The sequence below is a fragment of the Erithacus rubecula genome (genome assembly GCF_903797595.1).
Source record: "Erithacus rubecula genome assembly, chromosome: 22".
NCBI classification, from domain to species: domain Eukaryota; kingdom Metazoa; phylum Chordata; class Aves; order Passeriformes; family Muscicapidae; genus Erithacus; species Erithacus rubecula.
The window spans coordinates 3,073,165-3,275,641 of record NC_136674.1 but is presented as its reverse complement, the minus strand read 5'-3'; the positions used below and the strand labels follow the sequence as shown (position 1 = coordinate 3,275,641).

The following is a 202,477-nucleotide window of genomic DNA, read 5'->3' as shown; positions in this document are numbered from 1 at the left end:
TACAACAATAATAATCTTGAAATTAGAAAGTTTTTGTTCTTGACTTTGACAGTAATGGGGAAAAAATCTGGTGCTGAAAATCCATCTGGCTGGATTTACAAAGAGAATCAGGAAAAATATCAGAGGGAAGATAGGCAGATGTTCTAAAAATACAGATGGAAGCTTTGGAAAGAGAGGAAAGAATAAGAAGAGCTTTGGCATCTTGAAAAGTGACTAGGCATAGAAGAACTAAGACAATAAAATTTGTTTTATTCATAGCTGGCCCCATATTTCAGTGCTGGGCCACAGTGCCACTGTGCTGGGCAGGAAAAGGTGAATGGTTTGACCTTCTTTCCTTCTATCCCTAAAGCTCTTGGAGTTAACAGCCTTTACCAGAGCCCTCCCTGAGTCAGCAAGGTGTGACCAGAGCTGTTCCTGAGCTTTCACCTCAAGTATGGATCATTTTCATCAATAACTCTGGTAATTTTGCTGCATTTGCTAAAATACTGGGACATCCACTGCTTTTAAAGAGAAGCAGTCAGTGTGTTTGCATACAGGCTGCCCTGTGAGATGAAATTTTGGGTTGTGTGACTCACTTCTTTTACTAGAGTCAGGATTTCTCACTGTGGTCCTTTCTCATGGGGCTCTACAGAATATATTTCAAGGAAATCTTCAAACTGCAGCTGCTTTATTTGAAATAGTAGCACCATCTAGAGGACTAAATTCTTGTTCCTTCGGTTAACATCACTCAGGACAAATGTAATTTCATTTTCACAGAGTTTGTAGGATACAACCAAAGAAAACTGACACAGGATTTGAAATAAGTGCTTGAAAAAAAGCCAGAATTTTAACTGGCAATAATTGGAATCTAATGCCTCTGGTGGACAAGGAAGCCACAGAAGGTGTTTACAGTAGGTGTGTTCAGTTTCATATCTCTAGATGCCACTCAAGGCTTCATTATGCTCCATTCTGAACATGGCAAAAGACAATCCACATGCAAAACAAGCACAGCTGAGTAGGCCAGACAAGCTGAGACAGTGAAATGATTTATTATTTAAACTACTAAGAATAAACATAGAAAGGAGCTGACCAGAAAAACACAGTTGTCTCCATGCTTTGTGTGCCATGGCAAATTTATGCTTGGAAGGACACCAGGATTATGATATAGCTGGAAAACATTCATGAGTTTTCTGTTTTCCCTGGGAGGAATCCATTTTTCATAATTACCAGCCTGGGTAGAGACCTAATCCATTGCTTAAAGTCCATCCTGATTTACATCAAGAGCCTGTCCAGAAGGGTTGATCACTGCCCTGGGTGACCTGAACACATCCTACACCTCTGCCTTCCTGCCCCTTCCTGCTCCAAAAAGATCACAAAGACTGCAAAGGACTTCTTAAAACCAGAAATGCTGAAAACATACATGAGAATGATGCTGTGGTTAAGGATATAAATGCCCTATATTTGTGGGATAGGGTGGTGCTGGTGAGGGTTTTGGCATTTCTAAAATCCCTTAATCTTCTCTGGGAAGCAAACAAAATTATCCCACTCTTTTACAGAGAGTTATTACCAAGCTCTCAGAATTTCCAGCTAAATCATCACTTCAGTTCCTGCAATGGGCACAGATTTATGAGGAGGTTCAGCTTGGCAGTGACTCCAACTCAGCAAGTGTTTATCCTTTAGGAGTAGCTCTGCCAGGACCAGCACCTTTCTGTCTGAGGAGGGGCATGGCCTTGCAATAAATTATCTTTATTTGGGTTGTTTTGTGGAGGTTCTGCTCACCTTGATACATTTCCCAGGTCTTGAAAAAGTCTTTTAGTTTGGAGTTTGTGTATTTATTTCACACAGAACAAGGTTAGAAGCAGCACATGGCTCCTGTGCTGTTCTTTGAGGCTTGTAAGTGGTAAAAATGTCTTCTCACAGTTATTAATTACATTAATTTGTGTCTACACTTAATAGGAGATGATCAGGTTGGACAACTGTATATAAATATATATATATATATATATAACCCCCAGCTCCCAATAACCACAGTAGAACTGGAGCAAGAGAAATGGAGGGTGTTGGTGTATTCACCTCCCATCAGAGGGTGACAGCTGTAATTAGCAATGAATGCAAAAGTGTGTGGGGTGGAGATAGCAGGAAGGGGTGAGCTGGGCTGAGCTCCCCAGGGAGGTGAAAAGGGATGCATGAACATGTGGAAAAACAAAAACACAATCTCAGTATTGACAGCATTTCCAAGCCTGAGATGCAAGTGGTCAAATCAGCCATGGAAACTGAGCTGCTGTGCCTTTCAAACTCCAGTAATTCCTGAGTTATTGAGAAAAACACAGGCCCTGCCTCAAAACCTTGGAGCCACACATCCTGTTGTTCATGTGCCCTCTGCCACAGCTGCACTGGACTCTGAGTAGCCCCTGTCCTAATGAAACACAAATGTTATCCCTTCTGAGGCAGGGCCCACAAGAAGACACGTGTAGGGCTGTCCCCTGGCCCCAGGACAGCCCCTGTCCCTCTGATGCCACTGTCCTGCTTTGCTGCCTCTGCTCAAATTAATGGCACACAAGCAGATTTATTTGCCAAACACCAGCTCATTCTGTCCCTCTTCTGTGGCCTGGATATCAGAGTCACTCAAAGATCTTTGCTGGAGACCTCAATACTCAGCTACTCAATACCCCAAACCCCACTAGGTGTGTGCTCAGCAGGTGCTGCTGTGCTACAAAACACAGGGGATCCTGCCAACCCTCCAGCTTCAAGGGACAAAGCCACTGCACTCAGCTTCTGAGGCTTGAAGTTTTCAGAATCCCATCAACAGGAATTTTACAGTGTTTTTGTTCAAAATGTTGTGGTAAATATTCCAAACTCAAAAAAAATTCCATTAAAAATCCCAGGCAAGCTGGGGATCAGGCAGTGTCTTGGGTATTTGAGAGCAGCTTGCAGGCCTTAGAAAGAACCCTCTAGCAGTGAAAGATGCTTCTTACAAGTCTCCATGTGTGCTCCATTGGGCACAGACATGGATTTACCAGGCCTGGGGAGGAAGAGGATTTAATTGATGCTGCCAGATGCAGCACAGACACCCTGGGTCTGCTTCATGTGGTTCTAGGGCTCTGGAGTGCTTCCCATCACCCACACCATGCAGGCTGGAATTCCTTTTCACTCTGGAGAAAATATGGACCAGTTTCTTCTACAGCAGATGTTCATCTTCAAATATATGGTGGGGAGCACTTATTTCTCTAGGAAGGAGGAGAAATCAACCAGCTGGACTTCTCCTCCTGCTGTTTGTGATGCTGTGGCTCCATCTCCATGAGGAGCATTCCCTGATTCTGTGAGCAGGGATGAGTGGGCATGAGGAGATGCCAACATTCACAGGATCATTGAGGTTTTTCAGGCTCCATCATCACCCAGAGCTGTGTTCCTCAGTCACTGCTATAATCAGCCTCTAAAATCAACATTTTAGTCACCTGGATGTTGGTATGAAAGGTGGAATTGCTGTGTCAGGCAGCAGGAGCAGCTCCCAATTACAGGAACTGGAGGAAATGTCCGACTCACTGGGCCAGAAAGAGCAGTTTCCAGCCATGTCACCACATCCAAGTCACTTCTTTCCAAGCTGACAGAGGAGGTTTAACCCAGGCAGTTCCTCTTTTTCCAGAGGAGAATGCAGATGATGAACCCCCCAGGGAAAAGGGAGCCTCAGTTCCTGTTAGTCAGAGGGGGAAGGCCTGGGGTGTTTCATGGGCAAAGAGGAACTCACAAGGAACACAACATTCCTCATCACCAGATACAGAAGTTTAGGGCTGGAAATAGGTGAAGTTTTCTCTAGAGGATGATTTGCAAGGACAGATAGAAACAGCTGTTTTTGAAATATGTGCTGAATAACTGAAAACTGAGAGAGGAGATGATTTGCATAATAAAAAGGATTTTAATTAGAATGATGGGTTGAAACTGAGGCAGGGAAAATATAACCTGAAAAGATGCTGGGGCACATATGATACACATCTGCCCAAAGAATTCCCTTTGGAATCACTGGAAGTTTCCAACACCAGCCCATGGATGCAGATTTATCCAGTGCTTTCCTGACTGCAGCAACGAGGCACCTGCAGGTTTTAGAGTTCTTGTTTCAGGGACCCAGAGCATCTGAGGGTTTATTTCAACTGGTAGATGTTCACCTTCAATTCTGCTTCATTTATTTGCTAGAAAGTACTTGACAAAAAGTGGAAAGTTTGTTATAACTCCTGAGCCTTTCATATGCTGCTGCTGCAGCTGATGCAAAGTTTAGCTCTCAGTTTAAGGCCTCATAGTGGGTGAATTTCTGTTCCCCTCATGTTTTTTACAGGTCTAAACAGGTCTTTGGAGAGGGAATGGAAATGAACCATTCTCTGGATTTAGATGGATGAGACAGATAAAAATATCTCCGTTCTAAAAAGGGAGGTTTGATATTTTTAAAAATCAAATGGCTGAACCATTAGTTCAACCTGAATTTCTTATAGCATGAAAGCATGAATTTCTTATAGCATTAATTTCTTATAGCATGAAAGCTCCTTCCAAGTTTTGGTGCTCAGCCTCCAAAAAACTACTTGAGTCAAGCAGTGGCAGCACAAACTTGAGCCAAAAAAAATGCAGCATTGAGGTGGGGCCACGCTTTCCTCATGTGTATTCCTTGAGGCATTTTCATGTTGCCTCATTCCCCAGCACTGCTCAGCATTAGCAGAAACTCTGCACCACAACTGAAGATTCCCAAACTCAGCCTGAAACAGCTGCAGAGCAGCCCTGACCTAGTTGGGAGTGTGAGCACAGCAGCCAAGAGAGGTCTGTGCTTTGGGAGACCTCTCTGAGCTGGGATGTGTCACACAGGAGATTTGGCTCCCTCAGCCAAGAGCCAATTTCAGGAAAAAGGGCTTCTCTCCTCTTAAAACTGGTTTTATTTTATCCTCCAAAGGTTTTATGGCTTTGTGAACCTCCCCCCTGGCTGTGCCCAGCCTGGGACCCACAGCACCAGCAGCAGGACATGCTCACAGGACAGGGACAGGAGCAGCCACCACCCTGCACATCTGCACCTGCACATCTGTGCAGTGAGGGTTGGTGAAAGACTCTGTAGGTTTGGGCTGCTAGTTTTTGCCTCAGGAGTGGTAGGAGACACTGAGAACAGCACAAATGCAGGAAAACACACTGGGGAAAAGTAACAAACCCATTCTTCCCATTGCTTATCATGCTTAGGGACTCCTGACACTTTGCCAAGAGAAGGGATAACTGTGTCCTGAAGTCTAACATGGATGCCACTTACATAAACTGGATTTTTACTGCTCTTATTTCAACTTAATCATGGCTGAGCCCACCCCTGCCTAGGGAATTGACAGATGTGGGAATTAGATGTAGGTGCAAGGGTGGGGAGAGAGTATAATAAGGGAGGAAGGGAGGCAACTTTGGGATTTTGGGTTGGGGAGAGTGGGTAGAAGCTGAGAGATAGGATCAGGCTTTACTCTGCTTTTCTGTTCTCTTAATGTGAGCCTTGGCCAGGATGCAGCAGGACACTTCTCAAGTGCAGAATAAAAATGCTTCTCTTCCCTTCTCTAGAAAGGAAAGCAACAGCAGAGCCAGACTGAGGAGCATCATGAGTGGAGCTGCTCTCTGTGCTGAGCAGGACTCTCAGGGCAGCAGCTGGAACTGAGTGCAGCAAGTGTAATATGGAGAATAGGAAATTATTAGGATCACAATTTTTTACCCAAGCAGAAGGAATAACCTGCACAGTGCCACAGTTGCAGGGAATATATTTGTGATGGATGCTCCAGCAAACCTTCTCCATCCCCTCGTGCATGGGACTGTTCTTTTCTGTCAGGGATCTTTGGGAATCAGATCTCCAGGCATGGGTTCTGTGCAGAAATAAATCACAGCATTGCTAAAGAGCTGTGACTTGTCCCTGCAGCCCAGACTGCACCAACTGGTAAGTGATATCCCAGTGTTTTCCTGGAATGATTTCCCACAAGGCTGTCTCCTGGTAGGTGACAGTCACACACTTGCAGGCTAATTCATTTTCCTCTTGCTCAGCTGCATAAAGCTGCCTCTTATCTTGCAATTCATGAGCATGATGTATAAATATTTGCAAGTGCTACTCAGCTGTCTGGAGAGGTGTGAAAAGCTCTCTGTGTATCAGCACACACAGGTGATCCCAGGACAAGTTTAACTCTGAGGGGAGGGGTGAGGAGAGCACAGTGAAAAATCATGGAAGACTCCTGTGAATCAATTAAACACTAAGCTCAGGGGAAATGGGCTGCTACTGGTATGCTCAGTGTTTTAATTCTCCTATTTGGGATTATTTTTAAGAAGCTTGGGGAATGGAATGATGACAAGAAGTAATTTGCAATTGTTCTTGATGTTACCCAAAGTCAAAAATGCATTTAGGTAGTGGCTTTTCCCCTTAATGACTCTGTTGGGGCACTGAAAATCATGGAATTAAATATGAAGTCTGAATAACTTCTAATGTGAGTTTGCCTGGGATGGTGTCCTGTATCAGCAGAGGAGCAAATGCAGCTCTGACTCGCTGATGTCAGATGGAAGATCTCCAAATGCTCATTCTCTCCCATCTGGGATTTCCTTCTTCTTGTTCATTTTGGTTTCTACTGAGTCTAACACTTGCTAGGAAAACAAAATAATGGCACAGAGGGCTTTGCTGCTTATTTGTGCTGCACAGAATGGCCAAAGCTGGATTTTTTTTGAGTAATTTTTAATAGGAGATGCATGTTATTAGTGTTCTTGATGATTATGGCATCTCTTCAGTAGCTGAAGCAGGTGGTGACTGCTGTAAAACTCTATAAAATGGTCATGATAGAGCCTCTTGCAAAACCCTCCATGGCTCCTGAAAAATGCTGCCTTGTCAGAAACATCAGGGTGGAGCAGGGAACAAAAAGGATGAGCAGGTTAATGATTAAAACTGAAAGAAAATATTTGCACAGATGTGACTGACTGTATCTCTGCCTCTCATTTCCTGGCTCTGAGTCTGTCTTCAGGCTCACAGCACCCCAAAATTCTGCTTTTGGCTCCCTAAATTTGAGAGCTGCAGAGGGAAGGGTTCAGGGCTCTGCCTGTTCTCAGAGCAGGAGGGAGGGAGTGGAGCTGCTGTGTGTGAGCTGCTCACAGCTCCTGCACCTTTCCTTGGGCAGGTGGGGAGCAGGGCTCTGCCTCTCTTGCAGCTTGTCCCAGTTTTCCCTCTCTGGAAAACTGCCACAAGAGTATAAATAGACCTTGCTGCTAGGTCCTGTGTTCTGCTAAATCACACAGATCTGGCTGCTTTCACATATAGTGGCTTTCTAAATTCAAAGTTCTGCTTGCTGCCAAATTCATTTTCTCTCCTCAGCAAAAGGATTTCTGTTACTGTGGTTGATCAGAGGTAAAGCAGGAATCCTCAAATGCACCTTCACCCAAATTTCCTCTGGCTTTGCCTACTTCCATCCTCAGAGTGATTTCAATTAAACAGTTTCTCACAGCTTGTGTTGAGAACCAAGCTGGTGCTGTCCCAGGCAGAGGGGATGGCAGGATCCAGTCCTAATTCCAGCTCCTTACACCAGCTAAAAGACCATCAAAGCAGCTCCTCTGGGCTGTCACAGTTTGGCTCAGGATGTGAACAACATTTCCTGGCACAGGGTTTGGAGCAGAGCAGGGATTTGTGTCAGGCAGAGCTGGATGTGTGCTCAGCACCTCCAACCAAAGGGATCCCCAGTGCCAAATCCAGCCAGCCTGGGCACAGCCCCTCTCCCCACGCAGCTCCTGGGGAGCTGATTCATTACCAGGAACTGTGCAGTGCTCCTGGCATTTCACACAAGGTCTGAGACAAATGGAACACCCAGCAGACCTGTTTGTAAAGGTGCTTTATGTACAGGAGGAGCTTACCTTAAGTTTGTAGATGTATTTTAATGCTATAATTTTTGGATTAAAATGTCTATGTTGTAGTATCCAAAGATATTTTGGTTTTACTTCCAAATTTTGATCTACCTCCTACCAAAAAAAACACAACCCAAACTTGACTTTTTTTTGCCCTTGTCTACAGCTGAAAAAAAGATTCCTGTTTTACTGCCTACATAGTTTCTCTTAAACTCCCATCTAATAATTAAGTCAAGATCAGCAGCTGTAAATACACCTTGCAGGTCTGACTGCAAAGACACAGGAGTTTTTCACATCCTATTTCTGGTGATAATGCAGAGATTCTATAAAAAGAGCAGAGGAACTTATGGTCACTCCCCTGATATGTCCCAGACCAGAATTCTGCATTCACCATTGCTCAACAGCTCCAAAGACAAAAAGCTGAAAAAAGTTATTACCTGTCACAGGGATGTGAAACCCAACTGTGTTCCCACAGCCCCTGTGGGGACATATTTACTAAAAACTTTTAGATAGGGAAAAATTTAAACACACTGGCCACCTTTTCCCTGACAGCACTGTGAAAGTATAAAATTTTCTAACATAGTTTGCACATTTTTGAAATAACAGCAAAAATTTTTGCTTGCTGGAGTACTTAGGATAATTTCCTTGTTTTTGCCTTCTACCTTCTGAGTAGGTCCATGCTTTATAATAAACTGAGCATGACATAAAGGTGTCATTTACAACCCAAATGCAGGTGCATAACCATTTTCCTTTGCAAGCAGCGTGTAAACTGCAGAGCAGCCATCATCTGAGATACTCCACTGCTGCCATGAAGTCACCTGTGAGCAACCCAGCTTTAGCAACACTGCAGTGTGTAATTACTGCCCGTGTGTCATCCCATTTTGGCAGCTCTCAAGTCAGGAGGTGTTGCCTGGCCAGTTTCTCCCTGCTCCCTAATTTCAGAGGGAGCAAACCCCGGTCGGCGCTTCCCCGGCTCTGCTTCCCAGCTGAGCACCCTGGATGCCTGCAGAAGGGGGGTTTGGTGTTTTTGGGCTGGTCTGGAGGCTGGATGTGGTTCTGCTCCTCTGGCAGATGAGTTTTGGGTGTTGGCAGTGGGACCCTGATTTGGTTTTGCCGCCCGGATCCGCCGACATGGATGTGCTGTGAGCAGGGTGAGTGCTCTGGGCTGGGACAGAGGGAAATCTCCAGGGATAAAGGTGGAACCCATCCTTCACACAGACAGTGTGTTTCTGCTCTGCTTGTCTCTGTTTTTTAGTCTGTAAATGGTTCTCCTGAGCGTGGGCCAAGAGTGGAGAAGGACAGGCCTGATTTAATTTGTGTTTGTCAGTCTGGAACACTGTTGCACTTCCTAATTCCCGTGCCAAGGGGATCCAAAATATAATATCATACAGGCAAAGCTTTAATACATTCATCATCTTCCACCAAAAGTTTCAGCTACTGTAGTGACCACTGAAACTCAAAAATAAGTTACAAAATAAGTTCTTTCAACTCAGAAAAACTCTTTTTATTTAATTCAGAAATAGGCAGGTAAATAATCTCAAATAATTTTTCCTCAGGGGAAACTGCTGTTTGTAGAGTTTTTTTTAATTTTTGTTCGGAGAAAACTTCATAGGAAAGTAAAAATTTCTCACCAACAAGAGCTTTTTTGGTAGCACCTGAAGTCTATGAATGCCCCTCAAAAGTTTAAAAATCTTACAGGGAGATTAAGCTTTTTCTACCAAGTGTAGCTTTCTGGTGATATGACTCATAAATAATGCAGAATAGTCAGAATGAAGTTTTATCAGCTTTCCCCTCGGGGAGGGGATTTATTTTTTATGGGCAGGTAAGAATGAGGTTGTAGGTGCTGGGAAGTGTCATGGTCTGTTCTGAGGAGTCTGTGAACGAAGCAGCTCTTGGAATTCACTTCTCCTCCTCTGCCCCCAGGGAAGGGGAGCCCTTTGTGCCACAACATCACAGCTGAGGGTTTCTTCTGATTTGTAGGATTCCTTCTTTAGCCACTTCATATAAACTGCTGCTCAGATATAGAGATATGTGTGATTTTTCTTGTTCTCAGATAAGCAGAAGGTGAGTATGTGATAATGTGTAGCAGTGGCAGAATCCCATTCACCATCACAGATAAATTCCATTTTCTTACCCCCAGCACACTGGAGGTCAGATACCAACTCCTCATATTGCTTTTAAAGTAATTCTTAATACTTTAAATCAATGCAGGGGTTTTGTCTTGCTGGCCACTTCAAATAAGCCACTTCTCTGGTGGCCTGTAAGTGACAATTAAGGAGATAATAGAAATAGTTACAACCAAAGACAACACTCTGTATCAGGTTACATAAACTACACTGCTTAGATCTGACACTTTTCAGGTTGCTGCACTATTTTTCTCTCTATGTCAGAGATTACAGAAAATGATAGTGCACTGGAAGCTGCTGATGAAAGCCCAGCTTAGTTTTGATCTCAGCACACAATTAATTGTGATTAGAAATGAAGCAGACGCTACCTCAGCACGGTAACAAGGTTCTCCTGCCGTGGTGCCTGCAGTTATTTACTTGGGCAGGCTGAGAGCTCATTTTAAATAGATTTTTTTTTTTTTTTTTTGGCTGGGATCACATCTCTGCTTTTGAAAGCTATTCCCTCTGTATTTAAGGAAATCTGTCCTCTTTTTTGTTCCCAAATTGCTTCCTTGCATCACTGATGGTTCAGCAGTCCTTCATCACCCAGTACAACTTCAGGGCTATTTTTGATTATTTCCCACCTCTCCTCAGAGGTGCAGCCTGCTCTCGAGTCACTGCTAAAATCTCTGTGTTAAAAACCGACTGCACATGGGGCTTGGAGCTGCTGCCCTTGCAGGAAGGTGTTGCCATCTCTGAGCAGCTCCAGCAGCACTCACAAACAAGAGGAATTTAGGAATTTAACCTTGGTATCCTCCAGCTCTTCATTCTACTCTCCCTCCCCTCTGACTCCACACCCCACCCAGCTGCGCCCTTCTCAACTTGGCAACTCCTTTTGTTGACTTTTGGACTTTTTAGTCTGTTCCCAACTATTATCTTCCTTTAAAGCCACTTATTTTGTGAAGCTCTTTAATGTCCATCACCATCCATTTATGCCAAGTATCCCATTTGCTTCTCCCTCAGGATGGGAGATGTCTTTGCCCACACACTGCTTTGTATTCTTTAAGTACTTGGGAAGAAGTAAATAGCAGAATTATTTATGAACTAAGCAAGACAACAGTCATTTGTTTTAGCTGTGTTTAGACTAGATGTTTATCAGTGTATTCACTGACACAACATCTGTCTGGGGACTGTGAGTGGCTTTTCCAGTGGCACAGGCAAAACCCCTGTTCCCACCTCCACTGTGTCATCTCCATATTCAGCTCTTCTCTGCATTTACTAAAAGCTGTGGTGTACTTTGTATGCAAGTAAAAATATTTTTCCCCTTATAAATTATTTCTATGAAAGCTGTGATATGAATTCGTAGGGAATTCATCCAAACTAGGAATGTTTCCTAGTGTGAACACACCTGTCAATGGTAGCAAACACAATAAAAATTGATCTTCATGCCTGTTTCTTCAGCCAGCTTTTGCAAGGTAAGGAGTCCTTTCCAATATTTCAAATTCCTATTCCATAGAGTGCCAAGAGATTGCAGCTGCACTTAGGAGTGTTTGGACCCTGTAAATTCTCAGTTCTCTGTACTTGGGATTGAAAATTGCCATAATTAAACATTTGTTGTTTATGCATTAATAGACTTTCACTCAAATACCAGGGTATTTGATATTCTTGGCTCCTCTCTCATACCAGGTGTCATGTCTTTTCAAACACTCTGAACAATCTGCTTTCTGTATCTTGATACTCCCATAATGAAGGAATCCTGGTGCTAAGGCACAGTGACAGCACTGTGACAGGAGCAGAAAGTTTGTGTGTGTACATTTGTCACATTAAGGAAAGTGGAGTAGGAGGGGGGAAAATGTGCAGTTGGTTTTGTTCAAACTTTGCAGGCAAATTATTTTTATCATTTGTCCTTGGGTATGGAGGCCACTCCCCTGATTTCCTTGGGAATGGATCCCTGACCTCATAAATCTCCCTGGGTGTACCTTCAGTGAATTTTAATGTATCCTGAATTCACCTTCTTGCTTTCAAATTATCCTGGGTCATTTAAAATGATGCCCTTGAGTATTAGATTGAGAAACATGGAGATGGTTATTCATTATTCCTTACAGAATTCACACTGTGGGTGTTCCCAGGCAGGTAACATGCATCAAGATCTTTTTGTGTCATGTGCTGGTGGCCATTTCCATCCAGCAGAACCATGGGGTTTTTTTCTTTTTCCTGAGGAAATGTTGGAAAATCACCAGGACACAAATCCTGGATGTTATCCATGTGATAATTTAGTCAAGCTCACCTTGGGCATCATTTTCAGTCTGCTGCTTCTACTGTTCCAATGAAAACTTGAATTTTTCTTTGTTCTTTTCACATCTGGAACCTTTATCCATTTTCTGTGGCACAGATCTTCCTGGAATTCGCTTTTCTGATGTTATCTTGGTCAAGAGCAGACTGCTCAGATTAACTGTAAAGATGCCCAACTTTAGGGCTACTTATAAAAGTCATCGTGCTCTTTCTGCTTCTCTAAATAACACACTGTCATTGTGACTGACAGGCTCCTTTCAGTTTAATTTAGGCACAGGCTTGAATTTATGGTTCTCCTGGTACCACTTTTGATGGCACTTTTCACAGAGTGAAATTTAATGACTCATGTGTGTAACCCCCCCAGATTTGACACATGAAATGGTGGGGGTGTGTGCTTAACAGCTGAAAAATGAGAAATGTTGGGGGGAAAAAAGAATCAATATTTGTGTGTTTACATGTGAAGAGACTGTAAACACACAATTGGGTAATTTGGTCACCACACTTCCTTCAAAGGAACAGGAGTCAAGTAACTGGTGTCTCTCTACTGCAGAAACATGATTAAAGACAACAACGAAATTGTTCCACTAATGGGCAAGAAAACAAACCCACCTGGAATTCCCCCTGCAAACCAGCAAGAGAAAAAGGTGACTGAAGGCACTCCCACCAAGAAAAGGTAGGATTCCAGCTCAGTGTAAACCACTAGAACTCCCTGCTTTATCTCCTCCTGGAGATCTTTGTACTAAAATACCACCAACATCTTTGTTCTTTGTAACCTCACAAGAATCTAATCTACCGATGGTTAATGTTTGATATAAAGTGATCTTTTTTGAAGAGATCACATGGAAGAACACGCCAGGTTTTATGTAAGAGATGCTGGCCTGAAAAAAGGGAGCATTTCAAGCTTAGCCTCACATGGAAAATGTGACAGATTATGGGGAGGCAGGAGGTTTGAAAAATCCCATCACAAACAGAAACCTAAATTCACTCTATTTTTCATTAGTCTGATTAATGACACTTTTCTGCTCTTTTATAAAATATTCACTTTCATTCATAATTGATATTAGCGAATTAATAAAGGGATAGAGGGTTTGTATTTAATATGAGTATGTATTTAATATAAACTGTAATTCCTGCCTGATACTATAAAGTCAACTAAGTTACTGTAGACTGAGGATGAATTTTCATTCATAAACTTTTTATTCTGGATAATTACTGGTTATGATGGCGATTTCTGAAACTCTGAAGGCCTGGCCAGTTGTGGCTGTTCTGACATTTATAATTCTCAATAATCAGAGGAATCACTTTACACAGGAATGGTGCCATTTGAGCTCCACTGCCTGGGTGGTCCAATTTGTCTTTTTGCCATTAAATTCAATAAGAGAAGCTCTTTGGTGGCATATGGGGGGAGACAAGGTGTCTGAACACCTCATGATACACCCAGCACTTCAAAAAGGGCCAATTCCATGGCAGATTGTGGAGTTATAGGAATATTGCCAAAGCCAAGCCCTCAATTACTTAACTCCCATCTCCCATTCATTGTGGCCTCAGGAACAGTAACCTTGGGGTTTTTCCCACCTCCCAACCCAGAGCTCAGGGGTGTGGCTGGCAGCATTCCTGCAACACACAGCACAGATCACGTGGATTTTTAAAATATTCCATTAATTATATGTTCCGATGCTGTTTCATCCTGTTCCTTCAAAACTCTCCCTCCACTGCCCCACCAGCTCTGCTCTCTCTCCCAGGGTGGCGTTTCTCACTCTTCAGCGTGAACTGGCAATATTCAATTTCTTCAAATTGTGCCATTCCCTGCTGGAAGCCCCGGGAATTTGGGTGGGCTAAGTGTGTAATTAAGCACAGGAAATCCGGGGGGCAGGCGGGGAAGGTGTGGGCAGAGATTTGGCCACGTCAGCACCGGGATATTCGATGGCACCTTGATTTGCACGGTGGCTTTTGGGGTGTTTTTACCCCCCAAACCAGGAGAGGTGAGGTCTGTCAGCCCTCAAACAGGGATCCCTTCCAGCTGCTGCACAGCTGTTGGATGCCAGAATTAACCCCTGGATCACCGAGCCATGAGAGGAGCTCAGTGCTGCTGTTTTTAGCAAATACCAGCAGGTTATTCACTCCTAATAATACACTGTGTTTTACCATCAATGCAAGTAATTCACTCCAACAAGTTTTTTTTTCTGGGGATGATGCAGTTAGAAAAAGAAATGCCCTATGGACAAACCCATAAATATTAGGTGAATTGGAAAGGTTTTCCAGGTGACTTCTGCAACATTTTAGAAATGTAATGTTTCTGAACAGCAGCCCCTGTGGGAGTTGCTGCATCCAACACTGAAACTCCTCTTGCTGTGGTGAGCTCTAGCAATGTTTTACTGCCATCCAAAACCAAGCCATTGATTTTTGCCTCTCAAGTCTGAGGCTTTTAAAAGGTGAAATCTTTCTTTACTTATCACTTTTCCTGTGTTATTCCACATTTTATTTCTTTTCACTATTCATCAATTTATATAATTATTTATAGGGAAAACTTAAATGTCATGCAAGCAAGAGGACACATTCAGCCCTGGCTGGTGGAAATGCCTGATGTCACTGAACTTGTGGCCTTTCAAACTTTCTGATTTAATCACTATCACTTCTAATGGATTTGAAATGATCCATCCTGATGGCTCCCGGCTGGAATAGCAGGAACTGGGATTTAAAAAATGGCATTTTTGTGTGTCTGGGCAGTGACAGGAGCTGGGTGCAAGGCAGGTTTAGAGATTGCTGCTCACACAGACAGGATCTGATGCCATGTGTTCTAAAAATACCTTGGGAATTTTGCCCATCTGCCAGCCTGGAAGAGCTGGGCACAGGCTGGATCCCCTCAGGGGAAAGCAGACGAGCCTCTGCTCCAGCTCAGGTTTAATGCCAGGAGAGATAAATTGTCAAGCTTGCCCTTGGTAGCTCTTTCCTTGGTTTATGGTTGGGCTTGGCATTTATCACTGATATTTTTTTAATGCACTGTCTCCAACAGTTCCCACTTTTTCCTGGAGATTGATGGTTTTGAGAGCAATGCCACTCCCAGCAACACTTCTCCCCCCGTGTTTTCCAAGCCGATGGATTCAAATATTCGCCCGTGGTAAGTCACAGATGCACAAGAAAAGGTCCTGCTGCAAACAGAGCTATTGTCATCCCAGCAGCTTCCCCTTCTTCTCCTTGGGCCCCAGTGTCAGGATTTCACTTCATTTTCATAGCTTTGGTCACTTCAAAGACAGAACTTCACTGCAGATTTATCTTTGCTTTTATCTGCTGCTGTCATTTCCATGGAATAAATCAAGCTTCAGATCTGAATAAATTTAAAATAAGTTGTTTTTTTTTAATCTTAGCCTCTTATTTATGATGCATTAGAACAAATTCCATGCTCTCATTTGGGTGTTTTCTGCTGTGTGAAGGCCACAGCCTAATTTAGAACCCTGTTCCCAGCTGGCTGCTGACGTCTTCCCTCTATTGCTCATTAACAATCAAACGTGGAAATGCTGAATCTGAAATATTTAAAGCAGCCATTTATGCTGAATGAATAGAGGAAAAAATATGACTGGGAAGAATACACTTAATTTTAAAAAAATATGTGGGGTGCTAACAGCCATTAATTATGAGTAAGGGAAATATGCCACAAATTTGACACAGGTCCAGAATGGCCAAAGGTTTTTGGGTCTGAGGTTGTCTGGTCAGCTTTTAGGAATTGGCTGACAGGCTGATTTTGGTTTCAGAGGAGAGGTGTCCAAATTTCTCCCTCTCATTCAGGAAGTGACCTGCACATGTCACCACATTACTCAGCTTTCTGCAGAGAAGAGAAGGGATAAGAATGGACTCAGAGCTCCCAGTTTTATTTCAAAGAGAAGGGAATACCTGCAGAGCAGTGCTGTCCATGCATCTGTTTTAACAATAATTAATAGCTCAGGTTCCCTAAATTATTAACCTGAGGTAGTCCATTCAATCTGAACCTCAGTGAAAACAAAAATACAAGAAAGAAACTAATTTATCCTAATTTTTCTAAATTAGATCATCTTCTAGGACTGTACAGCAATTACAAAATATCAATGCCATTGAAAATCTTTTAAATAGATCACCTGAATATTTATTTAGGGCCCAGTCCTCAATTTTTTTCATGCAAATCAGCCACTAAACACTCCTGAATTGCTTACAGTGTTCTGTGTAGTAAATTTTTAGGTAAATCTTTCACTGTGGGTTAGCTACTGCTACTGATTTAGCACTTGTTTTGTGCCAGATGACAAATTGAGCATGTGAAAAGGAAGAGTGTAAGCTTCAAGCATTCAGGGTGATGTATAAAAAGCAGTAGTCATTAAAAAAAAAAAAAAAAAGAAAAGTTCCCACGGTTTCAGGATCTATAGTGAAATAATATAATCAAACACAAAGCAGATTGCTTTCCTAATGTGATCTTTTAAAAATACAATAAATTCCTGAGTGAGTCTCTTCATTTTTATCACTTTAAAATCCTTGTGGGAGATAAAATGATAGAATTAAAAGGCCAGTGTCAAATTGGGCTAATTTAAGCTCTGGTGTACTCTGTCCCACCATGCAATTTGCCAAAATACCTGCTAATATCTCAGCACATTTGCTTCCCTTTCTTTGCAGTGCATCTGGAAATGGGGAGGACATGGATTCCCCACAGTCTCTTCAGGATGATGCCACTGAGTACAGCCCTAACGTGGACAGCTGTGGGTGAGTGGAGACACAAATATTTCTCAGAGTATTTTCAACTGATTAAATCTGTGGTAGGGTAGATATTACCTACTTTTCCTGCCATGTTTTAGGAAAAAAAAAAAAAAGGTCATGTGCATGCATGCCTTTCTGATCCTTCAATAATTTAATGTTGAAATAAACAACTCTAATCTCTCAATTTTCATGTTTAGTGGGAGGATTCTTTATATATAATGTTATATATAAGTTTTTTAAATGGCGGTGCAGGACCTACACACCACAATCAGGCATGCAGTATTTCTGCTTGGGGGGAAATATGAAATCATTCTTTTTGCAGCATAAAGGATGATCAGAAAGTGGTGGAAGGTGTGAGGTTAAGAATTCTCTTCTGCTGTGAGAGCAGCACCAGGTAACCTCAGCTCTGCAGTCAGTTGTGGCAGAGCAAAGAAATGTTTCTCAGCCTTTACTCTAGAAGAATGAATAAATTGATAAAGCCACAAAATACTTGAAAAATGTGCTGTTTTTAATCAAGCACCCTCTCAGCAGCCCAGTTACCTGCAGATAAGCAATGTGAGAAATGTGAGAAATGTTCTGAGCTGTCCATGGAAGCGGGGCCAGCTCGAGCAGTCTGGGGAGAGCAATTGCATTTGGTTTTACTCTTCTTAAAAAAAATTAAAATAAACCAGCAATTTCATGCTTGTTTCTCACAATTCAGTGCTAACACATCCCAAGGCCCTGAGCTGAGGGGTGCCAGGAAGAAGCTGAAGAGGAACCTGTTCAGGGCAGTGTCCGAGGGGAACGTGGAGGAGCTGCAGCTGCTGCTGGCAGAGCTGAAGGAGAGATCGAGCTCCTGCACCACCCTGCCCGTGCCAGGTGAGCTCTGCAGGCACCTGGGGCAGGGCTGCCTGCTCTTCTGGCAGCTCAGCTGCTGCCTAAACCTGGGGAATGTCTTTATTTCCCTGGGAATTTAGGAGTTACGGCACCGGGATGTGCAACAGGAAAACCAAGGTTGCCTTGGTGGCCAAGAACAAAGTAAGCAGGATGGAGTAATGGTTGGCAAATGGTTTGTGTTCATCTGTGTCCTTCAGGTTTCAACCCTAATGAGCAGAAGTTTAATAAATAACAGCGGTCTGATCTCAAAATTCACTCTTGCAGATTACCTGATGAAAAAGTTCACAGCTTCAGACACTGGCAAAACGTGCCTGATGAAAGCTCTGCTGAACATCAACGAGAACACAAACGAGATAGTGAATGTGCTCCTGTCCTTTGCAGAGGAAAATGGCATTTTGGAGAGATTTATCAATGCAGCTTACACAGAAGAGGCATATAAAGGTATTGCCATCTGATAGCAGTTTCAGGTGCATGGTTAAACATAACCTCCATACAATAATGATGGTTTTTAAATCCCTTGAACCAACTTTTATTCATTATCACTGGTGCCATCCTTTTGTGAAATATCATTAATGTTTCAGAGTGTGCTTGAGAGACTCAGCCCTAAATTCCTGTGTCTGCTTTTTCAGGTCAGACAGCTCTAAATATTGCCATTGAGAGGAGACAGTATGAAATCACCCAGAGCCTCATAGAAAAAGGAGCTGATGTCAATGCTCATGCCCAGGGTATTTTCTTTAATCCCAAACACAAGCATGAAGGCTTTTATTTTGGTAAGTGGAATTGAGATATTTCTGGAAAAGTTAAGGAATACCCAAAACTTCCATAAAACAAGAGCTTAGTCCGGTACAGTCTATATATAAATATGCTTTCATATATTAAGATGGTTAACACAAAATTTTCTGTTCTGGTTTGAAAGCTTGAAATAAAACATGACCACTTGTTGCATTTTTGTGATTCTGTAGGTGAGACTGCACTGGCTTTAGCAGCATGTACCAACCAGCCAGACATAATTGAGCTGTTAATGGCCAATGCCAGGACCAATATTTCCTCTCAGGATTCCAGAGGAAACAATATCCTCCATGCATTAGTTACAGTGGCAGAGGACTCCAAAACACAGAATGACTTTGTGATCAGAATGTACAACATGATTCTGCTGAAAAGTAAAGACAGAAATCTGGAAACAACCAAGAATAAGGAGGGTTTGACACCACTGCAATTATCTGCAAAAACTGGCAAATTAGAGGTGGGTGTGATTTCAGTAGCAACTAAGAGCATCTTGTGCTCTGACACATCTTTTTCCAGGCTGGTTATGCTGTTTTGTATCAGTATTTGGTGAGCTAATTTTGTTCAGAACACAAATTTCCATTGCATTGTTTTTATTCTTCAAGGTTTTTCTGTAACTCACTCCCTCTGCTTAGAATGAGCCTTCTGTTGTACAGAAATTCTGTATTTACCACTAAACAATTTCAGAAAACTCACTAGAACTGCTCTGTTGTACTGCTGTAGAATTTGGTTTGTATAAATCAACTGCAATGTCAAGAATTGACAATGGGATGATTTAGAAAGTAACTAAGTTAAAGAAAGGTGTAAATGAACACGTGGAAAATTGTGCTTTCATCCTTTAGAAAAATATCTCTGACAGAAAATCTGAGGGCATTAAAACCACAACTTATTTTTTAGAGGTTATTCACCCCAAGCACCCTTCACTGAATAACACAATTACAGGTACATTAAATTGCACAACTGCACAAAATGTTATAGGTGAAAGATGGGGGTTTGGGCAAGGATATTCATGTGCTTTCTCCTTTCCCATGAACAACACAGCTGCTGACAAATGATCTGTTCATGTTTTAGATTCTGAAATACATCCTGAGCAGAGAGATCAGAGAGAAGCCAAACAGGAGCCTGTCAAGAAAATTCACAGACTGGGCTTATGGTCCTGTTCAGTCTTCTCTGTATGATCTGACAGAGCTGGATACCACTGCTGACAACTCAGTGCTGGAAATCATTGTCTATAATACAAATATTGGTGTAAGTTGCCTATTTTTATATCAAATATATATATTTTTTTCATACCAGTACCCCCATTTTAGATGTGCCAGCTTTGCACACAGCTGAATTACTTGTGAACAGTAATTTTTGATTGTCAGTTCTTGTGTTTGAAGTAAAATAAATTTTATGCTGCTGCACAAGGCCAGCTGTAAGCAAATATGCATTTAGGGTTTTTTTTGGGAGTATCTTTTCCTGTATTGTGCATTAATTTGACTTAGGAATATAAATATAACCAAGCTGCTCAGACCAAATACACTTTACTTACCAGGTTTGCATTTTAGGTGTTTAAGAGTGTTTGATTTACAAAGCCAGGATTTTACATTTGCTTAATTCAAATCCTGCCACAAAACTTCCACAGGGAGCAGGACCAGGAGTTCACAGGAGAGTTTTAGCTCATAATTCACCAAGCAGGGAGTGGCAGCTCATCCCAGCAGGAGGAGGAATTGTCCCTTTGTCCCCTCAGGGTGGTCTGGCACATCCCTGAGCACAGAGGTGTTTCTAGAGCAGCAAGGATAACATGGAATGAAATACATGAAATTCACACCTAAAATTGATTTTTCTTACAGGCAGCAAATTAAAATATTTAATTTTAATTTAATTTTTTTTAATTTTTATTTTTTTCTCCTCAGAACCGTCATGAAATGCTGACTTTGGAGCCTCTTAACTCACTCCTGAGGATGAAATGGAAGAAGTTTGCACGGCACATGTTTTTCATGTCCTGCTGTTTTTATTTCCTGTACAATGTAACACTAACTTTGGTTTCCTACCACAGGCCTAATGAAAATGAAGTGAGTTCAGCAGCTGAATCTCAGCAAATTTTACTGACTTAGAAAGCAGTAGTATTTCCTGAATTGTATTGAAAATGCTAAAACAAGAGCAAATATTGGAATATCTGGATATAGAGAGAGTCCATGTTCTCCCACATCAGTGTGGGAACATCAGATTTTGTAGAAATTGCCTAAAATATAAATACATGCTACAAAGACTCTGAAATTTCTAAAGGTGGGAAGAGGATATTTTATTTTTCCTTTCAGAAAGAAGCTTCTGGTATTTCAAGCACCTCTGTCAGGGGGCTGATTGTGTAAACACATCAAGAAAATTCTCCCTGGGAGGGAAGAAATTGTGAACCCAGAGAGTTGCAGGTGTGAGAGTTTCTGTTGCTTTGCCTTTTACCCTGCAGGGGTGGAATTGAGATTTTCCTTCTGGATTTGTCTTGCAGGCTCCTCCTTATCCACTGGCTCTGACCCGAGGAGTGGGGTGGCTGCAGTTATCAGGACAGGTGATGGTTATGTTAGGAGCAATATTTTTAGCCATAAAAGAGGTAAGATTTTATTTTTTTTTTTCCAAAGTAACAAGTATACAGCTAATTTGTAAAGAATTTCTCTTTATGGATATGCTTCTCTTCTTGTAAAGAACTTCTCTAAATTTATGGACATGCTGCTGCTGATATTGGCAGATACATGGAGTATCTTTGATATGTGTAATTTTCAAATCTTGGGCTTATTCAGAATGACCCTGGTTATATATTGGAGTACAACTGTGAAACAAATATAAGGATATTTGCTTTTCAAATTGTCAATGAAGAGATCTGATATTTGTATAATATCAGTATTGACCAATTGTTGGCATTCAGGACAAAAGAATTGCAAGTTGTATTGGAAAATAAATTCCATTCTATAACTTTTCCATGTACTGTAAGTAATTAAAAACACTAACTTAAATTATTCCGGAGATGACAGAATTTTAAACTTTGAATTTACAACCCTATAAAAAATTAATTCAAGAAGCTGCCATGTCTTATCACTGGATGGATTAGTTGACAAAACCAGCTAAATTCTTTTGAAAAAACAGATTTTGAGGTCTGTTTTCTTTTCCACCATGCCTGCATTTTCTGTTTCTGCCTGCACAGAGTGTTGCCATCTTCCTGCTCAGGCCCTCAGACCTGCACTCCATCCTCTCTGATGCTTGGTTCCACTTTGCCTTGTAAGTTTGACCTGTATATATATAATTTTTTTCTACTAGATATAAAATTCTCTATCTCATGGTCACAGAAAATGTGCTCCTGTAATAGATATTCACTTTTTTTGCCCTCAAAATGATAATTTTTAGAGGGATGGATGTAAGTTTACCTTCAGCTTTTCTGTAACACAAACTATTGGTTGCACTGTCAGTAACAATGCCAGGGTTGATGTGCATGGAGTGGATTTTTCCCACCTGCCAGTGTCTTCCCTGTTTGTGGAAAATATGAAATGATTCTATGAATTCCTTAAGCTAAAGCTTTAATTAAATGTCTTCTAGGATATATAAGGATTCTTAATGTCTCTGTCAGCAAAATCTGTTTTGAGCAGCTGTTTTGGGGAGAAGAGTTTACAAAAATTAAGCTATAATAAATATAACCCTTATATGTTAATGTACTTATCACTTGCACTGACCTATTTTATCATTAAATTATAATCCAATTTCATGGGGAGAATAAAAAAGCAGCCTGAAATTACAAATTAAACCAAAAGAGCAAAGAAATCTTGTTTTCGTGTATTTCCATTCTGTTGTTGTTTTTTGTGCTAGTAATTTCTCTTTTACATATATGTTTGTTTTTTAACAGTTTTATACAAGCTTTGCTTGTGATCTTCTCTGTCTTTTTGTACTTGTTTTCCTACAAAGAACACCTGGTGTGTCTTGTTTTGGCAATGGCCCTTGGCTGGGCCAATATGCTCTATTTCACCAGAGGTTTCCAGTCCATGGGCATTTACAGTGTGATGATTCAAAAGGCAAGTTTTTCTTTTGTTTTACCTGCCTGATGATACCCCATTGTTCTACAATCCATACCAAGTATATTCAGCAATTATATGTATTTTGTAGTTCATTTTGAAATGTCTTATTTCCAGTTTTTATGCATTATTTCAGCAGAACGTGCTGTTTGTCCTTCTGCAACAGCAGGAACTAGTCTGTGTCTTAATACTGACATTTTTATTACATTAAATATGTGAGTAGCTTGTGTTTTTTCCAGCTAATTTAGTTCTGCAATTTAATTGTATCATAATCTGCAATGTCTGTACTGTGCAGAATTAGTCACTCTCAGAGAACACACCAGTCTTGAGATAAAAAAAAAAAATCAGACCTTTGGGTTTTTTTGCTCAAGGAAATCAGTGTGATGCTTTAGTGTGTGCCTCACCTGTATCCCTGCAGAATTCAAAAGCACAAAACCCGTTCTGAATTTTAATTTATCAACTGTTTCCTTCCATTTTCAGGTCATCCTGCAAGATGTGATCAAGTTTTTAGTTGTCTATATCGTGTTTTTGCTGGGATTTGGCGTAGGTAAATATTACTGGAGAAAAGCACTGATGCTCTGTGTGAGTAAAAATTTTAGCATTATTATGAGTAAGAGCCCTGTTTTCATGAGAGCTCATGCTGGGGTTTCTTCTGGATGTTAAGTTTAGATAAGAGCAGATAAGCAGATGAGCCATTTGCCTTGGTTTCAAATCTCTGGAATTTCCTTGGGATGGGGGCTCTTTCTGCTCCCTGGAGCTGTCACCTGCCTGCTCTGTGTGGCTCTGGCTCTCTCCAGCAGCTTGAATTCTTTGGGGTGAAATGCCCTGTGCTCCTAAATAATGATTGTGACTGGAATTTCCTTGTGCTTTCTTCTCAGCTCTGGCTGCCCTGATTGAGACGTGCCAGGAGGGTGGGGAGTGCCATTCCAACAGCAGCCTGGGACCTGTCCTGATGGATCTTTTCAAGCTCACCCTGGGGCTGGGTGACCTGGAGATCCAGCAGAATTCCAAGTACCCTGTCCTGTTCCTCCTGCTCCTCATAACTTTTGTTGTGCTGACTTTTGTTCTTCTCTTGAACATGCTGATTGCTTTAATGGGAGAAACCGTGGAGGATATTTCTAAGGAGAGTGAGCACATCTGGAAACTCCAGGTTTGTTTGGGAGGTGCTTGGGCTAAAACTCTCATAAAGATAATCCTCATCTGGTTTTGTGTGTGAATAATAGAAATAAATAATTCCAGTGTGAGAAAAATTGAAATAACTTTGGAATTAAAGTCCTAAAGATGATATCATGGCTTGGATTTCCAGCCCATGCACTGTCATGACTTTCATTCCCCTGGATAAGTCACAGGACACATATTTCACTGTTTTTCCAGCAATCTGAATCCCTATTTACACAAATTGTCAGTGATTTGCTGTTTTTGGTGTTGGCTGTGGGTGGAGGCTTGACCTGTTATGAACTGCAAACTGTGCGTGCTGTGAAATCAGACCATGGATAACCATTCTAATTTTATCCTTTACTGCTAATAGAGAGCCAGGACTATTTTGGAATTTGAAAAATTCTTGCCAAAATGCCTGAGGAAAAAATTCCAGCTGGGAGAACGGTGTAAAGTGGCTGAAAATGACACCAGGGTGTGTTTAAGGTAAAGCAAAGCTGGAATAATGTGCTATCAAATCTGCTCTCTTAATGCTGCTTCAAGGTTATTTCTCCTCAAAACCCTCTTTAAAATATTTCTATTATCACTAAAAATTGTGCTGGATGCATATTTGGTAAGAAAGCAGATTTTCATCTTCATATGTTTTTACTGTAGAAGCATCAAATCTGCTTGCAGTAAATGTCACTTTATCATAATCTCCTTTGAATGTCAACTTAAAAGCCATCACAGTAAAATTGATTGGTAATTGGTGATTACCATACGAAAGAACTGTGCTGTTTAATGAAAAATACTTAAATATTTCAAGACTGTACTAACAATGTGTGAAATTATGAAGTAGTCTTGGTATTATTTTCACTTTCATATAGTGCCTGAGAGTGCAAAAGACATTCAGGCTTTTAGTGCCAGCAAAGCAGGTGGAAAAGTGTGACAATGCCAGGAAGGAATAAAGGGGGAAGATCAGTGGCTGGGGGATAATGCATGGTGATAACACAATTTATGTGCAATGCAAACAGGATTAATGAAGTGAAATGGACCGAGTGGAAAACCCATGTTTCATTTATTAATGAAGATCCAGGACCAACAGGTACCGTGGAATTTTATGACACCCTATTTGCAGAATCTTTTCTCCTTAGAAATGCCTTTTGATACAGTTTTATCCCTTTAAAAATATCAACTCTTATATTAAACCACACATTATTGCTAGAGAAACTAATGGTTAATATGGCAATGGTGTAAAATTACTTTTAAAGACTTGGAGAGAGAGTTGGTGACAAACAAGTTTTGTAACATATGTATTGGATGACATCAGTGTTGGCCAGGAAATCCAAGACATCCATCTGCTGCCAGGGCAGGAGTGTCCTGCAGAAATGAGCTCCCTCTGGGGTGAAAAATTTCTGTGGAAGATATGGTAGCAAACTGAGAGCTTGCTGTTTAAATAAAATACATGTTTTTAACAACTAAAAACAAAGGTGCACAACTCTGATCTTACCTATACAGTTCCTACCATATCCTGTTTTGTTTACAATGCATTTTTTTGCAGATCCAAGCAAAATTCAAGATAATTCAAGAACTAATAGCAAAAACACCTTGAATACGTTTGAAGAAATGGATGATTTGCCTGAAACTTCTGTTTAGTTGTGCTGTGCTTGACCTGTGGCTCTTCTGAAGGTTAAAAAGCATCAGCAGTGGGTGCTGAAAGCTTTGTGGCTGTTTTGGACAGCTGTAGCCAGCTGGAACACACAAACTTTCAGTGACACAGTCTGATGGCTTGAACCCATTTATTCAGAGCAGCTGAGCTGAAATAAATGGGATTATTCCACTGGGTCAGTTCTGAGCCTCTCAAACTGTTGCTGTCCAAGTTTGCCTGATGCTCCTCAAACTTGGCTTGAGATGTTTAACTGGATAAAAAAGGTCAAATGTGAGATATTTCTTTCTTTTGTGGAAAATTAAGGTCATCTTGATCTGGCTTTTTGAATCTCTAACTCATGAGAAACTCAATTTGTACAGTGAAAAAAATAAGTTCTTGTTGTGGAGAAAAGCAAAGCATTTCAGTTCTGATGATGACTACATGAAGTATGTTATTTTGAAATAACAAAGTTCTGGGTACATTTGCAGCTTTTGCATTGACTGTCAGTGTTACTGGAGGCTTTGTCCCATAAATTGGAAAAAGCTTCCTCAGGTCCCAGTGGCTTTGCCTGATCTGTTTTACTCTGTGCAGTCCCCAGGGTGTAATTGGAGTTTATTGCTGTTTATTTATTGCTGTGTGTCTGTGTCTCCCCATGAAATAACAGGGCAGAAATATAATTCCTGGTGGAGGAGATTCATTCCAGTCACAACATTACTTCTCCTCCTTGGCTTTTCCATGTTGTTGCATCTTCCTACATAAAAAGTTATGACACTGGAAGTTCTTCTGAATTAATTTTTGCATTCAGCCCCTTCAGAAAAATCAGAAGTCAGTATTTCTTCCCAAGGTGAACAAAATCAGTTCAATGCAATGCAATTTTTTAAATTCAGACAACTCCATAATGCATTTCTGTAGCTCTTATTTCACTACTTGTGATGACCAAATACTATGAATTATATTTTTAGTTTTCTATTCTATGTGTGTGTATATAAGGAGAAACATTTGTTCTGGGTACTTTTAAATTTCAATGAACATGTGTCTCCAGTGTCATGGCTTTTCATCAGAATTATTCATGTGGTGCCTGTTTTAAAGGTGCTATTTTAGGTGAGACTCAGGAGAACTCAGTTCTGTGTTTGAATGATAATAAGAATTGCATTGGATTTTGCAGCTGTGGGCAAAATGATCCAAAAGACTTTCTTAAGACAGAAGAGAACGTGAGGGAGCCCTGCAGTGGGAAGGATAATGCAAAATATTTACAGGGATGGTGAGTGGGGCCCTGCAGCCCAGCCAGCCTCCAACAGATGCTGTGTCCTGAATTTCCAACCCTGGCTGGATGGATGGGATCCCCAGGAAAGCTCAGCTGTGTGCTGGCAGGGCTCAGGATTGGAGGGAAGGACATTTGTGTACCCACAGCCCTGGTCACACCCAGCACTGTTTGGCTTCCTCAGGAGATGTGAGAAGAAAAATTCCTGTGATCTCGCAATGTTTGATCTCTGCTGGTTCATTTTGCACCAAAGCTGCCAGAGAAGGACTTTGCTTCAGGTCTGCTTGGATCCTTTCAGTGCCAGTTTTTGTACAAAAAGGAAAAAAAAAAAAATACCTCTTCACACACACTCAGGAACAGGCTGGGCCGTGAGGCTGCGGCCACTGGAAACACAGAGAGCTCTGCACTGTGCTGAGCTGTGAAACAGGGAACAAAAACCCTACAAAAAAACCCTACAAAAAACCCTACCCAAAAACCTACTGCTGTGCCACAAAAACCATGTGGATGAACTCAGGACAGAGCTGGGGGTTGTTTCTGAAAGCCCTCACAGAGCTCAGCCACCTCAACCATGTGCTCTCTCCAGGTTTTTACCAAGGAAACTCTGAGTAATGACTAGAGCTTTTTATACCATGTTTATTTAAATTAAGGAAATAAAACTTGTCATTCAATCAACATTCTGCCCTGTGTTTTTCTTTTTTAAATTTTATTGCCATAGGAGTTACACAAAGGCAAGGAAAAAATACTTTAAATTTAGTAGGAAATGAGGGTGACATCACTTTTCAAAGGTAGAACGTGACAGTTATCTGGACAATTAATCTTTCAGTAAATAATTAATATATCCTTATGCAAAGTTCTTAATGTTTATCACCAACTTGTCAAATATGTAAAAAACAGCATTAGAAAATTATTTAAACCCCCATTTTTTTTTCTCTTTTTAAGAAGTTATGACAGGCTTTGTCTCTACAGATACAGAACAAGTCTCTCCATATGGAATTCTTCTTAATTTCCATTCTGGAGTATTCAGGTATGGTTTGTGCACTGCTCTTCATCATAACTGCCTAAATCTTGCCTTAAATCAGAAGCAGCTTGAATTAATAGTGAAATACATAAAATGAAATGTAAAGCTTTTTAGAGTATATTTCTCTGAAATCCTGTTTTCAGCTTGTTTTTAGGTTTGTAAGTATGGAAACAAAACAAACCCCAAGGCTTCCACTTCAGCACCGTGGGGGTCAGTCCCATGTGCAGATAAATATCATTTATTATACACACCCTCCCCCTGTTTCTCTCTGCCCAGCTTTTCCTTTGTCTCACATTTTTTGTGTTTACCTGAGGAATTAATTTCAAGGATCAGCCCATTGTAAAAAGTGTTGGCTGTTTAGGTTTGGGGTTAAGAAGTAGAAAAGCTGTAATTTTTGTTTATAATGTAGTACTGTGGATGAGCTTCTTCATAAAAAGTTCATAAAAATATTTATAAATTCTTTGCATTATAGGAGTCTATTAGAACAATAAACAGTCATAATCAGCATTATGACAATAGATCTCAAAGTGCTCAGCAAGGTTAATTAAATTACAATTTAAAATTAGGTTTATCCCACAAGTTACTACAGAATGACCCTGGGCTTCACAAAGAACCCACTTTTTATATGAAAAGTCTGTAACAAGCTCTTAAGGAGTGCTCTGCTCTGAGACTGGCAACCTGAGGTGTTTTGCAGTGAGTTTGATTTTCTCTGTTTTTACAAAAGCTTGTTTCTTTTCATAATATGCAGCTTCATTAATAAATGTTGGATAGACTGTACAGTTCCCTTGATATGGAATTACTTCTCCATCAAGAGTCAAAAATATAGGATCACCATTCTTCAGTGGCTGCCAGTCTTGATCCTTAGGGAAAGAAAAGAAATAGAATAAATTTACTTTCAGGTTTTTGTATATTTTATTCTTGAGTTAATGCTAATTATGCTAATTTCTACAGTTTTTGGCAAAAGCTTTTAAAATAATTCCATCTAATCCTAATTTTGTGTGTCTGGCCCTCATTTTCAGAATTCACTGGTAGAGTGAACTAGAAGGAAACTGCAGATGCTCACAATTGATTGAAAACAGACACTCATTTTAGAATTAAAAATGAGGTTTGTGTTCTAAACTATAAGCTATCCTATTGTCTTTTTCTTTGTAGTGATTTTAGAGTCAGTGATTCCCAAGACAGTTCCTGAAATAATGAATGTATGACCTTAGTGAGAGAAGTTAACCCCAGGGGAGGTCTAAAGTATTCAATAAAACCCATTGGCAATATTGGCATTTTAAATATTTATGACTAAAATATACAACAATGTAGCAGAAGCAACACAGGAATACCTAGAAAATGTCACAAAATGAAACTTTTCTAGAATTTACCTGGAGTTGAGGATGAATTATTGCAGTAATTTCACCATTCTTATTCCTGGGATAATCTACTTTCTCCATTATTTTAAAAACCTCAACTGTGCATGGTGGAAATTCCTTGCCTAGAAAGAATAAATGTAATTTAATATCAAGATGAAAAACTGCCTGTTAAAAAGAACATTGCATTATTTATTCTCTGTAGAATGACTCTAATCATCAGGTTGTCTCCTCAAAGCCAAGTTGTAGAAATATAGTCCAGTCATGTATTGGGGCATATGAAGTTCAAATCTAAATTTGCTCCTGAAATGTTACTTTTCACTTAAAAAGACCAATTTTGTAGATGAGGAAATCAATGAAAGGTCTGTTTGCTTGTGTTGCACAGCTCAGAGTGGTATCAGTGCTATTTAATCTTTACTATTCCAGCACAATAATGGAAATTCTGACATGCATAACTGCCATATTTTCTTTCTATTTCAAAAAACAACCAACCCACTGACAAAATGTACTCTGAAATAATTAAGAACACTTATTTTGCAAGAGTGTATTTTAGGTAGTGCACAGGTCTGACTTTATTTGTTTTAATTCTTTCCCTACCTTTTACCTGTCTAGCTATAAAATGTTATAGCACAACCCATCTTTTTAAAATATTCTCCTAAAACAGTCCACTGACACGACAGAGGATGCTGTAACCTCGTTACCTTCATTAAAAAGTTGCACAAAATCAAGGCCATGTTTGACAATCTTCCTCATTTTGTCCAAAACATCAGCTCTAGCAACACCTTGTGGCTGGGGCCCCACCTCAACACCTGTTTGGAGAGGAGGGAGAACATTAATGTCACTTCATGTCCCCATCACACTGCACAGCAAAAAGAAATGTCTGATGGGTCAGTTCTTAATGTCTCAGAGGGATTGTAAGGCACAGAATTATGTGGGTTTTTAAGGCAAGCAAGTCCTTGTCATATATTTTAAATATTTTTTGTGAAAGTACATTAATGGAGTTTAAGGATTTCTGTGCTTTGTAAGCCACAACTCTGATTGTGTAACTCAGAATTCTTCAGAAGAATGGATAATCACATACATTATTCTGGTAAATATATTGTCAAATAACAGCTCAGAGCACCCTGCACAAGGCAGTGAGCACATCTGAAAACAGTTCTATTTCAAAATCCTTTCTGGTGGGCTGAAAGATTTGATATTTACCAACAGGATGTTTTGCCACAGAGCGAGTTGTTGCATATTTCAGGCTGGGATGTTCAATCAGCAGAACAGGACAAGGTTCTGGAGCCAAAGCATTCTGTGGAGATGGTTTAAAAATGCCTTTGTCATGCAAAATAGTTAAAAATATTGTGCCACAAAAGATTACTGATGCAGAAGTGATTTACACAATGTCTTCAATATGTTGCCTTTATTGCAGGGCCCTCAAGGAAGTAGGACATCTTTAGAAAATGCACAAAGCTGTGTTTGTTGGTGTCTGTTCCATTAACTGATGCCAGGCAGCTCCAATGAACCAGAACTGAGCACAGTTCTAGTCTTGAACTGCCAGCAGAGGAAAAAAAAAAAAAAATCTCCTCAGCATGGTTCCAAAAGTGAGAACTGAAATACCATAAAGCAGATTTCGACTATTTTATTTGGGGTCAGGTTCCAATTCTCCTATGGGCACACAGATTGTGAATTAAGCCTCATTTTAATCTCCTTTATTGGCATTTTTGCTGCTTGAGGCTCCTTTCTTGATAACGTCCCACCATTACTCTTCATATAATTTTAGTCAAAAGCTTTTTAAATCTTCATATATTTTTATAAGCATGTGAAAAGAATACATGCAATAAGAGGGAAAAATGTTTGAAAATACTTTGTTTCTAAGGGGAAAAAAATAATTAAAATTCCATATCATTGGCCCAACCTGGATTTCATCAGTCACTGTCCAGGTCAAACCAGAATTTAAGCAAATTATGCTTAAAGCAGCACTTCTGCAAACCTCAATCTACCAAAACTCATCAGCTTCAGGAACAGCAGAATCAAACAGCTCCTACAGACACATCACTGATAAGGGAACATTGTCATTACCTACTTCCATTATTTGTTATATCTCTTTATTTAATGAAATTAATGTTTAACTATTCAGCATGTGTAACCCAAATTTATCCAAGTTTCTGACAGATCAGTGTGAAAGCAGATTAAACTGCATTAATTTTCATAGATGTTATTCTAAGTATTCCTCTTTGCCCATCGGTCTTATTAATGCTCATTTTAATACATGAAGATATGATGAGTTTAAATCTGAATTACCTGATATTATAATCAAATTAATAATTGCTTCTGATTTAAAAGATTAATCCTATGAGTAATGAAATATTTTAAACAGTTTTGCAAAACAAAAAAAATAGTATATTTAGAGAAACTACAAAATAATGCATAGTAATACAACATTACAACTAATAATCTATTTTAATAGTTCATTTAAATTAGTTTTACCTTGATATAATGAACCATTTGAATTGTAAAGTCATCCCTGGAGTTTTCAAGAATAATGGTACCACCCATGTTAGAAGTGGTGTTGTGAAGGTCAAAAATAAGGTCATAGGCATCATCACTACCTTTGGGACCAAATATATGATTGATTTCCTGAGCCCTCCTCACTTCATATGGAATATCTTCCACCACTGGCCTGCTGTTAACATCAGCACAAAGAAATTAGTAAGCTCATTCCACGGCTTTACAGTCAACAAAATATGTATTAGCCTTTTCTTTTTACTTTAAATCCAAAACTGACTGAAGTTGAAATCACCTGTTTAATTACCAAACTTCAAATTGACTGAATTTGTTGAGAAAAGCAAGTAGGATTATCTAGTAATTGTCTTATTATTCTGTGTCTTGTGCAGAAGGGTATTAGAATTATTTAATCAAAATTTTGCTGGAAATTATTTATTTCTCCTTACATACCAAAATTTCCCCCTATGCATAAAACTAACTAAAATTTTAGCAACACCATAGAGCACTTCCCAGACTGGACCCACCTCCTGCTGGAGACCATATTCAGACATCAATCTGGATTTTTGGACATCACCTTCAAGGGTTTTCTAACTTGTTTTATTTCCTGTCTTTTCATGATCTAACCAGACTTTTACAGTTTATCCCTTTAAGATTCTTAAAGCTCAGTGAAGGTTTTGCTACCTCAGAACTGTTCCTCCAAAGTTTTAATACTTCTAATTTCAGGAGGCTCTGTGTATCACATAATCCACCTTTCTATTCTTTAGCTCTGCCTTTGAAATTCAACATTTCTTCACATAAAGCTGTTAATTAATACTTTTTATTGAAGCCAATGTGTTTGACATCATTGCTTTCAGTAGCATCAAGAATTCACTCTCATTTTTTGTATTTTGTAAAATAATTTCTGATCTTGAAGGTTCTACACTTAAGGGAGCAGGGGAAGGTACTTCAAACACTCAGTAGTGCTGTCATAGGACCAGGCAACTTCATAGTATTTACTGAGAAATATTAATTAAAATATGAAGGAAACCTGCAGGTGTCTTAATCTGGTGTTTTTTCAAGTGTTCTGTGTTCAAAGCAGCTGAAACCAAAAAAACCTAACTTTTTTTTAGTATGTTTTTCCAAAGTAAACAATTAAAAGAATGGCCTCATAGCTTATGTGTTAACATCTGCTTATCTTAGAGGTAATAATCAACAACAAAATTCTAAGATGAAAAGACAGATGGGAAAATGTGCAGGATAAGAATAAGTGCCTGCAAAATATATATACAGTAAGTATTCCTTTCTGTGATATTCACCTGTGCCATTAAAACTTTCCTGAAACAGAACTACCTGGTTAGCAACTCTACCAAGAATGTTTATATAGTAAACTGCACCTCTGGAATAGATGTCTCAAAAGCACAGAAACATCAAATCCTATTAAAAATGTAAAATCAGTTACTATTTTGCATTAATTATAGACAGTATTTCCTTTAAAATAATGAGTCAGTTAAATTAGTGAGGTTTTTTTTTTGCTATGCCTTTGCCTATTTCTAGCTTCAAATTTTTCTAATTTCAAGTTTTCACCTTTTAATGTACATAACTGGAATTTAACAGACTTCTCTGATTTATGTGCCATTCTCTCAGATACTCAGATGTCTGTTTAATTGCTTTTATCTGCTATTTCTTGGAGGTGTAATTGTATTCAGAAGAGCTCCCAAACTGAATTGCACAAGACATGAGAAATAATGACTCTCTGACTCAGAACACTGGTGCTCCAATTCACACAAACGCAGCTCATCTAATACTCATTTAAAATCATGCTTGAGATAATGTGTTGCTTTGATTTTACCAGCAATAGAAGTGAGTCTGTTAACACATGCAATTTGTTCTTTTTTTTTTTTTTTGGGGGGGGGGGGGGGGTTAAAGGTCAGTAATTTCAGTTATGTGACAGCACTGTTAAAGTAGTAGAGGGAACTCGTGTTCAACAATTTAATCTGGAAAGAATTTTAAAACCCGGAAAAGTCGAACAGAAAACAAAACTGCCTCTTACCCAAGACTCTGGGGGTCAAAGACCCGGTTGAGATCACAGTCAATGTACCTGGTGCACCTCTCCACAGCTCGGGGGTTGGTGAGGAATGGCTTCACCTCCACTCCTGCCCTCTGGATCTCGGCTCCATCCTGTTGCCAGCGCCTGACCAGCAGCACCCCCGATAATTCATTGCCGTGGGTGCCCCCGAACAGCCCCACCCGTCTCACCCGGGAACACGGGCAGCTCATGCTCAAGGAAAGCTTTTCTGTCTGAGGAGGAAAAAAAAAAAAAAAAATAAATTGTTTCCAGTAGGAGAGTCTTTCTTCTGGTTAGGTCAGATGCAAAAGAAAGTGAATGGATTTCTCCCAACAGTTCTCAACTCGGTTTTGAGGCGGGATTTTCCAACCTCCCTCCCCAAGGAGCCTCCCCTTCGGTTTCCGTATTTAGTAACATCTCCGAGGCTGTTAATGGCACTGTTCCACAGTCCAAAAGTTAACTCTGGGCACTCTTTATAATACATGATCTATAGGGAATTCCTGTGCTAATGAACGGTGGAAAACTGTTTGTACATTTAACTACCAGGCATTTTTGCTCTGTAAACTAGATGTAACAGGTATTCTCGTGTATGTTTGAAGTTAAATAAGTATTGTGTTATGTTATATTATATAAGGGCAGAGTGATTTAAAGTGAGCAACATCAGCAAAATAAGAATTGTGTCTTGGCTCTAGTCCAGCACACAATGCTGAAACATCAAGTATTTTCATCTTTAAAAAGCCAAGAACAGCTAAGTTCCTCAAAGCACGCCCTGGCTTGTACGACCTTTTTTGTTTTAGAAATCCTAAGAGCAGTGATTAGAAGGAGCACAAGCTGAAATTACAGTGCAATTTATCCACTGACTTGCCCAGAGTTCTGGCTCAGGCTCTATCTCGGGATCTGCTAACACAGACCTCTTAACAAATTGAAACAATTTTGCCAGGGACAACCCTCTAACTTCTGCAGTCTCTTATTAAAAAGGAAACAGATCTAGACCACGATGGGACAATAGTTCTGTTTTCTCCCCCAAAAACTTTAGTCAGCAACTTTTCTTCCATTTCTGAAAGTGTTCAGAAAGGCTTCTGAAGCTTAAGCCAAAGAGCAGCTGTAACTTCCATCCTGAGAATCAAAATGTTTAGAATAAAAGGTCTTATTAACAGAAAAATAAGCTTTATTGCTGTAAACGACAGAAGTATTTGCAATTGGTATGTGACTCATGATGTAAACATAACAGATTGCAAGAGAATAAAGAATGTTTATTGAACAAATAATTTTTATTAAGATTATACTCCAGTGACTGAGAGAATATTTGGCCAGTTCCTGAAAGTCTTTATATCCCAAGCTGACAGACTGTCGGTCTAGGAAAAGCTAAGCACAGGATTTATCTGGAATAGTTCTGCCAGGAATATAATTTCAGAATTATACAAGTTGCTCTCTTTGTTTCAATTCATGCATTCAGATTTTGCTGAACCTTACAGCAAGTTAATACATAGAGACTGTTTACTTAAATACTCAACTGTATTACTCCGTACTTAGGAGCTGTCAGATATTTAATCAGAATAAGTAATTTATTAAACAAAGCAGTAAAGTTGCATTTGACAGCACTGGACAGTCTGTACTGTCCTTTGACCCTCATCTCTCTCCAGCAGTGCTGCCAGAAGGGTGAAAGAGACAACACCCAAAAACACAACTCACACTCTGAATCTGGGTTTGCTGAATTTAAACACAGCAGCAGTTCGAAGAGTTAACAGCAAAATGCAAAGATGCAGGGCTGGGACATATAGTTTATCTTTTATTGCTGCTGGCACTGTAATGGTTGTAATTCCTTCCAAAGAGCTGAATGAAACACAGAGGTGTCTGTGCGCTTACTTAACATGCAAGAAGTTTGTCTCCTAAGAAGAGTGTTTTTAGGACAGTGAATTTCCAAACACGAGTTTAGGAACTGAACCCATGGAAGCTTCTTTTATCCCCTTAGAGCAGTTCCCATCCAAACACTTTAACTGCTGGTGTCCCAGGACCTGGCAATTTGGGAATGAATGGGAATTCACATGGAAAGTTTTCAATTTTCAGGGTTAAGCACTGGGAACCATCCCTTATTCCTGTGCTTTGCCAATACTCACACTCTGAAAAAGGATGTGGGATATTTAGTTTAGTAAGAATCCAGATAGGTTTGATGTGATGCATACAGATATTTGGGAGCGCTTCTGAAGGAAGTTTTACTAAAACAGGAAAACATGCAATCGTGCCAAGCACTCAGATTTTAAACAGGAACCAGTCATGTGCAAAAGCCAGAACAGCTGAAGACACAAACAGGGTGAAGAACGCCCTTAGATTTATTTACAGCCGCATCCACACACTTCTGGAGATCAGGATACCACACCGCTTCCTTGGGGGCGGGGTTAATTAATGAAATCCCACTGAGGGGGTGGTTAAATGGTTCTTGTGTCTCCCAACCGTGCCAACCGGCACCTCACCGCCTGCCCGCCATTTTCGCACCGGCTGAGGCGCGAGCGCGGACCGGTGTCTGTTGTTTTTGGCGGGCTTTGCCTCAGGGCTGACCCCCAGCGCCATCCCTCAGGGCTGACCCTCAGCGCCATCCTTCAGGGCTGACCCTCAGCGCCATCCTTCAGCGCCATCCCTCAGGGCTTCGCCTCAGCCCAGTCCCTCATCCCTCAGGGCTGATTCTCAGCCCCATCCCTCAGGGCTGACCCTCAGCGCCATCCTTTAGCCTTATCCGTCAGGGCTTCACCTCAGAGTTGACCTTCAGCTCCATCCTTTAGCCTTATCCCTTAGCGCTTCACCTCAGGGCTGACCCTCAGCTCCATCCTTTAGCCTTATCCCTTAGGGTTTCACCTCTCAGGGCTGACCCCCAGCGCCATCCCTCAGCCCCATCCTTCAACCCTATTCCTCAGTGCTGACCCCCAGCCCTGACTCTCAGCCCCATCCTTTATCCTTATCCCTCAGGGCTTCACCTCAGGGCTGAACCTCAGCACCATCCTTTACCCTTATCCCTCAGGGCTTCACCTCAGGGCTGAACCTCAGCACCATCCTTTACCCTTATCCCTCAGGGCTCTCCCTCAGGGCTGACCCTCAGCACCATCCTTCAGCCTCATCTCTCAGGGCTGACCCTCAGCGCCATCCTTTACCCTTATCCCTCAGCCCCATCCCTCAGCCCCGACCCTCAGCCCCATCCTTTATCTTTATCCCTCAGGGCTCTCCCTCAGGGCTGACCCTCAGCACCATCCCTCAGCCTCATCTCTCAGGGCTGACCCTCAGCACCATCCTTTACCCTTATCCCTCAGCCCCATCCCTCAGGGCTGACCCTCAGCGCCATCCTTTACCCTTATCCCTCAGCCCCATCCCTCAGGGCTGACCCTCATCCCCATCCCTCAGCCAGGTAAGCGCTGCCCCTCAACATGGCCCTGACCCTCAGCCCGCTCCCTCAGGGCCTGGAATCTGCAAAGAGCAGTTCCATCTTAGGTGTGCACCTGGGGATCTTCTAAATTCAGTACAGCTGCTTCTGTGTATTAGGGCTCGTGTTTGAAATTATGCCTATCACTGAAGCTGCTGTGTTAAGTGAAGCTGCCATAAAAACACTTGAAATTCGGATGTGTTTGCAGCATTAATTAGTTTGCTTTGTTTATCGAACTTCCATACAGCAAATTTGGAGTAATCAATCCATTGCTGCCTGTTAAGATTCAGCAGAGAAATGAAAAGGAGTTTAGCTGACACCTCGGCTCGCAGCACAGCAGGTACCAGCTCTTCTTACTTGCCTTTCTGTTCACACCTCATTATGCTTTTATATACATGTAAAAAACATATAATGCATTTATATAGGTAGTGTTCATACAGAGTATTCAGTGTTTAGCCCTAAATCCCCATTTCCTGAGTGGATTTGCATGGGTTGCCTGTTTATTGCAGAGATTTTAGATGGATTCAGGGGTCTGGTCACTCAGGGAAAGTTTCATTTGTGGGATTATGTGCAAGACAGAAGCTGGGAATATAAAATTCTGTGGGGGAATGGCCTGTTATCTGTTTATGAAATGTAATTCCTATGTGTGTTGTAAAAAAATTAAGTAATTTCATTTACGTGTTTAAAGTGTTTGCTGTTAATATAAGATTACTTAAATTTTAATTTTAGGTTGCCTGCCTGTACCACTGTTCAATCAGAAAAAAAGAACTAGACAGCCCATCACTTCAAATCCACTTAAAAATGAACCAGATACTGGTTCTGGGACTTGTAGTTACGACTTTTCTCCCTCATCATTTGGTAAATAAAACATATTTTATTTTTTTGCTGCCTCTGAATCCAAATAATCTTAACTTCCTGGTTGTATTCTATGAAACCAGACATTGTCTTTATCAAGAACTATATGCATCCTTTATATCTATTTCTGAAAAGTTCATTATGTACAAATTGTCCTCCAGGAAATTTCTTTCTCTTCTGTACAATTGAGCTTTTTATATTTCTTGCCTAGAGGGAGTTTGACTCTTTGTGTGATGGAGAATGAAGTAGCACTGGCATTTAAATAGAGTCTCTTGAAACTGACCTTTTGTTTTCAGTTGATTTCAATCAACATTCAAGTCCTGTGTTACAAGAAGAAACATTTGTAGGATGTCTTTCTTGTAGTTCAGAAAGAAACTTCTGTTCTTCAAATTGGGCTGGGAAAGAACAGTGCAGAGTTCTGCTTTTAGTGCTTTCATTATGTTTTACTTGTAATAAAGTTTAAAAGTTTTCTTATAATAAAGTATCTCTTGCTAAGTCTAATGTTTGTAACTGAACCATTGTCTAGAGAAGCAACCTACTTGTTAGAAGTTGTCTTATAATTACAAATATCAAAGGATCACATTCCCCCTTTTTTTCTTTTTTCTTCCTCCTTCCTGTGTGAGCCTGTTTTGGGACATTAGGCAGAGTTAGAGGCCTACAAAGACTTATTACCTTTCAGTCTTTTCCATTTTTCTCCCATTTTTGTCCATATTCAATCCTTTGTCTTTTGAAAATCAGGCTGGGGAACTGCAAACTCAGAAGTGGATGAACTACAGACAGCAACAAACAGTGGGTATGTAAAAAGCAAGTTATTTGTTGTTCTTTTTATTTTTATTTTGGATGTTGTTTCATGAACAATCCATGTGTCCTGCAATAAAGCTGCTGCTGTGTCACTGATTCTATAAACTTGTCTTTGAAAGCCAAGCAGAACATCCGAAGGCCCCTTCCCTTATGAAACCACCAAATGCATCAAAGTTTAATTTAGCAAATGCTGGGAAAAACTTGTCTGCCTGCAGGTTAGTGAAGCCTTTAATGTCTATTATCCTTCCTTTTTGTTCTTATGTGAAAATGCACCTCACGTTTTCCCATATGCCTGTAGCATTCAAAGAAACCCTTTTAATACCACTCTCGGAGGAAACCATGTTTATTTTATTTTAGAGTTATGCAAATATATGAATTTTGGGTCAGGAAAGATCCCTTACACAGGGCAGGACAATAATTTGGCAGGGTTTTAAGGCCTTTTGAAGTCAGATGGATTTATGCACAGGTGTAATCACAGCCCTGCATATGGATAAATTTGGTGTAAACTCAAGCGATTTTAGAGGTATTTAAAGCTGAAACAACAACTTCAGGATTGCTTTCATATAGTTTAATCACATATCTGAGTATTCAGAACAGGTACTGTGATATTGAATTGCTGTATTGCAGGAACAGGAATGAATTTACTCCTTTAGGTAACACAGCAAATTCAAGATCTGATAATGGAACTTCTCGAAAGTTTGAGAACTTTTCAAGCAGTTTGAAAACTGTCCAGAAGCAAAAACACCCTGACAGTGGTAACCCATCCCAGCTCATCAAACCAGACACATCCAAAGGACAGTGGCCACTGAAACCCAACACTGTGGCAAAAAGTCTGCAGGATCAGAGTCCAGCATATAAATTTAACTACAATACTCAGCAAAATAAAATGAATGAAAACCAATTTGCTTGTGTCCCAGAAGATAAAAGTCAGGTAAAACTTATGGGCAGGGTTAATGGGAAAGGCACAATAGAGAAAGCAGTAAAGAAAGAAAACTGATGGCAGATGAGGTTTACATCAGCCCAAGCTGCCTTAGGAGAACCTGGAGTTTCTGGAAATTTAGTATTGAGATTTTCATACTGTAATAACCTAAAATCCTCAGTAAACTGGCAGGGAGCTGTTTGTATATTCTGAACAAATGCTCTAATTTAAATGTGATTATTTCCTATTTAACATAATAAATAAATGTCTCTGTGCCCTTTAAAATTGCAAGTGTATATCTCTAACTCAAGTTTTTGTCTTCATCTGAAAGGAAATTTCATCATCTCAAGTAAAAACGAAAATAAAAAAGAATTCTTTGCGAATCCTGTCTGCAGTCATTCAAAGTGTGAGGCACTGGAGCCAATATACCTATAAAACTCCACTGTTATTTGAAATTTTAGGTAAGCAGAGTAGTTTATAATAATATAATCTGATAATAGTGCTAGGGCAACAACAAGAGAGAATCTTTCAATAGCTGAAATACTTCAACCCACAAAATACTGGCATGAACACCATCTAATTTCCCTTCTGTTCAGCTATCAAAGGTGACTGAAACAGGTACAAAATTAATAATTCAGTCATCCTCCAACATCAGGTTTTTCCATCCTCTTTCTTTTCTTTGTTTTTGGAATGTGCTGGAAAAAAATTCCTGTTTCTAGGAATCTTCTGTAGAGTGATAGAGTTTTCTAATAATTTTTAATACAATGAATCTTGGAATGATTAATTTTTGCTTAATGGTACAGGCACACTGGATTCTGCAGTCACACCTGGAGCAAAAGGGGCAAAGAACTTTCTTCTGAGAGATGGAAAGGAGACCCTGCCTTGTGTGTTTTATGAAATTGTGAGTATTCTGTGTCCACACATAACACAGTCACCACAAGCTCCAATCCTTTACATGAATGCAGAAAGAAAACAGAAAATTTACTGTGCAAAAAGCAGGCTGAATGTTTTTACCATACTGTTCCCGACCTGTTTCAGAAAAACGGGACACTTTGAGTTTAGCTTTTAAGTGGTTGGTAACAGCAACAAAGCTGATGTAAAGGTCTTCTGTTTGATGCAGCCCTCAGAGAGCAGCCATGTGGGAAGCTTTTATGTGAGGTGATCTAATTGTTTTATGTGTTTATTGTGCTTTAATGAAGGACCGTGAGCTTCCACGACTCATTAGAGGTCGAGTGCACAGGTGCATGGGAACTTATGATGCAAAAAGGAACATTTTCAAGTGTGTCTCTGTAAGACCAGCAACTGCTCAAGAACAGAACACTTTCCAAGACTTTGTTAAAATTGCAGATGTTGAGATGACAGCATATGTAAAAACTATAAATGAAATGTAAAAGTCAAAATTGTTGTCCAAACCCCAGTTTTAGCTAATTGTTGCTCATAAAGATTGGACATGCTGCAACATTTACCAAAACTACCAGTGAAAATGGGGTTAAGTATTTGAAAGTATCACTGTGCTGTGTTGTCCAATAAATGCCGTGTGGTGTTTTTTGGGTTCTCATTTATGTGTTACCTCATTCATGTTTTTTTTTAAAAAAGTAAATAATCAATATAAAACCTGTATAAAATAACCACAGACCCTGAAGCTGTAGGAAGATTCCCAAGGACACAGAGGAAGTAGAAAAGAAAGAATTATTTGAACACAGAACTTCCTTGTCTTTGCCATAGAAACACCTTTCATGAGGGAAGGACCATGTACATGTTTATGTACCTTTGCCTTCAAACATTAACTTTCATAGATTATTCCTGCTGTTCCTATTTCCTTTTCCCTTACTTCAGAAGCTTTGGAGCGGATCTATTGGGAATTGCAAAACAAAAGAGCTGTCAAGAAAATAGCAAACAGTATGGGGATTTTTTTTTTATTCTTTTATTATACAGTGTTGGCAATTGGAAATTTCACATTTAAAATAATTGAAATATTGTATCCAACAAGTCAAATACAGAAAACAGTTAATATTCTAAAAAGGAGCCAGCTAGTCAACGCAGAAACACATTAATGGAAAATACAGCTTTTAGTTACACTTAAAAAATTATATATTTAGAATAAAACTTGAACCTGTCCAGCAAATTGTAACAGGAAAACGCTTGTACACAGTTTAACGCGCAGACAGTCTTTATTTAAAAAAGTGATCTGTCAGTGTGAGCACAGGCATTGCCAGCAACAGGTGAGATCTGAAGGGTGTGCTTTGCCAGCTACTGCAAACATCACTGGAGTTACCATCACACCTCCAGTGGGAAGCAGCCTCAGAGCATGGAAGCTTCAAGGAGAGTTTTGCCAATCCAGTTGTAGAGGTCATGTACACGTGTTTGATTCGTTTCAATATTATAAAAATATTATAAAATGTTAAAGGAAGCTCCAACAGGCAGCTTGACTCGTAAAAGGTGCAGAATATTGCAGGTTGCAGAGGTTGATGACTTGCACAACAGAAGTTGAGCTTTGAGAAGTAAAAGATTTGGTACAGCAGTGTTGTGAATTGTGAGATTCTGCTGTAATTTAAAACTGATTCCAGTTAACTGATTGATGCTTCCAGTTCTGCACATATGAAACTTATGTTAATAAGTAATGACAGGAATAGGTCCTTTGTCTACTAGGTGAGTTATGGCTGTTAATAAATATCTAAAATAATTTTACTTTTCAGGAAGTGTTTAGATCTTCGCAAAAGGAGTTTCTACTTGACACTAACAAATCACTTTTTCTAGTGAAACATTTAGTGAACAGTCGTAAACATTACACAAAACAGAAAAAACCCTACTCAATACAGTTTATACACACTACTCAACATTTTTCAGTTGTTGGGTGATTTTTTTTTTCTTGACCATATTGATCCTGTCTTGTATAATGGTTCTAGTGTAAAGGCACAGGTTGGTTAGGAAAGAAAAGCCTGCATCTCTGTCTCTCTACTTCGTGGTGATTATTTTCTTTTTGTATGCTGTTTGTTATTCCTCACTTTTCTGATTCTTACATGAAAATTATCAATCTCAGCCATTCATTACAAAATGTGTAAGACATCACTGAAAAGCACATTAATATATAGAAGTGACTGGAACTTATTCTTACTTTAGGATGTTCCTTCAACCTATTTGGTTAACTATTTGGGAAAATTTAATTTCTCAGTCTGCTCTGCAGAGCACTCATGCTCTCCTTCTCAGTGTACTCAATTCTGCATTGGAATCTGTGTTTTCAAAGAACTTGCTAAGTTTACATGCAGAATTTGCTTTTAGCAAATTTTTGCATGGAAATGTAACAACAGGACAATTATTTTGGAAAACAATGCAATGTTCCATTGAAGTTTAGAAGGGTGAGGAATGTAAACAAGACTGCAGAAGTCTCTGATGTATATTAAAATAACACAGTGATTGTTCTGTTTGCATTTTCTTATGCATCCTCAACATGTCTCTGTCTGTCCCTTCATGTACACCTTCCATTATAAAAAATAAAAATTCAGGAATCAGTTGGACTCAGCTAAGTGAAGAATAATAAATTTGATCACCTGGTTTGTGCCAAAATACAAAACTAAGAAGTACAGCTCTGAATTAAATATAATCTATGTGTTTTTTTCTTTTTAATAAATAATAGAAAATAAAAGATGCGAATAGAATTAGAATTAATTTTTTATTTTAAATGAATAAACACAACAGTGGTGTGAGATTAGAACCCAATGTTTCTTTTGCTTAAGGCAATCAAGTGCACTTATTTCAATGCTTGATAATAATGAATTCAGTGCTATTGTGTAAATCACACCTCACAAAATTTCCATACAGACTAATGAAATATGGCCATTTGTAATTCTGACACAGCATCAGATTTTTGCTAGTCATGTTCAATTGCATTTCACTTCACTTTTTGTTTTGAAATCTGGACTCTGAATTGCAATGGAAATATTGGAATTAGTTAATTCTGACTTGTATTATCATTACAGGTAAGGGCCATTGGGCACAGACATTTTTATAAACAGAGATTTTTTCTTTTCAGCCTTAAACAACAAAACCCCAAAATCTACAGCTGTCATAGTTCAAAACATTTTTTTAAAGTCCACCTAGAATTATAATTTAAGAAATACTGAAAACAAATTATTAAGATTTTTTTTCCTGTATTTAAAGTATTAAATCATCATAAAGCCTTTGGAAGTAGTTGGAACTGTTAGAAAAAAAGAAATTTCAATTTTACCCAAAACTTCATGAAGATGTTTCTAGATCTTGACAATTAGAGCAGAAGTAAAAACTGTGCCCAGAACTTACAATATGCAGGTGCTGCTAATATATATAGATTAAAAAGAAACTTTTTTCTTGTATACAATTCTTTTTAGCTATCAATCTTAATTTTAGGCTGTGGTTAGTAGGTGCTTTCTTCACTAATCAAAATAGTTGTAACAAAATATCATTATCGATTTTAAAGTTACTGGGTTCATAAAAGTTCTGCCATTTCACAATATATCAAAAGTGAATTGAAGTTTTAAGACTCTCAATTTTGAGACACAAAAGAAACTGGGAGGTAGACAGATGTTTTGAGGATAAACTGATTTTTTTTTTAATATTTTTTGTCTAAGGCATGATGCCATGATCTGTTTAGAGCAGTGTAAAAGCAGCTGATTGATCCTGTTTCCATTCCAGAGCGTTCACTGCTCGCGCTTACGGAAGACTTTCAATGCACTTTTGGTCTTTGTCAATCTGACCTTCTCTTCCCCATCTCCTCTCCTCTCTTTTGCCACACAGCCAACTGGAAGTGCTTTAACAATTTCTGCCCATTACCTGTAGACAGGAATGTTCTGTTCTTAAAGAGTAATAAAATACTATAAAATAGTAGGTATTGGAGTTGGAGATATGTGCTCTTTTGGTGCATATTTTGCAAAGAATGGTAAAAAGACAGACAACATGACCCCAACAATAGCCAGCATGTACCCCCATCCAATCTGGCAGTCTCCTGCATAGTAGATGTCTGAGTTCTCACAGAATCTCTTCACAGTAGCAGAGTTGAAACCAAAAGGGTAAACCAAAAGCCCAGAAGCCATTATGAACACTAGAGAGGAGAAAAAAAAAAAATCACACCAGTTATTATCAAACATTAATTCCTTTGGAAAAAAAATAATACTTACTTTAGAAAGGCAAATATATATATATATATATTATATTAAAATCAATGGGAAAAGTCATAGCTTATAAAACCCCCTTGTGATTGGCAGATTATCCTCCTTTTCATAATTACCTCTTGTGGATAGCAGTGGTGGGACAAGGCAGCAAGTTGGGATTTTTTTTCATGAGAACTCTTGCCATTAAATAACTTCAGAAACGCTGTGATCCAAATTATGTAGCCATGTAAAAAGTAAGATGGTTCAGATACAATGGAATCCAGAGGAGAAGAATTCCTAAGTTGGCAGATTCCAAACCAGCTTCACTTTCTTCTCAACAGCATTTTTGTGCTTGAGACAAACAGTTACTTTGTTCTGCCAAATAGAAACTTTCAATGTAAGTGTTCAAATATAGTTTTTCAGATTCTGCTGATAAGGTTCTGATAATATGAGACTCATTAGTACTGACTCAAATTGTTTTAAACATCCTGCATTTGAACAACTGATGAAAAATAACACAATTTATCTTCTTGTTATTTATTTTATGTCTCCTAACATTGGAAAGCCAGACTTGCCTCCTGCAATTACTCTGCATTATCCATTGGCTTTTAATAGGACTTCACAGATTTAGTCTTTAAGGAATCCATGTCATACTCAAATATTAATTCATGCAGGTAATTGAATCAACAGCAGAACTACTTTTCCAACTTTGAAAATAGGACTGCCCAAGGTATAACTCATGAGTAAAATAAAGATGCATTAAAATTCCCCAGGAACAACTCTTGGAACCTCATTCTGCCCACCTTGGAAGTGAACATGGGCTGAGCCAGGCTGGTATGAAGGGTTACACCACCTCTTGTTTGAGAGAGCACTGAGAAACCTTGTTTTCTTTTCTATCCCTTCTGCTAATCAATTACCACTGCATTTAAAATCTCTGTTTTGAAAGGCTTTATTTTATCTACTAAAAAGAGCAATCCCTTTTCCTCTCTTCCCCTTTTTCTAAGACAGTGTTTTGTTCACATTCAGAGTAGTGATTCAAGAAGCAACCAGTATGTTTGAGCTGATAGATAATTCATAACCAGCAAACATCTAATGAAATATTAGGAGTATAAAACAAACACTGTGTGCTATTCTCTGTGTTTGTGATTGCCTTTCAGGTAGGGCATGTGCATATTACTCCAATTATAATATTGGAGAGGCTTAATCTTAAAAGTATCCACTAAAAAAGGGCAATCACTCATTAATCTTTTTTAATTAAAAAACACTTTAATAAGCTTGAGGGCTAGATGAAGTCAAAAAGTTTAACACACAGTCTGTCGAGTCCCTGAATAATTTGAATTAAACCTTTCCTTCTAGTCCAAAAGGAACCACTGAGTTGATCCCTTGTAGAAAACAGTAAGATGAAGAAAATGGAAATTAAAAGGAGAGAAAGTGGAGCAGCAGCGAAGTCTGTTTCCCTCTGAGTATCTCACATGTGGGTACAAAGAGAAGCTGCCTGCCAAGAGGTGGAACTCTGAGAGCCAAGTGTTTCACCTGCTCCAGCAGCCACCCTCTTTCCTTTAAAACCCAGGAATCATTTTGCACTGGTTGCTGTGGCCTTTTCCTCTTTCCAAGCACAGGGTGGGTGAAAAGTGCTGCTACAAGAGCAGGTAAAATCCTTCCCAGCACAAGCCAGGCTCACAATTCCTGATCCTCCAGCAGCTGCCCCTGCTGGGGGTGCCCAGGGCAGGGGGAGCTGGAGGATCTGAGATTTCAGCAGCTCTGTCCCTGCATTTAGGGCCTGACAGTAACCAGACATGCTGAAGCTGAATACAAACAAGTAATGTCATGCAGATCTCCCTAATTGCACATGTGACACCCCTAAAACAATATAAAATGAAAATACAGTAAAAAATGAGTAAAAAAAAACACGAGAGAAGGACAAGGGGTGATTTAAATTAAAACAGGGTAAATTCAGAATAGATAGAAGGAAGAAATCTTTCATGCTGAGTGTGGTAAAACACCCAGGAAAATTCCAGAGCACCTCCTCTGGTGGCAGAAACATGGGAAATAATTTTAAAAAAGGGGAAATTTTCCTACTACTGTTGTACACAGCAGCAAGAGTGTTAAACCATGAACAAAACTCTGGTAATGCACAGAGCTGTCCAGTTGTAGGTTGACTGTGACACTGCACAGCTCAGCACAGCCCCACTGCACCAGGAATCTTGAAATAGCCCTGGGGTGCAAAACCTTCTGTGAAATGTTGGGAAAGTGAGCCAGTTTTACAAGAAACAGCCACTGCTCTAAGCAAGAAGCAGGTCTAAAATTAAAATTTCAGTTTGTTCATCTTTTCAAAGCCAAAATAGCATCTCATTCGACGAAAAAAAAAAAAAAAAAAATTAAAAAAAAAAAGAAGCAGAATTGGAAACAATCCTTTCAGTCATAAAATCCTTTCCTAACTGTTAAATTTCACTGTTTTTCTGACACTGTCTCAACCCCTTGCTCTGTTTCACATATCTGTTCCATATATGTTTTCCTTTTGATTGGGTTACACAGAATTGTTTTGAAGGCTGTGTTTTACAGTGTTTTGATTTGGTGTGATTTAATGGAAGCAGCTCCATTTTTTTTTTTTATTTTTTTTTTTCCCAAGGCTAGAAATAATCTGTCACAGCTGAACGTACGTGTTCACATATCAAACGGGCTAAAAAGTTACCCATGGTTTTATATCCTCAGGCATGTCATAGAATGACCTCATTATTCTCATTTAGGTGCCCTCTTTCTTCCAAAGGCTCCAAATACTGAATAGCCCCGTTATTACCCGCAGAATCGGGTGCTAATGACGCCTTAATGGTGCTGTCTGTCAGCAGCACAGCGAGACAAAGGATCAGTGGGGCTCCGTTTAGGAACACTCACGGCTTCCCAACAACAAACATCACTTTCAAAGGTGGCAGAACACGGCAGTCAGTGCATCTCACCGTTCTGCCTGGTGCCATCCTGCTGTCGCACAAGGTGATGGTGCCACACAACATATTTGGGTCTGCTCTGCAGCATGAAGCCCCTGGGGTGGGAGGGGTCTTGCTCTAGTTGAGTTCTTTTTGATAATTTGATTCATCTGCCATCAGCTATTAAATCTGGTTTAAAAGTGCTTTTTTTTTATTTTGTTTTGTTGTTTATGTGCCACACAGGTGTTTGTTATTGCTGGGCTCTCCCCACCTGAGCCCTCTGCAGTAACTCACAGCCACTGCTGATGGCAGCCCAGACACATTGTTCAACAGTAAATTATATTTTATTCCTACTTTCTAATCCCAAATAGTTGCAGTCTCACCCTCATCCTCTTTGTTTCCCTGGTGTCCTACAGCCAGATGGTAAATGGCAGTTACTCCTCTGAAGGGTTTGCTAGCCAAGGCCTGGTTTTATTTAAAAAAGTAGATTTCTGAATTGGTTGGTTTCTAAATAACATTAATAGGAATAAGGTATTACTTAAAAGGACACTTCTTTTTAGGGTAAACAGGACTTTTTGTGGGAAAAAATGTAAATTGTTGGTGAAAATACTGAATCAATGACACTTCTAGTTGGGAAAAATAGCATTTTCTGCTATTTTGAAATTAATAATATATAACTCATTGTCATTGCAATGGTTTATTCATTTCATTATGCTCCTGTACAACTGTTTAATTATTTAAATCTTTCACACCATTTTCAAGTTGATTTTAAAGCAAAGCAAAGCAATGCAGTTCTCTGGAGTGTGTGCAGAGGGCACCAATGTACAACACTCTCAGATACCATGACAAAAAAAAGGTTATTTCCATTCCACTTCTTTTGGCAAGACTGATGGAGCTTCCAACATCTGAAACACAATAATTACATAGTTTTCTGTATTGTGAAGCAGGAATGTTTAAACTGGGCTAAGCTTATATTTATCCTTCCATATTAATGTTGAAATGGATGGAAATCCAAAGGTGGCTCACAAACATAGAGAACAAAAAACCTGGTTTATTTAATTGTGTTTGTTTATATATTTAGATGATGTGTAGTAGTGAAATATGCTGTGTGCATGAATTCTTCTGGAATCACCTGCTGTAAGAAGATTAGTTTGTCTTAGAGATTTAATTTGCTTACTTTAGGAGGGTATTATATTCCTGATACTTGTGACAATGATGCATTAATTGCAAGCTTGTGGGACAAATCAGATAATCATTGGAATTAGGGCTGAATTATAGGCAAGCAAAGGTTTCCAACCCTATTACAGATTGTCACAGTCTTATGTCTTCTTGGAAGATTTTTATTGACAGAGCTTAATCTACCAAAGCAATTTTCACTCATCTCATCAAGAAGTTTCCTCTTACATATAATCCATTACCTCTCTTGTTAAATCTGGCAGTTCTTCATATGCACAATCACCTGACTTGGAATAACACATTTCCTCTCAGCTTCATACATTTTCTTCACCTAATAATTTTATTATCTGCTCTCCAGCTTTTCTTTATGTTAATGTGATTTTACTTATATGATCTTAAATAGGAAAGCAGGTGCTGATCCAAAGCCACAGACAGCTTAACCCCAAGCCAGAAATACAGAAAACCTGGCAGCCAGTAACACAATCTTCAAAAAATCACCTCTTGTCCTACTGCCCTGGCTGGCCTGCACTCAATCCTTCCCAGAACTCTTCCCAAGCAAATATTTTTGTAGCATGCCTGAAGGGTTTCTACATTTGGGGTATTTTGGATAAATTCCCTTGTACAAAAAGAAGGTACCTATATTTCTTTTCCACATCTATCCCTTGAAGATAGTGCTAAGATCCAAGGTTTTTGTCAGTAATATCTGCACATCAGTGTACAAATAGAAATAAGATGGAATTCTGGGCTTATCCAAAAATTAGTGATTTACTTTTGACTGCTTCAGGAAAGAAGGAATGACCCAGAGTAATTTAGGGAGAGCTGAAATACATATAAAATCAGCAGACATCCTTCTAAATACCTATTACACATAAATAAAACAAACAGGAAAATTACTGTGAAATCACCAGGAAAGTGACCTCTCAAAAATAAAAGAATCCAGACTAAAATCCTACTATTATAACAGCTGAACTTTGGAGGATGAGGCAAACAGGAACACTTAAATTCCATTCTGCTCTGCTGAACTCCTGGCAGGTGCATGTCAGGTACCTGGAGTTCAAACTCTTGGAAGCAGCCCTAGCAATTATTCCCTCCAAGGAAACCAAAGGGAAGAGCAGGAAAAAGGGATAATAATGCCCATATGCTTGGTATAAAGATGTAGCTGCCTTCCTTTGTAACTGAATAAAGAGCTGGAACTCCAAATAATGGCACAACCACTTCTAACATATCACACTTTAGCTCTTCTTTGTAAAGAATTATTCCACTGGTGTCATTTCAGTCGAACATGTTGTGATTTGAGGAGCTTCTATCAGTGCTGGCTTGATGCCAAAGGAGTCGATTATAGAAGTTCCTTTTCTGGATTTTCTAAATGGTGCAACTCACAAGAAGTTAGCAGCTGTAATATAAATGCAGTTATAATGAGAGTTGTGTAGCTTGTCAAACCCCTTTGTAGCTAACAAAGGGAATGAGTTGGTTTGTACAATGTCTCCAAACTCTGTGCTTAAAGAAATGCTGAGTCTTTGACTCCAGCTCACAAGCTAAGGAACTGCATCAGATATAGTAGGTTGTATTTTTATATATGTACATACATGCAAATTTATGGGGAAATGTGTATATCAAAAACTGGGCAATGTTTTCCATTTCAGTTTATTTGCATTTAGCTGAGGTAGAGTAGGAACATGTTATTTTAAATAAAGCTAGCACTGAAATAAGGGTGTCCACACACCTTTTTTACACAAATATTTTTAGTGCCATTGAATTACCCCACTCAGGTTCTGTTGGCACAACTCCCTCATTCTACAAATAGCCTGTTTCAGAAATGTCTAACAACTGTAGGAATAGCTGAATCTATCTTACTTATTATCTGAAGGGAGTGGAATCTGGCTATCCAGACTTTGGAAAAGAAATTCTCTGAAGCCATCACAGAGGTAATTGGGCTTGGTAATTACTGCATTAGCTGCAAGTTTATTAAGGGCCACAAAAGGAAATGCCATCCTGGTGACCTTTGAGGCTGCATTTCACAGCATGTTTTCTACATGAGAACAAATGATGAAACTTGACTATTTCTGCCAAGTGAGTGGTAGCTATGGTGAAGATTTATGGCTGTAATCTGGTAATCTATGGGCCTAATCATACAGTTATAGAGTTGCATGTCATTTACTCCAAAAGCCTGAAATGATCTAGCACTGTGTAGACTGTGGTGAATGAGTGCATTTTGTCATCTGCAAGGTTAGGAGAAATACAGCCTCTTTAGCAGACTGTAAAACAGAGACAAGAGCTAATGTTTCTCAAAATAGCAGAGTGTTACACGAAATTTTACAAGAGTCAGAGAGCTAAGAAATGGGGACTGTTTCTATTTGGAAACCATTATGGTTTTCCTCTTTTGTACTGCTTCAATAATTACATAGATTTTCTATTTATATTTTTTTGGGAAATTATTTAAGTCATGCTCACTTCATCTCTCTCAGAGCAGCAAACAGATGCAGACTAATAATGTAATATTGACATATTTAAGTGTTGGATTCTTTAGCTGAGAGCAGCATGTTCAGAATGCATCATGCCTGTAATATGCCTGTGTTCCCTTATCTTTGTGTCACATTTTATTCAACAGTTAAGAAGTGCTAATAAAAAGTGCATATTTCAGTTGTTCTATTTTAGGTAAACATAACATGGTACACATTTTCTTAGCAGTGCACATTGCTTAACTGTGCAACTCCATTTCTACAAATAGAAATCAGGGTGGCAAATGCTTTGCTTCTCTTCTTAATTAACCTATCCTTGCCAAAACTGCTATGTTCTTCAGTGAGAGCAGGGAATGAAACTGATGACTGAAAATTCAAATTAATGCTTTTTCTTGTGATCTTTTGGCTGAGAACAAGAGCAGCTTCCAGCTACCATCTGATCCATTCCCTAGAAAGAAATAGTGTCAGCCTGGATCCATGTGCAGCTGGAGGGAGGAGGGAACAGACACATCTATTTGTCTGTGCTTTGGAGCCAGCTCACCTGGGAAGGGGAGATGCTGCCCAGCCTGCAGCAGGTCTTGGCTCCTGCTCTGCCTGCCAAATCCAAGCTCTTAAACAGCTATTTAGTCAGGGGCTGAGGTCCAAAAGACAGGCAGTGAGGTGTAGATCACCTGAAATGTCACGATTCCACATGACACATTTGCTCCCTTCGCCTCCCCACCTGCTCAGCCCACAGATCTATTTTAAATCAATCTTTTCACCTCTCCCAAGACTCACAATTTAAGCAGAGCAGACACTGATGAAAACAGATTTATAATGAAGCTGGTGGTCATTAAATACCAACCTTCCACCAGAGGTGACCTTATTGTAAAGTGTTGTAAAGTGAATTTATTTTGACTTTGCCCATTCTCTACCTTGTCTTGCACACTGGCAGCTGAGGCAGTGGTGGTGGGAGGTCTGAGAATAATGCCCACGTCTCACTTCATTACAGCTGCACTTCACATCCCAGCAATCTCCAAGCCTCAGGGATATCACACTCATTACCTCTTTCAGAGACGTATTTTACATATATGGCTGAAAGGTGATTAGAATCCCTGACACAACAGTGTTTTATCTGGAATGCAACCATGAAAAATACATGCCGAAAACAAAAAAGACATCCCACATCCTTCTCCTAATTGATTAAAGCTACAAAGACCAGCTTCAGTTTTCCCAGGGCACCAGAACTACCAGGAAGACACAAATTGCATGTTTTCAAATCTCCACATAAAACCTGCTTGACAGGGGGTTGAAAGCAGAGTTTTCTGTTTCTCAGATGTCCTAGTCCTGTGAATGTCATCAGTCAGCAGAAGCTCATGTGCCACCACCTGATCATAAAGAACAGTTCTGTAACAACCCTCATTTCATGGTGCTGATTCCAGCCCACCATAAATCAGCCACACCACGAGTAATGTTGGGAATAATTGTCTGCTCCAGAGCTCCTCTCTCACTGCCCAGGTGCCACACAGCTGTAGCCACATGCAGCCCGTCCTGCTGAAGTGGGTTAGAGCAGCATTTCCAACAGTGATGCTCCCTGAGTGCTTGGGAGATGTTTAATTCTGCACACTGGAACAGTGCAGGTGTACCCATTCTGTGGTCTTAAAACCATTATAAATGGAGTCAGCAGTGGCTTGAACCAGATGCTCTCTGCAGATGGAAAATTGGGTAACAAATGCCTGGAAGTGCAGCAGGTGATCCCAGTGCTGATCCTCAGGTGGACTGTGATCCTTTCTCTCCCACCCTCTTTCTAACATCCAGCTCTATTTTTTCCCTGAGCAGGGCTTGCTGTCATTCTTTGTGCAGATGAATCAGCACAGCACATCTGATGTTTTGACTTCAGCCTTGTTTGACCCCTGCATTCTTTAGCCAAGTCTTACACAGCAACTTTGAGTAATATCCTTTTAAAACCTGTGATCAAAACTGGCCTGGGCTGGTTGTGCTGGTCCAGCCACCCTCAGTTAACAGCAGACAGATCAGCCTTAGAGAACCTCAGTCACATCTCACACAAGAACTTAATTTAGTCCAAAACTGCTAGAAGCAAGTAGTAAAACAAAGAAACAAAAATGTTGTGTTCTGATTCAGAGCTACCCAGATTAGAAAAATCGTGTTGAAATACAGAGCAGTAGTAGAAATGCCCCAAATTACCAGTTAAATGAAACTGTTTTGGGATATCTGATCCTTCTTATCAGGTTGGCCCAGCTGCACAATTTCCCATCTCCAATTATACCAAAAGGCCCACACTTCCTCCTTCATTAATGCATTTGAAGGATTTAATGAGTTACTTCATCAGGTTAATAAATCCCCTCAATAATTTTATTACACTTTGATACAGTTGTTCAAGAGGTGCAGCTAAAAAATGATCATCATTTATATTCCTTGACAGAATAACTTAGTTAATAAATTTGGCCCATGAAATCCAGAATTCATAAATAAACTATGGGGACAATTGAATGTCTGTGTGGAGGAGGGTTTTTTTTCCTACCTCTGGTTAAGGTTCTATTGGAAATCCTCTGTCTCTTGTGCAAGCAACTTGAGGCTAAGGAGAACTGCAGGAGGTTGGTGCCTTTTGGCAATGTCCTGCTTCCCACTGGGTGCTTAGGGGGAGTCCAGCTGCTGCAGCACCTGTGCCACTGGACATAACCCATTTTAATTTGCTCCAGCACTCCCTGAGGTTCAAAATCCAGCTTCATAAAGGCTGTTCCATTCCTTGAGGCTAAACTCTTTAGCTGATTTTGACCAGGTGCAGTGACACCATCAGAAATAAGCATTCTATTCTGGAAATTATTTTAAAACTGAATTGAATTGGTTGCCATGCCATTTTTTTTTTATTCCTGTGGCATTAATAAATGACATCATCAACAAAATAACCTTAGGGGCAAGGGTGTTTTCAGAATCTTAACCTCTGAATGGCCAGCAGTATTACAGCTTCCTATCACCAGATTAATAATATTTATGGTAGGCAGACTGCAAGAGTGGGATCATACTATTTATTTACTTACTGTTGAAAGCCACCTCTGGCAAGAACAAATTTCCCATTAATCACCACCTTATCTCTGTAAGAAAGAGTTTCTCTCAAGGACATGTGTATTATTCCCATTGTTTCATTAATACAAAAATAGCTTTGCCATGGATTTTTTACATAGGACTTTATTTATTTTCTCTATTTTCTTTTTTTTAAGGAGAGCTGAAATGCTTAAATAAACATTGAACTTTCTTAATAAATGAGCTACTCAAGGCACAACTGCAGTGATAAGATCCCAGTATTTCCCTGAATATATTTTTATGTAAAGAAACTGCAAATCAGTATCTATTTCTTCTCTTTTTTATCAGCTGAAACTCCAATTAAGAATTTTGAGTTTCTTTTGGGAGTGCAGATGACCTTGTTAAGTTGTGAGAGTACCAGAAAAGCAGTGCCCTCCAGTCCAGGGGGTCAGAAAAATGAACCTAATTTCTAAGCTTGGCTCTTGTAATCAAAAAATGCATATTTCTCTCTCCTTTCACATAGGCTTTACCCAGCATTTGAAACATTACCTATTTTATTAGGCTGCAGGATGATTTGTTTTTCTAATTTTCAAGAGCATTACATCATACATTTTCAATTTTACAAAAGAAATCAATGTAGACCTAGCAGAGGACAATATCTGAAAAATTCTCTTTCATGTGAGAAAAGCATTAAGGGAAACCTTCCATCACCCTTATGCAGTACCAGAATGAGGTGGTTGTGCCAGTAGAAGGGGTACCAATTAATGTTAATTTGCTGTTTAATTATGTGTTCAGTACAGAACAATGGTGAGACACTTGTGTCAAAGAAACCTCATCTTTCCATCTTCCTGCATTGAAATGTTTGAGTTAGTAACATTTATGGGACAGCATGGGAAAATGAACTTAAATACATCATTTGTCATCTTAGGATACTGAATTACACCATTACTGAAAGGGATACAGAGAAATGTGTCCAATAAACAGAGCACAGTTTGCACAATTTGCTTTGCATTTCCCACATCCTGCAACAAGAACAGGGTAGTCAGGCTCCTTAATGATGATAATATATGTACAGAAAGAGCAGTTCCCTGAGGGCTCCTGATTAATCAGGAAAATACTCATTTGTTCTGGCAGAAGTGATGTGCATCTAGGCAGGGCAAATGATGAACCCTAAGTGCACACATCAGCCATCAAGGGCCAAAAGTTTCCATTCATTTAACTCATTTTCCCTCTAAGAAATTAAACCCCACAGCACAGGACACTACAGCACTTGTTCTTGTCCCAGTTCCATTAGGGTTTTGTCTGACAAAGGCAGAAAGAGGCCCCACATCCATTTTAGAGACTCTAAATGCTTTGAGGCTCTCAAACTAAGACATTGCTGCTTGCTTAGATACCCATTCAGGGGAGGACACAAGGCCTCAGCTGCTGTATCTGATCACTGTGCAAGAGACTTGGGAACAACTTGGAAGATTTAAAGGATTTTTCAGCAGCTGATCTAAATCCCTGCCTGTTTTTTTGTACCCAAGAAGCTGCCTACTGATTGCAATCCTTCTTCCACTCCATCACAGCCATATTAATTCTGTGGTTAGGCACAGCTGTTGCCATCTAGAAGTTTGCAGTGTGGCATTTGAAATCTTTATTTCAGATTTTCTTTTCTATTCTGAGTTGGAAATTTGCTAGTAATGAGGTGAATCCTCTGTGCCTGACACGTATTTCCCTTGGTGTTCATTTTTAAATTAGCTACAGAAAGGACAAACCAAAAGCAGATGTGTCATATTTTTCCTTTGTGTGTTTGGAACCTCAGTCTTGGAAATATCTTCATCAGATAAATGAATTCCAGGTTACTGGGATAAACAGATGCAATAAAATACTCATGTGTAGAAGAAACCCTTACAAAAATGTGATCCAACAACTCTTCAAGGAAATTGCCATGTAAGAGATCCAGCTTTGAGGCTTACCTCAGGCTTTTGCCTAACTCTAAACTGGCAAAAATGTGATGGGATCTTTGGATATTTTTCCCCTTGCTTTTTCAATTTCATGGGATCAGCAGAAAGGGAAGGGAGCCAAAGCTGAATTAATGCTGTGCTTTTGCCTCCACCTCTGCCTGAGCACGTGGCAGGGATTGCTTGGTGGAGAGCTGAGTATCTGTTACCCCTCTTATGGGCATCTCCCAATTGCCAGAAAATGTGGGGTTTGGACTTGTTTTCAGCATAACATGAGAAAGAGGAAGACCAGAAATAAATGAGAAGGCTGAAATATAATCAAAAACCAGTAGTTATTTAGTTTGGCTACTGATTTATTAATGTATTACAGTTAAGCACTGAGGAATAAACCCTCACTTAAAAATGTTCCTCAGCTCTAGGCAGGATTATTTACAGGAAATAAAAACAGTTAAAGAATTAGAATGAAATCCTGCACATATTGAGTCAACAGAAATGTTGCCACCAACCTCATTAGGCCAGGTTTTACCCCAGATATCTACAAAGAACCACGATTCTCTTGCAGTGTGACTACCAGATTAATATCCGACAACACCAGTTTATCTTTCCCTACAGAATCCTTAATTTTTATGCAGCCAGCCTAAAAACTTTGCTCCACAAGTTTGTGTTTCAGTGCAAACCAGACAATGTTCCCTGCTCCTTTCAGGAGCATTCCCATTTGGTTTAAGCACCTCCTGAAATTATTATTTTGCCTCCATGTCTGTTATGAGAATATTTTTCCTCTGAGGTATCTGCTTTCTCAGCAGCAATTTTAAGGCATTTCAGGCTACAGAAGAAATATAAAATAAACCCTGTGCTCATATATATCATAAAGAACATGATCCTTTAACCCTGTCCTTGGAAAGCCCATAAGCATTTGCTGTAGTTCAGTGATTCTCCATATGCTTTTGCAAGGAACATTTTGCACCTGCCAGCACAACACAGGCCAAACAGCAGCGTTGCAGGAGGAAACCTTCACTAATTTACACAGAGCCTTAGGTGGTCTATTAGCCCTTCATAAAAACAGGAATGGGTAATTACTGCATCCACGGACAGAATTAATCCTGATGGACTACAAAGAAGCAATGAGTGAAACAATTAACAACAAAGCCCAAATAAACTGCTCTGATGGGAAGCCATGGCCTGGCTGAATGGTCTGACAGCTCAGGTTTAGCTCTGCTGCTCCCAGGGATGTGTCCACCCCAAACTTTTCACCCAGTGCAGACAGGTGAGCTCCTGCCAGAGTCCCTGCACCTGCTGATCCACTGCAGGTCGGGTAAGATACAACCAGCAGCCAAATTACCTGCTCAGCACAGGAGTACCCTTCTAGCATCATTAATTTTATCAATCCATTCTTTCTCCCGTGTCTCTGGACAAAGTGGTTGCCTCTCCCAGCCTGATGCCATTTGAGGAGGATGCAGCTCAGTGGAGCACCACTGCCAACGGGGCAATGCAGCAGATGCTGTCCCAAAAGCCTGATGGAATAGCTGCTCCACAGGCTTCAGTGCATTAAGGTAATTGCAACAGCTCTGTGTCACAGTGCACGGTTACATTTGGGATGGCAAAATCCATCCAAAAGAAAAGCATCTCCCCTCTGCAGCTCTCCAGCCAAGCAGGTTAATTGGGAGTACTTTGCAGTGCCTGTGGTAAGGCAGGAACCTGGGGGGCTCTGCCACAGCTTCCGTCCACAATTTGATTTAATGCCCTCCATGAACAATTGCATCTCAGTGCTTGTAATAAGGAAATATCATAAAGGTACCTGCTGCCTGGTCCAACATCTTTTGGCTTTGACAGCTCAAATTTACAGCTTTAATTCAGCAGCCTGGAAGCTTGATATTCTGTACACACACACTGAAAGGCTGAGGGAACAATATTTTATACAAGTTCACCTGTGTTCAGCGACTCATGGAGGATATAACCCCCTGGACCTTGTGAAATGACTTACAGACAAATTCACACTCCAAATTACTAAGTTCTAATCAAACCCCAATGTGCCTGGATGTATTCACTGGAATGTTTTGCTTCTGTAGCATAAAGAGTTGAACTTTCAGCAGCTTGAACAAGTGCTCAGCAGGGTTCTCTCAGTCATGAGCAGGAGAAGGAAAGGACCCTTCTATGGAAATCTGATCTCCCTGCTCTTGATACCCAGATGAGATAAATCCCCCAAAGCAGCACAGCTGAAACACAGAGCTAAATGTGCCCCTGTGAAAGGTGCTGCCACACCAGCCTGCTTGGGAGACCCTGGACAAAACAGCTGTGGGATTTCTGTGCTGTGCTCGTGGCTGCCATGCCCAGGACAATGCCCACCCTGCTGGGGACACAGGTGGACAGGAGCTGAGGAAGGGAGGAGACCCCCAGGCACTGCCCAGGCTGCTCCTTGACACTCTGCTCCTTTTGCAATCCAATTTACATCCCCCTGCTCTGTTCCCAGGGGTCGTGTTGGGGGCTGTCACAAACTGCAGGCACTGCAGACATCCCCAGTCTGGGCAGGAGATGCAGCTGTTTAATGAGCCCTGCTGTCATTACAGCAAAATGACTCAAGGACTTCCTTAAAAAAGCCTCTTATTTATAGTATCATAGATTACCTTAATGTCTTTTAACTGGGAGGTGCTTTGAAATACTGCAAAAACATACAAGATGGTCCTGAAATAATGGGAATTTAAACAGAATCTAACAAGGAAAACATAAATACTGGATGGAAAGAGAAAAATGCATTTGTTTAAATCTTTGGCAATGGAATATTCTTAAGAAAAGTCTGTACTTTTGAGCTGGAATTTTGCAGCACATCTTGCACATGGGAATCAGTGCAAGTGTGTACTCTGGCATAACTTTTGCATTATACCAGTTTTTATTTTATGGCATTAGTTTTAGTTTGTGCTTTAACCTGTAGTGGAAAGATGGAAAATTTGATTTGTTCCAACCTCTCCGTGTGTCAGTGCAGGCTTTCTTGTTCCAGATAAACACAGAAGAACTGCAGCTACACATCCCTGTTTGAACAAGAAAAATATTTGAAGTATCTACGTGGTGAATAAAGGAGATATCTGAGGCATGCTGATTTAAACCTGGCCAGGTCCTTGTGTTCCTACAGGGGATAATTATAGGTGAAATCTTCAACGGAACTTTATTAATCAGGGTAGGATCCTCTGCCAGTGCCCTTCCCGTCAAAACTCAAACAGCAGCAAGGAAATGAAGCAGTAATGACAGGGCTTCCATTTAGCCATTAAATCTCTTTTCTTAGGTATCCATATTTTAATGAGATTTACGTGCTTTTAAAAGGAGGAGACGTTTTGATGATCTTAGATACAGTCTCTAATTAAACATTCTGTAATTAACCTTGGTTTATCTATGTCAAATGCCAAGGAATTTGAGCAAGCCAGGTTAAGCCCTACTTTTAGACATTCAGGGAAGACAGAGTCTAACACCAGGCTTCCTAAAGCTGCCATGGGAGCAGAAGAATGGCCCTGCACCAGAGATCCCTGCTCTGTGGAGCAGAGCAAGGGAAGCCCAGGAGGGCTGGATGTGCTCCCAGCCCAGCAGCCCACGAGCCTCTTCCCCTGGTTTGGTTGGAAATCCTTGCCTCTCTTGACTAACTCAATTTTTTCCCCAACCTTTGATGAGATTCCCATATGGGATGTGGCATCTGTGAGCCACAGATTAATCTGAAAAGAATGGTTTGGAAAATATACAGACGACATAAATATACTGAGTTTTGAATGTCTTCATTCTCACATGCCAGTATATAACATTGTATCCAGAAAAATACATTTAAAATAATAATTGTAATGAATTTGTAGAGGGTCTGGCTCCTGTCTCACAGACAGATCTATTGCATACTCTCCTTCGCTTGCTGCATCTGTGAAACATCCATTATTTTTCCATGGTGTAAATGATCTCATTTCTGTTGCTTTCCCTGCAATACAATGCCACGTTCATTCCTCCTTCGAAAATTTCAGGAAGAGAAGCAATTTGTAAGAATGACAGGAAAATGGCTTCTCATCTGTGTACACCACAGCAATCTGACACACAGAAAGAGGCTCTGCTGAGATACACAAATCCTAATTCCCACTGAGTTTCAAGCAGTCCAGAAAAAAACTAAACAAAACAAAAAACCTCACATCAACCAATTTGATCATAGACATTCTAATTCAGCACAGGTTAATTGAGAAGTCAGATTTACTGCTATCACTTCTGGAGAGGAGGGAGATAAGCGAATACAATGACTCTTTATCAACAATATGGGGACTTCATTTAAAGAGAGAGCATTAGGTTACAGGCTGGAAGATTAGTAGCAATCAGCCTGCTCTCAGAAAAGAAAATGCACTGGGTGATAAAGATAGAAGGCAGGAAGCTGGGTGCATAGAAATGAGGTTTGATGCCAAATATTACTGGTCAAATCTGAGCTATCTGTCAAGTTGGCACTGATCATTGCTGATGCACAATTATTATTACTCACCTGTGATCAGGTCATTTACCACTACCAAGCCAATGGCTCCTCCCACCCATTTCATTTGTTAATGGCATCTTTTTGAGATGACTAACCATTGTGTAATAGTACATAATGGTATAGAAAATACATTTTCTTTTTCCCAATCGCCCATTAAAAGATATCAGCTGTTATTCTGTTCGTTAGCCACAACCTCATAAATCTGAGTGCAGTTCTGCCTTTAGAGGTGGCAGGCTTATTTTTCCTTTTTCTTTGTGTGCCATGTGTTTTCCATACCAAAAAGTGCCTGTTTTGTTGCAAGTGACAGAAGGAGAATTTAAAGGGATGCTGGAGGATCATAAAGACTCCCCTCTATCCAATCCCAAGCATGCATTCACCTTACTGTTCTGCTGACTAAAGAATTGGAAACTATTAATATTGTCTCTGCTGGCAGGTCAGAAAAATACTTATTCTGTAGTCAAGCAGATTAATCCAAAGGGGAAAATAACCCTGCAAAGCCCTGCAAAAGCTGCTGTCTAACCAATCCACTTTCCAAAGCCAGATGTTTCCAATCTGTTTAAGCGTTAATCTCACAATGTGTCTTTTTATGCCTACTGAAATGATTTCAGCATGTATGGAACTGTTAGAGAACTCAAATAATTAGGGCAGCTCTTATTTATGAAGGTGATTTTTGGATGGAGCCCTATCAGTGTGTTTGTCATTCATCTGCTCATGATGTTAATGTTAATTATTGAGGCATGGTGGGACCTCTCCCCATTAGGTTTTTTTGATGGGCTCTGGATACTGTCCAAATTTGGATACTCTTTTTAAAGACACTCAGTGAAATCAGAGGCAGGATAATAGTGGGTAAGTGGGCAAAGGCTGAGGTCAGAAGTACAGTTTTTTAGAGCCTGTGATGGGTATGGAAAGCAGAAATGCAAATGAAGGCACTGCAACCCAGTCTGAGATCTACTCCAGCAAAAACAGGGTAACCAAGAAAGGTGGTTTTTCCTGAAACTGGAGGGATTTTTTTCTCCTTACACACACCTCCTTAGATTTTTTCTTGGCATGACTTTGGCCTCCTCTGATAAAGAGCTGGTTTGAAATACAACAGCCAGACTGTGAGTTTTTATCTGAGACCCTTTCCATGACAGGTGCTGATGGGCTCTGCTGTCAGGACCCACTGTGTGGAGAATAATGGCTTGTGAGAGGGAGGTCACAAGAAGGGTCAGGAGTTGGCTCAGAAAGCCTTGCATTTCATGTCAAGGATCTTAAAAGGTCTAGAAGGGCTGCAAAAACTTTCCTCTGGGGCTGCTGACTGACAGATCAGTGTCATGATTATAAACTGATTTTGATAAATCATGTTGATCTATTGTTTTCATGTGGCTTTAAGAGAGCTGGTGGTGAGCCTTGAATTGCTGTGGCATCCTAGACCAAATCCATAGGGAAAAAAGTGGATTATGCTCTGTGGCACCCAGGACAAGGGAGCAGGATCATCTGGGAGCAGGACCTGCACACCAGGAGCTGTCCAGCCTTGAACTGCTGCTCTCTCTTCTTATTTTGTGAATCTCCACAGACATCCCAGCTCCCCAAGGGCTGTTTAACCCCTGAATCCTTCAGCAAAGCCCCTCTGCCTAACAAGCAGGCAGCAGGTTTTGTCTGTGGGAGCTGGCTGGCAGAGAATACGTGCAGCATTCTGCATCTGTGCTTACCCACACAGGGTGAGGAGTTTATCGTGGGGCTTAAGGATGATTCCTTTATAAGTGGGTATGAGATGAGGAAGAGGAATCAGTTTAAAATTAAAATGAGGATTTTTCAACTCGTCCTTAATATTTATAAGGCTCCTTTTGCCTTACAGACAAAATCCTCAAGGAGAAGATGGAAAGCTGTTCATCCTTATTTCTTGTGCCTTTAGTTCAGCTTCTCATTGTTTATATTATTCTAAGCAAAATAACTGTTCTGGAAATGCAGTCATTTGCAAAATCCAGTCTACTAAGCCTTAAACAGCAGAGACATGTCCTGCTATGCTTGTTCCTTTGTTGTTGCTATGGCATTACCACACATTTTTCCATGTAGGAAAGGAAATCCCGTGGAGACCAGATAATAAAGGTTTGAATTTCCAGGGCACAGTGTCCGTCTCGCCTCTTGACCTGTTTGAAACCCTCTTTCACCAAACCTGCATTCACTGAATCCAAATAAACAGCCAGCCATCAAAGGAAATACTTAAAAAGGATTGTTCATGGTTAGCCTTGATGAAATATACATTGGAAAACCTGCATTTTAATCACGCTTGGAGTTCTGCATTTCAAAAATGGTTTTGTTTAACTACATCAGACTTGTCATTCAGGGAAGTTTCCTTCCGTAGGATGCCTGCATTTAAAAGTCAAGTTAACCAGACCCAAACAAATTTCCCAGGAGGCTGCTACAAACCAGACAAGCGTCTCACACACTCAGCTCTGACCTCTGTGCTGTACCAGGTGTATCCCTGCTCTCTGCAAGATCCCAAGATGCTGCTTGTTCCTACAACATCACCACTTCTCAACAGGGTGTCGTGAGGATTCATCAAAATCACTGCACGTCACTTGTTGGAACAAGCTTTGGCTGAAACTCCCCACTTGGCCTGACATTAGTTTGCAAAGATTAATCCTGTGTCCCAGTCAGCCTGCCCTGCCTAAATCCCCTGATCATCCTGGGTTGCACAGAATTGTTGTGCCTTGTTTTATCTTAGAAATAACTATTTTATGGTGTTACTTGAAATTACGCTTTGCATGTAAGTTAGAATTGATGAATTAACACAAGTTTGTTAAATGCTCCAGGACATTTGTCCCACAGGAATTTTTTCAGTGCTATCATCATCAGCTTACTTTAATGAAGATCTAGCTATAATTAGAGCAATTGTCACCTGTTGATACAGTTATTAGGGAAGAATGTGCAGTTCAGAACTGACTAAAGAGCAAATATCTCAGAATTGTTTGATGCAAAATGATGTGGTTATTTTGGGCCAAACTTCTTGGGCTTCATTTTCTGTGTCTCCCACTGCTGTCATTTTTGTGTGGCACATTTCAAAGGCACAGGCAGATTGAAAGGGCCCTGTACCCTCTCATCTCTTGAAGCCACATTGCACACAGGATGTTGCAGCCAGCACAGGATAATGTGCCACAGGCAACATGCAGCCTGTGGCCTTCCAAATTCTTCAGACAGCACAGGAAAACAAACAGCAGCCTTACAGACTTAATGGACTTCTAATGCATTGGATGGATTCTGCATCAGCAGTTTCTAATGGAACATCTAAAGAGGGAAAATTCCCTTCCTGTGGAGATTCTGAGGAGAAAATGAACTGACAGTGCAAAGACTCCTCTCTGCAACTCTTGGATGTTGTGCAGGAGAACTCAGTGGCCAGACTCAGTCTTCATCTCTTCTGGAACATCACTGAGTCTTCCAGGGTCAGGAGCTGAGCTGTGTCTGAGCCACAGGCTGGTCACAGCAGTTAACAGAGGCAAAAGGCAGCAGAAAACTGGGACTTCCTTGGTCAGGATCATCTAACTCAACTCCCCAGAGCTGGTGAAGAGGAGGCACAGAAACTGGAGCTGGAAGTCTGCTCCCATGCCCAGAGGGAAGCTGTGGCTTTAGACAGAAAGTTGTTCTGCAGTTATCAGGAAGAAGACAAAGCCTTAAATTCCTTTGTTGAGTCCATATAGGCAGCAGTGTGACATATTCCTCCTAGTCACATATCCTTGACTTTGTTACTTTTGCATAATCTTTAAACTTCAGCTATTGATAAATAAATTGGTTTACAAAGCAGGGAGTAAATCACCATTCACTGCTGAGCTGCTATTGTGCCACTCATTTGTAAGGCAGCTTTCAAGCTTTTTTTAAAATCAGTTTGGCTTGACATTTTGTTTTCCTACTATTATTTATGAGCTCTATCTTATGAATGGATTATGTAAAATAGTTTAATTCCTGTTGTTGCAATTTCTCAGATGTCATCACACAAAAGCTTGCTTTGAGTAGAACACTCAGGTCCAGATTTTGTTCTCAGCTGTGCTGATAACAAATTAGACCATCATCCACAGGGATCAGAAGGGTTTTCCTCAGATTTACAACTGTTGTGAGCTTTTAGGAAAAAATATTTGAACAATGCTCTGCTCAGAGTAAGCAAAGGCACATTGCTGCCTTTCAGCATGTTCTGCAGACAGGACCAACCCTCTCAGCCACTGTCCTCAGCTCAGAAACTGAACCTGGTGATTCTTCCTGCAAGGAATTATGAGCTGCATTCAGCTGTGACTTGGCTGCTTTTGTTATAATGGCAGAAATGGGGATGATGGGTGGATTTTAGAACAGTTGCTTTCTAAGATTTTGGATGCACTCAGTCACTTCAAAGCAACTAAAACCTCAGTAGCTATTTAAAGCAAAGCACTTTAGTCCCCTTTTGATGGCAGGTGTTAGCTCTTCCCTGAGACAGCAGGCTACTGCTGTAGTGAACCAACAGCTCTTAAGCCTTTTCAGATGACAAAAATTGTGCCAATTATTACTCTCCATTTCACAGGTTTCTCTGATCTCTCAGCATCTGACTTTGCACCTGAGTGAGGAATAGAGCCCGTGTAAAACCAAGAGCTTTGTTGCTAAGGAGCATTTGGGATGTACTATTGCTATTTATTTCACTATATAAAATGCTGCTTCATTTCCTGAGATAAAATATGTGGTGTGGGTGCAACAGGTGCAGACAAGGGGCAGGATCATGCAAGGGAGAGAGAAAGAGTAACTACAAATTTCTGCTTTGTGTTGGCTTGCTCAGGTTGTTGCTCTGTGGTTCTCTGGACTCAGGGCACTCAGTCAAGGGCTCAGCTCCTGCACTCACCCAGCGTTTTATTGGAGCCCAGCCTGGCATCAGAGTAAGAGCTGGTCCCTGAAAAGCCTCAAGGAGCCAAACAGGTCACATTTGTCATCTCAGCACACAGAACTAGACATGGCTCATTTGTGTGACATCCTTGTGACAGCACAGAGCCACGAAGATGACAGATGTCACCCAAACCATTACAGGGCAGTTTTTCAATGGCTGCAAACACAGAGCAAGGCAAAAGACACCCAGTTCTTTGTGTGTAAATGAAGCAATTATAACCAGAGGCATGAGGACTGCACCTTTCAATCAGCTCCCTTGGCTGAGCTCCACAGGTGTGCCTGGCTTTGCATCCAGGCAAGGAGAGCAGGCAGGACCTGATGGCCCAGGCTGCTGCCTGAGGCTTCATCCTCATGGCCAACGAGTTTTGCTGGAGCTCTGCTGCTCCCAGCACAGCTCTTCCCTCTTTGAACTACAGAGGGACCAAAGACCAGCCTGATCTGGGAGCAGGGAGTAGTCCTGCACAAGGCCTTTAGAGTAATTTATCCTTATTTAGAAAGACATGTTATTCTAATGGCATCCCATGCCAAGCATGATACAGCTTAAATGTTCCTCACTGGTTACAAATGTGACCTTCATTAACTCGTCTTTGTGCACGGAGTTCTACAGGAACAGCTCATTGCATTTTCAATTTAATTTAATTTGAATGATAATTTAAAAGTTGTTTGATGCAAATGCGACCATCTGCATCCTCGCAGCTGACACAGTTTTTAAAGATGGGTTTGTCAGCAGGGGTGGGGGGAGCTTGATGGGGAAGAAGAGCCACGAACTCCCAGGAGCAAACTGGGAGTGCCTGTGGGGGGAAAGCAGAGGAGCTGAGCCAAGCAATTGCTGGTTATCAAAGCTGTACGTGACTATTAAAGTCTGGAGTGGTGATCACAAGTCATCAGACCATGCAGCTCATGGCACTTCTTGTCTGAGCCCAGAAACTGCCCAGGTGTGTGCTGAGCAGACCTGTTGTGACACAAACACAGGGAAATTCAGCTGCCAGGAGGGGCTGAGCCAGGTTCAGCCCTGCCCTGTGCCTCTTGTTATGGCTTAAATTACTGTCAGAGACAGCACTGTCCTCAAACTGAGAGCTGACAGTGCCTGTGGTGGAGGGGAGGGAGGTGTGATGCAGATAGAAGCTCTTGTTTTGCTGTGATTAAATCTAAGTTGCAGGTTTCTGAGGACAAGTGCCAGCCTATTCCTCCCCCCTGCAGTACTGGATGCTTGAGGACAGTAAATAATAATAATAACAACAGTGTTAATGGTTGTTTGTTCACACTTGCTACTTGGCTGCCAAACTTTGGATAACAGCATAAAAGTAAAACCCTGAAGTATTGCACTGACTTTTCTAGAACTTGATCTGGGCTGACTGCTGATTTCTTCCTAAAGTAATATGATAAGATGGGCTGTGTACATTCCAGGCTTTTGAAAATGAGCCAGAGGAAACATTTTGCCCCTGATGCTTCCCTGCTGGCAGGCTTGGCCAGGTTGGAAAGGAGCTCCTTGCTGAGTCCTCACTCTGCAGCAACAGTGCTCCTACCCCAGGGAGCCCTGCTGGCACACTGGGCATCCCAGGGGGCTCCAACAAACCCTCCCTGAGCTCTGCTGCAAAGGGAAGGGGGCTGCACCCTGGAAATCTTCTGTATTCCAAAGAATTCTTTCTTTGGCACCTGTGTGCAACAGGCTCTGCACTGGTGGTAGTGGAAATGTGGTTGAAATCTTCTAGCTAAATATGCAAGCATCAGCTTCCCTGCCAGTGTGAGTGTGAATGAGGGAAATGAGAAAAATGACTCTTTCTAATCAGGAGGGGGCATTGGGCTGGCACTGTCTGTGGCTTGGGTGACCTGGTTTCAATTCTTCTATGACCCTGTGTTCCTCAGAGCTGAATTCTCTCTTCTGGTTTCTAGTGAAACTCAAGCTGCTCCTGCAAAAGCAACCCATGCCATTCCCTGGCATTCCCAAGACAGATCCCTTATTAAGATGAGTGTGCAGAGTTTATTGTCTCACACCTAGGAACTGTGTAAAACACTGTCAGGAAAACAGCACTTTTTGTTGCAGACATGTAACTACTGGTACATTAATCTAACAGTTTTCTCACCCTTCATTTAAACCATGTTTTCTGCTATTTCTCTTCAGCTCCCTAAACTGGGACATGAGAGATCACAACAACTTTGACAGCAGTTGCCTAAAACTCCCCACAGGGCTCAGGTGTCTTATTTTGTGGTGTTTCAGGTGCCCCTGAGAGCTGTGTTAGCAGTCACTCAGGAATACCAAAGCCTGGGGATACCTGGGGATAGGGAGCAGAATGCACAAATTACTGTTAAAACTTGGTCCCATTTGAAGTTCACCTTACAAGCAGCATGGTTTTCAATCTGACAGTAGAAAACTAAATGCAGCAACCTGATTTTTAATGGATGGCTTTCTCTGCAAATATTTTAACTGTATTTATGAGCATTAAAATATTATTTAAGCCAGTTTTTGGGAACAAGCATGAGAGTTGCCTGGTTTTCTTATCTGAGATTAGACTGAGCAGATAAGGTGAACAGAGAAACTGAGAAGGTGGTTTGGAACAGAAGCTTTATATTGTCTCTGTAAAGCTGATTTCTTCTCCTGCTCTGTGTCAGTTCTGCTTCTCTCCAAGCCCATTAGAGAAACACTTAACAGAAAAAGGCAACCCCCTGGGAGAGCCTTCCACCTCCTGGAGAGATTTGGAGGAGAGCTTGCATCTCTACCCATTAGAGAAAAAGTACTTTTAGCTTTTAAGTTCAAATGATGGATCCAAACAACATATGCTAGGAGTGAACACAGTCTTGCTGGGAGAGGACTTGCCAAATTTAAGGCTGCTCTAGCAATAAATAATAATCCTAATTAGGCTCCTTCCCTCAGGAGCACCCAATTTTGTGATATTGATACAACATGGCATTGGAGCCTCTCATCTTAACAGCTATTCAGAACACCATTGAAGTGTTAAAAAAAAACCCCATTACACAGAGAAAAACACTTTTCTTGAAAACAGACACTTAGAGAAAGTCACATTACTTGTGACTGTATTTTCCTATCTCTGTGTATCAGCTACTTCTGAAAAATAAGGGAAAAAATGAAACAGCAGCTGGTCTCACTGCTGCATTGCTATGCAAGACAGGGAAAGCAGCTATTTTACATGAATACTGATTGCAGTGGGAGAAAACTATGGACACTTAAATTTTTCTCACAACACTCAGATTCCTGGTATCAAACATCTCTGCTAGAGAAACCTTATAGTTTGGCTTTCAAGAGGCAAAATCTCTTTAGCTGGTGTGTTAGAAGGACTGCAGATTTCATCTGTCACTGAAAATCCTTCAGTGCTTCCTCTACAAACATACAAACATCAAATGGTGGAGCTCTTCCAAGGCTGTCAGCTCAAATATCCTTCTCTGGCCTGGAAGATGCTTAGAAAGGGAAGTTTCAGAAACAGAGATGAGAAAACTCCAATCCCAAGTTCTCCATGCTTGTTACAGAAACTCCCACGACATGCATTGCCCCTTGCTGCTAGTTCAGCAGCAAGAATGGAAACTCATCTGTTTTTTCCCTCTGGATGTGTGAGCTTTGGCTCCCTGCTCCAGGTTCACCTTGAAAGGAGTGAGAGGAAATGAATGGTGCTTTTCCAGCAGCAGATCTGCCAAGCCCAGTCAGGAAACAGTGGCTGATGTGCCATGAGCAGCCACAGTGCTGCAGCAAGGGGGATGTTGGTGCCTTTGTTGTAGCAGAATTTCAGCTCTGCTGGGGTAGGAACCCCCCAACAGCTTGGTAACTGAGCCCTCAGCCCCTCATGTCCTCATAAATGAAACATAAAGCAGCTCCTGCTCCTGCAGACAGCCGTGCTCTAATAAATCATGTAAATAGTCTGGGAGATTCACTGCCCTTTATTTCACTTGAGTCCCGTAACTCAGCTGTTAATTGGATCTGGGATAAAAGCTGTTTTACTGCGTGTTCCCTAAGCAGGATTCTGTAAAGTTCTTTCTAGAATAACAGCCTAGAGCACTGCCTGCTTTGTTTTGCTCCTGTCCAGCACAAGGAGGAGAGCAGTAAAGCAGCACAGCCAAACTCCAGAGGATTTTCCTTGTGCCTCTCCCAGGCTGGTCCTGTTTGCCCTGGAGTGTCCCAGGGAAGGTTCATCCTGAGTTTTGCAATGGCAGCACAGTTGCTGACACTGTTTCTGCCTCCAGTCCCAAAGCAGTGGTTCCCAAAGGGCTTGGCAAAGTGAAACCCCTTTGGAGCAATTATCCAAGGCTGTTCTAACCAGCAAATATTTTGTCCTAATGCTTTTTCAGAAAGATCTTGGGAAATTCTGGTTTAATTGACATAATGTACCTTTTCAGCTGGGAGTTTCATCAATGAAACAGATGTGGGATATACAACAACAAAAAAAAGACATTTGGAGGGTTTTTTTTTTTTCCCTTGGGAGGGTGAACCCCAAATCTCTTTGCTCCTTGGATTCCAGTAATTGCATCACAGAAGAAATTTGAGTGGTTTTTAGGACAGCTGGCTAAAGAAATGAATAAAACCTGTACCTATGGAACTGAGGAAAGATCAGCTTTTTGCTTTAATTTTTTTTTTCCAATATTTTCTCTTCAAAGGCAAATCCTAAAAATTTTAGGAAGATTTGCTTGGAGGTCTCTTGTCTAGAAGTTGTCACCTCCCTGTCCTGTCCTTTGTGTGTGGCATCAGCTCAGGATGTGGCTCCTGTTCCCTGCCAAGCACAGAAAGCACCAAGGGCACTGACAACTGGGTTTATTGTTTACAGACCTAACCTGAACCAGTATCTAGGAGCAACAGCAACATAATTAGCTTTGGCAATTAACAGTGCTTAACTGAAGCTGCTGTAGGACCAAAGGCACTTTTTTAGTCTGCAGAAGCAGCAATTAGCATTTCATTAAGGTAACAAGCCTAGCTAAGACTCCTGAGCCTGCTGGGGTCTGCTGATCTAATTTTGGGATCCATCAATAAGCCCAAGGGACATTAAAGTGAGATGCATCAAGGCTTTCACCACCACCAGGTTGGAAAAGCTGCCTGGAAAGGGATGGGAAGGTTTTGTCTTTTCTGGGTTAGTTAACAGTGTAGGTGAGAGGTGTCACTGGACAGCAGCAGCTCTGCAAAGCTCACGGTGCAGTTGGGACTGTGCAGCCCCAGGATTGAAACTGGAACCTCATGGGAAGCACAGGTGGTGCAGGGAGGCTTTTCCATCTCCACCTTTCAGGTTTTGCCTCTAATTTTCTCTTATTTCTATCCCCAAGCAAACATAATTTCTGTTCGTTTTCTGAAGGAGGATCTAGTTCTGTGCCAATCTCACATTCATTTCTTGCTGGTTTGGTTTGAAACATTACACATGTGTTGGGAGAGAGACATCTTTGTTTTTGGTGGCTTGTGGGATTTTTTAAGTCTTGCCTGCAGCTGTGGCTTGGTGGTTTGTTCACCTTAAATCTGAGGTCAGGGAAAGGGGCTGGCTGCACACAGGGAGGTGTTCTGCTCTGGGTCAGAGTGACCAGGAACTGTCTCTGCTGTTCCTCCACTGGGGATTTGGGGTGCTGGGGATGCATCACATGCACACACAGCCTTACAGCTCCAGGGTTCAAAAGCCTGGAGCTGCAATGCAGTGCACATCCCTCCCTCCCATCATTCATGGATATTAAACTCCAGCAAACAGTGTTTAGTGGTTTTTCCAGGAAATACCACCATAGAATCAGCAGAAAATACTTTTTTTTTTAACTGTTTTTTGGCATAATATGGGACAAAACCTATCCTGCTATGATGCTTTCTGATGTTAAGGGTGATGCAGCTATTAATGGAGTGTCTATTCCTTACAACCTGTGCTTTATGTAATCAGTAAATTCCAATAATCTGGAAATTTGCTAAAAAAGTGGGCACAGACCTGTACTTCTGTGAAAGAGACTGGTATGATAAAGCCAGGAACTTTCTAAACTGCAATATTATTGGGAAATGTTTCTATTGCAACAAGAAGGGCTTATTTCTGCATATGCAAGAAAAGTAGTAATCCTTTCCTGTTTCCTAAAAACTTACTAAGGAGGACAAAGCATGCTCCTCCATTCAATCTTTCCTGTGATTACATGAAAAGTCTTATTTTATGTGTGGGTATATCAGGCTTGGGATTTTTGAGGAGGAAGAATAAGAGAAAAGGCTTTAATCTGGCTTCCAGGGGGTTCTGCCACCGAGCTGCATGGAGGGGAAGGAGCCTGGCAATGGGACACCCATTCACCAGCTGGGGACAGGCTCCTTTCTTGTGATGCTGGTGCTCAGTGCCCTCTAAAACTCTGTGACCCCAGCCTGGTCACCAGTGTTTGTCACAGCTCATTACACAGCAGGAATGTAGAAACCCAGTGACCTTTCCCAGAAGGATAGGCAGAAAAGCAGCAGCACAAAAGAGAGAAGAAAATGTTGTACACTTTAGCAGATAAATAACTGAATGTTATTGTGATAGAAAACACTGGGCTGACAATGGGTAGGGACAAAAATGTTCCTTTCAGGGTGTTGGTTCTGGGATTTGGATTTCTCTTTGTTCAGCTGGGTGCAGTTTCCCTTGCTGCCCTGCTTGGCTGTCAGGGAATTTCAGCAGGCTGGGGAATTACTCTCAGGTCCAAGTTAAAGTGGGATGAAGGAAATCTGAGCTCCTTGGTGATACACTGAGCAAGGATCAGAGGTGGGAAACTGGGGATGCCTTTCCTGGCCTCTTTCTGCCAGGAAGGAAGAGGCCTAAAGTGGCATTTTTAAAAAACCTATTAAAAAGTCAAGGCAAACTTTCAGCCTTTGTCCTCAAAGCTCTCCAGCTTCTCTAGTGGGGGACTGGAGCTCCTGGGACTGCTCCCAGCTATGACTCCAGAGTTTTCCTTCAAACAGGTCCAGGTTTCCAACCATCTTGTTCCCCCTTTCATTTTACTTCCAGTTTTTATTTAATCTGACTTCTCCAGTCTCCTGAGACAAACTGATTAATTCTTTTCCCCTTCGTAGTCCCCTGAGTCCCTTGTTCAATCTTTCCTGCCTCAGTGAGATCTTAATAAATGCTGCCTGTGGCTGGAAGTGGGATTGGGTCTTGGCACTGTAATTAATTCTTTACTTCCTCCATGGCTTCAATATGCTATTTACAGCTGTCAGCCCCTGCAGGAGCAGAGGTTTGCAGACTGCCTCCAACTTTTGTCTCTGATTAATGTGTTATATCTACCTTGCTTTCTCCTTGCTCTTCTGCATTTCTTGCTTTGCCCAGTATCCAGTTCAGTGTTGATACAGGAAAACCCTGATGGACTTCCAGGCAAAATGCAGTCTTGGAGACAGCAATTGCCAGGCTTTTCTCTTTGCTTGTGCTCTGTTATTTGAAAGCCTCTTAGTCCAGGCTGCCTGCTTGTGACAGGACATCCAGACCCTTGCAGCAGCATGACCATGCTCTGACTGTAATCTCCCTAATTGCTTTCTGTAGCCTCCAGTAGCAGCTTGGGGTATTGTAACTCCAGCACAGGGACTGTGCTGGAATTATACAGGCTGATACCACAAAATATAAATAGGAGTGGATGGAAATTCATCTGGGGATAATTGGGCAGAGTGGGGGAGCTGCTCCTTGCTGGCTCTGGGAGCCTCCTCCAGCAGGGAAAGGAGCCCCAGTGCTGACCCTGTTTCATCTTGAGGGAAGTGCCTCAGCCTGGGACCTGCCCTGGGTTTCAGCAGTGAACTGGAAAGCTGCATTCAATATGCCAGTGAGGAAGCAAATGCAAATTTCCTCCTTCTCTCTCTTTTGGGTGAGATTTATGCCACCTCCACATGCACAGCCTCCTGGCAGCAATAAATCACAGAGGGGGAGGGAATGCTGCAAGGAAACAGATACCCTGCAGTTTGTGTGTGCAGGGCAGGGAGAAGGGATGTGTGGGGATCAGCAGCTGCTTCCAGGCATCACAAACCTGCTGCAGAACACACTCCCACTCCTTCCCAGCACTACACTGGAGACCACCCACCAGAACCTGGGGATTTACTTGTTATTCATCCCCATTCCCTTGTTTCCCCAGTAGCCTCAGCCACCTCCTGGCCTTACCTTGCAGCCCCTGCTCCTGGGCTCTGGCTGGGCAGCTCTGGAGGCACAGGAGGTGCTGAATCCCCTTCATGCTGGCCATGAGCAGCAAGGACAGGAAGGCACAAGAGGAACAAATTCCCTCCAGTGCATGGTGCCTCAGCAGGGCTCAGCCAGGGGAAGCTCCAGGGAGCCTGGGTTTTACCTCTGGGAAAGGCATTTGGCTGCTGCCTGCAAGCACCTGACCATGCTTTAATCCCCTTCCAGAGCAGAGCTCTGACGAGCCCCCAGCAGAACTAGGACAGCTAAAAATACTCAAGAGCACAAGGGAAGTAGTAATTTGGGCAGGAGTGAACTGAACTGATTGATCTCAAATCAAAAGGTTCAAGAGGTGCAAAACGTGGTCTCATCAGGACAAGCATCAGAAAAGGAGCAGAGATGTGGCCCAGTGGCAGAGCTCAAGAAAAGCAGCAAAACCAAAAGATTTTGCTCAACTTCACAGCAGCAGCAGCAGCAGCAGCAGAGCCTGTACCAGCAGTGCAGGGAGGTGCCTGCTGATTCCCCACCATATGCTGACTTTACCTTTACTGTCAGTCTAAATTCTGCCAATTATTAAATTATCCAACTTGCAGCAGGAACGCAGCTAGATGTGATCCAAATGGTGTCACTACAATTATGGTAATTATCTGAAAACAAGCCAATTACTTCCCTCCTCCTCATGCCAGTTGGTACCAAGATAGCAGCTGTTCCAGGCAAATTTGTTATCACGTTACTGTACATTTGTTAAAGGTTGAGGTTATAGATTCTAGCCTTTTAAATATTAAAGATGCTATAAAGTCATGGAGTGTATAACATATTAGGATTTTTTTTAAATGTCGAGAAGAGAGAAATTTCTTTTATATGCCAAGAGAACCAGTGAGAAAGTGATTTACTCATAGTGGCTGACTGGAAATGTGTACTTTGCAATCAGCATACAACCAAGCTATAAATTAACCTGTGTCAGCTTGTTACCTCTACCCATGCAAAATGAACTAAATGCAGAAGTTTCCTGAGGATCTTTTACATTTTACATCTTTCTTCAGTATTGGCATTCAGGATGTTCCACACATCCAGAGGCATCTTGCAGACTCTACTGGATGCACTTCCAGCAGTTTGTTCAGTTTGTCAAGTGTTTTGGCTCATTTAATCATGTGAGAAGCAGCACCACTCCCTCGTGGAGAGCAAGGCAAAGGAGGGCCCAGCTTTGCCCCAGGCAGAGAGAGCTGGGCCAACACTGGGGAAACACTTCACTCCTGTGAAGAGCCTTCTGAAAACTCCTTTTATCAAGGCATCTTTTATGTTTGAACCTGTTCATGTTAAGGACAGCCTTGCTTGAATTGCTGAAGGTGTCAAACACACAAAGCCCACCACTTGCAGCTCTTGCCAGGGGTTCACGTGAAGCCCCCTCAGAGCACAGGCCAGTGTGACCTCTTGTTTGTCACAGACCTTCCTTGTGAAAACCAGAATCTTTCATCTCATGTCAGCACCATATCTTTGCTTGGACTGACCTTAAGTTCTTTTTTTTCCATGTGATGTTTTGAAATCTTTGCCTTTGATGTCGGTGAAATACTTCTTTCAATAAATGTCAAGAGCAGATTAAAGAAAATTAAATGGCAGAAAGAAGAGATTGTGCCTTTTGGCTGGAACAGCATTTTCATGACAACTGAATGAATTGACTATGAAAAATGTGAATTTCCCTCTCTGTGCTCAAGGTACATGCCAGTGGGATCTGTTTCTATCTCTGAGCTTTACACACATCCCTGTGCATCTGTAATTCCCTGCAGCTTGTGTGCAGCCACGAGCCAAGGCACAGGGCAGAGCTCAGTCCCTGGGAGCAGGTTAGTGCTGCTTTGCTTGAAATAATTAGCCATGCTCACAGATGACCTTCTCAGCAAGCCCTAAAGGCTGACAGATTTGGGTTATATTGGAGCAGTAGAGGGGAGCACGTTGCAGAGTGCTCCTCCTGCAGAAATCCTGCTGCTCGCCCCCCCAGCAGCCCCAGAACTGCAGCTGGGCACTGCAGCACCCACACACCTGCAGTGAGGGGTTTCTCCCTCCCACAGACAATGGGTGCAGCCACTGGGCTCCATCATTTCCCTGGACATCCCTGGTACTTTCCACTCTTCTGAACTGATGCTATCTGCTTTGCTTTTCCTTTCCCAGAAAGTTCCTGTGGCTGTCAGACCGATGTGCCTGGACTCTCCTTTCTGCATTCAGAGTTGTATCCAGTTCCTACCCCCTTGGCAGCACACCTCACACAGGACAGGGTAGGTTTTCTATTCCCTCCTGAGCACCACTTGATTCCTTCTTAGTGTCATTTAAGATTTACTTATTACCTTTATCCTTTTCTTCACATCATTTTCATGTTTGTTGCATGTTAAAACTGCCTAGTTCAGATTTCTCTCAGTTAAGCAGCAAAACATTCAGCCAACAAGGATTACATTTGATAGCGTTTTTTAAAAAGTAAATTTAAAAAATAATCTAGGCAGCTGCCTGCCCAGTTATAGTATTAGATGAGAGTGAGTGTGTAAACAGGTTTCTGCTTATCAGTCCTGCTGCTATCTGCTGCACACAAACTGCTCAGCCCCACAAAATCCAATTTCCAGAGGTTAGAGGAGGGAACTGTTTGCAGAAACACAGCAATGGAAATCTCCAAAGCCACAGCCCTCATTACACTGACACTGAAGAAACAAATGATGCTTGACGACTCCTGGCACCCAACGCCGACATTTACTTCTGTGGCTTGGATTGGAATCAGCCCAGCTTTGCCATGGGATTGCTTCCTCTTGTTTTTCCCTGCTTGTGTGGTGGGTGGCAGAAAGCAGCTGAGCAGGAACTGGGTTTGTGGGGTCTGCAGTGCTCCCTGGCCCTGCAGCACAGCCATCACCCTCTATTTCCCAAAAACCTTGGAAACTCCACTTGGGAACACACTGACAGGAGAGACAGAGACACAGCTGCTGCCTGTACCAGGAATGGAGGGAGAGAGCCAGGCTGTGTGTCCAAGGTACAATGTTTTCAGCCTTTCCCAAGACCTGTATGGGGACAGATGCTGCAGCTCAATCCTGGAGGAGCTGAGCCCTCCAGGTGGCCTCTGGCACTGGGCAGGAAGGAACACAGCACTGGGAATGCTGCACACTCCGGCCTGGCTGCTGTAGGTGAGAGCAGGAAGGATGCAACAGCATCCAGTGGCAGCAGGGATGAGAGATGTGGGAGGAAAACTTCCCTCAGCCCCTGTCACAGGCAGGAGCTCTTTGTTTATTCCCAGATTGAGTGATCAGGAGCAGCCCACCCACCTCCCCTCCCCACACCTCCTGCATAGGGCTGCTGCCCAGAAGTTCACTGCTCCAGTAAAACTGCAAACTGTGAGCTGATTAGATATTCATGGGTACTCTTTCTTGATTAGCTCACCATTAATATTTCAATGTCAGAACTGGATGCACAGTGCCTCCCTGCTCTCTTCCTTCCTGCTTAATTAATTTTGACCATCGCCAACAACAGCCTCCGACAGATAGCAGAAATTGAAGTGGGTTGTTCTGTGCCTTTGCTTGCTGTAAACAGCTATTTGCAATTCCTTTTCATACATCACCCACCCATGACAAAGAGATCACAGTAGCAGAAAATAAGTCTCCCTCATAAGGACTTCAGAGCTCTGAGAGAACATTTGCTTATTCAATAAAAATAATCAAATAGACAATGCAGTAAGCACAGCTTGGCAACAAGATTGGTGTCTCACCTAGTAATCAGCTGGCTGTTATGCCATTAAATAAAAAGAAAAGGAGAGAATTGTTAATTTATCTTTGAAAAGAAAGGGCCTTTGATGTAGGGTAGCTCATAAAAGCTGTGGTGTGGGCCAGCTGTGAGGAGATGTGATAATCACTGCAGCCCCAGCAGTGGTAGGAGCTGCATTTAATAAAATGCAGGTTGCATGGCTGCCTGATGCCCATCCATGGCTGATAACAGGATGTGCTGCTAATAGTGTGTTTGATTTTATTGATGTGCTCAAGATATATGGGGGCAAGAGGAGCAGTGAGGCAGAAATTATACAGCTGTGTTTGTTCCACCCCAGCCCAGGGGACTGTCAGCCTTGGTCCATCCATCCTCCTGGGCCTGGAAGGATGGGGAGCTTTGCTGTGTGACAGAAGGACAGTTGTCACCTCCCAGACCCACAGGCTCCTGACACAGTGCTCTGGGATTGCTGTCAAGATGTGCCTACCTGGGCCCAAGCAGCACTGGATTTACAGAAACAAAATTTTTGCATTTTTGTGCTGCCACCTGAGCTGCAAAACATGCTCCACATCTCCATCCTTGCTGCAAACCATCCTGTCCCAGCCTCCAGCCTCTCCTTTCCTGGGGAATACACCAGGATGGGGACAGCAGGAAGGCAGGAGCAGCAGGTTGGAGGCCAGCTCCATCCCCTCCATGCCATAACTCAGGCTGTTAAATGCCTGGCCAGAGCTTGCCATCTGCTTCCAGTCTTCTAGGAATAACCACTGAGTAATTCAATCAAAAAGGAGAAGATCTTTGTTTCACTGAATCGCAAGTCACTCCTCAAGTAATTATAATTTTATACCCCTATCAGGAGCAACAGGGGCTGTTCATTTTATGGGCTTTAGCAGCCAGAGCTGTGCTTCTGCCAAGGTTACGCCTGGGAGGAGAACCCAATTTCACATTTTCTCAGCCATCCAAGGCTTATCCATGTTTTTAGTTTTTTGGTTAGGCAAGTGAATAAAGCTCTGCAGGACCAAGCCTTTGTTCAGGAGTGTTGTTACTGTAGAACATAGAAAATATACTGGCTTGGAGCAGAAGAGCTGGCCCAAACCATCATGAAGTTGATTCCCACTGCTGTGGACATGCCAGGTCTGTCCTTCCAGGGTTTCTGCAGCACAGCATAGCTGCCTAACCAGGGAGGAAAACCCTGCTTATCACTCCCAGCAGCTGGAGGACTCTGGAGGCTGCATCCCTCACATGCTGCTTTAGAGAAGGCAGATGAGATCAGTCCAGGGGAAAAACCTTCCTGCTTACTCCCTCCAAAGTGCCTGGGATGCAATTCACAGGGCTCAAAAAACTTAAGAGTTAAAACAAATCCAACAAGGAGCCTCCTTTCTGTTATGCTCTTTGGGGTAATTTCTCCACTTAGACATTTCTCTGTTGTGCAGTTTGTGCCCTCTGCCTTAGTCCCACTGTCCTTCCTGGGCTTAATGCTCCACGTGCTCTTTCACTGCCCCAGATGTTCTGCCTTTTAAACAGATTTATTCCTTTGACTTTGAAAAGGGCTCCACCACATTTCCATCTGTGTTTACATTCAGTGCAGGGTAAATTTCTCCTGCAAGCAGATCTGTTCCTTCCCAGCAAAGGAATCCAGCTCAGCACAGGCTCAGACAGGAAAGCAGAGCAAAACATTTCCGAAGCAGAGCTGGCCTGGGAGCCGTGCTACGTGCCCACAGGAGGACAGAGACCTCTGCCAGACTCCCTGCATTGTCAGGCTGTGCTAAAAGGAAGTGGATCTGGCCCAGAGCCACTGCTCCTGTGGCTGTTCCCAGGGCTGGCTCCCCTGCTCAGCCAGCACCACCTCCCAGTTATCCAGGACACTGATATCACAGCAAGCAAAGCAGGACTGAAAGGCCCCATGTCCCACCAAAGGGTCTGTCTCACAGTCAGCCAGGACTGGAGGTGTTGGAAGGACCCATTTGTCAGATCTTCATTGCTGCATTCTCAGGGAAATCCTCTCTTTGCATCCCTGCTCCTAAAGCCAGGCTGGTGCACAGAGTTTTTAACTGCCTGGACAATCTGGGACACAAAAGACAGCGAGCAGCTGCCACCCAGATTTATCACTGACTTCACCAAGGCTGGGCCAACCATAACTTCCAAGGTGGATCTACAAAGAGCATGAGCTTCATCTAACCCCAGCAGAACAGGGTTTGATAATTTTCTTTTAATTTAATATCAACCTTTAGGTTTTGGGGCAGCATGTTGGTGTTGGCCAGTAATGGCTTCTCTACGCACAGCCCTGCTCTGTGTCCTGTCAGGTCCTTGTCTCCACTTCCAGATGCATTTTTAATTACAGCCAGCATCTAACCAGACCACCAAACATTTACATCTCTCCTCAAGGCCAGAAACTCTTTCCATGCTGCTAATATTGGTATTAGCATCAGGCCAAAAACTTCAGCATTGCCAGAGATGGGGCTGCCCAAAGCTCCCTGAAATGCATCCCTGAGCAGCCTGAACTGCAAACTGCTCCTGACAGTCCTGAGCTCCCTGCCAGCATCAGAGAGGACAGGGAAGCTTTTTCCCTCAGCATTACACCCTGCACTCAGTGCAGATGGATGAGTCAATAAAGATGATGTGGTGTCTACACAATTGCTTCAGGATGCATGAAATCCAGCCATGAGCTCCCTCCCCACAGCAAGGAAGGACATTCAGGTGGCTCTGGATGAAGGCTGCAGGGATCTGTCTCCATCTGCCCAGCAACAGCCAACAAACATGAGCAAAGCAAGGAGGGTGAAAGGGAGAAGCCAAACTGTTTGTGAAAAGAAACTTCATCTGAACACATAATGACACAGTGAGAAGAGGACGTGATCCTTCTCAGCACTGTGGGCATGCAACAAGCAGGCTGGGCAGCCACTAATGACAGCTGTTAAATGATAAATGCTCCCAAGCTTTGCAGAATCTGATTTATTATGCAACCTGAACTTGCAAGGGAAGGGAGACCCTCTCCTGCAGTGGTTCTCTGCTGCAACAACCAACAAGCTCAATTAAACTTCATGAAAAATTAGCCATTATCAAAGCCACCCCTCAGCAAAAATTCAAGGAGGACCCTGCTTGGAAAGATATGGCTTGAGGAGCCCTTCTTGTAACACCCATGAGTTCCACTCTAGTGCCTTGAAAATGTTATAATCCAGGTAAATTACCTGCTTTGTAGAAGGAACAACTGCCTGTAAACTGAAGGAGAAGTCACAGGCAGAGGGAATCAAATATGGATTTTCCCATCTGAAACACATGGCTCTGGCACAGTGTTGGGCTCCTTGGGGGTTGTATTTCCTCAGGGGTAACAGTGTTGGAGTCCCAGTGGCACTTGTTATTTGTAGTTGCCATTTATTACAAAGCACTGTTATTATTTACAGAATATACTTTTTTTATGGACTGTTACTGCATCCAAGTGCAATAACTGGTCTAAGCTCAAATCCCTGGGAGAACTGTTGAAAGAGAAGCAATTCAGACACATATTAGTATGACAAGGATTTCCCTAGGTTTAAGGGAATAAAAATATGTGTTGTACAAGTGAAATAGTTCTTTCTTGCAGTATAAAGCTGCTCTTTCCTGATGATAGCAATGAAAGAATATTGCTTCTGTCACTGATGCCACTGGAAATGTATTGCCCCTCTCCAAAAAGCCAATGAAAGGACATGGCTGGTTTATTCTCTAAATGAGGCTACTGAGAAATGCTCTGCTCCTGGCATTAGCCCAGGTTAATGCTGCTGCTGCTGCTGGGACCTGGCCTGAAGAGAGGGCAAAGGCACCAAGTCAGCAGCTTTGTGCCAAATGGCAAAACCCACCTGGAAAGAATCAAAGCACATTTTGAGAACTGAGCAGAGGAAAAGAAAACTGTCCAAATGTCAGATGGAAATGAATCTCAATCATCTGTCACTGGGGTGGAGCAGGGCTCAGCTGCTCTACAGCACAGCCAGGGTCTGGCCCCTTCTCCTGCAGCAGCTCTGCACCTTGTATGAAATGAGCTGGAGCCCTGGGGAGGCTGATCTGCACTTAACCTGTGGCAGGGAGCCTGGCTGTGAGGAGAGCTGCCAGCCCCTCTCCTTCCACTCTACCTTTAATGGCTGGGCTCTCCCATGAAGCTTTTAGGATTTGGAAGTAAAATAAAGAAATTGTTCTCAAACCAAGATGATCTGTCACTTGAATGTATGCACTGGAGTGAGCACAGAGAAATTACTGTTTCAGCAGAAGTAAGAATTTCCTGAAAGGCTGAAGCTGATGTTTGTGGTTCCACTTTCTTGCATGACAATCTGTGGATCTGACAAGTTCATTTTCCCCCCTGCAACATCCTCCCAGGCAGCACCTCCCAGATGGGAGGTAAATGGGGAAAAAAAAAGTCAATTGCTGCTTCTAACATAGGAGTTCATCAAATTCTTCAGCACACAGAGACTGGTGAAATAACACCTGGGCTTGGTGCTGGTGCCCAGCATCTCCACAGGGTTCAGAGCAATCCTTGCTCCAGGACAAACCAGCCCAAGGATAAGGATAGTTGTGGCTTTTACTGAGCTGAATTCTGGAGGAAATTAGCAAAAAATGTAACAGGAAAGGAGTTGTATCAGTACAAATGAGCAAAATGAGAGCACAGGTAAGTCAGGCATGAGCAATGCTGGCTCTGGAGCAAGCACTTCTCAGGCTGGGCTGTGACCCAGCCCCTCCCCAGCTCCCTGGCAGTGAGCTCCTACCCTCAGATATTTATTAGTTCTGTCAGGAATTAGTGAGAGTTCACTGACTGAATAATAACGTGCCAAAGGCAGTTTTTTGACTTTGCTAATGTAATTAAAGAAAGCAGGGGGGAAAAAGCCTTGCACCAGGGTTGGAATCAGAGCTTCCAGCAGTGTGAGTGCTGTCCCTGCTGCAAGGACAAGCTGTGAAAGGTGGAGGGGAGAGGGTGAGGATGGCAGTGAGGAGCTGAGCAGTGAGGAGGATCATGCCCTTGCTTCCAGCTGTGATGGAAGCATGGCTCTTGCCAGAGAAAGACAAATGAGCTGCCCTTGCAGTTCAGGAGCTGACACATCTCCAGGCTCAGTTTTATGCAGCTCTGTTTTACTTTCATGCCCAAGCACCTTGCAGGAAGACTGGACTTGGCTTGTTTTGGGAGCTTCTCTTGAAGTTTTGAGGAACCTTTCCTAAATGGGGAAACAGCTTTATGGCAACATTTTCTTCATGCTGCTCTGATGATTGAACACATCCAGCAATGTCACTGCATCAGGACTGAGCATGTTTGCCAAGGAGCTACTGCCACAAGAAGAGGGACAGCATGGGCTCTGTGATAAAAGCCAAGATGCTATTTTTAAACAGGGGTGGGGGAAGCTTTGGGTGTTTAAAATCAAATCAAGGCCTGGACAACAGGGCACTGCTTCCCCCCTGCCTCCACTGCCAACTTCCTCTTCTGAATCCCAAGGATGTCTTCTGACAAACAACCCTCAGGTCAACAGGATGGGGCTCCGGGCTGCAGCAGCCCATAAGGAACAAAAAACACCCATCAGGAACCAAAAAACACCCATCAGGAACGAAAAAACACCCATCAGGAACCAAAAAACACCCATCAGGAACCAAAACACCCATCAGGAAAGCAGCCATGGGTCTGCCCTTGCCCTGGGCTGTTGGAGAGGGGCTGGCAAGGGCTGGGAACAGCTGCCACCCTCCTCTCCTTGGCCATTCTTCAACATTGTTAGTGTTGTTTGAGAGCTGGGCTCCCAACCCCAAACTGTCCCCTGCCTTTGGGACAGTTCTGTCCCCTCCACTGAGCCCAGGAGCTGAGAATGTCCCCACTGTGCCCCTGCAACATCCTCAGAAGTGGCACTCCAGCATCCCCACCAGCTGCAGGTGCCACAAGTGCATTGGGAAGGGATGCTTGGCAGACCTTCCTCGTGCCATTATCCCAACCAGGATTTCTGGGCAGGATGGGAGGGGTCCAACACCTCTCAGGCAGCTGCAGGGGAGTGATGGCTGCAGGGAAGGGAAGTTTCTGTGACTTAATGGCAGGGCAGCAATTACCAGGCAGCCAGGACCCCTCTGCTGCTCCAGGGACACACTAACAAAGGTCTGAGCTGCCAGGCAGATCCCTCCTGGTGCTGTTTTTATCTAAGTTACTAATTACACATTACCTATATGTCAGCAGGCTGGTCGATAGGAGGCTGAGGGATCAATATGGATGCAGTGATGGTGCTGTTTGCCATTCAGAGCCTGCACAAGCTGGGACAAACAGGGCACCATCGATCCCAGAGGTGGGCTGGGATGCAGGCAGGGATGGGAGGTGCAGGGAGGGGGAAGGAGCACGTGCTGCCTTCCTAAATAGCATTGGGACATTGGGACAGCATCCTGGCCAGGGAGCTCCTGTGGCCCTGCTGCCCCAAACCTCCCACCCATCCTGCTGCTCTCCCTTGGGAATGCCATTTTAATCTATGTTGGTTTTCAGTCCTTGGGAAATGATACATTTAGAAGGTTCACACTGATTTGAAAACAAGCAATTCTCTCTCTCCCTGTGTTCTTACTGGATGATCAATGCCTGAAGAACAGACAAAAATCACAAGGTCTCCTGTATTTGGCTCTGTTGTTTAACTGACCAAAAGCTGGGACCATCTCTGTAAAACCATCCTGCTGCTGCCAGTAAGAGGGATCTTGGCTGCAGATTGCAATCAAATTTTCCAGGAAGAAGCTCTTGAGACTACCATGAAACCTGGGATTATAGTGTGGCTAAATGAGGGAATTGCATAACTGGGGATTTCTGCCTGTCTTGCTGGAGTCTTGTGACTGTTCTGATTCTGTCGTGGTGATGCTGGGAAATTGCTCTTTGAAACCAAAAAAACCTTAGAAAGGCACAGGCAGGTCAGGATCATTTACCCTCAGCACTGGGTTGTCTTGAGCAGTGAGTTGATGGGGGTAGAATTGGACAGAGAGCAGTGTGGGGTGAAAACAAAACATGCACAATCAGCCCTGGAGAACATTCCCTGTCCCTCCCTTTCAGCCCCATGCAGCAGCAGACATTTCTTCCTGGAATTAACTCCTGTTTTTAAAACCCCAGCAAAGAGGCTTTTGCTAAAGGACAACTGGCAGGATTTCAGCTGTGCCCCCATTTGCCCTCCCTGTCCCTGGGGTCAGCCCCGGGACTCCTCTCCAGCAACAGCAATGAATTACAGCTGAGGATGGGGCACCTCCCACATAAAAGGGCCAGCTTGGCTATCTCAGCCTCTTTGGGGGTGCTGCCATGCAGGTTTGGGAGGAAGGATCCCCCAGAAATTTTATTTTAGTGAGCTGACACCATGAACAGGGAGTGAGCCCCATCTCTAATCTCTCAGGGGCAGCTTTGACATTGTAGGGTGTGAGAGCTGAGCAAATGTTTCTTTATCCTTCCACCTCTCCCTGTTGCTTATTAACTCTTTCATTAGGGATCTTCCTTGTTATTTGTGTGGGTTTGTTGGTTTGTTTTCTTCTAAGGAGTGGATGCCAGGCATCAGGATTCATGTTTTCAAAGTGTGGTGGCAATTAGCCCAGCTCTGAACCCTGATGGCCTGTCTGCATCTCCAATTAGTGCTCTGCTCTGTCTGCATGAGGATCTTCCTCCCTTCTGGGGCTGCAAGAGGCCCAACCTGGATCTCCAAACATACAGCAGGAAAGTGTTAAAGCTGAGCTTGAGCCTGGCTGCTCTCAGGAATGGTTCCTGTTTGGTTCAGGGATCAATCCATGGCCTCTGCACCTGGATTTATGTGAGTGCAGCTCAGGGCATCTTCCTGAGGCAGTGCAGAGCCTGTGGGAGCTGATTCTGGCTCTGCTGGTGCCTCTGTTCCTGCCCTTCCTGGCATGTTTCCTGCTCCTGGCTGAATGCACCCGGCTCTTTATTAGGACATTGGATTCCTGATTCACTGTTTTATAGAATTCAATTTATTTACTCATACCTTTGGTGCTCTAAAAGAATATCTCCACTTGGCTATAGGAAATGAGAGCCAAATTTGGATTTCAGTGGGAAAATGGCTGGTCAGACAGAGGAAAGGTGACTGTGGGACCTGGAAACCTGGGATTTGGGAGAAACAAAATCCCACTGCTCTGCCAGCATCTCAAGGGATCCCTCTGGCAGGGCTGCTCCCCACCCCCATCACAAAGCTACTCTACCAAACCCCCTGGGCTTTCCTTCCCTCCCATATAACTTCATCTATCCTAAAATCCCTGGTTTTCTCTGAGAGAATGTGATTTTTGGGGAGGAGTTTCTCTCCCTGTCACCTCGCTGCAGCTGATTTCTATTGAAAAGCTTCTTCCTAGGGAGGGAGGGGGGAACAAGGAGAGAAATTATGGAGGGGCAGCATTTCTGAATCCAAATACATTAAACCATTTAATTCTGTTGACTCAGGGCTGCCTGGCTCTGAATGGGAATTAATCCACAGTGCACAAAATTAAAAAGCACAAGACAAAATGCTTAGCAGGCAATGCCAGGGTTTAAAGCAGCCCATTAGCTTGCTCAAACGTCCCCAGTAAATTTTCATTTGTCAATAACGCTTAGAGCCTACAGTTTATTTACAGCCTGTTCAATATTACCAGAACCCCTCCCAGCACCTCATTTGTATTTATCTGCCACAGCCAGTTTCCTTTCCAGGGACTCCTCCTAATCCTTTGCTTTGTATCTGCTCCAGACACAGGGATGTGCCACCCCCAGGCCAGGGTAATGTGGGGTTACCCTTTTCTAGCCCAATTATCCCCTGCAGGGGAGATCACCACCCCGAGTCACCTCCCTGGAGCTGAGAGCTGCTGCCATGGGGCTCCCCCAGCCTCTGTCCCACACCCAGGGACCCACTGGCCACCAGCCAGCAGAGATGGGAATCTCCAAGCTGGGGAAAGGGACAGACACCAGCAGCTGGAGCCACAGCCTGGCTGAGCTAGAGCAGCCGTGGCTAAATCTGTCCTTCTCCATCTGTCCCAAGTGGGATCCCACGGGATGAGCCCTGGAGAGGAGAGCATGTAACAGGATTTCCCCCCAAAGCAGCTTGAATGCTTCAGGCAGAGAACAAAGCCTGGCTGGCCCTGAGAATTTCTCCAAGGAAAGGAGTTTATTCTGGGGCACAGACATGAACAGGCATTAATCTCCTGTCCTGGCTCGTGTCCAGGTGGGGAGGTTTGGTCCAGCACTCAGGGACATGGCTCCCTGCAGGGGTGACAAATCTCCAGTGGGGTGAGTTCCTCCCCAGCCTCCTGCCCTCTCCCTCTGCACTCCCCTAGGCAGAAGCACAGGCAATTGCAAAGGAATTTTAAATGGATGCAGCATGACAAGGGATGTCTGGGGCAAATACAGGACAGGCTGGGCACCCTCCTGCCCCAGGCATAAAGCTCAGAGAGGGAAATCCCTCCAGGGACTTAACCAGCAACATGGAACTGGACACTTCACAGGGAGCATCTACTGGACCCCAGGACGAGCAGCAGCACCCTGCCAGCAGAAAGCCACAGCCCCCTGTCCTGCACAACCTCCTGAGCTGGGGACAGTGAGTGGCACGTGTGAATCTGGTTGGAGGTGATGTTCAATAGCTTTTATGATGAATGCAGGAGGCAATCTCTGAACTGAAGGACCACTTGCTTTTCTCCCACCCTCGGTTAAGGTTTGCAAGCTCCTCATGCTGCTGAGGAGATTGCCACCAAAGGAGAGCCCATTTTGCACCCCAAGAGCAGAGCCCCGTCACTTGCCTGCTGCTGTCTGCATGTAGCCAGCCAGGGTGCAGAGTCGGCGCTCGCAGGCTCCGCCGGGCAGCAGCACAGCCACGATGGCCAGCAGGGAGCTGAGGGCCAGCAGGGCACAGCCGCCCGCACACAGCACGGCGCTCGTCTGAAAGGACACGGGGGCTGTCAGTGTCACCGCCACACCCCAGAAACCCCCCTCGGGCAGTGGGAGTGGAGCCCTGGCACGGGCGGCTTCTCCCACCTTTTCCCTTCCACCTTTTGTTGCTTCAATTCACGGTTAAGGGTTGAGCCCCAGGCTCAGCCATCCGCTGCTCGCAGGGGTCACTGGCCCTGGGGCTGCAGCGACAATTGCAAGTGCATGACATGCATGAAGAGCCACGTGCTGGCACAAGTGCCAGGAGATGTCTGTGGTGTGTCAGTGCCTCTGCTGGGCGCTGAGATGGATCTCACGGCAGCCCCTGCCTCAGCAGCGAGCAGTGTTCTGGGGATGCCACTGCCAGCTCTGCTGGCACGGCAGCTGCTCCCACCCCAGCAGCCTGAAAAACTGGGAAAAGCGCGAATTCATGGCAAAGCAGCTCGCCCTTGGGTACAGGCGTTCAGGCACGGCACTGTTGCTGTCTCTGTTTCTGTCCCCAGTGCAGGTGACCGCTTCTGCCCGTGGGATGGCACTGACACCCGTGCCAGCCCAGCCAGGGGCACAGCATGGCCGGGGGCAGCCAGGGGACCTTCCTGCAGCACCCAGCTCTTGACAGCGCTCAAACAGCGTGAGGACACCCCAGTCCCAGCACTGCGGCAGCCAAATCAACTCGTGTCACTTCCCAGCAAATTCCAGGGAGCGCTGGAACTCTGGTGAGTCACCCTGCAGTCACACCCGCCTCAGCCCCCCCAGCAGCACAGCCCCCAGGCAGCTCTCACTCCCATCCTCCTGAAGAACCCCGCTGTTATAACCTGTGCAGGAGGAGGTCAGGTCCCACTGCCACCCTTGTCCAGCCCTCTTGTCCTGGTGAGGCATTCTGGTTAGCAATGCACAGTTTTCCTTTTTTATTTCCCACCCCCATCTGAGCTTTTGGGCAGCCGTGGTTATTACAGAAACAACCCCCAACACAGGTTTCCATTTACCTCCCCTCCCCAAAGAGGTTACAAATAATCTGCTACATGTAAATTATTCTGCGGGAGCCACAGGCAGGCTGAGCAGGGGAAGAAGAATTGGATTTATCCTGTGATGCCAATGGGGAGTCCAAACAGCTCAAAACCCCTTCCCATTAGTGGTGCTGTGCCACAGGTCTGGCACTGCACTACATCCACCTCTGTTACTGACTGCTGGACTGGCTGGTGACAGCTGGGTGACACAGCCACTGCCCAGCAGCTGCCACTGCTCCAAGAAAGGACACACTGGTGCTGGAGGGGGCACCAGGGCAGCGTGGGCACCATCTGACACCCTGGTGTGAGTGCTTCTCCTGGGGCTGTGTGATTGGAAATCAGCATCTTATTTATATCCTGTTTATGCATTGAGCAATGCAAATGCTGTCCCAGCAATAAATGAATTCCTGACATGCAATGCAAAAGGAGCAGCAGTGCAAACAGCAACCCAGAGAAATGGAGAGGCTGCTGCAGCTGGGATATCTGCTCCTCTCCAGAGCCTTCCAAGGCACTGGGACCCAAACAGACAAGTGCAGCTTCAGGGCTTAAAATACAAGGGACTCCCCCAGCAGGGACCCCTGCCCTGTCCCTACACCAGGAGGGACCCATGGGGTTTGGGATGGGATGGGATGGGATGGGATGGGATGGGATGGGATGGGATGGGATGGGATGGGATGGGATGGGATGGGATGGGATGGGATGGGATGGGATGGGATGGGATGGGATGGGATGGGATGGGATGGGAAGGGTGGATTGCACAGACACTCTCCCAGCCTGGGGTCCCATGGGGAAAGCAGCCACAGCCCTGCTCCCAGGGCAGCAGCATGGCCAGGAAATCTGGATTCAGAACAAAAAAAAAGGATTATTCTGCCTGGCGTCTGCATTTCACCTTCTACCCAGCAAAACCATCCTCCTTTGCAAGGACCATTAATTATTTAGAGCAATGAATTTTTCAGCAGAAAGGGGTCTTGTGAAGCAGGCTGGTTCCTCTCTTGTGTGAAGCATATTATTTTTAATGATCTTGGTTCTCCTTAATTGTGGTAGCTCAAATCCCCTAAAAACTTGCAGTTCCTGCTGGAAACAACTGATGAGCTGTTCAGAGTGTTAATCCCTATGGAGAAGTGTGAAGGTCTTTTTCAGGACAAAGTGACAGGAAAAAGGCACAAACAGGATGGGTGCAGGTGAGTGTTAAACTGGCAGAAAAACTGTTCTGGTTTGGGAGCTGCCATCAGGGTTTGGCAACAAGACTGAGGGGTCTCAGGGCTGGCAGCATCCTGATGTGCATGGGGTAGCCAAAACCCCACCAAATCCAGCCAGGCCTTGGGGAAGGGAACAAATGTGAGAAAATTCCTGTGGGCAATAGGTGAAGGTAAATGGTGAGGTTTGAGTTCTGCCATGTGAACCAGGATTGCTGAGCCACTGAACAGCTGCCAGGTAGCTTTTGGGGACAGAAAGGGTGACAGGGGCACAGCTGCCCCAAAAATAGGTGACAGCAGCAAAGGACACACCACTGCTCTCTGCCTGGCTCCCACATTCTGCTGGGTGTGTGCTGACATTACCTGCCAAAACACTGCATGTGCTCTTGGAAACCAAAAATTTTGCTTTTGTCATAAACTTTCCAGGGCCTCAGCTGGGAATTATCCCAAGTGCTCCTGCCCTGTACTGGAGTTACTCCTGCAAAGATTAAAAAGCTGATTCCAAAGAGAAATAAAAAGGCTTAAGTTTGAAGAAGTCCATGGAGCAAAGGTACTAAAGAATAGCAGCTGAAATTTTTTCTTCCCACTGTGCAGTACCTCCCTCTCTCCTCCCTGTTCGTGCCTGTTGCATCTTGAGCAGAAAGGAGAGGATGCAGGAAACAGATGCAAAGGCTGAAACCCAAAAATAGACAGGGTGGGGAGGAATAACAGGGATGGAAGAGGCTGCCTGTGAGAGCCCAGCTCAGGCAAGGCAGGAAAAAAACCCTTTATCCCAGTGCAGAGCCCAGCTCCCAATGCGAACCCAGCCCAGCCTGGGCACTGCTGACCCCTGGCAGTGCCAGGGATATGCCCCAGGGAGGCTGGGAGCAATCCTGCCCCTGACATGCTGGGAAAAGACATCAAACCATGTCAGATTTTCTGCTCCCACTCCCAGGGAGATTAATTGTTTATCCCCAAACAAATTAATCGTCCCCTGGTGGGGCTGTAAATATCCCTTTATGTAGCCTAATAAATTCTGATTAACAACAATCCCCTGCCCGTTATTTTAGTGTTTTACAGGTCTGACACATGCCATGGCTGGGCCTTTCACTTAGCAATAAATCTGCTGAAGATGTTGTTTCATTCACCAGAAAAATCCAAATTAAAATGTCACATAATGGCCGCCCTGGGAAGAATTCTTTAATATCCCTAATGAAAACTTTTTAAACTCATCTTTGAAAGCCAGCATTAAAGCAGGAAAGAGGGAGGGAAAATAAACTCTCCAGTCCAGTTTCTAGTGATGAGAAACAGTATCTGGTGCTTGTTTCAGCAGAGATAAGCCAACATGGCAAAGCTCCTGCCATCACTGTGAACTGGGTCATGATGCACATTAGTTTATTAATGCAATTTATTAATTGGCACAACCATCCTGGATGGGGCCTGTGGTACCCAGAGCAGCAGAGGGCAAGGTTACAGACTGCTGGGATGTTCCAGCCCTGCTCAGATGCTTCAGCATCTTTGGAAATGGGGACAGAAAATAAATGCCCTAAATAACTGGGAAATAAAGCCCAGGCTCAGAGAGAAAAAGAAAGTGAAGTTTGCAGTGTGTCTGGGTTTTGGGGGGTATTTGTTGAGAGAAAATATCTGAGAAACCCCAAATGATCTGGACAAAAACTGTAAAGTCAACTGTAAGAGAAAAAGTGGCAAAATTAATCCAACCATTTCCATTTTTAAATGCAACTCTTCCCTATCAGAGCTCTGTGTGATCAAACATCCCGCATGGGAAGATGTTTTTGGGGTTAAACTGAGCAATGTAGCAACCAAATGGTCACGGAGATTTTCACGCTGTTAAAAAAGCAGATGGGTGCTGGGTGGGAGCTGAGCTTTGGGATGTGCAGGAGGGTTGGCAGGAACCTTCTCCTCCTTCTCCTCGGGCCCCGGCGCCGGGGATGTCCCAAACGCCGGGAATCTCCACCTGGGAGGCGCCGAGTGCGGGGTGGGCGGATGGAGCCTCGCAGCTCCTTCGTATTTCCCCCACACCAGGCACAGAAACAAACATTCGCCATCTGGGCGGCATTAAAGCGGCGGCCAGGAGGAGGATCCCACTCATCCTCGGCTTCTCCTCGCCGGCAGTTCCCTTCCTTGGGCGCCATCTGAGACATTTCCTGCCCTTCCATGTTCCCTCCGCATCCTGCTCCCAGCAAATGCCACCCGAGTGCCGCTGTCACCCAAAGCAGGCAGAGCTCAGGGAGGTGCCTGTTGTCCCCATCCTCTGGTTTGAGCAGAGCCACAGGGATGCAGAAGAGGCTCCAGCCTTCATTTCTTTCCCTTCAAATGCAGGATTTGGTGGATGGGGATCTGCCCACACCACAAAATGTACACGGAGTATCTCTCCCCAGCCCAGATTTAGGTGATTTTGCACAAAATTCAGCAGCACCTCCACTAAAACAAAGCTCAGCCAGTCCTGGCCTTGCAGGCAACTTTTCCAATTCCCAGCTCACCAGCATATTCAATACCAGAGGGGTTAATGCCCAAACTGATTCAAGTGGGGGGAGGAAGGCATTTTTTTAATTAGAGAGAAAATAACGGACAGATAATATGTCTGATGAATTATGGCTGTCTCTCTTTCGGTGCCATTGCATCTGGGGATGCTGGAAAGCAGTTCCTAATGGCACTGCTTTATCTAAGAGGATGATGGATAGTGGTGAAAGACAGAAAAAAGGGGGAAAGTAAGACATTAGCACATCAATGGTGCGCCTGTGACCTCCATCAAGGGATTCGAACCAACTTAATGAAATTTTAATTAGGCAGCAAGCAGTGCGCTGTGCTGGGTACCCGATCAGCCCTTCTTCCCTCGCTCTGTCATTATCCTGCCCGGGATGAGCCCTTTCCTGGCGCTGGCAGCCGGGCCGGGCTCATGGCCGTGCCCAGGGAATGCCCGCGGGTCCCACACTCGCCCATCTGGCTTTTCCTCACAGAGCCGGAGGAGGAGCCCGGGCAGAGGGGGAATTGCAGCCTCGGGGGGATGGAGGGATGTCCCGCTGTCAGAATGTCCCTGCCAGCCCGTGCCGCGCTCTGCCCTGGGCCCTGCGAAGGGGAAAGGCAGCGCTCACCCCAGAACCTCCCATGTGCCCTGAGGATGCTCTTCCCGAGGAGCAGGGATCGGGATTTGCTCTTGGACAAACGTGGGACGGTGACCCTCTGTGACCCGACTGAGCATCGCTCGGCTGAGCCCTGCCCGCGCCCGGCGCTGACACCGCCTTTGTTCAAGCAAAGCAGCTCCCCTGACCCTCTGAGAGCAGCGAACTAATCCTGGGAGCAGCCTGGCTGCATTTTCAGTCAACTTGACCTCCCACAGCCCAGCCTTGAGCCGGTCCTGTCTCAGCACCCCTTTCAGCCCAGCTTAGCTGAGAGCAGGTCAGTGGGTCCCGGTGGGGCTTTGTGACTTGGGCACTGAAATGTGGGGCCACAGCCCAGTAATTACAGGTTTCCCCAACACCAGGTATTTTCAGCTGTAAATGTAGGTCAGAAAACTCTGGGTGGCTGATGAAAGCAGATAAAGTCTGCTCTGGGGTAATGTGCACCAAGGTGGTGATGTCAAGAATTCCTTACACTCAGAGCTTACAACTCTCGCCAAGGTTGTGTAAGTGCAATTAAAAATCAAACGGACTGGCAGACAGAGTCTGGTCTCTTGGGAAGTTCTTAGGATGAGGAGCTAAAAGTTGATTTCCTGATAATCCCAAGTTAATGTGCTGGCCTGATACACGATTCTGGAGGCAGAGCAGACTCTCTGCCTGAGAGCCAGCACACCCACGAGTCCCTGCCCGGGCCACACTGCATCTCTGCCTAATTCCAGAGCCTCTGCTAGAAGAGGAGTGACAGATTCTCCACAGAGTGACAGATTTCTTCCCATCTCCATGAGTACCCCATGTGCTTTTTCACAGGCATGGAGACTGCTGTGTAACTGCTCTGCCCCAATGGGCAAACCCCAGATGACCTCAGGGAGCCAGGGCTGGACTGATGCAATGAGAAACCAGCAATGGAGATTTAATAGAAGGGTAGGCAGGTTTATTGTACATTTCCACTAAGCTTTGCTGAATCTTTTCAAGTCCTGCTTTAAAATCCAGGAAAGACCCACTCAAGGCACTGCTGGGGTTGGCCAAAGCCTCCCCCCTGTTTTGAGCAGGTTATTTTGGGTTCTGCTCTAGCATGGCATCACTGGCTCCATAGGCTTTAACCTGAATATCATGGGCTGATCAGCTTCTTTGTTATTTTAGATTACATGCTTGGCAAAGCCTGAAAATAATTGGAGACTATCTGGAAAAATAAAAATAGAAATTTGAAATGTGGCAGCAGTAGCTTCTGAAGTGCAGCACTGAGACAGGAACCCATGAGCCAAATGCTCCCACTGAAAGAGAAAATAAATTAGCTGAGGATGAAGCACTAGTTTGCACGTACACAGTGATCTGGCACCAGGAAAAAGAAAAGTTGTAAGATGCAATGAAACCACTCAGAACTCAAAAGTTCACCTGTTTTTTCCATTTGGCTGCCAAAAGCAGTCCCCTCTCCCCAGGATACCTGCACACCTTGGGAAATTCCTCTGCAGCCCTCACAGCTCCGAGTCATCCCACAACAGATCCTGAGAGCCTCACTCACAAATTGGCTGGGCAATATCCCCATCACCATCCCTTCTCCTCTCTGGCTCCAGCCAAATCTCTCCAGTTTCCATCAGCTCCTGCAAGGTCTCAGCCTGTCCACAACATCTGCAGCCATCAGGGATATTTTATTATAATCCACCTCATCAAATAACCACCGTGGTGCTGAGCTCAGTGCAAAGCCCCAGCAGCACCGACAGGGTTAAATTAAAGGTACCCATGATATTAGAGAGCTGCAAAGTAATTATGAAAGGAAGCAGAAATAAGCCAGCAACTCTAAGCAGACATGAAGGCCCTCTTAAGAGAAGAAAGGCATGTTAATTAACCTCCAGACATGATTCAAAGCATCATTTGTAGCATGATTAACATAATCCCCCAAGTGCACACACAACTGGCATTAACGATCATTTGCAGGACTGAACGTTCCCCCACCCCTTCCACAAATCGGCACATTGGAGCAGGGAAACACTGGAACAGCAGCGAGCCTGCACGAAAGAACAATGATCCCCGGGGATGGACATCCCGGCTGAGGGTGGGCATCCTCCCAGGTGTGCTCAGCATCCTCCCAGGTGTGCTCAGCATCTCCAGATGTGCTCAGCATCCCCAGATGTGCTCAGCATCCCCAGTTGTGCTCAGCAGCCTCCCAGGTGTGCTCAGCATCTTCCCCAAATGTGCTCAGCATCCCCAGATGTGCTCAGCATCCTCCCAGGTGTGCTCAGCATCCCCAGATGTGCTCAGCATCCTCCCAGGTGTGCTCAGCATCCTCCCAGGTGTGCTCAGCATCTCCAGATGTGCTCAGCATCCCCAGATGTGCTCAGCATCCCCAGTTGTGCTCAGCAGCCTCCCAGGTGTGCTCAGCATCTTCCCCAAATGTGTTCAGCATCCCCAGATGTGCTCAGCATCTCCAGATGTGCTCAGCATCCTCCCAGGTGTGCTCAGCATCCCCAGATGTGCTCAGCATCCTCCCAGGTGTGCTCAGCATCCTCCCAGGTGTGCTCAGCATCCCCAGATGTGCTCAGCATCCCCAGGTGTGCTCAGCATCCCCAGATGTGCTCAGCATCCTCCCAGGTGTGCTCAGCATCCCCAGATGTGCTCAGCATCCCCAGGTGTGCTCAGCATCCCCAGGTGTGCCACCAGCTCCACTCTAGAAACGCTTCTGAGCCCCACATCAGCTTTATGTCCCTTTGCCCCCGGCAGCCCCAGCTCCCACCCTCCTGCCAGCAAACTCCACTTCAGCAAACGCTGCAGGCTCTTTTCAGGAGCTCCCAGATTCCTGTCCACGTTCGGCTTTCATTTTTAGAGAGAGCTGCCCATCAGATAGCCGGAAAGATTGGAAATGAATGTCACGGCTCTGAAAGCAGAGAAAAAAAGAGCCACGATTTCCCCATCTCTCCAAAACGGAGAGAAATCTCCTGCTTGAAGTCGTGGACAGAGTTCCCAGCACTCGGCTCCCCCCGTGCTGAGCACCGAGGCGTGCGGGCTCCGAGGCTGCTCATGCAAGAAAGCCAAAGCTGTCGCCTGCCTCAGCAAAGCTGTCAGGATATATTTTATTATATTCCAGCCCATCAAATAACCATCACAACAGGTATTCTTCCCCTCATCGTGGCAGAAAGCCGGTAAGGGAGCACTCCCCTCTGAAAGTCTGCGCTGGTTGTTGATCGTTAATTATTCGGGTGTTATTAATAAAGGTGATACGGACATGTCGCCAAAATGCCCTGCGAACTCAGTGCTGCTCCCCTCATCTCTTCCTCTGCCCAAGCTCTGGAACTCAGAGACTTTGTGCTACATTATATTCTGGATCTCAGTGTTTTCAGAGGCTGAAGCTTGTTCAAATGAGTCACTGCTGAGCTTCGCTCTTATCTTTAAAGTTTGTTATTACTTGGAAGTGTTTATCTGCATCACATTTGCAAAAACATCTGAACAAAGGCCAGCCCATGGAAACAAGAGCATTTTTGCACCTTTTTATATAAATAGGAAGGAGTTTATACAGCTGGTTCTTTTCTTTGCAATTCACAATATTTGTCTCTAATGCCAATTTTAAGGACCGTGATGGGATTTAAGCAATCACACGCAGAGCCGGTGTCCTGGGAGAGATAACAGCGCAGCTCCATGGCAGGCTGAGAAATCCGGCTGCTGACACCCTTTGTGCCCGGCACAGCCACGACCTGCGGGGATCCTGGTGTGGGGATCCTGCCGCTCTGTGACCTGGAGCGAGTCCAAGCTCGTGTGTTCCGAGCAGAGACAGGGATTTCACACTCACAGCCTCGGGGTAAGAAGCTGAGAACGAAGGGAGAGGAGGGAGAAAGGGCAGGGGCGAGCGGGATGGCGGGGCCGGGCTTTGTGCGGTCCCTACACACACCCAGTGTGACGGGGGGCTCTTTGTCACCCCGGGACACCACGGCAACCCCGGGCCCATGGGGCGAGCCGGGAGGTCTGGGCCTCCTTCCTTCCCAAAACCTGGCAAGGGCATCACCCCGGGTGGCCGGACAGGGGGACAGCCACCGTCCCCCACATCCAAGCTCGGTTTCTGGATCCACGTGTCCCAGGAGCAGCAGCTTCAGCCACCTCCCTGCTCCCTCCTGCGGATCAAACTCACCCGAGTGATGCTCAGCACAGAAACCTCCCCAGCTGCCCCCTGAGCCCTCCCGCACACCCCGCAGGGCGAGGAGGTTTGGGGTCCCGGCAGGGCAGCGTGGCCGGGTCAGCCCCGCGGCACTGCCGGGGCCATTGCCGGGGCTGCACTGACCACACTGGCACGGGGGCTCCGTGCAGCACCCCGAGAACACCCAAGCATCCCAAAGAGGGATGTGACTCCACGGGGACCGCGAGATACCCAAGGGGTGCTGAGGAGATGCTCAGAGACAGGACGGGTGGGATGCAGAGGATGAAAGGGATGCTGGAGAGAGCACGGGGAGATGCAGAGGATGCTCGAGGGCAGCAAGGGGATACTCTGGGCAGGATAAGGATGCTAGAGCAGGTCTAGAAGACAGGACAAGGAACGCTGGGGTGATGACAGGAGGACCTTAGGGTCGCGAGAGGGACAGAGAGATACTGGAGCAGGTCTGGGGGGAAGCCAGGAGGTGATGGGCTGACTCCGGGAAGCCCAAAGCAGGCAAGGAGGGGATGCAGGACGAATGATGGGGATGCCGGGGAGCCCAAAGCAGGCGGGGGGAGGATGCCGGGGAGGTGATGAGGGATGCCGGAGAGCCAGAGGCAGACACGGGTGATGTCGGGGAGGTGACGGGAGATGCCGGGGAGTCCAGGGAAGGGCAGGCGGGATGTCGGGGAGCTGACAGGGGATACCCGGCAGCCCGGGGGTGCCGCGGCGGGGAGGCGCTCACCTGCCACGAACCGGAGGGGATGTCTCCGAAGCCGCCGGGGCCGGCGGAGCCGTGGCAGCCGCGGGGCGGCCCGGAGCAGCGCCAGAGCAAGCCGAAGCCGGCGGCGGCGCGGCCGGGCGGCAGCAGCCAGGCCGGCGAGAGGAAGGCGGCGGCGCAGGCGGCCAGGAGGCCGGCGGAGAGCAGCGCCCAGAAGCAGCCGACACCGCTGCACATGGTGCGCCGGCGGGGCAGGGAGCCCGCGCCCCGCGCCGCCCCCGCGCCCGCCACCGGCACCGGCACCGACAGCATCGGCGGCGCGGGGCGGCCGGCGGGGCCGGGCGCGGGGCCGGCAGCGCTGCCCGCGCCCCTGCGCGCTCCCTGCGCCTTCCCTGCGCGCTCCCTGCGCGCTCCCCGCGCCGCCCCCCCGCGGGGCGCGGCTGAGCACGGGCGCGGTTGCGACACCCGCGGCGGGCGGGGGGATCCGGGGCGGGAGCAGCGGGGTCACCTGCGCGCACGGGATGTGGGGGGTTCACGCCGCGTCTCTGCCCGCGGCAGGCGGGTTATCCCTGCGGTTAATTAATTACGGGCGGTATTTTTAACCCTCCCTCCGATGATGCTGCGGCTCCGCTCCCGCAGCGCTCCCGGACGGGGACTCGCGTGCGGGGAATTCTCAGCGCGGGGGATTTAAACCCGCCTGCCGGGAGGTCTCGCACTGGGGCAGGGTTATTCTCTGACCCCGCAGGTTTCTCCAAGGTGCTGCAGGCAGAGCGGCTGCCCGGGAGTCTGCGCTTACTTGAGGTGTAAAAGCTGCGCCTCCCAGTGCAAATGGATTTTTATAACAATCATTCTAAAAACTTCATGGATCAGGTTTTATTCCTGCTAAACCTCGCGGTGCCTCTGCAGTCTTATGTTTGTGCCTCGCCGATTTTACAGATTTTCTCCATCTCTAGGTACCCAGCTCTTCCCCCGAGCGGTCCCACTGTCCATCAGCCGCATAAAGAATCAGATCCTTTTTTAAATCTAGCAAAAATTATCTTTATCCTGCGCTAATGTCCTCAGGCGGGTTTCAGGCACTTACTGCCGATAGCGCTGAAACAGTTAAAGACCTTTGGGCAGCTTTTGCAAAAAAAAAAAAAAAAAAAAAAAAAAAAAAAAAAAAAAAAAAAAAGGTTTTGCTTTAGATCCAGGGTGCATTGGTTGGTGTTTTAAGCGCAGCGCTCGGAGAGGGCTCCAGTCCTGGGAAGCCCGTGCGGATCCCGGCAGCAGAAGCCGAGGGCTTGGCACCCTCTCCTGGTGTGCTGAGCAGCGATGGGAAATGAGCCGCTCCTGCAGCCCCCGGCTACGCGCCTCCGTCCTGTCTGATGCAGCCTTTTGGCTTCGTGCGGATGTGTCCGAGTCCCGCTTTTAGAAATGTCACCGATGCTGCTCGTCCTGTGACATCGGGAAAGTTCTGAAGGGACAAAATCACACCCAGCCGTGGTTTTTCCCCCATATCTCTGGTTTGAAGAATCGCCCGATTGCTGTCATGTGCTGCGTCGCTTCTTGTACTCCTTGAGGCATTTAGGAAAGCAAAAGGCGGGGAAAAAAGTAAGAACGAAGAAACAGATGATGTTGAACTAGATTATTATTTTTCAAGTATTTATGGCGCTGTAGAATAGCCAAGAAATTGGGGAGAACACTGTGGATTGAAGAAAGGTCATCTGAGGTGAGTGCCGCACGGCGCTGGCGATGCCATCCGGGCAGAGTGGAGCTGCCAGCGAGCCCGTTCGCTGCCACTAATTCAGAACCATTCCGGAGTGGCTCCGAAGCCCTGCAGAAAAGGCTCCGCTCCCGCAGGAGCAGCCAGGGACAGCGCTGGGAAAAGCTCAGGACGTGGAGTGGGGGATTTTCTGCTTTCTCCTGCTCAGTTCTGCTGCCCAGAGCTCTGCTGTCCAGCACAGGTCACCAACACAGCTCTTCCAGCTGGGAGTGAACCTTTTTTTAAAAATTATTTATTTATTTAACTCCAAATTTACACTTCAAACCTCGACTTTTAACTCACCCTCTGAGTCAGGCAGAGACTCTTCACCCCTTGTTTGTGCCCAGGAGGAACAAACCTCCCTCCCTGGGAATGTGCTCAGTGGAAGGAGACAGGGAGGGATTGCAATGTTTCAATAAAAACAGATAATTTTTGCCAGGCTGGGACGTGGGAGAATTCCCTTCTTTGAAATGCTCAGCACAGGTACCAACCCTCCCGTTCCCATGAGGGCTCATGGGCTGAGGTCAGCCACAGCCGAATTTGCCAGGAGTTTTGTGTGTGCATGCAGACACTTGTTTTCCCATTAAAAAAAAAAAAAAAAAAAAAAAGTCTTTTGTTTGCCCCAAAAAAAAAAAAAAGTCTCTGAAGTCACTGTGCAAAGACATCTTTGGCTCCTGATGTGTTTAGGACATTATTCTTTATTCCAGAGTAAGATCTCAGAAAGATCTCGATCTCTTACTCATATAATTTTTGGTATTTGTATACTCAAAGCAGTGAGAATTCTACATATGAGAGATAATCCCAACATCATGGGAATAAATGGACTGTCCCAGGGATGGGAGAGATGGGAATGGCCTCTAACATTCTTTAATTTGTGCTTTTGTGCTATAACTGAGCAGAGCAGTGTCCTGTGATTAATTATCAAAGGGAACAAAAAAATTCTGCTTTATTATATCTGTCCAAACAAGAGCATTCCATCCAGATATTTTCAAATATTAAAGTTTAGTTATTTTTCAAGTTGTGGAGAGGAAAAAATTCAAGCAGTGAGACATCTTTATTTTTTATTAATTGAATATCTTCATTTAGGGAGGAGTTCCCTCAGCTTCTCTGGCTTTGGCCAACCCATGTCCTGAGGTCATATTTAACTGATTGCTCAGATAATTAAACTGTCATGTTGTGTTAAAGACTCCAACACCTGCTGTCACTCACACTTCCAGTTCAGATCCAGATCCAAGGCTGAATGAGCAACTCTGGATTGGAACTTCAGCCCTCCTGAATTCCCAAAAATGAGGGGAAATTTCAGTCCAGGAAGGTAATTAATATCAAACTCTTATGTAAATCATTGCATTCTTGTTCAACCCCCACGTACACCCTGAAACCCGAGAGGACTGGGTGCAAAATTTTTGGCAGAAGAATTTAATTTAGTGTTCCCTGAGTCATCCCAATCTTTCCAATTTGCTCATCTTCAGAATGTTTTAGTCTATTAGCAATCTCTGAGGTTATGTGCCAATTAAATAATTCCATTTATTATGCAGAAACCATATAGAATAGTTCATTATGCTCCAGCCAGCCTCTGGGCATGTGTACAAAACTGTATCAAAGAGCACCAGTTAACAAAAATAATATCAAAAGAGAAAATGCAGTTGCTGGAGGGTGTTGATCAGCGGCACCATCCCGCCCAGGAGACGCCTCCATCCCTGGAAGATCCCCGTGTACCTTTTATGTTATTTACAATTTATGAGTCTTAATTACGGAGTGTTTGTAAAGACCTTTGGAATGCTCGGATGAAAGACAATTCCCGCAATGATTATTAATGGCACGGTTTGGGCACAGCAGTTACACACGGGGGTGGCACCGGCGTCTGTGCCTCAGCTCCCCACACACAAATCAGCATTCGTCACCGTGCTGGAAAAGCTTTTAGAGATCTCGGGAATCGGTGTCACGGTGACAAACGCCCTTGGCAGGTGAAGGGAGAGCAGGTTTGCCTCGGGAGGATGATTCAGAGGATTTTTGCGGCAGCATTCGGGACGCAGACGGAACTGACTTATCGGCCATGGATGCCCAGGGCCCGAGCAGGGATTTCTGGCTGTGCTGGCACGGGGGAGCCGCGCAATGGAGGAGCTGGGAGGCACAGACAGGGCCCTGCGGGGAGCCGGCACCGCAGAGCCCTCACAGCCCGGCTCGGTGTCCGTGTCTGTCTGTCCGTCCCTCTGCTGCGGCCCCATTTTGGGACGCGCCCCTGAGGTCTCCCAGCAGGGCGCCTCGGCTCTCCCGGCGCTGCCACCCGCCCGCCCGCTGTCCCCCGTTTTCAGGGCTCTGCCCGCTGCCCTCAGGGCTCCGTGTCCCCGCCGCCCTCGGGACGCGCCCAAACTGCCGCAGCGTCCCCGGGTCACCCGTGCCCTCAGCCAAGATGGCGGCCAGCGCCTCACGCCGCCCGGCGCCCCCCGCCCTGATCAAAGATGGCCGCCTCGCCCCCCGCAGCCTCGCGCGCTCCTTGCCCTCAGTCAAGATGGCGGCCCCGCCCGCCCCCATTGGCCGGGGGGCGTGACGCCGGGGCGGCCATGTTGAGTGCGGCCGCATCCCGCCGTGCCGCGCGCGCGGCGCTGCCGGAAGCGGGCTCGGGGCCGGTGTTGACAACATGGCGGCCGCGGGCGCCGCCGCGGGAGGAAGAGGCGGAGGGAGCGGCGGCGGCGGGCGGGCGCAGCAGCCTCATTCATAGAACCCGGCGCGCTGTCCTCCCTCCCGCCTTCCCCCGCCCCGGCGGCCGCCTCGCCCCCTCCCCGGCGCTATGTCCTTCTTCAGGCGGAAAGGTAGGGGGGCGGCGGGCGGGCGGCCGCCGGGCTCGTCCCCCGCGCGGCTGCCGGGCCCCGGCCCTGCCCCTCCGGGCATCGCCGCCGCGCCCCGCCAGGACCCGCGGGCCCTGAGGAGCGGCCTCCCCGCCAATGACGGTGAGTGCCGGCGCCGCGGGGCTGGGAGGGCTCGGGGCCGGGGCCGGGCGGTTCGGGGGCTCGGGGCCGGGAGGGGCCGCAGCTCCTCGCACGCTTCCTGCGGGGTTTGAGCCTCTGAGCCCTTCACCGGTGATTTTTTAACAGCGCTGACATACCGGCTTTGTAAAAAATAGAATGGGCTGAGAATGTACAGCGGCAGCTGAAAATGTCAGTGGAAAAGGGACCTCATCGCACTGAGCTCTCCGTGAAAGCCGCAGGAGTCCTTGGCAGTTTGTTCTGTAATAGATCTGTTAGGGAGCACGAGCTGGGAGATTCAGGGCTCCTGAAATATTTATAATACTCCAGCAGCACAAATGGGCGCAGTGTAAGTGTTCTTGAGAGTGCAGCGTTTCGAAAGCACTTTGTGCTCGTGCCGCAGGCAGGGCCCTGCACTCTCAGCCCACCCAGATGTGGTTTGGGTGGTTTTTGTTGAAAGTGACACCTTTTGGGAAGGGCCCCTTGGGAAAGTTCTGTTTCCTCGTGGTGCATTAGCCCGAGCAGTGCAAGCACTGATTGATGCAGTGATGTCCTAAAGCCTTTCTGTGATACTGAACACAAAGTGCATGTCCTGAGAGGCAAGAAGGTGGTACCTGGGGTGATGTTGATGCTCTTGGCTCACACACCCTCTGGATCTTGCTCAGCCAAAGCAGCAGCACTGAAAATGTCACTCTTTGGGGAGGTTAGTGCAGTAGCTGTGGGAGAAGTGAGTCTAAACTTCTGTTCTTATTAGCAGATCTGAAGACTCTGGAAGCCACTGAGGGCTTTGCAAGTGCCATAATCCTTTTTGGGGTGTTTACATACAAGTGTTGGGCCGCAGAATTAAACTTTGATAGTGATTATAAACTCTTCAAAAAGAGCTCCTGCTGCTTCATTGAGAACTGTGGAGCTGAGGTTCCATCCTGACGTGGGATCACAGGGACAAGGTCAGCTTGGGTGGAAACTTTCTCAGGGAGAAAGCCATGAAAGGTCTGATTATCTGAGAAGTGTAATTGAGGATCTGTGTTCCTTTGATTAAAGGATCTTTGCTCAGAAAGGCAAATCAGCACTAAATGCCCGAGAGAGACGCTGTGAAGGAGAGGAGAAAAGCAACCTTTCATCTGGGCCCTGCACAGAACAAACACTGCTTGGTGTGGTCTCTGGTTTTAGATTTGGCTTTTAGAGAAGGTTTGAACTGAAGCTGTGAGGAAAGCAGCACATTAAGGCTTAGGATAAAACTCTGGCCACGTGCAGTTCAAAATCCTACAAACAGCAGTGTTCCTGGGGTGAGCTGTCATTGTTTAAGAGAATACTGCAGTGGGAAGAAATTAAAACTAACTTAAAATTAAACCATAGCAATGATCATAAGGCAATTGACCTGTAGAGAAATCAAAACTGAAGGTAAAATATTTTTATAGCTTGGGCCTTAAAATAAAGGTCTGGCAGACTGAGGGTTATGGGTTGGGAAATCAGAGGATAACAGGTGAGCTGGGTGCTTGAGGGCAGGTTATGAAACTGCTGCCAGTGGAACAGCTCATCCCTGGGGATATCTTGGGAATAACGTGCAGTCCCTGGCTGGCCTCAGCAGTTTCTCTTTGTCTATTGTGTGCTGTTGACACACTGTGAATGCTTTTTTGAGTTTGTTCAGAGCATTTCAAGATGTGAATTAAAACTCTGGAACGTCACGTGCTGGTTTGGCAACCTTTGGAATGGGATTGGCCACTGGAAATCTCACCCTCAGTCCTGTGGTTCCTCCTGGTTTCACACAGGCACCACACAGCATCCTCTTCTTGGGGGAAGTGAAAGTGAATTCATGTACTGAAACTTCACTCTCTAAAATTTGGGCTTGTCCTGGATTTTTGTCTCCTGTTGTTACTGATGTCACTTGGTTGTGCTCAGAGCTGCTGGGGACAGAAGCAGCCTGTGTGGGGAGGGTTGGGACACCACCCTGGAGTTCATATTTGCAGTAGTAAGTAGGTATTTATGGAGCAACTGAGTAGCTTGGAAAGAAGGAAGAGAGGTATTTAAACTGAAAATAGGCTTATGGAGGGCTCTTGTGTGAAACCCAGGAATTCCTGCTGATGGCTGGGAGCTGGTTTGATGGAATATTGGAGTGATTTTGGTTCCCTCTGTGCCTCGGTGCTTTGTCTCCTGTCCGTCAGCCCCAGTTATGTAAAGGCTGGTTTCCCTTCCTGCTGCATCGGGCTGCAGGGGGTCAGTGTGGGGAGAATCCGCCTCTTTTAATGGCCATTTCACCCCCGTGTCACACAGCGTGCTCCCTGGCCGCTGATATTTTCCACCCTGAGCTGCCGATTTGCAGCCCTGCAGCGCTTGTGCTGCAGCCACCGGGCCAGGGCAATTATGTAACCGGAGACCGGAGTTCCCCTTGAAAATATTTAACGTCCTTAGGTCGGAATAAACGCTTTGGGTGGGTTTTTTGATGTGTTTTGTGATGGAAATGTGGGATTGTGCTGGGCTGTGCCTTGTGGTTACCTTGTCTGTTCAGGGATGACCTATTTGTAGTAATAATCCTTGCCTGGAGCAGCCTCCCTGGTAGATCACATTCTCCAATATCACCTCTGCATTTGTTTCTCTGCCTTCCTGTTTATGTGCTGCTTATTCTTTATTTTTGTTTTGAACAGATCTCCTCCTTCACTTCCTTTAGGAATTTCCTTTAAAAATAGTAATATTAAAAAAAAATTTAAAAAAAATCCTCAAAGCACTTTTCCATCACAACTTTTTACACTGTTATCTCCCCATCAGTTGCTCACCCGGGGTTTGATGATGATTAAGCAAGATGATTTGGGAGAGAATTAACTGTTTGCAGGCAGTTTCCAGAGCATTTCTGTGGTATCCATCATGTGCATGGGAGCAGCTCCATGGAGCCACAGCCAGCCCACATCTCCTCAGTGCTGGGTGTTATGCTGCTCTTCCTGTAAAATGAGTGAAATGTTGTTTTTAGGTGATTTTTGGTTCACAGAGAGCACACCTGCCAGTGCTCTGTACTTAAAACACACCTTCCCCACTCTTCCCAGTTCATGCTGTTTATTAAAGTCACCCTGAATGTAGCTTTAATCTGTAGACAGCAAACATTTTCTTCATGGAAATTTAACAGACTGTATTTCATTAAACTTAATTAATGGATGATAAGGTTTTGCTTTTGAAACTAAGTCAGCAGAAAAGCTTTGAAAGCCTCTGTCAGTTACTGGATGTACAATTTAAATGAGAAATCAGTTTTAACAAAATTGTAGTTTCCATCTGTCTCAGATACTTGCTGATGATGGGAATTTTGTGTCCATTCTCAGGTAAATGCCATCAGTGACCCAAAATAGCATTAACATTTTCCCTTGTATTTTACAGTGAAAGGCAAAGAACAAGAAAAGACCACAGATGTGAAAGCAATTAAAAGTAAGATCAAACTTTTGTGTGTAAATTCAGATCTCTGCCATCATCCACCATTTTTATCTTACCTAACAGGATCATTTTCTTACTCCTGAGCACAGATAAAACCTGTGCATCAAACCCAGAACTTAATTCTGTTTCTGGGTATTTATAGTAACTAATCTTTCCTCCTCATCTTGCTGAATCTGTAGGTGCAGAAGGTTATTAAGTTATGTCAGGCATGAGCTTTAATTCAAAGTGATCAGTCAGTCTGGTCACCTTGTAGTGCTTGTTCCTCATCCACAACAAATTGCTCCTGAAGTTTCTTGCTCAGGTGCAGTGTCCTTTGGAGTTTGCAAAGTGCAGCTTCACTGTGTCTGATTTGCAGAAGAAGCTGCAGATTTAACTTTGATGGGGCTTGTGAGGTTGAAGATCCAAATCCTGAATGAGCCATTCTGCTGCTGCTCTGTGTGGTACAGAGGTCTTGCTGCTAAATCTCTTAGGAAAGAAGAAAAGAGATTCATAAATTGTAGAAAACAAGTTTGCTTGTCCTGTCAGATTTTTTTGCAGTACTGAAAGGAGATGAGGTAAATGCCAGAATCTGATCTGTTGCTTTTATATCCTCAGACAAAATCCTGTTCCTGTACTTGGTAATGTGTTATCTGCACATCAAGAGAAAATTACAGGCTTTTTTCACCTTGGTGGTCTGTCTTTCAAATCAAGTGCAGGAAACAGTGAGTTGCATCCATTTCATAGCCACACCTCACCTTTCAGTGCAACTACCAGTGTGGTGACCCTGAAAATAAAAATAAACTTGAAAATTTATAGTATGGCAGGTTGTGAGCTGCTGCAGCAGAGAGCACTTTTGTTTGACCCTTAGAGAGAGTAGAACACTTTTTTTTCTCTAATGTTCATAATATAAAATTAAATTTAAATCTAATTGACAAAAGCCCGTGGGATTATGAGGAGTGTGGCACTACAGAAGTAACCTCCACCAAATTTTCACTGCTGCCATCCCTTAGCCTTGGAAAAATGGTATTTCTTAAAAAGGTATTTATTGTTGCTGGTATGAAATACCCAGAGGCTTTGTAAGAAGCAGCAAGTGGTGTCTTGGTGTCCAATCCTGCAACTGCACAAACAGTTGCCAATAATTTAAATGTTTCCATTGCTCCTGAGGTATCTGTGCTGTGACATGGAAGTGTGAAATTGTCAACTGCTGTCATAAAATTGGCAGTACAAATAAAGTGATGCAGCATGGAAGTCATGAAGCCCAAGCTGCCTGACACCTTGATGGAACACATCCCTGGGAGGTGCTGAGATAATCAGCTCATCTGATGCTTATTTTTGAGTCAGAGGTGTCCCTGCATGACATCCTCATCTGACACAGCTTCCTGAGAGCGTTGGAATCTGCTGTGAGCACGTTTGGGTTTTTTTCAGCTTTGTCATCAATTAACAATTAGCAGAGTTTTGTGTGAGGAAGTTATTTGTTCATTTTGAGCTCCAGCCACTCGTGTCCTAAAACAGCCAGAGGGGGTTGAATTTATAACCTGAGTTTCATCAGAGGTATTTCCTTGTTGCCTTTTTTTTTTTTTTTTTTTCCCTCTTGGAACCAAGCAGAAGCAGCACAAATATTTTTTAAGAAATAACTCTTATTAAACCTCATAGATAGCTTTGCAGTTCAGGATTTTAAAACACATTTTAACTTTCAGAAAGGCATGGAAATGGATTGGCAGGAGTATTGGAACTAAACTAAATTGCTGACAGAGTATAAAGTTGTTACAGTTATCAAGGAAGCAGGAAGGCTCAGGAATATTTCACATGTAAACTTGGACGTGGCATCTCTTGATTTGCTGCTGAATAAGGAAAGAGAGGTGGGTGGGAGTGAGCTTATTCTTGCAAGAATAAAACTTGTGGTCTTTATTCAGACCCTTGATGACACACAGTGGTACAGTGAGGTTTCAGTCAGACTGACTCTTGTAAACTCCCTGGTATATTTTGGGGTGCTTAGCATGGGGCATTGTTTAGAAGAGCTCTTGGGGTCCTTGTGCTTTAACAATTGCTGCTTTGATTGCAGCTCCAATGCCAGTACATTCCCCTCAGAGAAGCACTAGGAATCATGCCTTGCTGGAGGCTGCAGGACCAAGCCATGTGGCCATCAATGCCATCTCTGCCAACATGGACTCCTTCTCCAGCAGCCGCACAGCTGCCCTCAAGAAGCAGCCGAGTCACATGGAAGCTGCTCACTTTGGAGACTTAGGTAAGGCTGTAATAATGGCAACTTTTCTTTTTATTCTCTGTATTCCTGGTGCATTCACCATCCCTTGGTTTTCAGATAAGCAAATAGGTTATAAAGGCGTGGCTGCTGTTATGGTGGCACCTGTGTTACCCCCGGAGGGTTTTGAAGGGAACAGACTATCCTTGACTTTGTCATTATGTTGGAATTGTCTCTTTACAGTTGCACTACAGGACACGTTTGTATCCAATCCCCATATCTGTGCTACAATATGGACTCACTCCCTTTCACCTTTTCCTTTAGGCAGATCGTGTCTGAACTACCAGGCTCAAGAGACCAAATCAAGCCTTTCCAAGACCCTTGAACAAGTCCTGCAGGACAGTGTAGCCCTCCCTTACTTCATCCAGTTCATGGAGCTGCGCAGGATGGAGCACTTGGTGAAGTTCTGGCTGGAGGCCGAGAGCTTCCACTCCACCACCTGGTCGCGCATCCGCGCGCACAGCCTGAACACGGTGAAGCAGAGCTCCCTGGCAGAGCCGGTGTCCCCCTCCAAACAGCAGGAACTGGCCTCCTCTCCTCCTGCTGCCTGGCTGGAGGAGAGGCTGGAGGGCTCTGGCACAGCCCAGCTGCTGCAGCCTGAGCCTGACAGAACTGCCAGCAGCAGCCAGAACCACGCGGGGCGGGAGAGCCGCAGCAGCGCAGCTCTGCCCCTGGGGAAACCAGAGACTGGGACTCACTCTCTTCCAGCTGATCAGCAAGAATCTTCCAGGCTTTCAGTATCAAATAGAAACAGCCCCTCCTCTGCACTAAAGGACTTGTCAGGAAAACTCATGAAAAGTAAGTGCTGTGTGTTCCCTTTGGTTGAAGAGGTGGGAAATGGAGAATGGTTTTGTGCCGGGAGCTGCCTCAGTTCTTGGGTTCTTAGCAGTGTGATGTTGTAAGGAAGAAAGTTTTTTGTATCACTGATGTGAATTTGCTGCTGGACAGTTTGAGATTTGTAATTTTTGACTTGTTTAAAAATAAAAAAGCTGCTGAAGAGATTTTAAAATCATTGTGTACTCAATGAGCTTAGGTTGCTTCCATTCTTTCATGTGTATTCATAAGAAATTAAGTGAACATTGTTATGTCCAGTTCTTCCCTCACCTATCCCAACCCACCTTAAAAGAATTGCAGAAAGTTTGGATGGTGGGCCTGAGAAATGATAATTAACTTGCCATGGAAGGTAAATATCCTGTATTACATAAAATTATATAAACAGTGGTTGCAAGAGACTTGTGGAGATGTATGTGTGGAATGTACTGGTTTTGTTCTTGGATTTATTTGATAGAGTTCCTCCCCTTGTAACTGATTTGTTGTCATTTGGATTCCACCTCTTCAGAGGCTGCTGGAAGTAAGGATGAAATTAAAATATTTCCCTTTTTTAGTGAGCTACATGCACAGTAACATGCTTCTCTACTCTGCATCTACTCAGTCCTCCCTCATTTCTGCAAGTCTGCAGGCAAAAAGGAAATATTTCTTTCTTCACATTGGTTCCTTTTGTTTGCCCAACTGTTTCCTCATGTTGCATCCCTTTCTCTTGCTGTTTGTCTTTCTCATATAGTTATTTATCATGTGCCTCCACAATACATAACCTCAGCCCCAAAGTCACTTAAACAAAGAAAATTATGTTTTAGTCATCAAAGCACCTCTGCTTTCTGATGTCTAAAAATAATTTGAAAACACAGGGTCCTGATTGAGAAATCTGAGAAGAATTTGAGTGTAATTTTTCTCTTTTCTTCCAGAGCACAGTCCCAAGCCTCAAAAGATGATGTGTGAAGAACACAATTTGAGGCATATCATTTTTAAGTTTTTTTTCTTCCCTAGTAATTCCTATATAATGCAAGTGATTTCTTTGTGATGAGAGCTAAAAACTGGGAATTTCACTTGCCTGGAAGGTGTTGCTTCTGGGACTATGGTGTGCAGCTGAGGAAGTGGGTTCTGCCTTGTGTGTGGTAGGGAAAATTTGGAGTTTTGTTGTTTTATTCCATCTTAGTCCATGCTGGGTTTGTTGTGTTCTGGTTGGAGATCACACAGTCCCTGCAGCTGGTCAGGAGCAGAATTTGAATATCCTGCAGTGGAAACATCACTGAGAATTAGACACCTGCTTTTCTGAAGAGCAGACATTTGTTACTCACTTATACCAAGGAATTCCAAGTTTGATTCTGTGTTTCTTCCTTGCAGGTATAGAACGGGATGCAGTTAAGACTTTTACCAAATATATTTCTCCAGATGCTGCTAAACCAATCCCTATTACAGAAGCAATGAGAAATGACATAGTTGGTAAGAATTAATAGCTGCTTCCTCATTTCAGAGCTGCTCTGTCCCCATAAAAATATCCCTAATACGTCACTAGTATTTAATTTATCTTTATTTGTATTTATCTTTATTTTTATGAATTTTAAAGGCAGCTGTAAAAAGATGGGAGATTACAAGTATCAGTGGACCTAGCCTTCAGCAGTGCTGTGAATATCCTCATAAAAACTTTCAGAGATTTTGTTTAATTTAAGCAGAGAATTCTTGGTGCTTATGGAGGGGATCCAGATATGAGTCTCAATCAAATACTTTAGCCATGTTATTATTATTTGGTCAGCTTTGAAAGCTGGCTGTGTTAATACCAGCTGATTCTGGTGGGTTTGAACTGCAATTTTTCATTAACTAGTCCTTGCTCGTGCCTTTCAGCTCCATCAGCCAAATCCATGTTAAAATTAACCTGCTCTTCCTTTGCAGCAAAGATCTGTGGGGAGGATGGCCAAGTGGATCCCAACTGCTTTGTTACAGCACAGTCCATAGTGTTCAATGCAATGGAACAAGAGTGAGTTGATGCAATGGTTTGGATTCTTGTGCCTCTCATCCTAAAGGCTCTGTTAAAAATGTTTGTGAAGACATAACCATATCAGCACTTTGCTGTGCTGTCTTCTCTATTTGAAACTGCTCAGATCCCCTCCTCCAAACCCATTCCTGCTGAACTTGGCTGTTCACACTGTTGTGTTCTTTATCTCTTTCTGGTGCCATTTACAAACCTGCCCTGTTTCTTGCTTGTTCTGCTTTAATCCAACCCAAAGTCTCAGAGTTCTGGGCAGGAGCTAGCTGGTTCTGAGGGTGCCTTGGGTGCTGCTGACCCTGGTAACTGGTTGTCCTGTCTCTGTGCAGGCACTTTAGTGAGTTTCTGCGGAGTCAGCATTTCTGTAAATACCAGATTGAGGTGCTGACCAGTGGGACTGTGTATCTGGCTGACATCCTGTTCTGTGAGTCAGCCCTGTTCTACTTCTCTGAGGTGAGTGTCAACGTTTGGGTTTGCTTTTAGATCCCTTTCTAGCAGATGAAAAAAATCTTGTTTGTTCCTTGATGGCTTTAGGTTGGATCTTGGGAAGGGATTGTGAGGGTGGTGAGGCCCTGGCACAGGGTGCCCAGAGTAGCTGTGGCTGCCCCATCCCTGAAAATGTCCAAGGCCAGGTTGGATGAGGCTTGGGGCAATCTGGGATAGTGGAAGGTGTCCCTGTCCATGGCAGGGGGTTGGAACTGGGTCATTTTAAACTTCCCATTCCACCCAAACAATTCTGTAATTCTCTGATTCAAAAGATAATAAAAACCCCAAGGTGTATTTTTTTTTTTTTGAGAGAAAATGCATTTAACTTTTTTGTGCCCCCACATAGAACTAATTTAAATGTTCAGACCTGTCCATTGTGTTGTGGAATGAGTATTTGTGATTTCCTCTCTAGTTAGTGAGTCTCTTTGCTTTGTAGAAGCTTTGACATTGTCACCTTAATCTTCACCTTGTAGGACTGTAAGAGCCTGAAGTGTTATTGCAGATAACAAATCATAACCAGTGCTATGTGGAGAGGGCACCTTTAGTGGTGTGATAGGTTAATTAAAAGATTTCAGAGTTTCAGGCTCCTGCACCTTTAAGGAATCAGCTCTTGGCACACTTGTCCTGACAGTCAGACAAGCTGATGTGGATTGAAACTGCAGCTTGGGAAGCTGAAACAATGTGCTGAGCTCAGTGTAAGCTAAATGTAGCATGAAAATGGTGTTTCCTGTCCTAGGATGAGACAAATAGTATTTTGGAAACTAAGTGAAAATAAGTACAGAAAAGAAATGTCAGAAGTTCTCTTTTTTTTTTCTTCCTTTTTTTTGTTTTTTTTTCCTCTAAGCAAGCTAAATCTGTCTGAAACAAATTCAAAAAATTATGTCTTGGTGAAAATTTTGCATCACTAATATATGGCTTATGTTTCTTGTTCTAAATGGGAAAAAGGAAGTTTAAAAATTATTCAAAGTTTCTTGCTAAAAGTTCTTTAATCTCCTCTTTTTCTGATTTCCCTTCCAGTACATGGAGAAGGAAGATGCAGTTAATGTATTGCAGTTCTGGTTGGCAGCAGATAACTTCCAGTCTCAGCTTGCTGCCAAAAAAGGCCAGTATGATGGGCAAGAAGCACAGAATGATGCCATGATTTTGTATGACAAGTGAGGGACTTCAACAATCCTTTATTTCTGTACTTGTGGTTTTGTGTTGTGCTGTGCAAAAGGAATTTCTCTGCACTCTTGTGCTGTTCTGCTGAGGTGCATTTTATCAAGGTGGCTTTTGATGTGTTTGTACACATGAACTTTTCACATTTTTTGATATACATGAGGAGAAATCCTTACAAGGATTCCATTCTTAAACATAACTTAGGATTTTCAGGACTTGAGTGCTTGAGTTTGGTTGGGAAATACCAAAGCTGATTGTTTGTTTTGAAAATGGAAGGGGTTTAAGCCTAACAGCATATCCAGCTCTGCAGAAAAACCTTGATGTTCACATACTGTTATCCATATAAAGTAGGCTGTAGAAACTGTTCTCACACATAATAAAAGCCAGCTAGTGCTTGTTTTTAATATTGTGAAATATTTCCTTTTTTTAAGGAAGCAATCAGATCCTTTTTAATATCAGATTTTCAGGAGAGGAACTTTCTTCCTGTACTTTGTGCTTCACCTTAGCTGTAAGACAGCTGGGAGACAGCACAACTCCTTCCAGGAAATGTTTGTTCTTAATCTTAAGTGTGAGGCTGTACCACAACTTGAGTTATTACCCAAGGAGGAAATAATAATTGGAGAGGAAGCAAATGCTTCACTCAGAGTTTCATCAATCATTCCCCCATCCTTAAACTCCTTTTGCAAGGATGTGAGCAGTGGAGCCAATGCTGCTTTGGGGTTCTGGGTGTTTCCTGCTCCATTCCTGTTTCCCATTCTCTGGTTTTCATCTGTGTTTCAGGGCAGGGCTCTCAGAACTGTTTCTGGGAGGGGGTGTCTCACCTGTAGTCAGTCAGGACCAGGTGTGTGCAGATTTTTTTGCAGTGGCTGGGGGACAGGTGGGCACTGAGCACTTGCAGAGGTTTGCAAATCCTCTTTGTGTTGTTTCCTTGCCCTGCCCCAGGTACTTCTCCCTGCAGGCCACACATCCTCTGGGGTTTGATGACTCTGTGAGGCTGGAGATTGAATCCAACATCTGCAGGGAGGGGGGGCCTCTCCCCAACTGCTTCACCACTCCCCTAAGGCAGGCCTGGACAACCATGGAGACGGTGAGATCCTTCTTCAGAGTGGGGTTCACACTTAGTGAAGGTGATATGGGGGTTCCATTGTGTGCCCCTGATTTTTTCCTGTTACTTGGATAATAGAACAGCTTCAGGAGAATCTGCCAGACTCTCTTCCCCAGCCTGATTTGAAGATACCACCCACTGGCTGCTGTTAATGCTCTGTGAAATGTTTGTCTTGGGTGATTATTGCAGTTTAATGGAAGTAACAGAATTTCCTCCCATGTGAATTGCTATCAACAGCTTATTTTATATCTTTAGAAAATTTTCCTTCCTCTTAGTAGGAGTTGTTTGTAAGTCTGATGCAAGTGCTGTGGTTAATAATGTAACTCTGGGATACCCAGATACCAGAAATAAATGATTTGATTCTGGAGCTGCAGATAATTGTGAACAGTGGAACAGAATAACTGTAAAGCCTGTTGGGCTGTCAAGCTTAAGATTCTAGAGGGGGGGAAAACCTCCCTGAACTTCAGTTCCAGTTACTGGATTTAATTAATAGGCAGTTGGGTTTGTTCATTTTGCAGTAGGATTAAAACTTTAAGCACTGCAGTTGCTAATCCACAATAATTCCATGCTTGGGTGCTTTTACTTGTGTTCCATCTACACAAGGACTGAGATGTTTGTGCTCTTCTCTAACTATGCAGACCAGCCTTGATTAAAGAGGACTTTTCCTATCTCTCAGGTTTTCCTACCTGGTTTCTTGTCCAGCAACCTTTACTACAAATACTTGAATGACCTCATCCATTCAGTACGAGGAGATGAATTCCCAGGAGGGAACATTGCACTGAGTATTCATGGCCCTGGTAGCTCTCCTGACACTGATTTCATTGGGAGCACAGATGGCTCTTCCTCCCAGGTACCAATTTGGGTTTTCTGTTTCAATATCTAAATTTTTACCCTGTAAGGAAACACCATTCCACTTTCATTTAAAACCTGTTTTGTGTTAGGATGTGTTTAATCTACCTGCAGCTCAGTTCTGTCACAAGTGTCTCTGCTGTTTGTTGTAACCAAAGCCTTGTGCTGCTGCTATTTCTTTACATCAGTGATGTCTTTATTAAGCTGTTACTATTACTGAAGACTTTTTCATGATGCCACAATATCTAAGAATGCTTGTTATTAGAAATAACATTATTTTGTCAATACCATAATTACAACTTTAGATGAAAATTGACACTTGTGAATATTCTATCAAATTAAAATATAAATATGTGAGCTTTGTGTGCTCAATTCTTTTTAAATGCCAGATCTTCTGTTCTGAAGAGTAAACTCATTTCCAGGGCTGATGGCATCAATCTGCTCAAACACAGAGCAGATTTTGGCTAGCCTGTAACCAGGGCAGCTTGGAAACTGCAAGCCCAGCTGAGAGCAGAAGAGCCAAGCAAGTGCTGCTTTTATTGAACTCTGCAGGGCTACCCTGAGCTTCAAATCCAGTATCCACACCAATGTTAGTCATGTCCTGGCTTTCCAGCCACTTGGAAGCTGTACTACCTGCTTGTACTATTTTTAAACCTCCTAATTTGCAAGGAGGGAATATTCCTCCCCTGGCTGTGAAGTGGGGAATAAAATCTGTGTTCTTGAAGCCTCCTGCTGCTTGATCCTCTGAGCAGGAGGAACTGCTGGTAATTGGCTGGGCAATTTAGGAAATGAGGTGCTGCTTTCTGTGGTGTGCATTCCTGCTTGTCTGAATAGGAGAATCTCTGGGTCTCTGCATATTTTTGCATAAAGAGCAGCAGGAAAGGAGCTGCCATTGGTGTTCCTGTTCCATGCTGAGGTGATAATGGATCACTGTGTGTTGTGCCCTCCCTGCTGTTGCTCTGATGTTTCCTTGGTGCTTTTTTTTTCCCATAATCTTATATAAATACTCCAGGCCAGAAGATAAATGTTTGTTCTGTGTGCATGGGGGAGGCATCTGTGTTTGGGAATTGCTTACCAAGAGCAGGAGAGAGATGTTGCAGACTCACAACAAATGATTTGTGAGCACACACGGATCTGTTGAGCTGACCTGGCCTTTGTGTCTTTGGCTCTGCCCAAAGAACTTTATCATCCCTCTGCTGAAAACAGTGTCCTGTGAGTTGGGAATTCAAGGCTGTGTAGACACACTAATTCTTTTATATTCTTGCTTAGAGACTTGATGGAGATTTATCTGTGTTAAGAGCACTAAAATTGCAGTTTTATTAAGAAGCTCGTAGTTGTCTGCATTGGGCACTAATACTTAGAATTTTTATTTGTAGTCCAATGTCAAAAAGGCTAATGTTAAAATCCTGAAAAATTTTGATGAAGCAATAATTGTAGATGCTGCAAGTCTGGATCCAGAATCTTTGTATCAACGAACATATGCAGGGTAAGGTTCATTTCAGTGTATTGTTTCCTTTCTGGTTACATGTTTCACCTTTGTTTCATTTTTGCTGTGTCCTCCTGCATGGAGAATAGTCCTAAATGCAAGATCTTAGTCCATGTCTTAATATTCAACACTAAATTTATTTCAATAGTGTGATTTAACACCCAGTGAATGTTTCTTTGATCAAAATGGCAGCCAGGAAAATATTTCTAATTGGTTTTTCTCTTCCTCTTAGTTATTGTTCCTCTTTGATTCCAAAATATAGCCAAGTATGTAGCCAAATACAGCTTTCCATAATGCCAAAGTCCTTTTGATCACCCACATGGTTCTTCACTCCTCTCCTCAGGAAGATGACATTTGGAAGAGTCAGTGACCTGGGGCAGTTCATCAGAGAATCTGAACCAGAGCCTGATGTCAAAAAATCAAAAGGTTTGCTTTGCTCTTTCTCTCCATTTCTGTAACCCTCTGCAGAGCTGCTCTCTTCCCTGCTGGAGTTGATAGGCAAAGTGTTTGACTCTTTCCAGATCTGTTTTAAGCCAAATAGAGATACTGTGGGGGGTTGAAGGCAAAACCCATCTCTGGCCCAGTTTCCTATCCAAATTCTGCTTTTCTGGTCCAGCTGGACTCTGGGGAGCATGAGCAGCCTGTGGGAGTTGGAGCTGTTGATGGAACCTGGCAGGGATGGAAGTGTCAGCAGCTGAGCTGGTGATCAAACCTGCAAAGCTTTGGTCTGGAGATGAAAAAGAACTGCAGCTCTCCACATGCTTCCCACCCAGGCTGGGACCTGCTGCTGGTGCTGCTTTTCAGCCCTGGGAAAGGCTCAGTGTCCAAATGGCTCCAGGCAGTCCCTTATCTCCTGCCTCTCCTCCATGTCCTGAAGCCAGCAGAGCAAACCCCTCCAAAGGGTGACAGGAATCAGTTTTGTACCTCACTCTGCTGACATAACTGGCTGTTTTTATCTCAAACAGGGTCCATGTTTTCACAAGCAATGAAGAAATGGGTTCAAGGAAATACAGATGAGGTGTGTCCCCTTTCATGTTCTTCTTATGACTTTAGAGAAATAAAATACTGATGTTTTTAATCCTGGCTGTTATCTCTGAGTATCTTTTTGCTGCACCAAGAACAGGGAGACTCTGTGTGCTAAATATAATTTGATTGCATGTATGTGTGAAACTAGTTTTCTCTTTGCCAATGCTTGCTTGTTGAACTAATTAAATGTGTTTTTGCAGCCAAGGTTTTTCTTATTGTGGTTTTATATATCTCTAAGTAGGGGTGGAAGTGCTGTTTGATATTTATGGTGAAGTGACCACTGCTCATGGATTCCAGGCTGCATTTTTCTCCCTCTGAGGGCCTCTTGGGAAAATCCTCAAGAGATAAATCTAAAATCTTCACTAACTCTCTTGGAAATTGCATCAAGCCTTGAGTACAATCCTTGAAGTTAACACTTCTTGGAAGCCAAGTGCATTTCCATCAAGGGAGAATATGTTTATACAGGTTATGGAGTTGTGAAGGTTACCCTGACTCTAAGGCTGTGCTGAGAGCACTGTGTTTTTCTTTTAAGAACCTGAAGCTATCTGTGTTTTGGGCTGTGTTTTTCAGGCTCAAGAAGAGATGGCTTGGAGGATAGCAAAGATGATTGTCAACGATGTCATGCAGCAGGCGCAGTGTGAGCAGCCTTTGGAGAAGGTCACCAAGGTAGGGGGTGGCAAGGCTGCTGTCTTCAGCTGGCTCCAGCCAGGCTGTGGGAGGAGCAGAGCTCTCACTTGCCTTCCTCCTGTGGCTGAAACCCACGCTGGTAAATGTTCAAACCAGCAGAGCATAAGAGGAAGAAACAAAGGTTGGAAGTGTTTCGGCCCACGTGTGATGTAGGAATTTCTCAACAGATGCCTGTGGTGGTTCTCCTGTGTGGCATTAAACTTGTCTTAGTTTGAGTCTGCAAACTGCCTAATTAGTTGAAAGGGTGATCTGTGCTGTAGGATGATAATTCCTTGCTTGAGCTCACACTTGCTATATCCTCTTAATCAGTAGTGGTATTTCTGCTTGAAGTGTCAGTGAAACTCAGCAGCTGTGAATTTCTCATTGGGTGCACTCATTTACACAATTCTGCCCCTAGACTTTAAAAAGGCACAGTAACCCTGTCCATAAGTTTGTGTATTGTTGCTTACTGGCTGTGTTGTTGTACAGCCCATGTGTTCTCTGTCTAAAAAAACACAGTTCTGGGGTAGCAGTTGGATTTTGTGAAATACTGGTGACAGCAGGTTACCAAGTTAGTGCCTGGTACTTCTGACTTTCAGGCACGTGAGTTTGTAAAAATTAACTTGCACTATGTTCAGTTACTGAAGGTAAACATGTGCCAATGCCCAGTTATTAGATTCAAATGGGTGGATCCATAGTTTCACTGTGTGAGTGTTTTCTTTCTAATAGAGCAGTAACATTTAAGTGACTTGTATAATGATTTCAGTTAATAGCTTGGCTGCAAATGATACAATTCCAGTCTGCCTGGATAAAAAGGTCACTCAGCAGAGTATTTAGAAATCTCAAATGGCTGCAGATGCTCTGGATTCAATTAGGCAAGTAATCAAAAGGTTGAGTGTGTTTGGATTAGGTTTGGGGCTTTTTTCTTCCCCAAACTCAAACAAACCTGGCTTCAACATTTTTAAACACAAAATGTCTTACTATTTGACAATTACCTTGCATATTGTAGGGTAAAATGAACTGTTTTTCCCTTTTCCAGCTATGATTTTAGAAACTCCAGGACAGGAAATCTGGTTTTCCACTTTGAGAACGAGTGAACTTTCCCCATTTGTGGATTCTTTAACACAGCCAATAAAAACAAAGCACTGTTACTCCAACTGCTGGAATCTCCCTCATTTCTAAGGAAGAATGAAAAAGAAGCAATCCTGGACCTCCACTGTAGAGAGTGAAGAAACACTTTTCCCTGGTGTATGTGGCATTCACAGTAATGATGGTTCTGAGATGAAGATGCAGTTTACAAATGTGTCACTGAGAAACTGTGATTGACTTCACAAATACTTGACCCTGTCTCAAAAAAGACTTTTAAGCAAAATATCTGGAATGGGACACAGAGGCCACAACAGAGGGGAAGGTTTTGCTGTAGTTTCTAGTTCTACTGCTTGTATTTTTTAAACACAGAATTGGAAGAGCTGTGGGGTGAATCCATTGGCAGTGAATGAGCTGGAAAGTTCTAAGTTTAATTTTCCGTTACTTGAAATAGATGAGTATTCAACTGTAAGATAAATGTATTTTACTTCATAACTGCATTAACTTTGAAGGCAGTGTAGAAGGGTCAGGAACTCCTCCACCTGCACATAGACACACACCTCCCCTGCTCCCACCTTCTGAGCAGGTTGGACCCTCAGGCTGCTCCACTTCTGTCCTCACCATCCCACGAGCAAGGAAAAAAGGAATTGCTGCCCTTTTCCATCACTTCTTGTCCTCCACCCAACATAGTATCTAATTCCAGATGTTTGGTTTACAAAGAAAAACAGTTTTTAATGACCTCTGGCCTTCTTCCTGACACTGTCAACACTTAACCATGTTACACAGCACCTGGTTTTCTTTCTCCAGCAAATCGATTTTGCAGGGTAGCAGAAGTACTCAGTGTCTCACCATTATGTTACTGCTGCATTTTTAGTATATGACACTTTTATTTTGGGTCTTTTTTTTTTTTTTTTTTAAACTCTAATAATTGCTTTTTTTCCTCAAACTTGTGCAAAGAAATCACTATGCGAAGAACTCAAATCATTTCCAATGTTCAGAATATCTTGATTGACTAAAAAGTGTTATTCTGTTGCAATATTTGATTGTATAGAGACACACTGTATTGTTATGAAAAAGCAAAAAAGGCTGTGTATAGGTTTTTGGTACTATGTACCACCTCTTATTTCTCTCATACCCAAGCATTCATGTACTTAAAACATACTATATTTAATTGTGTTTTGATTTAAAATATATAAATATTAAAATTTGTGTCAATTTTCTGGTTTCATGGGGTTGGAAGTTACATGGGATGGGATTTTTTGTGTGTGAGTTTTAGGGGTAATTTTGCCCATGTTTCTTAATGGATTATGTTAATAAGATTAATTATTATATTTAAATAGTAAATAAGGTGTTCAAGCATAGGATATGGCAGAAGTTGGGCTGGAATTGATTCTGAAATATAGAACCACGATAAACTCTGGCCTGCTTTAGTGCACCCCTGCCTCAGTTTCCCCTTGGGCATGATTCTGACTAATCCTGGGTGTGCTCATGGATTACAGGTCCCAGATTTGGGTATGGATATTGCTCAGGGCTGCGTTTCCTTAAACTCTGGGCCGGATGGAGTGTGAGAGTATTTTTGGCATCAAACTCCTGTCTGAGGATTTAGAGCCGCGGTGCTCTCCCCGCGCGTGGGCTCCGTGGGAGTTGTCCCTGGGCGGTCTCGAACCCGCGGCCCCGCGGAGCGCGGCGCTCACCGCCGGCCGCCAGGGGGCAGCAGCGCCGCGCCCGGGCGCTCCCGCCGCTTCCGGCGCACGTGGGGCGCGCGCGCACATGGCGGCGGTGAGCGGGGCCGGGGCCGGGATGGGCATGGACGGGAGCTGCAGGGTGGGAATGCTGCGGCGCTCTGGGGTTTTCTCGCCCTCCCCTGGGGTTCCCCCGCGCGGCTCCTGCTCGGTGCGCGGGGTTTGTCCCTCCCACGGGCGCTACGCGGGGTCTCCCCGTGGAGGTCCCCTCTCCCCGGTGGGATTCCCGGCGCTGAGCCCGCTGTCCCGCAGGACATGTCGCCTGACGAGGAGGATGTGCAGCGGCTCCTGATCCAGTTCCGCGATGAGGCAGGGGAGTGCCTGGGCTCCCCCTTCGATGTCCCGGTCACCATCACTCCCGACAAGCTGCAGCTCGTCTGCAACGCCCTCCTAGAGAAGGTGAGACCCCTCCCGAGCTCCCCGGCACCCCCAGCCCGACCCTCGCCCCTCGCTACCTCACCTGCCCTTTCTCCCGCAGGATGAGCCGGTGCCTCTGGCCTTCTTCGTCCACGATGCCGAGATCGTGGCGTCGCTGGAGAAGACCCTGGCAGGGCAGAGCGTGGAGACAGAGAAGGTGCTGGACATCATCTACCAGCCGCAGGCGGTGTTCAGGGTGCGGGCGGTGACGCGCTGCACCAGCTCCCTGGAGGGACACACCGAGGCCGTCATCTCCGTGGCTTTCAGCCCCACGGGAAAGTACGAGGGTCTGGCTGCGGGGTGGGATCAGGGCGAGGCAGCAGCTGCCATTATCCTGTCCTGGGGACACTGCTGAGCCTTTCCTCCTCTCCCAGGTACCTGGCGAGTGGCTCTGGGGACACCACTGTCCGATTCTGGGACCTCAGCACGGAAACGCCACAGTTCACAGCCAAAGGTGGGTGCTGGGTGTGCCAGGAGGGCAGCGTGTGCCTGCCTGGGGGGACAAGCAGAGCAGAGCCTGGTGCTGTTCCAGCTGTCCAGGCTGGGGCTATAGCCAGGAGAGGGAGTAGCTCTCTTTGGCAAAGTGGGAAAAGAGGGGCTGGCCAGGAGGAACACAGAGTGGCTTCCTGCTGGGAAACCAGTGCCAGCTCTCCTCTCACACCCACCGTGCTCTCTCTGCCAGGTCACCGGCACTGGGTGCTCAGCATTGCTTGGTCACCTGATGGCAAGAAACTGGCCTCGGGCTGCAAGAACAGCCAGGTACATGTGGGCTGCCTCAGCATGGGGCTGGGGGCTGGGGGGGATTTGGGGTGAAGCCGTGTTTCTTTAGGAGTGTATCCCATTGTTTTGAGCAGGATTCCCATTCGCCAGAGCAGCTTTGTGTGTGGGTGTGTCACAGTATTGAGAGAAGCATCTCTGTGCCAGGCAGTGCTCTGGCATTGTCACCTTGGGGAGCTCTTGCTGCTGAGTCCTGCTGTCTTGTGGCAGATGCTTTTCCCTCTGTACAGGAAGGAGTCCAGGCTTTGGATGTGGTTGTTGGCAGGCGGCTCCATCACGAGGGAGGTGTCTGGAGTGAGGAGGGTCAGGGCTGCTGTTAGTGTGACCCAGGCGTGCACAGCAGCCTGGTCACCGTGTTCCCACACAGACAAGGCCAAATTCCCTCTGGCAGGAACAGGAAAGGAGTTCAGCCTCTGCTGTGGGGCAAAATTCATGTGCTTGAAGTGCAGAAATGCCTGGGCAAGCAGGAGTGTGTGGTGAAATGGGAGCTGAGCTGCTGAGGGGCAGTTGCCATCTCTGACCTTTGAATGGTCTGGGAGCAATGACAGCACTCACAGAGCTGCCAAAGTTCTGATGCCAATCCCAAGGAAATATCCTGGGCCAGGATGGTTCAGCCATGGTTCGGTGCTGGTTTCCCTTTAATTGAACCCAGAGAGCTGCTTGTCCTCCTTTTCCCTATTTCTCCCAAGTTCTTAAGTAGGAGATGACTAATGCCTTGGCTCTTAAGATGAACATTTATGTAGAGAGAGAATCAACAAGAGAAAACCAGCATGTGTCCCACCCACAGCATCCGATAATCAGCAGCATTTAGCACGCTGTGCCTTTCACTGTGCTCTGCAAACACTCACTGAGTCTCTGGCACAGGGTGGCTTTTTGGGACCTGTATCCTTTTTGAGTTGAGTCAGATAATTTTGTAGCTGCAGCGTTTTAGGCAGACAGGAGGGCAATCAGGTCTCATTCTTTTGGATGTCAGCTGATTGCTGCAGGGATTTGGAAAGGCATCCAGCCCCCTTCCCCTGCTGCTGCCTGCAAGTTCAAACATGATCCCAAGGACACCTCTGCTTTCTAAATGGAGCTCCAGTATCTCTGGGATTCACATGATGTCTGTGGCCTGACGCAACCCTTGTGGTTCCTGTCTTGGACAGATCTTTCTCTGGGACCCAGCCACTGGCAGCCAGATCGGCCGGGTGCTCTCTGGCCACTCCAAATGGATCACATGGCTGTGCTGGGAACCACTCCACATGTAAGTGAAGGGGCCAGCTCAGCCCTTCCCTTTGCTCCTATGGAAAAGAGCAGCCTGACCTGAAGGGCATTGCTCCTGTTTGCCTTTCTCCTGTTACAGGAAAGAGCCCGTGTACAACAGCTCTCAAGGTGAGCTGGGAAAAATGTGTGCAGCTGGGAACCAGGAGTCCCAGCTGCTGCTCACAGTCCCTGTGAGTTGCTGGGGAATCACTGCCAGGCTGTGTCTGTTTTCCCCTGGGAAAAAGACACACCTGCCTGTGGAAAACACTGCTTTTGTGGTGCTGGACAAACACTGATGTGCTGCTCCAGCAATGCTGAGGTGGGAGCAGGGAAGCCTGGTGGTGTCCAAGGGCAGAGCACTTCTTTCTGCTCTCCTAAACCTGCTGGCCTCTGTCATCCCATTTGTTTTTTATGAGGGATGATTAGCTGTACAATCCCCTTATCCTTTCGATCTGCTAAAGCTCCCTCTGGGAGAGGTGGGTGGAGTGGGACAGTTGTAGGCATTAATCCAAGATGTTACAGAAATAAATAAAAAAGAAAGAGAAAGGGCCCCTTCAGAGCAGATCCCTGCAAATTGAATTTGCCAGTAGGAAGCTCCAGCTATTTGTAGACAATTAACTGGATTAGCAAAAAAATTATTGTAAGGAAGATGAGGAAATGGAGAGGAGAGACATGACCCTGCCAGAGCTGCAGTTCTTTCTTCAGCCAGTTCCAGTGCAATGGGAGGGGCTGGGCTCTTCCCCACTGCTGGTACAGCCATGCAGAGTGATAAAGATGTGTAAAGGACAGAGGGTTGGGGCTGCCCTGGCCTTGCTGGGTTGTGGCCAGCTGCTTCCAGATGTGTTCAATTTGCCCCCTGAGCCACAATGGATGTGGATGGACATTGCTCCTTGCAGTCCTGTCAGCACAACAGCACTCTGTCCACAGGGTGCAAATGAAGCATGGCAGAGGCAGGGGAACATCCAACACATTCCTAGTGCCATGGAGCTGTGCCCCCTGTGTGAGGCTGATCCCCTGCTCAGGGCTCTCTCCAGCTTGTGCCCAGGAAAGGTGCCAGTTCATGGTGACCTCGTGGGTTAAAGTTGTGCAAACAAGGTCATTGCCAAGGCCTCAGCTGCCAGGTTTACCCTGGATTGATTTCTCCAATTGCAGCCCAGGAGTTGGTTTGGAGGAAGCATTTGTCTGCCTCTCCCTGCCTTGTGAGACCTTGTTCTCTGTAGGTCAGTGCTCTGCCCCTGTTTGGCCTCTCTGATCTTAAGCCAAAAGAAAGTTGCATTTTATTGCCTGCTTGAATCCTCTGGGGCTGGTGGGGAAGGAGCTCAGGGGAGCTGCACAAATGGTTTGATCTCTTTGCCCAGAAACCCAGAGTGCCGTTACCTGGCCAGTGCCTCCAAGGACGGCAGCATCCGCATCTGGGACACGCTGATGGGCAGGTGTGACAAAATCCTCACAAGCCACACGCAGTCGGTGACCTGTGTGAAGTGGGGGGGTGATGGCTTGCTCTACTCCTCCTCCCAGGACAGGACCATCAAAGTCTGGAGGAGCCAGGATGTAAGTAAGGGACTGCCCTTGGGCTGCTGGCAAAGGCTGGGCACACTGTGGGGTAGCTTTGTCTGCTCTTCCTGGCACAGCTTGTGCCCTGAAAAACAGAGCTGCTGTGTCTTCTTGACTTGTCAGACCTGTTGCTTGGCACCATTTGCAAGGGGTAGCTGTTGTGTGATGTTTTCATCCTTAAGAGCATTAAAAGGGGCTAAAAGCTGGAAACATCCCTGGAGCAACTTGAGCTGCTGGGTGTTGTGCAAGACAAACCGATTCCTGAAGCTCAGCCACGTTGTGTCCTCCCTGCTTAGCCTGCCTGCAGCCGGGGCAAGCAGGTTTGCAAAGTTTGGGGCTGGTCCCTGCAGTCTGGGGCGAGTGTGGTGGGTGCTGTCCCTGTCTGAGGGAGGCTTTGTCCCCAGGGGGTGCTGTGCCGCACGCTGCAGGGCCACGCGCACTGGGTCAACACCATGGCCCTGAGCACCGACTACGTTCTCCGCACCGGCGCCTTCGAGCCGGCTGAGGCCACCATCAACCCCCAGGATGTCAGAGGCTCCTGTGAGTGCAGCACCCACCTTGGAGGCTGGGGGAGGGCTGGTCATGCTGGAAGTCAAGGTTTTTCTTGCCCATGCCAGGGTGGAGCAGTTTGGGGGATGGGGTGGTCCTGTTTTCTGAGGCTTTTGCTCCCCGGTTGCCTTTGGCACATTGAGCAGTCACAAATGCTCCTGCTAAACCTGCAGAGCCAGGATTGGAATTGGCATGACAAGTTTTTTTTTATCTAAAGGATTTCTTCTTTCTTTTGTACCCTCCTTTTTCCTTTTTCAGTGTCAGAACTGAAAGACAGGGCATTGCAGAGGTACAACCAAGTCCGGGTAAGTCCCTTTTGTCCCTGCTGTCACTTCTAACACTGTCACTGGTGAAAGCAGTGGACACTCCTAATGCTAATGTGCTTCCAAGCTCTTCACACCTGGCTTGTACAAAACTCAGAGTCTTTCATCCTTTTTCAGGGCCAGGAACCAGAAAGGCTCGTCTCTGGGTCAGATGATTTCACCCTGTTTCTTTGGAGACCAGCAGAAGACAAGAAGCCACTGGAGAGAATGACAGGCCACCAGGCATTGATTAACCAAGTCCTGTTCTCCCCAGACACCCGGATAATAGCTAGTGCTTCCTTTGACAAGTCCATAAAGCTCTGGGATGGTAGGACAGGAAAGTGAGTTGGTTTGTTCTGTTGGAGTTGGTGCAGGTGTGGAGTCTGTGTGTAATGCTTAGGGCACACAGGGCTGGGCCTCAGTTCATTGCCAGCAGCTCCCTGGTGTGTTCAGCATCTCTGTAGCCTCAACTCATACAAAGCCACTCTGCTGCCTCTGCCTTTTTCTGCCCTCAGGAAGTCTCTTGTCTGGCTTTTCTTGTGTCAGGGTGTCTGTGCTTGGCTCTGTGTGTGCTGCCCCACTGTGACACAGCCACAGCACTGCCTGGCACCTGTGTGCACACCCTGTTGCTGCAGGGTCGGTTCTCTGGGGCAGGCGCAGCTGTGGTGGGATAGGATGTTCCACTCCACTGATCTTCTGAAGATGTGTGTGTTGGGAACTGGAGACTGACCCAGTTTAAACAGTTCTTGTGCCAGAGAACAGCTTGTTCTGGATGATGCAAATTCTTGTAGTTACAAGTAGTGCTGTTGGTATTTGGATGCTCCTGTAATCCAGCTTTTAACTTTCAGCTGCAGTAGTGGTGAGCTCTTGGAGGCAGCAGTCCTTCCTTGCAAACCAACCTTAGTGCTCATGAGCTTGGCATGTCAGCAATTCTAATGGTCCTTCTAAATCTGGGCTGCTCAGCCAGAGAGGGAAGGACACACCTGTGCAGTGAGGCTGAAGTGTTGCCTGCTGGATAAGGGTTCCTTGGCAGAGGGGCTGAGATGAAGAGGCATCTTTTAGAAGGTTCTGATCCCACTTGGGAGGGTTTTTGGATGGACTCTGTCTAACAATTGACTGCCTGGGGTGTGCTGGGCATCCTGTGACTGTGCCGGTAGAGAAGAAACATGAAGGTAAGGGCAAGTTTGAGCAAAGCCTGGTGCTCTAGCAGCCTGTCCTTGTCCCCAGGTACCTGACATCGCTGAGGGGCCACGTGTCGGCCGTGTACCAGATCGCCTGGTCAGCCGACAGCCGCTTGCTGGTGAGCGGCAGCAGCGACAGCACCCTCAAGGTCTGGGATGCCAAGACAAAGAAACTGGCCATTGACCTGCCTGGCCATGCAGATGAGGTGAGCTCCCTGCTGGAGCTGAGGTGTTTGGGAGGCAGGAGTGACCCCTCCTCCCAGCAGAGGTGACTGATTTCCATCACACCAGGTGTACGCAGCGGATTGGAGCCCGGACGGACAGAGGGTGGCGAGCGGAGGGAAGGACAAGTGTTTGAGGATGTGAGTAACCTGTCTGTCCACAAGGATGCTGCAGCTACTCCATGTGTCCCTCAGGCCACAGTGCCCTTGCACAGACCTGTGTGGTTAGGGCATGGTCTTGCAGAGAGCACAGCACTGGGTCAAATTTCAGTTGGAGACCTGACCTCTGTCGGGGCAGGGACTCTTGCTGGGAGATAACTAGAAAGCAGAGCCCCTCCAGCCCAGCAGTCAGGATGAAATTTGACTCAGATATTTTGACTCCTGGAGAAGGGAAGGAACAGTTGCACCAGCTGGTCAGGTCTTACTTTCTGACCTTCTTCCCTCTCCCAGTTATGCAGACAAATTCCTGGGAGCTGGTTGCCATTTGACTGTGGCTGGTGACCCCAGGTCTCTGCAGTGCTGCTCTTGCTGGTGCCTGCTGGGCTCTGTGCAGAGCTGGTGTCCCACCACAGGGACACAGCAGCTCTTTCCTTTCCAGATGGCGGCGATAGGAGCAGTGACATGGAGCTGCTGGTCCTGCCCTCAGCACAGTCCTGGGACATCTCCAAGGTGATGGATGAAGAGATTGACCCAAACGTGGCTCCGTGTTCCGTTGGCAACTCTCCCTCGTGGACACTTTCCTTATATTTATTTAAGGAAATTTTAATTCTGGTTCTTATTAAGAGCTGTGCATTGCAGGATGATTTCCTCTGAACATCACAGGAGGGATATCTTATCTGCCTCCATCTCAACTGGCTTTTTATTGGAATTTCTGCCTCACAGTAGCCACTGTCCTGAAAGGAGCAAGCAAAGGGCAGAGACTGCTCGTGAATCCTGTGCAGAAGAGGGTTTTAGTGGGAGCAGAGAGGGTTGTTCTTTGTGTGGCCTTCAGAGAGAGAAAAATGGGAAATTTCAGTACATCATTACAGTGCAGAATTGTGCTTGGCTGCATGTCTGGGACAAAGATCTGCTAAGAATGAGTCCTTGGGGCTTCTCGTTATTCCAGTAAGGTTTTGCCTTTGCACACAGCCCCATTTCCCTGTGGGCTGTGCTGAGCATTATCTGCCAGTCACCCTCTGCATCCACAGCAGATAACTCCTTTGCTAATCTGTTCAGGGTGCAACAGGCACAGACTTCAAATGACTGCTGGAGCTGTGCTGAGTTTTCAGGTTTCAGCAGCTCTTGGGAATGAGGAAATGAGACTGAACAGGGGAGAGAGTGTCCTTTTCCCATCCACCACTAGCTTGGGGGGAAGGAAGGATAGGGTGGGGAAAGGGAAGAATAGAGCAGGAATTCTGTGTGGCACTTGTCCCTTGCCCTGGATACATGCTGACAGCAGGGCTGGGAGTGACACAGAAGATGGCAATGCTTCCATTGCACAGAGCTGGCTCCTGGAATTTCTCAAGTGCATTTACTTGCCCAGTGGGTGAGAGGGATTCACACTGTCAGCTGGGTATTTGTAAGTTTGCTTATGAGCCTTTTTATCAGTCAATTCATGCCTCCAGCCATCATGACATGAGTAGATCTGGACTGTGTTTATTTCCAGGATGCTTATGAAACAGAAAATCAAGATGTGATTAATAAGGAGCATTACACTGTCAGATTTAGTTGCAGCAGGTTAGCATGAAGGTCAAAACATTCTCCATAGCCCTCATACACACTGATTACTACAACTCAGAACAGGAGTTTGGGTCTAAGAAGTTCCCCAGCTGCAGAAGATGCATTTTAGGACTTTATCCCTCGTTTGGAGAATTAAGATTGTGCAGTGATGCCTTTTGCTTGTCTGCAAGTGCTCAGGTGAGCCAAGGGCTGGAACAAAGGGTTAAATCTTTAATATGACTGAGGAGACAATTTCTATTTCCTGTTGCCATTACTATCTCCTTCTGCCAGCCAAGTCAGGAGGGATCTATCTCTGTGGGATCTTTTGGGAAGAGCTCAGTATTCCATACCTGCTTTTTCATTAGGGTGCTTCCTCCAGCTGCTTCTTGCTGACAGTGAAGACCACATTGCCTGCATAAACAAAACCTTTTGTAATTCACTGAGGTAAATGTGGGACAGGGGGCTTTAAAACCAGCTGCTAGGTCTGGCCTTGGAAGGAAGAGGAACAGGTCACTGGTAAGAGCCAAGAAGCCTCCCTGGTTTCCAAGTTTTTTAGGGTGCTTGTGCTAAAGGAAATGACCCACCCTTGGGAGTTCAGCTCTCTGTCCCCAAGTCTGACTTGCTGCAAGCAGCAGCTCCAGATTGCAAGTGGCTCTTCCTGAGTGAAAAATCATTCTCTGCTTCCTACTGTGGAGTGCTGCTCAGGGTTGCTGTGCCCTGTCAATCCATGGTGGGTTTTGTGTTGGAGGCAGGGATGTATCAGAGCTCAGGGGAGCAATCCTGCCTGTGGGAATTTGGCTTGGCTGTGCATGTAGGTAGTGTTGCTGTGTGTAGGTGTACCTAAAATATCAGTGTACCTTGCCCACTGATTTCCAAACCAAAGCAATCACTGTGCCCTCTGACCGTGCTCCTGCCATCCCTTCAGACTTGGCTTCTGGGACAGAAGCCTGATTAAAACCCACCTTTCTAATGCTGCAGCAGAAGGGTTTTCCAAAGGGAAGTGAGAAGAGAGCCTTGCAACTGAGTTAACATCAAATTAAGCTCTTGGCCTTAATCTTCCTCTGATCTGATAGCGGGTAGATTTTTGAACCACGCTCTGTGATGGTTTTGCATGTAAACCAAATTGTATTTCCTTATCTAAGCATCTGCTGCTATTTTTACCATTCATACAGCACCAGCCTGCATGCATACTAAGTGCTGGCCCTGCTCCAGCTGTATTCCTGAGCAATTCCCTAACACTCCTCCCTCCCAGTTTTATTTGAATGCGGCATTTCCCGGGCTTGGCTGCAGTCTCCTGCCTGCTCAGGCTCTGGGGAAGGAAGAACTCCCTTCCCCTTCCCCTTCCCCTTCCCCTTCCCCTTCCCCTTCCCCTTCCCCTTCCCCTCCCCTCCCCTTCCCTTCCCTTCCCTTCTTGGCAGGAGCTGTGGTGAGCGTGACCTCCCTCACTCTGCCGTGCTGGGGATGGGAGCTTTAATTAGCTAATTTGGGCAATTGCAGATGCAAATTTGGGTTGATGGTGTTATTAATGGGGAAGATGTTACTTTGTGTTAAGGCACAAATCTAGGAGGTAGGCTTCTTGCTCTTTTGGGATCAGCAGCACCAGCCTTACAGAATACCTCCTGAAATGCCTGAGCTTTTCCAGTGCTGTTTGATAGGAATCCTGGGATCTGCTTCTATGTTTCAGTCCAGTTCCTCCTGAGTTACTCATTAAGCATTTTACACAGGTTTTACCACAAGAATGTAATTTTTCATTGGTAATACAAGAATAATTTTAAGCATAGCCAGAAATTGTCCTGCAGAGCCCTCTGACTTTCTCCTTTAAAAGCTCAGCTGATGCCACCATTAATTTTGTTATAAATCCCAATGGCAGGACAGTGGTGATAAGGACTGGGAAGTTTGCCAGTCCTCTGAGGAAGGTTTACCTGTCTAATGAAATCCTGAGTGTGTTGGAGGGAGGGAGGGAAGGAATGCTATGGTAAGAACACCTGGAGTGAAGTCAATAGCTCTGAGATGAGCAGGATGCTGTCAGACTCCTACCTTTGGGAGCTGATTTAGATAAGTGAGGCCTTAAAACTCTTCTTGGGGCTGTGTCCTGCTTCTCCATGCAAGTGGAGTGTGTGTTGTGTTCCCTGGGTCCTTGAAGCCACATGTTCCTGTCCTGTTCGACTCAGATGATCTCTTGAATATTTTCCCAGATCTGTAATTTAATTTCCATGTGCAAGTTTATAGCCTGGGGAGAGAGAGAGAAGAAAAATCCTTCAATGAATAGCAAGAAAATGAACTTCATTCATTGTTCTACATGAAAAGTAGAGAAGCAGCCTTGCTCTGCCTTTTTTTTTGAGTCAGCCCAGGTGCTGTTCAGGTGATGTTTCTACCTCAGGGCTGCATTTTGCTGGTATGGTGTGGCAGAGAAGGGCTTGCTGTGAATTCCATTAGTGCTTTTGGGGATGAAAGGTATTAAGAAAACTCAGAGCACTGATGTCTGTGTTCTGTGGAGCTGCTACCAGATGAAAGCATCCTTCTCTGCACTCAGACCAGAATCTGCAAGTTGCTAATTCCTTCCTAAATGTGTTGCTCTTGTGATCAGAAGCCCTGGCTCACAACTGAGGGACTAATTTGTCTGAAGCAAAGTAGTGCAGCTGGGAAGGAGCCCCAGAGCCATGCCCAGTACTGCTGTTATGTTTTTCTTCACTCTTTGAATGGTGATTGCAGAACTGTGGGCTGCAGCTCCTGCAGAGTGTGATGTTAAAAATGAACCAACTCAGGACACAGTGCTTGTGGTTTTGAAGGATCATGGAGGTCGATCAGGCAGGGTAGTGGTGCTCTGGGTGTTTTAGTGTCGTTCTGCATGGTGAGAGCAGAGCATCTCCCCAGGTGCTGCAGGATACAGGGCTGAACGTTGGATATCCGTGTGTAGGAGCAGCAGGAGCTCCTGCATCGCTCTCCCAACATCTCCAGCAACGAGGCTCCCTTTGGGAATGGTGAATCCAGTCTGTTCTGCCTCTGAACTCTTCCAGCAGCTGTGAAGCTGCTGTTTGTAGATTTTTTGGACGCTGGAGTTAGCGACACCCAGCAGCTCCCGCAGCCAGCTGGGAGTGACCCGCATGCAAATCCCGCAGCTCCAGCGAGCGCTGCTGGAGCCCTGGGGCGCCGCTGGGATCCCAGCGCAGCGTGTTTAGTTATTCCGGTCAAACCTCGCTGCCGCTGCCGGCTGTTTGTCCTTGCTGTGCTGAAACAAACCTGCTCCAGGGCTCCAGCCCCATTACGAGGACAAAAGGACATCAGGCAGTGCTGCTGCCGAAGGGAAGTGTGTCAGGAAATGTGTCTCGGTTCGCAGGTGTGGTGCAGAATGGGTGACTTTTATCTGCTCAAAAAGCATCTTCTGAATGGTTTTTTTTTTCAGCTTCCCTGAAATGTAGCTTGTGACATTGATTTTGGGGTGAGGATACACGCTGATGCTGAGAGGATTAATACTGAAGTGAGAATTGGTGGATGGTAATAAACAGCCAGTTCTGAGGGAAATTCTTTTTATGAATCAGAATATTTAACACATGGAGGCTTGTGGGCTTTTTCCTGGTTTAAAGGGGCACTGTGAAGGGTATCACAAAGTGTCTGTTACTACCAACACTTTAATTTATTATTAACTTGGAATATTTTTACATCTCGTTTATTCTTTCCACAGGGGTGTTCTGAACTGTTGAAATTATTGGTCAACTCTACTTTCCCGGGGTTGTTTGTTAGGGTAATGCCATGGGTGGATTTTGGATGGGAGCTCAAAACTTCACCAAATAAAGGGGGGGGATTGAGTTTTGAGGGGTTTTAAATCTCTTTGGTTCTCTTTGGCACTAAGTTTATTTCTTAGGATTCCTCTGATAGCTTAAAATGTCCTTTATAAAGCTGTCAATTTTCCTTAAGAATCTCTTGCTGGATATTTTTTCAATCTAAGTGCATTGTCTGTGGAAAAGTCTTTAGCTGAGGAGGTCCTGACATGGCACACTGCTCCAGTAGTGCCTGGTTTGGAGTGCTGGAAGGCCAAGGGAGATAAGTGAGGAATGGGGAGAGGCCCAACTGCACAACTCAGACTCTATTTTGATCTGGTGACACTGAAAGCAGAGCCTGTGTCACGTCAGGGAAGGCACAGCACAGCTGTGTGGGGTCAGAGGGGTCACACCCTGCATCCACTGGGGATTTTGGGGAAGCTGAAAGGGTCAGAGTGGGATGTGGAGATGGTGTGATGGAGAACAAGGGTACAGAGGGGGGGAAAGAGAGCAGTGAGGAATGGAACGCAGAGAAATGGAGCATAATTATGTGAACCTGGAGGTGAAGGTCAAAGGCTCCATGTGACTGTTGTTCGGTGGCTGGTTTTTTTTTTTTCTTAATGTTTGTACGTGCTGTAAACAGCCCCAGGCTGATCTAAAAGTGCTGGGAGGCAGAGGCTGTAAATTACACGCGTTGTTCTCCTTATAAAGGGAACAAACAACTCCAAGTGTCTTTGGCTCACAGCACTTTGTATGCCTGTTCCTCCATTGCCTCTCCATTCATTGAAATTCCTAGTTTCAGGTTTGAGGGAGGGTTTTGCTCGCTACTGGAGCAGGGACAGGGCTGAGTGTGTGTGACCTGGAGCAGGGACAGGGCTGACAGTGTGTGACCTGGAGGTGCTTTGTAAGCAGTGCCACTGCCTTGGAAGCCTGGGATGATCCAATACCTGCACTCCCACTCTGGCTGCCGACTGTCCCGGCTCTTGTCCTGTGCAACTCCGGTCCACTCTCTTCCCATGGAGGCCCCTCAGCGTTGTTCTCAATGGCGGGTGTGCCTGAGGGGGCCGAGGAAAGCGCTGAAGTGATGGCCGGGCTGAGTTCGGCCTCTCTGCCCCGGCTCCGGCGTGAGGGCAAGGGTGGGCCCAGGGGCCGGGGTCACCGTGCTCCCTGAGGGGACAGCCCGGACGGGCCGGGTGCGGGGCCGGAGAGGGCCCGGCGGGATCCCGGGAGGGCCCGGCGGGGTCCCGGGAGGGCCCGGCGGGGTCCCGGGAGGGCCCGGCGGGGTCCCGGGAGGGCTCAGGGGGGTCCCGGGAGGGCTCGGCGGGGTCCCGGGAGGGCTCGGCGGGATCCCGGGAGGGCTCGGCGGGGTCCCGGGAGGGCTCGGCGGGATCCCGGGAGGGCTCGGCGGGGTCCCGGGAGGGCCCGGCGGGGTCCCGGGAGGGCTCAGGGGGGTCCCGGGAGGGCCCGGCGGGGTCCCGGGAGGGCTCAGGGGGGTCCCGGGAGGGCCCGGCGGGGTCCCGGGAGGGCTCAGGGGGGTCCCGGGAGGGCTCGGCGGGGTCCCGGGAGGGCTCGGGGCAGCGGCCCCGCTCTGCGGCGCCGGCGGCGGAGGCACCGCCGGGTTACCCGGGGTGAGGCACTCTTTGGCCGCCGGCGGAAGCACCCGAGCTACCAGGCCTGCGCACTGCGGCTTATAAGAGCCGCGGGGCGGTGCGGAGGGTAGGGCACTCGCAGCCGGCGCTGGCCGAGTGCGGATCTCTGTGGAGGAAGTGGTGGAGCGGCTGGAGCCCCGGGAGGCGCTGGCGGCCTGAGAGACCCCCTCCGTCCGCACCCTCACCGCTTCCTCCTCTCTCGCGAGGGCTGCGGCGGCGACAGCGACAGCCACCCCCCGGAGCCGTGGGCCGCGCCTCCCCCCGCCTCGCTGGATGCTCTGGGGTTCGGTCCCTGAGCGGGGCCGCGGCGCCGGCAGCCCCCGCTGTGGCGGGGCCATGGGGCCGGGCAGCGGCAGGGCACGGAGCCCCCTTCCCCGCTGAGAAGGCCCCTCGTCCCGGCGCCGATGCCGCGCTGTCCCCTCACACCCAGCCCCTGAGATTCCCCCCTTTTCCCCTCCCCATGCCCGACGGAGCCCCTCGCCTCGGTGACGCCCTGCAGCAGCCCCGCCGGCCCGGGGGTCTGCGGCGGTATGAGAGGAGCTGCCCCCGCCGCCGGGGGCAGCCAGGACCGGGGCAGGCTCCCACCCCGCCGCCGGCTGCCGTGAGGCGGCTGTAGCTGGAGGAAGAACCCCTTTGTTTTCCCTCCGTCCTTCCCGGGGGCTTCATGCCCCGCTGAGGGATGATGGAGGTGGTGGGGGACTTTGAGTACAGCAAGAAGGACCTGATAGGACACGGAGCCTTTGCTGTGGTCTTCAAAGGTCGCCACCGCAAGGTAAACAGCGCAGCCGGAGCGGGGCTGGTTACACAACCCGGGGCCGGAGGAGCCCCTCGGGTGGGTGACAGCTGCGGTGGCGGTGGTGGGGTTTGTGTCCTCTGGGCAGTTTTGACGTGATTTGGGTGTTCGGGGAGAAAAAAGATCCGAAGGGAGGTGCGGGCTGGGCTGAGGCCCGCGGCCCTGAGGCGGGATCCGGCCCCAGCATCCATAAACCATTTATTTTTTTCCCTTCCCTCAGCCCCACCGGCCTGCCCGCGGTCCCACCGCTCCTCCCCGCTGTTGGCAGCTCCGTGCCATAGCGGCGAGGGGAGCCTTGCAGCTGTAGGGGAGCCTGAGCCCTTTGTTTGTCGGGAGGGTCATGTTTATCTCACTGGATAACGAGGGATCTAATGGAAAATTGTCTCCTTTGGGATTGGCTGAAGATTCCTTAAATTCAGAGGTGTCTGGTTTCCTGGCGTGACTTGCTCGTCGCCCCGGATATTCATAGTTACGTTATGGTTTCTCGATGCTGTGAGTTTATTCTGGTGCCTAAAGAGCTTTGCTTTCCAGAAAACAGCCCTTCAGATTTAGCATTTTGGAGGATTAAGGCAGCGCTCACAGCTTGGAGAGGCACGGTGCAGTGATTTTGGGGTTTAAAAAAAAAAAAAGGTAGAAAGGGAAACGGAAACTTTAAATGCCAATGGAGGTGCTCCCACCTCACAAATAAATAGTCAGTTTATTTTTGGATAATATATAAATATGAAACAGAGGGGGTTTTGTGCAGTTTTCATCTGTAGAGTATGAAAAAGAATATGAAAATGAGAAGTCCTTAAAGGACAGTAAAAGTAACTTGATCATTGTGAGAGGTCTAAGAAAGCAGATACATAGCACTGCTATGAAAAAATAAATGGAATATGATTACTTGTTGTTTTTTTTCTTGGTTTTTTTTTAATGCTTTTGAATCTCTTAAAATGCAGTGTAGCCAAAGCTGGATTTTAATAGCTGTCTAAGCTATTGTGGAGTGAAATAGTTCTTGATGGTGTCACGTGTTGTAATAATAACTGGTGGGTAGAAAAGGGGTGATCTTGCCACTTTTTCTCAGTGTTTTCCTAAATAGTTGTTAGAGGATAAAGGTTAAAAAAAAAAAAAAAACAAAAGTAAACTGACAATACATTTTTTGTTCGTTTTCAGAAAACTGATTGGGAAGTAGCCATAAAGAGTATTAACAAAAAGAACTTGTCGAAGTCACAAATCCTACTTGGAAAAGAAATAAAAATCTTAAAGGTATGTTAATTTGCAGTGATTTTTAAAGCTGCTTTACTTGAAAAGGAAAAGAGACTTCTGACCTAGTTCATTTCAGGTCATGGGTGTTATCACAGTAATTGCTCTTGTGCTGTTTCTTTGTTAGGGATCCAGAAATAAAAATACTATGAAAAACAGGAAAAAAAACCCCCATCTTCAGTTCTGGAAGTGTCTCAGAACAGGTTCTGAGCATGTTTTTGCAGTTAAAAGTAGCAAACTGTTGTGGAAGCAATCTCTGCTTTGTTTATTGCACTTTTGGAAGACTTTGTCCTTCAGGATGGCCAGTGTGGCACCTTTTCCCAGCAGATCATAACTGAGGGTGAAGCATCACTCTTTGATTTTCCTTCATCTTTTTTACTCAAAGCTGCCTTGAAAAGCTGAAATCAGTGAGCTGACTTTAATTCCTGAAGCAGTTGCCCACTTCTGCCTTGTGATAATTGCCTTGAAACAGGAGTGTGGCTCTAACAGGGGAAATGTCATGGAGCAGCTTTCAGTTTTTCAGTGTTATTTTATGGAAACATCTTTTTTAGGGTTCATTTAGCATTCCCTGCTCTCTGAATTTCACATCTCATTTCACACAGCTTTGCAGTAATATTGGTTGCTGCTTTCTTCCCATGTTTCTGAACTTCTTGAGATACATCACTACTTCATGTGCTATTATATTCTTATTTATTTATTATATACCAGAATTAGTGTTGGGTGTACTAGTGTGCTGCAAGTTCTTAACAAAAAATAAGTTTTTTTGAGCAGCTACAAATAATTCATGAGCTGTCCCATGAGTTTTATTTAATGATATTTGGCTTGATTTTCTTTGTGTTATAAAAGTAAGGTTGATTTGAACATGGTCTGGTTGGTTACTTCACTAAGCAAGAAATTGTGTAAGAGGAGAAAATTAAATCTTGGTAGCTTTCAGTGCTCATTAGAGGATCTTGTGCTCTGATACTTTCTGTAACAAGTCATAGACATGAAGTTCTGGAACCAAATGTTTTAATGACCTCTCAAAATATTGCCTAACTTCCTTATCCTGTAAATATTGCCCAAACAGCTGGGATGTCCTCTGAATTCCATCTGATCATCTTAAAAAGATTCTCTTTGATTATCAGCAAATTAAATTAATAATAATAATAGTAATACTAATAACCTTTTTCCATAATACAAATATTTTGTTTTACAGGAACTTCAGCACGAGAACATTGTAGCTCTTTATGATGTCCAGGTAAAATATATTTTGATGCCTTTATTTTCATTAAAATTAATTTATGAAAATACAGTGAATATATATAATGTATGCCAAGTAGAAGATTTTGAATGGATTTATTCTGAATTTCTGAATATTGAATCTATTTTGCTGCTGTCATCAGTTTGGAATTTAACAAAAACAAGTGTCATCAAGAGCAGCATCTTGGGGATCTGTGTGACAAAGAAATGTGATGTTCATCCCTGTGTCACAGTGAGGAGGAACTGAAGGAAGCAGAAAACCACAATCCCATGTATCAGTTGCCTGTGTGTTCAGGACAGGAACAGTGAAAAAAGCCAAGCAGACACTTGGATCTTTTCAATTAAATTTATTCATATTGTCTTCCTCTCTTGATTGCCAGGGTCCTGCCTGCTAAGGTGGAGGAGTTGCTCTGGAGCCTGTCTAGGGGACTGTATTCTGCTTAGGAAGTTCATTTTTGCTGCCAGTGTTGGGCAGAGCTAAATAAGACATGAGGTAGCTCATGCAGCCATTTATTGTGCTTGAATAAGAACTGTACATTTATCTCCTGGGCTCAGTTCTGATTTTAAATACAGACTTACACTGATGAAAAAAATTTACTGAGAAGCACCTTTGGACCATTGCATAGTCAAGGCAACAAAAAAAAGAGATTGTGACATTCAGTGTTTCCTGTCTTTACACATTCACATGCTAAAAGCTTTTAGTGTATCTTTTGGATGTGTATCTTTTTCTGTTGAAATCTCTGTGTGTGACATAAATTAGGTGGGCTCAGTTTTTCTAGGGCTGTAGGACTCCAGTGATTTCTGGTACAAAGCTGTGATGTTCCTGTAGCAACTGCCTGTGCATCAAAATTTCTAGGTTCAATCTATAGAGCATGTTTTTCCTGGATCTTGACTTCAAAGTTCTTCATTTTGAATGATGTTATCTGCTCTGAGAGGGAAAGTATTGTCTGTTGTGCTTCTTGACAAGACCAGGTTTTCCTGAGTATTGCTAAGTGGAGATAATCTCTCAGCATCCTAAACTTAGTATGTCCAGACATCTCAAGAACAACTGGAATTGTTGGCTGAGGGTGTTGGTGAGTGAGTAAGCAGCTGAATTTCAGATTTATTATTTGCAGTTGTTTATATGTGAAAGTTCCTTAGTCAGCTCTGCAGCTCAAAGTGGGGGTAGTGGACTAGTTAGGTGTTTTGATGATTTAACATCTGAGCTTTGGAGGGACTCTTGTTCTTTTGATTTATGCACAGGGAAAGAGACTCCAGACTCCTACAATTTCTATGGTTTCTTTACCTAAAGGGTTTTTAGAAACATAACTTTTAGGCTTTTTTGTTCTGCCCCATAAAAGGATGACAGGACTTCTTGAATGATCAGTGCTGCTCCATTTGAGAAAGGGGATGTTGCTACTTGTCACCAGCTGTTGTGTTTAAATAAAATGAGCAGTTAAAGCAAACAGAAGGACAAACCTGTGTCCTGTACCTTGCTATATTTCAAATACATTCACAGCAAACACAAAGCTTGGCAGCAGGATGCTGCTTCTACAGAAGGAATTGCTCTGCAAAATATGGTATAAAGAGTGTGTCACTTGCACAAATAAGCTTTTCCCTTTCTGCTGTGTTTGTGAAGTGGCAGGCATCATTAGCTTCTGTGATTACATTAATTTATAACCCAGCAAGAATGAACACTATGCAAGGCATTCACATGTCTAGTAGGCTGTTACACCTACTAATTTTCTTTAGCATTTCATGTTCTAGCATGTGCTGCCCTTTTTGTTTGCCAGGGTATTGTGAGCACAGTCCAGCAGATAAAACTTTAGGATTTCAAGCTATTTCTAAGTTTACAGAAGCAATTTGTTTTTCCTCAGTGCTGGAGCCAGTGGAGTCTGTGTCACAGTTGGAAGTTCTCAGTGTGAATGGGAGTCTGTTTTATTTTTGTAGTTCTGTTGGGCTGAAGCTTTTCTTAACCTTAGACAGATTGAAATAAGAAAATGCTCCTGTTTCAGATGCAGTCTGACAGATCATGGAGCTGAATAAGCCAAGAGCTGATTGTTGCTCTGAGTTTTCAGATAGAAAAGATGGTGTGCAATTAGAGTGGCAAAACTAAGTGAAAAAATGTGTAAATTGATTGTGATCAAGGATAAATATTTTCACATCTCCTAATATTAAATTAATGACAGTACTTTGAGGTTAAAACTGTATCCCTGCATAGCAATTTGGAATGTATCTTTTGAGAATGAATGTACAGTTATTATTTTATATACTGCAAAAAGCTTCATTTGGATTGATTTTCAGAAAGCAATTAGATTCCTTCTCCTTCATTGCTGGTTGTGTTCCTGTTGCATGACCACTCACACAAGTCAGCATAATAAAAATAGATACACCATGAAGGTTTTAATTAAATCCAAGAAGAATTTGTGGGCCATTCTGCTGATTGTGCATGAACATTTTCAGACCTTCTCCACTGCTGATCCTTCATCTGCTGTGAAAACCATTTGGATATGTTATTAGTGTGTCTGGAGTTCAATTACTAGAAGTGCCCATTCATCTGGAGCCACACCCCAGTGAACTGGTGTGTGTTAATGGTGGCATAGAAATGTTTTTGTTCTGCAGCCAGCAGGGTAATTGCCCTTGATTTCTGTGTGGTGGACGTGCAGCTCTGGCAGGTTTGAGCTGAGATAAGCATTTTATGTAAGCAGAGCACTCCCCTGCTCTTGGTGCCACCTCACAGGGCTGGGGAGCTGCACACACCAGGGTGTGGAGACCATGGTGCTAAGGCTGAGGGAACTTCTAGGGATATTTCAACAAAATCCCTCCATCTGTGAGAGAAAAATTCTTCTTCAGCCATAGGGTTCTGGAAAATAGCTCACCTCTAAAAGTGAAATTAATGTTTTGGTGAAATGCTTAAAAAAACTCAGATCCAATAGATGGATAGCAAGAGAGACATTTTTCACTTATCTTCTTTGGGCATGTGTTTGATTGTCTGTCATTCAAGAATAAAAAACTCCCAAATCTCTGAAATATTTTAAGGATGCAGCTCTTTTCCTGTAATGCTGTTGTGGGATGTCATTCATCCTGCAAAGGAAAATCAATCTTGGATCCTGTTAACTGGAGAAGTGGAGCCACTGTTTCTCAAAAGCAAAAGGAGTCTAAAATAGCTTTCAAATTACCAGCATAATATACACTGAGATCCTTGGATAAAGTATTCCACTGAAGTATGAAGGTATCAGTAAGTTGTTTGGAATGTTCTATATTTAGGGCATGAATTTACAGTTTTGTGCAGTTCATGATCCCAAGCGTGTGCTGAGTAGAACTAATCTCTTACACAGTGCCAGACAGTGCCTGTTTTAGCAAATAATTTAATTCAAAACCTCTCTAGAATGTTAGCCCTCAGAATGAAAGCCTGTAATGTATCTTGGAGATAACATTTTAGGAGAGTGAATTAATGTCCTCACTGTATGGAGTCTGAAGTTTGCTATTTGAACAGTAGATTAGGGAGAACTAATTTCTAGAGTGTTATTGGAGAAACAGTATCTGGATAAAAAATTGTTTCTTGTCTTAGCCTGTTGGTACAGAGCAGACAAAAAACCTGCAGCTGCTTCTGCTGTCCTTGGAAGCAGAGAAAGACAGTGGGAATGGAGCCAGAGATCCTTCTGAGACCTGCAGCTCAGCTTTGCTTGTACACAGAGCCCAGGAGTTCTTACTGGGGGTGCTGAGAGGAGGAACTGTTGTTCTAGCAGCAGGAATTAAATAGCTCTGGTTTACCCAAGGACTCCAGTTGGTCTGGTACTATTGCATGTGTTTCTTGAGATATTTGCTCCAGGCATCCTGTGTGTGCTCCTGATGTTGGTGTCTCACAGCTTTCATTGCCTCCACACTCCCAGCAGAACAGGGCATGTCTCAATATCTTTATTTTTTGTCCCCTGAGCTCCTTGCTTAAGGCCTTTGTGTTTATATCCATCCTCTGTGTCTGTGTGGAAATAATCATATGAGAACATGCTGTTCAGATAAAAAAGAAAATCCTGCCTTGTAGCAACTGTAGAGGTTTTGAAACACTACCTGGCAGCTGAAAGGTTGGTTATGACAGTGCAGGGATGATGCCAGTGTAGATGGAGGCTGGGGACATCCAGGATTAAAATTTGTTGTGGCCCACAGTTGCAGAGAGTTGAAGTTCCTACACAGGCCTGCTGTGCCTAGATCATCCTGTATTTGAATTTCAGAACTGTTTCAGAAGAGTCACAACAGAGTCTTTTGCTTACCTGCTGTGCCTGGATGCTGTAATTTGAATTTCAGAACTGTTTGACACGATTTTTTTTGGTACACAAGTGTGCTGAACCTTTGTGCTGAGAGCAGCTGTGCCTTTCCTTGGTGCTGGGCAGCAGAGCAGCCACTTTCCCTCACCTCCCATATATTGGTTAAACACAGCATTGCACATAACAGCAAATGGATGATCTAGTTCTTGTGCTTCATTTCTCCATGGCTGATTGCTCTTTTATGTGAATAATTGGCAGCATGTACCCTGTTTGAATCCTACAGGCACATGTCAAGTGACATTTAGTCTGAGATTTAACATTTTGTCAGAATTAACAAAAATGATCAGTCCTTGGGGTGATAGAAGCTGAACACAGAAGTTGCTCCTGTGTTGCACTCACAAAGTGAACCAAGAATGCCTGTAATAAACAGCCTTTAAAAGATCTGGACCTGTCCTTTTTCACTATATCATTAGAATTTTTGCCAAATGTATTTAAAGCCAAAATAAAAGTGTGTTCCTGGCCAAAAAATTATATTCATTATAGCACAAATGAACATAGCAGAAAATTAATCAGATAAATGTCAGGTTAATTGTCCTGCTTTGGGGACTCCCATCATGAACTGCAATGAAATAAAATCTACAGACACAAAGCAAAAAGAGAGGAACTATTTGCCACAGTTTCTGCTTTGGGAGCTCACTAAGCTCCTTGCAGACCTTCAGCTTGTTCTGAAGGAGGACTTGTGAACCAAAATGAAATCTAGGGAATGTTTCTGCCAGTACTCCAGAGATCTAGCTACAGCTCTTGAGAGTAACCATGGATGTTTTGATTTCTTTTTCAATTAATGTTTTTTTAAATGGCATTACTGCGCTAAGACTGTGATTCAAATTGGAACTTTGCATCCCTCAAGACACCTGGTGGAGGCCTTGGATTAAAACACAGCAAGTTTTGGCAAATAGGTTACCTCTTTAACCACTTTCTCTTAGGTTTATCTGTTTACCTTTCAGAATTGTAAATGGGTTTCCTGTTAACTGCTTGCAAGTAAAACTTAGATTCAGAGTAAGAAAGAGCAAAAGTAGATTTTTGTCAAGAAAACTTTAAGCTGCAAAACCAGGGTTGCTGGGCAAAACTGGTAATTGTTGCAACACAGCAGATATTTGTTTTGCTTATTTATCTAGGTAGAAGTGTAGGTCAGAGCAACTCCAGCTGCACTAATTATGTGATCTGTACATCAATGCAAATTGTTGAAAGCTTTGTTATCTGTTTCAAGAGTCAGTTTAAAATAATTTGCTAGATCAGCTTTATTCCTGAATGTTAGATCTGAAACATGCTGGTTTTCTAATCTTTCCATTTTGAGCACTTTGCTCTGCTTAGCAAGTCAACAGAAATCACAAGTCTGGGGAATGTTGATAGGGAGAGCTTTATTGTTCAGAAAAATAATTTAGAAGGGCAAAATGTGTGTCCAGAACTGACTTGTCTTTTCTGAATGTATTCCCAAAATGGAGATCAGATTCCCAATCAGGTTGGCCAAGAAGTGTAAGGCAAAATTTGAGCAGCTCTGAAGGTTTGAACAAGTTCAGCTGTTTGTTGGTGGGATATTGAAAAGTGTTTGGTTATGAGTTCAAGTTGGGACAAGTTGTGGCTGGGGAGGTTGGTATCAATTCTGTGCAAACTATTACTTCCTCACTGGGAATTAGAGAGGACTTGAGTCTGGGAAAATGTCTTTGTAGAATCTCTAATCTGATTTATTAAAAAAGGATTTTCCAAGCAACATTAAGGAAACATACTCTACATCTTATTATGACTTTACTTGGTATTTGATTTGTTGTTTTTCATCAGGAATATAAATTTTTAAAAAAAGGATGAGTAATTGCAGAAATTACTTTCTGAACAGGTGAGGGCTGGTACAAGAGGGCAAATCATCAGCTCTGTGTTTCTGAAGGGAGCAGTTCATTTGAGAGGACTCTGTTTCCAAGGGAATGCAGCAAACATCCTCTTAGTTGTGTGATGAATAAATGTCTGTCATGAGCTGAGCATTACAGGCTGCCATAAACTGCTGGTTTTGTGCACTGGAGGCTCTGATGCTGTGGAACATCTTTGTGATTCATGGGATTGCAATGCTGGGGTGGAAATCCAGGAGCTGAGCTGTTTTCTTGCCACTGGAAAATGGACTTTCAGTGCTCCTTAGCTGGGTTGTTCTTTTGCACCTCACAGTTGTCCTTTAAATTGTGTTGGCAGAATTTTCAATTTGATAAATTGATAAATCTCAGAGCTGCTGTTTGGCATCTTTGGAATTCCTAAAAGTTTCTACCTTGAAAGGTGTTGTTGCAAAGGAACAATGCAAAAAGGAACAATTATATATTTTCAGTGATTTGCAAAGCAAATAGTACTGGGGTTTTTTTGCTTTGCTGTATGCATTGAGGTTTTGAAGTGTTTATAGGAATGTAAATTATGGTTTGTGTTGGCCACAGCTATTGCAGGAACATTGAACAATTGGGAAATGTGATCTGCTGCTGCTTTAATATTCTATATTGGTTGGAGTTTGTCTGCCATTCCCAACAGATTTGACTCATGCTCCTAGAAATTTGCTTTCTTGGAAGCTAATTTATGAATGTAAACAAATCTACAAAATGTGCTTGATGTTTTGGGCTGAAAAAACCCTCAAATGCATTTCTGTAACACAGACATGAGTGACTAAATGCTTCCCAAAAGTGAAACAGGCTAATACAGTCTAGAATTAACCTTAAACCAGCCAGCTCATCTTGAACTGTAATTATTACCATTATCTGCAGTTGTCTGTGATGGATTGTGCCATCCCTGACCTCTGTGCTGTGTGTGGTGTTCAGGGTTGTTGCTTTCTCTAGTCTGAGCCCATGGGCCCATTTTTGTTTTTATTTCTCTTTTTCCAGCTTTCCAACATAATCTGTTCATGAGGCATTGACAATGGCACCCTGGTGGTGATTCTTGCCACAGTGGTCAAATTGAAATCTGCTGAAGTTCCAGTGCAGGCACACAGAAAGGTGGCTGAGTTCACAGCTTTTATTCTGCTGTGCAATGTCCCTTTTGACTTTCTTGTCACACTGTTTAGCAGAATTTAGTCAGACTGTCTGCAGTCCCACTTCCCACTGGGGCATGTGCCTGGCCTTGTCTGTGCCATCTCACTTTTTCCCTTCAACTGTCTTAAAAAACATATTTTCCCTCAATCTGTCAGCCCTTAAGTTTATTTTTAAAGGGAAAGGGAGGTAACACACTGGGTAACTAAAAGCATCATCCTGTTTACTGTGCACTTCTCTTAGTTTCCTTCCAGTTCTCTTTGTGTTTTTTCCTTTCAATCTTAATCAGCTCAGATGGAGAAAAAAATACTTTTACTTTATAAAAACTCTCAAAATCTTCAACTTTGTAGGCCCAACAGAACTCTTTTATGGAGGATACTCTGGAAAACAGTGTTGATAATTAGCACAGACAAGTCAGGCCTTTCTTCCCTTACACAAAATAAATATTTGGAAAAAGGATGAATGTTTTTGTTACAGTCAGGTTTAAGCACAAATTAATTCTTTTAACAGGATTTGTGGAGTGTGTAGATAATTTACAGTAGAAGTTAGGCAATCTGTCTTTCAGGAACTTTTCCCCAATTACAAGAGAGGGAATTCAGGTTGCAGATGGGTCATGGGAGGTCAGTGCTGTGGAAAATCTGAGGAGGATGGACACAACTCCCAGCTCTGCTGAGGAGCATGGCAGGGATGTGCTTCTGCCAAGGGGCACTCAGGGAGACACCTTCTGGAAGTATTGCCTGCTGCTTTTCTGTTTTTATATATGAAAATATTCTGGGGAAATGTAAAATATCTCTATGCTCTGAAATGATCTTTTGTATACTCTAAAACAGTGACTTTGCATTAAGGTGTCTCAGTGGTTGAAAAATCCCATGTTACACTTGGTTAATGCAGGTAAAGATTTTGTCTTCTCACATCCTTAAGTTATTTTTCATCTCCTTTTTTAGGAAATGCCCAATTCTGTCTTCTTGGTCATGGAGGTATGTGTTAACATGTATGTTTCTGGTTGATTTTAAAGATTTTTAGACAAAACTATTCCTTTGCACAGCTGCAAATTAACTATGGCTTGCTAAAATGAACAAATTTGAAAAGTAAATTATTAATTTCTTATGCCCCACTAAATTTATTATCAGCACTGTTTGTTTCATAAATTATTCAGTTTCATGTTATGATACTGCAAGTACTGAAGAAGTTTGACACCTCAAATTATTAATTACAAATAATTAATCAAACAATTTTAAGGCAAACAGCTGGAATGGATCAAATTTTCATTAAAAGATTACAAAGTAGAAATGATGTAGCAGGTGTTTCAGTGCTTGTATTTTGAATAAAACCCTTTGTTTTTAACAGTACTGCAATGGTGGGGACCTGGCAGATTACTTACAAGGTAAATGATTACTATATTTCCCTATTAGTTTTCTTTGCATGTTTATATTCTGTATTCTTTTTGCTTATGCTTTAGATATGACTGAATGTGATAACACACAGATATTGCTTTTTTTCTTGTTTGTTTGTTTTTGTTTTTGTTTTCTTTTTTCTTTTGCTACAGCTGAATGTAACATTCCCTTATTTGACAATGAGGGAGAAGCTGTAGTTAACCATAAGTAGCATGCTGGAAAAATGTGTGGGTTTCTATTTCTAAAACTGCATTTTGGGGGCTGTTCCCAGTGTTTTGATTCCACCTGTTTTACTTTTCTGAGATGTGAATTTAAAAACACTGATTTACTTATAAAATAATGCCCTGAAGAAAGAGGCAGTGCTGGCTTAGAAGAGATTTTCCATGGCTCTGCCCAAAGTGAGGACAGAATTTATAAATCATGACAAATGGATTCTTATTCCAACCAAAATTTTGAGCAGAGATGTTAATCTTCATATTTTTCATGATGAAAATATTCTACTTGCCCTTGTATGTCAGCCTGTTGAAGGAATCTTTTTTGTGCACAGCTATTGTTATGGTAACTGTATGTATTAAAAGCCTAATTCACTTGCCATTAAAACCTTTGGAAAGACTCAGTGAAATCCAGCTCCTGTGTTCAGTGCTTTTTCAGGCTGCAGAATGAGATAATACCTTCAGAAAAGACTTTCAAAAGTGCATCTCATTTTTTTTTTCCTTTCAAAATAAGTTTTATCATGGATGAAATTTCTGAGCAGAGTGGTTTTCAGCACTCCCATCACCATTTGTTTAAAGAACAAATTTTATGGCTTCAGCTTTTAATGTGATTTTTAGATCCACTTAGAAGTTCTTTTATTTTCTTGCCTCCTTTGCCTTTGTAGCCAATTTAGGATTTAATGGCTATTTAGAAGTTTTACAATTACGATGCTACCAAGGTGAATAAACTACTGGAAAAACATGATTCAGAGTTCTGTAGCTACTTTAAAACTACAATGATGAGAATATTAACATTTGTAACAAACCACTGGAGACTGGATCACTCTGAGCACAACCCACGGACGATTTGATTATAATTCACTCTATTTTCACTGTAAATCTGATTGTTTTTACCTAAAACTGTTGCTCTTTATTCCTCTCCCTGCTGCTGCTTGTGTCACTGGCAGCTAAGGGGACTCTGAGTGAGGACACCATCCGAGTGTTCCTGCAGCAGATTGCAGCAGCCATGCGCATCCTGCACAGCAAGGGCATCATCCACAGGGACCTGAAACCCCAGAACATCCTGCTGTCCTATGCCAGCCGCAGGAAATGCAGCCTCAGCGGCATCCGCATCAAAATAGGTACATCCCTCCCCTCCTGCCAGGGCTCAGCCTGCCCTGCTCCCCTCCTCAGAAACACCTCTCTGCTTCAAGTGCTGCACCTTGGGTTGATGCAAAGCAGACCTGCAAGTCAAGGATGATGAGCTTGGTGCTGTGCTGCATTCTCAGGATAATAAAAGATGGGGTTATAAAGGCGTTTTAGATTAAATCTGCTGATGTTTCTAGTATTAAACTGTTTTAATTAGGCATAAATCTAACTTTTGAAACTTGACTAGCCTTTAACTCATTTCAAAACTGAATTGCAGCTACAGCTGGTTTTTTGGGTTTTTTTTTTAGGGGTAGATCCTCCCAAGGTTTATTTGAGAAATTTAGAAATGAAGGTTATGATCTATTTTTGGCATGGCAGAAGGGAGGTTTGGCCTTGTAACAGGGGAGAGATGTCAAATGTTCAAGATAGTACCAAACTCTTCTGCAGAGGCCACTTCAGGAGTTTTAGTCACTCCTTGTTGTCTGTTAAGTGTCTATTTAAAACTACCTTGTTTTTAGCTTTTGCTCAAAAACTGCACAGGGAAGACAAAACTTCTCTTGCTGTCCTTACTTGATAACTTCAGATGCTCTTGCCTGCATGGAAAATTCAGGCACCTGAAACTTGACTTCTTCAACTTGTACCTGATGTGATTTCACTGCAGGCAGATTGTATATTCATCACCCTTAATGAGCCATTTATATTTAGCCAGTGACTTTAATCCTTTCCTGCTGACGCCAGACAGGCTGTTCTGCAGCTGGGGAGGTGCCTGAGCAGCAGTTTGTGCAGATGATGTCACTGCTGTTTCTTGGCTTGCTCATTTGAAAGAGAATATATTATTCTTTCAGCATGATAAAGATTCTACTATTCCATGTAGCTGGCTAGATATTAAACTTGTCTTTTTTTCAATCCCACTATTAATTGTAGCAGATTTCAGTCAGAGACAGTGATTTCTAGACTGTAAAAATTTGAAAATGATCTTTCTCTTCATTGACCAAGGTTGTTCTTTACACAGCTGACTTTGGGTTTGCTCGTTATCTGCACAGCAACATGATGGCTGCAACTCTGTGTGGTTCCCCTATGTACATGGTAAGGGATATTTCACATTGTCTTCATCTCAAACATTCTTCTGCCAGAACAAAATAATTGACTCCTTGCAGATTGGCAAAAGCCTCATGATGCTTTACAAGGATCAGGGACAGAGTGCAGTTCCCCTTTCCATAGTTTTACTACCTTTGGAGATCATGGTTGTTAAAATCAAACATCAAACATTTCTTAGTGGTTCTCTGTCCAAAAGAAGAACTGCAGAAGCCAAGTAAATGACATCTCCCTCTTATTCTCAAATGTGCCAAATGCTTCAGAACATCTGCCTTTCTAATTGTTTTGTGGTTTTTAAATACAGTAATGCACATGAAAATGTTGATTTTTCTCTTTCAATAAAGTGGTCTCTGTTAATAATGCTCTGACAGTAGATTCATGTTGCTGTGGTTTTCCTTTTTTTGTTTTCCCTTCTGAGACTTTGCTGTTCTTTCCAGGCCCCTGAAGTGATTATGTCTCAACACTATGATGCTAAAGCAGACCTGTGGAGCATAGGAACTGTGATTTATCAGTGTCTTGTTGGAAAACCACCTTTTCAGGTAACACTTTCTTTGCTTTTCCCCCTTCTCAGTCTCAAGGGCATTCCTGGGGCTCTTGCTTCTAGTCAGGAAAGCAGAAGCAAGTGATGTCTGAGTGTTGGTGCTTCAAAGGCTTGAGAATACCAAGGGAGAAGTTGTTCTTGCTTAGTCTGCATGATGAGTGTGTTCAATCCAGAGAAAATACATAAACAAGGATCCTTAGGTCACTGCTCTGCTTGGTGTTTTCTCCTTTAATGCCCATATGCAAAAGTCTCCTTTTTGTGTATGTGTGCACAGGAACAAAAGCTATTTCCTTCATAAAACTGAGCTTTAATTCATGTACATTTTTATTTGACAGGCTAATAGTCCTCAAGATCTGAGAATGTTTTATGAAAAGAACAGGAATTTGATTCCTAGGTATGTCACCATGGCCTTTCCTATCACTTACACTTGTTGATTGAACACTTTTTCATCTTGGGGAATGCCTGGGATTCATCAAAATATTTGCTGTTGCTATCTTTGCAAGGATGTAGTGTGATACCAGTGAATAATGTTGCATCTTGCCTTCACTGTACCTGGCTGAAACTAAGTGTACTGAGGCTATAAAGCATGGATAGTGATGACTTAGGGATGTGGCAGAATGCTGATTTCATGAAATTCAATGTGCTATGCATTATTCAGTGCATGCATTACATTTAATGCATGTTTTACTTCCTCTTGTGTGCAGCATTCCTAGGGAAACATCATCTTACCTGGCTGACCTGCTGTTGGGTTTGCTTCAGAGAAACCAAAAGGATAGAATGGACTTTGGTATGTATTTCTTTTTTCCTCTTGCTCATTTGACTTTTCTTGGTTGTATTCATGTGACCAGAATAATTATCTTGACCTTTTGTCCACAGCCAATTACATGAGAGGTGAAGTGGTTTTTTTTTCTTCTCTGTTTTCATAAAGAAGGCAGGATAGCTAAAACAAATCACTGGGTAACTACTGTCAGTATTAAGTGATGCACATAAATCATGATCTTGTTCTTGAGTAGTGAAATATAAATCAATTTAATTCTTTCAATTGTGCCCTTTCCTTCAAGGATTTACTGCTATATCTTAAATTTCATCTTGAAGTCATATTTCTGTTACTTTAACTGGTGATTTGACATCAGACTGGGAACAAACATTTCTGATCTCCATGTACTGGAAGAACTCACTTTTGAAACACACTATTGAAAAGTTAAATCTTGTTTAATTCTTTTTAGCAGCATCTTGTATGTCATGATATTAATTATTTAAATTTTATAGCACCACTTATTAATGCAGTTTTAGCTTAGCTGCCAGGAAATGTTAATCCTAAAATTTTAGTTCAGATCCAGAAAAAGCTCACTCTAATTGGGTAGAATATCACAAATTATATTCACAGCATCCAGAGGTCAGCATATAAATCTCTGTGTCTAAGAGAAATAATACATCACAAACATGGACTGTGAGTAATTGATTCCACTCTGCATGTGCTGATTCCTACAGTTTCTTCAAACATGGGAAATTCACTGTATCACTTGTGGTGGTGGGAGAAAGTGTTTGTGCTTCGAAAGAAAAATAGAAAGCAGAATGGCAGTGATGAAAATCATGTTTTCCTTGGCTGAGCCACTTAAAGGGCCTCAAAGGGGCTGCTCTGGAATGTGCTTAGCAAAGGGAGTGAAAGGGAGAGTTTATAGCAGAGCCCAGTTGCCTGTTGTTAAAGTAAAAATAGCTCTGGAAATGTTGTTGATCTTCCAGCAATATAAAGTAGAACAGCAGGTGTTGTACCAAAGCTGGAGAGCACCTGATCCTTGTGTTCAAGTTAATAATTACATTATTGAGGCATTACAGCTGGATTCCTTCCCTTATTGGGTCATGGAGAAAAGTGTTGCTGAAGGAAGGGAGATACTGCAGGCCTCAGATTCTTTCTCTTCTTTTTTTTTTTTTTTTTTTTTTTCTCCTTGTTATTTGCTTATGTCTGAGGCACAGCATTGTTTTTCCTCCAGTGTTAGGACATTAAAGTTCACTCAGCTCAGCAGCTGGCTCCCACCAAGCCTCAAATTCCCTGAACCAGCTGAACACTGCTCCTTGCAGAGCAAAACTTTCCATGTAACCTGGTGGCCAACTGGTTATGCTCAATTAAAAGTGCCTCAGCATATCCATTTACAACAAAAGCAAAGTATTTCTAATGTAACAACAGCAAGTTCACTGAGGTAGTTGTTAAAGAAATATGTCTAATTCTGCTTTATGCCATGAACTGGCTGCACAGGTTGTGTTCTGCTGTTGGAAAGTGGAAAGGAGAATGGCTCTCTGTGATTTTTTTTTTTTTTTTTTTTTCACCTAAGGTGTAGCATTAATGGCTTCAAAAATAAATGTCAATCCTTGGGAAAGGCAGAGTTGAAAATACTTTCAGTGTCTGATGTGAAAAATGCTCATTGCTTTGAAGAGCAGACTGAAACTGAATTACTACCACAGAGAACATCATTTCCTCAGCAGTATAGGGAGGTTCCTTGTGTACATGGCTTTAAGTGCAGTCACAAGATTTCTTCCAGTGATTTGCCTTGCTGACTGATGTTTGAAGTTATTCAATTGATTCTTGTTTCCTTTCCAAACTCTATAGCAGCACACACCATGGAAAGCTTTAATCTTTTATAAGCTCTTCACCCTCTGGCTCTGCAGTGTTGGTTCTGGGAAGGCAACCATTTATCACCATCTGCAATACAGTCTGTAAATTCTGTCATTTGTGCATCTACTCACAATGGTGGTTGTTTCTTGTTCTACAGAAGCATTTTTCAACCACCCTTTCCTGGATCACGTTTCAACAGTGAAAAAATGTAAGTAGTTTGCTTTTTTTTTTTCCCCCACTTATTTGTATGAATGATGAATGTTGCAGGCTGGGAGGGAGAAAGATCTGCCAAATATCACACTAAGTGTTTATGAGACATTTTCCTCAGCCTGCCTGTTGTTGTGCTCTATTATGAGCCTGAGTGTTGAATCCTTTCTTGTATTATGCCAGGCTGAAATGTGATACTTATTTACTTGTTCTTTTGACGTTTGCACTGAACTTAAATACCCTCGTGTGATTGAGGATGTGCTGTTCTTGCAAGCTCTGTAAGGGCTTATGAATGAGAAGCAGTGAGGAAATTTGTTTGAAATTCAGCCTTTTGAAGTCTTAGTCCCTTTTTTTTTTTCCCCTCTGGGTTTTTTTTCTTCTAGCTTGTCCTGTACCAGTGCCCACATACCCAGGCTCAGTCTCTGGCAGTTCCTGTGGTAGCTCTCCTTGTCGCTTTGCTTCTCCTCCAGTAAGTTCTGTGTTACACAACAATCTCCAGAAAATATTTTCTGTAATGTTTAGCCAAGAATTTGTGAATTTTTAAAATCTTTTGATACTTGAACACTGTAAACTGTCATGTTTAGGAGCAAAGAGCAAGGAACACCCCTGTCTTTTTCTTAAATACCATTAACACTTCGGTGCTCTCTTGCTCCTTGTGTTGTATCTTGTGGGGCTTTTGTTGTTCTTTTTGGTTGAGGTAAAAAAGTACATACAGATATCAAATGAGCAGCAAATCTTTAAATACACTGTTATGGTTTGAATGTAATGGCTGTTACAGATAAATTTTGAATTGGGCCTTTTGGCTAAGGCTGCTTATTACAAACCAGTGACTTCAATTTTATGTGACTTTTGGAACAGGTACATCTGTATCACCAGGAATGATTGAATAAACCACAATTGTTTAAACTCACAATCTAATCAGCATAGAACTGCCTAACTGACACTACAGGGTTATCCAGTATTTGAAATGTCATAGTTCAAAAGCATTTTTACTTTCTGAATCACTGGATTTACAGTGGGGTTTTTTTAACTTTCTTTTTCCCACCACCCCCCTCCAGTCTCTGCCAGACATGCAGCACATTCAAGAAGAAAATTTGTCTTCCCCTCCACTGGGTCCTCCTAACTATCTTCAAGTCTCTAAAGACTCTGCCAGTACCAGTAGCAAGAACTCTTCTTGTGACACAGATGACTTTGTTCTTGTCCCACACAATATCTCTTCAGACCATTCATGTAAGAACCTTTCTTATTTTTACATCTCAACCCAATTTTCGTTCATAACACACTTCTACCTCCTTTTGTTCTTTGGCTCTCTTTGCTCTAAATGTGTCTGAATTCAAATTGAAATTAATTTATGTAGTTTGATTCCTTTTTGGAAGGAAACTCTTTGGTACTGCACATCCATCTGGGACATTGTTATCTCCAGTTGAACAGCCAAATATGGAGTGGGGGTGGTTTAAAGTCATGGAAAATAATGGGGCTTGGCAGTAGAAGAAGAGATTCAGTTGTAAACAACTGCTGATAAAAGACCCAAGGATTCTCTTGGAGTTCTTTGTGGAAAGAGACATTTTGTTTCCTCCAGATTCACTGAACATTTATAGCTTACACTCTAGAGCTTTAAATAACAGGTGTAGGTAAAAACATAAAACACTTGTAATATGAAAGGTAAAACATCAGCCTGGACTTATACAAAAGAAAAACTTGGATGGAGCACGTTTATGACATGGTCCCAACCTGAATTGCACAAAGTCAGCTGATTTCTGGATGATGCCATCAACTTGTGGTAAATATTTGACTAAATGACTGCCTGAAGGGTTTCTGCCATCCATTGTTGTAAACATCCCAGTGCTGATACCTTGTACTCCTCAACAATGGAGTTTATTTCAAAATAAAAATTAATAATATGGCAAGAACCCACAAACAAACAGCAAAATAACTTGGTCAAGAAGTCTCTTCCCCATTTCTATTTTTGTTGGGGGTCACATTTGAGATATTTTCTTACACAAAACCTCTTGTGGGAAACTTTTGCATGTACACAAAATGTTTTTCTCTACAACAGCAATATGGAAGAAGTAATTTTATTTCTGATTCTGCTGCTGACATGGGTTTTCCATGTGTTCTCCTGCAGATGACATGCCTTTGGGAGCAGCTGGCAGGAGGGCTTCCAGTGAGTTCTTGATGTGTGGAGGGTAAGTGTGCTGAGCTTCTTCCAAAAAAAACCTCTTCCAAAATGGATGCTGCAGCTGCAGAAGGGAGTTCTGGGCTTTTGGCTCTGGGTTATCATAGCTCTGTGGGCTTTCTGAAAGATGAACAAGAACTGAATTTGAATATCTAAACAGCTTGAGTTCAGGAAGTTTTGCTGCCAAGCAGAGTTTCTTGGTGTAAGGACCTGTCTTGACAGTGGTTTTTGTTTTCACAGGCAGTCACCATTAACTATTTCTGGGAGCTCAGGAACTGTACAGAAACCATCCTCAGCCTCTTCTCGAAGTGCTGCTGCTGGTGCAGCTAACAGGTGTGGCATGTGGCCTTAAATTCTCTGCTGTTCTCTGGTTTTGCCTTTATTTTAATTTTTTTAATTGTGAAACTAGACTAAAATAGAAGCCAGACCTCCAGGCTCTCTACCCTTCATGCCTTATCTGGTGCATCCCCAAAAAATTTTCTTAAGGAGTTAAGAGCATTCTTTGTCTGTTTAAATTTTGAACTGTTTAAAAGCAGAAATTTAGGGACATAACTGACTTGTCTTTTTTGGTGTTGGGAAGGACAGCACAGCCTTCATGTAGTGAGTCAAGATGTTGAATGCAGATAAATTTTAAGAAGTGGTTGTGAGAGAAGAGGAACTTTGAAAGCCCAGATTGCTGTGGATTTGTGTCTCGTGGCTGGCTTGGTTTGTCTGGTCACTGGGTGTGGCTTTTGTGCAAGTAATTATTGTGAATTTCATGGTTGTGCCTCACAAAATGCCAAAGTCACATGAAGGAGCTAAACATGTATTGCAGGTTTTCCATCAGCAGGACTGGTAATTAGTGTCCTTTCTTCCACATGGCTGTAGGCTTCAATTTCTGCTGGTTTAAAATAGAACTGATTTTCATCAGTGTGGCCTGAAATCTTTCCTGTGTTACATTGGAAAACATAAAGCTTAATTATGGTGTTTAATTACTCATGGGATATCTAAGCAGAATTTATTCAAGTGATGAATTTCATGATGTTTTCAATCTAAACAGAAAGAGGATGAGTGGCTAACTGGGGAGTAAAGCTATTATGTTGGGTGCATTTTTGGCTTGTGCCAGTGCTAGAGGGCTGCAAGTCAGCATTATTTGTTTAGAAATGCTTGTCACAAGAAAAGTTTGTTACTTTGTGCTGATCTTTGTGCAGTTGGTGAAATCTGCTGACAGGAGCTGTCAATACAGCTTTTAGCCTCATGGTTTATGTTTAAGGGCAGATAATGGGGATGGTTTGCCTGTAGAGATCCATTTGCTCTGAACTGGCCATGTACAGGGTAGTATAAATACACTGCTCTTTGTTTTTTAGGTTGTGTCAGGCAGAGTTTTTAAAGTTATAAATTCTATGAAGATATTCCAGTTATGGTGCCTTTACACTACTAAATGCTAAATGGTCATGTGATTGTAAACAGGTGCCTGCTGTTCACACTCTGTGCTATAATAGTTTGATTTAATTACTGGCTGAGTTAATTCAGTAACTGCATTTGGGGCTGCATGAGACAGTTTGAATAAAGCAGTGTGTGTGTATGGTATTCTACAGGATACTGGGTTTGGTTTTGGGGCTTGTTTTTTATTTCCTGACAAATATTATTTCATTGCTTGTGGGTTGTTCTTTTTATTTTTGGGTGTTTTACAAAAGGTTATGCCCTGTGAAACAGTGAATCTTTCTGATTAGCTGATGAAACTGAATTAATTATGCCCAAAGTTACACTTTGCTGTGTGTCTTCACAGACAGTCTCCAGCCAGAATGGGCAGACTAGGTCAAGGTGGTTCACTCTCCTGTGGTTTATTACCAGTTTTATCCTCTGGATCTCAGAGAAACAAGATTTGCATGCAGCTCTGCACACATCTGTATTGCATTTTCTCTGACTGGTAACAAACCACATGAGACTGGAGGATGCCTGGCCAGAGCTCAGCCTGCAAGGCTGTGTGAGAGCAGAGAAAGGCATTTTCTCTGCTGAGTTCTTTAAAAGCTGAACTGCCTTCATGGTCTCCTGAGTGTCACTGCCACAGTTTAAATAACATCTGCTTCCCTCTCCTGGGGAGAGGCTCCCTGTGCTCCCTGAATGTGCTGTGTAGTCATGGCAGGCTGCCCACAGCCTTCCTGTGCTTTCCACTTGGGAGTTCTTCTCCTTGCCTGGAAATTTTCAGGTTTCTGCTGACTGTGTGCCCACAGCCAACTTCCAAATTACTCTGTGGGATCCAGAAACTGGGTGGCAACAGCAGGACAAACTTAGTTTCCTTTGCTAAGGAAGTTCTGTGCCTATTAGGAAGTAATATTTTATTCTAATTGGTAGCAAAGAGAATAGGACAATTACAGTTAAAAACCCCAGATTTCTGTTCAGCTGGAGCCAGGCAGGGAGTCTTGTAGCTGCCTGTCTTCTAGAAATTTTTTTCACATTTCTTCTAAGAATTTATAATCTTTCTTTAAAGGCACGGTCAATAAAAGACCAGATAGTGAAATGATTATGTTCCAAACAGCCCATTTGTTTGAAATTCTTTCTGGTGAGTTCTGTTTTCCTTTAAAAGTGTTGGTTACTGATTACATGCAGTGGTTTGAGTCCCTTATCAGCCACACTGAGGTGAGGCAGGTCGCTGACACTCCAGCTGAACTTGGGCAATCTGCAGTTGGAATCTGTGGATTAATGTTCAGGTGTGTGGTTTGGCTGCTCCTGTCAGGAGTTGGTTGTTACATTACATAACATGTTTTCCTCCTGCAAGTTCACAGTGTCTCTGGGGATATCTCTGCCTGTGCTTCAGTGGCTTTTGTCCACATTCCAGTCCTGCTCTGAACTTCCTGTCCCTGGCGCTCTGGGTTTTCCTAGAACACTATTTTCAAGTGTGGTAAACACAGCATGAGGCTTGGCAGGGAGTCAGAGGGATCTGGAGATCTCAGTGATGTGTGACCAAGGGCTGAATCCCAGCTCCATGTGATCCCAGCCAGTGCAGGGAAGGCAGGGAGTCCTGAACACTTCCTGCCCCTCCTCAGTGCAGCGCTGGAGCTGGGTTAGGACACACCGAGATCACAGCGCACCCAGGCAGCACAGAAGTTTATTTACCTGTTTCCTAGATTTTCTCCAAATTCCTACAGTACAATTCTGAGAGAGTGAGACCTGCCTACCTGTATTCATCTCCTGTCTCCATCTCCTGTTCTCCACACCTTCCAACCCCAGGCACTGTCAGCCTTCCGTGTCCCCCCGCAGCGAGACGGCGCCGATCCCGGTTCCCACCCAGCTGCGGAATTACCAGCGCATAGAGCAGAACCTCTCCTCCACTGCCAGCCCCGTGTCAAACCCCCACGGATCACCCAGGTGAGGCTGGGCTTTTTAACTCTTTTTCTCTTGAGTCTGGTTGCTGTTTGTACCCTGCAAGATGTCCCTGCTTTCTTGCCAGTGTCATTTTTTTTGCCACACTGAAGAGACGTTTCAATGATAACAAATAAAAGCCCTTCACAATCTCAAGATTGTTGGATGGGCACTTGAAATATTTCATGAAAACAAAATGAGCTTGTTCTTTCACTCAAAATGCAACCCAAGAAGGTAAAAAGATGAAGTCTTGCTTTTTTACTGCTCTTTGTGTGTTGCATGGCATTACATCATGAACTGAAATGTCAGTAATAAGTTATGTTTTGTTTTCACACATGTGGTGATGAGATGAATGCTTTGTTCTGTAGAATATCAAGGAAACAATTTTTGGCATGCTGGTTAACCAGCTTGTCTCATTACAAGGCTCTAGTGAGCCAGGCTTATTCTCTGCCTTGTGGTCTACAAGATCAGGCTGGTGAAGGTCAAAGACTCATAAATAGACTACTCAGAACTCTGGAGATCTTTGCAAAAACAAAACCCAGGGTTTGTTGCATGTTTTTTCCAGGATCCCTGATTTGATTATAGTTGCTACATTCAGGGAAATTACTTTCCTTTAAATAATCTGTTTGCAGTTATCTGATCTGTATTGCAGACCCAATATGAAAAATTTATCAGAATATTTGCCGATTTAAAAATGGGCGTTTGCAGCAATACTTGGTTGTGAAATTAAAAAAAAAAAAAGATGATCAGGTTTTTTGAAGGTTAAGCTGTACTGAAGGAAGTCTTTTTAATGTTGAAGCATTGAAAGTTTAAAAGTCTGTGGTAAAGAGAATTAAATCTTTATTATTGTCAGTATGATTCTTAGCTTTCTCTTGAAACACCAATATTCCTTTAGCTGATCAGACTCCTCAGGGGGCATTCTGAAGCTTATCTCACAGAGGCAGTGAGCACAGTGTGTGTGATTTCCCTGGCAGAGCTGGGGCAGTGAGACGCTCCAACACCAGCCCCATGGGCTTCCTGAAGATGGGCTCGTGCTCTCCAGTGCCAGCTGACCCTGCCCAGCCCGTGGGCCGCAGGCTGTCCACAGGATCTTCCAGACCATATTCTCCTTCCCCACTAGGTAAGCACTGCAATGCTCAGCTTTATCTGGAGAAATCATTCAGAACTCTAATTCTTGTTTGAAGTTACTCTTAAACCACAATCTGCCCAGCCAGGTCATGTGTGCAGGAATAATTTCTGTTAAATGGCTCACAGAAGTAAACTAACTTATCTTTGTAAGTGAAGCATAAAGTGTAAATCCACATTTTGGTTTTGTTTGCATAGTTGGAACCATACCTGAGCAGCTTGGGCACTGTTGTTGTGGACAACTCCAAGGACATGAATCAAGGAGTAGAAACTTCTCAGGTGAGTGGCTTTGTACCATGCAATCAGCATTTTGTGAAGGGGTAGGAGAGCCAACACACATTAGAATGGGTTAATAGGAGACCCTGAATTTTTGTGGCCCATTTGTGGCCTGGGTGATACCTTTGCCCATAACTAATTCCCTACACAATAAAACAGCAACTAAAAGTTCTTATTCTCAAGATGGAACAACAACTCTGAAGCCTGTCTTTAACCAGGGCTGGTTTGTAATGAATGGTAGTAACATGCTTCTGAGAATCTGGTTTTGATAGACCAGCTCTGTCATGCCAGTTCTCAGAAAAGGGAGGCAGAGCTGCCAGTGCACAGCATGCAACACGTTTTCATCATTCCCTTGGGAAATCAGCTGGGATCTGATGTTCCTGTTGCTAAGCACTCAGCAAGCTTTGCAAGTCATAAATTATTATGACATGCCAGCAAGAACAAAAAAAAAAAAATATCAAGAAGACATAGGACTTGAATATGTTCTGAGACTGTTCAAGATGGAATTGCACTGTAATGCCAGAAGGATTTGGTATAAGAATATGCAATTCAGCAACTTGTTCTTCTGCTCTGTGCACATTTTGAGTGCATTTTCTTTTATATCTAAAATACTAGCTATACTTCTTATTTTGACTTTCTAAGATGTGATATTGAAACTACATTGTGAGTTTTTCTCCTATTTAAACACTTGTCCAAAACCATCTGGACATGATAGAGCCTTCACTTCTTGGAGTAGACACGTCTGGGAATGGTTTCAATCCATATGAAATAAGTTCTGTGATGTGTCTCAAAAATTGCCTTTATAATTGCTGTGCCATTGACTGTCTCAACAAAAGGAATGAGTGAATCCTTAGATATGAAATAGTCTCTTACAAAGTGAAAAAGGGGGTGTGTGAAGAGAATACAAAGCACTGTGTTTGCTTATCTTGTTGCAACTTTTATTTGGATAGAGTTTTGTCAGGCTGTTGATTTTGTGCCTTTTGCCTATATCAAACTAACTTATAACACACCACAGCACTGTTTTTATGGCTGGCAGGAGTTTCAGTGTTTCATTTCTTCATATGTTTTCTGCATTCTTTTCCTCCTTGGTTTCACTTCTTTATTTGAAATGGCTGCAGTGGTATTTCTGTTTGTACAATACCACAAATTGCAACAAGTCTGTTTCTCAGCATTTTGAGGAGTATGGGAAGCAGTTTGTTGCTTTGGGTGAGGTGAGGTCATCTGAGCTGAGATTTTTTCTGAGGACTGGAGATGTCTTTCGTAATGTAGCTTCTGAACTAATTGAGCTGTTCTTGCTGCCCGTGGCAGCCCAGGACACACTTTTAATTCAGAAGCCTTCCCTGGGGTGGCAACAACACTGGAACAGTAACCAGTGAAATTTCAGACTGATTCTAAAACGACAGGTGAAGACTTCCCAGTGCTGTGAGACAGACAAGCAGAGGGATTTCAAGCAAGCAAATTCTTGGCTGGAAAGTTAATGAGAAATAGACTTGATCCCTCTGCTAGAGCTGCAGGCAGACAGGCTGTTCTGAAACTACTGCCTAGTGGAGTGGAATGAAATCAAGATGAAGTAGCTCATATTCAAAATCCAACTAGCAAAAACATGGGCTTAAGAAGGCTGAAAGATGTGTTTTAACAGCTGGGCACTTTACTGAGCAAACTGCAAGAAGTTTGGGGTGGTTTTTTTTAGCAGGCATTTATGAAATGAAGCCTCTCAGAAGATTCTCATGGCTAGCTTTTAAAAATCTTCTCTAGTTGTATGGTTCAGTTTTTTCCTCTTTTGGTTTTTTTTTTTTTTTAACATGAGTGAAACTCACTTCAATGTCAGTTCTTTGAGGTTGCAGACAAGCATTTTCTGTGGGAAGCTGTGACCATAAAGCTGAAGTCTGATGAAGTGTTTGTAACTTTGCACAGTTCCTTATCATGAGACACAAATACATACACGAGGAACAGAACATTTCATCCAATTTCAGGCCTAATTTTGAAAGAGGAAGGGCATCTTGGAGTAGGTGAGGTGTTTACAAGAGTTATTTCCCCAAAACCCTCTGTTTAAATGATAACTTAGAGCTCTCCCATTTGCTTTAGGAGAAACTCATACCTAAGTGTGGATTTCCTGTGTCTGCTTTTGAAAAAAAAATCGGTCTGACAGACTAAAAAGTAAACAACTGCTAAAAGTAATGTCCCCAAACTGTTCCATCTGAATAATTTGGGTCTTTTTAGTACCCAGTTTTCTTGCAGGAACATGAGCTGCCTTTGTGTCTGCAAATGAAGTCATTACACACAAGACAAGTTGTTAACATGCAATGTTGCATTCAAGCTCTTGTTTGCAGGAATATCATTCCAGGCCTTGAGAACCTCCATTCAGCTTGGAATTTCAGTGCTGGTTATGCCATTCCTGCTGAATCCAACCACTTCATTTGTCTTGCTGCAGGTTGCCAGACACACTGCAGCTGCCAGGACAGCTGTCAGCCTGAAATTGTGCCTGTTTGGCAGCTTGGAGGGCTCATCAATGTGTTGTAGCAATAGTTCAAATAATCCATGGGCTAAATCCATTCCTCTCGCTGTCTAGTGAGCTAATGATCAAACACATCTCAATATTTGCAGTTTAATGTTGTTGTCTGGAATTTTGGGCTTCATCAATACACTTTGCAAGCACTGCAAGTAGAATTTTACCATATTGTTTGTCATCACAGGTTCTCCTATTCCACCATCTCAGTCTCCACAGTCACTTTTGATGGGAGCAAGGTTGCAGAGTGCTCCTACTCTCACAGATATCTACCAAAACAAGCAGAAGCTCAGAAAGCAGCATTCAGACCCAGTCTGCCCATCCTATGCTGGGTATGGATACAGTCATTCTCCACAGCCAAGCAGACCTGGTAGCCTTGGAACATCCCCTACCAAGCACATGGGATCCTCACCCAGGAGCTCAGACTGGCTCTTCAAAACCCCACTGCCAACAATCATTGGCTCACCCACTAAGGTTTGTTCACTTTGCAGTTCTCAGTAACACAGTGCCTGAAAACAAGAATATTTTGGTGTTCTAACTTTGATTTTTTTTTTTTGTGTGTATGTGTGTGTGTTTTCTTGCTCTTGATTCTTAAAGGCAACAGCTCCTTTCAAAATACCTAAAACTCAAGCATCCTCCAACTTGCTGGCCTTGGCAAATCGCCAGGGCTTGGCTGAAACTTCACTGCAGCCTAAAGATATCACTGACCCAAGGGACTTCACCCACTTCCACTCCAGCCAGGCAGCTGACAAACAGGCAGGAGAGCAGCACAGCAAAACCACCTTTGGCAGGTAGGCATTGCCAGGAGCAGAATATTTCATCAGATATTTCAAAAATTTCAAATTTTGAAAGAGGAGGGGTATCTTTTTGAGTAGAGGTGTTTATAAGAGATATTTCTCCAAATCCCTCTGTTTAAATGATAATTTAAAGCTCTCCCATTTGCTTTAGGAGAAATTTTGCATTCTTGGGGGAGGCAGCTAGACAGCAGAACTGCACACTCTCAGAGGGTGAAAAAGCTGTGAGGGGATGCTGAGGTTTGGTGTGTGCAACAGAAACATTTTGTACTGGCTATAAATATAGCAGGGACTTCCTGGAGCACTTTGTGCTGCTATCTAGTTCCCTTTTGTTTTGATTAACTGAATCTGGAATTTCATTGCCTCTCTGTAAAGCCTGTTCATTTTTTGCTTGAAAATCTTTGACAAAATTTGCAATATAAAATTTTCAAGAGTAAAAGGTCTTGTTATTTTTATGGTTTGCTCTATTTTAGAAGATCCATGATAACAAGCCAGATTTCAGTTTTTTCTCTATTTTGTTGAAAAAATCTCTGTAGTAAATACCAAGAATCTTAGCTATCCTTAGTTGCAAGTTGGATGATATTCCTGAATTACTTATTTTTTTGGGGGGAATTTGTGTGTTTTCCTGTCCAGGTCTGTTAGTACTGGGAAGCTGTCAGATCAACAGGTGAAGACCACCCTTGGGGGCCAGTTATACCAAGGCAGTACAGACAGTCTCAACACAGAGAGGCCAATGGATACAGGTAAGGATCAGACTAGTACATCCAAGTTGTTTCACCATCCCTGGGTTTTTATGAAGTTCCAGCTGAATCACAGTTCTGCTTCCATCTGTAAGAATTGGTCCTGACAATTTTTAGCCACAGCATAGAAGACTTTTTTTAATGTTTAAGGGGATCTGTTCCATTTCTTTAGCATTTAAAAATAACTGAGACAGGAAAATACTTGTTTCTGTGCTAAACACAGAAATATCTTGACTGCCTATGCTGGCTGGAGGGGTTTGGGATTTTCTGGTTTGGTTTTATTTTTAATTTAGCATTTGTGGCTTTTCATTTTCTAAATCCACCTCGATTTCGTGTGAAAGCAAATTCATGTAATTCTGGATGTTTGATTGGGTTTTTTTTCCTCCTCTTCCCTGAGCTTGTCCCTTGCCACCAGAAGTTCTTCCTTTTGAGCATGTGGGAGTTCTGCAGACTGGGCTGATCTTTAGCCTCCAGACCTGTCATGATCTGCCTTTAAAATTTTTCTGCTGTATCTTTTGCTGCAAAAGTGACATCTTCAGGCTCTCAGGGAGTCTCTCTTGCACTTTTCTGGCTGAGAATAGAGCACTGAGATATTGAAAGTAAAAAGATATGTTAAGCTGCACCTTGACTTTGTATCTCACCAAGAGTGTCCACTCAGCTTATTTTATTTCCTGTGAGAACCTCTAACTAGTCCAGGGCTTGGATCTGCATCAAAGCACATTGTGTTGCAGTGCTCCAATTTGCTGCATGTAATTACTTCTTGGTGTGATTATATGGAATAGGGACTGATCTGCTGCAATGTTCTCTCCCAGCTCCTGCAGGAGCCTATGGGATTGCAATGGCAACTCCATCCATGGGAAGTGGGGCAAGTTCTCGGGCTGTCATGTTCACTGTGGGGTCCCCTCCAAGCAGTGCCACCCCTCCCACCTGCACCCACATGGTCCTCAGAACCAGAACCACCTCAGGTAAGACTTGCCTGGCAGTTGTCTGGACATTTCTCAAAGGCTTGTGCAATTCTGGGGCCTGATTGCTGCCTTGCACAGGGCCTACAGTAAAAGTGTTCTGGAAAGTAGAGATGAATATCAGATAGTTTTTGCCTTTTCCCCCCCTAAAGAGGGTCAGAGGCACAGATTTACAATCCAGCATTGAGTAACCTCCTGTGTACACAGCTTTACTCCTCACTGGGAGTGGCAACTCTATGGCAAAGGTGGAGAGGAAAAGTCAGAATTCTGATTTTTGCCTGCTGCCATGCCTTGTCCCAGAATCAGCACAGCAAGGGTGGGAGCTGCCTGCATTTTGGCAAGAGTCAGCTGTGCTGCCAAACATCAAAGACCTCAAGCTTAAGGGCTTCAGGTGAGCAGTGTGATCCACCACAGCACAACCTGAAGTCCTTGTCAGCCCAGAATGTGTTAGAAATTGTCATTGTTGTTACAGTTCAGCCTTTGCACTCTGTGCAGAGCTGTGTGAGCAGAGCCTTCCATGGGGCACTCTGTGCTGCTCCTCATGTGTCACTTGCTGTCACCCACATCCCCAGTGCTGAATCAGACTGAATGTGTGTGTTATTTTCCTTGTAGTGGGATCAAACAGTTCTGGAGGGTCCCTGTGCTCCACCAGTGGCCGTGTTTATATGGGCTCTCCTCCTGGTATTTACATGGGCTCCTCTCCTCCGGGCGCCGAGGCGGCTCCGAGTCTGAAGTACATCCCTTATGGTACTTCCCCTCCCAGCCTAGAGGGATTTATCACTTTTGAAGCTCCTGAATTGCCTGAGGAAACTTTAATGGAGGTATAGAAACAATCATTTCATGTTTTCTAATGTGTGGTGTTGCTGAAAGATGTGGGGAAAGCAGGATTGCTCTGTGTGCTTTGTAGTTTCCTCTGTGCAGTCTCACACGTTGGTTTTTTTTTGTTTAAGATCTTGAAAATACTGCTGTATCTGTAGTTGCCCTTTTCCCTTTGATAGTTCCTGCTGGCATTTCCTATGTTTGAGTAGGTAACCAAAGGAACATGACTGCTTTTGTCACCAGAGCCTCCCAGAGAGGCCTCTGTCACATGGCAATGGATGTGGGTGCTGACAGTAACAAAGCCCCTCTGGGCACTTCACTGCTTCTTCACAGTCAGGGAATGATCTTCAGTCCTACTTGTGGCAAGACTGTCCTATATTTTTAAAAATGTGTGGGGGAGTGACACTTTACAAACACAAATTGAGGTGGTCTTTCACCAGAATGCTATTCTTGGAGTGTACATTTCTCAAGACAGATTGCTGTTCTGGATTCTCATTCACATCTTGCTGGAAGGTGTTTGGGTCCCTGCTGAAATATCTCTTATAACATGAATGCTTACCAGTACACTGTATTCTTCCCACAGATAGAGTTTGAAATGTATTCAGACCTGTATTATTAATGAAAATATTATAAGCATTGCTAAGATATGTTGTATTAGTTTTGAATGCTTCTTTTTGAGGAGGAACTCTGCATGTGTGTTGTGTGTTTTACTGACAGAGCAGCAGGTAGATGTTCACTCCAATTGAAGTTTTTAGTCTGAAGTGTAAACTTTGGTAACAGCCACCTTTTAACACAATTTAATTCCAGAACCAAGTATGAATTAGAGTGAGGCAGATCAGTTCTTTTGTAGGTATTGTCTATTACATAATAAAAGCCAAATGTTCCTCCTGGCTCCTCACACAAGTGCCAAGCATACTTTTGGTGTTGCTGATAATACAATAAGTAATTTGTCCCACTTGTGATTCCTTTAGTTCCTCAGGTTTCAACATAGAACTCCATGTACCAATTCCTTTGGCTTTGTTGAAAGATTCTTAAGTATAAGCTACAATATCTTGAATTCATTAACAAAAAAACACAAGTTCAGATCTGTTGGGGCCCATTTGGTTCTGTCATCCCTAATGCTGCCTCTACCACAAGATGATTCCTGCACAGAACTGACATACCAGGAAATCTTTAAATGATTAACAAGAGTTTTAAATGTGGCTGATGGCTTAGAGTGGTTAAATTGCTGTCATCTTTCCCTCTGACAGAGAGAGCACACAGACACACTGCGTCACCTAAACATGATGCTGACATTTACAGAGTGTGTTCTGGATCTGACAGCAGTGAGAGGAGGAAACCCAGACCTGTGCACTTCTGCTGTGTCACTGTACCAGATCCAGGAGAGCATCGTTGTGGATCAGATCAGCCAGCTCAGCAAAGAATGGGGGTGAGTGTGCAGTCAGACAGAACTAGTGAAGATCCAACACATCAAAAATACATTGAAACTCTGCCCTTTTTGCTGGGAGTGATTGATTTCCTGTAGAGAATCTTCAGAGAAATTTTTTTAACAACTGAGGACACATAAAAAAGAGCAAAGATTTTTTTCTGGTCTGCCACTTTCCTGGGGAAGGTGTTGAGTTCAGGCTTGAGGTGCAGCACTGCATTTCTGAGCATAGAAACTTGTGTACCAGCTTCTGGCAGATGTGAGCCCTCATCCCTTCCTGTTGACTGAAGCACTGAGGTGGAGCTTGGGAGGGGAGAAGAAGTGTCCAAATTTGGTTTCACTGGAAAAAAACAATCAATCAGCCCTAATATAAAATCAAAAGGAACGAGAAGTATGAGAAATTTGAAGTGGTGGGAAAGGGCAGTTCTACTTCCTGCCTTCTTCCTGAAGTAATAAAAACCCAACAGAAAACCCCTGTGAAGTGTTTGCTTTTCACAACTGAGAATTTCAGGGGGATAGGAAATGAAAAGTACACCCAGTCACTGTGGTGAGAGGTTGACCTCGGGCAGAGAGTCCCCACAAATAAGTGCTCCTTTCTCAAATGTCTGCATTTAAAGCAGTTTGTCTTTGCTGCTGCAGCTCCTAAATGAGCAGATGTCCCCTCACCCCATGACAGAGTGTTTGTGAGGGGAAGGGAGGGGAGGGGTGGAGTTGCATTTTAAACATCTGTCTTCCTTTTCTGCTGTTGCTGAGTCCTGTGGGGAGTTGTGATTAAAAAAAAGTGGTGTCTGGCCCTGGCCTGAATGCATTCTAAAAAGGTATTTTGATGCATAAATTACTTTTTTTTTTTTTCCCTCTTCTCCCCAGACAAGTGGAGCAGCTGGTGTTGTATATGAAAGCTGCCCAGTTATTGGCATCTTCTCTGCATCTTGCCAAAGCACAGGTCAAATCTGGGAAACTGAACCCATCCACTGCTGTTAAGCAAGGTAGATGCAACATCATTTAATTTGCTGTGCTTGTGAATTTGCTTTGCTGATTACATCACTCAGAAAGTTTAAGTTGCAATATTTGTTTTGTTTTTCTTTGCAGGAGAACTGTAGATATGTACAATTGCACAATTCTGATAGTAAACAGCCAGAGACAGTTAGGAAATGGGTATTCATTAACTTAAAATTTGATATTTGATAGATACTGAAGTCATAGAAGTGGTGGAGTAAATAAACACTAAAATTACAAGTTTAAACAAGTTTACTTTGCAAAGCTGAACTTAGGCTAAGTTTTTGGTTTTTGGTTTTTTGGGTTTTTTTAATTTCTTCTTACCTTTCTCCTAGTTGTGAAAAACCTCAATGAGAGATACAAATTCTGTATTGGAATGTGCAAAAAATTGACAGAAAAGTTGAATCGTTTCTTTTCGGACAAGCAAAGGTTCATTGATGAAATCAACAGTGTAACTGCAGAGAAACTCATCTACAACTGTGCTGTGGAAATGGTAAATCCCTCCTCTTCCCTGAACTGTAGCAATTGCTGCCTTCTCTCACATATCTCCTCTCCATAACCAGAAAATAGAATGGATATTTTCAGTGACCAAAAAGAAAAGTTAACTGCTTTAGTGTGAGAGGGAATTCTTGTGTCACACAGAAAATTCTGGAAAATGTTGTGCTTAACTCTGATAATGGTGGTGTTGTGCACAATTGATTTGTTTCTTTTCAAGAGAATGCAGGTGTAAGAATGAGCTTATTTAGTCATATAAATATAAGGTGCTGCATCCTCTCAGAATCACAGAATGGTTTGGAAGGGACCTTACAGATCCACCTGCATTTTATTGTCTTAGTTACAACAACACATCAGCTAAATCAAAGCTGGAAATTAGTTTCTTAATGACACTTTTAGGTGATTCATTCTGAATTTTTCATTTTGCTGCTTGCCTAAGGGAGTTTCTGAAACTGAGTGTTCTGACTGATTGCAGGTGCAGTCAGCAGCTCTGGATGAGATGTTCCAGCAAACTGAAGATATCACATATCGATACCACAAGGCAGCCCTGCTGCTGGAGGGACTGACTAAAATCCTGCAAGACCCTGCAGATATAGAAAATGTACACAAGTGTAAGTTCAGCTGGATAATGAAAATTACATGGAATTAGCACATTTTGAAATAACTCTGATAATGAATCACCTTTGTGCCTCTCTCTGCAGATAAATCCAGCATCGAGCGAAGGCTTTCTGCACTCTGCTACAGCACAGTGGCTGTGTATGAGCAGTAGGAATATCCTGAGGACCAGATGGTGTGAACATAAGGGACCACATCAGTGATACTGCACTTTTTTCACTACAGCTTCATTGTTGTCCTTGTTCTGCCCCATGTGGAAGATGATTCTTACATTTCTGTGGTGACTACCAAAGAAACAGCAGCGTATTCAAAGAGGAGAAATTCCAAAAGTACACTTGCCTTACCAATCCAGCAGCTCCTTTTCCTTCCTAGCAACAGAATTTAAAAGAATCTCTCTTCACATTTCAAACTGATCCTTGTACATGTGCTTTGAACTTGAATGATCAGGGTTTGTTGGCTTTTTCCTCGTGAGGTTTTTAGAGAGCGGATCCTTCTGCATCAGGTACAAAAAAAAAACAAAAAAACTTTTCCCTCAGAAGATTCCCTCAAGAGTTTTTAAGTTGTTCAGTAAAATGTGGCTGAGTGAATTTGGGAAGCCCTAACCATGTGCAAGTGCTGCTTGAAGCTTTTTGGGGCTCAGCTGCCTTGTCTGGGAGCTCACCTGTTGTACACATGGCTCAGGTTGTCATATGAAGGGATGACAAACACACTCTCACCCCAGGGGAAAAGTGGAAAATCTGTGCAAAATCCCCAGGGGCTTTTCAGCTGATGTGGATACAATTTGATGATCTTCTTCCAAAATATTTTGTTTTGCACTAATTTACTAAAGCAACTGTATATTCATTTTTGAAGAACTATGTTAAAAAAAAAAATCTAGAGAAAGAAGGCACAATGGACTTGGCTGAATTTCATTTCAGTGTACATAAAATTCTTTTCAGAATTTCAAATGTAGCTTCTAGAAGACTTTCAAACAAACTGTGTAAAAACTTGTATTCATGTGAACCTTTCCATTTTATACCTATTTGTCTAATACTTGAGTAACTACTGCTCTGGACTTTCTCAGTAATAGCAATGTTGAGTTGCTGGTTGTTTGCTTTTTCTATAGATTTGGTTGCATCTTTTGTTGTGCATGCAATATGTGCATTAATGCCTGCAGTCTTTAGGGGTGTAATGACAGTTCTCTGTAGTTTGTTTCTTGGGCAGTATTACAATAAATACTGTAAACTGAAAGGTTCTGCAAGGAACCATGCAAAAAAAAAATTAAAAAAAAAAACCAAACCAGAAAATAATGTTGTGGTTTGAGATGCTGATAAAATGATGTAGAATGTCTACATATAGAGTGTGCGAAAAATCAGGATTATTTTGTGTGCATTTGGGGGGAGAGGTGGGAAGCCTCATTTAGCCTTATAGGCATTGTCATTTCAAGCATCCCATGAGATCATCAGGACAGCGATTTGCAAAGTGTTCAGGCAGATCAGCTTCTCTGGAAATGGTTCCTGTACTTTATTTTTGGGACTTTTTTTTGTTACTCAACTGCTTGAATACTTGAATAAACCATTCTCCAGGACAAAATCATTTTAATCCTCTTAAACACAGTGGTCTGAACTATTTGACAAAGTTGTACAGGGCTTACACATCAAAATATTGTTTCAGTGTTGGGATAACCATGTGTTTCCTTTACTTTGACAGAGTAATGTACTTTTTACCTTATTTATCTGTATGAAATTCCAACAGTTAATTTGAAAGTGTTTGTTTATATAATGTTTGTATTTTTAGGTCTTTAATACAGTGTTTCTACCTCTCCTTTGTAATTGCATGCATTATTCTTGGAACTAGGTAATAACTCACTGAACTGTTGCGTAATAGCCTTTTTATTATGGCCTGTATAAATGTATATTAAGGTAAAAATAAATACTGACACTAGAAGTGTTTCTATGGTACAACTGAGTTGCTGTGTCTCTGTGACCAGAGGTGTTAAATTTAGGAAAAATTCTCTACTTGCTTGGGTAAAGAATTTGCTGAATGCTGGACCTGCCAGCAGGGCAGGATGGGGCAGCATCCTTGAGTTCATTATCAGATAGCTCTGGTACAAAATGTCCCTGAGTTTGTTTTTCTCTGGCTTTAGGAAGACAATTTACCCTGCTTTTTTTTTTTTTTTTTTTCTAATTTGTTTTTTTTAAACTTGGATTGGAAAACAAAAATGCTAAGTAGGATCCTGGGTAACAGCTGTATGATCTTTCAACAAGGTGCTTATTTATTGCAAAGGAGAGCTGTCAGGGCTGCCAGGACAGCATATACAGAGCTAATTGACAAAAGCTGGCAGGAAGTTACAATTTCTATCCAAATTTGACAGAAAATGGGCTTTGTTCACCTCACAGCTCACCCCTCTGCCCAGCTGAGGTATGCTGTGCTAGCTGTTGTAGGGATGTTGTATTTTTTTGAGTTGTACTGTCAAATTTTTCCCCATTTATTATTAAAAACCCCTCCACTTGTGAGTGGCACATGAAGAGGATGAGGAAGGAGTGAGCTGGGAATGCTAATGATATATCTGAGCCCAAATCTAGGAACAAAGCAACAGCCTTAATGCACAAGTCTAGGAGATAGGCTGCTTTTCTCAGGAACTCACTGGGTTTTGTTGGTTTTCTTTCTTTCCTTTCAGGATTCAAGCTCATTCTCCTTCCCCTCTTGCCAGCAAGGCTACAGCTGCACAAACAGGAGGAGAAGAAAAGGGCTATTCTTGCTGGCTGTTTTCAGGAGGAGGAGACCAATGTTCATGGCCTGTCTTTCTGCATAAGCTCATTCCACAAAGATCCTGAAGCTCTCCTCTGGCTTTGGCTCTCCGTGCTGAACAGCAGGTGCTTCTTTTTACCAAATACTTTTTTTTTCCAGCCTTTGAAAGACTGAACTTGAAAGGAGAGATTTGATGTGCTTTTCTAGCTCAGCTATCCAGCAATTCCTTGAGTGTTCTGCACTTGCTTCACTCTGTCTATTTTACAAAATGTCAGCTGAGGAGTCTAAAACACATTTTAATTCTGACATTTGCTGCTTTTCATAAGCAAGAAGTTGAACTCTCAGCCCTTCCCCTGACACACAGGAGGAAATCCTGTTAATTTAACTTGCAACTGAGATGCTGCAAGTTATTCCAAGGAGCATTTTGAGGAGGGAACTGTTCCTGGGACTGCCTGAGTTTTACATAGTTCTTGCTATTGTCTTGTACAGCTACATCAAGTTATTATCACATCACCTCAGGGTTCAGAGGCAATAACTTGTGATTCACCCATGTCTCAGTGCTGTGCCCTGCTACACCAAAAAGGAAAACTTGCTTTTCATCTGGAGCAGGGAAAGCTGGATCCTGCTGCTTCCAAAGCTTGAAGGCTTTGAAATTCAGATAGGCTGGCTTGTGACCCACCTCCTTTTTCATTCCTGCTTCCTCTCCTATATATATTTTTTTTTATTAAAATTTTGATTCTTTGATTTCTTTGTCTTCTCTGAGCTCTGCTTGCTACTATCTTTTTTCACCATCCAGGATGCCTTTTAAGTCTTTAATCAAATCTCTATTTATCCTGAACTTCCCCACCTGAGCCATGGTCCTGGCTGTGGCTTTTCCCAGAGTGTCCCCACAGCTCCTTTTTGCAGAGAATTCCATCGGGGTAACCCCTCTGCTGAGGTCTCCAGCTGAAGGAAGCCTTGGCACTGCTCCTTGGGACAAACACCTTTTCAATGGGCTTTTGTGCAGGGCAGGCTCCCCCCTCCTGCTGCCTGAAAGCAGCCGAGTGCCAGTGGGGCTGGTGAGTCTTGTTGCAGTCCTTGTGCCAATCATTCCCATTGTTTCTTTGTGTCCCTTTCACATTTTCCATGGCCTGAACTCTGTCCACAATGCAGCCCACAGACCCGGGCTCTGTGTGACACAGTATCTCCTTCTTGCGAATGTGAGATCAGCCACAGCTTTCAAAACAAGTGATGCCATAAATGAACTGAGCTGCATTGATTCCTGTAGGTTCCTTAAAAACCTCTCCCTGTCCTTCATCTTCTGTGCCTGCTTTTATGGTCGAGTGCTGTTTGGGTTTTGTATCTGGCTGGGTTATGTGACTTCCAGAAAACACTTGGAATTTGAGACTAGGGCAGACATTTAAGCAGAGATTGAGGATTGTGGCTGAAAACTTGATGTTCTGTGAGCATGGTGTACGAGCTAAAAGGACATTTATTGATTAGCTGTGTTATTTGGTGGACTCTTGAAACCAAATACTGCACAGTTTATCTTCCAAACCAAAGTCCTCCTTCCCCAGGCTCTACTTTGGAAGCAATGTAAGGATCAGCACAAAATGCTGCACCCCAGGGCAGGGCAGGAATTTGTCTCGTTGCTGTTAATTGTCTCCAAGAGGGGATGAGGGTTACAAGGAGTGAGGGGAGGGGGGAATATTGAGCTCAGCTTCTCAATTAAACACCTCTTACTGCTGTAACTACAGATCAGAGCCCACCCCAGCACTGCTCACTTCCCAGTTCTTCTGGAGTTCCATAAATAGCTCCCTTTATTGTTTCTTAGTGATTGAATTAAAATAGAAAACACTGCCAGCTCCCAGGCGTGGGGAGCACGGGGTATTCCTCTGTCTCACTCAGGATCCCACACTTCCCTGAAATCCACGTGTCTCACCCAGCTGAGACTCAGCAATGCTAAAAAAGCCCTCAGCCTTGTTTCCTGTCCTTAACTGGCCAAAAGATGTCCCCAACAAGAACCAAAAGGGACACTCTTCCAGGATGCTGCCTCATTTCTGCAAAGGTTGATCCCTGCTGACCACTGGGATAACTGGGAGCAGAGCATTTGCTTCCAGTGTGTGCTGCCAAGTACAAGCAGCACAGTTGTGACATGAAAACCCTCTGGGCTGATGGCTGAGAATTTTACAAGCTCTGGAGAATCCATCCACACACATCCCTGCTCCTGCTGCCAGCCTGGGTGGGTGCACTGCAGCAATGTAAAGCTCCGTGCTGAGAGCTCAGGATTTTACTCTGATTGCAGCACCATCAATCCCTTATCCAAATTCCCTTGGGCCTGCACAGAGCTCCAACCTGCTGTGCCTGCAAGGATGCTGACAGGGTAAGGGGAGCATTTGCATCAGGCAATGGTCCTGTGAGGAACTTTGCTGCTTCTGCCCCCATGGTTTCTTCAATGCAAACCCAGCTTCTCTCCATACACCACCTGGAAGGGCCCTGTCAAGCCCAGCCTGTTTTTCCATCTCATGTTGCCTCCTGCACGCGAGTTTTAGCAGTTGCTCTTGTCATTCTCCACAGCAGGGTGTTTACTGCTGAAATTTGTGCAACAGCTTGTGAAATTGCTGAGCTGTAGCCCAGGAGGTGTTAGTGAAGCCAAGTGGCCATAGAAGCCAAGTTTGGTGTTTGGGGGGAATTATGCATCTGCACAATCTGAAGCTGAAGGGCACTCTCACTTCAGAGGGCCGTGTTGGTGTGGGAAAATGGGATTAAACTTTGCAGGAGAAGGGGTTCTCTATGCTGGGGGCACCCAGGTGCCAGCCTGTGTGACAAGGTGTGGCTGGCATGGATTTAATGGGGTACAGCTGCGGCTTTAGCAATACAACTTTAGCAATAAAGGCCCCGGGTAAATCATGTCACGAGAGGCAGCATGTAACAACCAGCACGCAATTTTAAAATAATCCCCGTGATTTTCCTAGAACAAGTTGTGGCGTGTCTATTTTTAACCAGAATGTGCCCAGCCTTGCCCGCGCTCCTTTCTCTGCGTTTATTTTCTGGCTCGCTTCCCACACCACGACAGCACCAAGGTTAGTTCCACCATCCTGCCTCCCCCAAAAGAGCAGCAGGGCAGGGCAGGGCAACCCGCGGGCAGCACTGCCCGGCTCGTTCCGCCGATAAGGGATAAGGCTCGGCGGGGACTCTGCCCTCGCCCCACGCCCCGGCAGCGCTTCACAAGCGGCAGTGCCAGGGCACGGTGCGGCAGCTCGGCGCAGCATCCCCGGGAAAGGTAGCGCTGGGACCCGCGGGGACGCGTCCTCCACCCGCTCCGCTTCCTCCTCCTCCTCCTCCTCCTCTCTCCCACCGGGACCTCGCCCGTTCCGGTTCCGCCATGTGAGCGGAAAGAGGAAGCGGCGGCGGCTGCGGTGACCCCGGTGGGCGGCGGGGGCGCGGGTGCTGCCCGGGGCGGAGGGCGCTGCCCGGGGGGACAGCCAGCGGCTGGCACCAGCGCGCCGCGGCCGCCGCTGCGGTTGTCACCTCAGCCCCGGTGTCGCTGAGGGTCCCCGCGGTTCCTCGGGGGGTGTGTGGGGTGGTCCCCGCATCGCTCCGTGTCCCCGCGGTGCGCGCACCGCACCCGAGCAGCGCTCGGCTTCCGCCGTGACATCCCCGCGCTGCCACCAACGCCCTGCGCTGCTTTCCAAACTTTTCTAACTCGGGAATTACGTAAGGCTTCGGAGAGACGCGGCGGAACTGGGGGCGAGCGGCGGCGTGTTGTCTGCGGGAGATGGGGCGGGGGAGCCCGGGGCCGAGCGGGGCAGCGCGGCCGGGGAGCGCCCGTGCTGAGCCGGGGTCCCGGTGTCTCCTCAGAGCCAGCGCCATGCAGAACATGCAGCAGATCGTGGCGCGGGCCAGGGCCGCCTTCAGCTCGGGCCGCAGCCGCCCGCTGGAGTTCAGGATCCGGCAGCTGAAGGCGCTGGAGAGGATGGTGCAGGAGAAGGAGAAGGAGATCCTGGCAGCCCTCAAGGCGGATCTCAACAAGGTCTGGCTCGGGGAGTTTCTCCCATCGGGCGTGCAGGGGTGGTGGTCGGCCCTGAAGGGAAAGTGGGAAGGCCAAGGGCTGCCTTTGCCCTGCTGAATGGTTTTTGCTGCTGTCCCTCTTGGCCCTGGCTCCCACTGGGGCCTGCAGAGGTCTGTGCCATCATTTTAAGAAGGAGTTCGTCTAAGGCAGGACTGCAGAGACAATCCTGGCTGTCAGGTCTTGGGTTCTGCCTCAGACAGCGAGACTGGCCAGGGATCCTTTGTCACTGCGGTGACAGACGCTGGGGCTGTGATGGCGGCTATGAGAGGTGGGTGCCCTTTCCATCCCTTCCCCAAAATCCCTGTTGTTTCAGTGGGGGCCCAACGCCTACAGCCAGGAGATCCTGGGCGTGCTGGGGGAGCTGGCGCTGGCCATGGAGAAGCTGCCATCCTGGGCAGCCCCTCAGCCCGTGAAGAAGAACCTGCTGACCATGAGGGACGAGGCCTACATCGGCTACGAGCCCCTGGGCGTGGTGCTGGTCATCGGGGCCTGGAACTACCCCTTTGTGCTGGTCATGCAGCCCCTGATCGGGGCCATCGCAGCAGGTGGGGCCCAGCACAGCCCCAGGGGTGGTGCTAGAGCTGGGGGAGGCTGTGAGGGCTCACAGTGTGTGCTGGCTGTGCCCTGCAGGCAATGCCGTGGTGGTGAAGCCGTCAGAGGTCAGTGAGAACACGGCTCGGCTGCTGGCTGAGCTCCTCCCGCAGTACCTGGACAAGGTGAGTGTGGCCCCTTGCCTGATGTGATTCTTGATCTGTCCTGCTTCCAAATGGATCCTGCAGGTTCGAGCCAAATCCATTACCTGCTTCCTTCAAAGGAGCATAAGCAGGAGGCACAGGAGGGGTTGAGTTACTGTTAGAGTCCAAAGGTACATTGACAGATCTTGCCTGTGTTTGTGTATGAGCTTACACAGTGCTGCTGCAGTGTGACAGCCTTTTTGACACCCATGACCATATGCAGAGGGGTGTGTGTAATTCTCACTGCAGGAGCTGCTCTTTTGGTGCTGTGCTGGGGATGCCCTCATGTCAGCAGGGGTTCTGTAGGATGGTGGCTGTGCCTGGCTCTTCCTGAGAATGGGCACTGTGTGTTCTATGGCAGTCTGTCCTGGGTTTCCACGTCCTGCACTCATAGGAGGAGGTGTTGTTTCTCCTCCTCTTGCCTGGCAGTTCTGTTATCCCTTGCATTGTCACAGAGATAGACTGTTGCTGTCACTGCACAGAGCCCTGTGGAGTTTCCTCCAGGGAGTTTGCACCTTCTCTAGGTGGGAGGCAGGAGCAGGGGAAGGAGGCAGCCCTTGGGAGAGCCTGGCTGTCATATGCACCCTGATCCTTACTGTGTGGGAGCAGCTCCACAGCCACACTCAGCCCTGGCCTCAGCCTCCTTTCCTTTTAGTTCATATGGCAGTGTGGGAAATGAAAATTCATTTCAGGGGAAGGAGCAGAGCATATCTCTGATACCACTATGTTTTGTCCCTTTCATGAAGTAGGCCACAAATAAGTCTGCCCTCTGCCACATGCAGAGGTGATACCTTGATGTGAGTGCTCTGAATCAAGGTAACTCTCAGGCTCATGTTTGCCCTGCAGGAGCTGTACCCTGTGGTCACTGGAGGAGTTCCTGAGACAACTGAGCTGCTGAAACAGAGATTTGACCACATCCTCTACACTGGCAACACTGCAGTGGGCAAAATTGTGATGGCAGCAGCTGCCAAGCACCTGACCCCTGTCACCCTGGAGCTGGGGGGGAAGAGCCCCTGCTACATCGACCAGGACTGTGACCTGGCTGTCGCCTGCAGGTCAGCTTGTTGCAGCCTTGATGGGCCCTCAGCACTGGGGCAGGGGGAGATCCCTGGGCCAGCATGCCCAGCCCAGGGGGCTGAGGGGTGTGGAAGGGACTGACCATGGAGAAAGCACGTCCCCCTCTCCCTTCTCACAGGCGGATAACGTGGGGCAAGTACATGAACTGTGGGCAAACCTGCATCGCCCCAGACTACATCCTGTGCCACCCATCCATCCAGGGCAAGGTGGTGGAGAACATCAAGGCAACTCTGAAGGTGAGGCAGGAGTCCCTTGTGCCATGGGAATTGTCCCAGGTGAGATTTCCTGGAGCTGTGGCTGAGCACTTTTGTTTCTGCTGTGCCTTTTGTCAGGAATTTTATGGGGAAGATGTGAAGTCATCTCCAGACTATGAAAGGATCGTCAACCAGCGCCACTTCAAAAGGGTCAAGAGCCTGCTGGAAGGGCAGAAGATTGCTCTTGGGGGAGAGACTGATGAGGCCTCCTGCTTCATAGGTGCTGCTGGCAGCTGCTGAGGAGGGGAGGAGGTGGTGGGTGCATTTTGGGGTCTGTCTGTCTGTGCCTGACTTGGGCCAGCCCTGTGTCCTGCTCATGCTGTTCTCTCATTGTCCCATTTCCCTCAGCACCAACCATCCTCACGGATGTTTCCCCGGAGTCAAAGGTGATGGAGGAGGAAATCTTTGGCCCAGTGCTGCCCATTGTGACAGTGAAGAGTGTGGAGGAAGCCATTGAGTTCATCAACCTTCGGGAGAAGCCCCTTGCCCTCTATGTCTTCTCCAACAACAAGCAGGTTGCTCTGGGCTGTGCCAGAGGAGATGAACTTTGTTGACATGTATCTCTCTTCCCAGTAATCTCAGTTACATGGTCTGGTCTTTGAACTTTTTTAATATTTTGTTTTGTTGTTTTTCCTTTTTCTAGTTAATCAAGAGAGTCATCTCAGAAACCTCCAGTGGTGGTGTGACTGGAAATGATGTCATTATGCATTTCTTCCTCTCAACTTTGCCTTTTGGTGGTGTTGGTAAGTTACTGGAGCTTCTTTAAGAGCTGGGACTTACTGCATGGTTTGTCCTAGGGAACAACAGCTCATTGTTTGTGTCTGGGTATCCCTGTACCTCCTACAGCCCAAGAGTCTCTGTGAAGCAGGTCTTGATAATAATGATGAGTTCTGTGTGTACATTAGGACAGGGGTCAGGAGGGAAAAACCTTTGGGTGTATTTTTGGAAAGACTGAAGCATTTAGTGCAGCCTGATGGGGAGGGTGCATTAAAACCATTAGCTTCAATCAGATTGGCAGAGATGAGGTGAGGCAGAAGAGGGTTGGAGCACAGATGGACATTGCAGAGACTGAGAAGCTCTGCAGGGGAAGGGTCAGTTGTGCTCAGGAGGGCAGTTCTGTCTGGCTGAGCCTGGCTGAGCTGCCTGTGTCCCCAGGCCACAGCGGGATGGGCGCCTACCACGGCAAGCACAGCTTCGAGACCTTCTCGCACCGCCGCGCCTGCCTGATCAAGGACCTGAAGATGGAGAGCACCAACAAGATGAGGTACCCCCCTGGCAGCCAGAAGAAGGTGGACTGGGCCAAGTTCTTCCTCCTCAAGCGCTTCAACAAGGCCCGAATCGGGCTCTTTGTCCTGGCCCTGCTGGGGGTTGTGGCAGCGGTGATGATTAAGGTGAGTTTTGGGTCTTTGCTCTCTGTGGGGTTCATGAGTGATTTACTTGATCTGTTCTTTGCAACTGCAGCCTTTTATAAAGCCTGACTTCTTTTTCTGTCTTGAGATCTATGATATCACCTTAAATTCTTACCTTCTCACTCTTGCAAGCAGTGTGTAGAATAGGAATATCCCTGGAGAGACTTGGCAGGCTGCTCTGCTCCTTGTTGCTCTTCCCTGGTAGGTGACACCCGTGGGATGCTCCCTCCAGAGGCAGAGGTTGGTTGTTTTGGACTGTTTAGGAGCAGTTTCCACTCCAGGGCTTCCTTCAGCAGTGTTTGAGCTGCCTCACAGCCCAGAGAGCTGCAGTCTGTGCCATGGCACCCTGGGGAGGGAAGCTGTGTCCCAAAGCTGGGGTCAGCAACAAGCTCTTAAGAGTTCCTTCTCACCCATTGCAGCCCCTGTCTGACCTCAGCTCAATTATTCCCATTTCCTCCCTTGCTTCCAGCTGGGTAGTGCAGAAGGGTGGGATGTCCTCTCCTCTCTGCAGGACCAAGAGGCTCATGATGCCTCCTGAGGTGGAGGAGCAAGATCTGAATCTTTAAGCATGATCACAGTTGGTTGTCCATGTCTTACAAACCAAACATGTGCCTTCACCAACTGCTCCATGGGGTTTAGTGAGCTTAAGGGAGCATCTCCTGAGGGCACAGGAGGTGGCAGGATGGATCAGGACTCTGCCCTTCAGTCTGTAGTTGCTGCTGCAAGGAGACACCCAGGAGCCCAACATCCCAGGGCAAATAACCTGCCCACATAATCCAGATGTAAGAGCCAAGAACTGGCCCAGGCCTCGAGGCAGAAGGCAGGGAGGCAGGCCCTGTGTAGGGGAATGAGAGGGGGGGAAACTCACAGCATCTTGAAATGATTTGGGTTTCTCAGAGCCACCAGTCTGTGCTGAAGAGAAAAGCCCTCTTGGTTGTGCTGGCTGTGCAGAGGCTGGGCTGGCCCAGTGGGTGGTAAGGAGGAGCAGGTTTCAGAGCACTGCTGTGGCTGTCACGGTGAGGTAGGAGCCTTTTTCTTCTCCTGTGTGTAGACCTAGTTTGAGATTGGGAAAAGCTTTGTAGCTGAGTGAATGTGGGGCTGAGCCAGAGCACAATGCTTTCCCTGGCATCTGAGATAAGCAGTGCATGCTGAGGGGCAGGAGAGCTGCACGTGGGGGAACCCTCTGACTGAAGGGGCTTTGCTTCAGGCTCTTCTAGAAGGGGAGTTGGTTTTGTCTCAGCAGATCCTTCACAGGACCTTGGTGTTGTGTTTTGCTCTCACAGGTGGTTAACTGATGAAGAGAGGAGAAGGCACCATGTGCACATCATACTCTGGGTGCTCGCTTTGTGTCTCTTTCCTTAAGCTGGGAAGTCATTATTTTCTTTTCTTCTGGGTGATTTCAGTGAGCTGTCGAGCACACAGAGTAGCCTTAGAGAGGCACTAACCACGAGAAGGCTCAGATTCCTGTTTACTTAAAAGCCATGCTGGAACAGAGGGACCAGTGGGGACAAGCTCTCCGAAGGAGGACTGCAGAGCAAGAAATTCCAGTCCCTGCCTCTACCCCGTGCCATGCAGAGCTTCCAGGGACACACCAAACCACTCACCTTCCCTCAGTGACCATCAGCAGCTGAAGTTTCAGCAATCCTTGGGCTCACAGTGTTTTCCCTGCAGTTTTGGGGATGGTCTGAACACCCACCCTCTTGGTGGCAATGCCCAATGCATTTGGCCAAGAGTGATGGCTGTGAATAAACCCAGTGAGGTTCCCCTTGCCATTTATTTGAGGTGAAACATTCTCACATCTCTGTGAACCAGAATCATCCACAGCTGGTCAGGGGCTGCTTGCTGGTTTCTGTGTTTCATCATGTGCCTTTAACAGTTATTTAGCAGTTAGAAAATTCCAAAGGTGATGCCTGCACTGCCTGTTTTGTGCAGATGAGTGTCTCATGCTGGAGCAAAAGAACTTTCAGGCCTGTTCAGAGAAGTGGGAATGACAAATACTTTGTGGATTAGCCCAGCCCCACACAACCACTTGCTTTTTCCCCGTGGGATGGGGAAGAGAATTGGAAGAAAGTGAGAAAACTTGTATGTTGAGATAAAAATACTTTAATAGGTGAAGTGAAAACTGGGCTTGCAGGCAGATCTAAACAAATTAAGGAATTTGTTCGTTAATTCCCCTCATCAGGCAGGTGTTCAACCATCCCCAGGAGAGCAGGGCATCATTACACCTGGTGGTGACTCAGGAAGACAAACACCTTAACTCCCAATGTCACAAATTCAAAACACAACCATCCTTCTACAAAGAAACTTAGTGTGTGCCACAAAAATTAACTTAATCCCATCCAAAGCCAGTACAAAGCTGTTCCTGGTCAGATTCCTCCAAGGGAAAACAATTACTGGAAGAGTGTGTGTGCTCCTTCGTGTCTGAGCTTCTCAGGATGCTGTAATCTTGCACTGGGGGATAATGTGGGGCTTGTTCTAGCTTGGGGGAAGGATGCTGAAGGAATTGAAGGTGAAAGAGCCTTAGAACTATTAATGTTAAAGCAAATTGAAAAAATATTACTAAATGCAATTAATATAGAGTACAAAATTACATTTACTGTGCAATAAGTGGGATTTCTTCATGTCTGGTGAAAATCCATGTGCTAAGCCTTTTTGATGATACATTTTGCAAGACACTAAATAAACACAGAAAATTTAAATAATAAACTGAGTGTGGTAAGTCCTTGCAGTCTCCTGAGGAATCCTGCTGTGCTGGTCTGCTTGGCTGAGTGGCACACATGTGTGGTAAGGCTGGAGCTCTGCTGGGTGCAGAAAATTCTCCTGGAGCCAGGCAGGGAGAAGGGTGAGCCAGTAGAGGAGCTTGCCTGTTTCCCCTTTTCAAATCCATGCCTGGATTGCCTGCCCCCTGCCTGGTGGGGATTTTTGGATCCCCAATCTGAGCATTGCCAGCTGTGGCACGTGAGCCACTCGTCCCCAGCCTCGTGTGCCCGGCGTGGGCAAAGCCACGTGGGCTCTGCATCCCACACCAGGGCTGAGTCACTGCCCTGGCTGGAATCAGCTCCACACCAGGCTGCACAGCCCAGGATGGGGTTGGGTAAAGGGCATTTTGTACCCAGCAAGAGCCCTGGGCCAGGGCCAGCACTCCCGTGGGAGGAGGGATCGCCCCCAGCCATGGCAGGGGAAGGGCTTGTGCCTGCTTGCACTCACCACAGGAGGCTGGTGGAGAGAGAAGCTGCTCTGGAGGTAACTTGCTTTTTTCCTTCGTTTTTTAGTGAGTCACTTGCTTTCTGGGGCTGTGTCACACAGCTGTGGCAGTGGGTTGGGAAGGGCAGGATTTAATTGTTGTAAGGGGGTTTTGGTGTCTTGATGGGTTGGGCAGGGATGCAGGACCAGATCTCTGGTCTGGCTAAAGAGAGAAATGCTGTTCCTGGGAAGCAGAGTGTAATCTCTGCAGTGTTTTGTGTTTCTGTGAAGATGTGTGAGGGCCTCAGGGGTTGGGGAAGATGGCTGGCTCCGGGCACACAGCTCTGCTTCCAGCTGGCTGCCCACCCAGCCACGGCCACCTCTGTGTTTGGGCTCTTGGGATCATCCCTGTGAGCAGAACAGGGACTGGCTGGTGGGTTTGAGCCTTGGAGACAACAGCATCACAGAACAGCAACAAGCAGCAAACCCCAGATCGTTCACAGAGGTGCCCCGTGCAGGATGCTCAGCATGAGAATGGGAGCTCCTCTCCAAAAAGGACAAAATCCCCCAGCCCTGCTCAGGCTGGGACAGTCATGGAGGGGCCCCCAGGGCTGAGCAGGCCCGTGCTGAGCCGGGGTCCCGGTGTCTCCTCAGAGCCAGCGCCATGCAGAACATGCAGCAGATCGTGGCGCGGGCCAGGGCCGCCTTCAGCTCAGGCCGCAGCCGCCCGCTGGAGTTCAGGATCCGGCAGCTGAAGGCGCTGGAGAGGATGGTGCAGGAGAAGGAGAAGGAGATCCTGGCAGCCCTCAAGGCGGATCTCAACAAGGTCTGAGTTGTTGGGGGTAACCCTGAGCAAAGCAGGAAAGCCAGGGGTTGTCTCTGAAGGGACAAATGGTTTTTGTCATGTCCCCCACCACGGGGAACTGCAAGGCTCTGACTCTGTGGTGCCACAATGGCTGTGGGAGGTGGGTGCCCTTTCCATCCCTTCCCCAAAATCCCTGTTGTTTCAGTGTGGGCCCAACGCCTACAGCCAGGAGATCCTGGGCGTGCTGGGGGAGCTGGCGCTGGCCATGGAGAAGCTGCCATCCTGGGCAGCCCCTCAGCCCGTGAAGAAGAACCTGCTGACCATGAGGGACGAGGCCTACATCGGCTACGAGCCCCTGGGCGTGGTGCTGGTCATCGGGGCCTGGAACTACCCCTTTGTGCTGGTCATGCAGCCCCTGATCGGGGCCATCGCAGCAGGTGGGGCCCAGCACAGCCCCAGGGGTGGTGCTAGAGCTGGGGGAGGCTGTGAGGGCTCACAGTGTGTGCTGGCTGTGCCCTGCAGGCAATGCCGTGGTGGTGAAGCCGTCAGAGGTCAGTGAGAACACGGCTCGGCTGCTGGCTGAGCTCCTCCCGCAGTACCTGGACAAGGTGAGTGTGGCCCTGTGCTGGTGCCCAGGTTTGTCTGTGATGAGCTGGGGTGACCCTGACACCCCTGCCCTGCAGGATCTGTATGCTGTGGTCACTGGAGGAGTTCCTGAGACAACTGAGCTGTTGACACAGAGATTTGACCACATCCTCTACACTGGCAGCTCTGCAGTGGGCAGGACTGTGATGGCAGCAGCTGCCAAGCACCTGACCCCTGTCACCCTGGAGCTGGGGGGGAAGAGCCCCTGCTACATCGACCAGGACTGTGACCTGGCTGTCGCCTGCAGGTCAGCTTGTTGCAGCCTTGATGGGCCCTCAGCACTGGGGCAGGGGGAGATCCCTGGGCCAGCATGCCCAGCCCAGGGGGCTGAGGGGTGTGGAAGGGACTGACCATGGAGAAAGCACGTCCCCCTCTCCCTTCTCACAGGCGGATAACGTGGGGCAAGTACATGAACTGTGGGCAAACCTGCATCGCCCCAGACTACATCCTGTGCCACCCATCCATCCAGGGCAAGGTGGTGGAGAACATCAAGGCGACTCTGAAGGTGAGGCAGGAGTCCCTTGTGCCATGGCAATTGTCCCAGGTGAGATTTCCTGGAGCTGTGGCTGAGCACTTTTGTTTCTGCTGTGCCTTTTGTCAGGAATTTTATGGGGAAGATGTGAAGTCATCTCCAGACTATGAAAGGATCGTCAACCAGCGCCACTTCAAAAGGGTCAAGAGCCTGCTGGAAGGGCAGAAGATTGCTCTTGGGGGAGAGACTGATGAGGCCTCCTGCTTCATAGGTGCTGCTGGCAGCTGCTGAGGAGGGGAGGAGGTGGTGGGTGCATTTTGGGGTCTGTCTGTCTGCGCCTGACTTGGGCCAGCTCTGTGTCCTGCTCATGCTGTTCTCTCATTGTCCCATTTGCCTCAGCACCAACCATCCTCACGGATGTTTCCCCGGAGTCAAAGGTGATGGAGGAGGAAATCTTTGGCCCAGTGCTGCCCATTGTGACAGTGAAGAGTGTGGAGGAAGCCATTGAGTTCATCAACCTTCGGGAGAAGCCCCTTGCCCTCTATGTCTTCTCCAACAAGAAGCAGGTGGGTTTGGACTCTGCTCCCTCCTGGAGGGTCTCTGCACAGCTGGCTTCTGAACATGGATGCTGGGCACAGCTTTCTGCAAGGCCTGTGTCAGTTCTTTTTCCATGTAAATTGTAGCATTTGTGGGTCAGGAGAGTCCCCAGAGCTGCTGAAGAGCTCTAGGTTTGTACATCTCCACCCACACAGGTGGATGCTGCTTCCTGCTGTGTCTCCTGCCCCTGTTTCCAGGCTCTGTTGTGCCAGCTCAGGAATTCAGGTCAGGGCTTTGCCCTGGCACAACAACCCCAAGCAATTTGGGTGGGAGGGCTGAGGAGCACTTTGGGCTGACAGGAAGCCTTTTGATTTTGTGGCTGTTCCAGCTGGGCAGATCCTGTGCTTTAGTGGTGTAAACTGGCCTTTCTCATGGAATAAGGCACAGCCTGTGCTGGTCACAAAGGTGGATAGAAGCATCACCTTGAGCCCTCCCTGCCCTGGTACACGGTGTTATGTCCCATCCTGATCTGTGCTGTGCCCTCTCCCATTGTGGGCAGCTGATCAGACGGGTGATAGCAGAGACCTCCAGTGGTGGCATGACAGCCAACGATGTCATCATGCACTCCGTGGTGCCAGAGCTGCCCTTTGGTGGTGTGGGTGAGTCCCTGCTCCAGCCCCTGCCCCTGCACCCACCCAGAGCAGCCTCTCACCCCAGAGCTGCTGTGCCCATTTAGAAATTCAGAAACTTCCAGCTGCATTTCCCTGTTAATGTCATTTTCTGGGGTGGGTTGCTCTGTAACAATGCTCATTAGTTGGGCTCCTGGTGAGAGAGGAAAATGCCCTGGCACATAAGTGAGCTCTGGTTCTCCTGTGCTGGGCTGTGGGATGAATTTGTCCATGGCCTGGTTGAGTTTCCACAGCTGCTGTCAGGCTCCTGTGGCAGAGAGCACCTGGCTGTGGGCACAGGGCTGAGCTCTTGGCTGTTGCCAAGTGCCCTCCTCATGTCCCACTCCCTGAAATCCAGCTCCTCCTGTCCCTGACCCCTGTGATAATTTTGTGGGAAAAGCAAGGCTGTCCCTGGGAGGACAGAATTGGTGTCATTAATTAAGGGTGGGTTCACACTAGCAGCACTTTCAAGGCAGTGAGCATGACCTCACTGATTTCTTCAAAGTTAAAACAGCTGCTCCTTGCTCCTCTGCCCTGAGAAGCAGCATGACCAAGCTTTCCCTGTGTCCTGGGGGCTGCCCAGCTGAGTTTGAGTGTCCCTGTGCCTGAGTGAGCTGCCTGTGTCCCCCAGGCCACAGTGGGATGGGCGCCTACCACGGCAGGTTCAGCTTTGAGACCTTCTCGCACCGCCGTGCCTGCCTGATCAGGGACCTGCACTGGGAGCTGCTCAACAGGCCCAGGTACCCCCCTGGCAGCATGGAGATGATGCATTTGGCCAAGTTCCTCCTGGTGAAGCAGTGTAACCAGAGCAGAGTGGCACAGTTCATCTCAGCCCTGCTGGCGGCTCTGAAAGCCGTGGTGGCAAAGGTGAGCTTTGGGTCTCTGCTGTCCCTGTGAGTGTGTGCTCCCAGCTCTGTCCCTGAGCCCCTTCAGCCTTCATCCTTTGAGCTCTGCTCACTCCCTGGAGGACTCATCCCTGTTTCTGTGCCTTCCCAGGTGTTGTGCCCCCAGAGGGAGGGGTGATGAGCAGCCAGCCCTTGCACCCCCTGCGAGCTCCCTGCAGTCCTACTGCTGAACTTCTCTTTGCTGCAATTTCATTTCTTCCAAGGCAGCCAACGCACTGAAGAGGTAGAAGACAAAAAAAAAAATGCACCTAAAGTAGAGACACCCCAAGCTAAAGGCTCCAGCTCCTGCTGGAACCAGAATCTATCCAGACCTAGGCTGTGGTCATGCCTGAGCAGTGACTGGCAGATGGAAGGAAACAGCATCCACCCTGCTTTGTAAACATAGCTCCTCTGAAAACTCCTGGGAACGTGGGAGTGTTTGTCACAAGGGTATCTAAACAAAGCTAGTCATTACTGAGCCTGTTATCTGTGTAACACCTCACCTGATCCCCTGAGGAAGTCTGAGAGATGAGGGTCTCACTGCAGGGGACAGTCCAGGCTGCTTGTCCCCAGAGCAGAGGAAGGAGCCTCGAAGAACCTGCAGCATCTCATCCTTGAAGGGCCTCGTGACTGAATGGGTGATGCTCCTTGCAGGGAAAGCACCTTTAGCCATCCAAGGTGTGCAAAGGCCACCCGAGGTGGTGGCAAAAGCCACCTGAGCTGTGGCCATGCTGTCCCAAGGACCTGGGGAGTGCCAGGGACTGTTGTGCTGCTGCATTTGGAGCTACTGGGGCAAAGACAGGGGCGCTGCTGCATCTGGAGTCCCAGGTCTGGGGCATCCTTAGCCAGAGTGGCAGAGCAGCCACAGCCACCACCTCTATAACTGAATTTCAGGGGTTTATTAGTTTATGAATAGTCTTTTACCTCCAGACTTGCAACTGAGAGCTTACCTTGACCTTGCTGAATAAAACATTTGTTTTGCTGTGAAGACCACCTCGGGCAGGGCAAGACCAACGTGTGGATGTTCCCTGTTCTGGCCCCAGCCTCCACCTCAAGGAGCCAGCCCCACTCCAGCCAGGTTTATTCTTTATTGGGCACTTGTCATGGAGCAGCGGGGGGAGCTGGGCTGTGCTTAGCTCCAGGGAGTGGTGGCAGTGTGGGCTGGGGGTCCCCCACACCCTCAGTGTGCAGAGCAGCATTTTGGGTGCCAGAGCAGCCTCGGGGCCCCCTCCCAGTCAATATCTCACAAAGGCTGCTGAACACTGACAGAGACCCTTCGGCTGCTGGGGGACAGGCGTGCGCTCCATTTCCTCGCCGCCCGGTGCGTGCTTTGAACGCCTGTCCCTCAGGAAAGGCTTTCACCCCAAAAACAAGTCCCCAGAGTCCTCGGTGGGGGTCAGTGCGTGCCCGTGGTCAGCTTCACGGCCACGCCGAGCGCCAGCATGCCCACGGCCGCCAGCACGGCCAGGGCGCGGCGCAGGAGCAGCTGCCGGGTGACCACGGGGGCGGCAGCGGGAGGGGCCTCTCGCAGCTCCAGCGGGTACGCGGCTCCTTCTGTCTTGGTGATGCCCGTGAGCACAACGTCGGTCTGCGCTTCTATTCCCGCTGCGAGGAGGATGAGAAGGGGCTTGAGGGGTTTCTGGGTAGGGTTTTAGTATAGGGCTGAATGCACCTTAGGAGCACCCAGAGAATGGGGATCTCAACCAGGTCCTGCCTCCAGAGGTGTCTGTAAGTTGTCACCCTCCCGAGCCCACACCTGTAATTACTGCTCTCCCAGTGTCACCAGCGTGAGCCTTTCACCCCCATTTTTTGGGCTTGTTCCTGGCTTGTGTGCACATTTGGGGACCCTCCCTGAAGCCAGCCCTTCCCTGCATGCAGAGCCCGGCTCCTGCCGTACCGACAGACCCCAGCAGGGCCCTGGCAGGCAGGTAAGTGTGGGGCTGGGGGGCTGCTCCCACATCCAGATCCTTGCAGGAGGGCTCAGAGCCCGGGCTCGGCAGCTCTGGCGGCGGCAGCTGGGTCACTCCTGCACGGCGCTGAGCCTGCAGAGGGAATGTGCTGGGTTCAGCTGGGAATTCCCACCAAAGAGCAAAGCTGTGTTGCCTCTCTTGGGGTTTACCCAGAGCTGTTGAGGCACAAGGTGAAGCTCAGGGTCACACCATCTGCTCTGAGCTTCGTGTCCCCAAACAAAGTGCAAGGGGGGAAACCTTGAGTGCTTGTGCAGGAGGCAGATGAATACAGGGACAGCACTGGACATGAGATTGAGCCTGTCTCATCCCAGCAGGGCACTGAGGACCTTCCCAGTGCAGGGATGTGCTGTCAGTGTCTGGATTACCTCCTTGGCTGCCTTCTCCCAGTCCACACGGTAGATGTAGGTGAGGAAGCAGCTGCAGAGCATGAAGACACAGACGAGCATCGCGACCCACAGGCCTGCAGAGGGCACACGGTGTCACCCAGAGCCAGCTCAGCATCCCAGGACAGCAGAGCCACAAAGGGGATGGCACCCAGGTCAGTGGGGACACAGGGTGGCCATGGGTGTTACATTTTCCCAGTAAAATCTCCCAGCAGCTGCAGGAGCCATCCCAGTCCACCCCAGCGTGCCCAGGCAGGTGGGAGGGGGGACAGAGGCAGCTCAGGGGTTGTGGTGAGCCCCCAGTGGAGCTGCAGCTGCCCGTGGGGGGTTTGGGGGTGCAGTGCCCAGGGGTCAGTACCAATGACACCGATCTTGGCCACGAAGAGCAGCACAGCTGCCAGGGGCAGGCCCACGCCGTAGTAACTCACACCGTTGAGGATGGCACCGAATTTCTGCTTCCCAATGCCTCTGAGCACCCCACCACAGGCACCCTGCCAGGAGAGGGAGAGGGGCTGGGCCAGGGAGCATCACCTCCACTGAATTCAGGAGATGATCCAGCTCCCTGCCTCTGCCCATTATTTGTGTCCCTGCCCAGTCCTGTGGGTCACCATCCTTTTATATGCTCAATGTTTTCTAAGGGATGATCTCAGGAGCTCTGCAGGGTCCTGGTGTGGGCTGCACTGGTGCTCAGCTGCAGCCTGAGGGACCCTCAAGGGATCCATGATGCTGCTGCTGAGCACCAAGGTTCCCCAAAGAAAACAGCAGCATTCCCTGGGACTCACAGTCATGGCTTCAAACAAGTGGAAGACAACGTAGACAGGCATGACCCACGCCACCAAGTCAACGATTTCCCTGGGGATGGAGGAAAGCCAAGGATCATTCTTGGGAAGTGACCTCCACACACCAAGGCCAGGAGCTGGGGGCACTCACCTGTCCTTGGTGAAGATGTATCCCAGCACATTCTTCGTGGCAGCTAAAATGGACCCCACAATAACGGAGAACACCCCTGAAAACACAGCACAGAGCTGAGCCCAGCCTGGCTGGAGAGCAGGGGGAGAAGAGGCAGGCAGAGCACTGCAAACACTCCCTGCTCCATGGGAAGAGGCTTTCCAGGCTGCTGTGGGCTGACCTGTGCAGATCAGGCTGCTGCTGGAGGATCTCTTGGCCGCCTCGAAGTCGCCGGCGCCCAGCGCGTTGCCCACCTGCACACTGGCAGCTGTGCCCAGCCCCAGGGGGATCTGCAAACACAAGGCTCACACGTGTCTGACATGTGCCATCCCAGTGACAGGGGCATAACCACCCAGCAGAGAGCAGGATGGAGCTCAGGACTTGGTTTAAAGCATCTCTGTAAGGAGGGATAGGCAGGAGCAGGGAGAGCCTCGAGGGCAGAGGGGGAAGGTGGGAATTTGCTGGGGCTGATTTTTGCTGTGTGCCTGTCTCAGGACAGCCCCCATGGGGCCCTGGTCTGCAGTGAAAACCCAGCCCTTACCATGAAAGCCACAACAGACACCTCATAGATGATGGACTGGACGGACAGCTCGACAACACTCAGCAGGCCTGGGGACAGGAGGGGTCAGTGCTGGCTGTGGGTGCTGCTCTGGGCCAAGCCTGGCCAGGTCCTGGCAGCTGCCCACTGCACTGACCTATCAAGAAGCTCCCAATCTCATAGGTCCACCACTCAATGCACATCATGAGCATGCTGGGGATAGCCAGGGAGGTGAAGCTGTCCCAGTCCAGCAGGCACTCAGAGGACCAGCCTGTCGGGAGGAGAAACAACACCTGATGGATGAGCAGACTGGCCATGTGTTACATCCTGCACAGCACCTCTTCTCAGAGCCAGCAGCCCCACAGGATCTCCAGCAGCCCCACAGGATCTCCAGCAACTCCACAGGATCTCCAGCAGCCCCACAGGATCTCCAGCAGCACCTCTGCAACCTCTCTGCTGCTGTCCCATGGGCCACAGAGCAGCTCAACCCTCAGCCCATCCTCCCGGAGCAGTGTCCAAGGACAACCTCCTGCTTACATCTGTGGGGCTGAACCTTCCAAAGCCTCATCAGAAAGTTTCATTTCTGCAGAATTAATGTTTACACAGCTCTGGCAGTGGTGGTGCGTGACGAGCTGCCACTGGAGCAGCACTGTGGTACCCAGGGCACCTCGGGCTGGGGTTAATATTCCACCATCAGGACGAGCAGAATTCCTCTTGTATCCAGAACATCTGAGAGAAGTTTTATGGACACTTTTGGGTGAAGCAGGAACTGAGCAGTGGAGATGCACTTACCTCCCCAGGTTTTCACGTGGAGTTTCCTGCCTATGATGTACAGGAACAAGAAAATGGTTTGTGAATACTGAGCGATGGTGTTGGCCCAGGCAGAGCCCCTGCAGAGGAAATGAGAAAGGTCATTGGCATCCTGCTGACACCTCCCTCAGGGTGCAAAAAGACATCCTGCTGTATCCCTGTGACCTCAGTGTCCTCTCCAGGGGACACAGGTGCTACTCACATGACACCCAGCTGGAACACGTAGAGGAGGACGTAGTTTGCAGCCACGTTGATGATGTTGCCAATGACCCCACTCAGCACCAATGGCCACATGATCATCTGCAAAGAGGAGGAGATGGGGGGTTCCTCACAAAGGTTTTGGGAGGGAGGTGTGAAGGTCCCCCCAGCCCCACTCTCGGTGTCTTTCCCAGAAAAAAACCCCCAAACTTCCAGTGATGTCGCCTGCTTGGAAAAAGAGTGTGGTGGAGGTAAATCCCTGATGTGGGGAAGTATGAAGGGAGGGGGAGGTGGATGGATAGAGCTGGCTGTGGAATGGGGTGATCTAGAGGGTCAGAGCTGCTTTGGGACACCTGGAACAGTGAGCATGGGAGCCCTGGATGCACTGTGGAAAGGAGCCCTGAGCCAGGGGGCTGCGAGGACTTCAGACCCACCTGGTTCTGCAGGTATCTCGTCTCCAGGTTATACAGAAAAACCACCTGCAAAGGAAATTTTGGATGAGACGAGGCAGTGCTGAGCTGCAGGATGGGGACAGCCTGTCCCCACGTGCAGGTGGCATCCAGGACTCACCGGGAGGGCAGGCAGAAATGCATTCACATAGTGCTGGGTCAGCCTGGGGGCACACAGAGGGGGGTCAGGGAGGGGCATGGCCACGGCCACCCTCCTCTCAGCCCCTCCAGACTGGGGAGGGATGAGGGGACCACCCAACCTGGAGACCTCGGGGTCCTGCCGTATGGCCAGCATCAACTGCTCGACGTTGATGAGGAGGGCACAGCAAGGGAAGCAGCAGAGGAGGATGATGATGGTGGCACGCTGCAGGATCACCCCCACCCGCAGCAGGTTCTTGCTGCCATAGGTCTGCAAGGTGAGAGGGCAGCAGTGAAAACAGCTGGTGCTGGGGGAGAGCATGGAAGGGTTTGGTGCTTGGATCTCCTCGTTATGGGATTGTTACCTGGGGATAAGCTTCCCCAGCTCACGGGAGCAGCCAGGGCATTATCAGCTAATGCTGGAAACCCCCCTGTGTCCTCAGGACAGGTGCCAGCATGTCCTACCCACCTGTGATATCAAGGTGTCACATGCTGAAGTCAAACCATAACCTACAGAGATGGCAGTGACATTTATAACCTGGGAGTTAAAAAAAAAAAAAAAAAAAAAAAAAAAAAAAAAAAAGAGTGAAGGTGAGCATTTAAGTTTTGGTAGGGAAGAGAGGCTGAAATGGAGAGTGGGAATCTGAACTCTCCTCTGTCCCCGTGTTGGCAGGGAGGGAGCTGGTGCCCGGCGGCCCCGGGAATGCTTACAGCGATGGCCAGAGTGACAGAGGCCAGCTCAACCTTGCCCAAGTGGCCACAGAATACTGAGCTGACGAGGTGGATCAGGAAGATCAGCAGCTGGATCAGGATCTAAGCACGGAGGAGAGCTGGAGGTCAGGGATGGAGGTGAGCAGGGGTGCTTGTGCCGGGGCGAATCTCTCCTCCCGGTTCCTTACCAGCGGCCCCGCCAGCACCAGCAGCTGCCTCACGTCCTCCCAGAAGTTTTCGGGGATCCAGCGGCGTTTCTTCTGGCAGCTCCCGGGTGTGAGATTGCCCTGGCCAGCGGTCTTTCCCTCCCCGATGCCATTCTCCTCGGGGATGTTCTCCGACTTCATGCTGTCCTGCCGGAGAGTGGAACGAGCCCCTTCCTCCGCGCTCTGTTAAACCCGCCTGGGGCGAGCAATGTGTAACCACGGCGGGCTGAACTTCATCCCCCGGGGCCGGGCAATGTCCCCCGGGGCCGGATGATGTTCCCTCGGGGCTGGGTGATGTCCCCCCGGGACCGGGTGATGTCCCTCCGGGGCCGGGTGATGTTCCCTCGGGACCGGGCGATGTCCCCCGGGGCCGGGCAATGTCCCCCGGGGCCGGGTGATGTTCCCCCGGGGCCGGGCGATGTCCCCCCGGGGCCGGGCGATGTCCCCCCGGGGCCGGGCGATGTTCCCCCGGGGCCGGTGATGTCCCCCCGGGGCCGGTGATGTCCCCCCGGGGCCGGGTGATGTCCCCCCGGGGCCGGGTGATGTCCCCCCGGGGCCGGTGATGTTCCCCCGGGTCCTGGCCATGTCCCCCGGGGCCGGGTGATGTCCCCCCGGGACCGGGTGATGTTCCCCCGGGTCCTGGCCATGTCCCCCGGGCCGGGCTGGCCATGGGAAGCCGGGCAGTGGGTCAGGGCAGGGCACAGAGCCGGAGCCCAGCGAAGGTCCTGGCAGGGCAGCGCAGTCCCGTCAGGGGCTGAGCCATGCTAAAATCCACCCCGCGCACCCTCCTACCTCTCCGGCTTCAGCAGAGCTGCGGGGCTGGAGGCTCGTTGTGCGCTCGCAGCGGAGGGTGCCTGGCTCTGTGCGCTGCCGGCAGCGGCGGGGCTGTGGCTCGCTCACTCCCATCACAGTGGCCAAGACAAGCCGGCCCCCTTGGCTCCAGCTGTCCCCGGCACGGCCCCGCCGTGTCGGGTTTCACTGGCACGGCTCCCCCGGGCCGAATGCATGTCCTTGGCCCGGCGGGGAAGGGGAGATGCTGCCCAGTGCAGACCCCACCTGCACGGAGTGGGCTGGGATAACTCACGGGACACAGTGAAACACCTTCCTGCTCCCCCCTGACTCCCATCCCAAACCTACCGGGATCCTGGGCAGGGCAGAGTCTGCCACGTTCTCCTGCTGCTGCTGGGGATGGTGGCAGTTTCAAGCTTGTTTGGGTCACTTTTTTCATTCATAGACCACCATCACCAGGAGAGCTGTGGGGTGACACACAGGCAGGTCCCATATCTGTATGAGGTAGTGGCTGCCCAGGGCCCAGCAGCTGACATGTCACAGTCACTGAGCTGCAGGTGAGAGCAGGGACAGGCCCCGAGGGGATCAGTGCTGGGCTGTTTGCATGGGGCAGTTCTTTGATGGCTCTGCAGCCCTTGAGCAACACAACTTCCCTCTTCTACGGTGCTCAACAAGCATGACAACAACAAATCTTGCTTTTGTACCCAAGGGGAAGAGTGGGAACACTGTGTCTGGAGCCAGTCTCAGGGCCAGGACAGACCCACAGTCTTTCCTCTTAACAGCACAGCTCTGCCAATGACCAGGGTCACACTCACACCATATTAAACAGCCTAACATTTACTCAGAAAACTTTATTGTATCAAAATCCCACCTTACAAAAGTGCAAAGAAGAGTTGCTTTAGGCCCTGTGCCCGCCCTGCAGAGGGAAAGCAGGGTCAGGGCGAGCAGCCAGCACCCAATAGCAGAGTCAGACATCTTCCAGCAAAATCCATTTTGTTCTGTGCTGCCACAATGGCTGCAAGTGGGATTTGCCACCCCAAGATGCTGGTACAGGCTGGCATGTGAGGAAATGTGCTGTGGGCAGCAGGAGCCTCTGTCACGAGCAAATGAGACGGTCCAGTGGCCCCAGAGAGCAGGAGCAGCACCAGGACCCTGTCTCCTTCCTGGATCAGCCCCAGGATACAGTCCCACCTCTCACAGGTGACATCCCAGTGCAGTGCAGGAGAGGAACCAGCTCTCAAACACTTTTTTTTTTTTTTTTCCCCCAGGTGCCACATCCTCACTCCCTTGAAGAACTCTGCGTGTGGGATAAAACATGGCGAGTTAACCAGAAATGGTGCAGAGGGACTTTCTGTAAGGCACTGCAGGGGAATTCCTTCCCCACACCATCCTGTGGGACATTGCCACGTGCCCTCCTGCTCCCTGCACATCCCCAGTGCCCCTGGCTTTAGCCACTGCCAGTCAGGAACCGGACCAGGATTCCCACCCCCAGCACAGTGATGGCAAAAGCAGCAGCCAGCACACGGTGGAGGATCACAGCTCTCCAAGCCACAGGGACAACAACAGGGACAACAACAGCCTGCTGAGTGCTGAGCTCGTGCTCAGGCTGCCTCTCGTCCATCACGATGCTCTCGGGCAGGACTGTGGTGTCCCCGGTGTCCGTGTCCAGGGAGGTGTAACCTGTGGGACAGAGAGCACTGCAGGGAGGCTGAGCTGCCCACCAGGGGCTTCCAGGCTGGTGCTGCACCTGTGATAGCCCTGAGTCTCTCCCAAGGTTTGGGGACACTGGGATACAGCTGCAAGCTGACCCCTTTACTCAGTGAAGAAGTGCCACTGGCCCAGTTGCACTGTGCTCTTTCCAGCCATCTGAACCTCCAGGACAGATATGGTTGCCATAATTGGGAAGGAAAGGAAGGGGTTGGGTGGGGAATTTGGGCTCCCTGCCTGGTGTCAGGCCCAGCTACGTACCCACAGCAGATATTTTGTTAGCAGCTGTGCCATTGGAGTTCACATCTTCCCCTTGTTCTTTCATTCCAGCTCGGACTTGAGCCTAAAAACACAGGGAAGAGTTGCTCTTCTCAGGGTAAGGGTGTCCTGCCCAGCTCAAAAAACCCTCCACTCTCCCAAGACAAGCATTCTCAGTACCAAATTGCTCCCCTCCTACAGTAGAAGGACAGACCCCAATTCACTTCTGCCATCTCCACCTCCTAGAGGGCTGGAGTGTTGTACTGAAACAGGAATTAGCTCAGCACCTTTCAAGAATTACCAGAGACAAGCACAATTCTCACCTCCTCTGCAGCTTTTCTCCAATCCATGCGGATGACAAAAGCCAAGAAGGAAATGGCTTGCACGGAGATGCAAATGATCATCCCAACCCACAGACCTGCAGCAGTGGGAAGTTACTTCAGGGAGGGCATGAGGAAAACCTGCCAGTCACTGCCAGAATGCCCAAGGACCTCAGCCCAAGAACTTTCAAGGAAACAGCTCCTGGGGAAACTGGGAGCAAGCCTGGATTTACTGGGACACAACGCCCACCCCAAACACAGCAGCGTGCAACCCAGCCCCACTGACCCAAAGGAAGATCTGGGCACGAGTTCCAGAGCTCAGCCTTTGCTGACACAGCTCAGAGCATGCCAGCTGGAGGGCACACATACCTAACACCCCCATCTTGGCTGCAAACATGAGGGAGATGCCCACGGGGAAGCCGATGGTGTAATATCCGATGGCGTTGGCGATGGCGCCCAGCTTCTGCCTGCCCGTGCCCCGCAGCACCCCGCCACACGTGGCCTGAGGAGAGCACACACAGGGCTCACTGCCAGCTCATGGCACAGCCCCGGGGCAGGGGAACACACAGCACTGTCCCACTGAGACAGGAGGGAGCAAAGCCATGTGGTGTGGGGCTGGTCTCGCTCCAGCTGCCAACACAGACACCGAGCAGATCCCAAAGAGCTTCCCCCAGGATGGGACAGGAGGAAACAGGCCAAAATTTCTGTCTGTTGAGTATCTCAGTGTGCTGGGAGAACCTGGTATCTCTGAAGATACAGCTGCTCACTTGTGTTGCTTTGATAAACCAGTAAAAAGCTGGAGCCTTACCAGAGGAAAAGAGGAGGAAAAACTGGGATGTCTGCAGCAATGCCAAGGGGCAGCTACAAGCACAGGGGACACTGAGGTGTTACAGGTAACACAAGCAGCTGCTTTGACAATTTCTCAGTTTGCTTCTCTGGACCGTTTTCACAGGTCCAGAGTGGGCTTCAGGCAGCTTTGCACCCCAAGCTGCAGAGAGGAATCACTCCACGTGCTGGAATACTCACTGCTGTTGCATCCAGCAAGTGGAACGGACCAAAGATGAGCATCACTTTGGACACCAAGCTGACAATCTCCCTGTTGGGAAGATGGATGGACTGATCAGGGGAAGCAGCACCACCTGGTCCCTGCTCCTCATATCCTCCTCAATCAACCACAAAGGCTGATCCCAGGTCCCTGATCCCAGCCTGCTGCCATGGCAGTGTCCCAGTGAGAAGCAGCTGTGCTGCCCAGGGATGCTGGGAAATGGGGAGGAACCTTTGAGGAATGTTTGCCAGATAGGGGGTTATGAACTCTTATCTGTCAGCAGCTTCTGGAGTATAAATAACACCCTCCAAGAAGGCAATAATACTTAAAGGAAAGCTGTTAACCCACTTGTCATTGGTGAAGATGTATCCCACCACGTTCCTTATGCTCCCCAGTAATACTGCAACCACCACAGCAAAAACTCCTGAAAGAAAAAGGAATAGTCAAATTGGTTCAAGGGAAGCACATCCTGCTCCTGACCCAGGCCCAGACCTCAGGAGCTCCATGTGGTGGGGGCTGGACTTTGCTGACCTCAAATGATACTGCAGCACTGGACAAGTCTGTTTTCCTCTCACTTTCCCCAGATATTCCCTCTACCCTCTGGAGTGTGAGGACAGAACACTAAGCTGCATTTTTAATTATCAAAGCCTTTGCACCAGGCTCATAACAGAAAAGATGAGTCAGGACCTTGCCTTGCCCAAAGGGTCCATACAAGTGGGACTGGGTTTTTATGGGAGGTGCCCAGCCTTGGGGGAGGAAAACTGAACCATTTGCTGATAACTGCCCTTTATCCTGCTCTGCAGAACTGCACTGACCTGTGCACAGCAGGGCAGTGTTGCAGGAGGTCTTGGCTTGCTCCACATTCCCTGCTCCCAAGGCATTCCCCACTCTGACACTTGCAGCCACGCTGATGCCCAGAGGCACCTGAGAAGCAGGAGACAAGAGGAGGTGAGTGACAGCAGAGCCTGCAGTGACAGCAGAGCCTGCAGTGACAGCAGAGCCTGCAGTGATGTTCTTGCCCAGTGGAGAATTTGGGACAAACTGGCATTGCTGCAGTGAAGGGAATTTCCATCTGCAGCACATTCTGGATGTGCAGGCTTGAGAGGCATCACCTGCCTGGTACCAACCCCTGCTTCCCCCCTCAGAACTGATCCACAGGGCCACAGTTTTTGGGGTTCCTCCCAGGCTGTCTGGGCTGCCCCAGCCCCAGCCCTTACCATGTAGGCGACACAGGCGAGCTCGTAGATGACAGACTGTGCACCCAGCTCCACCACACTGATCAGCCCTGGAAAAGATTTGCCACCTCCTTCACTGGCTGAAAAGGAGGGAGCTATCCCCATGGAGCAGACAGGAACACCTGCAGTGTGCTGCAGAGCCAGCACTGTAGGTGAGGAGCTGCTTCTGGCAGGGGGACTCTGGGGACACACTCAAGCAGCAGCCACCAGGAACCAGAGGGAAAAGAGGGTTTGGACTCACCAGCCAGGAAGCTCCCAATCTCAAAGGTCCACCACTCAACACACAGCATGATCATGCTAGGCACTGCCAGCCAGACAAAGGAGCCCCAGTCCAGGAGGCACTCCCTGCTCCAGCCTGACAGGAGGAGGTGAAGCAGAATGAACATTTGTTATCCATCTGCTCCCCTAAAGGGGAGTCACATCCACCCTCTGAGGACAACCACACCTGCAGCTCACAGGACATCAGCCCAGGATTGCTGCTGTGCCACACTGCATTCCTGAGACAGAATATTCAACAAGAATGTGTTTGGAGCTACAGTAAAGGCTTTGAGGACATGGCTACAGCATCTTCCCACTGTGAGGGGATGGCAGTCCCTCAGTCACATTGCCAAATTCCCAGTGCCAGACACTGGTATTCTGAAGGATTAGGATAGAACAGTACCTCCCCAGGTCTTCACATGGATCTTCCTCCACCACACGTAGAGGATGAGGAGGATGACCTGGGTGTACTGAGAAACTGTGTTAGCCCAGGCAGAGCCCCTGGGGGGAGAGAGACAGGCAGGTTACAAGTGACATCCTTGCCCACCTCCTCAGCCACAGCAGGACAGACCCAAGGACACACACAGCAGATATGGGACAGACCCCTCCAGCCTCAGCTTTGCAGCCTGAGGCTGGAGGAAGGGGGTGGCAGAATTGGGCATGCAGGGACCCCCCTCATGCCCTGAGCAAAGCCCTGCACCCAGGGAGAGACTGTCCCCAGCCCTGCTCACACTTACACCATGCCCAGCTTCAGAGCATAGAGGAAGAAGGCGTTCATGACTGCATTGAGGATGTTGGCTGCAACTCCTGTCACCACCTGAGGCATAATGATCTCCTGGAAACCAAGGAGGAACTTTGGAATTTGCTTCCCCAAAACACAGCCCAAGCCACATCCAGTGAACACAGAGGAGACCTCCAGCAATGCCCAAGGAGAAAGCCAAGAAGGAAGCTCAAGTTCCAGGTGAGGCTGGGCTGTGTGAGACATGCAGGAGGTGACCAGCAGAGCTCAGGAGCTGGTGCAACCCATGAAATGGAGCCAGCTAAGAGTGGTTCCCATGAGCTCAGCCAGGGCTGGCTCATCACACATTCCTCAGCCCAGCTCTCTCCAGAACAGGGTGAACTTAGACCCATGTTCCTGGGAATACCTTTATTCCATGGAGAAGCTGGCTAATCATACCATACCTGACTCAGTAAATATCTTGTCAGCAGCTGGAACAGAAACGCCGCCTGCAAAAGTCAGGATTCAGTTCATCACCACACTGTGGTTAACAGCCAAGTGACCACTGAGCACTGACAGATCAACCCCTCTCCACCTTCTTCAAACACTTCTGTGCTCCAGCTGAAGCACTGCAAGCCCCCAAAACCAAGAGTGACAGAAAGCACATCCCGTTCCCGTTGGGAAGACAGATCATTCTGTAAATGGGAAATCTCCAATGCTTCCTCATCAGCATGAGAAAGCCTGGAAAACTTGGAAGAAAGGACAAACCTATAGACCCTTTGGGGTCCCACAGGGAACAAGCTCCAGCTTTTATCTCAGGGCTAAGAGTGAGCCTGGAGCCCTGATTTCAATGTCCATCACAAGTTACATGGCCATAGCAAAAGTCTTTGCACAGGAGGATGAGAGAGCCTCGTTTGCTGGTCCAGCAGCTGCTGGTCTGTGCACATCTGGTAAGGCACAAGGTCAAGGAGCACGTTGTAAAACCCTAAACCTGCCCTGTGAGCCACCCAGCAAAGGCCCTCCCCTCCCTTCTCTGGTGTTAAGGGACACAGAGCTTCCAACAGCTTCAGCAGAGACTTACAGGAAGTGCTGGAATAAAGATCATCACGTAGAGCTGAGTTAACCTGGAAAGAGAGTTGTTTCCTCAGTTAATGATACAGCAAAGCAAGAGCCAAGCCAAACAGCGCTGCACTCAAGCTCCAGAGAGCCTTGATTTCAACACTCCATGGCAAATGCCTGATCCAGAAGGGCTGGATGTCCCCCCTGACCTGGAGACCTCGGGGTCCTGTCGGATGAGCAGGAGGATCTTCTCAGTGTTGATGAAGAGGGCCCAGCAAGGGAAGCAGAACAGCAGCAGGATGAGGATGCCCCGCTGCAGGATGGTGCCCACCTGCTTCAGGTTCTTGCTGCCATATGTCTGGGTCAGGAGAGAGGATCAAGGTGGGCATCACAGGGAGCCAAAGGGGCTGGGCAAACACTCAGGGCAACAACAGGACAGTTAAATGCCTTTCCCATGCCCTGCAGCTGCAAATAGCAGGCTGGTTGGGTGTAATTTGCAGATTGCAAATCCTTTGGCACCCAGGCATGACCCAGGGCTCCTTGGGGAGGCAGCAGGCTCCAGCCAGAGTGTTTGCAACCCTGTTCTGTCTGGCAGCTGCCACAGCCCTGCCCTTTGTGCCCAGATGACACTGCACAGGAGGTGAGACACCTCCAGGACAGGAAAGGGGGAGCTGCTACTGACCTGGGTCATCAGCGTGTCACATGCTGAGGCTAAGCCAGAACCGATGGAGATCCCTGTCACGTTGATAACCTGGAGGAGAAACAGGGGAACCTGGCCCACAGCACTGCCTCCCTCCCAGCTGGGTGGGGAAACAGTTCTGCTACGAGTTCTTGGGAAGTTTTCCAGTCCTTCTCAGTTTCTCAGAATAACACGGTCTCATTAACTAAATAGTGGGGAAAAGGATCTTTTAGCAAGGGGTGAAGATCTGAAGCACCACAACAAACAGTGCTGCTCCTGGCTATGTGCCCGGGTCTGGTGGGTTCAGGGAGCTGGCCAGAGGCTCCCAGGTGCTGGCCTTGCACTGGCACAGGCACTGACTGCTCAGCTCCCCTCTCCTGCCTGTGCTCAGGGCAAAAAAAATAACTACAGGGCCCTCACATATACATTCCTACAGGTCTGGTTTTTTTAGTTTTTCTTTTTTTAGTGACACATAATTAATATGTTTTAAATCCAAGGGGAATTGGAGCAATACCTACAGACACAGCCAGGGTCACAGCATCCAGCTCAGCTTCCCCCAGGTGGCCACAGAAGATGGAGCTGACCACGCTGATCAGGAACCCCATCAGCTGGGCAAAGAACTAGGATGAGAGGAGAAGGAGATGGTGAGATGAGGAGCTGTTAGGGCTTGTGGAACCATCCCTCCCCCAGGAGATGGACTATGAGCACTCAGGTTTCCTAGTGTTTCTGTCCATGCCTCGAGGCCAGGGCTCTGCTGAGGTCCTGGGAATCTGTTCCTGCTTCCCAACACTGCTGGGCAGGGGAGGCAGCTCCAGGGCTCAAGCAGGCTCTCAGCTTTGTCTTTCAAAGCCAACATCTACCTGCCCTGTGGTATTTTGATGTTACACAGCCAATCTGCCAGATGACACCACTTAAGAGAGGCTTCACTAGATTTCACTAGAAATCCTCTTTCCCAGGATGAAGGCTGCATAGAAAAGGGAAAATAAAACATCCCAGTGCTTTTCCACATTTGTGTGCATCTGTGGAAAACTATCCTCCTAAACCACAACATCCTCTGCTCCTGGACAGACACCAAGGCCAGTGCTCCTTGCCAGCAGTGTGTAACAGTGCTGCAGCAGAGATTGCACTCCAGACCTCATTTTCCCTTGGCAAGAGGATGTCCCCTTACAGGCATCCAGGGCACAGAGTCATGGCACAGCTCAAAACAGATGGCAGGAGTCAGGGGCATTTATACCCACTGAGGGGTGGGCACAGCTGGAAACCATGCCCAGGAGCTGCTCACGCTCCTTCCAGTTGGCAAGACAAGAGCCCAGAGCTGCGGGAAAACCAGCTCTGAGGGGTCAGAGGAAGAGCAGAACAATCCCTTCTCCTCTGCAGACCTCCCACTGCTGCCTGCAGATGCAGCCCTGCCACCATGCCCAGGCACGTTCGACCTACTGCTGTGAGTGATCACCACAGGAGGCTCTGTACCTCCAGCATCATCCCAGCACGGCGTTTATCATGAAAGGATCATTAAGCAGCAGCTGTAGGTTTGGGTGTTTGAGGTGTCTGTGCACGTGGAGGAGCAGGTTGTGCTGCAGGCAGGATGGTTGAGGGGACTGAGAGGTCTTGATGTGTTCAGCTACAGAAACAAACTAGTCTAGACTTCCTCTGCTGACTGAACACGGCAGGTCAGGGATTTGATGTCAGGGAGGGTGCCTCTGAGAAGTTTAACAGCTGGTACTTATTTACCAGATATAGCAGAAAACTAAAAACACAAAAATTCACACGTGAGTGATTAAGATCAGGGCTGTGGTGCATGGTTCCTCTTGGTTTCTCTTTCTCTGTGGAAGCTGTGCAAGCTACCAAAGAGTCCATTTCCCTCCAGAGGGCCCAGACAAATGGTAAATCACAGCTCCAGTCAGGGAGGATTTCAGGACAGCGAGCCAAAGGGCACCCAGAGCCTGCTGGAAGCACCAGCCATGGACCTGGAGCTAAGCAGAGCGACTCACTGTCACCCAAGGGGCGAGAGGCAGCGCCAGGGCTCAGCCGTGGTTTCACCGAGCAGTTTAACAGCTTAGTCCCCCTCCCCGAGCCCACCAGTGCCACAGCCACGCTGCAGGAACCAGGCTGGGCAGCAGCAAGAGCGCCTGGGGCAAGGAACAAGGATCCGGGAGCCAGCCCGGGCACATCCCCGGCGGCAGAGCCGTGTCCGGAGGCTGGAGGCAGCCGAAATCCCGCAGCGCGGGACCAACAGATGCCGAGATGTCCCCGCCGGGCATCCCGGAGCGCCGGGGAGCGCTGCCCAGCTGCGGCCAGCCGAGCCCCGCCGCCATCCCCGCGCCTCCCCGCGTGTCCCCCGTGTCCCTGCCCAGGCTCTCACCACGGGCCCCGCCAGCCGGGCCAGCTCGAAGCACTCGTGCCGTGCTCCCGCGGGCAGGAGGCGCCGGGCGCCCCGCAGGCACCGCGCCGCCGCCATGGCCGCCGGTACCGCCCGCGCCCCCGCCGCCCGCCGGGAGGGCACGGCCGGCCCGGCCGCCTCCGCCCCCGGGCCCGCGGGGCTGTGGGCGGGGCGGAACGGCACGGCACGGGGCGGAACGGCTCGGTACGGCCCGGTACGGCCCGCTGAGCTCCGAACGGGCAGCTCCGTGCGCCGGCAGCTCCGCCGGACGGGAGCGGGACCCCAGAGTCGGCAGCTGGGGATTCTCCGCACGCACGTGTGGGCCAGAGCCCGTCGCGGGGTTTTTGGGGGGTTTGGGGATTCGCTGTTGGTGTTGGTGGTTTGGGGATCTGCTGTGCAAAGAGAAGGCCCTCCCACCCCATCCCCCGTTTGGTCACCGACATCCGGAGCTCTCCTGCTCATCCGCTCTGCGGTGGGGATTCCCTGGGGTCACCAGAGGTTTGGGGACCCCCGGGTGGTGGTTATGGACTGGGGAACTCCTTGTGGGACGATGGTTTAGGACTCCCTTAGTGCTATCTGTGAGGCGAGTCCTCTAATACAAGGGCTAAATGAGCAAAGTAATGTCCCCTCTGCCGTCAGCATCATGGAAACGGTGTTGGGCAGCCTCCCCTTCTCCATCCACCCACCAGCACCTC

General features: G+C 45.7%; 11 protein-coding genes and 1 long non-coding RNA gene across 26 annotated transcripts; 8 read left to right on the top strand and 4 right to left on the bottom strand.

Annotated features, from left to right (window-relative positions):
• The first annotated feature begins 811 nt into the window (after positions 1-811).
• TRPV3 (transient receptor potential cation channel subfamily V member 3) lies at positions 812-26,843 on the top strand. Its single transcript, XM_079325371.1, has 18 exons — positions 812-890; positions 12,793-12,915; positions 15,256-15,360; positions 16,878-16,964; positions 17,659-17,816; positions 18,099-18,275; positions 18,464-18,604; positions 18,797-19,077; positions 19,689-19,865; positions 20,516-20,674; positions 21,106-21,207; positions 21,796-21,869; positions 22,489-22,654; positions 23,135-23,201; positions 23,533-23,804; positions 24,183-24,295; positions 24,823-24,893; positions 25,350-26,843. Exons 2-18 carry the CDS (start codon positions 12,797-12,799, stop codon positions 25,442-25,444), a joined length of 2,364 nt encoding a protein of 787 aa, XP_079181497.1. The 5' UTR covers positions 812-890; positions 12,793-12,796; the 3' UTR covers positions 25,445-26,843.
• A 471-nt stretch (positions 26,844-27,314) lies between these two features.
• ASPA (aspartoacylase) lies at positions 27,315-33,946 on the bottom strand. Its single transcript, XM_079325103.1, has 6 exons — positions 33,593-33,946; positions 31,546-31,741; positions 30,274-30,367; positions 29,772-29,879; positions 29,086-29,195; positions 27,315-28,575 (listed from the first exon to the last, which is right to left on the bottom strand). The coding sequence occupies exons 1-6, from the start codon at positions 33,817-33,819 to the stop codon at positions 28,363-28,365; spliced, it is 948 nt and encodes a 315-aa protein (XP_079181229.1). The 5' UTR covers positions 33,820-33,946; the 3' UTR covers positions 27,315-28,362.
• A 2,077-nt stretch (positions 33,947-36,023) lies between these two features.
• SPATA22 (spermatogenesis associated 22) lies at positions 36,024-43,212 on the top strand. Its single transcript, XM_079325102.1, has 9 exons — positions 36,024-36,124; positions 37,264-37,356; positions 37,746-37,874; positions 38,610-38,664; positions 38,792-38,887; positions 39,300-39,603; positions 39,923-40,052; positions 40,395-40,492; positions 40,791-43,212. Exons 2-9 carry the CDS (start codon positions 37,314-37,316, stop codon positions 40,980-40,982), a joined length of 1,047 nt encoding a protein of 348 aa, XP_079181228.1. The 5' UTR covers positions 36,024-36,124; positions 37,264-37,313; the 3' UTR covers positions 40,983-43,212.
• On the bottom strand, positions 41,520-97,809 carry LHFPL7 (LHFPL tetraspan subfamily member 7). The gene is made up of 3 exons (XM_079325108.1): positions 97,404-97,809; positions 87,099-87,237; positions 41,520-44,665 (listed from the first exon to the last, which is right to left on the bottom strand). Exons 1-3 carry the CDS (start codon positions 97,689-97,691, stop codon positions 44,439-44,441), a joined length of 654 nt encoding a protein of 217 aa, XP_079181234.1. The 5' UTR covers positions 97,692-97,809; the 3' UTR covers positions 41,520-44,438.
• Positions 97,810-101,727: 3,918 nt separating this feature from the next.
• On the top strand, positions 101,728-119,628 carry AKAP10 (A-kinase anchoring protein 10). 4 transcript variants are annotated; one of them, XM_079325096.1, is made up of 15 exons: positions 101,728-102,068; positions 105,444-105,491; positions 107,539-107,721; positions 108,001-108,534; positions 109,918-110,016; positions 110,464-110,548; positions 110,887-111,010; positions 112,061-112,197; positions 113,144-113,288; positions 113,983-114,156; positions 115,532-115,641; positions 115,985-116,067; positions 116,607-116,659; positions 117,238-117,333; positions 118,373-119,628. In XM_079325096.1, exons 1-15 carry the CDS (start codon positions 101,909-101,911, stop codon positions 118,376-118,378), a joined length of 2,037 nt encoding a protein of 678 aa, XP_079181222.1. In that variant the 5' UTR covers positions 101,728-101,908; the 3' UTR covers positions 118,379-119,628. The 4 variants fall into 4 exon arrangements, with proteins under 4 accessions (XP_079181222.1, XP_079181224.1, XP_079181223.1 ...); XM_079325098.1 differs by lacking the exon at positions 105,444-105,491 and having other exon boundaries at positions 101,728-101,930; XM_079325097.1 differs by lacking the exon at positions 105,444-105,491.
• A 529-nt stretch (positions 119,629-120,157) lies between these two features.
• On the top strand, positions 120,158-127,249 carry NLE1 (notchless homolog 1). The gene is made up of 13 exons (XM_079325099.1): positions 120,158-120,198; positions 120,414-120,560; positions 120,640-120,857; positions 120,953-121,032; positions 121,261-121,337; positions 122,501-122,598; positions 123,956-124,148; positions 124,556-124,691; positions 124,959-125,005; positions 125,141-125,343; positions 126,230-126,389; positions 126,475-126,545; positions 127,003-127,249. The coding sequence occupies exons 1-13, from the start codon at positions 120,190-120,192 to the stop codon at positions 127,013-127,015; spliced, it is 1,452 nt and encodes a 483-aa protein (XP_079181225.1). The 5' UTR covers positions 120,158-120,189; the 3' UTR covers positions 127,016-127,249.
• Positions 127,250-133,565: 6,316 nt separating this feature from the next.
• On the top strand, positions 133,566-169,477 carry ULK2 (unc-51 like autophagy activating kinase 2). Its single transcript, XM_079325093.1, has 28 exons — positions 133,566-134,281; positions 135,455-135,547; positions 136,740-136,781; positions 145,019-145,051; positions 145,422-145,458; positions 146,628-146,801; positions 147,821-147,894; positions 148,341-148,442; positions 148,780-148,838; positions 149,149-149,231; positions 151,213-151,263; positions 151,646-151,731; positions 152,321-152,492; positions 153,388-153,448; positions 153,679-153,771; positions 156,649-156,786; positions 157,755-157,900; positions 158,104-158,184; positions 160,875-161,161; positions 161,285-161,478; positions 162,115-162,224; positions 163,034-163,186; positions 163,796-164,004; positions 165,253-165,431; positions 166,296-166,414; positions 166,760-166,917; positions 167,395-167,530; positions 167,621-169,477. Exons 1-28 carry the CDS (start codon positions 134,189-134,191, stop codon positions 167,686-167,688), a joined length of 3,231 nt encoding a protein of 1,076 aa, XP_079181219.1. The 5' UTR covers positions 133,566-134,188; the 3' UTR covers positions 167,689-169,477.
• LOC306811429 lies at positions 153,797-154,858 on the top strand. Its single transcript, XR_013776671.1, has 2 exons — positions 153,797-153,997; positions 154,029-154,858. It is a non-coding gene; the product is annotated as an uncharacterized lncRNA (long non-coding RNA).
• A 3,647-nt stretch (positions 169,478-173,124) lies between the features above and the next one.
• LOC306811271 (aldehyde dehydrogenase family 3 member A2-like) lies at positions 173,125-180,495 on the top strand. 9 transcript variants are annotated; one of them, XM_079324809.1, is made up of 12 exons: positions 173,250-173,526; positions 174,105-174,276; positions 174,629-174,860; positions 174,946-175,031; positions 175,896-176,104; positions 176,245-176,362; positions 176,459-176,600; positions 176,729-176,895; positions 177,024-177,123; positions 177,536-177,771; positions 178,687-178,810; positions 179,073-180,495. In XM_079324809.1, exons 2-11 carry the CDS (start codon positions 174,115-174,117, stop codon positions 178,765-178,767), a joined length of 1,533 nt encoding a protein of 510 aa, XP_079180935.1. In that variant the 5' UTR covers positions 173,250-173,526; positions 174,105-174,114; the 3' UTR covers positions 178,768-178,810; positions 179,073-180,495. The 9 variants fall into 9 exon arrangements, with proteins under 9 accessions (XP_079180939.1, XP_079180935.1, XP_079180941.1 ...); XM_079324808.1 differs by lacking the exon at positions 173,250-173,526 and adding an exon at positions 173,591-173,671; XM_079324807.1 differs by lacking the exon at positions 173,250-173,526 and adding an exon at positions 173,725-173,960.
• Positions 180,496-180,975: 480 nt separating this feature from the next.
• LOC306811241 (aldehyde dehydrogenase family 3 member A2-like) lies at positions 180,976-185,971 on the top strand. The gene is made up of 11 exons (XM_079324749.1): positions 180,976-181,032; positions 181,627-181,798; positions 181,983-182,214; positions 182,300-182,385; positions 182,461-182,669; positions 182,810-182,927; positions 183,024-183,165; positions 183,294-183,460; positions 183,991-184,090; positions 184,731-184,966; positions 185,096-185,971. Exons 2-11 carry the CDS (start codon positions 181,637-181,639, stop codon positions 185,120-185,122), a joined length of 1,479 nt encoding a protein of 492 aa, XP_079180875.1. The 5' UTR covers positions 180,976-181,032; positions 181,627-181,636; the 3' UTR covers positions 185,123-185,971.
• A 91-nt stretch (positions 185,972-186,062) lies between these two features.
• On the bottom strand, positions 186,063-192,603 carry LOC306811239 (multidrug and toxin extrusion protein 1-like). 3 transcript variants are annotated; one of them, XM_079324745.1, is made up of 18 exons: positions 192,468-192,603; positions 191,317-191,476; positions 191,129-191,230; positions 190,887-190,955; positions 190,540-190,688; positions 190,401-190,443; positions 190,265-190,309; positions 189,835-189,932; positions 189,615-189,712; positions 188,980-189,093; positions 188,826-188,893; positions 188,466-188,574; positions 188,267-188,342; positions 188,119-188,188; positions 187,695-187,827; positions 187,319-187,413; positions 186,881-187,025; positions 186,063-186,588 (listed from the first exon to the last, which is right to left on the bottom strand). In XM_079324745.1, exons 1-18 carry the CDS (start codon positions 192,560-192,562, stop codon positions 186,380-186,382), a joined length of 1,878 nt encoding a protein of 625 aa, XP_079180871.1. In that variant the 5' UTR covers positions 192,563-192,603; the 3' UTR covers positions 186,063-186,379. The 3 variants fall into 3 exon arrangements, with proteins under 3 accessions (XP_079180871.1, XP_079180870.1, XP_079180872.1); XM_079324744.1 differs by lacking the exon at positions 192,468-192,603 and adding an exon at positions 192,127-192,403 and having other exon boundaries at positions 191,317-191,481; XM_079324746.1 differs by lacking the exon at positions 192,468-192,603 and adding an exon at positions 192,127-192,243 and having other exon boundaries at positions 191,317-191,530.
• A 356-nt stretch (positions 192,604-192,959) lies between these two features.
• LOC306811240 (multidrug and toxin extrusion protein 2-like) lies at positions 192,960-201,937 on the bottom strand. Of its 2 annotated transcripts, XM_079324747.1 has the most exons (17): positions 201,765-201,937; positions 199,921-200,022; positions 199,406-199,474; positions 198,933-199,081; positions 198,746-198,788; positions 198,129-198,173; positions 197,684-197,781; positions 197,350-197,447; positions 196,930-197,043; positions 196,671-196,738; positions 196,269-196,377; positions 195,802-195,877; positions 195,435-195,504; positions 194,778-194,910; positions 194,412-194,506; positions 194,092-194,173; positions 192,960-193,803 (listed from the first exon to the last, which is right to left on the bottom strand). In XM_079324747.1, the coding sequence occupies exons 1-17, from the start codon at positions 201,858-201,860 to the stop codon at positions 193,571-193,573; spliced, it is 1,680 nt and encodes a 559-aa protein (XP_079180873.1). In that variant the 5' UTR covers positions 201,861-201,937; the 3' UTR covers positions 192,960-193,570. The 2 variants fall into 2 exon arrangements, with proteins under 2 accessions (XP_079180873.1, XP_079180874.1); XM_079324748.1 differs by lacking the exon at positions 201,765-201,937 and having other exon boundaries at positions 199,917-199,974.
• Positions 201,938-202,477: the final 540 nt, after the last annotated feature.

Coding starts and splice junctions, on each gene's coding strand:
- TRPV3 (XM_079325371.1), top strand. CDS start 12,797: ATGATTAAAGACAACAACGAAATTGTTCCACTAATGGGCAAGAAAACA. Junction 18,605..18,796: donor GCATGAAGGCTTTTATTTTG/GTAAGTGGAATT, acceptor GTGATTCTGTAG/GTGAGACTGCACTGGCTTTA. Junction 23,805..24,182: donor AGCACATCTGGAAACTCCAG/GTTTGTTTGGGA, acceptor TACTGCTAATAG/AGAGCCAGGACTATTTTGGA.
- ASPA (XM_079325103.1), bottom strand. CDS start 33,819: ATGAGCTGCCCGTGTTCCCGGGTGAGACGGGTGGGGCTGTTCGGGGGC. Junction 31,742..33,592: donor TTTGACCCCCAGAGTCTTGG/GTAAGAGGCAGT, acceptor TGATGTTAACAG/CAGGCCAGTGGTGGAAGATA. Junction 28,576..29,085: donor TAATTCATCCTCAACTCCAG/GTAAATTCTAGA, acceptor TCTTTCCCTAAG/GATCAAGACTGGCAGCCACT.
- SPATA22 (XM_079325102.1), top strand. CDS start 37,314: ATGAAAAGGAGTTTAGCTGACACCTCGGCTCGCAGCACAGCAG. Junction 38,665..38,791: donor CAGACAGCAACAAACAGTGG/GTATGTAAAAAG, acceptor TGTCTTTGAAAG/CCAAGCAGAACATCCGAAGG. Junction 38,888..39,299: donor AAAAACTTGTCTGCCTGCAG/GTTAGTGAAGCC, acceptor GCTGTATTGCAG/GAACAGGAATGAATTTACTC.
- LHFPL7 (XM_079325108.1), bottom strand. CDS start 97,691: ATGCTGTCGGTGCCGGTGCCGGTGGCGGGCGCGGGGGCGGCGCGGGGC. Junction 87,238..97,403: donor TCCCCTCCGGTTCGTGGCAG/GTGAGCGCCTCC, acceptor GTGTCCTTTCAG/ACGAGCGCCGTGCTGTGTGC. Junction 44,666..87,098: donor CTACATGCAGACAGCAGCAG/GCAAGTGACGGG, acceptor TCTCCTCTCTAG/TGTTCATAATGGCTTCTGGG.
- AKAP10 (XM_079325095.1), top strand. CDS start 101,909: ATGTCCTTCTTCAGGCGGAAAGGTAGGGGGGCGGCGGGCGGGCGGCCG. Junction 107,722..108,000: donor TGCTCACTTTGGAGACTTAG/GTAAGGCTGTAA, acceptor CTTTTCCTTTAG/GCAGATCGTGTCTGAACTAC. Junction 116,068..116,606: donor TGATGTCAAAAAATCAAAAG/GTTTGCTTTGCT, acceptor TATCTCAAACAG/GGTCCATGTTTTCACAAGCA.
- NLE1 (XM_079325099.1), top strand. Junction 121,033..121,260: donor GCCACAGTTCACAGCCAAAG/GTGGGTGCTGGG, acceptor TCTCTCTGCCAG/GTCACCGGCACTGGGTGCTC. Junction 122,599..123,955: donor TGCTGGGAACCACTCCACAT/GTAAGTGAAGGG, acceptor CTCTTTGCCCAG/AAACCCAGAGTGCCGTTACC.
- ULK2 (XM_079325093.1), top strand. CDS start 134,189: ATGATGGAGGTGGTGGGGGACTTTGAGTACAGCAAGAAGGACCTGATA. Junction 161,162..161,284: donor TCATTGGCTCACCCACTAAG/GTTTGTTCACTT, acceptor TGATTCTTAAAG/GCAACAGCTCCTTTCAAAAT. Junction 162,225..163,033: donor AGAGAGGCCAATGGATACAG/GTAAGGATCAGA, acceptor GTTCTCTCCCAG/CTCCTGCAGGAGCCTATGGG.
- LOC306811271 (XM_079324809.1), top strand. CDS start 174,115: ATGCAGAACATGCAGCAGATCGTGGCGCGGGCCAGGGCCGCCTTCAGC. Junction 175,032..175,895: donor TCCCGCAGTACCTGGACAAG/GTGAGTGTGGCC, acceptor TTTGCCCTGCAG/GAGCTGTACCCTGTGGTCAC. Junction 176,105..176,244: donor GACCTGGCTGTCGCCTGCAG/GTCAGCTTGTTG, acceptor CCCTTCTCACAG/GCGGATAACGTGGGGCAAGT.
- LOC306811241 (XM_079324749.1), top strand. CDS start 181,637: ATGCAGAACATGCAGCAGATCGTGGCGCGGGCCAGGGCCGCCTTCAGC. Junction 182,215..182,299: donor GATCGGGGCCATCGCAGCAG/GTGGGGCCCAGC, acceptor TGTGCCCTGCAG/GCAATGCCGTGGTGGTGAAG. Junction 184,967..185,095: donor TGAAAGCCGTGGTGGCAAAG/GTGAGCTTTGGG, acceptor GTGCCTTCCCAG/GTGTTGTGCCCCCAGAGGGA.
- LOC306811239 (XM_079324744.1), bottom strand. CDS start 192,240: ATGGGAGTGAGCGAGCCACAGCCCCGCCGCTGCCGGCAGCGCACAGAG. Junction 191,231..191,316: donor TGGTGCTGGCGGGGCCGCTG/GTAAGGAACCGG, acceptor CTCCGTGCTTAG/ATCCTGATCCAGCTGCTGAT. Junction 188,189..188,266: donor TACATCTTCACCAAGGACAG/GTGAGTGCCCCC, acceptor CTCCATCCCCAG/GGAAATCGTTGACTTGGTGG.
- LOC306811240 (XM_079324747.1), bottom strand. CDS start 201,860: ATGGCGGCGGCGCGGTGCCTGCGGGGCGCCCGGCGCCTCCTGCCCGCG. Junction 199,475..199,920: donor CTGTGACCCTGGCTGTGTCT/GTAGGTATTGCT, acceptor TTTCTCCTCCAG/GTTATCAACGTGACAGGGAT. Junction 197,782..198,128: donor CAAGATATTTACTGAGTCAG/GTATGGTATGAT, acceptor CTTGGTTTCCAG/GAGATCATTATGCCTCAGGT.